We start from the raw sequence: 287,235 nt of genomic DNA, 5'->3' as shown, positions 1-287,235 counted from the left end.
CGTCCTATTATGCCTGTCCTTCCAACTGCTTTTTATGCGTAAGATTATGCTTTTGAGATTCATCTATATTTACCACATGTAGCTCCTTCCAGTTCATTCCTACCTAAGACTCTTTGTATAACTTTATTTTGCCTAGTCTCCTGTGGGACGGACATCCAGCTTAGCAGTTTTGTGTTATTACAGACACTGCATTTCTTTTTTGCATATGAGCGTTCTCTGGGGAATATAATTAGGAGTAAAGTTGCTATCGTGTAATACTGCCAAATTACTCTCTAAAGTCAATATAAGCTTTAGCAGAACAAATAGAATTTGAGAGCTTCACAGAGTTGAAAAACTGGGTTCACTTTACATTATGCAATTAGCTGTGTTTTGAAGAACCCTAGCGGTCGGCTTGGGATGAGCCTCCCACCCAATACAGGAATCCTTTCAACGGTGCTCCCAGGAGACAGTCAAACAATCCTCGCTTGAACTCTTCTTGAAAATACACAGGGGAGGCTTGTTGCTTTCACTGTGATTCCCTCTGCAGAGCAAGACTAATTTAGGAAGAATCCTTTCTGTCTGCAGTGCCACCGAAGCCGAGGATGCGTGGACCAAGGGAGAAGGAGCAGGCTATGATGCAGGTGGTGGAGGGGGCTGGGGTAGACCACAGAGGGACCTTTCTGTGCTTTACCCTGGAGGCAGTGGGGGGTCACCCGAGGAACGTGGGCAGGACAGAAGCAAGTTCAGATTTGGTTTTTAAAAAGTCTCTCTACCGCCTGGCTGGTGTAGCTCAGTGGATTGTGCATGGGCTGCGAACCAAAGCATCGCAGGTTCGATTCCCAGTCAGGGCACATGCCTGGGTTGCGGGCCAGGTTCCCCAGTGGGGGCCACATGAGAGGCAACCACACATTGATGTTTCTCTCTTTCGCTTTCTCCCTCCCTTCCCATCTCTAAAAAATATATATATATTAAAAAAAAAGTCACTGTATCTATCTACAAGGTCCAAAATGGAGGCACAAGGACCAAAGAGGAAACACAGTGACCCCCAAACAAAGATGACAATACCCACGTGAAGAGATATTAAGGATGGAGAAAGGAACATGATCCAGTGGTCAAGACCAGAGTCTGGAGTAGGACTGCCACATGGGCCCTGGCCAGCGTGGCTCAGCTGGGTGATTGGCCACGAGCCAAAAGGCCACTGGCTCGATTCTTAGTCAGGGCACGTGCCTGGGTTGCAGGTTCAGTCCCCCACCAGGGCATGTGTGAGAGGCAACCGATGTTTCTCTCTCATATCTATGTTTGTCTCCCTCTCTTTTTTCCTCTCTTCCCCTCGCTCTAAACTAAATATTTTTTCTTAAAAACCTGCTGTGTAACCACCCACGGATGAATAGATAAAGATGTGGTGAGTGTGTGCGATGGAATACTACTCAGCCATAAAAAGACGGAACACTGTTATCTGACAACATGAATGGGTCTTGAGGGTATTACGCTAAGTGAAATAACTGAGATGGAAAAGGACAAATACCATACGATTTCACGCGTGTGGAACATAGGACAAAAGTAACAATTAAACCACAAAACAAAAGACGAACTCACAGATACAGACAACAGAGTGGTAGTTAGCCAAGCGGAAGGGGTGGAGGGCGTGTGGCTTGGGTAAAGGGGGTCAGAATGGCAGTGGAAGGAAACGAGACCTTTGGTGCTAAGAATGCAGTAAAGTATACAGATATTGAAGTCTAATGTTGTACACCTAAAATGAATATAATGTTATTAACCAGTGTCACCTCAATAAATTTAATTTTTAAAAGACTGCCATAAGGTACTTACTTGCCATGCTAACCTCTTGAGCATGTCTTCCTTAATCTGGAAACCAGGAATGATCATTGTACCCATTTCAGAGGGCTGGTATGAAGATAAAAGGAAATCTTATGTTTACAGGGCTTTGAGAATGACTCAGCGTGCGTGCTCAATAAACATCAGCTATTCTTATCGTTGAAGAACTATCGATAAGACTCGGTGACTACAGTAATTATAGTAGATTAAATTGCTATACCTAAGAGATCTAAAAATGCCACACGGTTAAGACACAACAGAATTTTACATCTTCAACCCATGACATGCTGAGATGAGTGTCTCCGATCAGCAGACGGCTCTCCCACATGGTGACTTAGGGCTCCCGGCGGCTCCCTCGTCATGTGGGACCTGGTCGCTCTTTACACCCAGCCCAAGGGTGGGGAGAGAAGCACATTTACTTCTTACAAGCCTTGTGCCTGGGCGTTGGCACAGCACTCCTGTTCTCGCCCCATGGGTGAGAGCCAGTCGCACGGCCCTGAGCGGCTGGGGGGTGCAGCCACTGGCTGAACAGCCATTTCTCTGTCTCAGGCTCTGTCCCAGCTTTGTCACTGTTTCCATTGCAGGCTGAAAAATACTTGTTGTGGGGACTGTCCTGAGCACAGAATGATGCCTGGTAGCACACCCGGCTTCTACCTACCAGATGCTAGTCACACACACACACACACACACACACACACACACACACACACACACAGAGGTCCTGACAAACAAAAATGTCTCCAGACGTTGCCCAATCTCTTCTGCGGGCCAACTTGTCCCTCATTGAGAACCACTGCTCTACAGTGGAAGGGGAGAAAAGACTAAGGGGGCAGCTGGCCACCTCTGTAGCAGAGAGGAAATTCAAGCTGATAGCTTCACTCAATTGCTAGTCTCCACTAGAATGTGCGCTCCCTGAAGGCAGGGGTCATGGGCGTCTTGTTTACGGCGGAACTCCCACCTCTGCCCTTCCCCCACACCTAGAGCAGCACCTGATACCCAGAAGGCACTCGGTACTGGGCCTCGGTGTCAACTAACTGCCTGTGCTCTGTAGACTGTCACGGTTCCAGCATAGTTCCCGTGCTTTCCTCGAAACAAGTACTGTGCTTACATAAAGGATGCTCTCTTTGTTTCAGGAACTATTGATGGTGATGATGATGATGATGATGATGATGATACAAAGCCAGATCCTCAGGAAGAGGTAAATCACATGACATCTGCCCACCTGCCACCCCACCTCTGGAAGTGCTGAGAACCCTGTACCTAAAGGAGAGGGATTCCAGCTCAGGCTGCGGCCCACCCCACCCCACCCCACCCCCACCCCCACCCCACTACTGCTGGTTTCACCTTCTGGAAGGGGCTGCAGAAGCTGAAGTGTTGCAGACCCCCTGCCTTGCCTGGCTCAAGCCCCTGCATTCTCTGAAGGCCTGCTTATGCCAGAGGCAGCCACCCGTGATTTCTCTTTCACTAAGTGAGGCGCCTTAGGGTTTCAATTCCCCCCTTCACTCCTAACGCCCTGTCCCTTCTTTCAAGCACCGCCCCACTCCTGGCTCTGACATCCCTGTCAACACCAGGGCTGGGAAATGCAGTGACTTTTTGCTTGCTGTGGATTAACTTAATGGCTGTATTGATTTCTTGGGTACATCTGCCCCCAAAAGAGCCACAGAGAATCAGCCCCTTGGGTTCTGGAAAGATTAAAAAAAGAAAAGAGGAACAGAGTGGACTTTTTTTCCCTTTGGGAAATAATCACTACAAACAAATTAGTGTTCAAGTCCACGCTCAGAAGCATTTATTACAAGAGACCATGAAGTACAAGCACAGCAGTCTAGGCATGTAATGTGCAATGCAGAAGAAACCAAATGCCGAAATAGCCTGAAAAAGAACCTGCAAGGACTGTTAAAGGGGTAGACCGATTACATATGCAGTGAAAAGACACTTACTAGCTACGTGTAATTAAAATCTAGGAGCCACTATTCCCTCACCTGGAACGTGGAACTAATAACATCTACCTTGCAGGATTATTGTGAAGAATGAGACAACACGTATGAAAATGCCCAGCAAAGCCTTTGCCACATATTAAAATCTCAATGAATATGATTTTTGATTCACAGAGGGGAAGAATATTGTATACTCAAAAACTATGCGTGGTTTTAGGCACGAAAATTGATAAGAAGTAAAAACTGGAACAGCATTGGAACAACCATGTATAAACAGTATTAGAAATAAGAGAAAAATGTGTATAAAATGATGTGCAGTTCCTCCACATAAACAGGCAATAAGCCATGTGCCCTTTAAGGAGGGCACGTGGGATGAAAGCCAGACTCAGCCCTTCCAAACGTCAATACCTGTACCACCACCTGCGTAAGCCCCTCACCAGCACAAAAGATGCTATCCTAACCTGCCCTGGGGACAGCAAACTTCCCACCACACCACCCACAGGAGGCCAAGGAACCAAGCAACTGCAGAAGAGGAGATGGAAAAGGGATAGATCTAGGTCTCCAGCCACTTCACAAAGCAAGCAAGACCAGACCTCAGCTGCCAAAAGTAATCCAGCACATGAAAGAAGAGCTTAAGGGACTGTTGGGGCCAAATGTTGCCACCCACCCTGTTAGACTAGTGGGGCAATTATTTTGATTCCAAATCTTCATCTCCAAGATACTGGCCAATGAGGAAGGGCCCCTCCCTTATTTCCTCCCTTCCTTCTTTCCTCCCTCCCTCCCTCTCTCCTTCCCTCTCTTTCTCCCTCCCTTATTTCCTCCCTTCCTTCTTTCCTCCCTCCCTCCCTCTCTCCTTAACTTCCAGGCACTGATTTAGGGCTGGGGGTCCAGGAGGCCATTACACACTATGAAGTGGGTCAGCAAGCGTGGTCGCTGAGTTCTTGGTGACTCTGGACATGTTCCTAGGGTCACAGGGGCCCTTTTCAGAGAAGAGCCCCACCGGTCATTTTACACTTGGTCAGGCAGGACCAGGAAAAGTCTTCTGGTTCAGAAAGAGGCAAAACGCAGACATGCTGATTAAAGGGGGCCCTCTCCCCAAGGGACCTTCAGGCGATATGAATTCAGAGTGATATGGCTCATGCAAGAGACACAGAGTCCTGGGTGAACACTGACAGTACACTAGGCGCTGGAGACAGACTCTGAAGTGAGTGACATTTGTGCATTCACTCCACAAATATTTATTAAGCTCCTACTACGTCCCACCATAATATTAGGAACTGAGTTCAGAGCAGTCAACCCGAAGGGAAAAGGGGCATTTTTGCTGTGCTCAGGCTCCCAGAGATGGAGAAGAGTAAATGGACGTTTGCCACAGGAGTGGGAAACCCGGCGGGAATGGCCAGCGAGGGCTGACTGGGAGGAGTCTCAGGATGACTATTCATGAGCTCAGCAAAAACCCTGTGAAATAGATGAGCGAACAGGAGGGACAGGGACCTCTAAGCAGAAGGAACATCGAATGTAAAAGCAAAAGCACGTCGACGAGTAAGTAACTTGGTATGGCTAGTATGTGCAAAAATAGCGAGGTCATGACAAGAGGAATGAAAGATGTTTGGCATTTCTTGAGTGTTTTCCATGTGCTTTTGCACTGCTGAAAGGGCTTGAAGTGCGTTACTCCATAAAAAATACACATTATTAGCCCCACTGTACAGACGGGGAAACTGAGGTGTAGAGAAGCTAAGAATTTTCCAAAAGTCACTCGGCCCGCAAGTGTCAGAGCTGGGATTCAAACCAATGCCAGAGTCTTCGCTCTTCACCTCTGGACCGTGGAGAGGGCGTGGCACTTCGCAGGAGGGCTTCCGGACTCGGCCTCGCTGCTAAGGGAGGGGCCAGTAAAGGATGCCACACAGTCTTTGCGCTTGAACTTCTCACACTCTACAAAGAGAGGTAGGCGTGCGCAGAGGCCTGGGAGTCTACACAGGCCTTGACAAGTGCTGGGCCACAGGCACAAAAAGGCATGTCTAGGCTTCTGCTCCAGGGTGAGGGCACGTTGAACAATGACTGATGGATGGAGGCTTCGCGGAGCTGATGTCACTTGAGCTGAATCTGGAGGGAAGAGAGGGAGTTCAGGCAGGTGTCACAGTGTATACAGGCATGAAGGCTGGAAAGCGCAGATGTCTGAGGCAGCTGCACGGGAGCAGCCTGCAGCAGCAGGGCCAGGAGTAGCAGGAGAAGCATCTTTTCCCCTTGGAGCCTCTGCGTGGCCCTAGGTCCAGGGTGCAGGCATTGGAGGAGCAGTAGCCAGAGGTTTACTCAAATGCTGGGGAGGGAGGCCCTGCAGTGCTAAAGATGATGGTGGAAATAAAACTCATGCAAGAAACCACTACATACTCTCTGGGAGTTTTCAAAGTGCTTGACAGCTGTTGAGCTGAGCACCTGGGCCTCTAAAGGGGTAAAGGCTGCTGGCAAAACAAGGGGCTGATGGACACAAGAAATGTCTATTTCCTCTACTCTTTTTTCAGTTTTTAAAGAGCAAAAAAGTCCCATGACACTGGTTAATACAAGAAAGCCCACTGAAAGTACCTGAACCAGAGAAAAGGCAAGAGATGACGCAGGAAATCACCTGAGATCAAATACTAGCCTGTCCTGGACCAGCTGTTGGCTCCTCCTAGAGAAGACTACATTTCCCAGCCTCCCTTGCAGTTAGTTTGAGGCCATGTGATGGAGTTTTGTCCAATGGAGTAGGAGCAAGGTAAAGCCCCCTGCCAGGTTTAGCCCTTTAAAACATCCCATGTGACCCTCTCTGCCTTCTTTGCCCTCACATAGTGACTTTGGATGTCCATATGCTCTAAATGGTGCACAGATGAAGAAGAACCATCTAACCCTAGTAGGACTGTGGCCTGAACAAGAAATACCCTGGATTTGTTAATCTACTGATGCTTTCGGGTTTCTGTCATTTCACAGTGATTCTCCAAGGGGTCTAATAGCATGGTCCACAGACCTGCAGCATCAGCTTCGCCAGAGAACTTGTCTGAAATGCAAATGCTCCAGCCCCACCCCTATGAATCAGAACCTCTGTACACAGGGCCCAGGAATTGTCCTCACGTTAATTGTAAGGTAGCTCAAGTTTGAGAACCACCGGCTTACTCTAATAGGCTACTGGGCAGCCTTTATCTTTGGGTCCTCAGTCACCCGCTTTGTCAAATGCAGGGGACACCTCCCCTTGCTGGGTTCATGGGAGGAGGGTTTGGTGATACTGCATCATGTGATGGGTATAAGAATCTAGCTCAGCCCACACACGGTCAATGTGTAGCCCGGGACCAGAGGCCTTGGGAGAGCCAGAGAAACGGAGGGTGGGACTCCTGCCTGGTGTGGGAAGCTGCCTCAGCGATCCTGCCCCACCAGGATCCAAGCCCGTGTGTAATCCCCTCCAGTGCGGGGGCCGGACCTGCTGACTCACGGCTGACGAAGAGAATACACTACAGCCGAGCTCCCTTCCGGACCCAAGTGGAGAATTCTTTGCCTCTTATAGCTTCTTGGGGTTCCTGGCATTCCTTAGCTGGGGCTGCATTTCTCCAGTCTCCGCCTATGTTTTCACGTGGCCTGTGCCCCTTCTCGGCTCTCCTCTTCCGACTCTTATAAGGACACTTGTCATAGGATTTAGGGCCACCCAGGTAATTCAGGATGATCTCATCTCAAGATCCTTAATGCAATTACATCTGCAAAAACCCTTTTCCAAATGAGCTCACCTTCCCTGGTTCAGGGATGGGGACAGGTCTTTGAGCGCCTTTGCAAAGGCGCAGGGGTGGGGGTTGGGGGGGGAACCATTCAACCACTACACTACCCAAAGACAGGCACAGGTCTAGTGCAACATTAAATTCCCCTCACCAAGGCACCTAAGGTAGCTCTTCACACAAAGTAGGAATCTGACATAAGTCTGTTAACCAGAAAGGCAGCAGAGCATAGGATTTAAGTGACCAGCTTTAGAATTAGTTAAACCTCTATTCATACCTCAGCCACTTACAAATGAGGTGACGTTAGGCAAATCACTTAGCCTCTCTGGACCTCAGTTTCCTCCTGTGAGCATTTTAATAATACCTATCTCGTGGGGTTATTACGAGCAGTAAGTGCAAAGCACCTAACCGTATCTGGCGCTGGTAAGGAAGCCAAGGGCAGACACAGTGCCTGGCATGCAAGGAGTGCTCAGTCAAGGCTGGCTCTTCTGACTAGCAGGTTGATCGTTGGAGTTGCTGTGCTTCCTACGCTCACAAAACCTCCCCAGCCTTTTGCTGTGACTGCCCCAGGGGCCCCTTCCCCGACTCAGAGCCCCTGGGCACCCAGAAGCCCTTCTCTGAGACAGCTGTGGACAAATACCCCAGTCCTGCCCTCCCACCGCAGGCCCCTTCCTTTCCCACCGCTGGGCTCTCCTCCTCCAGCCATGCCTCCCAGAGCAGGGCTGGCAGCAAGCTCAGCTGGGCCCCTCATTGTTATTCCTGGCACGAGGTAATCCTGCCAGCATCCTCGGAGGCCCATAAAAATACCCGCAGTTTGTCTCTCATCGGAGCGGCCCAAAGCCCCGTGGCGTCCTCTGAAAAGATGGTGCTCCCGACTGTGTTCTGGGAGTGGCCACTTCCCAGGATGGTCTGGTATGTGCGAGACGGAGCGAGCGTGGATGAACTGAAATAACCCAGCCCGGGCACTGGCTTGGGAACCACACCCCTCCAGGCTGCCAGGGGGGACACAAGGCTTCTCCCTGGGATGATCTGGAAGTCACACACAAGTCGTTCTGCATTCCCACTGCACTCGTGAGTAGCTGTGTGACTCGGGGCATGTCACTTAACTTCTCTGTGCTTCCGTTTCTCCCTCTCTACAACAAAGCAGACACAATAACGCCTCCTTTGCAGGGTTCCTGGGAGGTCTAAACGGGATGGTATAGGCACAGGCTGGAAGAAAATATCTGTAGCACATACAACTGACAGACGAGCTGTATCTAGAATTGTTAAGAACTCCTGCCTGCAACTCAATAATAAGACGAATAAACCCCTTCCCCAGTGCAGAAAAGATTTAAACTTAAGACACTTCGCAAAAGAAGATATAGACAATATGCACAAGAAAAGGTGCTCAGTGCCATTAACCAGCAGGGAAATGCAAATTATAACAATAAGACATTGATTTTATCCCCACTAAAATGTTCAAAATGAAGAAGACTGTTAATACTGGGTATTGGTGAGGGTGTGGAGCCATTGGAACGCACACTCGTGGTCGGAGTAAAAACATAAATAAAATAACCACTTGGAAAAAACAGCGTGGCAGTTGTTTATAAAGTTAAAAATACTCTTAGCACATAACCTCACAGTTCCACTCCTAGGTGTTTCCCCAAGACATATGTCTGGAAAAAGGCTTGAACGCGTAAGAGCAAAGCAGGCTTATTCGCAATCACCAAATGGCAAAAAACAATCCAAATGGCCATCAGGAGATAAAAGGATAAACAGAGTTCCGTCTATCCAGACAGCGAGACGCTTAGCGATAAAAAGGAACAGCTACTGGCGTGCCATAAACACTCCACAGAGCAAGAGATGCCAGATGTTAAAACGCAAAACTTCCACTCGTAAGTTCTAGAACAGAGAACTGAACCCGGGGTAACAGAAATGAGAGCCGCGGTCGCCTCCGTGTGAGGGCGGGGTAGGAGGGTGAGTGGAAAGAGACGTGAGGCACTTTCTGCGGTCATGACAATGCCCCGCATTCCTGGTTTCGGGTGAGGGGTGCACAAGGGTACACATTTGTCGAAACCCAACTTCGTCCTGAAGATCTTTGCCACGTGCTCTGTGTGGATGGTGTCTCCACGGGAAAGCCGGGACAGGGACCGCTGTGTGTGCAGAACGCACAGCCAGGGGCCAAACTTAGGGGCAGGAGAGTCCAGTCAGCTACTGCCAGAAAACGGTAAGGGCAAGTCAAAAACCATGTAAACTCCCCAGCTCCGTGGTGGCAGTTCAAAACACTACTCTGGACGTCTCTGAGAGCTGGCAAAACTCACCCAAGGGAACCACCCTAAAGCTGAGTCTCCCGTGCCCTGCCCGCACCCTACCCACTGTCTCCTGTAACCGGAGGAATGGAAAAGGTGTGACTGGCTGGATGGGGAGGCTGTTCCTCGGGAGGGTGACAGGTTTACTAGACAACAAAAGTACACGGATGCCTCTGTGGGCCAAACCCCACCTGCTACCTCTGGGGGTTTTAACGATGCCCCACGCAGCCGTGGACAGGAGGCTGGCCTGGCTGTTCATGCGATAAGAAAACTGGCCGAGGCCTAACCTGACCCCTAAACTCCCATCCTACCCAGACCACCTTTCCCCTTACTGGCCCCCGCCTGGAGGGCTCCTCCCGCACCCCTCACTGGCTCCAGGATGTTCCCTCTCTGCCTGATTTGCTGGGGCCTGCGCGGAAGCAAGGAAATGTTGCTCCCAGCAGAGCACCCTGGCTATTCCCCTCTCCCTGGGGCCTCTCAGTTGTCACGGATCTGCAGTGGCCCGGGATCGGCCGGAGTGGCTGCTCACTCTGCCCCCGGGGAGCCTCGCCCGCTACCCGTGAGACTAGACAGGAGCTCCCACCCCAGGGCTCTGACGGTCCGCTCGGCGTGGCTGTCAGACGCCGGAGCCTTCTCCCACCAGCCCCGAGGGCAGCAGCGCAGAGGGGCACAGCCCGTTCCAGCCCTGCAGGCACAGAGCTGCCTGCATTTGTAAGTAAAGTAACTGCCCCCACGTTTTTTAAACAAAGCACTCTGCTCCTGAGGATTCTAGCAACAGAGGAAGGGAGAAATAAGATGTCCCCACCATCCACTACTGCAGACAGCTGCTGGCTGGGAAATAGCCTACATTTTAGATGCAAATCGTACAAAGGCCTTCAGAGGCCTGGGGAGGCCATCTCTGCAGGAGGTGGCAGAGGGGCCACCTTTCTGGCCTTCATCAAATGACTGGTTCAAAAAGGAAGAAAAACAGCTTTTAATGCTATTCCACATTCTCTGTCTTGATCCATTGCAGGGCTTTTTATTTGCTATTTAATGCCGTGCTCCCTCGGGTCCAGGGACGCTTGCGGGTGAGCACAACCCCTCACAGAAACCTGAGGTCTGACCCCATGCCCCTGCCCCCCCCATGCCTGTGCCCAGGTGCCCACCAGAAGCAGGAGGCAGAGGCTAGTTGTAGGGGAGGGGGACACCAGGAATCCATCGAGGGAGGCATGAAGGTGACCAGAGGCAGGACTTTCTTACAAAGCACAAATTCAAAGACAAAGTTATGAAAACTTTCCAAATGGCTATCGGAGACCTTTAAACCCCAAGCATGGGCCTCCCCGCGCCCCTTCTCATTTCTGCCAGCCAACATGGGTTCAAGGTCTTCGCCAAGTTATGTCAGCTTCCCCATTTATTCAATGAGGATGGTGATAGAACCCCCTATGCCAGGCTGATTTGAGAATTCGATGACCTATCCTATTTGCTAACTCTTATGTACGACTGGCTCCATGCCCCACACTGTTTTATGTGCTTTATACATATACACTCATTTAACCCTCAAAACAAGCTGGTAGGCAGGTCGGTACTGTTCCCACTTCACAAAAGAAGACCCTGAGGAGCAGAGAGGTAAAGCAACTTGCCCAAACCCACAGAGCAGGTAAGTGGGTAGGCGGCGGCGCCAGAACTGGAACACATCCACCCAGCTCCAAAGTCGGTGCTTCTGGGCCATGACTGTGCTACAAGTTCAAGGCCCCTACAGGGTGAACAATGGTTATTGTTTCCCTTGGTAAGCCTCACAATGAGCCACAGGTGGGACTTACAGTCATTTGAGATCATTTCAGAGAGGAGAACACAGAAGCTCAGCAAGGTTAAGACACTTGCCCCGGGGACCCCGGCAGGACTGACTCCCGCAGAGGAGAGGGTGCGGGCTGAGGGGGTGAGGAGACGGTGAATACGGGGCCTCTGACAGAGGGGACTGGTACGGATGCCTTCCAGGAAGCCCATGGGCTCTGGGTACCCTGGAAGGCTTGAGATTGACAGGGTAGAAAGCACTGGTGGTCGCAGTCCCAGGGTGCTAACATCTCAGACCAGCAGGGCAGGACAGCAGCACGGAGCTCATCTAATCCCAGTCCTGACTTTATGGTTGGGGGAACCGAGGTTGGAGAAGTGGCCAAGCTGATGGCCCAGAGTCAGAACGCACCATCCCAAGAGCAGAGGACACCCTGGCCAGAGGGCTCGCCAGGTCTGTGGAGTGTCCTGAGCACACACCAAGAATCCCGGGCCCCTAAACCCAACGGTCCAAACCTCTCCCAACAACAGGCTCTGGAGAGCCAGTGACTTGGGAGCCGTGGACATGGCCAAATCTTTATCAAATCAAGCCCCTTGCTACTCATAAGGCAATTTCTAGTTAGGGTGCTCCGGTTATAAGACTTAGGGGGGAAAAAAAACTCTGTCTTTGAAGTCAGGCAGACTAGATTTGATAAGGGCTCTGCCACTTACTGGCTGTGTGACCTTAGACAGAGACTTAACCCTCTGAGGTTTAGTTTCCTCACCAGTCAAATGGCCCTGAAGTAAGATCGCTTCATAGGCAATGCAGATCTCTGGAACAGATGAAATGAAAAGGAAGCTGCGGACTCTAAAACTGCCTGGTGGAAAAGCTGGCACACAGTAGGTGCCCAATAAAGGCTGTTCTGAATCCATCAGAGGACAAACACACATACTGTATGATAAACCCGAGAGACAAGACCACAGGGGGCGGGGGTCCTGATGACAAGAGACAGGGAGGGAACGTTGAGGAGGAGGGTACGTGTAAGGGAACTTACATGTGTGGACTTTTTTTTTTCTCTTCTACTTAAGGTCTTGCTCACCACTTGAGAAAACTCACTTCCGGTTCACGTTCTTAACAAGAAAACACATTGAGGCTAAACAGTACGAGTGGGCCAAGCTTGGAAAGTCCTCACGGGTCTACATGTCTCTCTCGTATGAACTGTCACTCAGGGTAACATGGCTGAGCACTTGATCTGACTCATAGTGCTTGGCGGATTTCCAGGGGAAGCACCCAGGGCAGCCTTCTGACTAGGGGGGTCTTATGACACAGGCAGATGGAAATAAAGAAAGTTGGGGAGTCCTGACGATTCTCCCTGGGCTGCCACGTGCCCATCCAACAAATACTTATTCTTCACCCAACACGGGTGCTCTGTTAGTGACCAAGGACAGACCCGTCACAGACAAGCTGGACACGGCAGAGGACTTGCACTCTACCAGGGGAGCTTTCCATAGAGGACCCCGCCTGGCGGTGAGCCCTGGCTAGAAAAAGAGCAAAAGGAGCCACAGTGTGTAACTAGGGGACCTGGTCACTAAGGGACCTAGTTAGGGCTGGGAGTCCAGGAAGCTCTTCAAGGAGGCGGCATTCAGGGTGAGAATTCAAGGATGACAGGTGGGGGTATGAGTTTCCTGGGGCTGCTGTAATCAAGCGCTGCACTGGGTGGCTTCAAACAACAGGGCTTCCTTCTCTCCCAGTCTGAAGCCTGTAGGGTTACAGCCTTCCTTGTCTCCCCTAGCCTCTGCTGGGTGGTGTGCCAGCAACCTTGGGCAGTCCGTGGTCTGTAGAAACTTCCTTCCAAGCTGTGCCTCCATCTTCCCATGCCTTCTGCCCTGTCTTTTTCCGAAGGATACCGGTCATTGGATTAGCGGCCGCCTTAATCTCCGATGACCTCATCTGAACCACATCACGTCTGCAAAGGCCCTGTTTCCAAATAAGGCCAACTCACAGATACCACAGGTTAGGACCTGAATGTGTCTTTTCTGTGGGGGACCCAATTCTACACACGACAGGGAGCCACACAGGTGGGTGAGCAGCCAGCAAAGCCCTAAGCTGGCGATGGAGCTGCATGGGCAGGAGATGGTCCCTTTGGGGCCAGAAAGAAACCAGCACATCTAGAGGTGGGTTAGGGGGAGGGAAAAGTGGGCCACACTCACCCAGGAGACAGGGGGGAGCTACTGAGGAACGCACCAGCTCCTCACTCTCCGAGAAAGGCCTGCCTTTCTCTGCTCCAGCGGGGGTGGACCTCAAAAAAGGTACAGACGGGCAGAGAGTTGTGGCTGTGGGTGTGTTCATAGTCTGATGCACCTCACCGGTGACCTGCCTGCCCCTCCGAAGAACCAGAAGTGAGGTAGAAATTGCCTGGCAATGATGTGCTCTCTGCTCTGGGAATCCAGATGCTAAATGTGTCCTATTTACTACAGAGGTGCTGCCTGAGCACCTCCTGACAGGCGGCGGGAAAACCAGAAAGAGTCCTCCTTCAAAAAAATATGGCACCTGGGCTGTGTATACAAAACAGACTGTGGTCTTTGAGAGATTTATGAGCTATATACACACAGATTTTATATATCTTGATATATATGCAATATATACCTATATATTCTTGAAATCTTTTTTTAAAAGATTTTATTTATTTATTTTTAGAGAGGGAAGGGAGGGAGAAAGAGAGAGGGAGAAACATCAATGTGTGGTTGCTGGGGGCTGTGGCCTGCAACCCAGGCATGTGCCCTGAGTGGGAATCGAACCTGCGATGCTTTGGTTCGCAGCCCACGCTCAATCCACTGAGCTACTCCAGCCAGGGCGAAATCTTAAAATATGTATATATTTTATCACGATATGTTGGGTTGGCCAAAAAGTTCATTTAGTTTTTTTCCATAAGATGGCTCTAGTAGCGCTTAGTTGTCTTTAACTTCATTTGAAACAATTTTGCTAGATTGCATTGTGACAGCTGTCATATCAGTGTGCATTTAAAAAAAGAAACCAAAATTGGTGAATTTTTATGTAGCCATTTTAGTATTGAAAATGAAAGAAAATACGCAACATTTTCAGCATATTATGCTTTATTGTTTCAAGAAAGGTAAAAATGCAACCGAAACGCAAAGAAAGATCTGCGCGTGTGTGGAGAAGGTGCTGTGACTGATCAAACGTGTCAAAGGTGGTTTGCGAAGTTTCGTGCTGGAGATTTCTCACTGGATGATGCTCTACAGTCGAGTAGACTTGTTGAAGTTGGTAGCAATCAAATCAGGATATTAATTGAGGACAATTAATATTTTACCATGTTGGAGATAGCTAACCTCTTCAAAATATCCAAATCAATAAAGTTATTGGTAAAAATGAGAAAACATGTCTTTGATTTTATGGAAAAAAACATATGGACTTTTTGGCCAACCTAATATGTATATATACAAACACACGCCTATGCACACACACATATATGGCATATTTGTATGCAGGCTGTCTTTGGTCTGAGGTCATTCATTCATTCATTCATTGCACAAATAATTCCGGAAGGCCAGGTGCTGTTGGAGCCTAAGGCAAAAACCTCCGCTCTCCTGGAGCTGACGTTCTACTAGGATGGGGGAGCTAATGGATCAACTCAAACAGTTGTTAAGGAACATTGAAAGGTGCCAAGAACAACAGAGGAAAATAAAGGCAGGAGAGAGATGGGGTGCCACAGAACGTGGGGGGAGCTAAATGCTAAGTGCGGTGGCCAGGGAAGGCCTCGCTGAGATGGTAATGCCTGAGCAGAGACTTGGGAAAGGTGAGGGAGCGGGCAGTGAGGACAGAGTCCAGCAGGTGCAAAACCCTGAGGCCGAGCTGCCTAGAGGGGGTCTGAGAGGTGACGGGGCTGGAGGGTGGGGCACAATGAGCGAGATGGAAAGAACTCGGACGTGATCAGGGGTGGCAAGGGCTGAACCCCTGGGCCTCGGAGTCCATCACAAGGCCCAAGGGTCCTGAAGCAGAGATGTCATGTGCTCTGGCTTCCATTTCAAAGGGTTGCCCTGGCTGTCATTCTGAGAACAGATTATAGAGGAGCAAAGGCAGGTGCAGGGGGACCAGTCTAGGGCTGTTGCAATAACGCAGGCAAGAAATGCTGGTGGCTTGGACCAAGGTCGGGGCAGTGGGTGGTGAGAGGGTGGTGATATTCTGGATATATGTTGAGATGGATAGAACACGATGGGTGAACAATGGGAGTCTAAGGTAGACTGACTCCAAGGCTGTAGACTGAGTGCCTGAAGATATGGGGTCGCCATGAACAAAGACGGAGAAGACAACAAACGGAGGCTTGGAGGGAGAGTGGAAGGGCCCGGTAATGGTTAGACACCCGACTGGAGACGAGGTGGAGGCAGCTGCAGGCACCAGTCTGCAGCCCTGGGAAGAGGGGACATTTGGGACACACACTGGTATGAAGAGGACATAACATCCCTAAGATCAAAGGAGCCCTCAAAGAACTTGTGCAAATAAGGAGAGGAGGTATATGTATGAATCGAGGCCTCAAGGCAAACGCTATGACTCTAAAACACAGGGCCAGGAAGAGGAAAAGCGGCCAGAGAGATGTGGTCAAGGGGAGAGCAGGCAATGCGGACAGTGGGTTCCAGGGAGCCAAGTGAGGGAAGGGCTCCCAGGAGGATTTATTCACTCTCAAAGGCAGTTTAAGGCCAAGTCAAAAAACAGAAACAAACAAAAAACTTTGAAAAACCACCGGAAGGCACTTACATTTTGAAAATGAGGACAAGAGGTCTCCTGACATGCGTGAATTTTCTGTTCTTGCCTCTGGCACCAGACACAATAATTATTTGGTTATCTTAAATGCAAATCTAATTTCAGTTCTTGCCTGTCCTTCTCATTAGATGTCCATTCACTGGTGTGATAGGTGCAATTGTGTTCACTCAAGTTCATGTGTTGAAGCCTCAGTGCCCCAGTACCTCAGAGCTGGACCTCATTGAGAGATAAGGTCTCTAAAGAGGTGATTGAGTGAAAAATGAGATCATTAGGGTGGGGCCCTAATCCACAGCAAGAGAGACACTGGGGATTTAACACACACGGAAAAAGCCGTGTGAGAATGCAGCCACCTTCCAGTCAAAGAGAGAGTCCTCAGGGGAAACCAGACCTGCCGACACCTACACAGATCTTGGCCTTCTAGGCTCCAGACTGTGACCAAATTAAAAAAAAAAAAATTAAGCCACCCTGTCTATGGTATTTTGTAATGGCAGCCCTACCAAACGAATCCTACTGAAATAGATATATTTCATTCTTGTCTTTGCACCTGTGGTACCTAGTGCGAATCATAGCCCCGAAAATCTTTTGGCTTCAGACACGCAGTGATGTAGTAGCTGTGTTCCTTAAGATTAGGTCTGGCTGCCGAACAAGATAGAAATGTATTTCTCTCGTGTACATAAAGTGTAGAGGGAGGGAGTTCAGGACTAGCAGGGAACCCCCCCAGTTTCCCGAATCCTTCAGTCTTGTTGCTCCACATTCTGCTTCACGGTCCAAGACAGCAGTTTAGGTGCCAGCTCATCATTCCACAATCTAGCTAGCAGAACAAAGAAGGGGTGCCACTCCCTCCCTCCCTCGCCTGAAGAATTCCTCAAAGAACACATTCAGCACACCTGTGCTTATATTCCATAGATGAGAAACCAGTCACGTGGCTTAACCTAGCTGCAAGGGAGGCTTGGAGATTTAGTCTTTATTTTGGGCAGCTATGCACCCAGTGAAAAATTGGGGGTTTCATTACTAAAGATAAAAGAAAAATGTAACCCTCCCTGGTACTCTTCCATGGATTCTCCCAGCAGAGAGCTATAATCAACAGTCTCTGGCATTACAGTTCAACTAGCGTTTCCGAGGAGCCTCTTAGCACAGTGTCCTAGAGAGCTGGCTGGAACCCCCTGGTCTAGACCAGGAAGGTGGGGTTTACTCTGCAAATGTGATGTGCCGCCTCCAGAGGTCCCCACTAGGAGCAATGGAAGGCAGGAGGAAACTAAAATAAAAATGGTCTTTGCAGTCTTCCTAAGGGGTGCCGAGGCACAAAAAAAAAAAAAAAGTGTGTGAAGCAGGGAGGACGTTGAGATGAAGCCTCTCTTGTAACAGAGATGAGGTGTGACAGGACCTGTCCCGGGATCAATGGGCCACTTCGCCAGCCTGATGTCGAGAGATGGAGAGATGTTCAGGAAGGTGGGGAGAACCCCTCCCTAGCTGGACATCTTTTTTGAGAGACCTGCCTCTTTCTTACCCACGTCTGGACCTGACCCCTAGCAGGCGGGGACTGCTGTAGCTCTCCAGGCCTGATGGAGGGTCGGTCGTAACCGCTCTTGGGGGCGTCAGCCACGGGGGGTCTGGAAAGCATACTTCCTGCAGCTGGGGCATGTCGGTGCCGCCAGGGTTACACTGCGGAGGCATTCCTGGGACTGCAGGCAACCGCGCCTCACCACAACCGCAGAACACCCTTCTAGGAGGTGGGGAAACACGTCGGGCTACTAGGAGGACCCAGGAAGGACACAGGCTGGTTGGTAGTGAGGCATAAAGAGCTCCGGCCTTGGGGAGCAGCCTGTTGCAAGTCTGCGTCCCACATCTTTTTCTATCAGGGTGACCTTGGGCAGGCCACCTGCCCTCGCTGCATCTCAGTGTCCTCTAACGATGAAAGTGACACCACTGCACGGAAACACCCCTGAGCTACGGACCAGCTCCGGGGCTCTGACTTCAGCTCTGGGAGACTCTGAGTTACTACCACCGCCGACTAGGCAGGCATCCTTTAGCAGGGGTGCCCAACCTTTTGGCATCTCTGTGCCACACTGGAAGAAGAAGAGGTGTCTCGGGCCATACATTAAGTACACTGCGACACATAATCACACACACAAAAATCTCATAATGTTTAAAGTCAATTTACGATTTTGTGTTGGGCCACATTCACAGCCATCCTGGGCTGCATGTGGCCCATGGGCCACAGGTTGCTTTAGGGGAAGGGACACACCTATGCGTCCTTCCCAAAAGCCCTGGCTCCCTATGATAGTCCCTCTTTCTTTTCTCTGCCACATTTTACCAGGGCCCTTGGCCTCAGCGCTCGCCCACCGCTCTGAAACAAACCTTGCCTCCTCTTGTTCCCAAGTCCCAACGACTTCAACGATCGCCTCCCCACTCAGAGGTCAATCCCACCCAGCGGCCAGAGCGACCTTAAAGTGTGAATGACCCACAAAACCCCTTTGTGCCAGTCCGGTGCTCTTAGAGTAACACCAGCTCCCTACCAGAACCCACAAACCAGTGTCACCTGGCTCCCGCCGAGCCCCCAGCCTCACAGCAGGCAGCTTGCTCCCTCCTCACTACCTGTGGTCACACCTGCCTCCTTAAAGTTTCTCGGCTAAGCCAAAGTGTTTCGCATCTCGGGGCCTTTGTCGGATCACCTGCTGCATTCTCCCTGCAGCTGCTCTTTCAGGTCTTTACCTTGACCGTCACCTTGGCAGAGAGGGCTTCGCTGGACGCCCCCTTCTCCGGTGTATCTCCATCTCCTGGCTGGCCTTGACCTAGAGGCCTCCTACACACCCTCCATTCCAAAGAGCCCTTAAAAAGCATCCTTCCTCAGAGGACCCGGAAAGAGCTCACTCGCAACTCTGAATCCCTGGGGGAACATGAGCGAGGGGGCGGAGGGGCGCCGCGTGCAATGCCCAGGGGAGCGGGAGTCTCAGCGAGACAGCTGCGGTGGGTGGGTGGCCAAGTCCCCACTGATGCGCTGGGTGACCCTGGGTAAGCCACTTCGGCTCAGAGCTTTAGTGGCCACGTCTGCGAAACTGTGATGGGCAGCCAGCAGAAGACATTCTCATTATGAAAACGGCCCATCTTCCCCCTATACAGTGATTTCTAGCTGGGCTGGAGGGGCCGCCACTTTCCCATGGGCAGGTCTGTGTGCCCCGGCATCAGGCCTGTGGATGGCAGAGAACGCCCCCCACCTCCCAGGCCTGGACGGGCGGCACCTCCCCTGGTTTCCAGGCCTCTTTGCGCTGCTCTAAACCCGGGGCTTCTCTGCTCCTCCCAGGGTGGGAGTGTCTCAGCCTCAGCCCTGGTGCTGTAGAGGGGTGAAGGCTCAGGACCTGGAGCTGACTGCACCCTTCCCCTGCCCTTGTCCTGCACCAGGAGTCTAACTCTTTCTTGCAGGGGCTGGAGAAGACAGAGAGGAGAGGGGACACCGGGACCGCCCCAGGAAGGGAGGCCCCAGCAGCCCAAAGAGGGTGAAAACTCAGGGCCAGTGCACGGAGAAGTACCCAGATGGATCAGAAAGAGAGCAGAAAGAGAGAAAGAGTGGGGCAGAAAGAGAGAAAGATACCACCGTCCTGCCAATAACCCCATAGGAGACGAGCCATTGGAGGTGGGGTGGGAGGAGGCTGGGCAGCAAGGCACCCGGTCGCCCGCCGGCTGTGGGTCAGAGGAGGGCGACCACTCATGGGGGCGGGGAACGGGCAGTATTTCTGAAGCTCATCCCCACGATGAGGGCCCCGGAATGGGACAGCGCAGGGGCGAGTCCGACCGCTTGAGCTCAGCCACATCCAGAGGCAGAGGGGCGCCCGGTCAAGAGGCCAGGCCGCTTGGGTGTGTGTCCCGGCCCCGGCCCTCGTTAGATGCTCAGGCGAGCGAATTGCCCTCCTTGCCCTCCATGTCCCATCCCTACAGGGGGTGGGGTGGTCACACCTGCCTCCACAATGATAGGAGAAAGGAAATGAGTCTGTGTGCTCGCAGCCTTAGGTGGCGCCTGGCGCACACAGTAGTGGACACCACTGGCTATTATTTGGAGGACAATCTGGGCCAGGAGTTGGCAAACCTTTTCTATAAAGGGCAGAGGCTTCGCTAGCCGTGTGGTCTCTGCTGCATAATCTTTTCGTAGTTGTCAACCCTCTGGAAACGTGAAAGCAGTTCTCAACTCAAGGGCCGTACAAAAACAGACCACGCGGCTGATCTGGGGGAGGGGCCACAGTTTAACGATCCCTGGAGGCCTAGATGTGGCTGGGGGCTGGGGCATCCTGGCTGACTTCCTGCACCTCGTAGGGCTGGGCTAGGGGCTACAGTGGGAGGAGCCCAGGGCACAGGGGGACTAGCAGGCTCGGTGGTGAGGGCCAGAACAGGGGATACCTGGGGGCCTGGGGAGAGGGGCAGGCAGGGCTGCCGTGTGCTCTTGCTCGGAGCCTGCGGCTCACCTGCTGGCATGAAGGGGCATCACAGTCAAAGAGACACACGAGGCTGGAGCCTCTGAGGACAGCAGGCAGCGTGTCACTCACAGGGGCTGACCGTTCATCCTGCCAGCAAACACTGGCGAAGCACTAACTAGTTCTAGGTGTTGTTCCAAGCCATGGACTAGACAGAAGGGACCTGCCTCTTCACCTGGAAGTCCAGGCTGGCTGCCCGCGCCTCTGCCCGTCCAGAGCTGGGCTGCGGGCCCGGTTGCCTGGATACACTCACCTTGGTGCCCTCAGCCTTCAGGAGTTCCTGGGCGGTCCTCTCCTTGGGGCTTGGGACTCTGGGAGCCTGTTTTTCGGTCTCTCGGGAGGGAGAGAAAGAAAAAGAATCTGCTGGCGATGGATGAAGTGGTCACAGAACAACAGCCTAGCCTGTGCTGCTCAGCCAGCAGAGCGGCAGGCAGGGAGCCCTTCAAGGGGGACCTCAGAGTGCTTGCTAACTCCGCTCCATCCAGAACGATCCCAGCCACCACCCCAGGAAGCCGAGGCCCCGAGAGGCCCCTAACTGTGAGTCCTCACCATCAGGGGAGTGTCAGCATAAAGCGGAGACCTTCGACTATTTCTCTCCAAACAGAAACAAAGGATTTCTTGTATTATAAAGGGAGCTGTCTAGTTACTATAAATTGGGCACCTGACGCATTACCTTATCATTGTCGCCATTTTACAGACTGGAAAACTGAGGCTGCGTGAGGCTCACTATGGTGCCTGAGGTCATTCCATTCATAAGAACGGACGAGCGAATCAGAAGCCTATGCACTCAGCACCCCAGACATGTGGACCCCCTCAGGCCCCCTGTCAGCATCCCATCCACTGGTACCATGTGGTGAGTGGTACCTCGGCGGCCATCTTTTTTATCTTGCCTCTCCTCCTATGATGTGCCTAGGTCTAGATTTGTCTCAGGATACAGGGATAGTCCCTAATTAATATACCAGCCAACGATTGGCAGGTGGCTTGAGTTTCTTTTTACAAAGAAATGAAAGTAACACCACCTAACATATGAGAGCTGGGTGTGGGGGGGGGGGTGCGCAGATGGGCCCAGGGAGTGGGAAGGGGGGGTGGTCTGGGGGTGGAGGGGGTTGCCCAGGGAGTGAAAAGGGGGGTAGTCTGCGTGCGGGGGTGACGCACACAGAAAAGCCAGTTCTGACCATGCAGAAGAGTGTCGTGGAATTACAGGATCAAAGGACCGCAAAGCACCTCCGAGAGGGCATCGAGAAAATGTACATCAACCTAGCTTCTCGTTTTCACCTTGTAACTGCCCCGTACACCTGCAGTCGGCGGGGGGAGGATAGAATCCATGGTCACCTGCAGAGAGGGCCACCTTGACGTCCAGAGCAGGAGCCAGAGAGATGGACGGTAAAAAGCCAGAGTGTGTATGTCTTCGGCTTGAAGGCCTCATGTTTCCCTCACAACTGCTCAACTGCACCGCTGTGGCAGGAGACCAGCCCTGGACAATATGTAGATGAATGGGCATAGCTACGTTCCAATAAAACTTTATTTACAAAGCCAGGTGGTGGGCCACAGTTTGCAGATTCCTGGTTTAGAACAGACACTGCAATGTGCCTGTTTAATGCGAATCTACTTTGTGGCAGGCACTCCCCATATTGTAACCTCCTTTCAACAAGAGGTGTTTTCTGTGTGCGTACCAAGGGCCAGGTACTGCTCTAGGCCTTGGGCTTCAGTCAGAAAGAGACAACCTTGAACCCCAACAGGGGAGAGGTGGGGAGGGTAGACGCCACCCCGGGCCTAAAGCTCAGCTACGGGCTGAGCCTGAGCAGAGAGGAGGAGAGATCTGTCCAATTCGTGACCCCCGGCCTTCTCACACCCCTCCTATACCCTGATTCTCACAAACTCGCTAGGGCAGCTCTCAGTGGGGAAACTGAGACCCGCAACGCCTAGCGTGAGGATGCGCCCTCAGTTTCCCTGTGACAAATAACGACAGCATTGGTCGGTAATGATGGCATTGAGGGCTTACAACACGTTCCCACGGGTAATCCTACCTAGCCATTCAACCCTCACAACCTGGTGAAAAGGAACTGTATCTCTTGTAGGTGTGTGTGTATATGTAACCGCACATGTTGTACCGACAAGGAGCCGTAAGCGGAGCGGTCGTCTGTACCGCACCGAGTACAGGCCAGGCTTAAGCGCAGGCTGTTTGTCCTTACTGCACTCTCCCTAGCCCCTGACGGGTTTCACAGGGGCACAGCGAGCTAGCAGGGGAAGGAGGAGAAGAAGGAAAAACAACCGTCTTGGAGACACTGGGCCGCTGGGCGAGGAGCGGCTGAACGAGTGTGCGGGGTGACGTGGAGGCTGGAAGATGGGTCCGCACAAAGGTCAGGCTTTTCCAGAGTGAGAAAGTGGGCTGAAGGGTAGTGGTTCTCTCAACCACGGCGGCGCAGGCTCAGCAGGCTGCCAAGGCGCGTGCTGAACTTGGCCGGCTGTGCGGGCTTGTGTAATCACCGCAGCCCTGCCGGGGCACTCCAGAGCACCACGGCCACCTTCGTACCAGGAAAACAAGCTCATGAGTGCTTGCCCGTCGGAGGAGTAAACAGAGGAGCGAGCGTACTCCAGCCCCCTCCCCCCACCATCCCTCAATGCCCTGCTGGGCTAATAATAAGCACAGTAACCAACATTCAAGGAGCACTTCCACGTCAGGCATGTGTGCTCAGAGCTCTATATGCACCACACCATCTCAGCAGGGCATCGAGCACAGTCCTTGAGTTGGGTGAGAAAGTCATCCCATTTTACAGATGAGGAACCTGAGGCTGAGGACCTTACCTGGGATGGTGGTGCTATCCAGAGGGGAGCTGGGATTGGATCCCAAGCAAAAGAATTCCAGGAGCTGTACCTAGGGCCTCCACTGGGAAGGGAGGCAGCTAGGCATGCGGCAATGGAAACAAAGATCTCGGAGCCTGGGACTTCATGAAATCAGAGCTTAGCTCCTCCACTGCTAGCTGGAGCTGGGTGTCCATGGTCTCACTGGCAGAAGGAGGGCTCCCCACATCCTAGGGTGGCAATGAGGACAGGAGATACAGGAAAAGTGGCTGCAGTAGTTCCCCCACACCCAGTGTCTGTTCTCATAGGGCCTTCAGCCTCCACCACCTCAGAGCACCGCACGGGTCCTCCCTGACCCCCAGGCTCTTCTCCAGCTCCCGTACAGAGTCACTCCACCCTGCTGGGGGGCACTCTCTGCTTGGTGCACTCCCCACTCAGGTTCCCACACCTAACGAAGGCTATACGGAAAGCCCCCCGAGGACCACCAGGGCCCAGGCCTTCCTTCCTCCCTCCCAAACGTTGAAAGCCAGCCTTCAACTTTTCTTTCCTTTTTAAAGATTTTATTTATTTTATTTTTAGAGAGGGAAGGGAGGGAAATAGAGAGAGAGAGAGAAAAACATCAATATGCGGTTGCTGGGGGTCGTGGCCTGCAACCCAGGCATGTACCCTGTATGGGAATCGAACCTGCGACACTTCGGTTTGCAGCCTACACTCAATCCACTGAGCTATGCCAGCCAGGGCTAGCCTTCAACTTTTCTTGGCCCACCTCCCCACAACCCCTGCCATCAGGATATGCCTTCCACCTAGGAAGCAACAGGGGGGCCTCAAAAGGTGGGAAATTCAGTCAGGTCAAGGTGGCTGTCCTCTAGGAGTCTGGGCACACAGTGCAGTGAGGAAAGAGGCAGAAAGCAAGAGCTCACCAAAGGCAGGAGAAGGAGGTCTCCTACAGAGGTGCCTCAGCCTATTTGAAAGTAGAACCCGCCATCCGGCCCTCCTTGGAGATCCAGTTCCACAGACACAGAATGACCGCAGGAAAGCTTTGCTCCCCTTGTCTGGGAAGCGACTCTCCTCTGCTCCACAGACTGCTAGGCCTCCTTCTCCCTGGAGAGCGCCAGAGGTCCGCAGACAGCGCTGCGTCCCAACGCCATTGGTTTCCTTTGCAATCCAGAGTGTTTCATTACTTGTGCGTTCAAGGCATTATCCTGGAAAGGCCTCCATAGCTTCCGGTTGTTAGAAGAATCTATGGCACCCCCAAAAAAAAAAAAAAAAAGGTTCCAAAGCTCAGGCCCTAGGAACTCACAATTTCCTTGCCCTTCATGAGACAATGTCCTCAAGGTCTCTAATAGGGTTACAGACAGCACCTCGTTGCCTCCACCCCTAGCTTCCCTGCGGAAGTCCTGTTTTATCTGCAGGGGTGTGACCGGAGGAACGGGAGAAACCGAGCAAGAATGACTATATTCTGACATACAAACACTTTTCCAATTATGACTCCTACCCTTCTGGGCATAATTGCCTGTTTAATTATGCATTCTTGCTCGTGGCCTGCAAATTCTGAGAAGGCAGGAGAAACGGTGCATCCTTACATCCCAGCTTACATCCTTCTATCCTTATGTCCAGATCCTTATATCTCACCCTTACATCCAGAATAGCAACTAGGATGAGCAAGTCTCAGATAAGTGTTTGCTGAGGGCACGAGGGAAGGAAACTTGCACACGGCTTCTCTTCTCTCCAAGGGAAATTTCCCTTCCTCACGCAAATCCCGGGACATTGTCTCTTGGCCTCAGATGCCTGTTTGGAGTTCTAGGCCATGCCTTTTATTTGGGCCACACAGTGGACAAGCAGGCACTGTGCCTGCCTCCTGGGGTCAGGGGCTGCCGTACCTTCTCACTCACCCAGACTTCTCCCCTCTCCCCTGCTCTGGACGCATTGCAAAGTGAGCACTCTTCCATGCCAGGAAGCGCACCGGGCCTCTCACAGTGGGTCTCTATGGACTATTCCACCCCAAGCCTGCAGAGTACACGGTCTTTTCAGGGGACCACACACGGCCCCAAGAGAGACCATACGCAAAGCCAGAAAACAAGTCTCAAGCCATGTCAAAGGGCTGGAATACACAGAGCACCTTCCCTGAGGCCAGTGGGAAGACATTAGGAGTCAGCAAAGCTAGATGCAGAGGAAATCCCCGGATATTGGAACAGCCTTGCTCAACGCTTGACACAGACTAGGCCCTCCACGATTGTAGTTGCAAGCCTTTCCCCGAAGTCTTTCTCCATCACAGTTTGGACCCCTCGGCTGCAGCTGACAGGGAAGGCCAAGTGCCAGTCCACGGTGGCACCCGCTGCCAGTCCGCACAGTGACCGGGGACGACTAGTCAACCTGGGACCCCCGTCCCGTGCCTCTCACCTTCCCCCAGATCCGCACTCAGGCAGGTAGGTCTCTGCTGTACTGTCAGACAGGGCGCTGCCCCACTGTCCACTCTGAAGCCCAACATTCTCAAGGTGTTAAGCATTTGACTTGGTGACGGACATTGCTCTAGTTACTCAGAAAGTTCTCTGGCAAATGGAATCCAACTTGTCTTGTTTAAGGAGTTTGACTGACACCCCACTGTGGATGAAAAGGGGGCTCTGTTATAAATCTGCTTAAGTCCAGTGGCACAAAGTGATCTCGTGGGTGATCTGGTCATAGATTCCTACTTGGGCAAGTCACAGTGGGTAGTCAAGTCCCAGGTCTACAACTCCTTCAGTAAAGGGTTTGTCTTTGCCTTAAGCCCCGTCCATTGTTTTTGTGCATTTAGGTTAACAGGATTTTGAGATGCCTTGTTATTCAGAAGTGTATCCACACTCAAGGGAGTGCATAATCTTGTTGCCTAGCCTACACCTTGCTCTTACCCACCTCCACGCAATCTTCCTTACTCGTACCCTCTGCCCTTCATTCCAACTGCATAAAAGAAACTGCAAAACTGTCACTCACTGGAGCATTTAAGATCTTGCGTCCTGGCAATGTCCCCAGTTTGGCTCCAATAAAGCCTTATAAAAAAAAATCCCCTATAGGTTTGGACGCTTCTTATATCAACAGCTTGAATTAAAAATAAAGGCTGTGCCTACCATTTTAGAGTTCCCATGAGATCAGCAATAGCATCAACCAGAGAGAAACTCCACCAGCCAAGCCATGCCCGGCGCACGGCGACGGTGGCCCTGACACCCTTGGCATCGAGAAACACGGTGGGATCTGCATTTTCCTTAGAGGTTTGCTTGAGCTTTTCAAGGCTGATGATCCAACCAGTGTTTCTGGTTCACGACATAAATGCACCATTTTGGTGTCGACACCCCACCACCCATCTGAGCTGGGAGGTGGAGGAATCTGTTACAGGCAGGAATGCACATTGTGTAAACAAGAATACTTTCCTGAGACAAAAGTGGTTGTAGCATCATTGTCCTACAAATCAGGGTAAGGCCCACCTATATGAGAATATGGACCCTAATTAAAGCCCGCCTGAAGGAGTTCGTGCACGACAGAGCTCCTCAGAACTCCGTCTGTGGGAGGTTTCTATGGGGACCCCATCGGGAGGGGGGGTCTGAAAAAGCACGATGAGGGCCCACACTGTGGCGTGGCCATACGGGTTCACGTCCGCGTCCCCATCTGCAAACTGGGGATGCTGGAGAAAGAAGACCCCCCCCCGAGGGCGGCTGTGAGAACTAAGTGTTACAAGACACTTAGCAAGTGCCCCCCCAACACCGCCACTCCCCCCCCCACACACACACGCAACAAACCATACAGAACCTTTACTTTGAGATGTGGGCACACACTGAAGTTCACGACAATCCTTGGAAGGAGACAGTAAGGTTATTTCCATTTTGGAGACAAGAAAATTAAAGCCCAGGAGAGGCAAGGAACTTGCCCAAGGACCCAAGCTGTAAGCCAGAGGCAGGGTTCAAATTCGGTCCAACTCCAGAGCCTCAGGATACTTCCAGTTCTAATAGCAGTGACCCAAGGACGGCAATCACCACCAGCATCACCAGGAGGGCCAGCCAAGTGCCCCACGGACACAGTGCCCTGGAGCCAAGGGCAGCCGAGTCACCCTGTGCTAACAGCCTTAAGGTGTCTCATTTGAGCTGGGCGCTGAAAGGTGTTTTGGTTTTCACTAGGAGGAGAAGAAGAGCCTTGCTGAGGGAATACTCACACTGACAAGGGCCAGGAGCTATTCCAAGGAACCCCTGTTCAGGAAGGCTGGAAGGACAACTGTGCTGAGAGCCCTCAGTGTGCGGAAGTGGCAAAGGAACTTACTTCCACGTCTGCAAAAATTCCGATCGGCACAGCGCTATGGGTAAGCGCACACGGCTGCGGCCGGGGGACTAAGTTGACGTAACAAAGCTGTGTGACTCTGAGCAGGAAAGTTAACCTCTCTGGTCCTGAAAGTGCTCACCTAACACTCTGAGTGTTCATGGCACCTGCCATGCAAATGCTTAGTCGCCAGCTGGTTCTGAGGCTTCTTTATGTTTCTGCTTCACAGGATGTGGTCCAGGCCATCTCTGTCATCCTTCTTCTCTGCCCAGGGGCTGACATCTCTCAAGGACCTATTAGTTAATGTCCTTAAAAAGGAGAGACTCAAAAACCACAGAGAAATGGGGCTCTCGGTCAATGACCAGCACCAGAGATGAGTTTCCTCGAAAAAGGACTCATCTGCTCCCAGCCGGATTTAGGGGCCCGACTTCATCCCGCTTGCAAAATACAGTTCTGCTAAGTCAACGTGACATGATGTCATTTGTACCCTAACCATTTGCCAGCCGCCCGAGGAAGGCACTTTCCGTCTGGATCACAAGGTCCCCTGTATTGATCACTATGTTTTGTTGTGTAACGCGGGACAGGAGACCCCAGACTTTCACACAAACCTGCGTTTGCCCTAAGCTCACTTCCTATTCCCCACAAACGCGAACCTTGGGGGGTCTTGTTCTGTGCCTGAGCTTAACTAGGTGTTTATGTTAATCACTCTTTAAAAATCGAAGCTCCTAAGATACCCACCTTTTTAAATTTCAACATCTCCAACACAGGTGTATGTCCCATAACCAGCGGCACTGGGTGTTTCTTTGGAAGCACGTCTTTCTTAGTGGCTCATAGATCAACGGGGAATTGTAGAATTGATGGCATCTTAGATTTGAGGAATTACGGTAAGTATATGCTACAAACCCTGCTAGGCTTGAAAAAGAACTTGGTTTTGAACTAAACCACCACCCCATCAACACAGAGGGTCACCTTGTGAGAAATCTGATGCCCAGAACGTTGAAGATGAGTGTGCTCAATGTGGCCTTGTACGTAAGGGAAAGAGCTAGGGTGGAGTTCTGGTTACTGCCGCTGAGTACAAATGACCGCAAAACTAGCATTGTAAAAGAACAATCGTGTTCTGCTACTCATGTGTTTTCGGTGAGGGATCGGAGGAGGGCTGGGATGAGAGGGGCGGTTGTCCCTCGGGGTTCCCCACTGCCGTATGGTCAAATGTCAGCAGGGCGGCGGTCACTCGAAAGTGCCGATGGTCTAAACAGCCAAGATGGCAGTCCGTGTGGCTGGGAGCTCCGCCGAGACCACAGACCACAGCACCCGTGTCACTTGTGTGCAGCACGACAGTCTCTGTGCTTCCCCAGCAGTGCGCGTGGCCCAAGAAGCCAGGTGGGAGGGAGCTCCGTGACCTTTTGTGGCTCTGCTTCTCGAAGCAGCCACAGGACTCGAGAAAAAGCACAGCGACCCCGTCTCCCAACAAGAATGTCAAGGAACCGGCCCACCCTGCTTTTCTGTTTTTCAACCATCACAGATGAGAACCCTGGTCTGGCTGGTACGGAGACCCCGTGTTTGGGATGGCCTGTCTGGCACCCAGGGGCAAAAATGAGAAAAAGCTCTCATTAAATGCGATGAGGAGGATTTTTCAAGCAAACGCAGGAGAAGCCATCCAGTCACTCTCAGGGTCACTTTCAAAGTAGGCACGTTGGGACGTCCGACCTTGGCCTGGTGCTCGCCGGGAAGTGGACTGGGGGGGAAACTCACCAGGTTCACAAGAGACCTCAGGCTCAGCGCTTTGTCAGACATCCCTTGTCTCTAACCCCAAACAAAGGGCTTTATCTCGTTCAGTATTACTGCGCACAGCGGTTCTGGGACCTCCTGGGTTCTGCGGCTTCTCTAGTGGACAGAACGACGCCTCTTTCCCCACCGAGCTTATCTTCGGGTGGGGAGGCCACACGTCATCTGTGATGACTGCTCTCGGCAAGTCCTAAGGCCTATGGCTAATGACAGCAAATGAGGGCTGGGGGCGCCTGGGTCGGGGCAGGTGGCCGGAGAAGGCCTCTCGGGACACCGCCATCTGAGCGAAGATCTGAGAGGAGCGAGGAAATGACGCAGGCAGGTATGCAGGGGAGAGTGTCCCGTACAAGGGTCACATTCCGCGCTACCTCCCTGAGGCCAGGGATGTGCGGGGATGTTTGACCTGCAGCAGGAAGGCCAGTGCGGGGAGGAGGGGGCGCGGCGAGGGCCTCGAAAAGCGCGATGAGAACTCTGGATTTTATTCTACACGAGAGAGGACCCCACGGGAGGGTTTTCATCGGGAGAGTCCAACGACGTGGTTTGCCGTTGTTAAAGGATCCCCCCGACCGCTTGGAGAGAAAGAAGGGTGCACACTGGAAGGTCAGTTAGTTAGGAGGCAGAAACCCAGGCAAAAGGTGGAGGTGGCTTGGCCTGGACTCCCATTGGTGAAGAAGATGGGGAGAGGGGGGAGGGTGAGTTTTGTAGGAAGATGCCACAGCATTTGCTACTGGACACAGCTACCAGTTAATCCTTTAACCTGGCACAGAAGATAGAGTTCCCCCAAATGCTTGAGTATTGCCCCAGTTTACATCTGATCTCTGCCCTGGCTAGCGTAGCTCAGTGGATTGAGCGTGGGCTGCGAATCAAAGCATCGCAGGTTCGATTCCCAATCAGGGCACATGCCTGGGTTGCAGGCCATGGCCCCCAGCAACTGCACATTGATGTTTCTCTCTTTCTCTCTCCCTCCCTTCCCTCTCTAAAAATAAATAAATAAAAATCTTAAAAAAAAAAAGATTGTTTAAAAAAAAATCTGATCTCTACAGAGGGTGACCGTGTGGGCAGCAGACAGTAAGAGAGATCCAGGTCAAACCGGCGCCTACGCACACTGGCCAGGGGTCTTGTCCCTCATGGCATAAAAGGGCCCCCTCCTTCCCGGCCCCACTCTTCCCACAGTCCCCCTCACTCACACCCCCACCTCCCAGCAAGAAAGATGTGAGCAGATTCAAAAGAATAAGCCACTGGATGGAAAGACCCTTTCAAAAAGTCTGGAAGCTTCTAAAAGGGCTGGCAGGGAGACCCACGCCCATTTGCATGGGCCCCTCGGGTATTCTGGTTCTTCGCTGCATGACACGACTTGGTAGTCACGGCCCCTCCTTTCACAAGTCATTGTTCTCTAAGGAGTCTTTTCTGTCAAAAAGAAACCACCACTGTTACTGCTTTGAGACAGACCTGGGGGGGTGGGGGGTTCATGCTCCATGAGTCTCCATAGTGAAAGGGTCCATGTTCTCTTCAGCGCCACCAGGGGCCCGACGAGCAGATGAAGGTGCACATGGAAACCCGTGATGGTGTGACTATTTTTAATTGTTGGTTTTCTCTCTACAAACACGTGTCAGGCCACTTGCTGTGTGCCAGGCCATGTTCTAATCGTCTTATATGGTGTCCTTTAATGCTCGTAACCATCACAGGAAGTACGTAACACTATTTTCTTTCATTCAATACTCAGTGAGCATTTACTGGGTGCTGTACAGAGGAGGGTACTGAGACACAGAGAAGCTAAGTGACTTGTCGGGGTCCGATAGCTAGCGAGCGACCGAGTCTGCGTGAGAACCCAGAAACTCTGGCTCTGGAATTCGGCTTTTAATCCCCATCCTCAGGCGCCTGACAGAGTGCATCGGTGAAAATCCGTGTATCTCTCAGAAATGCTTTCAGCTGCAAAAACAAAAACAAAAAACAAACAAAGAAAAAAAAACCCCAAAAACAACTCAGCTTAGGGTGGCAAGCACAAGTAGGAACTGTTTCACTAACAAAAGGCCTGGAGGCAGTCTTCCGTCTCGGGCTGGTGGAAGAGCTTCCAGCATACATCCAGGCTTTTCCTGTCTTTTAGGGACATGTCCGCCAATTTAGTCTGTTGCTGAATCACCTCACGTTTGCAAGATGGCTGCTGCGCCTCCAGGTATCATGCCCAAGATCCAGGCAGAAAAAAAATGACAAAATGAACTTCCTCTAATGAGGACCTTCTCTTTTTATGTGAAAGAGGACCCCTGCCTAGCAGGAGTCCCCTAGAACAGAAAACAAAAAACGAGAACACGTATCTGCCACTATCATCGTCACCATTACATTATCTGGTTTAAACCAATCTCCTGAGGCTGAGACTGGGGCCTGTCTTCCCGGAGACCCTCGGCCTCCTCCCTACCGCCTGAACCCCTCCAGACACGACACCCTGGAGAGGCAGCGGCTACTGAGGAGGCAACAGACAGCCTTCGCCACGGTGGGTCGTACTGTCCCCATTTTACCGATGGGGTCCTCCTAGGAGTCATAATGTCAAGACCACAAGGCTGGCAAAATGGCAGGCCAGGATGCTAACCCAGGTCCCTGCAATCCTAAAGCCCATGACTAAAGGGACAGGTGTGCTTTTGACTTCGCCACTAATAGCCGGAGAGCCTCAGGCAAGTTGCTCAACTTCCCCAGTCCTCAATCTTCTTATCTCTAAATTGTGGAGAGTAATGGTGCCTCGCCAGAGGGTGGCTGTGAGGGGAAATGAAATAGTACAGCAGGACCCCTGAAAAACGCAAGTGTGAACCGCACGATCCACCGATACAGAATTTTTCCATGAATACAGATGGTAACTACAAAGGTGTTTTCTCATCTCTTCTTTAAGAACTCCCAGTCTAGTGTCCCCCGAACCCTCTTTCCAAACCGTGACGCAGATAGTGAAAAGGCGTGCCCGCTAAGTGTCGAGAAGTCTGGAAGGACAGGCATAAACTGAAACTGTTGCAACCGCCCTGAGCGCGTGGTCACCCCAAGTCCTCCAGCACACTGCAGCCCCCCGAGGACAGAGACCCCCACAAACCACACACCAACATCTCCCACACACCCCACCCCCACCACCCCCATGCTACGGCACTCAAGGGGCCGGGGAATTAATTTCTGACTCTCCCTCCCACCACACCTTGACAACTTGTTCAAGCATTTCTGAACAAGTCTCTGTGAATCATAGGTCAGGTTGACTCATTTCTTCAAGTGTTTGGGTCGTGAATAAAAAGGGTATTGATCACTTGGAGGAGGACCCAATACAGGGAGCAACAATGCCACCAGCTCAGCATTTATCTGCAATAACGCAAACCAGACTGGCCAGTCTGGTGTTGAAACTGGGTGAGGGGAGGGGGAAATAGGGGCTAAAAAAATGTTCAGTGAGTGAGGGTTAGTAAGTGGAAATGACCTGCTTCTTCTTCTTCTTCTTCTTTTTTTAAACAAATTTAAGGTAGGTACCACACTAATGATGTTCTCTCCATCTCGGAGCTCTGTTTGATTTTGGTGTGTGTGAAAAATGTTCAGGCTAAGCTTTTGGAAGCTCACTTCCAGAGGCTGTGAAGTTTTGTTTTTCCATGTGAGAAAGGGAAAGGAGAGGGGCTACCGCCTTCCCCTTTCCCTTTGAGGGTTGAGCGCCTCCTGCAGAGTGCCCCTTGACCTCATAGAGACCCAGCAGGGCAGGAAGTGGAGGCTGGGAGGGACAGGTGCAGCCACCTGCCCGAGGAGCCTCATCCCTGTAGGGCCGGCCCTGCTCAGCCGGAGAACGCCTAGCCAAGGGGATGTTCAGAAACAGAAGCTCACGGCGAGGGTGCAAAACCCCCGGAGACCTCACGGGGTCACAGCTCCCACGCAGCTTTCACACCCAGTCACCTCGACCTTTCACCTGCAGAACCGCACTGTCTCCAGGCCAACGTGTAATACCAAGGCCAGGGGCCGGCGCTCTCGCCCCACGTGGGAAAGCTCCCCTGGGACCACCGGGGAAACGTGGTGTGAATCAGTACCTGTGACCCTTGCGGTCCTGCCCCTGAAATCAGGGGAATGCACCGTCCACACGACCTCGGGGGGGAAAAGTCCGCCTATGAATCATGGCAGCGCAGAACCTCCTCCGGGCCCCCCCTCGGAACCCACGGAGGGGTCTGGCGTGTGTCACCGGGGGCGAGGGCCGCTGCGTGTTTGTCGTGTAGAGCAGCACGCCCTCGTGGGTTCTGGCGGTCTCTGAGCATGCTTCCTCAGTGCACGAGACGGCCCGTCTGCAGGTGACAAGGTTCAGAAGAGCCAGAGGAAACACTCGTGGGGGAGTGTGATGTTCAAGTGTTCTTTCAGGGAATACTGGGCTACGGTTGGAATCGTGATATTACTAGATGAAACCCAGAGCCGGTCAATGACTCGTTCCAAAACGCACAGCTGGAACACGACAAAACTGAAAGTAGTTCTCAGGTGGCCTCCTCTCTGTCCCCGACTCCACACTGCCCTGTTTAGGACAAAACGGCCACAGAAAACAAAGGAAAAAAATACACACTTTAATTGGATAATAAGGTAATAAGAAAGAAGAGGAAGATCCGAAGGCAAGAGAAGTCCTGGCCAACCATGGACTCTTTCTGACGCTGACTCAGCTAAGAGCTCTGGGCCAGATTTCTATTTCAAAGGGTCGTACTCTATTTTAATTAACATACAATAAAATGTATTTAATTATTTAAAAATAAAACGCTATTTTCATTAACATAAATAAACTGTATTTAGTTAATTAAAATAGAAATGACATTTTAAAAGTATTTTTGAACGGCCCCTTTCCTGTTCTGACGCACAGCGGAAAGCATGCTGATACGGCATTCAGGGTTCCACTCCCAGTGGTGCTGTGTGTGAGCCATATTATTCAGGATTTAAGACCTGAAGAGGCTCCCTGAGCCCATTGTGCAGATGAGAATAATAAGGCCCAGAGAGGGAAAAATGACCAGGGAAACCCAGCCGTCTGTGGACGGAGCCAACGCTGGCTCCAGCATCGCTCACCGCCCAGAGCTGAGGAATTTCCAGTGCGTGGTGCACCTCTCTACCTTCTGCAGACAAGGGAATTCAAGTCCCTCTGGCAACCCGTAGCATTTCACACGGCTCTGTCTACTTGGTTGGCATAATCTCCAAAGCAGCTGGCTAGCTGACCTTGATGAGATGAGTTGTAGTTACCAAAAGAGAACAGTAAGCATGGTTCATTTGTCAACATGTCCATGAGAAGGGAGCCGGAGCTACAATGAGCGTAAAGACAGATTCAGAATGTATTTGGTCGAAATAAAAGGTATGGTACCCACACAACAGTACTATGCACCATATAGCAGTTACAAAGTATAAGACAGTTGACATGGGTAGCCGGGATTCTCTGATACATTGCTAATGGGAAGTTGCAGAACAATCTACTTATCAAAGGCCTAAAAGAACAGTTCCTTCTCTCCCTCTGTCTCTCTCTCTCTCCATAAATGCATTAGAAAGGTCTGCAAGGATGTGCTCCAAAGTGGTGAAAACATAAGCAGAGATATGAGGAAACAAGGAAAGGGGTTGGTAATTAAAAAAAAAGCCATTAGCCTTATTTGGAGAGGTGTCCCCCCCAAGGTGAAAAGATTCATTTACTACTTATGTAATAGATGATTCTTTTTTTAAAAAAAAGAGAATAATAGAGTAATAGAACCATAATAAAAAAGTAATAATACAAAAAAAAGAGAATAATAGAAATAGGACTTTATGCACTTAACTGTTGGAACACCTCCTCTATGCCAGGCACAAAGCAAGGTGAGAACTATGGCCCCTGCCCACAAGGCGCCCCCATTCCAACGGGTGCCGGCAAGGTGTGCCTGTTTGGTGTGTGTACTAAGGCATGTCACCTGTGCTCTGGCGAGAGAAGGAAATCACGCAGCGTAAGAAGAAAGTAATGACTTCCATGTGTCATCGAGACCCAGAGGCGAAAACAGAGTCCCCAGTAACTCTTGCCAAGGCCTGTCATCCTGGAGAAAAAAAAATGACCACCATTTGCAAATGAAAAAACCCTTGGTCATTATATAGGGATTTCAACGATCTGACTTCGGTTATAACTCACCAAGGATTATAGTAGTACCAAGGATAGTTTGCAGTTCCCTCAAATGTCACCCCCACGAACAGAGGGCAATGGTTTTGTCGCTTTTCAAGAGCGCCGACTCCGGCTGTTTTCATCTGTACCTGCGGTTTACTGTGCGGGGCTAGAAACAGCCTCCACCGAAACTGCTGTTTCGATTGGGATTTCTCCCAGTAACCTTGGAGGAGCCTGCGGCGTGAGAGAAAGGTGGCCGCTCACAGCTCCAGGGAGGAAAAGAGAGGGCGATGGATTAGCATTACCTAAGAGCTCGAAATGGAGTGCAAGGATCTCCTGGTAGAAACTGCTATATAATTAGCCATCGTAATGGAATCCTTTCAAAACCAAGGCAGTTCAACAAGGAGGTTTCATTGAAAATAAAATTTCCAGACCGACTACTCTGTCAAAACCACATTAGATGGAGATAGCTCAGCAGTGGCCGAACCACCAGGAACGTGGTTTCTGTTACCGGAGAGGGGGATGGAGAGGGAGGGGGGTGTTCCCCTTCGTCGGGGGATGACGGCCGTGCTCTCTAACAGTTTTCTCACCTTAAAAAAAAATTATGAAAGATTATGTTCGCACACCTCGCCGGGTGGTCAGGAAGATGCAAGACCACAACGCGCACTGACCGAGCTGACACGTGTCACCCGCACGGCGCACGGGGTGAGCAGGGCAGGACGGGGACCAGCGGCATCCACCTCCCCTGAGAGCTCGCAATTAGTGCAAAATCTCGGCACCACCCAGACCAGGGGAACGAGAATGTGCCTTTAATGAGGGCTCCTGGAGAGGATGAGTGCGTGGCCCAGTTTACGGAAACAGGGCCTCGGGCATCGCTCAGGGGCGTGATTCCTGACCCGGTGACCCACGTGAAGGGAGAGCGATCTAAAGGCCGACTTCGGGAGAAGCAGGTTTCCCGGAGGGTCGCCTGGACTGCTCTCCAGCCGTCTGGCTTCTGGCCTGCAGCAGGGGAATCAGGGCAGAGCCCAGAGTCGTGTCTTCAGAGTGGCCCCTGTCATCGTCACACGGGCCGGGCAATAGGTCCTGTGTGCAGAGAGCACAAGGGCAACAGCTGGTATGAAGCAACTGGGAACAGAGGCCTGGGAACTCGGGAGAAATGGGATAGCACGGCGGGTCACCTCTCTTCCCTGATGAGGGCCTAAGTCACAGGGCGTAAGTGCTGTAAAGCACAACCACCTCACGCGACACAGAAGCAGACGTCACACACATACAGACATGGTGTCCTTGTGCATGCACAGACTGCCTCCAGGACGACAGACAAGGCACTTCTGACCCTGGCTGCCTCCCGGAAGGAAGGCCTGTCGGTGGCCAGGGATGTGGACACGGAGGGAGACACTCCACTTCCACTGCGTATCTTTCTGGACCTTTTGAGCTTTCAACAGTGGGAATGTTTTCCTTGGATGGACAGATGGGAGGGAGGAAGGGAGGCAGAGAGAAAGGAAGGGAGGAAGGAAAGAAAGAAGGAAGGAAGGAGCACATTTACATTTTAAAAAAACAGACATAAACGACAGCGGAGTCTCTTGCTAAGCAGGGCTGGGTGTAAAAGTCACCCCAAGAAATTCAAGGCATGAAACCACCATCTTTTCTCTTAAACCACATACAACCTGCGATCCTTCCTTCAGATGGAGCACTCAGTCTCTCATATCCATTTACATCCCAGAATGCTCAGGTGGCCAAATTCCGTGAGGAACGTCTCGTGTGGCAGAGAGCTGCCTTGTCTGTTTGCCCCTGAACCCAGAGACACCACAGGCATCCCGCTGTCTACAAATCCCAGTGGCTCCCGACTCCAGCCCATGGAACCTCATTAGGCAGGGAAAACCTCTTGCAGAGGATTCTGAAGCCCCGGTTTGCAGAGCCTTCCTGCGACTCAAATGGATTTAGGAGACACAGCACTTACGCATTGTATGAGTGTTTGCACGAGTGGGTTGAGATAAGAGAGAAAATACAGAGTCACACGGGAACCCCTAATTCCGGAATAAGCGGCACCAGCTACGCTCGGTTTATAAAGCGTTCCCTGAATCCTTTCTGCTGGGACAGATAATAGAAATCTGATTTTAAAGACGAGGAGGCTGAGGCCCAAAACGTCTAGGAGTGGAATCAGTGCTGTCCCAGGACACGTCCCTTCTGTCACATCCCCAGTGTCCCCAGGGTCCCCAGTGACCTTCCAGAAATGATCTGCACACCTAACTGGGTGCTGGAAGCCCTTCCCCTGTGTCTTCACAGGTCGGTGGCTGAAGACTCTTTCTTTACAGAAAGTATCTCTGGGTCTTTATTCTACGGATAAGGAGAGGACTGGCAATGCTCCCTTGGGCCCCGCAGCTACTCGTGGTGATGTACAGTTGGGTGGACAAGAGGCCAGCTGTCGGGCCAAAAGCCCTTGGGGTTAAGTTATGTTGCTGCTACTCCTTGCTGCCTGACGTTCTTTTTTGCTGATCTCCCTGTGCCTCTGGTTTCTTCATTTTTTCAAACGGCAATGACAACAGCTAATGTGTATCAGATGTTTTAACCATGTGCGTGCTCTAAGCCAGTGTTACTTTAAGCACTTAATGTTTACAAAGTCCTCTCAGGTATTTGTATCATGCTGTCATTATTCTCCAGGAACCAAAGAGAAAGCTAAGGCACAGGGAGGGGCCGTGACTTTCCCAAGGCCACACAGCCAACGGCTGTCAGAACTGGGTGGTCGGACTGGAGCCTGTGTTTTACCCAAAACACACAAATGCGTTTTACCCAAAACCACTCCCATGGCTGTCAGGAGTGGAGATCGTAGGAATAAATGCTTACTGGGCCACTTGGTACCGAGTAAGTGCTCAATAAATTGTAACTGCTAAGCATCATTGAGCACTTAATTTCTTTGGGTAGGCAGAAACACGAGGGTTACTAGAGTGCGGCTGAGGGAAAGCTGCTCCCCGCAGTGGTCCTGTTCCCTGACAGGTGCTCTGCCCGGCCTGTCCTCAGCAGGCATTCTGAGCAGAGTCACAGTGCGGGCAGCAGCCTTGGTGCCCGGCCCCCTGAGCCTCTGTCTTGACCTTTCCCGTGGGAGCTCACGTGGAAACCTAAGTTGGGGCAGCTGGGGTGGGAACAGGTCTGACGTCTGGCTGACAAGAATGGCAAATTCCAGAATGAGTTGGGCAGATCTGATGCCAGGGTCCTGGTCATGTGCCAGCTGACTCATTGCTTCAGGAGCTCTCTGCAAGTGGCTCATCGCAGATTGGATGGGGGACAGTCCCTTGAACAGGAAGAGGCAACATGTGCGCAAGAAGCTGGCCAAGGTAGAGACCTGGGGTGGAAGACTCTGTTGCTGAGGAAGTCCCCAGCTACTGCTTGCTTTGTCCTTATTCAGACAGTCCCAGCTCTGTTCAGGTCCTGGGCAGGCAACGGTGTTCCTGGAGGAAAGGCGTGGCGGCCACGCGGTCCATTATCTCTGTCAGGGACTGGCTGAAGGAGGACACACGATCCCATCTGGCCTGTAGGACGTAAGGAAAGCCTACTGGGATTTTCTAGGGTGGGTGGGTGGGGGGATGGTCTTCCCTAACAGAAGACAGAGTTTCAGTAAGCAAGACACACCTCCTGTCCTTCCCGGTGTTCTTCCTGCTCAGAATGCTGTTGAGATAAACGGATGTGAGCAGTGCACAGGGGCCTCCCAGAGTTGCCGACCAGTGCCCGAGTGTGGGGGCTACGGGCTGCGTCCCCTCCGCCACATCTGACACCACCAGGTGCTTGGGGGGACGTGGGAAAGCAGGAACTCTGAGCACGACGGTGGCAGCGTGGACACGCACAGTCATTCTGGAAAACAATCTTGGGCACGAGTAACATCAACTGTGACTGTGCACAATGACTCACCCATCTCGGCTAGAGTTTCGCTAACTCTCCCACAGTCCACCCGGGCCCAGGTGCGAAGTGCGCACCGCAGGGCACAGCGTCCGTCCGTGGGTGCCAAGACCAGGCCTGGGCCGAGGGGAGGGTAGAGGCAGCTCCTCTTAGCAGAGGGCACTTTACACAGATGAACAGTCGGCCATCCATATCCCCGGGCCCCGAATTCATGGATCCAACCAACCATGGGTCGAAAGCATATTTTTAAAAAAATGCTGTGCTGTTTCTGACGTGTCCAGGGTGGTTAGGCCTATGATAGTCATGTCTGTACTAAACATGCACACATGTTTTTCTTGCCTTTTTTCCTTAAATAATACAGTATACCGACTACTTATATAGCATTGACGTTGTATTAGGAATTATAAGTAAGCTAGAGATGAGTTAAAGTATATGGGAGGGTGTGCATAGGTTATAGACCAACACTACACCGTCTCCTACAAGGAACTTGAGCATCTGTGGATCTGGGGATCCCGAGTGGATCCTGGAACATTCCCCTGTGGGTGCCAAAGGAAGGCTGTGGCCATGGAGCACAAAGGAAGCCCAGAGAGACAGAGAGGGAGAGGTCTGTAGCAGACACCCATTTGTCTACATGAACAACAAACAGTCAGAAGAACAGCACGGGGGTCAGCACCCAAGCACGGCACACGGCACACATGCCAGGGCGGATCCACGAGGAGATGGATGGGGGTGCAGGACAGAAAAAAGGGAGCAAGGGCTCTTCCAGAGACCCAAGACGATGTGCCTGAGACGGGGGAGGCTCTCCCAACAGAATTCAAAGGGGAAAACCTCAACCAGGTTTGGAGTCAGAAAACTCAGGAACGAATGCTCCCATGAACCTTTCTGGCTGTGGGCCCTTCAGCAGATAATCTGACGGCCTCCCCTTCCCCACAGTGGAAGGCACATACGAGCCCTGGCTGGTGTGGCTCAATGGATTGAGTGCCAGACTGCAAACCAAAGGGTTGCTAGTTCGATTCCCAGTCAGGGCACATGCCTGGGTTGCAGGCCAGGTCCCCAGTAGAGGGCACATGAGAGGCAACCACACACTGATGTTTCTCTCCCTCTCTTTCTCCTTTTCTTCCCCTTTCTCTAAAAATAAATAAATAAAATCTTTAAAAGGAAAAAAAAAGAAAGAAAAGCACATACAAAGAGTGGCCCCGGGTGGCCCTGTGAGCATCCAAGGAGAGTTATGTCGACAGCCTGAGTCTGGGACACAGCAGAGCTTTCGGGTGGCAGGTAAGGACGCAGATCTCTCTTCTGTAAAATGGGGTGATTGCGTGACAATCATTGGGGTGAGTTTTAAATGAGACAGGACATGGGAAGGACAGAAAGCGCAATGATGACCCTGTTTGATCGACACAGGGAAAGAGGCCACGCCCTTCAGGGAGCCCGTGCTTGTACCAGGCGCTGTGCGGGGGTCTCCACAACAGCTCATCACAGTGGGCAGGGCTCACGGAGCCCATGCACAGGGGAGCCGCACTCACCCCTGACCCCGGGGCACCTGCGCCGTCCTGGGCACAGCCTGCGGGACCAGCGGGGATGTCAGGCTGCCCTTACGTGGCAGCCCTCTGGAGGCACACGGGGCCCTGCAAACGCACATATACATTTCTTTTTTAATTCTTCTGTTGCAACAAACAGTTTAAAAAAAAAAACCCTGGATAAGGCAGGTTACCAAAAAGGAAAGAAAAAGCAACTGCCACATGCCCAGGACCCTCCACTGGGCAACAAAATCTTCATTTTCCCAACAAAGAGCACATCTCTCTCACTTTCTGTAACTCCAGGGAGGGCACAAGGCTGTATGTGACGGTCACATCACAATGTGTCACTGCTGTCCTTAAAGTGGCCCCCTCCTCTCTGCCGTGAGCCCTTGTGTCTGGGGAAGACTCAGGGGCACAGGTGCACCACGGATCCCTGGGCGGCGTTTTGTTGCAGGTGGGCCCCCAAGGGCCCCCAGCCTCAGGAAACCCCTTCCTGCACAGCACCGCCTCCTCTTCCCCCGATCGTGCCCCTGAAGTGCACCCCTACCAGAGGGGTACAAGGTCAAAGGGATGCCTTGCTGACTGCTTATAAATAGTTGCCCCGAAAGACCAATCTATGCTGTCACGAGCAGTGGGGAATGTGAGCCAAGCTCCCCACAGATTCTGAGAATGAGGTGCAAACCCCTCAGATGGGCCGGGCGCAGAAGGCAGGGAGGTCCTTGGGTGCCTTTGCTTTGGTTTTCCCCTTCCGCTCCCCAGCCCTGCACCACCAGCCTGCCGATTCCTTAAACGCCCACTTCCCCAGGCCCGTGGTCGCCGAGACACCGTGTGCAGTGAGGACTCACAGCACAAGGCCGTTCTTCCCGTGAAGACCCTGGCTAGGGAGTCAGGATTGCGACAGGAGAAGGAGTGTGGGATAACCGTGGAAGAACAAAGTGGAAGATGACAAGACAAGACAGTCAGAGGCGGATTGAGTGCGGGCAGTGTGAGCTCTGGGTGCAGGACAGCAGGTCACTGTGGCTGCAAAGGACAGTCCTCCGAGAGCCCATTTGGGAAAATGGCCATTGGGGCAGGCGGCAGGTGGGTGGGCAGTATTTAGGACTGGGGGGGGGCGGTGGCCAAAGCCTGCAGTGGGGAGGAGGGGCGCTTGCTCAGTGGCCAGCAAGGAGCCCCTTGATGGTAGAACAGAAAGAAAGCTTCTGGGGGGCCTGGGAGGGGGTGTCAGGTCCAGAATTTTGAGGATCTCGAATGCTGGGAAGGGATGAGTGAAGCCTTCTTGCAGCCAAGGAGAAAGCTTTACGGGAGGCCAGTCTGGGGGCGGCCCTTAGAATGCACTGGAGAAAGAACCCAGTTAGGAGCTCCTCTAAAAGTTACATCTTGGAGGGAGGCAGGAGGTGCCAGAGCTTTCAGATGTCACCTGCTGCATGGCAGACATCACCAGTCCATCAGAGCCCAGATGCTACCTCTGGCCACTCGGGACCCCGGGCAGACCCTACCAATCGCTCCCAGGCGGCAGTTCCAACCTCTTTGCCTTGCAGGGTTGTGTCAGTCAGGAACAGCAATATTACGCTGCACGAACATATATTCTCAAATTTCAGTGGCTTAAAACAGGTAGAATTCATCGCTCACTCAAACCACATGTCCATCACAGTCGGACAGAGATGGCACCCAGAGCTAGCACCACCCAGGCCCGGCCCACAGGGGCACAGCCGGGCACAGGACCGAAGAGAAAGAGAGAGAGTTGCTTGCTGGCATTTTGGCGTGAAGGCCAGGGGCAGCCACCACTGCTACTCACTCCCCGTTGGCCAGAGCCGGTCACAGCGGGCACCAAGCACAGTCCTGACCTCCAGAAGGCACAGAGTCAGGAGAAAATAAAAGGCTTAAATACATCAACTTTCCGGGCATGTGGAATTTATCATTCATTCATTCGACCAGCGACAATGTATTTTAAATTGTCTTGGGACTTTTACTGAGTGTCAAACACCCTAAAGCATTACCATTTCCTTTGGGCCCCTTTAACAACCCTATGAGGCAGGTGTCCTTATTCCCATGTTGCCAAAGAGAAATCTGGAACCCAAGGAGGCAGAGATACCTGGATAGCAAACGACCCTGGCTGCGTGGCCCACGCTCTAAGCCACTGCCGCCACCCTCCCCACCTCCCAGTGATTTGCTCACAGGCCAAGAGAGGAAGGCAGGAATTCTAGAAGCATTAAGGCTCATTGGGTAAGCACGGGGGTTCTGAAGGCAAGCTGCCTGGGCGGGCCTCCTGGCTCTGCACTCCTTAGCCATGTGACCCTGAGCGAGTTACCTTGCTGTGCCTCCGTCTCCTCGTCTGTAAACTGCCATGATGCTAATAGCACCACCAAGCTCAACACGAAGTCGTGACAACCAAGGGCAAAAAAAGGCAGGTAGAGCAAAGGAAGCCATCTCCAGCCCAGCATCAGGAGCCAAGAAAGAAATCCCAGCTCTGACATTAACGCGATCACCTTGCTACTAGAAGGACGTTGTCCAAAGGTCATGGGTCTCTAAACCCGAAGGTCAGAGAATTTCCAATATGCTGCTCAGCCTCCCGGGTGCAGGGGGCTGCTGCATCGCAGGCAGGGAGAGAAGCCGCTTAGCCCTGCCCGAGGCGTGCCCCGCACCCAGCCACTCCTGTTACTTCCTTCCGAGGACGTGGCCCTGTCTGACATGCCTTTCTTGTGCGTGGACCTGTCATCTTGCTTACCGCCTCTCTCCCCCACTCGAACCTCAGCTCTGTATTTGCCTTATTGAGAGCGTCAGCAGACACCTGTGATATCAGTCATGCTGGGGGCAGGGGCTTCACCAGTCTTATTCACTGCTGTTTCCCCGCTGTCTGTGCACAACGCCCAGCGTACAGTAGGTGCTCAGTGTGTGCTGAGACGTCTGCCAGCTGATCACACCTCAGGTGCAGGTGAGCGACTCGGCACTTCTTCCTCTGCAATGGAAGATGCTGAAGACGGACGGGCCTTGTCACGTGCAATGCCTACTGGGTAGTGGTTTCCACCCTGAGACCCCCCACAACCTTTCCCCTCTCCCCTCAGTTTTGAGACGAGCTTGAGGACCCAGGGACCAGAGGGAAGAGAAGTCAATGTGAAAGAGAGATGAGGAGCAGACCATCTCTGGGGGTGTGTTACAAGCCTGTGCACACTGGCGCACACTGGTGCACACTCCATGCCCTATAAATGCTGTGCACTAGTCTGACTCTAACAGAAACTTGACCTTGAGACAGTAATTCTCCTTCTAGGCCTCGGTTTCCCTGTTGGTAAAACCTGAGCATTGAAGAAGAACATTCCTAAGGGCCCTTCCAGATCGCAAGGCTGAAAACAAGCAGTCTTCTAGGGCTTCATTTCTCAGAGCTGGGTCCGGGGTGGGAGGGATTTTCCCAAGCTCTGGAACGCCTGGCGTACAGCGTATCAAATGTATGAAACACCTGTCTGCATCCTGCCTTAGAAGTAATTCCTGTGTGACTGCATACTCGAGCTGCCTCCGACAAGCTGCTCTCGAGTTATATAAATGTGTATTACTTTTGCAGCGTTCCAGCTTTGTTTTCATATTTTGAAACTAGTCATTGTATCTGCTCTCAAAGTTGTTTGTGAAATCCTGAGAGGTCCCAGGCACTGGGCCTCTCCTGCCCTCCTGCCGAGATGCAGGGTGAACACGCCCTTTTCCAGGCCCCACCCAGAGCCCAGGGGGTAGGACGCCTGGTGGGGGAGCTCAGGGATCTGAGTTTTCGCAAGCTTCCCAGGTGATCATTTGCAAACTGAAGTTCGAAAACCACTGCCATAAAAAGAAGCCGAGAACAGGGCAGGGGGGCTGGGAGAAGGCGGACCAGAGGGCACGGGGCACGGCTCCTGTTTTGCATGCCTGCAAATCTCTTCTGCCCACGTGTGCCCAGTCCATCGTAAACAAACTGCAAAACGCTGACTCACCCTCAGCTGGCCCCTCCCCGAGAGACCTGGGAAAAAAAAATCAGCCATACTCACATTCAGCCCCAGATGGCATGCAACTACTCTGACTTGCAGGAATAGAACGTTTCCAGCAGAATGGGCACACGGCTCGAAGATGGAAGCCACCGCTGCCAGGGGCCGAGCTACAGGGAGGAACAGAAATAGCGCCGTCACTTGGACTGTTTGCTGCGATTCGTTCTACCTTTGGTCGGTGATGGATGGCGGATCCCAGCAAGGACCCGTCTCAGCTGATCCAGAGGAGGGAGGTTCTGTTTCATGGTGAGCCAACACTCAAAAGGGCTGCACTTGTGTTCGTGCGTGCACACACACATACACACCCAAACATTACGCATGCAGGTGTATTTAAGCTTCTGCCATGGTTAGGGATGCAGCCCAGACACCAGAAGCCATCTATGTGATGTTGAGTGTGACCCGGTGCCAGGAAGGTACTGGGCTAAAAAAGCAGGTTGGAAGAGAAGGAACGGATAAGAAGGGCCAAATACTGAGCTGGAGTTTTCCAGGGCAAATTTCCCATCCACCCATCCCAGAGAACACTGTCAGTCCCATTGTCCTGGTGAGGAAACCAAGACCTAGAAAAGATCTGTGACTTCCTCGAGGTCCTAGGTTCAAACGCTGAGCTAGCCAACCCCCAAGTTCACATTCAAGGCTTTAGGCCGGCTGCCTTAAAGTTCACAAGCGGTGAGCACAGCATGGGGAGGGGGGTCTGCTGAGAGAGAGGGAAGCCTGCAGAAACTGACCTTGCCAACCACTGAGAGAACCGAAATTATTTCTTCACAATTTAATTCACAAGCAATAAGTGGTCATCAGAAATAATAAATCACAGAAGTCACAGATAAGCAATAAGAAAAAATAAATAAAACGAACCACATGTAATCACATGTTCCCAAAATTGTGTTGTTTCTACTTCTAGGCTTTTTTTTTTTCCTAGCCAAGTTCATGTTTTTCCTAGCCTACAAATAAAATGATGCAATTTTTCGCAATGTATCCAAAACTGTTATGATCTTGCTGTTTGTATGTGGGTAATTGGAGATGTTTGACCAATTCTGATCTGTGAACGTATGTCAAAACCATGACATGTGGTTGCAGATTCTAAAGGGGAGGGAGCAAACCTTTCACTTCTTTTTTGTTTGTTTCTTGCTGTTCATCAGCCACGAATGCATTTCAGAAGGCTTCGAGAGTGTTCTGTCTAAATGCCAGGCTCTGGTGGACCATGCGGCCTTGGGGGAAAAGAAGGGCAAGCTGGCTTCCTCCTCCTCATGGATGAAAACAGAGAGTAAGCTTTGTAGCAACTGAGAAAATGATTTTTTTTTTAAATGTAACAATGCCAAGGGGAAATGCAGCTCTACCATGCACGCAGAAGGGTCTGGGATCAGACCTCCCACAGCACCCCCCCCCCCTCCGCAGGGGACAGCCCTCCGAGTGCCCCTCCCAACACCCCCTGGTTGGGAGAGTGAAAAATAACCTCCTTTTCCTCCCTTTGGTGTTAACGGGGCTCCCTGTGGAGATGCAGTTCATCACATCAATTAAGAGACTTACACTTGGCCTTGCCTGCCAGGCACGGGCCCTCTGTCCAGGGAAAGGTGGGTGAGGTACGTCGTGCCCGTCATGAGATCATTTCTCGTTTTTTAATTTTTTCCTTCTCACCTGTGTTTTTCCTCACTATGTATGTTTTTTTTTTCTTTCAGTCAGGCATAATCAACACATAATGAGAGGTCCAGATCTTAAACGAACAGCTTGGTGAGTTTTGACAAATGCATGTACGAAAAACGCCGAACCACCGAGACGCAAAGAACACGTCCCCCACCCAGAGTGCCCCGGGCCCTTCCCGCCCAGGTCTCTGCTCTCCACCGCCCAGAGGCGGCCTCGCACCAGTGATTGATTGCACATTCTCAGAAAGTCACATAAATGGAATCATGTTCTGTTTGAAGAGGAGTGTGGATGATGGGCAGGAACTGGCAGTGCCTGGTGGGAGTGAAACAATAGTGGAGGTGCCTTGGGAAGCCGTCTGGCAGGTCCTCAAAAAGTTACACGTTGGGCTGCCACATGCCTCCGCAATTCCACTCCGAGGTGCACATACTCAAGGAAAATGGAAATACACACAAAATCTTGTGCGTAAACTTGCAGAGCGGCCTCATTCATAACGACCAACATATGGATGCAGCCCAATGCCCATCAGCTGATGAATGAACCAGTACAATGTGGTGTTCTATCCATGCAATGGAACATTTTCAGGTGTAGAAAGGAATGCTACATAGAAACTACAGACATTGGGGGGAGGGAGAAGAGGGGAAGTTGGGACAACTGCAGGAACACAGACATAACTGAGACATCATGGATGAACCTTGAAAACACCGTGTTAAGTGAAAGAAGCTAGTCACGAAAAACCACAGACTGTGTGATTCCTTTTACATGGAATGTCTAGAATAGGCAAACCCACCGTGGCAGAAAGTAGATTACTGGATGCTCAGGATCGGAGGGTACGATGGGGCTGGGGAGGCAGCAGCTAAAGGGTCCAGATTTTTCTTTTTTGAGGTGGTGACAACGTTGTAAGATTGGTAAATTGTACCGTATTCGAATTAAATCTCAACAAAACTATTTAAAAAAACCAAACATTCAGAATCAACAAAAGCAGAACCAGTTGTGATGCATGGAAAACCATTTCCTTCTGTGGAATTTTAATTGAAGAGTGCTGGGTTTTGTGGCGCAAGACGCACCCCCCGTGCCACCTGAGGAGCATAATTGGTGTCCAACAGGGCTCCTTCCCAGGACAAGGTCATGGGGTTTGCTGCTTTTCCCAGAGGTCCCTGTGCTGTCTCCAGAGTCTAAACTCTTTAAGAGTCTAGGAGCCATTCACCAGATCCGCTCATCCCCCCACCAGTGTTTACGACGTTCACGGTCAGGAGGAAGCACATGGCCATAGCTAGTCTTTCATCGTCTGTCCCTGTGCTCAGGAGCCTGTGCTCTGAAGGCCACGTCGCAGGCCTGTGTGTGTCTGGTCCTGTGGTCAGCAGGGCGCACTGGGAGCCTGGGGAGGGGGAGTGATGGGAGCCCCTTGAGGCAGAAAGGCCAAAAACTCTGAGGCCCCTGGATTGTTTCTGGACCCGGAGTCTACCCTCATGAATGCATGACTTCAGCTCTCTGTGCCTTGTGGCCCTCGCCTGCAAAGGCCAAAAAGCTGCCTTAGAAAAACCATTCAGAGCCCCAGGATTGGGAACCGAACCCCATCTTTACCACTTCCAAGCCCCGTGTGACTTCAGGCCGATTCCTCCACCTCTCTGCACCTCACTCCCCCACGTGCACCGCGGGGGGGTAACCACGAGAACGGCAGTAATATGCAAGGGGAGGTGAGCTCGCACCTGGAATCCAGGAGTCAGCACGCTCCTAGGGGCCCAGGCAGGAAATATGTGAGGCATCGTGGGTCACACCAGCTCTGTCCCAGTTACTCGTCTCCACCATCGCAGCACAGAAGTCAGCACAAACTATGTGTAAAGAAGGGCCATGCTGTGTTCCAATCAAACTTTATTTATGGGCACCAAAATTCCATTTCCTATACTCCTCGTGCATCACAAAATACGGTTCTTCTTTCGAAGGTCAGCACTCGGGACAGTGCCCGGCATAGGCTGAGCACTCCCGAGCACCCGTGCCACATGCCAGGCAACAACGCCCCACGTTAAATTGTGTGCTGTGCCCTCCCAGCGCCATATCCCATTTAAATCTCACCTTCACTGTGCGAGGCGGGTAACGCCAAAACTCCGACCAGAGCTTGAAGCCTCAGGGGAGCAGAGTGGCTGAGCCACAGCTGATGCAGGTCTTCCGTGGGCCCTTGCTTCTGACCACCGCAACATACAGTGCTGGCCGCCCGGACACCACGGGGAACCCCACCCACTCAGGCTCAGCTCCAAACACTATGCATCGTGGTTTAATTAGTCAGAGACACGTGTTACAGAAACCGAGGGCTGGAAGGGGAAGCACGGGGCATCACAGTCCCCGGGGACGGGGTCCTCTGAAAGGGGGACATGTGGGCTGAGAACAGCCATGTGCCTGGTGCTGTTCCACATGCCGAAGGGGAGAGGCTGGAAAGGGTGGTCCATGCAGATTCCCGGCTGCGCAGACTCAGGACATAGTGGTTGGTGGAAGGAGAGACTGGTTAGTGCTTTGGAGGAAAAGAAGTATAGCTGGTGCCCAGATGGGGTGTTCCACGCTCCCCAAGGGGGTCTGACTGGTAACATGGAATCGCTATTTATTCATTCAGCCAAAGCGTCCCGAGGAAGAGTCCGTCGCAAGCCAGGGACCGGGTGATGTCCTGGACGGCGGGGGTAGATGAGGCAGAGAGCTCGCGTTCCACAGGGAAGTGGGCAGGTGCCCACGCCAGGGCACTCAGTGGTCAGCTCTGCCCCCACACCGCACAGGGGCCGTCAGCTTGAGTGCAGCCTCGATGACACTTTATAGGCGCTCAGCTAATGATCTCTCACACAGCAGGACTCCCGGTAGCCACCGTGGGACTGGTGTTTGGGCTTACAGCGAGGCTGGTAACTCCACACGTACACCAAAGTGGGTAGGTAACCTCTCCAGGGTAACCTCTCCAGGTAACCTCGCCGATCTGGGAGGGTCGGCGAAGGTACGGAAAGTGCTCTGCAAGGGTACAGCCCCCCCACACAACTGGGGTAGTTTAATGCCAAGGTCCGAGCCCCTTTCTCCAAGGGCTGACAACCTGGAATTTAAATCATGACGGACGCCGAAGCGTGGGGAGGAGGACATGTGGACGGCTGGAGGCCTGGACAGAGGAAGGCAGCGAGCAGCGTGATTGCAAGCCCCGGAGCCCCGGCCGGACTCACGTCCAACGTGCCGCCCAGCTCGGCCAGCATAGCGCACCGGGCCATGTTTGTGACCCCCAAGGACAGCCTGTATGTTTTAAAGGAGAAAAAATTTTCTCTGCAAGGTTTGTACACCTACGTTAAAGGGAAGCAGGTAGGTTCTAAACTGCCTTTGTAAGAAGGTCCTACAGCCTTGAAAAGAAACCTTATCTACCTCCCTTTGATACAGGAGGAAGAGAAAGGCATCCCAGATAGGTGGGTGCGAGTTTGAATGCTGGGCCCGTGCCCTTTTGTAAATTAATTGCTGCCTCCGAGTGTCGGGGCAGTGATCTCTCTCCTGCTGATGACAGTCAGAGCAATAGATGGACACAGCACAGATACTGGGTACACGGCAGCGGCTTGTTCTCAGTGAGAAGACGACTCAGGGCACTGACAAAGCAATGGGGCCGCATTGCCCAGAAGCTGTGCCTTTTGGGGGAACATCAGCTCGTGTTGGAAGTCGGGGCGGCCCAGGGTGGTCTGGCCACCCAGAGCCAAGCCAGGCCTCAGCTCACCCTGGAAACAGCGAGGCGAGGGCACCGTGTCTCTTTCTCTCTCAGGGACGTGGGAAAGATGAATGTGACCAAAAATCCAAGCGTGAGACGGGCCCGGGCTTGGCGCCCCTGTGAGATGCCGGGTGCGTGTGAGCAGCAAGCACTCGATGTTCCTGGGAGGGGAGAGAGCACGTCTTACGCAGGCGGTGAAGACCGTGCCGCGGGAGGCAGCGGCGGGCAGCCAGGAGGCAGGCCAGCAGCGGAGGCAGTGCACGGGGCTTTCCATCCAATCACCCAGGGCCACCGGCTGGGTGTTCACACTCCAGGTCTGCCCCTCAGTTTCAGTGGGGCAGGGTGGGGCCCTGGGGAAATCTGCTTTTTACTAGGACCCACTGGTACCTCCCAAGGCAGGCGTGGGGACCCTGCTGGGACGGAGAAGGCACCAGGTGCTGGCCTTAGAAGGCCTCGCTTCAAGACCCTGCTGGGCGCCAGCTCTTAGGTCCAACTTAAAACTTCGCTGTGAAACACTGGGACCAGGCCCAGGGCAAGGCAGGCCAGGACTTCCCTGCAGCCTGCAAACATATGTATAGAAAAGGAAATGTCTTTATGAACTATGCACTAAATATATATATACACACACACCCCTATATATACATTTATACACACAAATACAGACGCACTTTAGGTATATGCACATACCTTTGTAAACACACATATTCACGTATACACATGTGTATGTGTATATATGCATGTGTATATATGTACATGTGTATGTGTATCTGTGTACACATACATACCTGCAGGAATGCATATGCGCATGCACACATAGTTCAGTTAACCTTCACACACGCCCTGCCCTAGTACCGATACCACCCCCAACGTCCTGTGGAAGCACCTGGGGCGCGGAGAGAGTAAGAAACTTGCCTAAGGTCACACAGCTCGGCAGAGGCAGAGGCGGGATCCGGAACAAGATAGGCTGGCTCCAGGATTCCTGAGCACACTCCCTGCATTACAGCAGATAACCCCGGACGTTAAGGAGAGTGGAGACAGAGAGTCATAAACACAGAAAGAGACTTGCGCCCCGGGCGGGGGACCGAGTCGGCGATGTTTGCGGAGAATCCCTCCCCCTGCGGTGCAGCTGTTTCTCCAGCTGAAAGTGGATTTCTCCCGCCATTGGATTTGGCTGGGCCACTGCAGTCTGGTGCCGCCACTGAGGCAGCAGACGTGGGAGCGAAGCCACCTTGGCCAGGCGGCCTCAGCAGGGCTGCCTGTGAAGGCGGCCACAACTTCCTCCAGATCTCCCCAAGTGGCGCGGAAGAACCGCCTGGCAGGACTCAGCCACACGACGTGACGAGGAGAAAACAAACAGCCCTCGTCTCAGACCACCAAGGGCCGGGGTGGTTTGTGGTGCAGCACCTTCGAGTGACCGCTCTGGGTGCCTGCGTGGCGGCTTGCAGTCAAGCACCCACGATGCAACAACCAAGAGGACTGGTCGTGCGCTGGGTCAGTGTATTCAGTGCTTTGCATCTATTGTCCTGTTGAGTCTTCACTGCCACCCGCGTAGCAGATCCTCGTATTGTTTCCATTTGCCTGGCAGAGAAACCGAAGCCCAGTGAAGTACGTGAATAACATAAGCGCTGGCAGTTCTTGGATTTGGCCCCCGATCTGACTCATTCTGAAGTCTGCATGTGTTTATCAGGTTTCTCCCGAGAAACAGAACCAACAGGACCATGGCTAAGCCTAGCAGACACCTTCGAGGTGTCACCATCACAGGGCATTTCCCCCACATAGCCGCACCTTCCCAACCCACAGTTATGATCCCCCTTAGGGACCACACAATTAGCAAAATAAAGGAGCACCCCCACTGCAGCCAGAGGCTGTCAGTTAAACTGTGGGTGCCTAAAGCAGGGGGCAAGAGGCTACCAGCCACACTAAAGCCGCTCAGGAATAAACCCAGAGCACAAAGTCAACCAGCACGGCTGAAACCGACCACTGGCGTCTCTGTCAACAGGAGACAGGGCCAGAATGGCAACACGGAACATGCACTGGGAAAGGAGGGAGGATACCACAGCTGGTTGCATACCTGGCTTCACCCACAGACGGCTGTGAGGCCTTGGCCCGCACTTCACCTTGCTGGGCCTCAGTCCCCACGGAAGCTTGGTGATCCCCAAAGAACTGTCAAGTTCTTTCTATGGTTCTCTTTAGCTTCACCTCGGCCTCAGCATGTACTTCTAACAGGGGGAAGGTCCAGCAAACGGCACCCTGCCACTAGAGAGAAACCAGGGGACAGAGTGCGTCACTGACGTCATGACGACGGATCTCCAAGCCCAGGAACCCCTAGACTCTGGGTTCTTCTCCTGCTGCTCAGTGCCACTCTGTCCTCACACCAGACTCTGAATTACCTGTGCAGGAAGTCACACACTCCTGCTACCTCTGGACATACCCTGCAGCCCCCCGGTTCATGAAAGACTCAGACTGGCAAGAAGTTATCACTCTGCCTGGATTTTGTTTCCTTGCCCCCATCAAAGCCAGCTGTTTCCTTCCAATTGGTATCAATCAGGCCAGGAAGTTTCTTTTTCCCTGCAACCCATTGTACGCGGGAAGATCAGAGGGACGAGTCAAATGCAAGGACGGAACCAGCTGGGCATGTGGAGATACGGGCTGGCCGCCCCGGCCTGGCCTTGCCCCTGCCCTCCAGGCCGTCCCCCGAGCTGGGGCTTCTGCCGACCGACAGTGAGGACGACAGGGGACTGGCTCTGATAATTAATCAGGAGCATTATCATCATCCTCAAGAGCCTCTGGTCTGCTCCAAAGTCGGCTAGGAAACTTGACCTCACCCCCTTCCTGTCTTAGAAACCACTGCCGCCTGCCCATCTAGGACTGAGGGATAAAATACGGTCAGGAATCAAGGCCCTGCGGGGGAGCCCCCCCCAGTCGTCAGACGGGACCACCTCTCACGGCCTCTCAGCCCAGAAAGCTGAGGCTGAGGATGTGCACACGGCCATGCCTCAAAGATGCTGCCAGTTCGGGGCCAGACAACTGCAACAAAGCAAGTAGCTCAATACAGTGAGTCAGCATCCTTTTTGATGATGAAGGGGGTCTTGCCCTCAACACCTGTAAAGCACGATAAAGCCAAGCTACCAAAGCTTCCCTCCGTGTCCAAGGAGAAAAGACGAGATCAAAAGTCAAAGAAAGAAGACAGTCGTAGGTTCAAAAGACAGGGACAAGACATGCATACCAGGACCGATGCCCCACATGAGCAGTTCAGGCGACCAGGAGGGACTCACAGGGTGGGGTGACATTGTGGGGGTGGGCCTTACCGAGAGCCACAGTGAGAGGTCAGACTGTCTGTGAGTGGAGAGGGTCATGGTCAAACTGTGCTTTCAGAGTTTGTACTTGACCTTCAGGAGGAGAGATGTGGGGCGGGAAAAGTCAGCACACCCAGAGTGAGGCTCAGGACCAGAGAGGAGGGGGAGAGGAAGGGACACAGGAAGTAGGGTTCACAGGAAGGAAGTAGAGGCTGGAAGGGGTCCAAGGAGAGGGGGAAAAGCACTTCTCCTTCCTTTCCCGATGATAACAGGATTATTATTTGAACGCAGGGCTGGGCAGGGCCAGACTTCCCAAAAATCAGGGAAGGGGAAGAGGCCTGAGCACACGTCCCCAACAGAAGCTGCAGTATCCAAATCGTGTGGTCACTCCAGCCACCTCTGCCCATGCTGGCGCTCCATCCATCAGCAGTGAGCTGTGGCCTCAGACAGGCCCTGGTATAGACCCCGCAGTGCCCCTTTCTGCAGCATCTCACAGCAAAAGAGAGGCACAGAGATCAGTGAGACCCAAAGGTGGTGGTGAAAGACGGCAAGAAAAACGGCATCATCCTCATAGGATGGCTGGAGAAACCAAGGAGCAGAGAGGTTGACCAATTTACCTAATATCACACAGCGGGAGCATGCCAGAGTCAGGATTCAAACACAGGGCCCTCTGTGTAGACCTCACCTGGGTCCGTCAGGGCCCCGGCAGGGAGAAAGCAGAAGAATGAGTGCCCTGACCTTACTCCCACTCTGCCGGCACCTCCCAGACAGAAGCGAGGGAGCACAGGACCTCAGTGTGGCATGCATCCTGTGCATCCATGCAGGTTGGCCTCTTGGGCACAGAGTAGGGCAGAAAAGGATAGGAGGGATCTGGAGGGGGACACAAAGGGTACCCGGCACCTCACCACTCCCACAACGAGACTGGTGGGTATTTGGCCTGAGCTGCCTCTGCTCTGCAGAGCCACCGAGCAGAGGCCCCAGGGCTTGGACTCTGCAGCGAGAGAACCACCTGCTTCTCTGTATTAGTCCAAGGCCCCACCCAGGCAAGTTACGCTTTCATACCAAGCTGGTCCAGCCTCATCATGCTCCTGCCTTTCTTCCTCATTCACACTCCAGAGCCCAGCCCTGAATCTATCTTATGCAAACATCTCAGAATAGCCAACTTCCGACAAAGCAGACTACGGGAAGGGCCCTCTTCAGAGATGAGGGTCAGCTGATGCCTACTGAAGCCCGGACGGCCCACTCCCGGGGCCTAGCCCGCCACCTCGCCCTCCCCACCAGCCCCACGCAGGGAGGCCTGGCTGCCGCTAAAAGAAAGGACTGCTATCTCTGATTCCGCAGGGCCTCTGATAAGAAATGTCATCCCTCACTGGGTAATATTACCCGGCCGATAAAAATCTCTATCAAGCTCAAACATATGGCTGGCTACAGAACACAGAGCCGGGCGGAGCAGGATAATTTATTTGCTTAAGCTGAGAGCCCTGGGCAGCCCAGAGAAGTGCACTGAATACCAGAGTAAGAGCCAAATTATAACCTGTCTGACTTGGAGCTGGGATTTTTCCCTGGGAAGAATGAGGCACCTGAGAACAATAGGAGGACCTCCTCACGCTCTCCCGAGACAGTAAGCACTTTCACCTTCCTCCTTCCCCAAAGGGCACCTTCACTCACGTTCTTGAGTTTAATCCTCACGACAACCTCAAGAGAAGTACTTCTGGCCTCCTTTTACACACCAGGAAACTGAGATTCAGCAAGGTTAAGTAGCAGGGCCAAGGTCACACTGGCAGCCACACCAGAGCGTGGTGGCCCCAAACCCCATCAGGTCCGACTTTGTCTGATCGAAGTCTGATCCCAGCTACGGGGTCTCTCAGTTTGCACAAATAAATTAATCAATTAAGTCAGGTCTGTGCTTTGACTGACAATGTCAGCTACGTGTTATCATCTCAAAGGCCCAATTCAAGCCATTTCCCCCACCTATTTGTGTCTCTGTAACTTGGGGAATAAATGAGGAAGTTATTTGGAGAGGGAGGAGGGACTCTGGGGCTTTCTCTTCAGTGCCACGTCTTTGTGGAGCAGCAGAGAGAAGGAACATATGGACAGAAGATTCCTCCTTCTGCTCACTGGTTCATGCACTCAGCATTCATGCACACGGATGGCTACTGTGTGCCTGGCTCTGGGCTCAGCCTCGGGGATCTCCCTGCACATAGACACACCAGGTCCTGCCCTCAAGGAGCGGCCTATCTCCTAGACTTCCAGGTCAGTAAAGAGGCAGGAACAATGGAATGTGTTCAGTGCAGATGCAGGAAGTACACAGAGGTGGCTGAAGGGGGATCCGTGGCTGTGTGTTAGTGTAGTTGCAGGCACCCGCCCCACACTGTTCTTCTACGCTCTCCTTTTTGTCAGTCTACATTGTTATGGTTGACATTTGTTTTTGATAGTTAGTATGGCCTCGAGGTTGTTCAATATCACTTCATAAGGCCACTAATTCTCTTAAACACTGCACAGAATTCCATTTGGCGGATGCATCACAAATTTAATCGACCAATCCCCCCGTGAGCAGTGTTCTAATTGTGCTGCATCAGGAGGAGGGAAGAGGGGGAGCAGAGAGAATTTTTAGGGCAGTGACACTTCCACACGAGACTACAATGGTGGGTACCTGTCATGATACATTTGCCGTTGAATGTACAACACCAGCATTGAACTCCGATGGAAAGTAGGGTCTCGGGGTGATTGTGATGTGTCTACGTCAATTTCCAGGTGGGACAGATGAACCCCTCCGGTGTGGAATGTTGACAGTGAGGGAGACCGTGCGTGTGTGGGGACGCCAGTATGTGCGAACTCTCTACTTCCCACTCAACTTTTCCGTTAACCTAAACCGCTCTAAAAAATACTACGTAACTTAAAAAAGCAATGGGTCACACACATGTGCGTTTCGCTCTGGAATCTCAGTTGTATTTTTTCCGTTGACCATTCCCACACTCTCCACCCCGAGTTTGGGTCGCAGGTTCCTGCTTTCTTTTTTTTTTTTTTTTTACATATCCAGTCTCGTCATTTGCTATTTCACACAATGATGAGATGAAGATCCAATTCAGATCATCTGCACCTGTGTATGTATGGCTGTACAATAAATTCTAAGAATTCACCCAGCATCTTTTGAACTTGACTTTTCTGCCTTCCTCACCGTAGCAACAGCGATGTCTCGCCACTGTGCCTCAGGCTAGTGGCTCGCGCATGCCCACCTGAAGGAGGCTGTACCCCTAAAGGGGCCTAACTACTCCTGGCTGAGAAACTGCAGGCATTTCCAAAAAAGCACACGAGGAAACAAACGTATCTCCCTCCTAGTCTCCAAAAAACCATTCCTGCCACCCTTGCCTCCTCCGGCCCACGGTGGCTCAGTTCAGGAGTCAAGCTGGACTCTACACAAAGCCCCAACGTCTCTGCGCTCAGGCCGTTCCCAGAACCGGCTGGCTTTCCCCTTTGCCCTCTAGGCCCTGAGATGTTCGGAAGTGCAGAGAGCCCAAGGCTAGAAACAGGCAAATTTCTTGGGAGCTCAGAATTCCTCTATAATCGCAGCCCAAGATTTTAGGAAATCTAACATCTATGAAAACACAATAAATACCAATTATGCAATTGGCCGCCCGAGGTACCTTGGAGGAAAGTATTCATTACAAACAGAACATCCTCCGATTGTCGGCAGATAAAGGGAATGTGTCACCACAGCTGAAATCCAGTGGAGCCTAAGGTAAGAGGGGTCATCTGACATGTCAGAGGTCAGCCATACACTGGAGACAGCATGCTGGGTGCTGAGGGGAGAGCCAATGTGAGCATGACAGAGCCCTCCCCCCAAGGGACTCACGAGCACGGGAGGGGACGGAGGAGCAGGCTGCAACCCAGGTGATCATGGACAACGAGACCGAGAGCTCTGGGGACACAGAAGAAGGCCTCACCGACTCCCTGCACAGGCTAGCGATGAAAGAACAACCCACCTAATGGAGTTTGCCTTTTGCTTACAGGTGCTGCGGGGTGGGGGTGGTCACAGGCTCTCGAGCTGCACAGTGACAGATTAGGTCTGTGCCTCTTCATCATCTTGAAGGATCAACTGGTGGAAGCCACGTGGGAACCAGTGTGCCTCAGTCCCCACGTCATCCTGTAAAGCAACAGGCACGGATGGTGGTTATAATCATGGCCTCCAGAGCCAGCTCTGCGGCTTCAAATCCCAGCTCTGCCCCCATCAACTTGAGCAAGTTATGGATCGACCCCATGTCCAACCTTCTCATCTGTGAAATGGGGATATGACATGAGCAGAGCCTCCCAGTGCTACCGTGTGAGTTGTGTATTGGATGAATTCATGCAAGGAAGGCAATTAGAACAGTGCCTGGCACATGATAAGGGCGTGACAACTTGGGGCACTGCTCCTGTCTCCCTTGCTCCCCGGCTTCCTCTCTTGGTGCTATCGATTGTTCTGAAACGTGCGCTGCTGGGAATCTAAGCAAGGGTGAGCAGGGCCACCTTGACCTTTGCGTTAGGACGGCTGGAACTGCGGTCTGAAAGAGAGTTTGGGGACTGCCACCTTCTCATGAGCTTCCCGACATCCCTGTGAGGGGGGTGATTTAAGACAGTGGTTCTCAACGCTGCTTTGGAGTCATCTGGGGAGATGTTATAACCCAACGCCCAGGCCCCACTCCCGACTAATTAAGTCAGAATCTTTAGGGGGCAGGTCCCAGCAGCAGGATTTTTTAATTCCTCCCGTGATTTCAGTGTTAAACCCAATTCGAGAACAACCGACTGAAGAGTCCAATTCAACAGGCAAGGGAAACACGGTAAAAGGGAAAATGTCACCGCACTGAGCTGTGTCATCCCAGAAGCCACCTGGGTTCCCAGGACACCGTGTGTCACCCACAGGGTAGGTATGGAAATGCCCAGCTGCCCGACGGCATCCAGGGCAGCTGGGACGCCACATGGAGCTAGCAGATTTGGAAGTGCCCTGGGTCATTAAATCGGTGGCATGCCCCTCTCCAGCCTTTTCTGGGACTAGGGAAAGGGAGAGAAAACCAGCAAACACAACCAGGTCGGGGCCGGATCACTTAGGGGCAGACCCGGTGACAGTCCCAGGCTCTCTCGCCAACCAGCTCTGTCACTAGCAGTCCCATCCCTTTGCAGTCTCAGTGTCCCCCATGCTAGACGAGGGACAGGACTGTCACCGATCGGACGAGGTGACCGGTGCACGTCACACCATGAACAGTGCAGCTAAAGTAAAGCACTTTTACTTAACATTTTCTAGGCCTTCACTGGAACATGGACACTTCCGGGCAGAAATGTCCCCCGAAACAAGCGCTGTCACGAGGGGCAGGAGACAAGCAGCTGGGGGGAGCGGGGCACATGGAAGGAAGCCTTCAGCACAGAAGGTCCCAGCGAGGCCGGTGATAGGCCAGGAGGGCAGGGCGCGGCCAGGGCTGCCAGTGCAGACGTTAAGATAGGAAATGTTATCTGGGAACAATGGAGCCACCTTACCGTTGTCCTGGCCTGAATCTGACTGCAGGGGATAAGGCTCCAGGAAACACATCCCGCAGCAGCTGGCCAGAGCGGCCCCGACAAACCGCCGGCCCGTTTGTTTGCCCCTGCACCCTTTCACTCGCGTGGCCTACAAGGGTCCCCCCGCCGAGTGCCCAGAGAGCTAGGGCAGAAGGTGCTGAGATGCACAGCGCTCCATCTGCACCCAGGAGAGGGACAGACAAAGGACATTTAGGTGCAATGCCGTGTGTGAAAGTACAATGACAACAACCACAGTAGAAGCCGCCGCTCACTGAAGGCCGAGTGTGCACCAGGCAGCATGCTTCCTATTTTACATTTAACGTTTCAAACCCTCAGGGTCCCCTCCAAGTCAGAGGACGCACTCCTTTCTACAGGCATGGAAGCGGAGGCTCAGAGAGGCTGATTACTAGGCCTAGATCACACAGCAACGAAGAGGCCGAGCTTGTATTCGAATCCCAGGCAACGCTGCTCCAGTGTGTGGGCTCCCTCCCCACAGCTCACTGCAATAATCCAGAGAGTCACAAGGGAACAAAGCGAAGCATCCTGCCCCGTGTAATGAGGCACAGTCCTCTCATTCAGAGAAAACAGTTCAAAACCGTAACGAGCAAACGAGAAACAAAATTAGACAGGGCGCCCAGCCTGTACTTACTGCCCAATAACTGGTGACTGATTGGAATCCAAATGTAGCTCCGCGCATTTGGGACCTCACAGGCTGGGTTCCGTCGCAGCCTCAGGGTTCACACCTCCCTGGACTTCAGTGTCCTCGTCCAAAACGTGGGGACCGGAAAACCCACCAGAGGACCACTGGGAGGGAGCCCAGATCACCTCAGAGACAATTTCTGCTTTCATGATCCCCAAAGCCCCCACCCAGGGTCTGCAGAAAAAAAAACAAAACAGCAAAGAAAGGGCAACCAGGAGGGAAAGGGGCTTGTTCCAGAAGCTCCTGCAGTGTGGGAAGGGGCATACACAAGGAACTCAATGTCTCCCCCCGCAGCCTGGGCGCTCTTTGGGGAGGGCCACGACTCATGGCAATCCGGGCACCTCCGCTGCCCACAGGCCCGTGCACCACCCCACACTTAACCCTCTCAGGACACACCGCCTTCCCTTTGAGAGCTAGCACTCCGGGCGGGATTCAGGAATTCTGCTCCGAAAAGCTGGGGTGCAACTACACGGGGGTCCCCTGGGACAGGGGCCGGTTGTTGAAAGCATTGTTGGCATTATTATTTTTATTTAATAGTTACTGAGTCCTTGCTATGTTGCAGGCACTGTGCTGGTGTTGCTTGGTTGTTTTGGGTTTTTCTAGGGGGGTGGGGTGAGGGGGCATTGTTTTGCCAGCAGGGAGGCATTAATGGTTTAAATTAGAAAACAGGCTGTGGGTGCCGGCTGACCAGCTGCCTGCTGGTAGCGGGGTGATCTTGAGCGGTTTCTCTACCCTTCCGTGCCTGAGTCTGAGCCTGGAGACTCATCCATTCAACAAACATGGACTAGGTACCTACCCAGGTTCCAGGGAATAAGCATTAAAACAAAATTAACAGAAATCTCTGCATTTGTGGAGTTTAGCAGGGGTCAGGGGACAAAGGGTCAACAAACAAATAAACAAGTGGGTCAGAAGGTGATGTGTTGTCAGATCAACAAAAAGAAAAGGACATGAGAGGGAGACGGGGCCCTGAGGTGGGTACTGTTTGCACAGGGTGGCCAGGAAAGGCCTCCGAGATAAGGAGATGGTGCGTATGTACCTGATTTACTGAGCGCTTACTATGTGCCAGGCGCCGTTCCAGGATGAGGTTAGATGTTTCCCGGGGAAAGCTCATTTCACCCTCTCCGACATCCCCAGAAGGAGGACAGGATACCTCTCCGTTTCCCACAGGACGGACTGTGGCATGCCCAGGTGACCCAGGCTGTGCAGAACACCGCAGCCCACGCAGGGCGCCGGACTCTGAAGCCCAGGCTGCACACTCACTTTCCACGCCCAGCGCTGCACTCGCTGGCGAGTGGCGCTCTGTAGGTCACCGCTGGGACCACTGTCCAGACGACCCCAGGAGAGGGAGCAGCGCGTGTGGAGGACGAGAGGAGAGGGAGGCACAGACAGGCACGGCTCCCGGCCGGCACCGAATGCACGCCGTCGGCCCCCCAAATGCACACTGACCACAGGCCCTTCTCCCTCTCTGGATCTGTCTCCGGCATACAAACCACCTTCACTCCCGGTTCACCCCTCTCCACTCCATCGCCTCGAAGGAAGAAGACCTGAGGTTCTGTACCCATTTCAGACTGACTTCTGATCTGCACCTTTGCTCATGGTTCTGCGCTCTCCCGTCCCAGAGGACAATGCCACCCCTTCCAGGACGCGAGAGCACACACCCTTCCCACAGCCACCATTCAAGAGCCGGCCTTGGTGTCTTTCTGTGCCGCCCACAGCCTCCAGCAGAGGGGAAAGAGGAGGGTGGGCAGCCGGTGCAAGTCCAGGAAGGTCCCAGGCAGCAGACGAGATAATATTGGTCCAAAGGCTGACGACTCCTCTGGACGGTCAGCTTCTGCCTCAGGGGTGCTTAACCTCCAAAGGCCAGACCCAGCTCCTCCAGAGAGACTGTTGTTGTAGGACCTACTTCTGGGGGTCACTGTACCGGGCTCCTTCTCTGGCCTCCCACTGGCTGGAGCTCCTAGAGCCGAGGCCTCTGGGTTCTGCCCCACCCACCCAGCCTCCGCAGGGACAGCAGGCCTGATGAGGGGACCCCGGGATGGGCGGCTGCAAGGGAAGGAGAAAAGGAAGATGGAAGAAAGATGGGGGAGGAGGGAGACATGGAGTGCCAGTGAGTGAAAAAAGAAATCCTACGACGTCAGGGGAAATAGAAATAAAGGGAGGGAACAGATAAAAGCAAAATGTCCATTAATATGGAATGGTTGAAAGAAAAACGTGGAATACTACACAGCAGTTTAAAAATAATGTACGTGTACACATACACACAAAAGGTCTACAAGACACATTGTTGAGTGGAAAGTGAATGTGTTAAAATGAGTGATTCCCTCCCCCTAGCCCCAAATGCCACAGCCCGTGAGCCAGGTTGCCGGGCTGGTGGCCGGGCCTGGGGGCAGATCTCACGGAGATGAGCTGACTAGCCCGTGGCCGCGGGCTGACACTGCTGCCCACGGGGACAGGAGGCCATGTGCTACCTCTGGGTCTCCAGGCGACAGCCATTTGTGACCTGGCTTCCTGTTTGGCTTTGCTCCCCAGTTCTCTGAAAACACCAGTACTGTACACGGACCACAGTTCTTTAATCTACACGACCCAGTCGTAAAAAAGAAGGCAATCCTACCCTTTGCAACGGCATGGATGGACTTGGAGAGTATTACGCTGAGTGAAATAATCCAGTCAGAGAAAGACAAATAGTTTATGATTTCATTCGTAGGTGGAATCTAATGAACAAAATAAACTAACAAGCAGACTCATAGACACAAAGCACAGACTGACAGCTGTCAGAGGGGAGGTGTGGGGGCTGGATGAAAAAGGTGAAGGAATTAAGCAAAAAAAAAAAAAAAAAAAAGAAAAGAAAAAAGAAAATACGTATAGACACAACAGTATAGTGATCACCAGAGGGCAAGGTGGGTGGGGGGGGCGGGGCAGAATAGGGTACCGGAGGGACAAATGGTGATGGAAGGAGACATGACCTGGGGTGGTGAACACACAATATACATATGATGTGTTACAGAGTTGCATACCCAAAACACGTATTTTATTAACCAATGTCACCCCAATACATTCAATTAAAATTTTAAGATTAATTAGTAAAAAAAATACCTGTACTGATTTCAAGACAAAAGAAATCAAATGAGCTCCCCTCATCTCCTGGCCCCCGACTTGTGACGGCCCATGAAGAACAACACAGTCGCACCAATGGCCCACGAAAGGCCTGTGGGCTCCATCCGGCTACTGGTGTCCCCCAGGGCATGCTGTAAATATTTCTGAACCCATTGCCCACCTCTAAAACATTACAGTACAAGTCCACATACGAACTGGGCAGCACTGGTCCCACATAACACAACAGCTGGCTGGATGTGAGGGAGGGCTGGCCCCTTTTTCAGGGAGAGCCCTCTCCCCCTGGCCGCAGTCCCACCCCTCAGAGACCACCTCACCCAAACTCAGAGAGGGGAGGAGGCTTGGCCACGGTCATAGGGAAATCCAGGGGCTTCCACCAGCCAGGCTACTGCCTGCTAGGCTACACCTCTTCTTGTTTAGAACCAATCACAGCTTTAGGAAGTAGACAAGTTATCTGACATTGGCTGGAACAAAGCTCTAGCCAATGGACCGAGGGTCACCCTGGATCCAGAGCAAAATCCATCTCAGGCAGAAGCCACGCCTCCTACGACAGAGTGGCCCAAACACATGGCACCAAAATTAGCCCAGGTCCAGTCAGCAGGTCAACTCTTGCTCAATGTTATCCTTTGCTTCATGATTTCCACATCCAGAGAAACAATACTTCCCTAAAAATCAATTGTCCCCAGCAACCCACCTACACAGTTCTTGGAAAATATGGGTTCAACACTCCGTCTCGCAGAGAAAACAAGGAACAAGGGTGAGGGGAATTCATCACGGTGATCCTGCACTTTTCATTCTTCACACCAAGTGTCTGTCAAGCCACTAAGTTCAGTGACCCTGTCCCTTGGGGCCGCAGAACTACTTTTACCAACAATGGCCGGTAAGAAGGCTCCACCTATTTTAATAAATAGGATTACTCAGTATCAAGAGACACTAAATGGCTTCAAGGGGCTGGAGGTTATGGAAACTGAAAATGGCCTGGAAGGAAGATACTGGAACAATCCATTTCTGACATAGGAGAAGGAATGGCTGGACGCCAATCTGCTGCCCAGAACGCCGGAGGCGCCGAGATACAGGAAAGGCAAAACATCGGTCACACAGATACGTGGCTCCATTGGGATCATTTCCCAAACTCCAAGAACAAATGAGGAGATAGATGGCTCTGGTTTTAAGAAGAGACAGTGTCCAGTAAAGGGATGTCTGACACATAGTGAATGCTCAGTAAATCTCTCTCTCTCTCTTTCTCTCTCTCTCTCTCTCTCTCTCTCTCTCTCTCTCTCTCTCTCTCTCTCTCTCACACACACACACACACACACACACACAGTTTTGGAATCTCTTGTGTTGAAGAACCCCACGGACTGCTCCTCTCTGTCCACACTTGCCCTTCTGGTGATCACACCCAGCGTCAAGGCTTAAGTAGCATGCCTGACAAACATTTATTCCTTAATTCACAATCTGCAGGGTGGGCCGGCCGGCTGAAGACCCAGGGAAGAGTTGATGTTACAACTCACGTCTGAAGGCAGTCTGCTTGCAGAATTCCCACCTCCTGCGGGGACCCCAGTCTTTCCCCTCGAGGTCTTCAGTGGATTGGATGAGGCCCACCCACATTGCAGAGGGCAATCTGATCCACTCAGAGTTTACTGATGTAAATGTGAATTTTGTCCAAAGATATACCTTCACAGTGATATCCAGCCTGGGGTTTCACCAAACGTCTGGATACTGTGGCCTAGCCAAGTTGACACGTAAAATGAACCTTTGCATTCCAAAGCGGTATGTCCAGTTGCTCCCTGAATGTCTTCACTTGGATCTCTGACACACAGCTCAAACAGCATGATTCTAACCCTACCCACAGAAAAAAAAAAAAAACGCTCCCCTTGCTGATTGTTCATATGAATAAATGAAAACTACAGTCTCTGCTTCTTCAGGGTAAAGCCTTGGAATCGGCCTTTCTCCTATGGCCCCTATCCAGCCCACAGCAAATTCTACCTTCACCATATGTTCATATCTGATCACTTCTCACGATCTCCGGCCAGGCCACCATCACCTCCTCCCTGGATTCCTGCAGTCCCTTGGGTTACTGCAACAGCTTCCTACCTGGTCTACCTGTTTCCCTCTTTGCCACTTCCAGTTCATTTCCAGCACAGCAGCTAGACTGATCTGGGTACAAGGCAAGTCTGATCTTCCCAGAAGCCTTCAGTAGCCCCATCTCAACAGGGAAAGGGCCAACGTCCCTACCATGACATCCTCTGAGCCATTTCGTCCCTGCGTCTGTCCTGCTCTTGGCGGCTAAGACTGCCTTTCCCCACAGGGGGTGTGCGGCTATCTCCCACTGCCCAGGTGGGGCATTTCCTAAAGCCCAGCCAGCACCCACAGAGGCCTTATGAGCCAAGCAATGACGATGAAGACATCCGGGCATCAAGCTGAGCACCAAGAGAGCAAGGATGGGGGAGGGAGGCTCTGGCAGGCATTAACTAAACCAGAGGCGGGCACAGGCGGGGATGTGTATCTTTGAAAATTCCCTAAAGCAGCTGGTGTGGATGTTCTCCTACTGGATTTTAAAAGGAAAAAGAATTATTTGGCTGCCCGGTAAGGAGAGCGGGAGAAGGGAAGGGAGAAAGGAGGAGAGGGGAGACCCATGCAGGTGCACGGCCACCTTTAGCAGCTTGCCACTGAACGGTCACCATTTCACACACCCAATGCTGGCGGAATCCAGAGAACAAAGACAGAAAGGAGGCACGGTGCATGATCGTGGCGGGAGGAAGAGAGCCTCGGTGGCCAAGAGGAGGGGCAGGCACACAACGCCAAGCAGACTGCGCGGCAAAGGGGAGCTGATTCTGGCTCCCCACCCTCCCCCGTCCCTCTCCTCCCTTTGATGGGACCTGGGTGCAAAGGCTACACTCACCGTGAGGCCCCTTCTGTGTCTGAGGCCCAAGACTTCTGGGGAGGGAGAGAGGAACTGCCCTCCTCTCTCCCGCAGAACAGTAAGTCACAGGGCACTTGCTTCATCAGCGAGGCCAAGCCCCAGGTCCCTGCAGCGGCTCCTCTCCCTGTGCCTAGAGAGACCAGCCCTCACCACTTCTCAGAAACACCACTCAGGTGGCAGGACTCAGCCCGCTACATGGTCTTCGGAGCAATGGAGAATCTGTCCCTGCCTGAGGGGAATCGGGCCCTGTCAATGAACCCAGGGAATGGTCCTGGAGGCCGCCAAGAAAGGCTGAGCAGGATGGCAGGGCTGGCCAGAGGGTGACCTGACATTTACAGGGACCACCCCTCCAGCCCATGCACACGCCACACCTCTCTCAGCCCTCCGCGCTGCCGGAAATTCGGTGGTTTCTGTCTTAGCCTCCCGCTGTCTGCTGCGTGCTCCACTTGGCTACGGTCCCCATTTAGACAGCGGCCGCACCCAGGGAAGTGCCGGGCACGTGACAGGCCCTGTGTGAGTACGTGTTGAATAATGCTGCTGCTCAGAGCTGACCGAGGAGAAGACGGGATGGCGGCTGCCAGAGAAATCTGGAACACCGAGGAGCCTTCCAAGGACACTGGATGCAAACGCTTGATTTCAGACAGCAAAGTGAAAGCGTATGCCAGTGAGCCCAGCTGGGCCTTGGGACTCCTCGCTAGGGGCCTCAGGCTATTGTTTCAACCAGCTGAAAAGCCTACCGGGAGTTGCCCTGTCCACTTCAATGAGGCCGCAGGGTGAGGCCTCTAAAACCTGCTTGATGGGGACCAGAACGGTGTCCACGACCCGGTGACAAAGTGCAGAAACCCCAACTGGCAGGTGTTTGAAAGAAAGAAAGTGAAGAAATGAATACGTAAATGAAGTGTGTTCAGCTAAAAAGCCCTAGCAAGGAGGGAGAGCCAATACAAGGGATGTATTCAACCAGTTTTATTTTGCACCTGCTATAAGCCAGGAACCGTGCTGGGCAGTCGAGACAAAACAGTGAGCAAAGCAGACGTTGTCCCCACCAAGTAAGTAGGGGAGAGGGCCATGAACTAGATAACCAAGCAATTCAATTGTTCGTAACCATGGCTCAATCATATGGAGGAAAAGCACAGAGTTCGAACACAGCTAGTGATGGGAACTTCAAAGTGACCATTTTAAGGATCTAGAACACTGTACCAGGTGGATAATCCTATTTATTTAGCCATTCCCCAATTACCTTTTATTATCATAATGGAAGTGACACTGAAATAGCGGGGAGTGAAGCATGATGATATCTATAATTTACTTGAAAATATGTTGAAAAGGGCCTGCAAACCAACGGATCACCAGTTCAATTCCCAGTCAGGGCACATGCCTGGGTTGTGGGCCAGGTCCCCAGAAGTGGGTGCATGAGAGGCAACCACACACTGATGTTTCTCTCCCTCTTTTTCCCCTTCCTTTCCCCTCTCTCTAAAAATAAATAAATAAACTATTTTTTAAAAAAAAATTTTGAAAAAAAAGATTAGGTAAATAAAGCAAATATTTAAAATTGTTCAAACTAGTATTGGGAACATATGGGTATACTATACTCTCTCCTTTCCTGGATGTTAGGAGTTTTCCACAATCAAAATTTTTAAAAAAAACATGATTTAGTAGACATTGTCACAAAATAGTTCTGTTTTCTTCCTCTGAATTGCCCCCTTAGGATAGAACTGAGAAATGAGGTAACGGCATGAAAACATAGACTCTGCCAAGGCCGTCCTTGCACGCTGAGCCAGCGGACTCCATCACGTCGGGGCCGCAGGGCCCCTGCTCCAGCCACTGAGCCACGTGGGCTCCTTGTCGCTGCAGAGGAAGGTCGCTGACGCTCACTGCAGAACAGGGCGAAGACACCGTGTGTGAGTTTCCGGCTGCTGTGCTAACAAACTATAATGAACTTCATGTCTAAAAACAACACAAACTTGTTCTCTGACAGATCCTTACGTCAGAAGTTCCACATAAGTCTAAAGAAGGAAGCTGTCAGTAGGGCTGGTTCCTTCTGGAGGCTGCACGGGAGAGGACGTTCCTTGCCCCTTCTGCTCCTAGAGGCCGCGGGCATCCCTTGGCTCCTGGCTGCATCGCCCCAGTCCTTGCTTCTGTGGTCACTTCACCTCTCAGGTCATCACAGCTCCCTCCACAACCTCCCTCTTATAAAGTGATATAAAAGTGGGCCCACCTGGATAACCCAGGAGATTCTCCCTATCCCAAGACCCTTAATTGAATCATATCGGTGAAGTCCCTCTGGAAGCTGACAGTAACAGGTTCCAGGGGTGAGGTTATGGGGGACTCACATCAAGCCATACCTACAGGTCATTGTGTCTGTGTCCTGCACTGTGTGTCACTCACCATGATAGCTCCAGCCTATAGCATGGTGCCCACTAGACAGTAAGTGCCCTATAAATGCAAAAGAGGAACAAGCAGGGGAGGAGTCCAAGGTAGGAACACAATCTTAAAGGTCTTCTTCCATCATCCCCGAGCCCCCCAATAGGTATGGGAGCAGAGAAGGCTCCACGAGCAGACAGGCGTCGACTGGGAATGCTTAGCCATCGCAAGGCGTCAGCCCCTTATTGGCTCGAGGATGGAAGCGCCCAGGGTGGCGTGCCCCATGTGTTCCCACAGTTGCTGCTGTCCAAGCTGCAGGCCAGCAAGCTGCAGATGGCTCCCAGCCTGCGATTCCCTGGGACCAGGCAGGGCCGGGGCAGCTGGCGGGTTTGCCGCTGTGTCTGAGGAAGGCACTTTCCTGCAAGAGAGTAAACTCAACCAGAGAAGCCTCCAAATAACTATGTCCTTGCCACAGATGCTTTCCTTGCCCCCACCCCCACCCCAGAGACAGTAAGGATGACTCCTTTTCAGGAAAAGATGATCCGAATAACAGCTGCTGCTCATGCCAGGGCTTTGCAAACATCCTCTTTATTCTCTCCAACAAAGTGGGCAAAGTAAACATTGCTGTGTTTATTTTACAGGTGGGGAAACTGAGGCAGGGGCAGCAGCAACTTACTCAAAGTCACCAGCTGGGACAAGACAAAGCAGGGATTCAAACTGGAGTCCAACAAACTCTAAGACTGGACTCTTCAACTTGGACACCCATTTGCCAAGCATGAAGGTCAAATTGTGTGTCCGGAGCCACAGGCTTTGCCTACAGATGGTGCTGGGCACAACGGGCAGGTGTCCCAGCTTCCGAGCCAGAGCTGAGAGATCTGAAGCCCAAGGTCTCTGCTCAGCCGAGATCATGCCGATTGACACGAGATGACTTCTGCGCGTGCTCGGCACTGTGGTAGGTACTGGGGTCACCGAGATAAACAAAGGAGCCACCATGGATACCTCCAAAGGCAGATAAACCAGAACTGCACTTGTAAGTGCTCTCTGGGCCAGCACACAGCCCTGGAGGTGCAGCGGTCCTACACAGAGAGCAGCAACACCCGCTGGGGCGAGGAGAGGCTCAAGGACAAGGGGCTCTGTGTCCAGGTACAGAAGGATGAACAGGAGTTTTCCAGGAGGAAGAGAACACCAGTGCTCGCAGAGGGAAGGGCACCCTCTTTATAAACCTTTAGTTCACTAGGTAAATAAGGAAATAGCTGGGTCGATGCTTGACACAGAATAAATGTGGCGAGGAGGAGGGGAGAGAGGAGGAGCGGGAGAAAGAGAAGAAAAAGGATCTCTTATTTCTGTCTCCCCCACTCAAGGCTCTGCATTTTGCTTTCATCAGGCCATAGGTGCAGGTGATACACCTTTAAGCTCACAGCTCAGCAGAGATGGGGAGGTGCGTCAGCCAGTTGGCTGCTCAGCCTTCCAAATCTGGCCACCCAGCAGTCAGTCACCTTCAGACGTGTCTTCTGGGCCTGGGAAAGCTCACAACGTGTGCAGAAAGGGGCCGAAGGCAAGCGAGTGGAGACTGGGCTCCTTAGGGAACAGCCTCTGAGATAGAGGCCAAAGACTGGACTTGGCATTGTTACTCCTTGGGGCTCTGCCACGGGGGAAGAGGGGCAGAGCAGGGGGAGAAACAGCTCCAACCACACGACGAGGAACTCCCGACTTTGAGGCCACTTTCAAAACCAGAGCCCTGACTCAGGGTTCATCCTCGAGACTGGGCCGTTCTCCGCGCAGCCGAGGCCCCAGCCTGTGCACTGTGGCTGGTTCATGGCAGATGGGCCCCACTGGTCCATGACGTTGACACTGCAGGGGCCCCTTTTCCCAAGGCTCCTGGGGTCACAAAGGAGTCCTCGGCTGTCTTCAGACCTCGACCACCCAGAGGAAGCCCGTGGGAAACCAATGGTCCTGCCCTGCCCTGGGAAGAGGAGGTCACCCTCTTTCCGTCTCCCAGCCCAGCCCCCAAGAAGCCCTGCATGGAAGAACTGGCTGTAAGTGTCCCCTAAGCCAAACCTGGTGCAGGTTGGGGCTTCCCTCCCGCACACCCCATGCACGGGAAACAGGCAGATGACGTTCCAAGGCTGAACCAGGGCCAGGCTGGGCAACCTTGGGAAAGTGCCCAAGACCCACGAGGCCTCAAAAACCGTAGTCCTGACCCCTGTATGTAAAGTGCCTACATTCAACTGGTGCTTGCTGCCTGTGAACCTCTTTCCGCTTTCTCACATCGTCATTATTTTTAAGTAAGGATGACAGCAACGTTTAGAGGAGCCTGAGGGACACCTGAGACGACATCATCCACCTGTCACAGGGTCCCGATTCTTCACCCCCTAGTTGCGTCCTCACCCTCTGCCAGGTCCCCTCCCACGCTGACCCTGGGATAAGCCGCTTCCCTTGCTTTCACCAGTGGGGTGCTAGCAATGAGAGGCAGGCAAAAGCTTGGAAGGCCTTGCTTGGTGGGTGTGCTCTTGCTTGTGCCCTCCGCCCTCACCGTGAGAAGTGCATTCCCCAGCTGGTCCGCTGGTCCCAAGAGATGAAACAGGCACAGGACAGAGCCGAGACACCCCAGCCATGCCAGATGAACTAGATCAGCCAAAGGCTTCCAAGCCCCAGACAGAGGGCAATGCAGCCAGGATCAGCAGAGCCGCTTGGCCAATCATCCCAGATGCACGAACAGTAAATGCTTATTATTGAAAGCTACTGAGACCTTGGTGCTGCCTGTTACTCAGCATTACCGAGGCAACAAAGCCTTGATACAATCTGTATGCAGATAGTAATAACAGCATGGAGCTCCCAGGGTTACTGTACAGAGGAAATGAGATAAACAAGTACCTGCACTCAGTGAATAGGAGCAATGATCCCACCATCCTCATCCTCGCAGGAGGGTCTGAGGTTGCAAGAGCTTAGGGCAACTGCCCCAAGGGGAGCAGCCCAACATCCAAGGGGGCCACAGGGGTGAGGCGACCTCGCCACCTTCCGCCCACCGCAGCCCCGGCTCCCGCTCTCTGCTGGGCCCGACGTGTAGTGAGGCAGAGGATCCAGCAGCCCTGTGCGCTCCACCACGGGCCTGGACGTGTGGGCCAGGATGGCCCCCTCCCCGTCTGCTCCTCCTGCCTCCAGACACAGGGCTCCTGTGTCTTTGGCCCTCCCCTCTGGCTCAGTGTCCCCGGACCTCAAAATCGCCCCTCCCAGATTTGCCGAGGATCAGAGGTGAAAGTGAGTTTGTAAGTCCAGCAACTCGAGGTCCCTATACGAAAGGAAGGCACATGTCCCTTCCCCGCTCCTCCATCGCCATCACCACCATCACCATCAAAATCACTGTCATCACCATCAAAACCCAGAGAGAAACACTACCCGAGAGCAGGGGGAAGAAGTGGGCGGCAAGGCGGTGATACGCATGCGCTCCACAACCAGAGGGCTGGGTCTGCATTTCAAACTGGCTGTTTAGGAGCTGCGTGACCTTGGGGAAGCTACTTAACGTCTCTGAGCTTCGGTTTTCTCATCTGGGAGATGAAAGTGCGACCTACCTCATAATGTCATCCTAAAGGTTAAATGAGTACATACATGCAAAGCAATTAGAACGGTGTTTGGCTCGAAATAAATGCTAAGTGTGCATCAGCTGCCGCTGCCGTGACTACTGTTGTTATTGTTGTTAGACTACCACGTAGCAGGCCCTTTAAGCATCTCAACTCATCTAATGCTCACAAGGGCTCCAAGAGTTTGCTCTCATAAAACCCACTTTACACAGGAGAAAGCTGTGGCTTGGAGAGGCCAAGGGACTTCCCAAGCTTTGAGGATAATGCCGTGTCCATGACTCCAGGGGCAACAAAACGTGCAGGCCATCACGAGGCCCAGAATGCTCCCGGACGCCCTCCCCACCCTTACCGACAACCAGGAAACAGGGCGATAAGCTCCCGGGCAGTTCCTGGGTCGTTTTCATTTCATTTGTGCAGCTTTATGAACCTTTTGTCTTCCACAATTCCCCTGGCTGGGCAGGCAGCCCCTGTGGGCATCCAAGGCCCTGCTGGCAGCAGACACAAGGGAGCAGCAGCTCCCGGGCCCCCTCCCCTGCCAGCTACCAGACACCCGACACGCAGCCCGGGAGACTCACAGAAAGGAGGTGCCTGGCCTCCTAACGGCTCCAGGTGTTACCTAAACCTCAGCCATTAGGTCTGCTCCAGGAGAGCCCAGGTGTGCCAACACCAGGTGTGGCAGGCAGGGGCTGATGTCCAAGTCGTTCCTGGACCAATGGCGGTAGGTGGATCTCTCACAACCGGATGGGTCCAGGGACCTGATCAGAGTTCAGGTCCTGTGGTGACAGAGTTTAGGACAGCTCGTGGGGAGGGTGCTGCCTCGAACCCAGGATGGATTCGAGGTCCCTGTCTCTCCAGTTCGGCTTTCACTTGCAGGGAGCCTGCTCTGAGCCAGTGGGACACAGGCCTGGCCTGAGGAGTACACAAGCCAGCGAGGGGGCCCCGTGGGGAGACGCGGTGGGTGCAGGGAAGAGGTCTGAGCAAGAAGAAAAGCGATCAAAAGGGAAATGGACGCAGCTTCCTTCTTTCACTCCGTCTCTGTGAAGAGCGCCCACCTCGTGGTCAGTGCCCTAGAAACAATGGAGACTCAGCAAGACGCAGTCCCCGTTCTCATAAAACTCGGATTCTTGTGAAACCTGCCCCGGGGAACCGCAGAGACCTTCCTGGAGAAGTGTCGGGGGTCAGCTATGCCCCAAGCAGCTGGGCAACCTTGTGGGACTTACTCTGCTTCTCAGTGGGTCAACTTCCTCCTCTGGGAAGTGGGTCGGCACGTTTGTATCATGACATACCACGTGGCCTTTATATGTAGACAAATGTCTTAACAGGAGAGAAGTACGCCTTATGCTAAATGGCAAAAGCTCTTAACAGACACTTTACCTTCTCAAATACATGTACACGTATGCAAGAATGTGTGTGTGTATGAATTGTTTAATATAAACAGTAGTTTCTAAGCTGGCCCTTTCAGTGTGTATGTGTCCTAGCCTGCTTGGGACGGAGGGGCTCAAACAACAGAGTTTATTTCTTGCCATCCTAGAGGCCGGGGTGTCCAAGGTCAAGGTGCTAGCCAGTTCAGTTCCTGAGGACATGAATTTTGGCTTGTAGACAGCCATCCACTCCCTATTATCTTCGAATGACCTTTCCTCTTTGCTCTCATGCAAATGGAGCTCTGGCCTCTCTCTCTCCTTATAAGGTCACTAATCTCATCAGGGGGGCCCCACCCTCATAACATCATCTAACCCTAATCACCCCCCAAAGACCCCACTTCCAATATATTAGGGTTTCCACCTGTGAACCCAGAGGAGACAAGTGTTCAGGCTCTCACTGCATGTGCGTGTGCACCTGGCGACACGTATCTGAACAGGAGATGACAAGTGGTTTTTCATTTTTCCTCTCACTTATCTGAATTTCCTAAATTGTGCACGGACCCTGTATTTTAAGGTTATGACATAAGAACAGAAGACCCCCTCATTCACACATGGAGTTTTGATAGGAGTCACAGCAGCTGTCGCCCAGTGGTGCGAGGGCCAAGGCCGGAACTCCGCAGGCTGAGCAGGGCTCCCAGCGCTCCGATGCTCCGAGCAACTCCAGCGACAGCCCCACACGCTGATCACGAGCTCCGGCAGCCAGTGATCAAATGCCCACAATGCGCTAACCCACAGCATCTGCTTCCTCCTCACTGGACAGCCGTGAACCGGGTCCGCCGTTCTCCCAGCTCACAGAAGAGGAAACGGAGGCACGAAGCAGGGAAGTCCCACAGCTGGAGATGGCAGAGGGAGGCGCTGGACACCAGAGCCGAGGCCTGTGCTCCTGTCCCCGTCCCTGTCCCATCCTGCCTCTCCGTAGAGAGTGCAGAACCCAGCCAGGCCCTTGCTGCTACATCCTCCGCCGTGGGACCAAAGGCGGCGTCCTGCACAGGGGGCTGCACCACAGGGGACGCATGAGAAAGGCCTCCGGGCTGTGGGAACAGCCCAGCCGGCGGCCCTGGATGCATGTCCATGAGGGCAAAGTGAACATCTTGGCGTCTCCGTCCCCGTGGGCACGGGCCCTGGAAAAGCCAGGTCCGGGGAGCCGGCAAGGCGGGAAGTGGCTGCCAGGCCCTGGCACCGGCCCCAGCCTCCGTGCACTCGGCCAGCTCTGTTGGCCAACTGTCAAGGCTTCAAAGGGGTGTGCGGAGCGAGCTGGGGGGCCGGGCTGGACTGGTCTGCCTGAAACTGAGATGAGGGAACAAAAGGAGGCCGTTGTGGGCTGGTTTGGCGGGAGCCCGCGGCGGGACGGAGGGCGGGAAGGGGAGGCTGCAGGGGGAGGGCTGCGGGGAGCGGGGCAAGGTGCGGGCACCCTGGGCAGCCGGCAGGTGTGGCCCTCTGCACAAGGAGGCACCTGAGGCTGGGGAAGGCTGTGGCTTGGCAGGTGGCACGGGCTGGCACATGGCAGCCCCTTGTGTCTGTCAGAAATCCAAAGGAGTCAGTCGGGAGTCTATACATTTCAGGACATTCATCCCTTTGTTTCTCCACTCAGCCGCCAAGAACTAGGACCCACTGTGGGTCCGACACCTGGGGGCAGCGGGGGCCAGCCGTGAGCCAGAGCAACAGAGGCCCTCCCCAGGATGAAGACAGGGCAGAGCCTCGTCCCGTGGCACAGGGGCCTCCAGACCGATGCCCGCGCTTCCCTCCAGACTCTGTCATTGACTGCGACCTTGGGCATGTGACCTACCCCTGAGCCTCAGTGCCTGGAGGGTTCAGTAAATGACACTGGCCAGCAAGCACATCAGCACGTTGGCAGCGGGGTAAGCCTACAACATAGGATCCTGTCCCCAGCAAAATGCTCTTCCAACTTCATGCGGCCAGCTCCCAGGGGAATCACCGCCATGTGGGACGGGAGCCTGGCACCTTCTAAGTGCTGGACCGGGGGGTGGGGTGGGGTGGGAGGGTGTCATTGTTGCAGGAGAGCACAAAGGGGATGGTGGGGGAAAGCGACCGTCACGTAACTTGAGGGACAACACACAGCTTGCCCTGGGCCACACAAGCAGGGCTGGAACCCAGATCCCACCAATTTGCAGGCCCAACTTGCACCCAGCTCCAAAGGCAGTCACATCTGTCCCCTCCACTGAGGGTCTCGTGTTCTTCCTGGAGATGACAGCCACGCATACATGGGACCCAGGGCAGGCAGTGGGGGAATGCACAGCATCTTGTGAGCAAGGGCCATGCCAGGAGGCCCACAGGAGAGCTTGAGGTCAGGGACCAGGAGGGACCAAAGAGCAAGGGGAGGGACCAGGAGGTGGCAGGAGGGGAGCCTCAGAGCACAGGCCTGGGGTCAGGGGCCTGGACTCCACTCCAAGCTCTGCCACCCCTTCCTGGGCAAGGGCCCGTCACATCACCTCGAACGACTTCTCAGTTGGTAAGTGAGGGCACTGGAGCCAGGGGCCCCCCAGCTCAGTCCATTCCCACCACGCGCCCACGACTCTGGACTGGAGCGCCGCTGGGAGGAGAAGGCTGCAAGAAGGCTGCTGTCGGAGCCTTTCCCTCCGGAGGAGGAGCAGAGCACCAGGCAGCTCTGGGTGCCCCCAGGGCCCTCCCGGGAGGTGCGCCAGCTCCTGCCCCCCACCGACCTAGCACAGCTGGTCTCAGCAGGAGGTCGTGTGGCCTGAGGAGAGCAAGGCCAAGGCACCGGAGGCCACCTTTGGTCCCCGCTTCCTGTGGAACTCGGGGAGAGCCATTTCACCTCCGGGGACCCCGGCTTCTGCAGTGTAATATGGGGCCAAATTCGACCTGTCTCAAAGATCGACACCACGTGCGGGTGAGCCAGAGCCAGAGCCAAAGGCAGCTCATGGACCTGTTCGTTCCGTTGCGGACACTCTGACCTTGTTTGAACACAAACCCCAGAGAGAAGCCCACGTGTTCCTGAATGTCTGCAAGCACCAGGGAATGAACGAGAAGGGAGTCCGGGTTTGTAGAGGGGAGACCTGGCTTCCGGTCTCTGCTCAGATGCCTCTTCTACCTGCAGGCACTGGGCGAGTCACTCCGCCTCTCTTGGCCTCAGTTGACTCGCCTGTGAAATGGGGCCATTGGTACCGTTTCATTCCCAGGGTGTGGGAGGCCCACACGGGTGAGCTAGTGTGTGCGAAAGTGCTTTGCACGCCACGAAGCTCTCACACACAGGTTACTGTAGAGCTCTGTCTTAGGGAGGCAGGAATCCCCTGGGTGCAAGAGAGGCCTTATAGCCCGTCTCTCATGTGGTTCTAACAGGAAGGAGCTGTACTGAAACTCAGGGTGGATTTCACTCCTTCCTCATGTCCTATTAAAGGCAGATGGTGTGTCGCTGGAGGTTCTGGCCCGAACTCCAGCAAACACTTCCTGACGTGGCGAAGAGGTGGGGAAGGGTGTGCGGCAGGATGTTTGGAGGTGCCACCGAGGGGGCACCTCTACCCCCAGGGCTGAAGGTGCTTGACGTGGAGCTCCTGGGCCCCTTGCCAGCGTTTGTTCCGTGCACGCTAGCCAGGCGGCCTGCCTTTCCCCCCCGCCCCGGGGTTACCTTAGGTGCTAGTGAGATTATTACCTGCTTGTCAGGTAGCTGAGAGAGGGCGGTACAGAGAGGGCGAAAGACAGCTCCTCGGAGAAGGTGCCAGCCCCAGCAGCTGGCCCCCGAGGCCGGGAACGCCCAGGGCCCAAGAGAAAGCATCTTGCTTCCTCTCCGGACCCGCTGAGCAAACACGGGAGGATGGCAGGTGCCCGAGGCGGCTGGCCAAGCAGGGCTTCTGCCCGCCGCTCGCTCCGCCTCCTGCCCAGCCAGCGCCAGCCTGAGCCAAGGCCCAGTAACCTTCCTGGCCTGGCCCTGCTCTGAGCTGGCAGGTGGGAGGACAGGCACGTCAGTACTCAAATGGGGGATTCCCTCCACAGCTCCTCGGCGGGGTGGAAGCAGCATCTATCTCCCAGGGGCTCTGGGGTTGCAGAGTGCTCTGGGCTGCTTATTTTAAGGAGCTGATGTGGAGACCAGAAAACTTACCAACAAGGAATCAGTGACGCCCACCGATCCATGCTATCCCAACCAGCCTCGCCAAGGAAGGGCCTTGGAAGGCATGTCACATAACCTGGTCAAACGGTGTAACCCTGGACCAGCCACACCCCTCCTCCTGGGGGAACCTGCCTGGGTGTCCGCTGAGGTCCCTGGAGGGTGTGATGGGCTTTCAAAGAAGCTGTCCCGCTGGCGGGAAGCCCTGCCCTAAGAGCTCGTGTTCCTCCCTACTCAGCTGCACCCCCAGTCATGCACTGGGTGCCTCTGAGGGAAGGGCTTTCACGGTTCAGCTGGAAAGGGCGATTTCTCCTTTGCAGCGAGGACCAAATGAGAATGGCCAAAAACTACTGCATGGAGAGCATGTGCCCAAAATATGGGGTCGGGCCTTCATGTAGCTCCCCTATGGTCCGTTCTGAAACCAGTATCAGTGTCAAACTGTTCCCTGCCCCCCCAGCCCCGCTGAAGGAACACAGATAACAGGCTTGCCTTGCGGGTTAAGACCCAAGTTATTCAGTAGATCAGCAGAAACTACAGTTCTGTTCAAAGCTAGGACTTCAGCTACTCCACTCCCCAACACACATGCACACACATGCAGACTTTCTCTCTCTCCCATTCGCTGCCTCACTCACTCTGTACTTGTCCAACAAACGGCACCTCTGCTGTAACAGAAAACCCAGTGGATGGGGATAAGCAGCCATCCCAGCTGAACAGAGAGATGTTCATGAGCAGAGGAAGCAGGCAAGGTCAGGTGCTGAGTGCATTCACAGAGGGGCTACCAGATTTGTCCTTGTTGGCCAATCACTCAACAAAAGGGACCTGATATAGCAAACAATACACTGAGGGCCAGGTAACCCCCGCCTTGGAGAATTCAAGTCATCAAATAGTTATTCTTGATATTCCCATTGCATTTATCACTTAAAAATGCCATGTAACAACAAAACCTCAGCGGCACAAGCACTAAGTGTCCATGCACTTGGGTGGCCAGGCAGGCAGCTCAGATGATCTTGGCTGGGCTCACTCAGGGGTCTAGGAGTGGCTGGCGGTCAGCTGGTCTAGGCTGGTCTCCCTCGGAGGATTAGAGCACCATCGTTATGTTCTATGTGTCTCTCATCCTTCTCCGGGAGCCGGAACGCTAGCTCAGAACGTCCTTCTCTTGGTGACGGCGGAAGTCCAACAGTGCAAATGGAAATGCTTTGTCAAAGTTCTGCTTGCAATGTGTCTGTTAATGCCCCCGTGGACAAAGCAAGTCCTGTACTCCAGTCCAGCATCAGAGAAGCAGGGAGCGGCTGAAGAGCCGGGGCCATGTCATCAGTTCACCACGCCACACTGTGGAGGGAAAAGGGAGGTTTGTATAATTCTGTCACTTACACAAAGTTACTGAGCCAAATGCTCTAGACAGGATTTGAACTCAGGCCACTTGGACGGTGCTAAGTCCTGTGCCTAAGGCGTAGGCACAAAGGAGAGACGGCGATCACATGGGACACCAGCAAAGTGAACCTGATACCAGACTGGGCCCTGCCAGGGAATATTTCCGTGCACTTTGGGTCCGGACGGCCTTTGTGAATGCAGGGACACACCCACCACGGCCAAGAACTGACATGGGTTCTGGCCATCCAACGCTCTCCTTTACCCAATGAGATCAAGGAGCGATGAGTTAAGTAGCTGGAATCAACCGGCAGCCCTACTTGGGAGAGGGGGCCTGAATGAAGCAGTTCCACAGAAAGGAATGCAATCCTCCCTGTGTTTCAAGCATCACAAATCCCTGGATAAAAGTCAAGCAAAGGCTCCCAGTCAATTGGTCTACCCGCTTTTCATCCCCACCCGCAAAGTCCTTCTTTCACTGGGACAGGAGGGCGTGCAGTAAGCCGCCTCTGCGCAGGGGCTGCAGCTCTGCTGTCCCTCGTGGGCCGAGACTAGGGATCCACGCTGATATCCGGCATCAGACTCAGTGGTTCGGGGCTGGGGCCAGGGGCCGATATTTTTAACAAATGCCCCAGATGACTCAAATACAAGCCTCCCCAGATCACATTTTGAACCCCTTCTGCCCGAGATGGATGAAAGGGCACAGGTATCAAATCACTGTGTGCCCTGCAGAGATCATGCTAGTGGGGCAACAGGCTCATAAAAACACATGTGCACACACGGGCCCATGTGCACACTCACGCATGTACACAGGCAGAGACGAGGGCCTGGAACAACAGTGGCTAACTTCCCACTTCCCGTGGCAAGCCTTCTTTTAAGCCTGTATGCACACATGATCACATCTAAGCCTCCCAATAATTTTGTGAGGCAGGGGACACTTTTATTGCCATGTTTCAGAGGAGGAAAATCAGGCCCAGAGAAGTCCGATATCCACCCAAGTTCCAGAGCTAGTGAGCCGGGAGGCCCAGATGCAGCAGCGGACACTCCGACTCCGGAGCCCAGGTGCCCTGCTGGACGGGCTGCCCGCCGCCAGAAGCTCGGCCTCCCCCACGGCGTGCCCTTGTAAAGAGAGCAAACTTGCTGAACTTGCCTTGTGGTCTCGGTTAAGCAAAACTGCTGAGATCATTAACACTTTCGCAGAAGCCTTCTCAATGGGGAATGGCTTGGTTATATTACCTCATTTTTTCTGCTCGCTTTCTCAAGCCGGCTTCCACCATTCCCTGTCCACCACCATCTGCAGGCAGCGAGGGACTGAGGGCATGTTGGGTGGGGGGGGCATGAGGAAGGTGGCTTCCCCTGGATCTACCATGTGCACCCAGGTGAGGGGCCTGCCCTCCTCACACAGCCCTGCTGGGGCTACACCCTCCCCTTTTGCAGACAAAAAAACTGACAGAGCCTCAGAGAGGTTAAGCAACTCACGCACAGCCACATAGCCAGTCCAAGGCCCAGCCCTGTATTCAAACTTCAGTCTTGTCTAATCTAGAGCCCGAGGTCTCGCCTCTTCTAAAATGTGACTCACGCGCCTGTGTCAAGGCTCTGGGGGGTTCGAAGAAAATGTCAACACCCAGGCTCAAGAATGTGATGACCGTCTTTACTGGAGGGAAAGGAAGTTCCTGTATAGTTATTAAAAGTCACGAAGAGGGGCGGGGGTAGCACTGGGAATAGGAAATATGCAGCGTCCCAGCAGAGGGGGCGTTCTGGGGCCGAGGAGATGCACACTCCGGGTGGGGTGGGCCTGCCTACAGCCACCAATGCCAGGGCCACCACGGAGGCTCCCTCCCGGGCTGGGCGCTGGCTCTGTAGGCAACCCACTGTGGACGTGGCTTCTGAGGATGGGGGTGGGCCTGCAGCCAGCAGCCAGCAGCCAGCAGGACAGACACTTTGGCAAACTTCCCTAAGATGGAATACGGAAAGATTTTTTCCCCTCCCTACCCCATGTTTCTCTGGCTTAGAGAAAAATAGTAGGAAAAAAACAAAGGAAGGAAGGAAGGGAGGGAGAGAGGGAGGGAGGGAGGGAAAAAGGGCCTCCCTACCTGAACAGACGATAATAACTCACAAACAGAAAATCCACAGACCAAAAATGAAATTCTAAGGAGACTATCACCACTGCTGACTCGGGCCTGTGCAAAGTAGCTCAAGCGGACTTGACCATCGTCCGTCTGGTGTGGCAACAGTGGGGTGTTGGGGGCCAGGTCAGGGGTCCCGCTTGTGGCAGAAGAAATCCCCGCCTGGAAGGAGGAGTCCCGGGGCCCTGAGTCTTCTGCACCCAAGGGGCTTCAGTGACATTGACTTTAGACTTGGGTCATTTCACTTCGGAAGAATCTGCAACATAGGAATCCTCCTTGTCACCAGCCTCCAGTCTCTCCGAGGGGAACGTCTGGGAAACAGTGAAGTCCTGTGCACGTGTGAAATGTTAAAAGGAGCAACGAGCAAGGAACCAGGGCAATAACGCTCGTGATCCTCACCCAGGGGTGGAGCGCTGTTCTCCCTCTGCTGAGTGGGACACATGGCAGCTGTGGAGGGAGGCTTAACAGGCACAGCGCCAGAGGCTCTAGAGCCAGACTGCCTAGGCGGGAAATGGGGCTCTACTCCGGACTAGCTGGGTGACCTTGAGTTACTCACTTAACCTCTCTGTGCCCCAGTTTCCTCATTCATCAACGGTAGTGACTAACAGTTCCCACTTCAGAGCACCATTGTAAGGATTAAATGATCTGGTCCATGGGGATCAATATGTATTAGCTGTTATTCCAAAACTGGTAATATAATACTATATCAAAAATAGTAAAGTACTATTCACCAAGGTTTCGGCCATCTTTGAACGGAACACACGCAGCTCCTACAAACAGAAATGTCGTTGCAGAAGGAATGTACTAAAAATACTTGAGATATCTGAAGATCTTAGCGGCATCCACTTTTAAGTCATTCAAAATAAACCCACTGAATAATCATTTAAGAGGCATTTTTATGAGCAACTGTAGGCAATACGCCTCATATGGTAAATCGTTCCCAATGTTCCGTGGCTTCTCTCCTTCATTCCGCCACCCCGTGACTAGGCTGCGAGCACGGGTGACGGGTGTCACTGTGGCAAGGCACTGGGGGAGGAAGGGAGGAAGGGAGGGGGCCCTAAAAGCAACTACAGTCTGACGGGGACTTGTGCATCACACCTATAAATGACCATACCTCTGGGACTCCATGAGGGCTGCCGGAACGAGATGGCCCTAGAGGAACGGTAGAGCTGCAAGGCGTGGAGCAGGCAGGGCCGACTGTGTACAAGGGGGCGAGGGCAGAAGGCAAAAGCCCAGAGGGAGTCCTGAGAAACGCAGCTGCAGAGGCAGGCTCCCATCCCAACCGAGGACTCGGAATTCTTGGCTGAAGGGTTTGCACTGGATTCAGTGGGAACGGGAGAACCACAGATGCCTGTACCCCAGGAGCAAGTGATGCAGGCAAAGTGAGCTTCAGGAAGGTGTGTCTTGGCGCAGGGTGGAGGATGGTGGAGACAGGGCAGGCGTGGAGGTGGGGAGACCCCTTAGGAAGCAACCACAGCATCCAGGAAGACTGACATGGGGAGCTAAACCCCACAACCTGGTGGTAAAATCCACTGAGTGATGACTACAGATGCCACAGGAGATGAACTGTTTGGAAGACGGTGAAATCACTTCACTCAGGAGAATGAAAAGCTGGGTGGGGATGTGTCAAAAAAGAGACACTTTGTCCCCCTACCCCACCCCCCTCACCCGTGGTTACACCTTCCATGGTTTCAGTTACCTGTGGCCAACTGTGGTCCAAAAATATTCAATGGAAGATCTCAGAAAGAAACAATGCGTAAGTTTTGAATGGCACGTCACTCTGAGTAGAACGATGAAATCTCCCGCTGTGCCTCTCCATCCTGCCCCGGATGTGAATCATCCCTTTGTCCTGTATCTCTCCACACTGTACACTCTCCCTGCCCATTAGTCTCCCAGTCACTCGGGTTATCAGGTCAGCTGTCACAGTGTTGCAGCGTTTGTCCACGTGACCCTTATTTTACTGCATGATGTCCCCAAAGCACACGAGCGGCGATGCTGGCAATTCGGATACGCCAAAGAGATGCCCGCGAGTGCTTCCTTTGAGTGAAAAGGTGAGAGTTCCTAACTTCATAAGGCATGGTGTCACCTCACACCATCCTGAGAAGGGTGGGTATAATACAGTTAGATAGAGGAGAGAAGCCACATTCACATGACTTTCATTACAGTGCACTGTCACAATCATCTATTGTGTTATTAGTTATTATTAACTTCCTCCTGTGTCTAACTTACAAATTAAGCTTTATTGTAGGTGTGTCTGTCTAGGCAAAAGCAGAGTGCATAGAGGGATCAGTGGGTTCTACAGTCTCAGGCATCTGCTGGAGGTCTTGGAACGCGTGCCCCGTGGGTGAGGGGCTCCATGACATTCTCAGCCAGAACCTGAGTCCCCAACCACTGTCGGTTTTCTGCAGCTGCTGGAACCAATCACGGCATTTAGAAGTTTCAACAGCACGCACTCTTGGATTTCCCCACAGTTCCATAGGTCAGAAGCGAGAGGTGGCTCGGCTGGCTCCCTGCCCCAGACCGCACAGGCTGGACGCAAGGTGTCAGCTGCGTGGGCTCTAACCAGGGGGTGTGGGCGGGACCCACCAGTTCATCCATTCATGCCCTTGGCCAAATTGAGTTCCCTGTATTGTAGGATTCAGGTCCGTTTCTTTGCTGGCAGTCAGCTGGGGGCCACCCTTAGACAGTAGAGGCCTCCCTCCAGTCTCACATGTGGACGCCTACGTTTCAGAAACAGTACCCACACCCCAGCTCCTTCTGATCCCTGGAATCTCTCTGCCCCTCTGTATAAACCTTAACTACACCTGCAAAGTCCCTTCACCATGCGGAGTCACCTTTTCACAGGCATCACCCCAGAGATTCGGGTGTGGACATTGGGGGGTGGTGAACATTGTGGGGGGGTGCATTCTGCCTACCAGAGCTTTTTTGCATCTCCACAGGAAGCTGGTAGACACCTCACGATAAGTAACAAGGGGGGGCGAGCACAGTCGTGGATGGCAGCCCTGCGTCCTAAGGAATCCTGTAGAGGCACTTGGCCCAGCCTGGTGGGGGGCGCGGGGGGCGGGGCGGAGCACAGGGGACAGGGAGACGTCAGGAGAGGGTTCCCAAAGGCAAAGCGAGATGATCTAACAGACCCTGAGCACCAGCTGCAGTGAAGGGAGCTGCTCAGCCCTCAGATGATCGGAGTAGCACGTCTAGAAGAGGCCAGGAACTCGAATAAACCCCGAGGACACATGCCAAGCCTGACGTGTGGACACTGTTGCGGCAGCCAGCCACCTGGCACGCGAAGAACCGCTGTCACTGCCCCCGCCCCCCCCCGCAGGGGTGATTCTGCCCTTTACAAGAACCTTCCGGAAACAACACGGTGGACCTCCATGGAAACCCTATCATGTGAAGGCAGGGAGCGGCGTGAATCTGCAGGTGCCGGCCTGGGCAGGGGTCTGTGACACAGGAAATGAAAATGACATGCTGACTCATGTAGGTAGCAGGTTACCAATTTCCCAAAAGAAAAAAGAGAGCAATCGCTTGTGAGCACACGCTGGTTTCCAAAAGCTAATTGTTAAATAAGTCAAGAATTCAGCTACTGGTTTTTAAACCTTTGGTGGCCTGAAATCGGCCATGGTGGGATGTCACCACAGAAATCCACAGACCTACAATTTGGGGCTTTTCTTCCATCCTGAGAGGTGGAACAGTACACCCCACTGGGTTGCACGAGTTCCCCTACAACCGGGACTATTATCTCAGGAAGAGGCGGGATGGGTTTCACAGTGGTGTCGGTCAGCTCCCTCCCTTATATTATCGTTTCAATCGGTGCACGGCTTTTCATTATTTTCCAGATATAAAAAATACTGAACATAACACAAAGGCCAGCCTGCCGTGGTGCCCATTTCCAAGGCTCTCTGCCCTACAGGCGACGGCAGCATCCTGAGCACCGCACCTGCCCCCAGCTGGGCCAGGTCCAGCATGCTCTGACGTTCCGGATGGGAACCTCCGCCCCACCGCAGGCTGCCGGTCACTGACCACACTGCTGGGAACCGGCAGCCCAGGCCAGACGACTGAAGTTCTCCCAAGGTCCTCCCAGGAGGCGGGGCACGCCTCCTTTGGGAAAAGAGTTTCATCAGCTGCAGACTGAGACGCAGACCTCAAGCCTCATCTGCTACCATCATTATGAATCATATACATGGATGGTCAAGGAACGGGAGAGCCAGCTCTTGCCCTTGTGATGTCAGATCCAGAGGGTTTTAATGGGGTGCTGGGGGCTGGGGAGGAGGCCCCTATACCACACACAGCAACACCAACCACCCACCCAGCCAATGGGAGGCTTTCTCATTCTTAATGCCCTGGGTAGCACACTCATCATAGGCCACGCAGCACAGGTCTGAGAAGGTGGGCTCCTGCCCAGTAGGCTGGATGGAGGCCAGTTCATAGACCAGCTGAGCCTCCCCCAAGCAGGCACTCCCTGAGTTACCCTGCTCTCACTGCCTCTCCACCCGGAGAACAGCTCAGTATCTTCCCTCTGGCGTTTCTCCAGCGTGTCAGCCCAGGGCCACACTGCCAGGGGCTTCCAGGAGCCTCACGGTAGAGACAGAGGCCCAGACGGACAGCTGCCCACCTCTTCGAGAGAAACTCCGGGCTGACCCCCAGCCCGGCTGCCTGGCACAGAACAGCTGGTCACGGCATGACTGCTGATCTGCGAGCCATTTCAATTCTCTGAACTTTTATCGCATTTTTGTCTTTCCGTATTATGTCACCATGCCACATTAACAGTGTGCCTCCTGCCCTCCTGTTTCATAAGGCAGTCCTTTCTAACCACCGCTGTGCTATTTAAATGGCGGGATAACCCATACCCTGCACTTGCTGCAGCTCCTGCAACAACCACTCCCGCATGCTCTGACGCTGGAGCTATTTCTGATTTTTCACTTATATTATGAATACCACTACAGCCAACATCTTTGTGTGTAAGCACAGCAGGATTCTGAGAAGTAACTCTGAAATACGCCTCCCTGTTTTCAGTTGTCACAAACCCCCAGAATAGGCACAGGTCGGTCACACACACGGCATCATCCCTGACATGGGGAAACGAGAACCCCGGAGATGGAGCTCCTGTCTGACGGGCAACAGGCTGAGGATGGCTGTCACCATAAAGGAGGGAGTACATGTCTGGGTCTACTGACTGAGCTGAAAACCTAAGGAGGAGGCAGCTAACATAATTCTTACTCTATCATGAACCAGACAGCTGGAGAGTCGGGGTCTCATGAACCTGCCCATCCCCTCTCTTACCATCCCCTGGAATGCTGGGACACGGTCCCTCTCGCATGGCCCAGGAGCTGGCCATATGCAAAGTTTGGAAAAATGGCAGTCTGGGAGCTGGATCTAGGGTCAAGGACTTCATCGGGACCGGGACCTTGGATTTGAGGCCAGCTGAGTTTGCGCTGACTCCCTCAGTCTTTTGACCGGCTAAGCCTCCGTTTTTCCATCTACAGGCAGGTGAGGTGATAGCCAGCTGATGTCTGAAGTCCCCTTTCTACGAGGTTCTGAAGCCCACGTAGATGGAAGGGAGCTGCCAACCCAAGAAAGGCAGGTGCCTCCTCTCACCTGGACTGGGGTCGTCGGTCGTTCAGATCCCGCACAGCGCCGGAGCTCTGATTCTGGAAATTTCCACTGTCTAGCCAAGGTAACTGCATTGCATGTTACCTTGTGGACAAACATGCCCGGTTCTCCCAGCAGAATGCAAGTGAAGCGACTATATACCACTCGCAGGACAAGGCACTTAAGATGCGGGTTCACCTTCTCTACCCTTTTTTTCCCCTCGGCCAGCGGGCTGGATTTCAAGGTCCTTGAAAGATGGCAGACCAACAACATGGAAGAGGCCTGTCTTCCAGTGCATAAGGAAGCACCACCCACTGACCAGTACCCATTCCCCTTGGGGTATTTTCTGAGTAAGAAATCGACTTCAAATCTTTTGTGCTGAGTTACTCAATATTGAGGTTTTATGCGTTCCAGCACCTAAAGTTCCTTGAATGAAACTGTCCCACCCTATTATTGTTGATGGTAGAGGAGGAAACTGAGAGGCCAAGCGGTAGATAAAACTCAACAGAATTACACTACCAGGAAGGTGCTGCTTCCCACTAGTTCCTCGTACAGTTTGTCGAGTCCACGGTCTTTCCGTAGTGCCCAGCTACTGCCACGCTCAGAGTGCTTCACGTGCTCTGAGAGTCCAGGTGAACAGGGTTCAGGGGGGACATATTCGGAAAAGCACAAAAGTACTCCAGACATTACCACACTGCACTTGCCATCCGCTCTCCCATCCTGTCCACTGTCCTTTTTCTTAGCCAGACTCAGTCCATCCAGAAATCAATTTCCCACAGAAACGGAGAAAGCAAATATAGTAGCGGACATCACTACCTGTTCTCAAAGCCTTCTCATTACTTTGAAAGGAATAAAAATAAATAAGTAAATAAATCCTCTCCACCCCCCGGGTCCCTACCTGCTGGTCCATTCATTCTGAGCACCACCCACAGCCAGACGTGGCCAGACGGCTTCACAGAAGCCAGAGAAGTTACCAGAAATGAGTCCTGGGTTTGACAATGGGGCCAAAAGTGCAGCTGGGGTATTTCAAGGTCCTCACTTCCCTGCTTGTAATTAGTCAGCTTCCAGCAATGGTGAGATCTGAGGACATCACAGAACACTGACCTTCTTGGGCAGCTCTAATGGGACAGCACCGACCACAAGACCCTAGGTGGTGGGCATTGACTGACAGCTTCAAATCACTAGGCACCCTTCCACTCAGAGATGGGAAAAGACAGCCTGTCCAGCTACTCTCTGTGCATTCACCTTACACCTACTGTGGGTCACCTGGAAAAACTAGGTTTAATGACACTCATAGACACGTTTATTTCAGGTGCACACATTTTCAGGGGCCCTCTACCCTTGGGGGTCCCATTCCTCTCGGGACCAACAGCTATCACAGCAGTCGTACTGGTCTGCACTGATGCGTGCTCATAGCCTTCGGCTGTCTTTCCCGAAGGCTGTGAGCATGTCTGTCAAGGTCTTCTCACCTGTGTGATCCATTTAACACAGATTCTTGGGATGTGTTGCCTGAACTGAGTTGAGCCAAAGGAAGGCTAGGAGGGAGGGAGGGAATATAAGAATGAACAAAACACATTGCCCGAGCCCCAGGCAATGATGGTGGATAAATATTGAGGGTAGATAGGTAAGTAATTACAGAATTTCTGAAAACCTTGTCATTTCTTTTATCCTACTTATTGAAAGATGGTTATTATTGTTATCAAAAGATTGAATTTTTTTCCCTTCTTTCCCATCATTTGGTTGAAAAAAAAAACAGTATTTCTGTTAATGAAATCAGCAGACATCTCGTATTTTATATGCTTTTGAGCTCTGTGACTTAATATTGGTATACTTCATTATTAGCCTATGTCATTTGATAAAATGCTGGTATGTATGAATAGTAGTTCAACCACATATTTATAATGTCTGGGACTATGTGGCTATGATTTGTTGGGAGAAATAATTTGGCACTGGTGACTAGCCTGCAAAAACCTAGTGCAAGAGCTTCACTATCTAAGTGAATGATGAAATTAAAAAAAAAAAAGAGCTTGCACCAACCTTAGCTTCCGTGTCCTAGATAAACCTGGCTGTGGATGTCAGGCCCCAGCCCACACTTACCACCCAAACCTCACGAGACAACCTACTGGAAGGAAGAAGGCCACAATGCATGAGAGTGCTCAGTGCCTTGCCCAGTACAACAAGGACTCAATAAAGACACACCTATATTCTATTTTTATTATTATCACCACCATTATCATCATTACTGAGGATACCACCCATGGAGATGCCATGGCAAAATAAGGCAAAGAACTTAGAAAGCAACAATTGGGCCCAGCACTTAGGCACTACAAGAGGTGATGGGGCGGTCCAGGGAGCACCAGGAAGCGGGGACCCGTTCGGGAGAATGAACCCCTAGGGGACTCAGGAGCATGGAGCAGAAGGCGGACAGTCCCTTCAGGGGCTAACTCAGCAGTGAGCGCACGAAGGCCTGCGGGAAGAACATTACCTGGCGGTGAGGAAGTGAAAGTGGCCAATGTTCGTAAACTCCAGACCCGCGGCACCTCCTTCAAGAGACGTTCGGTTTGTTCCTACTTTCCCCTTCTTAGATCAAGGAGCATCTGCTCTGAAGCGGGAACACAGGCCTATATATAAAACTAAACCCACCTACATGAAAATTTACATTAACGACAAAAGCCGAGTTGTCATTAAAAATTCCTGAGAGGAACGGATGACGGTTCACTAATTAATTGGGTTCAGCGCTATCAAGCACCACTTAACGAGGGAGTGCTCCTTAGAGGAGCAAATGTGGTGACTGTCACTTGGCTTCTTTCTAATTTGCACTCCTCTGGGGAGACCACCAGGCTACCCGCTTAGGAAGAAAGCCCTCCCTAATGTTTGCAAAGGTGAACAGTTGCCAGCTTCCTCAGATAAAGGGAAGATGAGTCAGCTGAGGTCACTGTCAACCAGCAGGAACCACAGGCCACCTTTGTGTCTGCAGCTACCAGGCTTGAAGCATCAGAGGCAGGGATATGGAGAGTGGAGGACAAAAACCGGGTGAGTTCCCAGGGGGTAAGAACATTCTCATGGTACTGCCTGGGCAGGAAAACACGACAGAAACGGAGCTGAAGACATCAGAACTAAACACACAAGCCGGAAGCACAGCTACACACAGAAACCACAGGCTCATCACTTTCCCACTATAGCATTAAAACCCACTTTTTGTTTTCAGAAAATTACAAAGTAAAATCTCCCACTTTTTCAGGTCTTCCAACCACATTTCCCAGAAATGTCTGTTAGCAGGAAGTGCATACCTTTCACAGAAGTTCTCCCATGCATAGAGAAATACGCGTGTGTGCCGCCTAAATTTGACAAAAGTGGGCCAATTCTATACTAAACGTACTACAACTGTTCTTCCTCCATTAACTGACTATGGTCTGTCCAGAAGGCATCTAGCCATGTACTATGAAAAATAGAGTCATTTATTGAAGAAGAGACAAGATACAAGAAACTCTGTACATAGGACAATGACACCTCGGTCCCCTTCAAATCTGATGCAGATTTGTTGCTCTATTTGCTCAGTCATCTTGAATACGATGGTCACACGGTACACAAGCTCACTCAATAGCATCTACCACCCCCACTGACTAGTACAGTGAAGCTCCTGTTGTTCACGCATGTGCATTCCAGTCCACTCTCCTTGGCTGCCAGGTTACACTGATGTCACGCACACCATTTTTGTTATATTAACAATGATTGGACTTTTTCTGGACATTCATATATATATATATATATGTGTGTGTGTGTGTCTGCATACATATATGTATGTACATATATGTATATTCATATACGCATGTATACATACATACGCACAATTTCTTGTTTGTGTTTAAAATGCCCTACTTTTCTTTTTGAAATAATTTCACACTCACAAAAGGAGTTAAAAATACACTGAATCCCCATGGCCATGCAATCTCCCAATATTGCTATCTCGTATAATCACACTACAATTATCAAATTTAATCAGGAAATTAACATTAATAATACACACGAAGGCCTGTATTCGTACAAAACACACAAAATTTAAGACATTATAGAACAAAGAAATAAAGTAAACACGAATAGAAGTTGTAACATTTTCTTGCACCCTGTTGTGGGTTGAACTGTAGCCTCTGAAACAGACGTACTGAAGTGCTCACCTCAGTACCTGTGCACGTGACCTTATTAGGAAATTGGGTCTTTGCAGAGTCATCGAGTGAAGACAAAGTCCTTGGATCAGGGTGGACCGCATCCTTACAAGAAGAGAGACATCTGGACACAGACGCACAGAAAAGGAGGCCTGTGAGGATGGGAGGGGAGACTGGTGTGATGGAGTACGAGCTAAGGCAGGTCTAGGACTGCCAGCCGCCGCCACCTGAAGTGTGGACAGAGGAAGGGAAGGGCTCTGCCTTAGCATTCGCAGACGGAATGCAGCCTCGGTGACACCCTGTCGTCAGGCTTCCGGCTGCCAGAACTGTGGGAGAAGTGATTTCTGTTGTTTTTAGCCACGCCGTTCGTGGCACATCATTCCAGCAGCCTGGCAAACCAATGCAAACCCCAATGCATCGGCACCGCCCCCGTGCAACGGGGAAGGCGCAGCCAAAGGCCTGTTTCTGATACAGCGGGACCATCATGGTGACCGTCATCACTGAGCACTCCCGAGGAATGTCACGATGTGTAACATCACACCGCGAGAAACACCGAGTTTCAGCCTTGGAGTGACGAGAAGACTGGCAGGAAGGGGAGTTCAGACGAGGACACGGTGGTCAGACACCAGGGGGGAAATCACAGCGGCAGAGCTGTTTTTGTTCCGCAGACACACTCTGCAGCGGGCCGCAGCCGTGGTGAGTGTGAAGTGTGACAGGGAGCATGCCCGAGGGCAGCTTCTGCAGCATGCGGGTGCAGAGGAAACTCCCCAAGAAGCACGCGGCCCACGCTTTCTCTCCTGCCAGCCTCACTTCCCCCTGTCAGCGTGGCCCAAGTTTATTTTGACAAGGCTGTCGTTTCCACCCACATGGGCGCACACCCCTGCTGACACCCAGGAGCCCAGCCCACCCTGGGGACCAGTATTCATTGTGGAAAACCCAAAGTATCACCTCCATGAGTGGCAGATGAGCCCCCCGGGGCACACCCTTGCTTGTGGGCAGGCGGGGAGTGTAAGACGACACAGGGCTTCCCGGCAGGGGCTGCAGGTGGGCGGTGGGACAGCAGCCCCGGGGGCCTTGAAACAACTAGCTTGGAAAACCTGTGTCAAGCTCCATTGAGCAAAGGAGACCAGGCTAGGAAATGCTTTCACAGGCAGAATTTCAGATAAGGAGGAACCATTTACTGAAAAGGCAGAAGGGGGTCCCGAGGGATGCGAGACGCGGTGGTCCGCACCCAGCGAGCACGTCCCTTTAGGGAATGGGGTGTGCGGTGAGGTTATCAGAACCGAGAAACCTGGTGGACCCTGCAGAGTCCCGGCTGGAAATGTCATCTCTGCGAGCAGCCAGTGAAGCTGGGTCCCAGGGGGTGGGACCAAAAACCCCTGCAAACCGGAAGCCACTGCCGCTTTGGGGGCCAAGGGCTGCCGCCAGGGGAAGGAGTGCTGCCATAGTGACCATGCCGGGAACAGGAGGCAAATCAGAAGGAGCAAGGCTCCCCTTCTCCCCCAGCTCCCAGTCTCCCTTGGAGGCACAGCTGTGGCCTCCCAGGGCCAGCAGCCCTTCCGGACCACAGGGAGTGGCCACAGACTAGCCACCGCACCCTTCCTTTACACTAGCCAGGCACTAACCCTGGGCGATCAGACAGGACACTGGCCATGTGTCCGGGCTCCTCACCAGCCTCGCATGCCTTCCAGATCCCCACCAACCCCTGCAGTCTACCCATCAGGCCCACATCATTTACTTATAGTGCCTGCATGGCCCCTGTGGACAACTGAGTGAGACGCCTGGGCAAAGGGGATGCAAGGTAGGGGATCCTGCATCGTATGTGAACTTCATTCGCACTCAGTGCACATCAGGTTCCAGAAGACATGTGTCTCGTCCACCCCATTAATCCCCCCACAAACTCCAAGGCGGAGTGGAGGAGCCACTCCCTCAGATGAGGGGCCAGTTCATGCAAGGCACTGCCCAGGTGATGTCTATTTGGGAACCACAGACAAGCACAGAATTTTTTAAAGGGTGGGTGAACTTCTGATGGGGTAAGCCCAGGGGACTCCAGGAGTGTGGGGCGGGGGAGACAGTAGGTAGTTGGGTTGACATGGGAAAGAGGACAGTAGGGAAGCCCCCCCGCCACCCACCCCCCGCCGGGAGGAGAGACGGGCCAAGAGGCCAGGAAGGGCACACAGGCCTGGGACCACGACAGCCCTCCAGTCTGCAAGCACTTCAGGGCCGCACACGTTTCTGAGTGTCTGTCCAAGGGCATCCGACTCCTCCTGACTGCTGCTCCTGAGACCACACTGCCCACGGGCCCAGTCCAGCGTTCTCAGAGTCCTCAGTGTCCTGCTGTGTTCAGCCCACATGGACTTTCATGCTTTGCCATTCACTACCTCCTCTTGGCAACCAACGTGAGCGAAAAAACAGGTCTAGTCAAAAGTGTGTGGAGGGTGTCACGGGATTAGAGCTGGATATCAGCAGGGACTCATGGTTAGCGTGATACAGCTACAGAAGAATACCTATGGAGATATGTTTACATATGCGTATTATACACATGGGTTAGCACACATACACATAGTTCATTGTTCTGTCGGTTGAGAGGCCTAGAAAAATGATACCCCAGGAACAATGAGCACAACTAGCACCAATATCTTGGCTTCTAAAACCATTTGGCGATAAAACAAACCAGAGCTCCCTGGAGAAACAAGACAATTTAAGTCTGGGGAAGGTAATAATACTCAAGATGAGCTGGGAGCATCTTACAGTGCCAGAAAGCTAAGAAATGCTAAAAAGGAAAAAAACCCACAATGATGAGGGCATATCAAAAGGAGACCAGAGCCAACTGAAATTGTGCTCAATGGGCAAAGCTGGAAAAACCTGAGCTTTGTAAGTAAGTAGAGTCGTATTGGATTGTAATCCAAAGTATATGATACATATTCATGGGTTCATAAGTAAATGCATGGGGGAGAAGAGAGAAATCTCACTCGGACGAGAATTGTAAATAGTGTATGTAGATTCTCAAGTCAAGGGGAGCACAACCCCCCATAAGTGTGGGGTGTACATGGTGACATCCTTCCATGCACATGGTCAGGGTGACCAGGGCAGGGAGGGAGAAATCTGACAGACAGAACCACAGCCAGGTAACCAAGGTGGACGTCAGCAGTGATCAGACACGATGACAGTGGAGGGCATTGGTACCATGGGAGGGAAACAGCGCTTTGCCCCCGTGCTCTTCTCCCCAAACACCCCCCCCCCCCCCCGCAGGACGAGAAGAGCATCGGACAAATGCAAAGAGGGGGAATTCTACAAAATACGAGACTGGAACTCCTCAACACGGTCAAGGTCATCAAAAACAAGGGGTATCTGGGCAACTGTCGCAACCAAGAGGAACCTCAGGAGACCCAGTGACTAAATGTCATGCAGTGTGCTGGGTGGGACCCTGGAACAGAAAAGGGCATCAGGTGAAAACGAAGGAAATCTGTAAAAAGTATGAACTGTAGTGAGTAACAGTGTTAGCAATACTGGTCATTAATTACAACAAATGTGCCACCCTGATTTAAGACATCAGTAGTAGGGAACACTACACGGGAGGGTGTGTGGAACCATTCTAGACAATTTTTCACAATTTTTCAGTAACATCTAGAACTGTTCTAAAGCAAAGTTTGTTTAAAAACTGTGTGGAAGGCGTGTGTAGCAGAGTGGAAGTGTAGGAGGTACAGGGAGGCAACGGTGACATCTGGGACACTTTCTCCAGTTTGCTCCTCATGGTGACTCTTAAACTGTTCCCAGTGAACTCATTCTAGCAGCCCACACATGAAATTGGCATCCATGTGCAATGTATGAGCAGGGAGGGACCGTGGTAGCCTTCCAGTCCCCTGCTTTCAATCATAGCTGGGGAAAACGGCATGCAAAGACCCAAAGCAAATGGATAATGAATGTGTCAGCTCAGCACCCACTGGCAAGGCACCTTAGCTGCGCGTCTTTGAGGATTCATAGACCATAATGCCACTGGGTCCTCAGAGAAGCCTGCTCTGCAGAGGGGGGATCTGAGGCTCAGCGCACTAAGAGCCTTCTTCCAGTGCAGGGCTGGCAAGTGGCAAAAGCAGGGACCTGGGCTCATGGCTCCTTCCCAGGGCCCTGCGCAGTGCCACCCCCCCACCCCCACCCCCACCCCACGGCCAGTCACTTTCCCAATTTCCTCCCGTTCCAGCGGGGGCAGGGTTGATACGCAGGGAAGAAGGGAGCTCAGGGAGGATGGCAGTTAAAGTGGGTTTTCTCTTTCTTTTTCCTTTTCTTATTTCTATTTTTATGGAATGTTCCCTTAACCCAGTGCTTTTAAAGCACCCCCCTCCCCCCCACACACACACACACGGCCCATCTCATTTCTCACAAGCATGCAGCCAGGGTACCTGGGCTCTGCAACGGCACAGAAATGCTGTATGAGCCTTTGGGGCCAAACATCATACCTTGCCAGGCCAGGTCGCCAGGTCAGTTTTCTAGTTTTACGGTTTCATCTTTGGAGGGAAAAAAATTCTCAGGATGCCTCGCCTCCCACCAATGGGTATTTTCATCATAAAGGTACCTACTGTGACCAGCTCTGGGAGAATGATGAAAGCGGGGAGAAAGGGGGCTTGGAGCAGGAGAGGGTGAATTCCAGCAGACCGGTCATCACTCAGCAGCGACGGGAGCTGCGCCTTGGCTGGGCAGGGCTTCTCAAAGCCGCCATACCCCAGAAGGAGCCCCCCTGTGCACCACATGGGGCTCTGTCCTGTATTTCATTGCATCGGAGAGAACCTGGAGCCCAAGCTGGGAGGTCACCCGAAGGGACGAGGAGGCGTCTCGGGATGATGGTAAGAGGCATTCAGAAACACACGCCAGGATGGAGTGTCCTGGGATATATAGCATTTGCTTCAGTTTAGCAAGTGGTCCTCTCATTGGTAAAAGCTTTTAAATGTTAGCCTTGAGTTTTAAAAAAGAAAAAAGAAAGAGAACTGGAAATGATGTACAAGCACATTGCACTAGTAAGTGCTTCACACACATTCGGGACAAAGATTCCTTCCTCTGCTACGGTGGGTACATTAGTCCATCTCTAGCCTCTGCTATGCTCTGAAGAGTAAATGAGATAATGAATGTAAAGTGCTGGGAACACCATGAAAAATACATCTGAGCTACTACGATTTCTACTATTACTACTGGTAGAGTCATCGCCATACTAGTACCCACCACTACCCATGTTCCTGTAAGGACCATACTTTATGAGTGGTGCCTAATAGTACTTGCTAGAATTTCCAACCTTAGCTATGCTGGGAGGCAAATGGGCAGACCGACGGATAGAATGCACAAATGAGTGGAGATAGAATGCACAAATGAGTGGAGAATGATCTTCAAAGCAGGCAATCAGGAGTCCTGAGCTGTCTCTTTCCCGGAGCCCCATGCTATGACCACAGGGTGTTCAGTAAAGACCCAATTTTGTCTGAACAAGGAAGACTGCAAACCATCCATAGGGCCCAGCATAGGAAACCCCTGAAAGTCAGGATCCAGACAAAACAGGCCAACAGTAGCTCTTGCGGTTACTCGATTCAAGCGCCTTGTTTTAAAGATGGGGTGGTGAAGGTTAAAAGTATCAGTCGACACTCACACTCAAAGAGCGGCTTTGGGGCCAAGGCCATCAAACTGCCCCACGTGGCCTGCACCATGCACCCTCTGTGTTTGTGGGCTCGGGCTACAGAGCAAAATATCAGAGGCTGCACAGCTCACGCAGCAGACATCTATTTTCCCACAGTTCTGGAGGCTAGATCAAGTTCCAGCTGATGAAGTTTCCAGTGAGAGCTCTCTTCCTGGTTTGCAGACAGACACTCTCTTGCTGTGTCCTCACATGGCACAGAGAGGATGGGGGGGAGAGAGAGAGAGAGAGAGAGAGACAGAGAGAGAGAGAGAGAAAGAGGTTGCTCTGTGGTGTCTCTTCTTACAAGGATGACCACTAGTGCTGTCAGTTAGATCGGGGCCCTACCCTTGTGTTAGGGACTCCACATGTGAATCTGGGATGGGAGATGGCGGGGCACAAACATTCAGTCTGCAACACTGTGCAAACACAGTTGTTTGAATACACGGTCTCCCCCCGCATCTGCTCTGCTGTCTCCCCACAGCGGGCACGGCACCTGGCTCAGAGTGGGGAAGTGGCAGCGGACAGGGAGGAAGGGAACTGCCACCGCATGCCAGTCGTCCGCCCATCAGCCCGCCGGAGCTGGGGAGGTGGGCGGGGGGAGGCAGACCCCAAGCCAGGCGGGCAGCACGGCCCATTATCAGCAGATCCGTTCCCCGAGGAGGCACTGGAGACAGGCAGATCCTCATCCTCAGAAAAAAACAAACAGAATTGGGAGAGAGGAAAGGGAGGTAACAGAGAAAAAAGAAGAGAGGAGAGGGAGAGAGACGGATGGAACAGTGAGGAGGAGCGAGGAGCGAGAGTCCAGATGTGTCTGTGATAAGGGTGAGGCGGGTGCAAGTCTGGGTGCCCGGATCACCGGCTAGCAGCGAGGTCTCATCAATGCCACCGCTCTGAGTGTCCAATCCACTCATCTGTGAAGTGCGGTGTCTTAGCTCAGGCCGCTAGAAGGAGATATCAGAGACTGGGCAGCTTCAACAGCAGCAGCTTATTTCCCTCCGTTCTGGAGGCTGGAAGTACCAGGTCATGGTGCCAGCAGAGTCAGTTCCTGGTTTGCAGAAAGCCGTCTCCTATGGCCTCTGATGGTGGAGACCGGAGAGAAGCTGCTCTCTGGTGTCTCTTCTTATAAAGTCATTAATCCCGTCATGGGGGCTCTACCCTCATGACCTTGACCTAGTCACCTCCCAAAGGCTCCACCTCCTAGTACCGTCACATTGGGGACCAGGTTTCAGCCTATGAATTTGCAGGAGACACACACACACACACGCGACACATAGAAACAGGGAGCCATAAAGCCAGTTTGTCTCGGGATTTTCTCCGGAGCAAGAATGGGGACTTTTCTCTGCTGTATTCCAGCGGCTGCACACCGTGGTACATGGCAGCTGGAATACAGTCATGAACTACAAGAAAAAAGAAAGAACGAGAAAGAAAGAACTTTATAAACTTAAAGTGCTCAGTAGGCAGTGGGTCTATGTTTCTCCCAAAGCAGACGGAGGCTTGAAGTTCTTTCTGAATGTCTCTGCCTTGCTAGCCCGAACTCGGGGCCCTACAGTTCAGTCAGTCCAAGAACGCCTGGCCTGAGCTCGTCCTGGGCGCCCGTCATGGTGCCCAACACTGGGGCGAGGGCCAGAACAAGACCCAGAGCCTTCCCTCAAGGTATTCCCAGTCCAGGGAGAAGCCAGAGGCTGCTTCTGACAACAGAACGAAGCCTGCTGGGGAGATAAGGGGAGATGAAGGTTCCGAAGTCCAGCCTTTAACATTAGCATAATAACTTCAGTCATAACAACAGTGGCCCTCATTCATTGTGTGGCCAGCTGCTGGACAAGTGGGACAGGAAGAAACCCAGCAACGGTTTCGTATTCGGTGGTGACTCGGCCACCGCCCCCTGCTCTGCATGAGCTCATGGTAAGCACTGCTGAGGAAGCTCAGTGTCCTCTGGTGTGACCGATTTTATCAGAAGAAACAAAATTAGGCACACTTTCCTCTAGACTTACATATTTCTCTGCAATTGCTCTCATGTGTAGACATTAATTATGCTGCCTACGCTGCTAAAAATAAACTCCCAGTCAAATGCAATGAGCCCAAAACCTCAATATGAAACCACAAAAAGGAGCAATAACAAAATGAGCCAATACTAGAGGTGTATTAAAGAGACATTTCCGCTTCAAGTGCAGAGCTCTGAGTGGGCTGCAGGATTTTTTGTGTCAAGGACGCTGAATATAGGAAGCAACCTTTACGCACGTACCTGTGGCTAAAGACCAGGGCTGGCCCCTGGCCCCAGCTGGCAGAAGGCGTCAGACACCCTCTGACCAAGGGCCAGAGGGGCAGCTACACAGGAGCCAAGACATGCTCCCAGGGGAGGCAGGGTCAGGAGAAGGGTCGAAGAGCAAGGTGGGGGTCAAGGGGAAGAAGTCAACCTCCTGTGCCCATCCAAGGAGGGCCCTGGATGATAGAGTAACACTGAGAAGGCTGGGACCCAGACAGGTAAGCAGGTGGAAGAGGGGAGACCGGTCCATTCTGCAGCTGAGAAAAGAGAGCTTGGAAAGCAGTAAAGGACTTGCCCGGGGTCACGGGGGAGTGGGAAGTGGTGCTGGAGTGGAATCCAGGTTACCAGTACCTCTGCTCCATAGCGGGGGGTGTCAAATGGCCCAGGCTCATGCACGAGAAAGGTGCAGGCGCCCTGCTATTGGCGTGCAGCCCAGGTGAGCTGATTTCTGGGCAGAGATGCAGGGGGACAGGCTCCCAATGGGAGAGCCATGCCCTTCAGACAAGAAGAGCCACAGGCACAAGGACAAATGCTTGGCTCAGTGTCACAGCCCTCGTCACAGACCGGCCTTGCCCCAGAAGTGCTCTGGACTGTGCAGCTCTGAATCCCAGGCCCTGCCCCTGCTCCGCCTGCTACCACAGCTGAATTCTAGGGACATTCCTCTCCCGTCATCCTCAGACAGACCGGCCAAGTCTCTCCTCCGTTCACAGAATGCAGGTCACCCTGCCCACTTCTGCGGCCACAGCATCCAGAGACAGCTCTTGAAGCTTTCAGATCCTCTGCCGCAGTGACTATGGTCCCATCTGCCCTTTCTCCCCAGTGGGAACAGCTATGCCAGCCTTCCTGGTGCTACAGGCAGTGGTGATCCCGGGCTGTTGTAGGTCTGCATCTGCTCCGGCTCCCAAAGCCCACTGTCCAGGTTGGGAGCATGGGCTTCAGGACCCGCTGAGTGTCTCAAGGCCAAAAAAGGGTGTGCGCAGCCTGTGCACAGGAAGTCCTGTCAGCTGTTCACTGCGGAAGCGTTCTGACACCAGAAGCGGGAAATCAGATACTGAAACGTACGGGATTGGGGAATGCGTGCACAGAGGTGTAGAGAAGGCTAGAAAGGCTTCGTAATTGCTAAACTGCTCAGCTCCTAGCAGGGTTTATTCGCATGCATCTCCCAAGGGTCTGAAGGGGCTGCACCCAGGCCTCCCACACACCTGGTGAGCTTGGGGTGTACTGTGTGTGCACCAGGCCCCTGACCTCGTCTGAAGGGCGCGGTCTCACGCTCTCCACCCCTGTGTGCCCTGAGATGACACGAACACCCACCCCATGAGCCCAGTTCTCTGCTCCCCTCCCGGTTCCGCCGTCCCTGGCTTCCTTCTCACCAGTCCACCTTCCTCCCCCACGTTTCTGTCCGTGCATCATTTTCAAATTTGTGGGAGGCATCATTCTCCTTTTTTCACGCTCTTTAGTCTTCTCACCATCTCCTTAAAAAGAATCGCGACTGGCCTCATCCACTACTCTAAATCTTCCGAAACGCCCTTCTTTCCGTTCTCTCTCCAAGCACTCTCTTTCCCTGTCTATTCCCTCCTTTCCCATGACTCATTCATTTGTTCTTTCATTGTGCACAACGGGAGGCCCAACCCTGGGGTGTGCACCCCTGTGAGAGAGTCCTGGCTGGAACAAGCTCACCAGCCACGGGGGCGCAGGCAGGGGAGAGGAAAGCAACCACCTGGAGCAGGCCCGAAATCCCTGGCTGCAGCCGGGAGGAGGGAGAAAGCGACCGTGCTCAGAGTGAGGGTCCGCACACCACATGCAACGTGATTCACAGGCTTTGGCCAAGCCGATGTGGCGGCAGGTGAAAGGCAGAGAGAAGAGCAGACCGAGGACTTCAAAATACCCTGCTGCACGTTAGGACCTCTAAAAGGTATAATCAATGAATTAAAAAAGAAAGAAAGAGAAAAAAACCCTCTCATTTTGGTGCATTTCCTCCTCGCTGCCAAGCACCACGCTGAGCTCCTTATCTCCACTGTCTCTTGTGATACCCACAACATCCTCCTGAGGCAGGCGCTAATAAGGTCCCTATTTCACGAATGAGGACACCGAGGCTTGGAGACGCTGAGCGACTGGCCTAAGGGGAAGCAGGTAGCCAAGCCAGAAGAAGCTGAGGCTGCCTGGAGCCCTCCGCCTTTCTGCCTCAGCCTCCGCCTCCGGCAGCCTCAGACCTCTGGGCCTGGAGCCACCAGCTGTTCCGGAAGGTGGGGAGGGAGGAACCGATCACCTTCTAGATGCCCCCAAAGGCATCCTGACCTAATCACTAACCCCCGGAGCACTCTCCCATGTCTCCGCGGTCCAGCCTCCACCAGCCGTAACAGGACAGCTGGGGCACCCTACCCGGCCAGGAGGACAGGAATGGGGGACTCCCCTGGCTGGACAGAAGGAGACAGAGCTCCAGAGGCACAAGACACGAATGGCTGAAGAGCCCAACCAGGCGTGTCAGGATGAGGTGACAGGAAGCCGAGGTCCCGAGCACCGTGGACCAGCCAAGGAAGCCCAGCGGAGATGTGAAGAACCGCAACCCCAGGTGTGTTGCGCGAGATCGCCAGTTCCAAAAGCCATTTTTAGTCCCCTAAGGCTTAAAAGGAAAAATCCCCTTACCTGAATTGTCCAGATCTCAAGGCATTACAATTTCAGTTCAGGGAAGGCCAGTTCTCACATCCCTCCGGAGTGTTGAATGGACACGTGTTGGGTTTTTCTTTTTTTCCCCAGATTAAAGGCACCTACATTCCAGGTAACAGGATTCTGGAAATATGTAAGAAAAGGACAGAGAATTATTAGTATCAATGCCCACAAGGGAGATTCCACTAATTTAAATAGTAAGTACCTATTTACTATGTGCTAAATGACAAGCAGCAAAGAGCAGGCATTTACTGAGCAACTATGATGTGTCTGGGACTGTGATAGCTATTTAAATGCATGAGGCCATGCAATCCTATGAGATTGGTTTTGATAGCTCTCCATGTTTCAGGAATCAAATAAGAGGCTAGGCCAGACAGGATGGTCAGACCTTCTGACTCCCAAACCCTCACCCATCTATCCCCTTCCCCTTCCCCACCAAAGCTTGCGTGCATGCGTCAGATTCCAGGAATTCTGGCTAGAGGGCAATGAGACACCTTCCTAATCACTTCGTTCTGAGAATGGCTGGTCCCTGGTGCCTAAGGCGTGGGGATTGTGTAAACCCTGGGAGCTGCAGCAGCTTAACTTCCCTGCAATTTGTATTTGTGCCCTGCACTGTCATCCCGTAACACACAATCAAGTGAAAATCATGAATTACTCAGGGGCCGCCCCCCCTCAAAAAGTCACCAGGGATTCTTATCCTAACCGATCGTCGAGGCAGCTAATGAGGTGGCCAGAAGGGGTAAGGCAGTGTGGGGAACGGGGTGAGAGGGCCACCCCTGGTCTTACAAGTTCTGGGAGGACCACCTGAGATACCCCAGAGCAGGACCAATGCTCAGAGGGGCGAGCTCAGACACCGACTGCCTCTCCTTCAAGGGATGCAGTGGCACCCCAGAATTTCACACTACCACCTCACAACGGAGTGATCCTTCCAGGCCTCCCTCCCCCCACAAACCCCACCGGATCTTGGAAGCCAAATCATTAAGAAGATGGAACTCCGTGAACACAGACTCAGAAGAAAGAAGACTGATCAGTTCTGAAGGGGAATCTGCCCTCAATTCTGGAAACAGCTAGGGGGAAATCCTTGCCCTTGCCCCAAGGACAGGGGCCAGGTGGCTTGAATTCCCCACCATCAATCCCCTCTCTCCTCCAGGAAAAGCTGGCCATAATTTGCTTCTCTGAGGCTGTCTGGTTGTCCTGTGCCTCCCTTGGACGTGTCAGTGTCACAGGGGTCCGACCACAGTTCCTCCCTTCAAGCACTGTTAGTTGGATCCATCCATCCAGTGCTCCTCCTTCCTTCCGAGGACCAGTTCCCAGCAGGAGAGAGGGCGGATTCCCCCTCACTCGGAGAAGTCCCCTTGGCTGACAGCATGCTCAGAAAGATGCCCTCCTCCGCACACCCAGCCTCCCATGCTTCTTGGGCACTTTGCCTGGGAAGGAGAGGTGCTTGTTCCTTATTGTCAAAATGCATTGGCTTTATTACCCCAAAGGGCGGCCGCCCAGCCTCCCAGTTGACTGGGGACTCTTTGTCAGGCTTCCTGAGTTAGCACCACAGATCTACTGAAAACGTCTTTTTTTGGAGCCTGAGCAAGCTACTTCCTGAGCCTCAGTTTCTCATCTTCAAGGTTTGTTCTTAAAGCAAGAACCTCTGCAGGGCTGAGCATGCAGCCTGGCTCATGAACACTTAGAAACATGGGTGATTACGTAGACAGACCACTTAAGCAAGTGCGGGGCCTTAACTTCTTAGTCTCCTCCCAATAAGGCAGGCAATAAGGGCTCGCCTCTACCTTTCTCCCCACGATGACTCAGGCAGCAGAGGGGCTCAGTACACGGGCACAGGGAGCAAGTGAAGCCGATGAGAATGGACAGAAAAGCCTGGAGTTCGAGTCCAAGGGTCTCAGCTCTAGGCCTGACATGACCCCCTTACCATCTCCCAGGCATGCCCTGTGAGATCGTGCATGCAAGCTGTGCTCTATACGCTGTAAGGGCTAGAGAAACGTAACGAATCCTAACAACAGCGCCATGGTCCTCCATACAGGACGCTTTGCTGAGGAATATCCTCAGGGACTTCGCTGAGCACCCACTGTGACCCCAGTAGGTCTGGCCAGAGGAGAAGCTTCAACCCCACGTTACAAACGCAGAAACTAAAGCTCAGAGGGGCTGCAGCGGCTGCCCGACACCAAACAAATACACGGCTGAAACACTGGCTTGCGAGCTCACCCCTCCTCCTTGTAAAGTCAGCTGTTGCCAAAAAAGAACCTCCTTCTGAGGCAGCCAAACTGATTAATGTTTTTAATTAATGTTTTAAACTATGGAGCGATGTTGCATGGAAATGAGGGAAGTAAAATTTCTAAGTCCCTCCCAGCAGTGGGCCCAGCCAGAGGCTCGCTGCCTAAGTGCAGGGGGTTTGGTGGGGGGGAGCATGGCGGGGGGTGGGCAGTTCTGGGCCGGCCAGGATGGTCAGAGCGCAGCAGTCGCAGCCGCACTTCAATGCGCCGAGCCTGGCAGCAGCAGGCTCACTTCCCGCCCGCAGAGCCAAGCCAGGGGAGAAGGAGGCTGGCCTAGCACAGACAGGACTAGCTCCTCAGGACCTGGCCAGCCCAGCAGAGGAGGGAGCCGGGTGCGGGCAGCCACACAGCACATGTCCATGCCTGAGCCTGAAGGTGAGGTGGCTGCAGCTCCTAGGTCCTCCTGCCTGACATGCTGTCCCAAGGACAGGACAGTCGCTGTTCGGTGGTTGACACACACACCCTGCCCTTGCACCTGAACCAGGGGACCACGGGCTCTCTCAGGATGCTGACGGCACTTCCCAGCACTGCGTTCTGATGAGTGAGGAGCCAGAGTGCCTGCGACAGGTAGACCCCGGACCACCAGGGTCCCCGGAGGTGAGAGACAGATGGGGGCCCAGACACGGGCATCCTTGGCCATCATGCTCAGGGATCTTCCTCGTTCTGCCAGAGAATTCCCAGTGTGTCACATCTCAGAGCAGCGACTCCTCTCCACGACCCGAAAGACAGGGCACAGAATGTGACGGACAGATTGAATAATTAATCACCAGCTCTGCAGCAAGCAAGGCCGCCTCATCCCCAGGGCAGTGGCTTTGAATGCCACCTAAATGCTGCATAGGCGGTGGGGCCAATTGGGCACAGCCGGCAGCCAGGACCAGCCACCCACAGGCAGGGGCCCTGGGCTGCTGGGCAGAAGAGAGGGAGCCCACCATCAAATGAATGGCCACAGGGGATTCCTGACCTGACAGTCATTAAAATGCCAATTGCTTGCTGCAAACAGACCACGGAGGTGGATTGGATGGAGGCGCATGCCCAGGGGCAGAGGGCAGACTGGACCACCAGGAAGACCCCCAGAGGAGCGCCAGCCTTGAAATGTGTTCATTCCCCCTGAGAAAGCCCTGGGAAAGGACAAACACACAGGAGGGTCAGCAAAGCCCGGCTCACACGCTTGCCTGACTAGGGGATCCAGCAAACTCAAGTGCACAGGTAACATGTGCAGACTCAGCACACACATTGCCCAGGACAGGGCTAGTCCCTGCCAGTTGGCAGCTGTGCACCCTGGGCAGCCCATTCAACCTCTCTGATCGTCATCCGTGCGGCACGGCTGGTCTGAGCAGCTACCTTCCAGGAGCGGGGTGAGGACGCTTGCTTATTGGCACAATGCCTGGCTCACAGGGAGTGCCTGATCCGTACTTTGTGATTCTCGGGGGCTACTTGCTGCCGTTATTCCTACTGAGGGGCAAGCAGATTAGATAATACTGGGTTTGAACCCCAGCTCTGCCATTGCCTGGGAATGTGACCACAGAGAGACCAACCGTTTGACCTCCTTGTGCCTTAGTGTGCTCCCATGCAAAATGTGGGTGTGGCCACCAGCCACACTGGAGCACCGAGGATCACAGGACACATAAGAAAACAAGAGGCACAGGGTGAGCTTTCGAGATGAAGAACCCACCTCCAACTGAGAGACATTCTACAAAACAACTGGCCTGGACTCTTCAAAAATGTCAAGGTCAAGAACAGCTGAGGAGCTGTTCCAGGATAAGGAGCCATGGCCACTAAGTACAGCGGTGATCTGGAAGCAGGAAAATCCCCAAGGACATTACTGGGACAACCGGTGAAATGGTGTGTGGCCTGTGGATTAGATAAGACAATTGTAGCAGTGCTCAATATCCTGGGTTTGAAGGTATTTAGGGATAAAAGGGCACATCTGCAACTTATTGTGAAATGGCTCGGGAAAAAGTATGTGCATGTATGGATGTGTGTAGGCATGTGTGTGCACACGCATGTGGGAGAGTGAGTTGACCACTGGTGAATGTGGGTGCACAGCGCTTTGCATCATCCCTGTCATTATTTCTGCCGGTTTGAAACCCTATCCAGATCCAAGGTGACCCAGAGCTGAGGAGCAGGACGAGAAGAACAGGCGTAAGGGGCTGAGTATCCGCCATCCACGCGAGCCAAAACACAAGCCTTTCTCACAAAAGCGTGTCACCCTATGTAGAAACGTGATGATTTATTGTGTAGAAAACTACAAAGGATAAAACTGAAATTTAATTTGAACCACCACCCCTCCCCGCCAAGAAAAAGACAGACAAATGGATGGCTCCCTCTATTCCTGTGCCCCAGAACCGGGCTCGGACGGCCCACGCCCTTGCCAGCCATCAAGCGGGGCGCCAGGGGAGGCACCGGGGAGGAGGGCAGAGGCAGCAGGGATAAAGGCCGCCAAGGCTGGTGTTCACGATGTGCCAGGCAGTACTGGGAGAGATGCCTGCATCTCCAGCCATTTCCATCCTCCCAAGAACCCTGGAGGCGAATGCTACTGCTATTCCCATTTCACGCTGCAAGAAACAGAGACTAGAGGCATGCTGTTGCCTGGCTTTTCATCCAGAAGACGGGTGATCTGGAATTTGAGCCCTGGGATTTTCACAGGCGAAAGGGAAGCAGGCACTGTGGGCCCACGGAGCAGCCAGCACTAAGACCCGACTTTCCCCTGATGCCGAGGCCCCCAAGCCCAGCACGGCTGAGGTCTCGATGCAGTGGAAAGCTGTGGGGTGCTGAGACCTCCCCCACTCCCTGCCCTGTGTTCCCTCACCAGGGCCACCAGCACTGCAGAGAAGCCGCTCAGCACTTGTTTACAGATGCACTCACGGGCATACACCGTCTTTTCAAAGGAGTTCAACAGTGTGTGGACGATATTTGGGAGACCCAACAGCTAGAGGACGCCGGTGTCATTGGGGAGGAGAAACAGGGTTCTGGGGACAGGGAGGGGTAGGAGTCGTCACTGAAAACTCTTTCATCCCTTCTGGGTGTTTCCTATGAATGTCTTGCCTATTCAAAAAATTTTGTTTTGTTTTTTTAATATAAAGAAGGAAAAACGAACGGACCCAGTGACTGTGTGAGTCTGCTCTGATTGTGAAGCAGCGAGCCATCCATGCCACGCACTGCTAAGGACCCGGTTCCCGTCTGTCTCTCCACATCCTCCTGCTTTGCAAGTTGGAAAGACCCAGAAGCAGCATCCCCCATCCTCCTGGAGGGTGCCAGACATGGTCACCATGGGACCAGCCCGTAAGTCCCTGAGAGGCCAGAGTGACTCTTGCAGGAACACGGGAAAGCCGGCCGAAGTGCAGACACGCCTCATTTGCACTTCACACTGACTGTGCTGCTTCAAACTGAAGATGAGACACCCCCCACCCCAGCAAAAAGGTATTCACTTACTGAAGGCTCGGAGGATGATGAACGCTTTTTTAGCAATAAAGCATTTTTTAATTAAGATACGCACATTGTTTTTTAGGGCATTATGCTACCGCGCATTTAATAGACTACAGTAGCGAGTGAACATAGCTAAATTCGTGTGACCCGCTTTATTGGGATGCTGGCTTTGCCGCCGTGGCCCTGAACTGCACCAGAAGGGTCTCCGAGCTGTTCCTGTGATCCTCACCCAGTTCTCCGGCCCTAGTGTGTGCAGGAACTGCGCATGCTCTCAGCCCCCAGACAACCCAGGAGGAGGGCGGGGATGCTTATCATCCCCATTGTAGAGCTCGGGAACCAAAGGCATTACGTGGTTAGGGAAGTGCTCATACTCTAAAGACGACAGAAGTCTAGCTCCAAAAACTGGGCTCCTGAACCCTACACTTCCCCCAGGAGGGACAGTGAGGAGCCACCACCGTCCCGTGAAGAAAGGACTTGGAGTTGGAGATTCCCAGGCTCCTGGCCACGCTCCACTCAAACGCGGCACGAGAGGGCCGGCATTCAGCAGCACCGCCCCGCGTGCGGACCGAGGGAGTTAACACATATGAACAGCGCTGTGTAAACCGTGAAGGGCGGTGAAAGCCCTCCCATCCAAACAGAGGGTGCGGTGGCAGCGGTGGGGGGAAGGCGGCTTCTGGAGAGGCCACCTCCCCCGGCGGCTTTCCCTGAAGCAGGGAAGCATTTCACCTCCACCTCCAACTTTCCTTTTCGTGCCTGCCCTTACGTTCGGTTCAACTTTCCCTCACAAACATCCTCCCACCTCCCCCTCCCACCCCAACCTGTCGCATTATTAAGTCAACCCCAAACACCTCCCTTCCTGCCAGCACAGGTCTTGTCACCTAGAACATCAAAGCCACGGCTTTCGGTAAAAACCTCTCAGATCTAAAAACAACCTGCCACACGCCAACCTGCGTGGCACCTTCTGGGTGACCCAGCCGGCTGGGTGAAAACAGCGAACTATACGGGAAAACACTCTGTGGAGAATCAAACACCTGCCCTTCTCTCCAAGTTCAGGGCCCTGGGTGGCCTAACAAGTCCCTTCCCCACCACTCAGGGCTTCACACAGAGGAGGGGGATTGCATCCCGCATTGCTAGGTCTCTTTCAGATCTAGAGATCACTGATGCCATCTCCTCTCTGCAAAGAGTCTCTACTTCCTGAACTGCAATGACAGCTCATTTAAATACGGGGTGGGGGGAGCATGTGTTTGCATAGATTGCTTAGGCTCTGGGCTGTAGTTTTGGGTGACTCAGAAAGGAGAAAATGTATAGTTTTCCCACAGCTCAAAGGAGTGGTGCCTCCATCTCCAATTACTCAAATGATGTGAAGTCACCGGGCCAATGGGACCCCTGGGGAAGTTCCAGGCTACGGGGAGTTCAAACGTCAGCGAGCTTAAGTTAAGCAGGGAATTTCCCATAGCGGACAGGTGTACCAACAGGTGGGCTAGATGGAGATTCCCCTCCCCAAGAAAACTATCCCTTACCCATTCACTCTCCATCTCATTAAGCCATCTCCTCAGGAGCGCAGGAAGCTATGCCCAGAACAGGCGCAGGGCCAACTGTCCAGGAAGTCACACCCCCAGAATGAGACACCTCTTCCAGGAAGTCAATGTTAAACCACCAACCATCCCAAACCCCCTAGATGATAGAAGCTCAAAAAAAAAATCATTGCTAAAATAGGAAGTATTTATTGAATGACTTAATCATGCTGCTTCTGTAAAGCTTAGGTACCCCTCCCCCCAAATACAGGGGTGCCTATTGTAGGCTCGTACTGGGGATGAAACAGTGATGGAAGCAGACATACCCATCTGGCCATCGTCCAGAGCAGTGGCTGAAAGTGCTGGCGAGTGATGACCTTCAAGGCAATTACCTCGCTCAAGATCGCATATCCTTCCAGGAGGGCCCACGTAAAATGAATGGGCCCACCCTCATCTCAATCCTGGACAATTCTGAAGGGCCATCCCAGCTCTGGGGCTCCCATGGGGTCTGCGGAGGCCTATGCGGGGACAATGTCACAGTGCAACTTCTCCCTCAGCCCAGCCCCGATTTCTTCCCCCTCGGTTTCACAGCCGTTGATCCCAAGTGCATCACTTAAGAAGCATCCCGCCTGCTAATCTCCATCTCAGCATCTGTCTGCCAGGGAGCCCAACCTGCATCAGGAAGGTTCTTATGCCTGACGCTCAGGCTCTGAGCTGCCAGGACGAAGGCTCTAGGATCTGGATGGGAAACAGACCCTTTCTAGATGAGAGCTGCTTCCTTGTTGCGCTCTACTTGACAATGAGGCTGCAGCCTGAGTTCAAGGCCATGATCAGTGAATGAGAGCTGGGAAGCAGCAAACACCTGTAGTCGTGTCTATGTGTGGAACAGTCCTGGGTCATTTTCCTCATTTTTGTTCCCTTAGCACCTGTACAGGAAATGACCTTAAGAAAACATCTACTGAATAACCAGATGATGAATGGGCCGATGGACAAACACATGAAGAAGTCACACCCAAAGCAGCCAGACAATAAATGAAAGGCAATGATGAGCAGGTACAGGTTAAATTATGGGACTTACGTAAAGTGATGAAGATGACAGAAGGTGACCTGTGATCAGCACAGGAAACAAGAGAAGTGAGACATCGGCATTAGCAAACTCCGCTCATCCGATGCGGAGTAAATAACACCCTCGTCACGGACAGCCCAGGGATGGAAGGGGAGAAGCCATCCGGAACCGCAACATCCGTCACCGCAACAGCCGTCACCATGAATGTGGGCTGTGATGCTCCCATTACCAGCAGAGGCAGCAGTTGACAGGAGGTCCTGAGTGTCGTACTGTAGTTTGGGGACTACAGCCTATAGTGATGGAAGCCATTGGGGTCCTGGAACAGAGGTGCTAAGTGACAGCTGGTCACCTAAGCTTCAGAACTGATGGAAGATTTCCTGAATCATCCATCCCGCAAGTTGTTGGCAGCTGCTTCGAACCCCATGCCCCTGAAGCAGGGGACAACTTGGGGATGTGTCCAGAACCTTCATTCTGAGAAGGCAGTCCCAGGGGCAGAACCAACACTGGAAAGCCCCAGACCCTGGCCTCAGTCCCCCTAAAAAAATGTGTGTACCCTGGATGTCCTCCTCACTCGGGCACCCACCCCACCCACTAAGTGTCCTCACTGCTGAGGTCCAGGGACGTGGGAGTGCTGAGCGAAAGGGAAAGAGCTAGGAGCCTGGAGTTTGTGCAAACAAGCGTAAGTGACGAGGGTGACGGGACAGGGATGAAGTTTACCCGGAAAAATTATGAAACAAATGATGTCACTGTTAAGCAGTGTACAGTGTATTCTGAAAAAAACAGATACCTTTGGCCTATTACTGCTCATCCCTGAACAGGGAGCTTCTCCAAGGCCAAGTGCTGAGGCCATCAGAGGTGGTAGGCAGGGGTCACAACTCACAGCACCAGCCTCCAGGGCCGGGAAGGATGGCTGGGGGTCAGGAGGAAGGCACAAGTCACAGGGAGGCAGTCCTGCCTAGAGTTTGAGCAGACCGCCTCTGCTACTGCGAGCAACCTGGGCTGGATTGGAGGCTCCACCACTTCCTTCCTGCGCAACCTGCGCTAGGAGAGCCACCTCCCTGAGCCCCGGCCTACCAGCGCGCCAGGAGGAACTGATGCGGGGCCGCCTATACAGAGCACCTGCGGAGCAGAGGCTGGCGCTATTTCATCTGAGGTCCCAGGTATAAAAGCCATCCAGGGCTCCCCTTTCCAACTGCTCAAGAGTGTCCTGTGAGGTCCCTCCTGGACACTCGATGGAGTTGGGGTGGGGACAGCAGGGGGATGAAAGCCTGTTTTAACTCAAACGGTTCTCCTTAAACTGTTATCTGTCTAAGGCCTGCGCGTAGATTTCAGTTAGGCCCCAGGGCTTGAGGGCTTTGAGAGAGTATGATAGTGTCAAACGTTCATCCTTTTAGTTTAATAAAGGGAAAAATAAAGCCTCCAGAAACCACACAGCAGGTTGGCGGCACAGAAGATGCAGCTGAGACCCCCAACTCACACACAGGTCATCATTTCAAAGGCTGGAGTCGCTGGGCACCTACCCTGAGGTCTAATGCTCGGGGGGATGAGACTTCTACACTGTGGGCGAGTGGTGATCCCAGTTCCTTGGTACCCCAAGTGGAAGTCCACAAGTGCTTGCTTCCAAAGCCTGGTTCAAAGAGCAAAAAGGGATGTCCAATGGGGAATGCAATCCAGGCAGAGGGGGCGTGACCCCTCTACTTCCCTGATGATGCCCAGTCTTCCCTGGATGACTTCCCAGAGCTGGGCTGGGGCTGAACGAGGGGCCCTTGAGGCACGAAGGGGAATCAGTCCACAAACATCAAGAGCACAAGAGGAGTAACTAAGGGGGAGAAATTGGTCCCTTCCTTGTCACGAAGTCGCAGTTCCCAGATAACCCCCGTGGGTCCTGTCCAAATTTATGCTTGGGTCTCTATCTGCCCACAATGTGGACCCATCCAAGCAGTGACATGACTCCTCCCAGGCAGGGAGGACAGAGGAAGGACAAGACTTTTCACAAGTGAAAATGCTCTAAAGTGCCCTGGCTGGTATAGCTCAGTGGATTGAGCGTGGGCTGCGAACCAAAGCATCGCAGGTTCGATTCCCAGTCAGGGTACATGCCTGGGTTGCAGGCCATGACCCCCAGCAACTGCACATTAATGTTTCTCTCTCTCTCTCTTTCTCCCTCCATTCCCTCTCTAAAAATAAATAAAATCTTGAAAAAAAAAAAAAGAAAATGCTCTAAAGTGACCGCAGGCAACTGTCAGGCCGAGAATCAGCACAGGCAGAGGAAGGAAACCGTAGCATCGCAGCACAGATCAATCCTACAGAGATCGCTGGTGACGGCCAATCACCTCCAGCCAACTCGGTGCCGGGCACCGGTGGGCTTTCTGTGTGCTCACTAACCCTGAAGGACAGCTATATTGTCCCCAAGTGACAGATGGGTAAAATGAGGCTCAGAGAGTCCCCAAGACACGGCTAGATTTGAACGCGTACTATGTGCAGTGTCCTGTGTGCCTAGCAAGACCTGCACCACCAAGTCCTTTCCCCAAGTCCCTGCTGCTTCCCCAGACGCACACCCTTCTGTTTCTAAGGGCATTAGTGTGGTGAAGGTCAACTTTATTCAACCAGGAAGACACCGACCACCCAGCATGGGAGGGGTGCAAGCAACACCAATGCCGCCATCAGACGGTCCATACAGGGGAGTCCTGTTCAGACAAGGATGGGAAGTCATGACCTCTGAGGTTTCCCTAAGATTCTGTAAGTCTAAACCGAAATTCCAATTATTCCCCTTGAGTTGAATTAAAGGCATTTCTACAGATCATAAGATGTAAGCCTCTGTCTTCCTTAGGGACAACAAGGCTCTTTATATCCATCCTGGCTTCTCCCCATTAGCCTCAGCCACCCTGAGGAGGAAAGTTCCAGCTTGGGGGGTGGGGGGCACGGTGGGGAGGGGCCAGGCAAAGACTCCAAGGCACCCGATGACAGACAGGACAAGTTAAACAGGGCGAGAGGAGGCTCCGACCCCACAGGATGTGGTGAGTTGGAGCAGCACAAGAAAATCAGAGAAAGCTATCTAGAAACACAAACAGCACTGCCAGAAAGGAGATTTAAAAGGAACCTGCAGGGACTTTTCTTCTCTTCCTTTTTGTTGTACAGCTAGGAAGCCCCAAAATAGGTGAGAGAGTTCACATCTCAGAGCTTTCCGAGGAAAAATCCTGACTTGTTCACCAGACAAACCCAGGGGGACAGGCGCTGAGGCTGAGGTCATGAGGACTCCAAGAGCCAGCCCCGCCTCCACATGCAGACGTGAGCCAGGAGCCGGCTGCGCCCTCCCGGCCTGCAGACACGGGCCAGTGTGCCCTGGAGCCTTCCACACAAAGGCCTGCTTTTGCAGCTCCCTCATTTTAAGTCGAGGCCCAGTTGCAACTGGCTCAACTTGAAGATGTCCGTGTGGAAGGTAACGAACCTGGCTGGCGCCAAAACCAGCATTCCCAAAGAGAGTCGGTAAACAAGCAGATGAAAAATAAAATTTGGTCTCATTAAGGATAAAAAAAATGTATACATTTAAACAGGAGATTATTTGCATCTATTGAATTATCATTTTTAAGCTAATTATGCACAGGGTTGATGGGGCTGCGGTGAAACTGGCCTATGCAGGGGTGGATGGTGGCAGCATAAACAACCTTGTTTGAAAATAATTTGTTAATGTGGGTCAAGAGTCATACAACTGTGCCTTTTGACTCAATACTTTGTCTGCGGAGCATGTGTCTGAAGGGTTTCCCAAGAAGAGAGGAGTAACGTGCACAGAGATGTTCCCAGTACCAGTAAGTATTACAGCAAATTACTAGGAAACAATTTAGGGTGACAGAGAGCTGGCTCAGCGTATGATTTACTGACCTGATGAACCATTACGTGCTCTTTAAAAATGATCATTAATAAGGTGTTTTAACAAAATGGAAAAATGCTTAGGATTTAATGGCAGATAAAAGATCACATACTGTCCCCTATACCTAGGCCTACATGGAAAGACAAGTTAATGTATGGGCAGGCACATGAGGTATCTGAAAACAATTTGATTGGTTGGTTGGCGGGGTGGGGGGGGGCATCACTGAGTTCATTTTCTCATCCATTCCCATTCTGTGTATCCAAGAAATGACAACCATCTTGATGATGACGCCAATGATGATGATGATGAAGGTGATGAAGATGACCATGGTTTTTTATTGGTAAAACTTCAATAGAGTCTGGAAAAAAATGGGCAGAACTCTAGGGCAGTAGAAACAGAACTCAGCCTGAGAAATGATCAAAAGCTCTAGAGGCGTTTGAAGATCAAGGCCAAGGACTGTGATCACTAGTCAGAGGACGGAAAACGCAGTCACCCCTGGGTCCTGCATGAGCGACGTCAGCCGGCCTCCGGGGCCCCGCGGGGCATCCGGCGGTATCAGATCATCTCAGCTGTGAGACTCGGCCCTCCTCCTCCCCAGCACGCCCACGGCGCTCAGACAGGAACAGAAAAACCCAGTCTGTGCGTATTTAAATGCCCCCCTCCGAAAACATGAAACTCTGCTGAGAGGCCTGGAGAAAATGTAAATACTGATTTTCCTAAACGAGTCTCTTTCAAAAAGGCAACTCGGTCAGTTTCCACACGTGGTGCCTGGGGTCACATGGAACTTTCATTTTCTATAGGGGGAACCCAGATGGGATTTCCAGAGTGGACAGAAACCCTAACACACAGCTGTCCCCACGGGCAGCCCGGGAAGGGGCAGTCGAATCAGGGGTCAACACTGTGGATTCCCACGTGACCTGTCTGGACTCCATCGCTACCAGCTCTAGCTTTGGGCATGACAGTTCACCCCCGTGGCCTCAGTTTTTGCATCCATGACATGGGCACGTTACAGACCCTTCCTCGTGGGGGTGTGGTGAGGATGACGAGAAATGTGTACGCTCAGCACAGCCCCCTGAGCTATGGGGGCAGCTATGGGCCCTCCCAGACTGGTGGCTCCCTCCCTGACTCTCATGCCTAGTCTCCCTGTCTGGTCTGATCGATTTGCCTCCTGGGTTTCTAGGCAGCACCGGCGCACTCGGCGAGGATAGGGCTCACGTGCAAATGACCGGAAGCAGCTCAATCCCGGCTCACTTTAGGGTCACCTGGTTGTTTCAAAAAGCACAGGTGCTCAGCCGCTCCCAGCAGTTGTGTCTGGCTCTCTGGGGGATTGCGGCGAGGAGCCCTGGCACTGATATTTCTTAAAGCCGATTCCACTGTGCCCCTGCCTGGGGCACCTCTGACCCAGGCCAGAAGCGCCAGTCATTTCTCCGCCAGACCCCCAAGCTCAAGAGAGTGTGAGGCAGCCTTAACTGATTTGGGCCATAGTTCAACAGTCCCTTTGGAAGTCAAGAGCTCTCGCAGTGACTGGCAAATGGTGAGGGGTTCCCCCTCTGTCTTCCCTCCTGCTCAGCCCAGTGACTTCCTGCAAAGCAGTAAAGCAGGCCAAATGGAGTGACCTGCCCCCCAGAGGCCACCAGGAAGCACCTTGGCCAACACGGGCAGTAACACGGGCGTGCCCAGGGTGAACACAAGTCCCGGGGGCCGTCCCTGCCCAGCCCCGACCTCCTTCGCACCTACGAAATGAATGCACAGAATCACTCCTGTGAGCCTGAGCACCTGCAGACCCCGCTCTGCGAGTGGGTACAACCTCCCCGGCAGGGCTGCTGGGGCTGAGATGCCGTGTGCCTAGTGCCTGGTCCCTCCCAAAAACAGGCTCTCATCCAAAGTGGCAGTCGCTGGGCTTGGTGTGAAGTTCCACCGAAGGGAGACATGGGGAACTCCTCTTCCTCCCAGCACATGAGCTTCCAGGCCTTGCTGAATTTATAAACTGGTAATTCTAGGCTCTCTCCAGTCTGGGAAAGCCCGCGCCTCAGGACAGGATGGGATTCCTGTCTACATTACTCTCCTAGGGCTGCCATTGCAAAGTACCGTGGACTAGGCAGCTGAAAACAACAGAAATCTATTTGCTCACAGTTCTGGAGGCTGGAAGTCCCAAACCAAGGTGTCGGCAGGGCTGCGCTCTCTTGGGAAGCTGCGGGGAAGAACCCTAGCTCGCCTGTCTCCCAGCTTCTGGTTTGCTGGCAGTGCTAGGCGTTCAGAGCTTCCTTCCGTGTGTGTGTGTGATGTGTGTGTGTGATGTGTGTGTGTCTCCTTTCTCTTATAAAAATACCACTCATGGGGTGTTGAGCCTGCCCCCCTCCAGTATGACCTCATCTTTAACTTGATGACTTCTGCAAAGACCCTATTTCAGAATGAGGTCACACTCACAGGTATGGGGGTTAGGACTTGAACATACCTCTTGGGGGTACACGAGCCAACCCTGGGTGTCCGCAGGACCTTCCACGTGGTTCTGACAGACCCAGAACGTGTCCCCAGCGGCCGCTTGGAAAACCCAGTGCAATCTGTGTGGCCCAGCAGCCCACCCACCCACCCACATTCCTCCAGCTCCCCTGTGCAGGGCACAGTTGCTTTGTTCATGAACATGAACAAAGCAGGAGGGTGCAGAGAATGGCCAGGCCGTGCAAGGTCAGAGGACTCCAGGGCCTTTGACCCCAAGGAGCCCTCACAGGAAGCACCCAAGCATACCACAGGCATCAATAAATGGGAGTTGTAGCAAACCGACCAGACCGACCTTTCCAGTCCATAAACGAGGCCTGCCTGTGTGCTCAGATACTTTTCAGTGGCCTGCTGTGAGGCCCTGGGCAAATTACGGAGCCCCTGGTAGTGAGGCCACGTCCTCATCTGGGTCCACACGCCTGTGATGAAAAGGAGTCTTGGAGAATTCAGCACACTTTTCCTTTCCGTCTTTAAGGCAAGAGGAGGGCTGACCAGGTAACCTGTCCCCTCCTTCGGGGATGTGTCAAAGGAGGCTGGACAGATGTGGCGTGAGTCCTCCCTGAGGTGGCCTTGCTCTCGGCAGGGCCACGGAGCACACTCTGGGCCCAGCTGGATCACGCCTTGTACTAGGGGCTGGACAGGCACGTAGGACCCTGCGGTTCTGTCCAGAAAAGACACCGGATGAAGAGTATCCCACCTTCTCAAGACACCTCCTACCCTAGCCTCTGTCCTTTACGTTCCGTCCCACCAACAGTGTATTGCGAGCCTACTCTGCGCACCAAACTGGGCGCTGGGGATGGGGTACGAGGGGAGCAGACGAACGAAGGCCCAACATTCACAGCACTGATCCCAGCACCCTCCCCTCCCTCTACTTTTTCTCCAAGCCCCCTCCTGCCACCGGGGAGTGGACTCCCTCCTTCCAGTTCATTCCTGAGCTTTGACTAGAGGCCCCAGGTCTGTTTTCTCTTCAGAGAAAGGCCCTGCCCTCCTCCTGACCTCTCGCTGTGTCCCAGTGGCTGACGCCCATTCCTGTAAAAAGCATGCAGACTATAATCAGCCCACAGCCATGTCCCAGGAGCCACTGGAAACACTCCTTACCCGGGGAGCTGTCAGTCAGTTAGTCCTCCAGAGCTGGCGTCAGCGGCCCACTGTGGGGATTGGCTTCTGGAGATGAGGGGCGGGAGCTCAGGGCCCGCACAGCCAGCCAGCATACCTGCTGTAGCCCAGGGACCTATACTGGAGCAAAGGATCTGAGCAAGTCCCAGGGAGAGAAAGGGAGAAGACACTCTCGTGTCCCCACCAGCAGGCTCTCCCTGCTGTGAGACTAAAAGAAACAAGTGGTTTCCACAGAAGTCCCTCCTACACCCCACTATGGCCTGAACTTGACTTTCATGTCCCACCTGAACCAAGCCCAGATGAGCTGGTGCCAATGAGCAGGTGCAGTCCCGAGCCCCACCTGGAGCTTGATCACTGGATCAGCATTGCCAGCCAGCCTGCCCTGAACTGCCAGTACCAAGCTCAGAACCAGGCAACTCGTGAGAGGCACAAACTGAGAAGCTGAAAACGCCAGGAGGCCCCCAGAACTCCAGGCCTGAGCTGTCCAGTGGGGTGGCCCCATGTGGCTATTTAAATTTTAAAAAATGAAAATGAATTCACATTGAAACTATCTCCCCATTGCAAGTGCTCAATAGGCCATCTGTGGCTAGAGGCAAATGCATAGTCCTGGGCAGGGTCAGGACCCAGACACTACACCCCCAAAGGAAGCTCTACACTGCACACCGGGGGCTTTCTTGGGATGTCCGGGAGGGTGACAAGATCTGCCCCACTCCTTCTATGCCCCAGTGGACGCCCAGCTTCCCAGAGGTGTGGTGGGAAATACTTCCCCAGGGAGAGAGGGCTCATTGCTTAGAAATGAAGAAATGCACAGCAGGTTAGAGACCTGAGGCCCAGGTGCAGCTCTGCCACTTACTGGGTGTGTGACCTCAAGCAACTCATGTCACCTGTGAATGCCTCCACTTGCTCAGCCTCTTTTGGCACCTTTTAGGACCATTGAGTGACTCAAACCCTAAACAGCCCAACACCATAAAGTGGTGACATTAAATTAAAAAAACACAAAACCCTACTGTTAAAGTTTGCATTCTCCAAGATGCTATTATTATCCTGCTTTTCTCATTATGAAAACACCAGCTAAACCGAACCACCAGAATTTAATGGGCCTCTTCGTAATGAAATTTAATTTAATACAAACCAAGCAAGCTACCCTCCCGGCAAGCCTGCAAAACCCCTGGAACTGGAATTGCAATTAGTCTATTTATTGTGACATTGTCTCTGGCGAGGTTTCCAGCGTTGACTCTGCAGTAACATCAGGGTGATCTCTCCAAAATGCAAATCCAATGACTTCGCTTCCTCCCTCCTCCCCTAAAGGAGGCATTGCCAAGCAGACACAATGGAAGCTGTTCAGCACCTAAGCACAGATACCCGAGGTGACCCTGAGTAGCCTGCTCTTGCCTTGCTCTATGCCCCGCCCCAGATGCAGCTGACCCTTCCTGTTCCCATGCTCGGCCCCTCCCTGCTGTATCCACCTGAGCAGCACCTTCCCATTTGGGCTCAAAATCTAGAACAGGCATCGCACGTTTGGGGAAGTGCTCCCACTTTACAGCCACGGGACCCTGGCCCCGCCCTCCTTGGAGACCGCTCAGTGAAAGCTCCCAGTGGCACTGTCTGTCTCACCAGTGGGCTCCTCGAGGCTCCTCACCTAGCTCAGGGCCTGGCACAGTGGAGACTTCTTGTTGGGGGGATCTCCAGTGAAATGATCTCCAGTGAAATGAACAAAGCTCATTATGTAGACACAATGGAAAGGCAATCACCAGCAGAGACTCGGACACTCAGCTCAAAAGGGGACGAAGGCAGCCGGGGGAACCACCTTCTGTAGATGACCCTAACTGCATGCGTGCTGCACCCGAGGCATCAGAGAGCAGGGAGGAGGAAAAGGATGGGCCCCTGGAACCCAGGACACCCCCCAAGGGGTGAGCAGAACCTCACCTTCAGCAGCATCCCCCAGACTTTGCCAGGAAGATGCCATCTTCCCTGGTGACAAATGTGCTTGTTACCCCCAACTTTCTATAGCAGTGCTGGTGCCCTTAGGGGTTCCAATGGGACTGCCCCCCCAAAAAAGATACATCCCCTGAAACCTCTGAATATGACCTCATTTGGACAAAGGGTCTCTGCAGAAATAGTTGAGGATCTGGAAATGGGACCATCCTGGATTGGGATGGGCTCTAAATCTAACGGCAGGGGTTCCGGTAAGAGAAGCAGGGCGGACACAGAGAAAGCCAGGTGAAGACAGGAGAGAGCTGAGGGATGCAGCCACAAGCCAAGGAACAACTGCCGCTGCCAGAAGCTAAAAGAAACAAAAATGATTTCCCTCTAAAGCCTTCAGAGGAAGCACAACCTTGCCAACACCCCCCGCTTCCACATTCTGGCCTCCAGACCGTGACGGGATACATTTCTGGGGTGTTCAGCCACCTCGTCCATAGTCACTGCTCTGGCAGCCACACAAAACTGATGCAGGACCTTTGTCCCTGGTGTGGAGGAGACAGGTGAGCACTCAAGAGGGAGGTCCGAAGCCCGCTGGGGCCCGGTGCTTCCCACGAACCTCAGTCATGCAGTTCCGGTCCCAATGGTGCACCAGGCTGTGGGCTGTCGTACCCTGCAAGCTGAGAACAAGACTGGCGCATGAAAGGCAGAACCCAAAAATATTTCTAAGCAAATAAACTGCCGGCCTCATGTTCTAACATCAAGGAGCAGGCTCACCGTGTTGGAAAAGGCACGGAAGTGTGGGAAGGGTAGCTGGGAGAAAGAGGCTCCTAGAAGATGCTGCTGCCCCAGGACCTGGCATGGGTGCACCCTTCTTAGTGCCCCCTTCCCCGCCCCGTCGGCCTGTCCCATGCTCATCCGGCTCCTCACACCTGCCCCTGCAAGCGCTCTGGCCGCGTTTCCCTCCCCCGGCTGTGCGCTCCCTGCCAGTCAGCCGGCCCTCCACCCGAGTGTCCAGAAGAGTAAATAATCCCAGGACTGGAAAGAGAGACTCCAAAGATATTTTTAATCCAGCTGCTCACTCCAAAGTGAGGGTCAGAAAAGCAAAATGAACTGCCAGGATCGGGCCCCAGGGCACCCAGGCCCGAGGTCCCTGGGCTCTGCGCCCGGCCCACATCCGGCCCAACGTGAACTCTGGCTGCATCAGCACCCTCCCCCAACAGACCGCTCCCTGACGTGTCCCCGTGCCTAAAATCGTGTCTGGCACACAGTAGGTGCATGGTCTATATTTGTTGAATGAACATTTGGGAAATGAACCCAGAACTCTCAGAGCAAGCGTAGTCAACGTCGCTCATAATATTGTAAAAACCTGCTCCAAAGGGGGCTGCCTTCTGAGTAGAAAAATAAAAATGTATCCAAGGGCAATAATTCCCTCTGGGTTTGTACTTCGGGGAACTTCTCTGCCACACTTTCCCTCTGAGGAGGCAGGAAGGGGTGAGAGGAGCGGGGACTGAAAGCTTTCCAATAACAACCATCCTGCAAAGAACAGCATTCATCCACCCACCACACATTTACCAGGTCTCGGCAGGTCCGGGCACTGAGAAAGGCACAGGGACCCAGAGAAGGCAATGTCTGCCGCTGCCTGCGTGGACCGCATACCTGGCAGGGACAGCGGCAGGCAGGCAGGCAGGTGCCCCATCCCACCTGTCACTGACCAGGAACACTGCTGTCCACCTCTTCTCTGGGCTGCTTCCTTCCTTAGCCACCTCGAGTCCACGCTGCGGGACGCTCTGTGTGTTTAGGGTAACCTGTGCCCCCAACATAGCACATGGACCCTCTGCCGTGTTACCTGATTCCCACCTAAATCTCCCCGCCCAGGAGACCCGAAGTTCCCTAAGAGAAAAGAGCGCCCTGCCTACTTCTGCAGTCCCGCAGTGCAGCGCAGGGCCCCAGTGCAGGCTGGGTTAAACTGTGGCAGGAGGAGGAGCAGCCTGCATTTTGAAGTATCCTAGAAATACGATACTTCAAACAATGCCAGGCCCATCCGGTTTAAAAAAAAAAAAGAAACGGAAGCGATGATCTGCGCCTCAGTTTCTGCATCTGCGAAGTGGAGACAGACTCCAGGACAAGGGCGGACAGGAAGGAAGTGCCCGAGCCCTCCGGCGATAACCGCTCTCCGCTCCTCCTGCAGCGGCAGCTCACTGGCTTCCCTATCAGGGCGCATCCATCCAGCAGGCTCCGGCGTGATAGGCCCTGCCGCACAGATCCTATCGCCCACCAACTGACCTCGAGAGCATCCTTATTGGTAGCGCCCACCTCCAGGAAGGTCCGACCCCTAACTTCTCTGGGTAATCCTTTCATTGTGGGCCTGCCACCCACCCCATCTTATCTGCAAGGTCCCCAAGCTGTTGTCTTTCCAGGAAGGGTGTCTCCTATCTAAGGACCTCCAGGAGGCACAGGGAAGGGAGCACCCCCAAGGCCTGACCCCGGTCCCCGCTGCAGGCCTGCCAGCCCCTCGCTGTGTGGCTGGGGACCAAGCAACCCCTCTCTCAGGGGCTCAGTTTCCCCCGCGTACCCCAATATACAAGGAATGGGGTGGCTCAGGGACCCTCGAGCTTGGAAATAATAATAATAACAATAATATATTTATTATTTATTATTATTATTTATCAGTAATAACAATAACAATAATAGTTATTGTTTATTAGTAATAACAACAATAATAATATATTTATTGTTTATTATTGTTTATTATTATTATTATTATTATTATTTCCAAGCTCAAGGGTCCTTGAGCCACCCCCTTCCTTGTACAGAGGGGTATGTGGGGGAAATAATAATAAAAATATATTATTTATAATTAATATAAGAATCTATTATTTATTATATTCTTTATTATTATTTATAATAACAAATATATTATTGTTGCTATTATTATTATTATTATTATTATTATTATTTCCAGGGCTGGGTTGGACAAGCTAAACTGCTATCACTACAGCCTACATTTATCTGTTCTACAAAAGAGGGGAGCTGTCAAGCAGAACGAAATCAGGGATGTTTCCAGGAATTCGGTACCTCGGGTTTGCTGCATTTGACAAAATCACCAAGGTCAGGATCACCCATTTCTCAGCCCTTCCGAGAACTGCTCACTGCATGTGGGGAAAACCGGAGTGGGGCAGACATCCCCCAGGAAGGCAAGCATTAGGGTGGGTGAGTGAACGTCAGTCCCCCGCTCCCGGGAACCGAGGCCCCTGCAAGAATCTGCAGGGGCCTCTCTGTCTGTTGGTCTGGGGGCAGCAGGGAAGAGGTTGAGCCGGTTGACCTCAGTCCTAACCCCCTCCATCCATTCCCCATCTGACTCGTTCTCAGCCTCCTTGACCTTCACAGGCTGGGCGGCTTTAGCAGAGAACACCTGTGACATCCTAAGGCAGTGCCTGCCACAGAGCAGGTGTGCACACCCTCCCTCTCCTCCTTCAGGAATGCGCAGTGAGCGGAGTCCTTTGGGTGCCGGCACGGGTCTTTTAACTTCTGTATCTTCAGAATCTACGCACATTTGGGAGACAGCCACTGAACACAGTCACTGAAGACACGCTGAGGAAAGGCGTGAATAAGATGAAAACACAGGCAGGAAGGCATCTGGGGACTGATGTGACCTTCCCTCAAATGGCTGATCACTCAGGAGATGTCCCCGCTTCCCACCTGCTCGTCCTCGTTTGGAGCCTCAGAGGGGCCCACCCACCCCACGCAGCAGGACACTCAGACTTAAGGGGACGTGTAGGAGCAGAGCACCGCTGCCTCCAGTCCTAGCGCTGCACTGGGACTGCCAGCTGGGTGGGCATGCACCACCTCCCGAGCCCTCCGAGTCCCCCTCCCAGGGAGTCGTGCGGATGCCGTGAGTTAACGCGCATGATGTTTCAGAACTGGGCCTACAGCTGCACGATAACTCAATGAGATGGTATGCAGTCACAGTTCTGGAGTCAGTGAGCAACGGAAGTCACTCGTCCTCCATTCTAGATCACAGAGGTCAAGATACACTTGAACTCTGGGCTTGCAATCCTAAATCCTTGGTCAAATCCTGGCTGTCACCCATGGGGCTTTGGGCACGTGACTTTCCCTCTTGGGGCCTCCAGTTCCTCCTCTGGAAAAGAGACCTATATAAAAACCTGCTCTGTATCTCCCAGAGGACAGGATTAAATGAAACAAAAAGCACAGAGCTTGCTAAGGTGGGGACCATAGGTACTAAATAGTTATTTAAATGAATGAATTAGAAGCTCCCCCACCCCAAAATCAGCCAACCAGCCACTCAGTGTGTTCCTGATCCCTCGCCCACGCCCCTCACCTCACCTCCAGGCACCCCCTGCCCCATTAGGTGCACTCAGCTTTGATCACCCAGCTGGGCCTCTGGTGCCAGGGAATTAGAAACGGTGGCCAGGGTCTGAGAGCACATGCACCCATGGGTGGCAGAGCTGCCCCCGCCCTGGGGCCTTGCCCTCTGGAACAAGGAGCAGCAGGTAACCTGGGCACCACATCCCAGACCCTGCCGAACCCTCCCTGCCTGGGACACTGCCTACCTGTGTGCGACTTTAGGGATCACAGTGGCATCAGCTGTACAACACAAGCTGCCACTCTTGGAACAAGACAAGCGCTGACTTGACTACATAGCAGAGCATGGGCAACAAAGCCAGACTGCCACGTGAAAGCTGTGTGCCCTTGGACAAATGCGTCAACCTCTCTGGGCCCCCATTTACTGAGCTATATAAAGGGGGATATGAGATCGCTAGCACCTGCCTCTGAGGGTTTGTGTGAAAACGAGTTCATTTCTGGACAGTGCCGGTGGCAGCTGTGTTGCTATATGGGTGAGCTATCCTCACGCTTAGACGAGGACGAGAGATCCGAGAAGGCATCTGTGGGAGAGGTGGCGAGGGGGTCAGGGAAAAAGCATCGAGGCTTGGTGTTCCCTGGTCATTCCCTGGACATTCACTGGGCTCTGGAAAGGGAGCTGTGGCATCTCGGGAGAGAGGTGGCTGCAGCACCAGAAGATCAGAGGGAAGGGAAGGAGGCTGGGAGAGGAGGCGGGGCCACAAGGCACCCACCACGGTCGCCACGCCCAGCATTACCCCATTGTAAAAGCATGACAGCATATTCTTATCCCTGTTTCATAGATGAGGCTCAGAGAGGCTGGACAGCTTGCCTGCAGTGCACAGAATATGAGGTTTGGGGCCATGTAAGTTCCAGGCACCCTCTCCTGTACTAGGGGGAGGGGGGCCTTGGAAGGAGTGGGCTCTGTGACCCTCAGCAAGGCTCCTGAGTCTCTGTCCCTTCTCCTGTAAAATGGAGATGGTGGTCCTCCTGGGCTGCAGAGGAGATATTCCAAACCACCCCGACACCTGAGTCCAAGGAGGCGACCATATCACAGACTGCCGCTGTATGCTTTCCTAGTGCTTGGGAGCAGGGTGTGGATTCTGCCGCCCCAAAACTGTGCAACTTTGGGCAAGTTACTTGATATCTCTGAACTTGGGCGTCCACATTTGCAAAATACAGGTGACAGTAACAATTAAGGTAAGATAAACAGTGGTTGGAAAAGCTCTTCGAAAAACATTAAAACACCATGCAAGGTAGGCCAGTAATCCTGGTTAATTTCTATACAGAGGAATAAAAAGTAATAATGGTGACGATGATAATAATAGTGCCCACCGTGAGGATAGGGCCTGTGAAATGACTATTCCTTTAAAAAGCCAACTGAATAAACAAGAACAAATGTCTCCAAAAAGGTGGGTTCAGCTCAGGTTCAAAGCGGACCCTGTATTCATCTTTTTTGCAAAGAAATGTGGAACTGGGTGAAAAAATTAAACTGAAGGGCTGTGTCTTCCCTTTGTCAGGCAAGATGGAAGAGGCAGTGGCCCCTTCCTCTCCCACAATGCCCTGCCTGTCCCTACGGTCTGGAAAGACAGACCAGGCTGTGTCCAGGGTAAACCCAGTGACCTGCTGCTCCCACCCTGCCTGCCTACAGACGGCCTTTGATGGTGCTACATGGGGCAGGGGTGGCCCACTCCCGGCCACAGCCATTGCTCCAGCCTGCCAGTCGGGCCCAGCACTGTCCTACCTGGGGGGCAGCACTAGGGCTCGCCCTGGAGAAGCTGGGTGCTGGGGCCAAAGCCAGAGTCCCCCCACTTGCACATGGGATCCAAACATCCTTCTCATATTCCATCTTAACACGCTGTAATCACCATCTCTGTAAAGCGGTGGTACGGTGCAGTGGGTCAATTCACAGCTCTGCAGCCCACCTACCCAGGCTCACATCTGGCCCTTGCGCAACTCGCTGGTACCCTGGGCAAGTTACTAAGCCTCTTGGAGCTTGGATTTTCGTCTGCAACATAGAGATTATGATAATTTCTTGTGCACAATTCTAAAATCTAAGAAGCTCTAGAGATCAGCATTTTGGGGTCATTTTGAAACTTGACCTGCACTAGCATGAGGCTGTTTATTGATTTTATGTATCCCGCTTAGTATGAAATTAATATATTTCCCTGTAAAACGCTTAGGGCTTGGTGGATGGCACTGGCCCAAACACACGGCGTGCGAGTCTGCGCGGGCTGCGCTAACAAACTGCCACAGACTGAGTGGCTTGAACAATAGAAATTTACTTTCTCACAGTTCTGGAGGCGGGAAGATCGAGGTGCCAGGAGATTCGGTTTCTCCCACGGCCTCTCTCCTCGGCTTGCAGACGGCCGCCTTCCCACGGCGTCCTCATGTGGCCCTTCCTCTCGGGCACATACCCCTGGCAGCTCTGTGTGTCCAGATTTCCTCCTGAGGACACCAGTCAGAGTGGACTGGGGCCGCCCTGATGGCCTCATTCTAACTGAATCAGCTCTTTAAAGGCCCCGCCTCCAAATACAGACACAATCTGAGGGGCTGGCATTTCAGGCTTCAACACACCAATGGGGTGGGAGGGTGTAGCTCAGCCACAACACACAGTATGGTATGTGCACTGCGTTGCCTTCCTAGAAATCCCAAAGCATCATAAGTTCAGAAACTCATTGCAGAATGTTTCGAATAAGGGATGGAGGACCTGGGGAGCTGTCTCCATGCGGTCATGCTGAGGACAGAATGCGCCAACACACATAAAGCGCTGGCCCAGGCCACCATGTGACTCTTCCCACTGGGAGGGGCTCTGTGGGGCCAGAGGACCCAGCACAGGGACAAGCAGGTGCACGCTGAGTCTGAGGCTCCGCGGATGCACAAGCACCACTGGATAGTAGCTCACCGAAAAATGGCTCCACGAGTTATAACACAGGCATCGCCACGCCTCGGGCATCTCTGAGAATGATTCCCAAAGAATGTTCTGAGGCTCACAGGCAGGCTAAGAGTGACAGATGGTCACCTTGACCTCCAAAGGCAAGCTTCTGCTCACAGGAGAGAATGATCTAGAAAACGCAGCCATGATGCACGACCAGATAAAAAACACAACTTGGGAGCAGACCTTGCCTGCCACTCCGCGCCTTGTGATGCTGCTGACCTCCCCAACCTGAGCCTCAGTTGCCTCCCCTGAACATGGGGACCTACGTGCATCTTGCTTCATGGGATGGCTGGGAGGTTGAAAGGAGCCCATGGGTCAAAAAGGCTTAGCACCCATCGGCACCCCCACATGTCTTCCTTCTAGGAGGGCAGGTTAACAGAAAATTGGCAGGTCTTCAAGATGCAGAGGAAGCAGCAAATAGCAAGTGTAAGGAAACAAGAGGGCTGGAAGGAGGGGACGGGCTTTGCAGCCCAGGGACATTTCTGCTGCGTAAGCTAGAACCACAGCGTGCGTTCACACAGCCTCGGAGCTCCGGGAGCTCAAAGGGCTTTAACAGACGTGATCTCACTGGGATTTTTTTTATTAGCTTCTAAGGCAGGTTAACAGGTTCCTGCATCTCTGCTGAGGCAGTGAAACTGCGGGCTCCCCCAGCCGCCCCTGACACACAGAGGCGGGGCGGGGGAGGGGGAGACTTTCTGAGCCCGCCTGGGCGGCAGAGACACAAGATCTGCTTCTTGATCTACAATCTGTCATGAGCCAGACATCTCAAAAGGAAATTAATTTTTAAAACATAAATTTCCTAGAGCAACCTTAAAAAAATTCTGTATTTGTTTTTCTAAGAAGACAAGAGGGACGGAAGTGGAATGGGGGGGGGGGGGCGGTGGCGGTGGTCAGAATCCTGGGTGTGTTTCCCAGTCTGTGAAAGGGAGCAAGCGCTCTGCCCGGAGGGCTGAGCAGAGGAGGACCAGCTGGGCCCTGACTGCCCAGGAGGGGTGCTGCCCCCGCCGCCGCTGCTGCTGCTGCTGCTGCTGCTGCTGCTGCTGCCGCTGCTGCTGTCACTGCACTCCTTGTTTCACACCTTTCCCCCTCTCCTTCTAGCAGTCTTTGAGATGTCAGCCCCACCCTGGGGTACTATCTTCCTTTTGATTATTCTAAGACCGGCTTGAACTCCACCCACTAGCCTCGCCTGGGCTTCCTCCTTGCAGCCCTGCTCCCAGGGCCACTGCAAGGGCTCAGGGGCAGGGACCTTCTCAGTCCCGGATGTTTCTGTGCAGGGAGCCCCTTGCTTTGGGATCACTGAGCTCAGGCAGCTATGGTGTCTTCGGGTGGGAAGGGCCAGGGCCAGCTTCCAGGCAAATACTTCCCCTCCCTGCAGAAGCCTCAGTTCCCCCTTCAGTGGAATGGGGGCTTATATTCCCATGTGATTACTCAACTGAATGAGATCACGTCTATGAAATATTTCAGAAGCCGTGAAAGTGCTGAGCAAGTGATAACCACCCATGCTCCTCCCGCCACCACTGAGGGAGAGTGCTCCTGCTGGTCACCGGGAAAGACAGGTAGGGAGGAGGGACTGGACACGAGGGGGCCACTGGCAGGGCCTGGTCCCGAGGCTGCACCCCGAGCCTCGGCTGGACGTGAAGCACGCACAGAGGCAGCGCGGAGCCCTGGGGACGGCTGGAGCTCTGGATGGGGCCGCCAGGCCAGCTCACAGTCCCTGCGGTTCCACACGACTCCGTGGCCAAGGCCTCACCAGCTGGCCACACACACAAACCTGGGGCCCCAGAAACGCCTGGCGCTCCCACTGCCCGTCTGGAAAACAGGCACGATAAGAACCGCACGTGCTGCGGGGTCTCTAGGAGTTAACCAGGTGCCTGGCACACAGCAGCACCTGGTCAAGGTGAGCTACTTCCTGTCGTTAGTGTTCACCTGGCAGAGCTGGCATCTTTGTCATAAGAGGGAAATTTGGGGACACCTGCCCCAGACATTTATTGAGAGGATTCACTGGAAAGATGCATTAGAAGTGCTCAGTATGGTGTCTGACCCATACGAAGTGCTCAATAAACGAGAGCTCTAATGATTTCAGTCGGAGGAAAAGTCTACGCATGAAGCATTTCCAGGAACCCGGGCTGTCAGGGGAGAGGCCTGGCCTCACCCTGAACAAGGCGCATCTCCCTGGCCAGTGACTAAGGCCGGCACCCGGCAGGATTTGGCTGCTTCGGCAGGGTGGGGTTGGGCCGAGGCCTGGGCTGGCCTGCATTCCGGGTGATGCATTTTTACCGTAAGGCCTGGGTCACTCCAGAGCCAGCACAGGCTGCGCCCTCCCTGCAGCCGGACACTCACTGGTCAGTGATGAGAGATGCTTTGTGAAAGAGCGGGCGTTCCAGGACCCTAGCAACTCCGAACAGTGAGGAGGACAGAGCTGGGTAGGGAAGGACAGGTTCACAGGTGCGTGTCCTTTAATAAAAGCCACCGTCTATTTGCTTAGCCATCTGAGGCAGGTCTGGGTGCCAGGCTGAGTCCTGGGACAGGAGCCAAAATCAATTAAAACCAGCAGTGAGTGGGGGGAGGATGAATAGTGAGAGGAGGCCGAGGGCGGCAGCAGCGAAGGAGGGGCTGGGACCCAAACAAGGAGACAGAGAAGAGAGACACACAGTCAGACAGACACACACACACAGCTCCCGAGGTCCACATGGCCCAGACGCCGTGCAGAAACGTCAGTTCTGGTCGCAGGGGGTCTCCCTTCAACAGGCCTGAAAGGCACATGCATTTATATACACCGTCTCATGGGAGCAGGAGCAGGGACAATACAGGGACCCTGAGTGTGAGCTCTAGTCACCAAAGAGGGTCCAGACGCTAGGCTGGCCCCCTCCTTGCTGAGAAAACACAGCAGAGGAAGCATTTAGAAAGTACAGACTAGAGGATTCCAGGACAAAAGAACTGGGAAAGGGCTTGTTCGGGACTGTATTCTCGCCCAGATTATTTCAATAACGGCCTTTGGAAAACTGTAACCGTTTCTTTGCTACGACTAGCTTCAGGTGCCATCCCGTGCCCAGTTCCTTGCCAACAAGGGAGTAAGGGGGCAGACAGGAAAACCCAGACACCAGTGGCTTTGAACTCGTTCAACCCAGCTGTGGGACTTTGCGTGGGCTAAGTCTCCTCGCGTGCCAATTGAGGGAGAGACCCACCGAGCTGCTGTGAGGTAAAAAAGCCTGGGTACCTGCCACGTGACAGGACGTCAAGGACAGACCACCGCTTGTCATGAACAGGAGACGCGTCATGTAAAGGCGATCCTGGGTTCCCCTTGGCAAGGCCACTCTGAAACCATCTTAATAAATATGTATCGTGTAAATGAAGGGAATCATGACCAGAGCTTGCTGCTTGGAGAAAGCTGAGGAAAAAAGAGCTCAAGAATAAGGTGACAAGGTCAGAGGGAGGGAATCACGATCCTGAGTCAAAGGCGGGTTATCCGGTACTACGAGGAGGAAGCTGGGACCGGCTTTACTGGGATTCTTGAAATTCCAGCAACGTGGCACCAACCGCAGACACTTCGGATAAAAGAAAGGCACCGAGGCCAAACTCTGATCCCTGCGCACTGGCTCTGTGCACAGACTGCCAATCTGCACTGAGTTTTCCTGTCTCACACAGGGAGATAATAACCTTCCCTGCCTTATTTGCACAAAGCACTTAACAAGACTGTCAAACACACAGTGAATGCTCAATATATGGGCACTGGGTTGTTTTACTTTTAATTTGCACGTAATATTATTGCCACCATCCTACCACAGCCTCTTTTCTTTCCTCTTCTTAGGAATCAGCACTTTCTCGGAGATACATGGCATCTCGCAAACCAATAAAGATGACCACGCTTCCCTTCTATTGTGCGTGACAAGGTTACCTGTAAACACCTGGGAGACTTCAAGATGCTCCCACAGAGTTGAGTTCAACTTCCCACAAGCCCTTAACCCTTTGCTGTGTTCTCTCACTAGACTACAACCCCCCCCGAAAAACAGCAAGCATATCTGTTTGCTTGCCGTTATATCCCTGACACTTAGTGTAGTGTCTAACTTACATTAGGGACTCCATAAAATTGATGGAATCACTGGTACATAATAATTGCTCGACAAGTCTCAGTGAACACCTGGTAGCAGAAAGGCTAATCACCACGTTCTTCTCTCCGTGTACATCCAGCCGCCAAACCCAGGAAACGGTGGGCCTGCGCCCAGGCAGACCAGCAGCCACTCAGCCTGAAGGGGCGGGCGGCCAGGTCTGCACCAGCATCCCAGCCGGCACTGCCTCCGCGGAATGCTCTGCTCGCCTGGACACACCTCAGCACACATTCACGTGTGTTGCAAACTCTTTCTCCTTTCCAAGCGACGATGAGGTTTGGGAGCTTCAGGCCTTGAGTGCCGAGAGAGATGAGGCCAAGGACCTCACCGGCGTCTCCCTGGGCCACGGAGCTGGCAGAGGGCAGCAGGAACCCTGGAAGCCCACCCGGAACCCAGGCCTCCGGCTTCTACATCCGGCACCAGATAAAATGCTCAGTGGCTGTTGGGTAAAGGGGGAAAAACTGAATAAATGGAAGTAACTGATAGTTTCTCAAAGAATTCAGAACTCTCTTTGGCTAAATGGCAGAGAAACCTACTTTGTAGTAGGTCCAAAACTTACACTCCTCGGCAACAAAGCTGACTTGGAAAGGAGAATCATTTCAGACCATGACAGGTGAGCCCAGGGGGTGGAGCCGGGCGGGAGGGATGGGAGGATTCGGGCTGCCTCTGGGGTTTCTCCCCACACGTGGGTATGTGCACATGGACAGGGGCGCGGCCCCCTCGCCATCAGGGATCCCACCAGAAACTGCATCTCACCAGCAGAAGGACAAAGAGGTGGGAATCGGAAGTACTGAAGGGGGGTGAGAAGGTGAGGAAAACGGGACTCGTGGGCACAGCAAGTGGGAGTGCGAGTGGGCGTGGCCGTTCACCGGCCTCAAAGGCAGCAATGTGGGGTCGGAGTGTAAACCCTAGAGGGGCACATACGTGTGCCCACAGGGCATGAGGCTGTCCTCGCAGCACTGCCTATAAAATGGGAAAAAGAGAAGGAAAGAGGGAGGGAGAGAGGGAGGGAAGGAGGGAGGGAGCGAGGGAGGAAGGAAGGAGGGAGGGAGGGAGGGAGGGAGGGAGGGGAAAGAAAAGGGATTCAGGGCAGCATTTATCAGCAGGGGAGGAAGGATGCCCAGCCTTGAGAAATGCTCCAAAACTGTTCATTGCTGATCCTCTCCTGACCTGACCTCGCCACCGGGCACTCCCTTGTCCACTCCAGTTCATTTTCCTGTGTTGTCAGCCTACTGCTCTGCCCTCCAGGGGGAAATGGAACGCAAACGGAGGAAAACAGAGCGCCAGACTCCCCGGAAGGCTCCTCCGTGTCTTTGCCCAGGAGAGGCTCCCATTACAATGGGGCCTGGACCTCAGCCACGAGCCCAGGGAGGGGAGAAGCTGATTTCATCCCATTTAACCCAATTTGCCCTGCCCAGAAGGTGGCTAATGAGCAGCCTGCGCCCTCAGAGTCATCGATACCACTTTCCAAATCAAGTTACCAAATTGGTCTTAAAACTGCCTCCAAGGGGCCAGGCCGACTGTTACCAGGGAGGCATCCTGCTGGCCATCTGGCCCCGGTTCCTGTGGCAACGTCTCCTTCTCTGCATTGGCGGCGGGGGGCAAGCGAGCTGCCTTTGTCTCCATTTGGGGTCTCTCCTTCCCCTGGATGCCAGATCCCCCAGAACGGGACTCAGGTCCCCATAGCAAACATGGGCCAGTTGTGACAGAGAGAGCCCAGAATGACAGGACCAGGTGAGAACCATGCCACGGGTGCAGCTCCAGCAGGTCAGGGGACCTGCAAAGCCAAAGGGGGAAGAAGAAATTCCCCCACTCAGCTGCACCCAAATCCCAGGAAAGTTTCCCAAATAAGCCACCCTGGCGCTAGGGAGGCAGAAGTCCAGTAGAGAACGGGACAACCCAGTCTAGATGGCCACCCCGAACAAGAGCAATGGCAAGCAGTTTCTATCCATGTTGTCACTGAAGCTTCCCAATACCCTGTGAGGTCTGTCCTCTTGTTGTCCCCATTTCACAGACAATGAAACTGAGGTTATCGAAGCAAAAAGCGAACCCAAGCCTTCTTCCAACCCCAGTCCACCCTCAGCCTCAAAGGCACAACGGCTTTATCCCCCGAGATCGCGATGACTTCCATTCCCTCCTCTATAATGAAACGTAAAGACAGTCCAAGGAATGTTGCCCAAGAGCCAAATATGCTTTCCTTTAGATGTTTTTTGTGACCAGCCCTAAATACGGCACCTCCTTTTGACGGAGAGCCGATGGAATGCGAGGCACTGGACCATCTTATCTTCCATCGCAGGAAAGTCCTGAAGGGCACGGAATTATTCTCTGTCTTCTGCGGGGGAGAGGAAGGTGGCTCCAACATGTTGAGTAACAGGCTCAAGGTCGCACAGCGAGAAGGAAGAATGCTCATCCTGTGCATTTGGCATACAATTTTCTTTAAACACTTACTCCGGTAGGTACCCTTTTCCCCAAACCGGCTGTGCTCAGACTCAGCAGAAGACACTGCGTCAACTCTCCGCATTGAGGAGACACAGCAGCTCTATCTCTAGACCAGGGGTCCTCGGCAAAGGGTGATTCTGCCTCCCCCCCAAGGGGACATTCCGCGCTGTGTGGACACCTTTTGGATTGTCACAACTAGGGACTAGGTGGGGGAGGCTGCGAAACATTCTACAACGAAAGCCCACAGGGTGAATTACCGAGGCTCAGAAACCTGCTCTCGAACCTTCGCCTGTCTCTGCAGCTTCCTCGTGATCTTTATTTCATACAAAGAACTTCTTGATTACTCAATACAATAAAGTGGTACTTACTGATTAGCATGAAAACTTAACACAGATCACTCTTAAGGCTAATGTGTCCCACTGACGCCTCTCAAAGAGTCGGCCAGAGAGGAGACCTGGGCTTAGAGTCAATGCATGAAATAAGGAAGCTCAGATCACTGGAGATATGTGCTCCCGTGTCCCACCCCATGCCGGACCTAGGGGCGGTGCCAACGAGAAGGAAAACTCTATGTGAAATGCCAGACTCAAGTGCGTTCTCCCCAGGGGAACATGGGTCACGTCACACAGCCCCTGGATGGGCTGGGAAGGCCATCAGCATGTTATTCCAGGGACATGTCTAGTTCCTCAAGCCCAGCGCCCCACAACATCACTCTCTCTTCCCTCAGAACCTCAAGAGAGGGTCTCCAGGCAGAATAAAATAAGAGCAGGGGGGGTCAAATCACAGGGCTGGCAGAGAAGGCCCCGAGTCATGCTTGGTTCCCAACAACAGTGACCACGGGTGAGATGGCCGCTTATAGAATCTCACTGCTGGGCTCCGCAGCTTTGCTCTGACCTCATCAAGGGGCAGCCCAGAACCTACACAGCACCCGGGGGAGAACCGATGCCCAGATTCAGAGCAGGATTTAATTCCAGCAGCACTTCTCCGGCGACGGACAAAAAAGCCAGAGGCTCTGATACTTGAAGCAATCTGCATGAGAAGTGGCCACCTGGGAAGACAAGTCAGGATTTAAACCCTGCTCTGCTCCAAACTCATCCCTGGGTCACTGTCACTAATTTTGGGGATCTGAAGAAAGTCCTGTATGCTCCCTGGACCTCAGTTTCACTACCTGCAGAATGGGTAACCACATTCACCAAGGGGGCTTTTAATTGTGTCTTAGGGAGAAGGCAAGTGCCACCAGCTTTGAGGCACAAAGATGTAAATGAGGCACTTTCTCTCTACTTGCTGACTAATCACATACGAGAGAAGAAGTATTCATGAGAAGTGGTTATGGGTTAAGACAGAATCTTTGGTTAGAGGCAGACGAACTGGGGAGGAACTGCCATCCCTGTCACTTTAAGCAGGTCACACGGACTCTCAGAGACCCCACCCACATCCGTCAACACAGATGAGTCCTCACAAATGTGGAGCTGGTGAGGGAAAGTGTCCAGCCCAAGGGCACTGTGTGAGTCTGTTAAGAACTCTGGGAGTTACAGAGTTGGGGACACAGAGCCACACCCTAAGGGCAGACAAAAGTCTGTGGGTGTGCTGCAGAGGCCTGGGACTTCAGCTGCCCTTGGGAAGGGGGTCACAGTGTCCTGACCCCCAAACATGGGTCCAAAAGGGTGGCTCCCTCCATACCTGGCTCCAAGAGCAAGAAGGCCAAGAAAGTCAAGGAAATCAGTCCCTGGAGAAACAGGAGGGACTACCACTTCCTAGCGGGACAAGTCCAGCCCTAAGGCCATGTTCCAGAGCTGGGCTGGCACTGGACCAGGGGCCTGGCACAGGAAAGGGGCACTTCCGGGCCAGCCAGACTCTGGGGCAGGGAATGACAGCAGAGAGCAAAAGGAAAACACTCATTCCCCCAAATCATGGTGACTAAAAGGTGTATCAGGATGCTCGCATAAACACTGTAATACCAGAACAGGAATAAGAGTGACTTTTCAAGACTAATACTCAACAACAGGAAACTAGAACAGTAGTGAGCCAGCTGAAGAGAACATGCTATTTCCACCACTAGAAAAAAACAACAGTGGACATTCACTGGAGACTTACTCTCCGCTAGCTACGATTAGATTGACCTCTGACAGGTTAACGGGTGAATACTGGCAATTTCACAGGGCTCAGCCGAATACTTTAAGCACCTGACATGGACCAAGTGACCTAATCTGTACAGCCAACCTTACGGTATGGTGGGCAGCATTACCCTTCCCTCCAAAAAGAAAGAGATACCCCACATCCTCATGCCCAGAACCTGTTACTATGTCATTGCCCATGACAAAGGGAATGCTGCCATGTGATTCAGTTAAGGACCTCGAGGAGGGGATTATTCTAGATTATCAAGGTGGGCCTAATCTAATCATACTAGCACCAACATCCAAACACCTTTCAGGGCTGGGATGGGACAGTTAAGAAAGAAGAAGACTTCAGAAGCAAAAAAAGGGACTAGACCTGCTATTGCTGGGTTTGACCATGGAGGGACACAGCTGCCAAAGGAGGCATGTGGGCAGCTTCTTGAAACTGGATACAGCTCTCAGCAGATCGCCAGCAAGAAAAGAGGGACCTCAGTCCTGCACCCACAAGGAACTGAATCCCACCAACGACTGGCATGAGCAAGGACTCTGACGTTCCCCTCAAGTCTCCAGAAAGGCATGCAGCCTGCAGACACCTGGATCTCAGCCCAGGGGAACCTGTGTCAACTTCTGCCCTAAAACGCTGCCTGGTAATAAATGTGTGTTGTGTAAGCACCATGTCTATGTCAACGTGTTATGGCAGCCATGGAAAACTAATTCGCTGAGTAAAAAGCATTCACAGCCATAGCTGGAGGACAGATGAGATGATCCAAGCTGTCCCGAGGCCACGCAGACAGCAAGGGGCTGAGCTGGGACCTGAGGGCAGTAGGAGGGCTTCGGGCACCTCTGCCCTCCCCCACACCCCCACCACCACCACTTTGTTCTACAGTCTCATGGCACAATGGTTCTAAATCAACTTCCCAGAGGGCAACGCAGAGGCTGGACTTGGACTTACTCTACCTGGAGTTGGATGATTTTAAACACAGTTATTTCAAATACTTGAAATGAATAAAAAGAATAAAATAGTATAATTGCAACTTGTCTCAGGAAAACTAAGGAAGAGTTCTGTTTTGCCTGGCCCTGGGTAATGGCAGCAAAAGTATGAGCCCGGAGAGACAGAAGTATTTTCACAACAGTTGATAAGGGACTGCTTCCCCAAGAAGACAGTTCTTATCCCACTATCTGGGCCTGTCCCCTGGGGCCACGTCCCCCTACCACACACCTCAGACCTCCCCAGAAGGCAGGGTCAGACGGGGTCCAGCCAGGAAGCGCCCGGGCCCTGGCGCCACACATCCCAGTGAATCCAGCCTAAATATTTTGAATAGCACCCTCGGGGAGATGGAGCGAGAGGGGAAAACAGTGGTTCCAGCAGGCAGGTGTCCTTGGACTTATTTAAATAAGAGGGAAGACTCTCCTGCCTAGGGCCTCTGAGATCGGGGACATGTGTGGGAAATGTACAGACGCTTCAATTCGGCCTTGGGCCTGTCTCCACCATTTCTTACTAGCACGTGGCCTTGGGCAAGCCATGCAATGCCTCACAATCTTAGGGTCCTTCCAGGTAAAGTATGAACACCAAGAGGGCCACCCGCCATGCAGCTTAGAGGAGAGAACCTGTGAATTCAGCCCCCGTTTAATAAGACCAGTCATGACGGCTGGTATGGGCCATGGGGCCAAGAACACCTGGGCACCTCCAGACAAGGCTCAGCGATGGCTGTGAGTGCTTTGGGGAGTACAGTATCCCCAGGGTCTCGGGGGCTTCAGGAGACTCCCACGTGGCTCAGCCTGATGCCTCTGAATGTGGTCTTTCTCCCACCAGCTCATCCCACTGGGTCACCCCCTGCTCACCTCTGGGGTTTTCTATGGTTTCCCCCACCCACGGAGCATTTGCTGGTGCACCATCCCTGCCCAGATCAGAGTGCAGAGTCACAAGGCAGACGGGGAGGGCACCGCACAAACCCTCTAGCAGGGAACTCTGAGCACGTGTTGGTTAAATGAGAAGGAACGGGAGGGAAGAATCAGCGAGAAGCTGAAACAGACCCAGCCCTTCCTCCTAGGTAACCACGAAGCCTTGGAAGAGACAAACATAAAGCAGGAGACCCCCTAGAACAACCCTACAGTCGCTCTAACTGAGAGAGAAATAAAAGACCAGAAAAGAGAAAGAGCTTCTACCCAATCACACAGCCCCAAGCCACTGAATCCCGCCCAGCCTCAGTTTCCTCATCTATCAAATGGGCATGATGCACACCCTGTCTACTCTCCATGAGGAGGGGTTGCTCAAGGGAGATGCATGATGGGAAAGTCCTCTATGATCTAGGAGGTGTGTTCTGTGATGACAGCACCACCCAACACCTGCCACGTGGGGACCCCAGGATGAAATGACAAAATGCAACGAACTCAAGATACTGCACATTAGTCAAAGCAGCCTGAGATTTTCATTCCTTTCCAGGGAAGCTTAAACTTTCCCCAGTTACGCAGTTTGGGGGACAGATGGCCTTGTCTTGGAAAGGTATCATCTTTTAAAAACACTTTAAGAAAAAAAATAATCAGACCCCCAAAGGAATCTCATATTCAACCTATTGGTGTAATCGTGTGCTGCTGGGAAACATGGCCACGGGGTAAAGCTTTCGGCTCCCACCACACGCCCCTCCAGCCTCCAGGGCATCTCCCGTCCACCCTGCACAACGTGGTGCAGCACCCAGGAGCACAGGATGGCTGCGGCTGTCCGAAACAAGTACGCCTCCTCTTCGGCCACGAGGAAACATGGTGTGACTCAGGCTTCTCCACCCCAGGACGAGACTTCCTCAGCGGCCACTCACACTCGGTCACTGTCATCTCCTCTCAGTCCCAGCTGGTCAACCAAGGGCAGCACCACTTCTGGATGAGGGTGGAGGGCCACACTGAACCTGGACCCCCACACTCGCCCACCCCTACACAAAGATACAGTCACTCTCCAAATGGGGCTGCTCCTTGTAACACCCCTGGGAGGTCACCTGAGGAGGTTACAAAGCCAAGGACGCCAGGGGCTGCCATGTGGTGTGACAGAGGCTGCACTTGAAAGACTAGAGTAAGAGCCCAGAGAGGAAGAACGGAGAGAACGGAACCGCAGGACTGATCCAAACGGGCTCAGAGCTGGACAGAGCATGTAAAAAAAGGGTCATCGTTTGGAGTGACAGAACTTCCTGAGTTCAAACGCCAGCACTGTGGCTTTCTCAGTAACACTAAAAATGTCTCTCTCTCGCAGTGTCAGGTTAGAACCAAAAATAACAATGAACTTGCAGGACGCTGAGAAAGGAAACAATGGATCACGCAGCCGAGAGCCTCAAGGTTTGCACTCAAGGACCTGTCACTTCCCTGGTCCCTGTTGTCACAGTGCATCCAGTTGACTTGTAGAGGCCACCTGGGTGCCCGTAACAAAGTGGCTGAACGGGATGACTGAAGATTATCACCAAGCAAATGATTCGGACCGCCAGCCCACGTGGGCTGTGACTCGATCTGGATTTAAATCGGGGACAGGCGTCAGATAACAGCGGTCGTCTTCCTGATCTGCAAGTTCTTTTTTGTGCAAAGCCCTCCCAGTGTGTGTGTATGAATGTCAATGAAGTTGTACTTCAGCTGGTCCCTCTCATCCAGAAAATCCAACCAGCGGGCAAGCAGGGTTCCAGAAGGCACAGGCTGCTCTGTGCACAGTGGCGCACAGAGGCAGGAGCTGAGGCAGGTCGCAAAGAAGGCTGTGCTGCCAGGCAGGGCTGAGGAGCAAAGACCTGCCCAGGCTTTGCTGGGGCGGGGTGGGGGAGGCTCTACTCAAAGGTGACAGGAGGAAGGGAGGGAGGAAGCAGTCTTGCCCTGCACACTGCAGGTGCTCAGCTGTGCTCACTGCCTGCTGTGGCCTCTGAGGATGGACACTCTGGGGCCAGGGCACTGGGCGCCTGGCCTGTGCCAAGGGCAGGAAAGAGACGCAGACCCGCCAGCAAGCCCGGTTCAGAGCTCGACAGTGTCGAGGCACCATAGGAAGTCAGGGGCCGCACCCAGCACGGCCTTCCTCATTTCTGAGAAAGACCATCAAAGCAAAGCCAAGGCGGTTGCCAGGGTGGGGAGCTCCCCCTCACAGAGCAGAGGTCCAGCTGGGCACGGCAGCACTTCGCTCGTGCTCAGAAGAGGCACCGTCTGCCCAGTGCTCATCCGAGACCACGGCTCCCTCAGACCCCCGCCACACTCACTCAGCCACCGGGCCACCCCTGACAAGGTGCTCCCTCCTGGGCCAACTGTGCCCACTGACACCTCAGAACCACTCAGCTTCCAATCTGTCACTCTGGCTTTGGTCAAAGCTGCCAGCATGAGCATAGTAGCCAAGATCGTTAGAGCACGCTGCACACGGTCCTAAACCCTCCACAGACGACCTGGTGCTGTCTTGTTCGCTATGACTCATAGGAGTGAGTGCTATTACCATCCCGTTTTACAGGCGAGAAAACTGAGGTTTGGCACGTCTAAGCAACCTCCACCAGAAACCCGTGCTCTGTGCCACTGGGCCCTGTACCCCGGACCCCTGCGTTTCAATGTGACTCTGACATTCACCAACTGTGTCACCTGGGACAAGATGCTCCGCCCCTCTGGGGCTTTACTTCCTCCTCTGCAACTGGGAACCATCACCACACCTGCTTCATATTGAGTCTTAGAACTGATGAATGAAAGTGCCCACTCCAGGGTGCAGCACAGAGCAGCTACTAAAATTGGTCACCTTTCGATCGGTGTGTGGGAGAGGTGAGACAAACACACAGACAGATGGACAGGCTGACTGGCCTGGCTCCTTTAAGAAGGGAACAAATGGACCATCAGGCACAAAGAGCAGAGAGACACACCTTACGACACCCACTGCTATGGGGAGCCAGCCAGCAAACCAATCATGCTGTTTTCTCTGTTCCCCAGCGAAGTGGGGCCTAAAAGAGCGGAGAACTCAGGAGAACCTGGCAGGACACGAGAGCCTCCAGGGACAGCAAGGAGAGCAACACAAAACTGTCGAGCGTTGCTCTTACCCGACCGCCCCTGGCCCCAGGAGTGACAAGGCAGAGAAGGCATACACAGTCCCCAATAAGCAGTCCCGGCCCAGCTTCAGGGCCGCCAATAACTCCCTGCAGCCTCAGGAGCTCCCCAGCACCTCAAGGCAGATCCGAATCCCAAGAAACCAAGTCACGGTCCTGTTCAAAAGCTGCAAAGGGAACTTATGAACAACAGTCAGAAATAAGGAGGGGCTGTGCTGGGTGACAGGGGCGGTCTGGGATCATCCAGAGCCCAGACCTTTCTGGAGACGGGGAGGCATGGAGTGAAGGGTTCGAGTGGCCCAGTATCTTAGTGGGCGCCACCCTGCACCCCGTCAGATTGGTGGACTAATAAAGAGGACGAAGGGGTGGTCTTGTTTACAGCCCTTTGCCAAGGCAGGTACCTGGGGCAAAGTAGGTGCTGAATAAATTTTTGTTAAGTGAGTGCCTGAGTAGGCTCCTGCCCCCCAAAAACTGCCCCGTGCAGTTCTGCCACTCAGTGACATGCCCAATGGGAGATGAAGCTTCCCTGCCCCTCTGCAGCCACACTCAGCAGCAGCCAAGGCTGGTGCAGAGGCAGCCCACCAACATGCAGTGGAGCAGGCTCAGCTCTGGTCCCTGCAGCCCAGGCTCAGTCTGGTGACTCACATGGTGACTTGTGGGCAACAGGAGGCTCGGGAGCACCGACGCCAGACTGCCAGCTTGCTCTGGCCTGGCCCCTTGCTGAGGGCTTCGCGTGCCCCTCTCGGTGGGTCCTCCTACCTCGTGAGACACAGATAACCATTCACATTTCAGGGATGAACAGCCCAGGACTCTGCGAAGCTAAGCAGACAAGTTAAGGTCACTCATCTAGAAAGTAAAAGAGGCAGGATTCACATTCAGCTCTGCCCATCCTCCAAGTCCAGGATCATAGGTCGAGCTGGAAGTATGGCCACACCCAGGCCCAGAGAGAGCAGCAAGCAAATTGAAACAGAACCCCCTCCATCTTGGAGTGACCACACACTGGGCAAAGGTCTCCAGGATCTGCCCCCACCACACCCAGGAAGACCTCCCCTGTCCCACCTGGCACAACAGCACCAGCCCCTGACTGGTCTCCCTGTCTCCAGGCCACCCCACACTCACACGGACTCTCAGTGGGAAAGCAGGATCAGGGCTGTCTCCTTCCAAACCCAGGACTCGGTAGCACCCAGCACACAAGCGGCACTTAAATATTTGTGACCTTGAATTACACAACGGATCAAGTCCCATCTACAAAATGGGAATAACAATATGAACTTCCAGGATGTTGGGAAAATAACTCATGAAAACAACTGCTCACTAAGGTCCATAGTGTTATAAATATATTGCTGATTCCCACCAACCTTTATGGTTGACAAACAGAAAGAAAAATTAATGTGTGAATAACTTAGCACAAGACTCCACATGCACTGGGGAATATATACATGTACCCATGTGTGTGCATGTCTGTGCATGTATGGAGTGTCTGTGCGAGTATGCATGAGGTATCACTAACAGAGACAGAAATGTTGTATGTGGTTGTTTTCTAATTGACAATGGGAGAAGGGACTCAGGTGCAGCTCGAGAAGCTGGAGCTTGATATCCGCCAGGTCAACGGCCCACAGCCAGCTCATCTGCAGACACTGCACCAGAGTCCTCCAGACAGACAGACAGTGATGTGCCCACGGCGGGCTGCCGCTCCGCCGCTCAGTGGGGAGATTGATGAGCTGGGGCTGGACAGGAGGAAGCAGGGATGATCTCCTCCAGAGCTCACCTTTGAAATCTTACCGATGGGACAGAGAGAAAACACGTGCAATGGAAGTTTTTGCATGCCCTACACGGTCCCCACTCCCTTCACATGATCCATCTCACACGGAGCCTTCCTGATCCTTTCCCACCATGCCTTCCTTCATCCCAAGGCCGGGAGAGGGCCGAGAGGACGGAGGCACCCAAGTTGGATATGTGGTGCTGTGCATGCCTGTTAGGATCAGAGGAGGGGTGAAAATACAGTCCGAGCTGCCTGCCTGGACCCCACCCGCACCCTGGGGTCTCCTCGCACCTGTGGCTGGACCCCCCAATTGCAGCAAGTGCTACAAGAGCGGCAGGAGGGCTATGCGTGCACCCCACTCCAAGCAAAGATGCAGCCCCTGCTCCCAACGCCTCTTCCCTGCAACAGCCCCCCACAGTGAAGTTCCCAGGAATGGGGAGAACATTCACCAGAGGAAGCGCGGGGATGTGGAGGGAGGAGGAAACGGGCCGACCGGCCCTGCCAAGTTTTCCAGAGGAAATGAGTAACCCGTTGTTAGGCAGTTACACATCGCCAAGCGAGGAAGTGGCATTGTCTGGGGACCAGCCGAGGACCTTACATAACAGGCACCCCCCTCACACGCTGGTCATGGCCGTATTTGGGGATCAGCATAAACATCGGACAAGCACTCTCTCCTGTGTAAACACTGGCTTTATTTGGGTGGTGGAGAGAGGTCTGGGCCGGAGTCTCCGCTGGCTCGGTGCTAAGAATTAAATTGACACAGTCTCCGAAGCTCACATCAGTTCTCATCGGCTCCCTTCTAAAGAGTGGCCGTGTGGCTCAGCGGTTAAGCCCAGGCTCAGGAGCCAGGCTGCCGGCTGCCACCTCCACTGCTTACCAGCTATGTGACCTGGGCAAGTTGTTCAATCACTCTGTGCTTCAGCTGCCTGATCTGCAGAACAGGGAAATACCTGCACCTGAGTCCCAGCCTGGCTGAGCAAGAACAGGGGCATCAGACACACACGGTGCTCAGAACAGTGCTTCATACAAAATAAACTTTCAGTGATGTTCCAGGCAGGGTGCTGGGGACCGACACCATGCTGCTCCCACCTCTCAAGGTGGCTCACACAGTAACAGTGAACTAAAGGGTCCCGGGGGCCTGTGGCACAGTCTAGGCAGGGTCCGGTGGCTGCAGGAAGGAGGAGCAGAGCGGTCACTTCCCCCAGACACCTTAGAAACAAAAATGGACAAGGACCTCCCTCGAAGAAGCCGGCAGAAAAGGGAGGCACAGAAAAGAAGAAAGGCAAAGTTTTTACCGGAGACATACGAAGACACTAGCAGAGGTTAACACAATCCTAAAATTCATACCAATTCGACCGACACAGTCGTGGCCCAAGATCAGGGCAGAGAGAAGATGCCAAAGGGTGTCGGCTGTCCGTGGGGTCCGTGGGTGACCCCCTGCTCTGCACGTGCGGCCACGTCGCCGTGAAAGGGAGGAACCTGTGAGACCCAAACCCTGGTACCTGCTGGTGCCAGCTAGGGGCCCTGCAGCCACCGTGTCCCCTCCTACTCGCCACAGCCACTTAAGGAAGACCCTGTCAAGTGTTCCCATGCACACACACGTGCACACACACACACACCCTTCAGGATGAAAGGTAAGGAAACGGGGGCACAGAGGTCAAGTCCCCGGTTAAAGCACATTTGTTTAAAGGGTCAGAATTCAAACCTGAGTCTGGTTTACTCTCCATTAAAGGGATTCTCCCCCTTCACTGGTTGGTTAGTTGAATTATTATTATTATTACTATGAATTTTGTTTAGAGTTCCTTTTTTATTGAGATGTAACTGATATAACACTGTATTAGTTTTAAGTACACAATACAATGATTTGATATATGTGTATGTAGTAAAATTATCACCACGGTAAGTCTAGTTAACATCCATCAGCATACATAGTTACAATTTCTTAAAATCTGGAGCGTGAATTATTATTGTTAAATACAATCACAAACTCAGAGCAAAGTTGAAAGTACAGTGCAAATCCTTTTTCCTTACGCTGCGTGGGAGCAAAGGGCTGGTTGGTGCCCCATCCCCCCAGCACACTTAGCAAAGGCAGAACATTCTACCAGCACATCTGGAAGTTGGCACCGGCGTGCAACTAACATCTAATTCTTATACCCGGTCCACGTTTCCCCAGTTGTCCCCAACCAAGCTAGCTGTCGCCACCCTTCCCTCTCCTTCCGTCCGTGGCCATTCCTCAGTCACTGCTGAACTCTCATGACCTCGACACTTCGGCTACAGGGCCATAGCTTTGAAGCACGTCGCTCCATTTGGGTTCGTCCGATATTTTCTCACGATCACATCCACGACACGCGTCTTCATTAGCTTGGGTTTTGCAGGGCGAGGTACAGAGATGGCTTCATTGCAAAGCAAGAGGTGGCAGGAGGGTTTCGGGGCAAACGTCAAACGTCTAGGTCAGCGGCGGCGATGACAAGCTCCACGCAATCATCTCTCATGGGCGGGGCGGGGGGGGGGGGGGCGGGGTCTGAGTTTACGCCGGAGGGAGGGGCCAGGCCGTCCGCAGTCTGCACACGGCGACACCGCTGAGCAGAGAGACGCTGGCACTGTTCACTCGTGCCAGCTTTGCTTACAAATAAAAAAACATTTTTAAAATAGAAAAACCTCAGAGTTCAGCTTAAAAAGACCTTTCATGCGGTGCCAGGCCTCTCCCTCCCCACTCCCCCCGCCTCCTGGCCTGTCACAAAGTACAATACACATGTTTATCTTGCTTCTGAGAAGGGGGATATTAAAATACTTGAGGATTTTCCCCTCCTAACCCTGGCATGCCGGCTCCCACCGGCTGCACGGCCACATATAATGGAGTGCAAAAAGCAGCAATTATGGCTTTTGCAAACACAGGGAACTTTCCTGAGGTTGGAAGTCACATCACTTGAAAGGCTGACTTTCTTCAAACTTCCAGGAACAGAGTGGCCCAGAGCCCGTCTATTTAAAGGTCAGCCGAGCCCTGCTGGATTTGGAGGGCTGCCGCGGACACAAGCTTATTCTCGGCCCCCGTCCGCGGCCACCGCGGCGGGCCGGCTGTGAGCAGCACTGTGTCCCGAACAAAGGGGAGAGAGGGAGCGCGGGGGCCAGAGGCAGGGCCAGAGAGAGATGGGAGACTGGACGGAACCCATCTGCCTCCCCCTTGTCCACTGCGTCCATGGGGGGGGGGACGGCGGGGCCAGCAGTAGGGGCTGGTGGCCAACAGGGTGACCTGCTCACACATCTCAGAATCAAGTCTAGGTCCCAGTTTTCAGGGATGTGATGCTTCCTTATGTCTCCCTGTGAACTCAGCTCTCTGGGTCCACCCCCTGGAGACGCCGACCGTGGACAGGTGGCCGGAGATGGCCCCTGTACCCTCTTGCTGAGGTCGCCAGAGGGGCAACAGCCTGCCTCACCCAGCAACCACACACAAAACCTTTTGAAAGTGTGTAACGCTTAGCTTGGTGTTCGCTTGTACAGCTCTGCGTTTATATAAACTCATACGCTTGTTCTGTGTATGAATACAGAACTGCCCAACTGCCAGCCGATTCAGAGGTGCCAAGTACCCAGAAAACCCTGCTGACAGAGCACCTATAATGTGCACGGGCCCCTGTGGGTGGGCGGTTGGCTCAGCTCCCCACCCCGACATCACCTAGCTAGCGGCGGACAGAGCCAGAATTCCAATGCCCCCCGGTCTGACCGCAGACACACTCTCCTTCATCGTCAGACCCTGCACACACCCCCCATGTTCATGAAGTCGGCAGTGCAGTAAAGGACAGACCCCACGCTATCCGACCAGTAGGCCTCTGCTGGGACGTACTGATCCTTCCTGCCAGGCACCTGAGAGGGCTTCCAGGAGGAGGTGACCTTTGACTATTGCCACTGATGGAGCTCAGCGAGAAAAGGAAGAGCAACCCAGGAAGAAAGTACAATGTGAAGCCAGGAGGCCCCCAAAGGCCTGGATGGATGGTCATAACTGGCTGTCACGGCTGAAGTCCCGAGTGGGCGAGAGAGGCCAGGAGTCCCTTGGGACCGTCCATGGTCTCTATGCACTGAGCATCAACTGGATGACAGTCACTGTACTACCTCGGCCACCCAAGTGATCCTGACCCTGAAAATAATGTCAAGAAACAGGTGACCAGGGCAGTCTCCAGGTAAGTCACCATTACTGGCTTCCTGACTACCAGGTGGCAGGGCTTGGGACCCCAGGGCCATCTGGTCCCAAGGCTAGTGAGCCTCCCATGTGTCTTTCCAAGTGTCCTTTCCCTTCTGCTGAGGGCACTGCAGACACAGGAAAGGGTGCTCCGGGAGAATGAAGGGAGGGAAGAAAGGAAGCGGAGGGGGCGGGAGGGAGGAAGGAGGGGAGCCGTGCCAGGACTGTGATTCAGTGCAGACCTTCTTGAGTGACCGATCAGCCTGAAAAGGCTTTGAAACCAAAAGCAACAAAACGAAACACCCAGCGGGCCAAGCCAGGAAGCTGGAGCGGAGACTCTCCAAAGCTACACGTCACCAGAGGGGACCCAGGAAAGGGGCTTTGTTACCAGAGAGTGTCTTAGCCCGTGCTCCTTAGACGGACCCTGAGCTGGGAATTCTCCTTTGCATGATTATAGGGAAGTCTTTTGAGGAGAAAGGAAGTGAGGGGCACAGGACAGGCGGTGGCGGGGGCGGGGGGGGGGGGGTATTCAGCAAGGACATGGTCTCAGCTGGACACAAGCCTCAGCTTCTGTACCCCTGAGTCAGCAGGGCCAGGGGAGGGGGTGAGCAACTTCCTGCATGAGGCAGCAAACCCCCAGAGAGGGGGGCCGCCGTAAAGGTTAGCAGCTGGTGGTGGTGAGTGTGCTGTTCTGGTAATGGGGACCTCAGGCAGAACACGGGCAGCGTCCACTGCAATTACTCATCATGAGTGACTAGGGGGTGACCCCGAATGATAACAGCCCCATTTTTTTGTTGACGTTTCCTGCAGCGCCGGGCTGCCTACGCCAGGGACAGGGCTGGGCCTGAGTCAGCCTCTCAAATGAGTGCTGGCAACATCTGGGCCTGTGAGGGACACAGCCGGGAAAAGCACTACCCTGGGGACGACGGAGCCAGACAGAGGCTCATGTCTGGTGGGAAGTGAGACCAGAAGGACGCTTGGGGGAGTCACATCTCTTCTCTGCCCCCGTCCGCCACAGAGAGCCAATGCAAACAGAATGTCCCATTCTCCCACGCCCCCCCCCCAAAAAAAAACCTAACAGAATGGCCTGTGATAAAAGTATAGATTTGCCCAAGAGATTATACCTAATCGGATGTTCGCCACGAATTACCAGATGGACCAACTACAGTGCTTGGCATACAGCTAGTGCCAAATAAAAGCTGAGTGACTTGTCAGCTGTACACATTTTCACCTCTACCGTGTTACCCTTCTAGACCTGTCCCTGAGCGGCGGAGACTCACGTGTGAGCGGGTTTTGCCTTAGTCACATGATGCTGGACCTGCCACATCTTGCTCTGTCGGCTCAAGGGTTTCACCGCCTCCGCGTGTGCATCAGCAGGTGGACGGGTGCACAGGACGGGGTCTAGCCACACAAAGGACTTTTACTCAGTCATAAAAAGGAACTAGGTATCGATACAAGGACAAGTTTCATGGGTAACACTCGGACACCTCATGCTAAGTGAAGTAAGCCAGGCACGAAAGACCACGTACAACATGCATCCACTTATGGGCACTGTCCAGAAGAAGACAGAGCCACCGAGACGGACAGTAGTCAACTAGTGGTTTCCTGGGGCTGGGGAGTTGTGGGGGGACAGGGAGGACAGCTGATGGGTACAGGGTTTCTTTTGGGGGGGTGATAAAAATCCGTCCTGAAACAGATTATAGAGATAAAATCACTCACTGTAGATGGGTATTCTGGGGTAGATGCATTCTATCTCGATTGAGCTATTAGTTAAAAGCAGGAGCTTTACTGTCACATGAAGGAAGGACAGTAGCACAGCTCACGATGGATCCCAGCCATGGCTGGTAGCTTTGAGAATAAATACAGCGTGCTCCATCTGAACAATTCCATGAACACACAGACCCGTGTCTCCAGGCACAGCCCCCCAAAGCAGAGAAGACACTACCAAAACCCAAAAGACTTTCAGGAGAGCTGCTGGCCCACGACCTCCCCCGAACGCCTCACCGTCCGCCACCACAACAGAGGGGCCACGCGGCGGACAGCCAGAAACTCTTATTTTGTCTCCTGCCCCGGGCGAGCCCTAAACAGTGGGAGTTAAATATTTATAAAGCAGTCACTGTTTGTTTAAAGTCCGATCTGCACTTGCGAGGCCTGATGCAGGGAGATGCTGAAGTGACAGCTGATTACACAACCCAGGGACGCGCCGCGCAAAGGCGCCTGACAGTTCCCAGGGCTCCGGCCTCACCTTCTCCCTTTGCTTCGCAGCCCAGCTACTTCCTCCTCGTCTTCCTCATCCCCACACCCACTGAAGAAGACAAAAGAGCCCTCTTCACCAACAGCCTCAGGTCTCCTTGCTCATAACATCATGTGAGGGTTCCTAGGAGAGTGGGGTGCTGTGGGGAGAGGTCTTCCTTCAGAGTCCCCACCGCACAGAAAGGGGGGCCTCCAAATTGGGGTGGGGAGGGACGCACGGTGGACGAGGAATGCCCAGCCATCCTCCTCCTGTTTGTGCCATTTACCAGTGCTGGGCCCCAACCTGAGCATCGGACCTGCGGCTTCCACCTGCTCTGCCTCGGGGTCCCCCATGCAGATGACGAAAAGGCCCACCTGCTTCACAGAGTCGCATGTGAGTGAATGAGATGGCCCCTGCAGGCATCTAGCAACGTGTCACCTGCTTCCAATTCCTAGCTCCCCTGTGACTCAGCCGTGACCGTGGGCAATTCCGGTCACTTGTCCCAGCCCTCTTCCGTGGCCTTATCAGCACACAAAAATAAATGAGGAAAGACCTGTTGTTAAGTGACAGAACACTGCCAGAAACACTCATCAGGGCCTATCAGTGCTGCTGGTAAACCCTGGTGGGGTGAGGGGGCTGCCGTAATGCTTCCCCTGATCCCCCATGACTCCTCTGATGGCCGGGACACCTCTGAGACTGGCTGAGGCTCAGAGACTGTGTGTGTTCTGCTGCCCTGGGAACAGCTTGGCCCCATGCTCCACCCCGTCTTCCCCAGGCATGCTCGGAACTCCCGCCCATTCTGCTCCACCAGAACGTCCACGAGCAAAGGCAGAGGGAAGGCCCTAGAGAAGTAAGGACAGGACCCCGCCCAACCCTGCAGGCCCCCTCCCTTCTTCCCACCACGTGGGCAGCCCGGAGCCCCAGACACACAGCTAAGCGGGTAAGGGCTCCTTTCCCAGGGGCTCTCCCCGCGAGGTGAGCTGAACCAGTGAAGGGATCTCTGAGGACTGCAGAGGCCGAGGGAAGGGAGGAGCTCAGAGAGGTGCAGCTAAGGCGGAGAAGGGGGACCAGCCGGAGCAAAGACCAGGACATGGAACCGTGTGGGAAAGAGGACCCAGAAAAAAAACATTCGGAGCCACTTAAAATAAGGCCCAGATCTTCAGAGGAAGTAGGGCATGTGTGTGCCATGGGCAGGGGGGAATTCATCTTGAAAACACCAACAACCCCCTCCCCCTTGCTTCTGATTCCCAGCTCTATCCCCCACTGGGCTGTGACCGTGAGCCACTCACATCACTTGTCCTAATCCTCCTTGGGGGAATTTATCTTGAAAAAATTTGTAAAATATTTTATATTCAGAAATTAATAATTTATCAGTCATATACTACACATGCATAATATATAAATTATAAATATAAAATAAGGTTTGTCCGCCTCATACTTAAATCTGTGGCTGTCATTTCAAACGAGGCCCTAGGTGTTCGGGGACACACGGAGAATGAAGCTAACGCCTAGGCTTCTCCCTGCCCATGTTCTCTCTCTGCCTCTCTCTGCCTCTCTCTCTCTCTCACACACACACACACACCCTTCCCTCCTCATCATTAAAAGGATCATTTTACAAAAGACCTTTCAGGGCATCACTAATTTTCCCAAGGCCCCTCTTAATTTTTTTTTATCGCTTTCTTTTGATTTGCTGAAAGGGTCCTCATCTTTTCTTCCCCTTCTCTTCTTCTATCACTGGTCTGATCCCGCCCGAGTGCCCCGGTCTTCCCACAGCTGTATGTACTCAGAGTCCCTTCCTGCTTCTCTCTCCCCTGGAGCACAGGGGCAGTGAGGACCCACGCTCACCCTCCTGTTCCATCCACCACTGCTTTCCTCCCACGGGGACGTGAGGTCCCACGAGGGCAGGGGCTTGCTTGGTCCACTTGCTCGCCACTCCCTGCATCACCCTCCCCCCACCCCCGGCGTTGGGCACCCCCTCAGTGCCTGGCTCACAGGAGGTGCTGGTAAGTGCAGGGGATTCAAGCAAAGCACCTTCCCTGGGGTCAGGAAACCCCACAGCGTAGGCAAGGCACACAATTTCTGGCATTTGACCTTCCGTGCAGAGAACAGCCTGTTACCTAGCCCCACCCCCGTCACGCCACTGAAAAAGTGGGCAAGCACAACAAACAGGAGACGCTTCAGTATTCCATCAGAGTCGCACGTCTATTAGCCAATCAAAGGCCAGGTCTCTCTTTGGCCCACTGGCTGGAGATGCAATTTGTCTTTCCACTCATTTACATGCTCTCAGTTCAATGTCTACAATTTGTAATTTCCATGTCTTTAACGTACAGCTGACTGTTGAATAACCCGGGAGTTAGAGGTGCCAACACCCCCAGCTAAAAATCTACATACAACCCTGGACTCCCCCTAAACTACTTGTCCCTGGGGTCCACGGGGCACTGGTTCCAGGAGCCTCCACAACTTCTGAAATCTGTGGATGCTCTCGTCCCCTGTGCCCACAGGCAAAGCCAGCCCTCCGTGTCTGCAGGTTACAGGCACGGCTGGGTAACAGGATAGGCGTCTAGTTCTAAAAACCCACCTGCACAGGGACCCCACCCTTCAAACCCATGTTGTAAATGCTCCTTGTACGTTAACAATTTTTCCTTCTATTTTTTTTTTTTTGCAGCTGTTTTGCCCCTAAGTGATTTGGTGACAACTTGTTAGCAAATCAATGTTATCTGCTTTTTCCAAAGTACGAAATGTAGTTTTCACTCAACACCCTCTTTTTATACTCAATTTTCATCAGTGTATGTAATATTTAATTACCAATACAACGAACATTTGGTAAAAGCCTTCTGGGAACACCAGTATCAATAACTAACATTTAATGGGTGTTTACCACGTGCCAGGAAACACTCTTCTGAGCCTCTCCATGTATTAGCTCATATAATGATCCTAATCACCCAGGAAGGTAGGCATTCGTATCAGTCGGACTTTACATCTACAGCATACTGGCACAGAGAGGTTATTTAAGGTGCCCAAGGTCACACAGCTAGCTAGACGGGAGCGGAACAAAGCTTTGAATCCGAGGGAGCCTGGGGACCTGCTCGGTTTGCTGCACAGAGAGAAGGGGCATCATCCGTGCGCGCAGCGAGGTCAGTGAAGAGTGTCTGCAGTTCTTGCCTGAGACTGACAGAGGTTTACAACGTCTGGCAATTAGTAAATGACTGATGGTCGTCGGATGTGGGTGGGCTGGATGTTAGCAATGGGTTTATCAGCAGGTATTTTCACTTTATGATGGCTTTTGCTCCCCTGTGCAATCTGTCTGCAGGGACGCAGACACGGAGCACCTTAACTCTGTGTGGCTGCACCACGACCTGCTGGTGGGGGAGAGTGAGTGGTGAAGCTGGGCTCAGAGGTACAAGCAGAGGTGTCAGAGCAAGGGGTTTGGATTTACCCCGTCCAGAGACGCTCTTCTGTCCAGCGGTGGCCTGCCGCCTGCGCCTGACCAGTGGCAGGAGAAGGAGGGAATCCCCAAACTGCCGGTGTGCACGACGGTCAGTGCAGCGGACAAGGAGAGAAACCCGAGATCAGGATGGTGGGCTCACAGGGGAGGCCTTGGGGGCTTTCCTGCCACTTTCTGACCTTCCTAGAGACCCAGAACGCCCACACTGCTAGGTCTGGAAAGGCTGACCCATACCTGAAACAGGTAAGGCCCAGAAAGTTTGAAGGCCCTGAACAGACTCTCTCCAGGCAGAGTGGAGATAAAGCATCTGACCTCCAGGCTCCCGGTTCAGTGTCCCGTCTACCACCCTGTACCACAATCTGCAACAGTGCCTGGAAAGTCGCCACTCGGGGGCGGGGCAGACCCCCCCAATTTCACAGAATGGGGGAGAAGCACTCAGCCTCCAAAGGGTGAAACCCAGACACACTGAAACATTGTCACTGAACAAACACCCTTCCAGCTCTTCCTCGGAAGAGGAAATGGCTTTGCCACCTGAATCCCTTCCACGAAGCAGACGTCACCTCCCTATTTCTTGAAAGAACTGGCATCAAAGAGGACCATTCAGCTCCTTGAGATGCTGAGATGGTGCCATGCTAGCATGGGCATGCTCTACAGCAGCCCAGGTGCTGCCCGAGGTGCGGTGGCAGGTGGCTTTACGAACTACACACACATGCAAACGCTCCCTTAGGCTGCACTGCTCCCAGCTTAAAAACAGCCCCGTTCCTGTCCCCCACATACAGCCATGCCACAAGGGCGGGGACACTAGCATACACTCAACGTGTCCTACGCACGGGCTGTATATTACTTCGTCTAAATGCATCCTTAAACAGGAGCCAGGGAAACCAACATCCCCCAGCCAGGGAAGTGGCTAACCAGTGGAGGAGACTCAAAAGGGACTTGGCATCTCCCTTTGTCAACCTGAAAGCTGTCGTCGTCTGTGAGAGGGCCCCTCCGAGGGCCCCTCTGAGAGTCAGGACCCACAGAGCTAGGAGAAAGCACCCATGATGCAGAAAAACATGAGAACCACCAACATCATCTTCCAGTGGCAGTGAGTACCCCGTCAACAGAGGTATTCAAGGGCTGACTGAACAGACAGATGGTCAGGACGCTATAAACAGAGGTTCAGCTTATCTTATGGGTGTTAGGGCGGGACTGCAGCAGGGATTCTGCGAATGAATCAAGTCTGAAGCACTTGCTGGCTCTGTTACTAATGTACATGGGAAAGGTTGTACGACCTAGTTTGAGGAACTAAACTTACGTAACCTAACTCTATCCAAACACATACACACACACACATACACTGCAAAGTTAGACGAGCTACATGGATGGCACAAGCAAAGTCTCCTTTCTTCATTGGGCCATCTGCTTGTCATTTATGGAGAGCCTATTCTGTGGTGGATACTGTATGAGAGCGCAGGTAAATAATGCAAGCCTCCAGATCCAGTGCCCTAGTGCCTGAAGTGCAGTGGGTCAAGTTCATCCCCTAGTTTAGAAGACAAGGAACATTCCCCAGGGCCTACTGGGCTCCAGACAGTGCATAAAATAAGCTGTGAAGGCCACGGGAGTTGGTGGGGATATCCCCCCTGACGAAAGGGGACGTAGAACAGAACACGTTCACTCGGTCCGTGGAGACGCCAGCACCCCAATCCAGCCAGCCCCGCCCCAGCCCAGAGGGCACCCTCTTTCCGGGACACCAGGGTGCCGCAGTGTAAAATCTGACACCCAAGGAAAGCCGCTTTGCCAGGAAAGTCAGAATGTGCCCGCTGCCTCCGCTCCTCCATCCAGACCTTCCAGGGCCATTCTACGGTTTCCCTGATATTTCACCGCCAGCCCCCGGTCGGTTCCGTTCCGGTGACTCTGCCCACCCCACACGCAGGCCCAAGGCGCCCGGCTTTGAGAGCGCAGATGAAAGGCCACGCTGCCGTGCGCACGAGGTCCGAACAAATGCCAACTGCTTTCATCAGGAAAACCCCAAATTACCCACTTCTACACACAGTCTTTCATCTCCCACGGGGCAAGCAGAGGCTGCTTATTAGAAGAGCGGCTTTGTCCACCATCTCCCTGGCGGGGGAAGGCGCAAATGCCAGCGTCACCCTCGGAATCACTGCACGGGCCCCACTCTGCCCTTTGCCGCAGGATGCTGACTGACCGGACAGAGAGGGGGTCTGTCCAGCCGGCCGCCACCACTGCACGGAGTGGGCGCTGCCAACAGACCGGCCGTCCCCAGGCCTGGAGCTGCCAGAGCACTGGGCCAGCCAAGCCACCGCCGTGCGCCTCCCACACACACGGCCTGCGGCCCCAGGAAACAGAGGTTTGGGATGGCAGGCAGGCATGGGCCGGAGAGCTGACCAGCCCTCTCTGTCCTCCTCGTCTTTCCTTTCTCTCTCTGCTCTCCAGCAAAGCGAGCAATTGAGAACTTCCCAGCACAGATTCTGGCATCAAAGGGGGCCTCTGAGGTCCTGGGCATTGCTCCCCCGCAAGCAGGACAAGCCTGTCCTGATGTCGTCGAGGAAGGCAGACCATAGTCCTCTTCAAAGGGACCTGCAGGAGCAGCAGCCCACCGCTCCCGGGTTCTGCACCCCAGCACTGGTTACATTTCTTTTTCCACTGTTCGTCCAGTATCCATGTGCCACTCACGACTGTGAGCTCTTTAAACCAGGGACCCTGGTTTAATCTCCTCTGTGACTTAGTATAATGCCTGGTCCAGAAGGGCTGCTTAGTAAATGTGGGTGGGTGGGGGGAGAGATGGATGAATGGGTGGGTAGGGAATGGGTAAGTGGACAGAGGGAAGGTGGACAGATGGCCGGAAGTACAGGCGGGAAAACGGGAACGAGACACAGAAAAGGTTGCAATTAGGGACCACCAAACACACCCACCACTATACCTGCCAGAATCATGGGACTTTGAGACCAAAAAGCCTTGCGAGATCCTGTCTCACCCCCGCCCCTTAGTTTGCAGTTGTGACAACTAAGACTCCGACTAGAGGTGCCTTGCCCAAGGTCACGTGACTGAGGGTGAGCGGCTCCACAGTACCACCCAGGGCTTTTGGCAGCCTCGGTTAGACAGAATAAAATGGGAACCATCCCGCTGTCAGAATCGAAATGATGCCGGTCCTCCCCTGACCTGTGCACCCAGAGAGAGGCATGGCTTCAGCGGGATGGAATCGGGACGAAGAGGCGGATAGGGAGGAAGGAATGCAGGTCTCTCGTGTTGTAAGGCAAGCTGAGGGTGACAGCCCAACCGACTTCTACCACAAGGGCCAGTCCCCCTGCCCCTGAATCACAGGACTCTTCAGCAGGAGGGAGGAGTGGAGCGGACTGAGTGTCTTCCTTTATTCCGTCTACCTGCAAAACGAATTCCTGCTGCTAGGAAGGGAAAAGCAGCCAAAACCCAGACACCAGCGTGAAATCACCCATCTCCAGCTTGTTCATGGAGAACACAGACAAATCAATGGACAATATTTTCTGATGGCCTACTGTGTGTTCAGTCCTGAGCCAAGCGTACACGGGACAATCAGAAGTCCGAAATCTGGACCAAGCCCACAATTCGGGCGTCGACTGTCCCACTGCTCACTGACTCTCTTGGTCTCGTAAGGGATCAGGGCTGAGCACTGGCTGCAGGTCCCTCTGCTGGATTTTGGAGTCTGGGTCTCTTCTCTGCTGAGTGTGTAAGAAGTCTGAGCTTTATTCAAGGACTGATCACCCCCATCACTCGTGTCTAGTCTCTGCGGTGCTTTTTTATTCTCAAAGCACTTCCCTGATGTGGACGCATTCCATCCGACCAACAACCAGCAACCCACCCAGAGCACGGGTGTCCCCATGCTCTCTCACTGCGCATTTAGGGAAACTGAGGTACAGGGAGTTTAAGAGACTCACCTGAGGTCACCCAGCAGAATGGTGACTCAAACTCTCGTCTTCGGCTTTCTTTCTGCTACAACGCTTTTCCTCCCTGTGAGGAACGTGAGGAGTCTGTGCTGGGAAAGACCCTCTCGGGCAGCTGCCAAAGTGACCCAGACCGCGGAGGACGTGGGTACGTGCAAAGTAAAGGGCAGGCGTCTCATGGAAGAACAAGAGCTGAGCTCCTTGGAGTCTGTACGGTGCACCCACGGGGCTTAACGCAGCTCCTGACACGAGCCGAGAATCTGAGGCAAAGCAAAACTAAGCCTTCTGTGCTGCTGAGGAGGAGGACAGGAAAGCGACCAGGTCGGCATCAGGCAGACCCCCTGTGCCACTGCTGTCTGTGCCCTGAGGCCCCACCTTCTCATCTGTGAAATGGGAATGATGGGGCCGGATCCATCTCCACAGAATTCAGTGGGGTCAAGTGTCAAGAGCCTTTCTTTCCTCGTCTCTCACAAAGGGGCCAATCGACCTTCTCCCCCGGGAGGGCCACGGGACAGCACAGGGGACACGTCAGCGCCAGAAGGCGGGCTGTCCTTCCCGTGGTGGAGTGCCACAACCCACAGAGTGCTCGCCTGCAGGAGCTCAGCAGCCTGTCCCACGCGACCGCGGACTTGCTGAGCAATCTTCAGCAGAGGACTTAACTGCTCTGAGCCCCCGTGCCCTGGTCTGTGAGACGGAGTGCTGCTGACACAGCACCTACCATATAGGGTAGTTGTGAGCATTACACGAGTTAACACCTATAAACCACTTAGAAGATGCCTGGCGCACGCTCAGCAATTCAGCTAGCTGTGATGCTCGTACACCTTCAGTACAGCAAGCAGTCCCTCCCTAGTCTAAACTGCCCCTGCTCCAAATGCTCCAACTGCAAGGACCTGAGGAAACGGGGGTCCTCTCAGGGAAGGGGAGACACAGCCCAAAGATTCCCCTAACGAGGGGCGCTCAAATCCAGGTCTCCCCCAAAAGCCAGTTAAGCCCTAACCCCCTCCCCATCCGCTACCTCCCGGCCCTGAGCCGCACCCATTCTTTATCCAGCGCGAAACCAGCACCACCCGAAAACCTGCGGTGAGGTTCGGTTAAAACAGTTAATGGTAAGGAAGGCCACTCTTTCTGTCTTCGCCTAAGATAAGAGGAGTCAGAGGCCCGAAAGGAGCCAGGATGTCACCCGCAGCCCTGACCTCTGGCCACACCAGAGGAGCCCAACGTCCCCAAGCAGCACAAGCGTGCCCCAGATGCAGCCGGGGTTAAGCTCTGGTTCTGGAGCTGTGCCTTTGAGCAAGTTTCTCAGTCTCCCTGGGCCTCAGTTTCCTCCCCTGTAAAATGGGGAAAGCACAGGGGTTGTAGTGCAGGGTAAGGACCAAGGAGCCCCACACAGAGCCTGGTGCGTGGCAGCCTGTTCCCGGTGGCCATGGTCTCCTCCAGGGACGCTGCAGTTCGTGGCAGCCGGAGTGACCATTCTGGGTGAATCCTAGCTCCGGGCTTGGCCCTGCGGGGACTTTGCAAAGGCGGCAGGTTAAGTGCTGGGGGTAGAGCAGCGGCCCCTTGGCTCTGCTGTGCAGGTAGGCGAGACCGTGCTCAGAAGCACTGGGCTGCAGCCTCCCGGGCATCTCCCGACACAGGCGCACCTGGACCCGCGCAAATGACAGGCCGGCCGAAGCGATGTCCAGAATGAAGGAACGTGGCTGTCACGAAGGAATGTGGCAGCTATCAAGGGGAGCTGGGCACAGGCTGCAAACAAAAGGGGGAGGTCACCCCCAGTTCTGGGAGTCCTGCTGGTCCGGCCTCCTCTGCGCCACTGGGTGGTTCAGCACAGGTGGAAGGAGAGGGGTGTCAGGGGCCAGCCTGCTCCAGGCTCTCTGAGCCCAGGCCTGGAACTGGGGAATTGCGGGGGGCCGGAGTAAAGCTCACGTCCCCATTACTTCCCAGAATCCTCTTCAACTGCAGTGCTTCGGTCAGAGCTTCTGCAAGCAAGCATGACCCAGCCCTCCCTCCTTCCCCCTCCATCTCCCTCTCTCTCATCACTACAGGTGAGGCGGATGGCGCTTCCACCTACAACCCAAGGCCCCTCTCCTCAGACTCTAGGCAGCCAGGAAGCCAGCAGCCACGCTGAGATCCATCTCAAGAGTCCAGACCACGGGAATGTCTAGCCAGCAGTCCCACCATGGGTTAGAAACTGAACACGGAGCCCTAAAGGACAGATGGACGCAAGTGTGGGCACAAGTGATGAGGACCAGCGCCCCAGACCACCCATCGTCCTGACGACATGAAGCCCAGGGCTCCCGAAACGACTGTGTGTAGAAGACTGAGATTTGGTCGTATTCCGTGGGGCTGGCTACAGGTCGCCTGGACACAGTACCCAGAAGAAAGGGAAAGGGCAAATTCCAAAAAGATGACGCAGCCACAAAAACCAAGGCAGAGAATGGTATGAGGGACGCACGGCCACGGGGCAAGTACAACGGAATTTCCTCCTTAGTTCCGGGAAGGCGTGGGACCCAACCCCCCTCGAGGGAGGCCGCTGGAGCCAATGAATGAGGCTCTTGTTCGTGGTCGGGAGAGGAGGAGCTCGACGAGGAAGGAGCGGAGTATACACTGCTGCCTTGCTCCTCCTCAGCTACCGCCCCTCTGTCCCCCAACCCCCTTCACCATCTCCTCATTTCCTTAGCTTGGAGAATCCAAAACCTGCAATCACTACGGTGATGACGTAGAAAACAGGGTCTTCGGTGATCACTTTGTGGAAAAATATAAAGGTCCCACATTGTCTTTCTGCAGCCCACGCTTCCTGACCTAAGGCATGGACATCTAAGTCACTGTGTAATAAACCAGGAATCTGTCCCCAAAACAATACACTCTGAATTGCTTGTGGTTTATTTTTCCTCTCTGCCAGCCCTGCCCACTTCTCCCCCCTCCCCCATGGCCACAGACCAACATGCGCCCAGCAAGCCAATAGCACTGGGGTATGACTTCCTGTCATCCCCCACTGTGCTGGCCACTGGATTATGACTTCCGGAGACACTGCAGGGGACCAAGGAATGTAAATATAGCCGATGAGTGTCATTTCCATCAGACTAAAGACCCGGCCTCCCGCAGGCCCCGCTCTGTCCATCTGGGCCCAGAGTCCTGGCAGTAAGTGCAATGGGTTTGGACATTTTCTAGGGTAGGGAGCAGGCAGCCTGCGGAACATGGTCAGGAGTCCCGGGGAAGCCTGGAATCCTAGCTGAGACCTTACACGCCTATCAGGTGAGAGAGTCAGAGTTTACCCCTTGGGGTGCTGGGGGATTATTTAAGTTTTGGCATATGGTTGGCATGCAGTAAAGGAAGAAATACACAGGCGCCATGCCATCAACAGTGCCCTGTGACATCTGGCAGAACGGACAGGAGCAAGACTGCAGCGTACCCCCAAAACATAACAAAAGCCCTGGCTCTTCCAGGAAGCATAACCAAGTCCCCGCTCTCCCCACCCCCACCTTGCCACTCTCATCGCAACACCCAGGACATCAGATGTGTCCACAGCCACTTCTCACCCACTCATCCCACCAAAGGGTCCACTAGGTAGAGCCTGAATCTCCCCCAAATTCCCCTTTCACCAGTGCCTTTGTTGCTATCTAACCACTTATCATTCTCAGGAAGATGAGAAATGCCAGGGCTGTCTGAACTCAAAATGCAATGTTAGCTGGAAACCTCAAAGCCATGTGGAGGCATTTATCTTGGTGCTAACTAGAGAGCAAGCGAAACCCCAGGAATGGCCTAATTAACCCTGCAAGCAGCAGCTGGGCATTTTTTCTGGTCTCGCTCTCAAGCCTTTTGCAGGAAAGGCCGAACCCAGGTGGTCATTAGGTTGGTCCGTGAAGGCGGGGTGAGGAGGGCATCTGGCAGAAGGGCCCGGCCCATCCTGAGAGCCACGGCAAAGTGCCTGTGGGATGTCGGCCAGCTCCTGACCTTCTCTGGTCCACGGGAGGTCACTTGCACCGTGGTGCCAGGATGACGATGGCCAGGATTCACGGAATCCGTGGTGCGGGCTGGGTGCTGCGCTAAATGCTTCATTGGAGCATCTCCTTTAAACCTCGAAACCTCTCGCACGGAGGCCGTCTCAGTCTGCTGAGGCTGCTGTAACAAATACCAGACACGGTGGCCTCAGACAGACAGTTATTTCTCACGGTTCTGCACACCAGGGTGCCAGCAGACCCCGTGCTTGGTGAGGGCCTGCTTCTTGGCTGGCAGACAGCCGTCTCCTCCCTGTGGGCTGTCTCCTCCCTGTGTGCTCCTGGACCTTCCCTTGCTGTGCATGCATTAAGGTCTCTGTCTTTCTCTGTACAAGGACACTCATCCCCAGGGCCACCCTCACAGCCTCATCTCACCTAATGACCTCCAAAAGGCCCCACCTCCAAATCCCACTGCATGCAGGGTTAGGGTTGTATTACCCAATACCACTGTCAAGGGAGGCTGGCCACAGAAGAGCACTCGTCCCTCGGGGGTCTCCGTGCTGCACTGGGGGTGGGGGTTACGGTCAAACACAGCATTTGGACCAAGGTCTCTCCTGGCACCAGTGCCCGCAAAACCAGATTACCCAGGAAAGAAACCCTCAAACCCCCATATGACAGCCACAAGGCAAAGTACTGCCGACACCCTCTCCTCTTCTCTTCCCTACGTCACACCCAAGCTGCCCATGGGCACCGACTCCAGTGTCCCTCCACTGCCCGTGGCCTCACGCACGCCCTGCACGCAGCTGGAGCCAAACACGCACGTGACGACTGACGACACTTCACCGGCTGTCGAGTGGCTTCGCTGTCCTGCTAGACGGGGTCTCACAGGTGAGGTGACAGCCCCTGCGGTCTGCCCAGGAGCTGGACGGTCAGTGATGAAACCAGGAAAGTCCCTGACCACCCAGGACCTGCCGGTCCTCCTACTCACACTGTTACTGTCGTTGTTGCAAAGGTTACTGGGGGAGGGGGTGCTCCTCAGTGGAGGGTCACAGACTTCTTTCAACACCCTATATATACATTCCCATACATTCCGAATGTTCTGCAAAGTCCTCGTAATTGTTTTATCATCAGGGAAAACACTCACTTCAGAGGAAAAAGAGGCAATTTCAGAGTATACACACAATTACTTTCCCACTGCCAAACCCAGATTTTCCATGTCTAGTCTTATGTTTTTAAGACGAAAACAACTCTCAGGCCTGTGTTTGTTTGATGCCCTCTTAGGTTCTCTTGCTCCTCCCGGCTCCCCCACAACACCGGCCCTCTCCCGGTCACTCCCTCCGCAGGCCGTTTCTGCACAGCCCGCTGCCGACCCACCTGCTCCACTCGCAGGCTCCCGTGCTGCAGGCTTTGCTGGAAACCCCCACTCCTGGCCGAGACTGGCTTCTGCAGTGGTCATGGTGACTCTCCGCCCCCCACCATGGGGACATGAGTGGCTGAGGTCCTCAGTAAGGGTGGGGCGGGATTCTACCCCAGCCCCAAGCTCTCAACCCAGACCCCTCACCCCCATTCCCCCCTGCCATATGCTCCTCAGCTCTCCACGCAGCACCAGCTCAGCCTCCTCCAGCTCCCCCACACTCCACCCAGCAATGGTCCCTGGGACCTTTAGAACCAGCCTAGTGCCATCCACCCACGCAGGCTCAGATGCTCCGGTTGACCCTTCACGGTTATCCTTCAGCATCAGTTTCTCTGCCCCACGCCCACAGATTGTTCTCTCTGCTGACCAAGCGCTGCTTCAGCAGAGGGCCCCTCGGCCCGGCTCCTTCTGCACCCGGCCTGACTCCGGTCCTGCCCTTGGTGCTTGCCTCACCAGCCCCCAGAATTCACCCCATTCAAGCATGCAATGAGCTGGCACTGGTGCCCAGCACTGCCCACCCAGCCTACAAATACAGCAGCCGGCATCACTCCCCCACCTTCAAGTTCACAGGCTCACAGGGAGACACCTCAGTAGCCAGCTCATTCCAACGGGTCAGCAGTGTGGCAACCTCTGGCAAGACTGCAAGTGTGCGTGCATTCCCTGTGCACTGTGCCCCTGGGGGCACCCACACATGCCCCCGGGGACGTGTGCAAGGAAGCTCACCCCGGCAGTGTTTACGACAGCAAAATCCTGGAAACAACCCAAAATCCACCGCGAGGGGCATGAAGGAACAAACAGGGCAGTGGCATCACCCAGTGCACTCAATGCACAATGAGCAGAGCCAGTGTCGCGGTCACCACACACCTCCGTTACGTCACCTGCATCATAATCTTTAAACACGCAAAATGGTGTAACAAGTGGCCTCCAAACAGATTTGTAATAAAGGTGCAAGACCATGACCTAGTACAGCCCAAGTGTGGGGAAGCAGCACTTCTACGATAGGAAGAAAGTGGAATGGGAGCATAGGGTTCACAGACTTCACTTTATCATTTTTTTTTTTTACTTTTAAATTTCTTCAGAAGCAATGATGCAAAGCCGACACGCCACATCCTTTAACATTTGTTAAATAAGGGTTAAATGACCCTTTGCAGCTTCTTGTTTTCCATTTCCGATCTCGAGGATTTGCATTATGCAAAGAAATGGCCCCAAAACCCGACCATAGGTTCTGCAGGCCCATCTGAGTGAAGGACAGAGGAAATCAGAGAGCTGGGAATGCTCACAAATGGCCCCGAGCTCTGCCACTGCACAGGAAGGCGGGCGCCTGCGTCTTGAACACGCCTCAGCAGCCTGCTGCTGCCTGGCCTCAACCCTGAGCGGGGGGCTGGCCCCCATCCCCGAGGCCCCCATCACACTCCCTCACTGAGAATTCTGCCGCAGCCATCCTGCCTGGCTCCTAGAAGCCAGCGCAGTCCAGCCCTTGGGCACTTTCCCAGAGGTGACTCATTTGGTCCTCTCCACAAGCACGTGAGCGGGAGACACCAGGCAAGGACCGCCATCTCATTGAAATACGAGCTGGGGCCTCAGAGAAGTCCCAGGAATTGCCGGAGCTGACTCAATAACAGGAAAACAGGAGAGTCACAAACGCAATGACTTGCAAGTCTGACTTAGATGCAGGGTTTACTCTGTGTCAAGTTCAGAGGCCAGAACTCAAGACGGCCAGATTTCTTGCCTCAGTCGATTTAATTTTCACAATAACCTGGGTTCGAAGAAGAGTAAATAAAGGCCCAGAGAAGCCAAGCATCCTACTTAAGGTCACACAGCCGGGACCCCCTGGATTTTCCCCCAACAACCTCTCATTTCCTCAACAGGAAAACCCTTTTTCATGAAGAACATGAGCATCCTTTGAATATGCAACCGAGTCTGCCCGGCCCCAGGTGAGCTGAAAGCTGGGAGCTGGTCCCGCTAATGTTTATTTGTTTATGTCATCGCCTCCAGCTAAACCCAGTCCAGGGCTTCTGAGTGACTCAGAAACCTCACCACCAGCAGCTGCTCTTTAGTTAGAGCCAGATAAGCCTCCAGGGGGAGGGTCAGGTCAGGGCAGTTCCTGGTAATCGGGGGAGCTGGGGAGCGGAGCCCCTCTCCTCACAACGCCCACCCCACTGGATGGGTGGCATTGATGGTGACAGATAGAGGGGAGGGAAAGCCCCCTGCCCCCAGCAACTGACCTGCAAAAGGACTTGGACAACACAAAGAAAGGAGACAAAGCCTGCCCACCCCTATCGCAGGAAATAACCAACTTCCCAGGGAGGAGACAGGTGAGAGAGCACCCAGGACAGACAGAAACACACACTTGCACAGGCCTTTGCCAGGAACGGCCTAGGAGCCCGGGGCAGAGGGTGTACTTGAAACTATAGCAGGCCCCAAAAGCCCGGGATCTTTACCCAGCCCTGACGGAAGAGCCTCTTGGGTCCTAAGGTCAGAATAAATGAAAAAAAGATTTGGTTTTTGTTTGTTGGTTGAAGGCAACTGGGTCTTCTTTCAAACCTCTCCCCCAGCCCTTTATTCGGCCCCTCCTTTGGAAAGCTGAGGGTCATCCCCCCACTGGTTTCCATGTTCTCCCCTTCTCCCAAGATGGCCTGCCTTGTCCGCCTGGGTTGTCCCCTGTGCCTTTCTCGGGTTAACCAGGCACCTTAGGGCAGAGGCTCAGACTCTCCCACCCTGGCCCGGGCTTCCGGCCACCACCCTGCCCCACTACCAAGAGAGTTCCGTGTGCAGAGTTGCCATAAATCTTCAATGGCTTCCAAACTCACTGAGGGATAAAAGGGGGTTGGAGAAGGGTAGGAGGTCAAGCAGAGACCCTCCTGGAATCTGCTCCCTTCATTAACTTTGGAATTCCGCGGGCCAGTGTTTTCTCAAGACTTCTGACACTGGGCACTCACCCGGGAGGAGGGGGCTGCAATCCCCACACCCTGGGGCTCCAGATGGAAAAGCAGGGCCTCAGCCTCCTGCGCGGAGGGAGGGCGGGAGGAGGCCAGCAGCCACCAGCAGCCACAAGGCCCCCCTGGAGAGAACCGACACTTAGGGAGCATATAGTAGCTGGCCACACTAGGGGAAGGACTGGAGATTCAGGGGCATTATGGTCCTGACTCTGTAGACAAAGCACACGCAGCTCCGAGAGGTTTAGGAACCCATGTAAGGTCACCCGGCTACGAAACAGCAAAGCTTCAAAACATCGATGTGTTTTGCTCCCACGGGGGTCCCCGGGTCCCCTGGAGTTTGCACAGGGTCCCCATGAGACAAGGGCTATGACTCAGTCTCCAGGCTGAGTCTGAAGATTGAGGGTGCTCAGTGATAGCCACGCAGTCACTCCCTGGCCAGTGTTTATGGATGCCCAGATGTGCCTGGTTAACCTTCCAACCTGGCGAGGTGCCTGCACCCCAACCCCCTATTTATGTGCAGAGAAGCAGGTCCAGAGAGACCTGAAAAGCTGCCAGGCTTGTCCCTGGAGAAGGCAGAGAGGCTGGTGTGTGCTCCAATCGGTCCACCTTCGCCCCCCTACTCCGACTTAGCCAATGCTCAGACTGTGTGATGACGAGGCTGTGCTCTGAAGGCCACACTCTTCCAACAACGGTGTCCCTGGGGAAGTGTCCCGGCGCTCCCACAAGAAGTGTCTCAAGGGAGAAGAGAAAGTAAGCAGTTTCCCCACCAATGAGGGTAGAAAGGTCCAGAGGAAAAAGGGAATCTGCCTGGGGTCGCACAGCCCCTGGGGGCCAAGGCAGGAGAAAGGGCTGCATCTCGAGGCTCCAGGCAGGTTGGGCCAGTGGCTGTGGAAACAGAAGGAGCTGTTTTCAAATCCTGCCTGTGTGCCCCGGGGAGACCTGCTTTGCCTCTCTGTGCTCCAGTTACTTCAACACTAAAAAAGAACCCCATGAAATAGGGCCTACCCCACCAGTCTGTTCTGGGCTTGGAACGGAATAATGTCTGCTGACTGCCCTGCACAGAGATCAGCTTAACAAACAGTGATTACTCCTCCCTCACTGTCCAGAGGGGGCGCCCGTGCAGACACGGGGCCGGCAGAAAGGAGGGGGAGTGGGAGTCCCATTTCTCGCTGTGCCTTCTGGTGCCCAAGCCCACCCTGGCCCTCCTGGGAGGAGCAGGAGATAACCAGGACCACCACAACAGGGTTGTTCTAGGGAGTAACCGATAACAGGAGAAAATCCAGGGCTGTGGGCCATGCGATAAGCGAGGGTGCAGCGGCCACAGTGGGAGTGAGGGGGGAGATGGCAAGAAGAGGTGCCGGAGCCCTGCAAGGGCAGAAGCGGAAGGGGCAGTGCTGGGCCTCGGTGTCCCCCGCTCACTTGTCCAGCAGAGCTGCTCCCGACCCCAGGACAGGCCCGCCCACCCCTGCAGGCCCAGCTAATGCACCAGCCTTCCACAACTCCCCACACCCGCAACAGCATTGCTTGCATAGCTCCTCTCCCTGACCTGCTTGACCAAAGAGCAATGAGCATAGCGACCACCACTCTGGGCTGCACACTGCCACTCACCCAAGGGCAGGGGCTCCCGGACGACCAGGAGCCTCCAGGGCTGGACTGTGATGCCAACCCCACTGCATTCCCGGGCCTAGCATGGTGCCTGCCCCCATCACCCAGTGGGGGACCGAAGTCTTATGCAAAGTCTGTCTCTCCAGGACAACAAAGAGGGCACCCAGTTCTAAGGGCCCCAAGAGCATCTCACAGCTGGCAGTACTCAACACACACTCACACATACAAACACACACACCCCCTTCTTGGCTTCCTGCTCCGCCTTCTCTTGCATGAATAACCTTGGGAAAGTTACATGGCCTCCCAAGGCCTCAAAGTTCTCAACTGGAAAATGGGCACACCATCATCCACCGAGTGGGACTGTCGGGCCGGTTTTACAGACACTCCAGAGGAAAGTGTTTCCCTTTTGTCTTTCCTTCTCAGGGAAGCCACTGAAAGGAAACCACAAAGAGTGGTTCACTGTGATGCAATGCATAAGATGCCTACTATGTATTTAGCCTGTGAGCAAGATAAACATGTTTCCCGACCTCAGCGAGATGACTTTTGAGCGTGGGGGAAAGACAAGAAATCAGACACCTTGCATCGGTGGGTGTACTCTCACAGCTCACCCAGGAGCTACAAGTCGAACATGGTGGGATAACCAGAGGACCGTCATTTCCGTTAGGAGGTCAGGGAAAGGCCTTCTGAGCAATGCCACCAGCATGAGGGGGCCTGGGGATCCAATCAAAGTTGAACTCCAGGCCTCACCCCAAGTGTAGTCTTGGCAGCCCAGTGCCAGGTGGCCCCTGATGACCTGAAAGCCCTTGGACACTGGTTGTTTGAACTGCCACTCTCCTGTGGATAGCCCAACACCAAGACAACATCCCTGGGAGCCACCAGCCTCGCAGCTGCCAAGTCAGGACATGGGGGGCCAGTCCTCCTGCTTGTCAACAGCAGAGCCATGCCATAAGCCTTCATTGCCAAGTTCAAGTCCAGCTGTCCTCCCTCACCTGCTACTCAGCTGCCACTCAGCCTTCCCACGGGCTCCAAGGACTGTGGCCTTTGAGCAACTGTCCATGCCAACTGGCAGTGCCCAGTCCAAAGTCCAGCACAGTCCAGCCCAGCCCCCCGGCTCTGCTCAGAAAGGCTCTAAAGGCCCAAGTGACACCTACTTTCCCAGAAAGCTTTCCCCCAAGCAACAGTGAGCCCCCCACCATGTGCCCAGTGCCTGCTGAGTGCCAGGCCCGATGCTGCGATCGACACCATTCCTGGGAAGTATGACATTACTTCACTCTCATGGGATAGAGAAGGGCGAGGAGTCCCGAAGTCATTTCCCCGGAGTCACCCAGGAGGTACACCTGAGAGACTGAAACCCAGGTCCTTAGGCTCCAGAGCCACCCTGCTGCCATCTGCCCGTGTCTAACTCTAAGCACAGAGCCAAGGAACTGCCCCCTAATGCCACCTTCCCTCCTTACTCTCTGGTGTCTCACTTCGCTAACGGTCCTCTCTCAGTTCACCCTTTCTGCAGCAGCAGACACTGTACGCGCCAGGCACTGGGCTCCGTCTCAGAGACACAGAGCCACGCAGAACAGGCCTTGGCCTTCGAGGTGCTTGCGGTCTGCGAGATGGAGGCAGACCCAAAACCCAGGAAAACCAATGAAGCTGCTGAATACGATGACACACGTCAGCAAAGGAAACACTGGTGGCTCCCAGGATGCACCTCTCTTTTTCCATCTGTCTCCCACAAGGGCTAGCACCAAGCCAGACACACGGGGTTAGCTCATTAAATGCCAGCTCCTTCTGAGGGCCAGCCACATCAAGTGACCTACCCCAGCCAGGCCAGAGTCACCTGTAAAGCCCAAGCGCGTGCCTGGCAGGCACATAGGAGCTGCGTGCACCTGAGACACGAGGCAGGACTTACGTTTCCTAGGGAGCCCCCACGGGGGCCTGGAAAGACCCGACCAAACATTCCTGTCCGAGGTAAGAGCTCAGCCTGCACAGGAAGCTGTGGTCCTCCATCCCCCTCGAGCATCCGGGCTGCAGGAATCCACAAAGCACTCCGCGGGGACCTTGCTTCCCACCACCTTCGGCATCCAGAAACGTGCCGGGTGTGCGTAATTCCAGGGAAGGTTCCTGCACCGGCGTGATTCCCCAGGCAGCTGAATATCATTGTAAATCCACACGGCTCAGGAAATCCTTGAAGGACGCTCCATGCAGTGGACAGGGATGGCCATCAGTCCGGAAGGGTGTCCTTTTCATTCCTTTCTGGTCATAAGATCAGGCCTGGGCATGGGGAAAAAAAATCTCATTATAATCATGAACCCAGAGCAGTAGTTGGTCATTCTCCTTTCTTTATATTTGTCCCTAATATACTTAGAGGGGAGCTCTCTAAAAATGACACCCTATAGCTCTGATCCCCAAATGGAGGTAAGGCGACAGACCAAGGACCTCCGGGGCAATGCCACCTCCGTGGGCACCAGATTTCTCAGAAGGGGGTCTTTCTAACTGCACGGGGCTCCTCAGAACTACCCTGGCAGGACAGAGGGGGCTGAGGTACGTCCATTATAACAATGAGGAAAGTTCCAGAAAGCGCAGATGACTGGCTTAGGGACTTAAGAGCTCAGCCAGACCTGCCACAGAGCTCTGCAAGGCTGAGAGGTCCAGACAGTGAGCGGAGGGGGTTTGGGGTCAGCTGGTAGGAAGTCATTCTTTGTTTTGTTTCTTTTTAAAGACTGCCGCAAAGCGCTGGCCCTGGCGCGGCTCCAAGCCTTGTCCTGCACTGAGAGGTTGCTCAGGGCGGGCCTGGGGCCTGTTCCCTTTTTCATTCATCCATTCATTCATCCAGCAATGATTGAGCACCTACTAGGTACTATTCAGCTCTGTCAAGGTACTTTTGCTTCCCAACCCAGGGCACTGCAATTATTACAGGGATAAATGAAGAACAAGTGGACCCACAAGGCACAGGCTGGAGGCCTACCAGTCATCACCAGCCACCCGCTGATAACAATAACTGCCCTTCTCGGAGTGCCTGTGACTCACCCTGCTAAGCGTCCTGGCCACCATCGGACACAAACTCCGAGCCGCCCTGGAACTTCTGCCTATTTTCCAGGTGAGGGAACGGGGCACAGACAGCTCACTTCCTGGCTCCGAACCAGTGGCAGCAGAGCTGGGATCTGAGGCCGGTCTGCCTCCCGAGTCTGCACCCCGCCCCCCATCCACCCACCTCCTTACCAGTGAGAGATGCCTGCCCCGGCCTCGGAACCTAAGCCTTATAACCAGGCATTGCACACACACAGAGTCTTCATTCAAGCTTCACAACACCCCCACGTATTAGAAACTCTCCTTACCCCAGTTTTAGAGAGGAGGAACAGGAGACCCAGACAAGGTCAGCAAGTTGCCCGAGATCACCCAGCTAGAAAATCACAGAACAGAATTGGAAATCGGGCGGTCTAGCCCCAAAGCCTATGAGCTCGACCATTATACCAACCGTCATCAATAGCGATTTGCTGCGATAACAAATTTTCAAATACTCAGTGGGATAAAACACCACAAATGTGTGATCCTACAGTTCTGGAGGTCAGGAAGCCGACACAGCTCTTACTGAGCTAAAATCGAGGTGCCGGCCGGCCTGTTCCCTCTGGAGGCTCCGAGAGAAACTGTTCCCCTGCCTTTTCCAGCTTCCAGAGGCTGCTCTCGGGTGCCTCAGCTTGGGCCCCCTTCCTCCACCTTCTAATACAGCAACACAGCATCTCTCTGACCTGCCTCCACCCTCACGTCTCCTTCAGGAACCTTCTGCCTCCCTCTTCCACCACTGAGAACCTCTGTGACCCCCTTGGGCCCACCCAGATGACCCAAAACCACCTCTCCACCTGAGAGACACGAACCTAAACCGTGTCTGCAAATTCCCCTTACACACGTAAGATAACCTGTTCGCAGGGGCTGGCCACCAGGACAGGGACATCTTTGGGAGCCCATTGCTCTCGGCAGCCACCCCAGGGGTCACAGGGTGGGCTCCCCTTAGCCCAAGTAAACCCACCTGACATAGCTCTGAGGCCCAAGAGAAGACGAGTTCAAAAGCAAGCTTACATGTTTAACGTCAGCTCTAAGAGAAAGTACAGTGTACGGGTTCAAACATTCAAGTTTGAGGTCAAAGCACCGAATTTACTAGCCAGGTTCCTCTGGGGAAACACGTTTAGCTTCCTCAACTGTAGAATGGGGGCAAATCGAATCTACTGCACAAAACGGCTGTGAGGTCACGGAATGTAATCAACACGAAGCCCTGGGCACGTTGCCGGACACAGAGTGGGAGCTCGAGTAGCCGTCCGCAGCCCCAGCAGCAGGAGCCACCAGGCCAGGATGGCCTCACTGCAGAGAGTCAGGCCTGGAGCCCCAGCAGCAGCCAGGGGCTGCCTGCAGCAGGCAGGGGGTAGGGGCTTACCACGCTGGCCCCAGCTCCTGGCAGCAGAGAGAATGGGGGACACAGTCTGTTACATATTTACTGAGGCCACCAGGCAGGTCTGAATCCAAGTTCGTTTTGCCGGGGTCGGGTCCATCACAGCTCTGTCACCTGGGGGAGCACTGGGACATGCTCTGTTGGGTATTAGTGCAGCAAAGCGGCAATCCCCAACCAAGGCCAGGCGGCGAGCCCTGAGGTTCGGGCCAGGGGGTGGCCCGCCACGGGCTCCGCCTGCCAGAGCGCAGGATGCAGCACGCCACACACGGCGTCCACGGTCACCGAAGGGAACCCTCGCTCGAGAAGCACTTTCCACTGCGGTGGTATGGGATTCCTGTCGGGTCATGTGCTCCTTCTGTCATGGACTGGCCGAAATAACAAAGACAGACCACACCAGAACTGGTTTTGACGTGGAACTGGCATTCTTATACACGCGGACGGACAGGCATTCTGAAGACAGACAAACAACCGCTTGGGGAGAGTGTTCTGCACTGGCCCCTGAAGCCGGACACGAGCACACCCCGTGACCGGGCAGGTCCGCTGCTGGGGATAAACTCCCAGACATGTTCGCCAGGAGTCACGTCCTACCTAGCGGGTTCACAGCAGCGCTCACCACGCGAACCAGCCAAGCACGGGGACCTACATGAATGCGCATCCGCAGCAGCACGGGTTTTAAAAACGCACACCCCACCGACACCACAGAGCGAGAAGGATGACCGACCACTGCACACGACGTAGAATACATCTCGCAAACCGACGCGTGAGTGAGAGGAGACAGGCGCCAGGGAGCGCATGTGACGCTGTTTATAGGAAATCCACAGGCAGGTCGCACTAATCTATGCTGTGAGCCGTCAGGACGAGGTCTCGCTGAGCAAAGCAGGAAGGGACAGAGGGTGACAGGGGCAGGAGGGGGCTCCTGACATGCTGCTCATGTTCTATTTATCCAGGTGGCAATGATGCAGACGTGTGCGGTTTGAGACACGGGTGCTCCTTTTATGCATGACCCCTCAATAACATGCTGGTTAACGCTGGTTTTTTCCCCTAATCTCTCCAGTGAGCATATGTTGCAGGAATACTGTGGGCTCTGCGGCACACACCCCTCAGGGCTGGGGAACGGGCACCTCCCAGGTTCCCCTGGTCCTCGGTCTCTGGCCCCTGTGCCTGCCAAGTGCCGAGGGGGCTACTTCGCCTGGTGGTACTGAATTCGACACAGAGTTGCCCCACGAGAAAATACAGCTCTCCCCCTATTCTCTCAGCTGAGTGTCTCACTCCTCCGCTTCCTGGGCAGGACCAAACACGTCATTTCCTTGACCCTGCCTGTGCCGTATTTCAGAAAAGCAAGGTGCCTCTCTTCCCTACCCAACTCCAAGAGAGCATCTTTGCCCACCAACATCTCCTAAGTGTGGGGTTCACAGGGGATGCTCTGGTCACCGGAAGACTTAAGGTGTCCTGGGCAGGCAGAGCCTGGTAAATAGGGCACGAGGCAGCGACACAGAAGCGAGGTCTGGAAAGCCCCAACACAGCTCGTTGTGGTGGGCGGGGGTGGGGGGGTGGGGGAGGCACAGAGCACGTCCCCAGGTGCGGTACGTGTCGTCCCCTCTCCATGCTGCTCTGTCTTCTGGCGTCTGTGTGTGTTTTCTCTTTCTTTCCGCCTCTTGCAGCAGCACCCGTCATCACGTTGTTAATTTTAGTGCAGGCCGGAGTCAGCAGTTTGCTGCTGTCACACCTCGGGGAGCGAGCTGGCCGCGGGAAGCCGCGCTGGCAGTGGGGATGATGAAGCATTTCTCGGAGGCAAGAGTTGGGTCGGTAACCTCCTCCCCACCTCTGCTGGCCTCACTTTCTCTTTCCTTCAGGCTGCTTCAACACCAATGCCACAAAAGAGGTGTTGACTTCATCTTCTTCTGACGGGGGGGAGGGTTGCTCTAGCTGTGCCTTCACTTGATTTCTCTGTGATGCCCCGAGGTCTGGAGTCTGCCTGGCCTGGGAAGATAAATGAAGGTGGGTGCCCCGGGAAAGTGGCCACCGTCCTCCTGCTGACAGACTCTATTTTGGCTTCATCGGAGTTTCTACCCAGTGGGTGCTGGGACAGCTCGGCTCTGCTGAGGTGGAATCCCCGAGCACATGCCCCTCTCATGCTCACTGATTCCTCATCCAGGAGATGCGGGGACGAGGTTGAGTTTGGGCACTGAACAATCTAGGTGTGCATCCCAGGGCTGCAGTCAGCTGCTGAGTTTTAGGGTCTTTGGAAGTGCTTCCTCATCTGTTTAATAAAAACCAGCCATTAAAATCCATGTCCTTTCGGGCTCATTGTAGATAAGAAACTGGATAGAAACCGCTCGACCCACAGACCTGCCCACGGTGGGCTCACGACTCACGCAGAGAGCATCAGCATCAGCCTCGGTAACAGCCCTGGCCAGCTACTATTGTAGCGATGGCCGCCAGTTAGGCTCAGGGGGAGTCTGCTCACTAATGAGGGTCGGACTATCCCCTGCACTATGGGCCTATCCAGGAGATGACAAGGGGGTCTCCATAGAGTGAGCCCCCCGTGGCCAGGCACCTTGCCCTGCATGGTGTCACGGAGCCCTGCTTTACAGCTCTGCAAGCTACACTGACTACAGCCCCTCTGGGGCCAGACTCCCGAAGCCCTGCACGGCACCTGAGAACTCAACAGATGCTCAGTAAAGGTAGGCTGGAATAGGGAGCAATTAACCACAGCTACGTACTGAGCACTCCCTTTGTCAGACATGGTGCTAGGAGCTGGAAGTCACATCCACCCAGGAAGACAGGATCCCTGCCTACAGGAAGCTCCCGGACTATACCAAGAGTACCCGAGAACCAAACCCGCAGAAGGTGCATGTCCACCATCAGGTGCATGGGTGACGTCCAGGTTCCCACAGCAGGGTGGCCGGAGTGGGACAGAAGAGAGGCCGGACCACACTGTGAGAGGCCCCAGCCCAACAGAGCATGAGAAACCTTAGAAACAAAAAGTCTGGTTCCATTTCACTACCAGAAAACTGGGAAAGGAAGCTCAGAGGGGTGAAGTGACGTGCCCAAGGTAGCCCAGCTATAAGCCCTGCAGGACGAAGAACGAGAAGCAAAGCTGTAGTGAGAGTGGACGGGGGACGCCATGCCTGGGAGAGGAACGGGTCCTTCCTCTGGCCGGTGTGGGGGCGCCGTCAGCGGAAGGCTACGTGACCAGAGGTCTGGCCCCTCTGGGCTTGCTCCAGGAGCGCTGGTTGTCTAAGTCCTGTAACCTCGACAGGTGTGAGGTCTGAACGCACTTTCAGACGAGGACACTGGAGCACAGCAAGCTGCACGCTCACAGCCACGCGGGCGGCCGGAGACAGAGCGGAGATGTGAGCCCAGGCCCTCAGTTTCTCAGCCTTTTAGCTTGACCCCTAGGCTGTCCTGCCTTAGGAGGACAGGGCAGTGAGAAAGACTAGGGGGCAGGGTGATAGGATAAGAAGGTTCTGGAAGCCAGAGATGGGGAGAGCAGTAGCTTGGTTGCTGGAAAACTCGATGAACAGAGACCCTCAACACCATCCTCTGCCACAGGGACCAAAACGGCCCCACCCCAACGACCTGTCTGTGGCCACAAGCCTCGCTCCCTTTCCTGCATTATGTCCCCCGTGCCGCCCATGACACGCTTCTTTCCAGTGGCTTCTGGTCAGAGTAGGAAGAATGTCCAGCTGTGGCCTGGAGCCGTGACATCATGTCCCCCAGGCTCAGGGCTGGCGTGACAGGAGCAGGGAGGTGCGTCTCCCCAAGTAACTGCCCCGGCTGCCTCTCCCCTCCTGCAGGCGAGACGACAAGTGCTCCTGGAGAAACTGGGCGCCGTGTCCAGGTGGAATGCGGGCACGTCTCACAAACCGTCCCGCAGTGCCACCAGGCCCGAGGCCCCCACAGCTACGGGAACACAGGTGTCTTCAGGACAGGTCCCTGGGGTGACCTCACCAGGCTGACCTCAGAAGAACAGCAGAAGTAAGTTTAAGAGAGAGTAAGAGGCTGGCAGACTGGACGGCCAGGACCCGGGAGGGAGTGGCCGACTGCACCTTAGGAACCAGCCGACCGACCCGAGGTGGGAACGCCCCTGAACAGCGGTGAAACCACCATGAGCGTCGGTCCTCGGCACCAGCATCCATTCTGCAAGGCGGGTCCTGCCCGGCACGGTTAGGGGGAAGCTTCAGGGTAACCCACGCATGCCCTTCCTTCCACCTAGTGGGCCCTCCGGAACAGCAGCCCTTCCGTTCGGTCAGCGTGTCATCATTCTACTCGACAGCCTAAATGGGACTAAGATACTGAAATGAGCCCAGAAAAGTCATGGACAAGGTCCTTTTACAGATGAGAAGCCTTAAATGTGTTGTTGTTGTTGTTTTCATTTTAATTCCTTTTGTTTACTTGGGCCCACGAAATCCTTGAGGGAAAGGTCAGCAAAGATCCAAATGTCAATCCAATTCCCATGACAAAAGGGACAAGTGGCCTGGAACGGAGCCATCAAACAGTGACTCAAGGAGACAGTTCTTCGCAGAGCAGGAGGACCTACCCTTGAAGACTCAGGGAAGTTCCAGGGCGTGCCTGTTCTCCAGGGAAGGAACTCTGAAGGAGACTCAACTCACACAGGGCCCTGCCTGCAAAGAACTTCACATCTCCTTAAAGAAAGGGGTCCGTGAGAAGGTAGGTCCACGTCAGGACCACGCCAACAGGATGTAGTGGGCACGCTCCAGGACTCGGGCAGCTCCACGTGGATCAGCGCAGGTTTCATGGACAGATCGTAGGGCCCCTGAGAGGTATGTAAGTTGGTAAGAAGGAAAAGGGTGCTCAGAGTAGGAGGGGGTGATGCTCAAAATAAGGAGGAAGATGAGATACAGCATTTATTGATCACCTGTCACAGAAGAGGCCCCTTGGAAATCCCCCCCAATTAATCCCCATTAATGCTCATACCCCAGAGTCAGGTCTCTTTCCGCAAAATGACAGAAGCAGTACGGAAAAGGTAACCTCGCCCAAGGTCATACAGGTAGCAAGGGGCAGACGAAAACCCAGGCCCATCAGATTGCAAGGCTCCTCACGGTCCTTCGTCGCACCAAACCCCCGCCTCGCGTGGGGATCTGGGCCGTGTTCTGAGCACCCTGAGCTCCCACTCTCAGGGGAGGGGGTGCGGCAGAGTTGGCTCCGCCAAGCAACCCACTGCACCTGCCCTGCCCTGCATCCCACAGCTCCACACGTCCCATAATCACCACCTTTGTTCCGACTCCTCTTTAAACCTGCATTAGCTGGGCTTCCGGGAGGTCACGCTCCTGACTTCGGAATGCACTTCTGACTTTCATGGAAACAGGTCTTTGCTTCAAGTCACACAGGCACCTTTCACTGAGTAAACTGCTGGCAGCAATCTCCCTTGCCCACGGGACCCTGAGTAAATCCAAGGTGGAGGGGGTGGGGCAGGAGGACGGGGTGAGGGAGCAAAACCCAACAGACTGGGAGCAAAGCGCAGAGAGGTGCCACCACTGGGCTCTCTGCCACCCCCCCGCCCATGTGCTCACAGAAGGAAAGGAGTGGTTTCAAACGCCCAGCGGGGATCTGGAGAAGCCTGGAGGCTCACCCTCTCCTCCACCCTCCTCTCCTCCTTCCCCCGTGATCAGAAGGCAGCTCCACTATGGCCCATCCAGCAGCACATGAGGGGGGTCAGGAGAGGAAAAGAGTGCATGGGCAGTACACATATCATCCAGGGAGAGAAAGGAGAAAAAGAGAGAAAAGGTAAAAATAAAAAAAAATGTAAAAGCAGCAGGAATCTTAATTAAAAACATGTCAGGACAGCAGTTGAGAAAGGAACCCTGACTTGGGGAACTTGAGTCTCCAGAGCTCCGTGGGAATGTGGTGACCTGTGTGCATGTATGTGTGTGTGTGTGTGTGTGTGTCTTTCTCACACACACACACAGCCATTCGGGGTATGCATGTGTGTGAATCGCTCCATAGTTACCGAGAGCAGTGATGGTGCAAATTACAGCACTAGGCTTACAGAACGATCCCAGGCCCAGAGGGCCTCGCCCCTCAGTGTGCCAGAGACTCACCCAGAGTCTTGTTACAACCAAGATCCCCAAGGCCCACCCACTGCAATGCAGGTCTGCAGGCCTGTGGTGGGGTCCACCCAACAGGCGGTGATGATGCCGGCATGCCCAGAACTCGCTGGAGAAACCCTGTTCCTAGGGGCAGGCTGCTTCCTTTTCAACGCGGACATAAAGTGACTGTGAGTAGTTGTTGCTGGGAGAAGGGTGGGGGGCCATGACCCGCTCTTACTGAGAGCGCCACCCATCTGTGCCAGCTTCACACCAGGCTCGTGTGGGTCAGGGTCTCGCTCAGTCACTAGACGCGTTCAGGGAGTGAACAGCTAAGGCTCCCCAGAGTGGTTTGTGCAAAGTCACCTAACTAGGAAGCAGCAGCCCTTGGAACTTTCCCAGGGCTCCAAAGGTAGGCAAAGAAGGAAAGGAAAAAAATGCACTCTAAAAGCAGACAATGTGGAGAGGTTCAGACGGGAGGGAGGAAACGAAACGGAACAAAAGAAAAGGGAAATCAATTACTGAGCACCTATTACCTGCCACACTTGTATTCCTCCCCACAGGCTCCAGGGAGCATGCAGCCTCAGGGCACCCCCCACCCGAGGCCCTACAAATCGTAACATTGGGAGGAGACACAGATCTCAGATGGGGACAAGGGGGATGACATTGGGAGGAGACACAGATCTCAGATGGGGCAAAGGGGGCTGTACAGCTCTCGACACACGCTGTCACTTCCTGCTTTCTCTGCTCGAAACACACAGGCACCTGCATGGTCGTGCCCAGCGCAACACGCACAGTGGGGAGCACAGAGCACCCCAGCAGAAGGCGGGGGAGGACGAAGACCCTCCTTTGGGGATGAGCAGGGTCACAGCACACAACTCATCACACGGCTTCTCTGTCTCAGACCGGCAGGACCCTATTCACCGAGAACCTACAGTGTGTCCGTCCGCCCCGGTGCTTGGGGAGAAAGGGATCGGCATTGCCTAACACCCTTGCTCTTCTCACTTTTGATGTGAGTCCACGTCAACACGAGAAACGTCCAAATCTACAAGAATTTTTTACGGGTTTCTTTGAGCAAAACAGATGACAATTGCCAGGAAACAAAAATCTCAATGGATTGAGAAAATGTTCTGGAAAGGGGCCGCTTTACCACTTATTTTGTGCATCAGAAAGGACAAGGCATAAGGGGGTTTGCCTGAAACCCACTGGTGACAGAGCAGGGAGGCAGGAGACAGCGAAACCAGAGAAATCTGTGGGATTGGATGAAAAGCAAAGGAAACAGACATGCACTTCTTTTACGCAGGCGGGTACGAGAGGCCCAACAGTTAATATCCTAACAGTAACAATGAGGGGCTGGAGGTCTCGGCTCTGGCACTGTGGGTGTGATTTGAGGGGTGGCGGGAAAGAGGGGTAATCACTTTGATATTTCAAAGGTATATGACCAGGTATGATATCGTAGCCAAAAAAAAAAAACACAATAGGCAAGCTCAGCTAAGGTAAAGATTGACCTTTGTCAAGGAAGATACCAGCCTAGCACATCACCGCCCGCCATGACCCACTTTTAGTTAGAAAGTTTTCATTTCAGACCATCCCAGGTGGTTATTTTTGGTGGCTGAGTTTGTAAGGCCACCACGCCGGCCTCCCCTGCCCTTATCAGGTTTAGTATAGGGTCCCTTTTTATCCACATCCCATACCACAGAGCTTAATATCAAATGAAGAGACTTGAATAATTAACACTTGACAGCACTGACATCATTCTGTTATGTAACAACGAAGAAGGAGAATGCCAGCCCATGACTTACCGATGACTGCCTCAATAATTCATCGTAATGTGCAACAGACAACTTGCAAACTTGTTGAGTCATTCACTGGCCCCCGCCCTGAGCCTGCCTCCCGGGCTCTGGTCACTGTACTCTCTGCCATCCTCACTGTCGTAGGCTGCTCCCTGTGAACCTCAGGCCACCAGAAACCGCCCCCTCACTCAAAGTATGCGCTGAGCTCCCGGCAGTGTGGATGGGCGTGTCTGGGGGAATTTTAACTCATTCTTACAGTTTATTACACTCTTCAAAAGTAAAGAGGCGGCATGAAAGAAAAAGTGTATATATATATGAAAAGGAAGGAGAACCAGGATGCAAAAGTCTATGGGCAGGATCACTCAGGAAAATGTTATTGACCCAAATGGTGGGAGACTAGTTGAATAAACTACGACACAGCTAAACCATGAAATGCTCTCTACATGGTCAGTCTCGGGTAGGGGAACTGACATTTTTAATTTTCTCTTGTTAGAGTGGAGAGGCCACAGACCCTGGGGAGGTGCTGCCCGCTCTTCCCCAAGAAGGGGCCCTGTGACCCCCTCCCACCACCTAACCCCTGTGTCCTATTAGCGCAGCCTCACAGGACTGCTGTGCGGTCACATGAAATGAGTTAGCACTCGCAAAGGCCTTGGGACGGTTGCCTAGTTCAGGAGAAGTGCTGTATAATTCTTCATCGTACAAAACGAGTATTTAGTTTATGATAAGATAAATACAAATTATTTGAAAAGTCAAGGTACAAAACTCTTGGTGCACAAGGACAGAAAGGATCACAGAAACCCCATATAATGACGCCAGGACTGCGTTGCTGCCTTTTCTTATATTTTCCTTTTATAATGGTTCCTGGTGGGTTTTCTGCCCTCAGTAAAGGCAGAGTTCAGATTCACCAGGAATCAGCACACAGACATTTTTTGAGAGGGCGACGCATGGGTGACCTAGGACCTCTGACACATTGACACCCACAAGGGGTGACAGTTCTGAGGATTTGGTTTCAGGTTTCAGGACTCCCTAGTCCCCTTCCCTAGATACACCCGCACTCACACATGTCCAGGCACCTACCCGACCCTGCCCCACTGCCCGCCAGCACACCTGTTTGAAGAACAGCCTCACAGGCTGGCCTCAAAGATCACTTCTCACCGGGAGCCCAGGCCAACCCCCCACCCCCACTACCCACCCAGCATCCTGGCCATTGTCAGAGAGGATGGACATGCAGGGACCTGAGTGCTGGCTCAGCAGCGCCTGCCCCTCCAGGGACATCCTCTGGGCCACCTGAAGCAGGCAGGCCCTAGAAGCATCGGCTCATTGTTATTCCTGCCAGGTGTCTGCAGGGTGGCCAAACCCAGGGTGTTGCAGGGAAATGGGCACAGCAAGGTCAGAGATGCCGCCTCCACAGAATTCCTCACCTCCCACCCTGCTGCCTGGTGAGAGTGAGTGGGGGTGTTCCTGGTGGATGGAGGAGCGGATGGGTCGGGAATGCACAGAAAAGGGGGGCCAGGCTGCGGTCTGGGTCCCCCTGCAACCTCCCCAGCAAGTGAGCCCTCCCCAGCAAGGTCCCTGACAACTTGACCTTGGCTAAAGCCAGACACAAGCCTGGGCCACACCCCCAGCTGTTCTCCAGCATGATGGGTGGCTGAGCTCGCAAAGGCCATGGGCAGTGACGAGGAGGACGTCGGAGGGCAGCAGAGCCAGGCGGAGGCGAAATCCATTGGGTGGGACTTCGCCCCGCAGGTGAGCAGTCAGTACTTGGCCCAGGTACCTGTCGGGCCCACCTGATGACCACAAGGGGAGCTGTCCTGGCTGGAGTTGATGAGGCTCTTTTTTAGGGAATTGCTAGGGGTGGATTTGTTTCTGTTGAACGGCATGGGGAGACACAACAGGAGGGTAGAATCGTAGGGCAGTGTCTGTACCACCAGAGATAAGCATATTTGGGGTGAGGCAGAGTAGGCATATTTTGAATTCTTAAATGAAATAAAATACTTATAACTGAGCCACACACAAAGTTCAAAATCAAGCACGTGCACAGAAAAGAAAGAAAACCCAGGAAATGAACAGTGGCAGCTATTGGGACCCCAGACACGAAGGGTGGAGGGGACAGAAACCTCCCTGATGGGATTAGACTCGGGCGAGGCAGAAGGAACACGTTAGAAACACTTAAGAACAGGACATCAGTGACACAGATCTCCCTGGACTGACCCCTGACTCAGACACAAGAGGAGGGACCCCTCTTGCAGGATCGAGTCTCGGCTACCCACTGCAACGTTTAAGGTCCCCACTGCCCAGCCCAGGCCTCGTCTCCCCAGCCTGTCCCCCAGATCCCTTACTTGCAGAGGGGTGGGGCCAACCAGGAGGTCACAGGGGCACCGAATCTGTGCTTTTGCTGCTGCCTCTTCTGTTACCCCAGACCATCTACTGTACGCCCGGCCCAGACCAGGCAGCCGGGCCTCTGTGCATTCCCAGGCCACTCCCGGGGCCTTCCTCCCCTGCCGCGCACGGCAGAGCCTTCTCCTCCCTCCCCCACCCCAACTCACCCACCCTGTCCGGGTCTCTGTTCCTGTTAGCGGAATCTAGCAGGTGGCTGAGTATGCAGGGGCCTTCCCCACTGAGCTGCAAACACCTAAGGGCAGGACCTGCCTCTTACCTGCTTTTCTACCTCCACCATCTTACATTACTATAGAAGCTGGAACAGAGTCGATCCTGAGCAAATGTTTGTTGTTGAACTAGGGAGGTGGATGGGTAAAGGGAAGGGCGGATGAATGGATGGGTTTAATGAGGCTTTCATGTCATTCTGTGCAGTGAATCCAAACCTTACACACACACAGACAGTCATGTACAGTATTAGTGCAATACCCCCCCACACACACAATGTATCTCCTCCTAGAACGGCCCCAGGCCCCAGGAAGATGAACCTCAGGGCTCCATGGTGGCATATGCTCCTAGCGAAGTGTGCAGCACCTGCAGAGATTTAGAGAACGGGAGGAGAAGTGCTTTCACCTCTTTGGACCTAAGTCTTCTTCACCTGTAATAACACAGGTGTCTGTCTGTACAGAATAGAACAGCACCAGTCTGCCCCAGGAATGCCTGTGTTCACCAGCAACTAACTGAGCTTCCAGCATGAGCTAAGGTCTCAGCAGCTGCCTCGGACCCTGCTTTACACCCCCTAGCCACCCCGACCTCAGGGAATGGCAGGCTTCTCTCACCCTGTCCCCCCACCCCACGCTCGCCCAGCCTGAACAGGGGTCCTCCTCTGTGCAGGACCCTCCTTTATTCTCCTGCCTACCTCTAGGGCTCCCAGGCGGCCCCTGCCAGGTGCCATATGAGGCGGGGGTGGGAGCAGACCCAGAGGGAAGGCCAGGAGGGCCCAGTGCTTCCACTCCGGTAGTGGAGCAGACAGGGCCAGCATCACCCCGCTCCAGCCCCACTGCTGCCTGATACCCCATTCCTGTGGGGCGGGGCAGAAAGAGGACAGGGGTGAGGGCAGGGCCACATGCCTTGCACAGGCAGTGCATGAGGCCCCTGTCAGCAAAAGCTGGGACCTGTGTCTGGGAAAGATCGAGAAGGTGCTGAGCTCTGAGCTGGGGCACAGCCAGCATGCCAGACGAGCTCATCACCGAAGGCTAATGTGTACTTTCAAAGTGCTCCCAAGATGCTTACGGAAATGCCGAACACCAGCAGACCAGTAATTACAACTTAAAACAGCAGGGAGGGAGGGAGAGGGAGGAGTCCTAACCCCTAATGCACCCTTACACCATCCTTCCCAGGCCGCCCCAGCCCAAAGCTGGGCTGTCAGAGGGACAGGTGATGGGCACTTGGCATGGACATGGGACCTTTTATCGCAGGGTCTCAGAACACCTGGCTTCTCAAGCCTTCCCTGCCAGGTCGCCAGGCAGACCTCGGCGGCCCTGGTCACCGGGATCGCATCCAAATGAGAGGTTGCCTGCCAGTGCCACACCCAAGAGAACACCTCTGCCGCTCCCACTTCCCGTGGTGCGTGACACCAAGTGTGGCCACCACACGCTCAATCCACTGCACTCCCAGGGCAGCAGGAGCGAACGGCCACAAGCTCAGCACCGTCGAAGCACACGAGTCTGCGGTCTTACAGTCCTGGTGGGGGGAAAGTCTAAAAGGCTCTCTCGGACGGTCGGCAGGGCCCCGTTCCTTCCTAGATGCTCTGAAGGACCCCTGATTCCTCTCCTTTCCACCTTCTGGAGGCCACTCACAGTCCCTGGTTCACGGTTCCTTCCTCAGTCCTCAAAGCCAGCAAGGGCACTTCTCCCAGCACATCGCTCTCTTTCTCCTCTTTTGCCTCCATCCTCCACTTTTAAGGACCGTTGTGAGGACAGGGGGCACACCAGAAAATCCAGGGTCATCTCCCTATCCTAAGGTCAGCCTTCAATCCACTACACCCTTAAATCCACTACACGCTTAATACCTCTTGGCCACAAAACGGTGACAGTCACACGTTCCAGGGATTCAGATGTGAACGTCTCTCAGGGGGCCATGACTCTGCCAACCACATCCACATTTACCCCAGGCCCCAGGCTGTGGCTCAAGACCCACAAAGTCCCCAGCAAAGCAGCCCCCAGATGGGTACCTACCACGACCCCCTGGAGAAAGCCCAGCCAGCCCTGCTTCAAGTGGCTCCCGGGCAGTGCTGACCTCCCCCAAACCCCGGGGGTCTTCCCCCAGCCTTAGGTTCAGCAGCCCCCCTCCTCCGTGCCCACCTCACAGACGAGGAGATCGGGGCAAGAGACTCGCTCAGATGCCGCCGCCCTAGGCCGTGGTCTGGGATTGGCCCGTGGGTCTCCACACCCGCATGCTCTCCACCGCCACACGGGGACCCCGAGAACTCAGACTGGCTCTGAACAGGCGCATTTAGCCTCCTGGTTTCGCCCCTTCCAGCACAGGGTGGCCTCTGGTGGGCGGGAGGAACTCCAACTTGAGTTCTCACCGACTTTGCAGAGAATTTCCCAAATGTTAGACATTTTCCGTCTAACTCGACCTATGTCGATTATGAACACAGGGACTGGGGCGAAGGGAAGAAAACCAACGTGCGCTGAGCACTCGCTGAGTGACGGAACAGTCGTCCAGCCATTGAGTTCGCCCACAGACCCTGAGAGCGGGGCTAAGGCCTCCGCTCTACCAGCAGCAGGCTGGGTCTTGGAGAGCTCAGCAGCCTGCCCAAACTCACGCAGCAGGGGTTGCCAGCAGGCTGTCTCCGCTCCGCCACCAGGCCTCCCCCATCGCTGCCCACCCAGGAACCCAGCTTTCCAATCCACAGGGAAGTTACCTGACCACTGTGTACACTTTGTCTCCCTCCCCACTGCCAGCGCAAACACCCCCCCCCCCCACCTGCGGCTTCTCCTCCTGCCAGCAGGATGGGCCCTGGAGTGGAGGAACCAGAGTTGTCAGTGGGTTTCACACCTCGGCCTGTGATGAAGGAAGCTTCCTTCCCCCTTGCACGACACGCCCAGGGAAGCCAGGGAGGCCACACAAGGTGCAGGGTGTGGGTGCAGCCAAGCAGAGGGCGCAACAAGCTGCACGGGGCGCTCACCTGGAAGCCGGTCCCAACCTTTCCCCTAGATCCCTCTCTGTCCTCACTGAGCCAAAATAACCCGGAATGACGGAGGCCAGCGGGGCTCGGGCACAAGGCCCTGCCGCGCCAGCCAACTCAGCTCCGCTCACCCAGGCACCAAAGCAAAGCCCTGACCACAGGCGCAAAGTGTCCTGGGAGATCCGGGGCAAAGGTACGCACACACACCTGGGTCAAGTCCCAGATTGGCCATTTCCTAGCTGGGTGGCCTTAGACAAGTCACTTTACCACCCTGGGCATTCACTTCCAAGCCCAGCAGTAAGGGTCAGGGTAACACACGAGGTGCAATGAGAGACGTGGTCTCTGCCCTAAAGAAGGTTCAAGTCCAACGAGAAGCAGACAAATGTTCAGAGGGGCATCCACTAAATTAGAAACTGCGGCTGATGCCGGGAAGAAAAAGTCCATTTAACTGCTCTCCCTGCTGCCCCTCCCCACCCCTCTCTCTCCCCATCCCCCCCGCCCCCAGCAGTTAATCTGCCCGTTCTGGGAGGAGGTCTCTGAAGAGCTGCCACTTAGAGCTCTGACACCTGGAAATAAGCAGAATTCTGCATGTGCTCTTGAGGAAAGAAAGGGAGGGGAAAAGAAGTGCCTAGGCCGATACTATCAAGCGGGGGACATTTAAAATGGGCAACTGCCCAGGTCCATAAACCAGGTCCCACATTTACTTGCAAAGCAGGATTTTGCTGCCACAGTCAGATGCCGATTTGCAGGGCAAAGTCCCCCACAGAAATGGAGGTGCGAGAGCCCGCAAGAGCATGCCTAACAAAGAGTCCCACCGGGCTGCCCACTCCCTCCCACCTGCAACATTCACAGGTTAATCAGAACAGACCCTACAAATCCGTGGGTGAAAAATCTGCTCGCACCCCAAAGGGAACGATCAAGCACAAAAGGCAAACAGGCGGCGCACACGAAAAGCTGGCCAATCACACCGGAAGTCAGGGAAAGGCAACCAGAATCCAGTTTGGTCTTGGGGGACTCCCCTGCCACGGAGCTCCACTCCCACTGGGGACTGGCAGTCGTGGGAACGCTGACACGTTGGGAAGCCCACTCAGCAACTCCTGCCGGCGCTGTCTGTGGAGCGGCCGCTGGTGAAATATTCCTCAAAAGAAATCTCCGACAGAATGTCTCGAGACTGTATAAACGTCTCACGTCTTTCTAGGGAGCTCTGCCAAGGAAACCGCCAGAGACAGGTGAAAAAAAAAGGGTTGTGCGTTATCACAGGCAAATGCAGAAGGCACTCTGAGTGGCCAGTAGGGCAGACGTGGCTGGTGACAGCGAGGACAACCGTACCGCAGCAGCCTGCATGCACCCAGCGTGAGCTGTCCTGGGTGAGGCCCCCTGCAAAGGAGAAACTAGTTACAGGGCGCCTTTCTTGTACAGGTGTGTGACGACACCTGGGGAAGCAGCTGGAAACACGTCTTCCAAACTTTGAATGACACCGGGAAAGGGTGATGATACAATGTTAAGCGAGCAAAGTCAAGACCATCTGGAAGCAGGAAGCAGAATGTCAAAAATAGCTATAGCGGAGGGTCAGAGTTAGAAGTGACCTGTGTTTTCCACTTTGTTTTGCTTTTACTTTCTTCTGCTTTTCTTTTATTTTCTGCCTGTCTTTTCCAACATTTCTACCAATAAGCATGCTCGGGGGGGGTGGGGAGGGGGCAGAAGAAAATTGTGGCTTGCCTATTAAGTTCCCCGAATTCTGGGACTGGGGCCCAAGCGAGGCTGGACCTGAAGGGGGAGACTCAGAACCGTTCCACCAGGTCACGACCCACTTCCCACCCCCCGGCCACCCACGTGCCCCTCGCGGCAGCTGCTTCCTAACCAGGCCCATGACTAGCGCTGTGGACGAAAGCATGATGCCACAGAAACTCGCCTCTGGAAAGGACAGCAAAGGAAGCGAACTGATCGTGACCGGGGACACACTACGTGCTGAGCACTGGGATGACAAGGCCACTAAGATTTAGTGAGTTTTCTGCAGTGGGGCCTCTGGCCTCAGACCATCGACCCCTTCCAGTCCTACTAGTTCAAGGTCTCAGGATCTCCATGCTCACCTCTACCTCCTCTCCCTGGTCGCCCCTGGCCTCACACTCCAAGTGATCCTCCAAGACTCAATTCAAGCAATTCTTCAGTGAAACATTCCCTGGGGCACCCAAGATGAACCCTCAGCCCCCTCCATGCTCCAGGGCGCCCTGTTAACACTTGCATGCTAGCACCCAGTAAACTGTGCTAACACGACTTAATTACATGCTTGGCTTTGCAGCAGAATATGAACTCCTTCAGAGCAGAGACCTTGCTGGCACTTATCTATCTGTGCATCTCCACAGCCAGCACAGCGCCCAGTGCACCACAGGTCGGCAATGACGATCAGACGGCTGGATGAAACAATGGCCAGATAAAAGCGTGCTTAGATGGAAGAGTTACTGGGTGGGAGGCTGGTAGGGTGGGAGGCTGGTTGGGTGGAAGGACGGATGGGTGCAGGGAAACACAGAAGGACGGCTGGGAGAAGAACGTGTGGAAGCATGGAAGGGAGCAGAGGAAAGAAGTCCAGATGGGGGACAGATGGAGAGAGAAGCACGGGCGAAAGGAAATCACGTGGCGAAGTCACGAGGAAGAGGTGAGGTAAAGGAGCCCCCAGGCAACACAACAGCGGCAGGCAGAGGAGAAAGGAGGCTGTGTGAGATGCCCACGGTGACACCCCAAAGTTCACATCTTGACTGTGGGTCTTTGACAGCCATTGTGCACACATTTCAATAGGAAGGGTCCCCTGCCAGGCGCTTCTCTGCCCTTGAGAAGAGCTCCACATTAGGAGGGAAAGCAACCGCCACGTGGCAACGTGATGAACGGGAGACTGAACCTCAGGAGCTAGCACGTCATTATCGATTCCTCCTCCCTACCGAGACTACCTGTCAGCAGGCAACCCCCCTGGTGGGCTGCTCCCCAAGGCCCTGCCCCGGCTCCCGAACTCCCAGAAACCCGTTCCCTAAATGCTCCAATCCGGGTTTCCCTGCCCTCTGCAGGTGCCCTTGGGGAGCAGCTGTTCCCAGTCCCATACTGCACCCCAGCGCCCACACCTGGGAACCAATTCCGCCAGGAGGAGCCCTGCTTCCAGCAGCGCCAACATCCAGCCCCAGAACCTGCTCCTCTTCTCCTCTCCTGGCAACCAGGCCCCTTCGCAGGGCGGCCCGGAGGAGGTTCCAGTAAGTCGCCCTGCCCAGATCCACACACACTGTTCCCTGCAGTCCCTCAGGCACCTCCAGTTCTCGTCAGTGCTGGCAGCTGCCAGCCGGGCACGGGGCCTCGCCTGAAAGGGAGAGTTTCACCAACCAGCTTGGACGGCAGCATTCTTCCTGGGGCTCACCACACCCAGAAAATACAGCCTTTAGGACGGGGAAATGACACATTTAAGTGGGGGGAAGAGAAAGCGATGTCCCCTCAGGACTCGTGACTCAGCACCTCCCTGCTTGTAGGGACAAAGACAAAAGTGGAAGAAAGCCTTCCCCTTACCAAGCCCTTCATACATGAGAGTCTTCCTCAATGACCTTTGACCCAGATGGCACCACGTCCATTTTACAGATAAAGGAACTGAGGCTAGGGCAGGCGAAACAACTAGCAGGCCCAAGGTCAACCCCAGATCTGACCTTGCACTGACTCCTCCGGATTCAGCACTGCCTCATGTGTGTGCAGCCCAGGGAGAAAGCACACAGAGGACGAACAGGACCCAGCAGGAGTCAGACCTGCGTGAACAGTCTGTGGGCCAGCAGTGGACCTCTCTGTGCCAACTTCACAGCTCCTTCTGCACTAGGACCTGCGCTCTGCTGGCCCTGCAGGTATTGAGAAGTCGGCCCAAGGTAGCAGTACAAAGAAAGCAAGCTTGAAAGACAGAGACTGGAGTCCAAATTCTGACTCTGCCGCTGCGTGGCTGGGAGCGAGCAGCTTAACCTACATTTCAGGGCACAGCCTGTGCCATCCTGCGTGGCAGGAGCTGGCCATCCAGTATAGGTGGGTTGTAACTCTTTCCTCCACGTTGTAATAAGAAGCCACCCTGGGCCACTCCTTGTGTTCTAAGGATGCCGTCGGGGTGCTGGAGAGCCAAGCCACCAACTGAAATGATCCAAAATGAAACAGCCCACTTAGTATGCACAGCATAACAACATTGGGAGGGGAAAAAAAAATACTCCGTTTTCCTCTCATTTAAGTGCCACTAAAAATGACCCTTCGGGTGTAGCAACTAGAGAAGTGACAGGAGCGCCAGGTCATGGCACTGCTCGATGGTAGGTTTCATTGGAAACAACAGTGCTGGCCGCCTTCCCTGGGCCAGCCACAGTCCTAGAAACCTGGGTCTCCCCATCCTCCCCCGACAGAAGGCTGGCCGCCCTGACACTCTCAGCCAGAACCGGAAACCCCACCTCAACGTCTGGCTTTGCTGCCGGGATTCAACACCCCTCCCTTCACTCCTGTACCTGCTGCCGGAGGTGACCTCAGGCCACACGGAGACCTCGCGGCCATCTCGTTGGCGCGCAGCTGGAGCCTTCCGGAGTTTTACTCACTCGAGATAATAACTGAGTTCAGAACCATCAGACCTTTCTATAGGCTGACAGCCCTCAGAAGGCTCTGAACGTTAAACTCTGTTATCTCAGTCTCTTCCATCCAAACCCACGTTTCCTCTTTTCTCGACCTGGAGCTTAACTTCATCAGAGTCCACCATACAGTGCAATCCGTGGCATATTCGCAAAGCACCGAAATTTTCAATCATAGAAAACACACCATGATTTAACATTCATTCACTCACTGATTCACTTGATAAGCATTTATGGAACACCCACTGTATACCCAGCAATACAAGGGGTGGGAGAGTAGGGAACACAATGGGAAAAAAGCAACGAACTTCAAGTCTGAAAAAATGGACCTCGACCCCTGTGTGTCTCTCACTCACTGAGAGTCCCTAGGGAAAAGGACTACCTTCTCTTCTAGGCGATGTCACCAAGAGTCTACAACGAGTCATGTGCACCTCAGCATCCCCGTACCCAGCACAATGTACACATAGGGCAGGTGCCCTCTGACGGTATTAGGCTAAACCGTACTCATGAGCCTCAGTCATTGCATCTGGCAAATGGGACGACACCAGGACGGGAGGTTTGCATGAAATTAAGTGTGTGGCAGCTCCAGCACATCTCAGCGGGAGCTTGGTGGGCTATTGGAGGGCGATGGAATTTTCCCCATGGACAATTAAAAGCACATGTCCTGGGGCTCCAAACTCTTGGCCTACATGCTGGCCTTGTCCCTCACTAGCTACACGACCTTGAACAAGCGACTGTGTGTCTCTAAGCCCTCATTTCTTCACCTGGTAAGTGGCATAATGACAGTCAAGTCCCCGTTAGGTTTTTGTTGAAGAGTCACTATGTTACTGCAAGGAAGCACTTTAGCACAGGCCCGGCACACGGAGAGTGCCTGCGTCCGCCACAGAGACCCACCCCTGCTTCCGAGTCACCGCACGCACCAGCTAAGCCTCGCACACCTTCTCCATCACAGCCCTCTCTGTCCCTCGCTCTGCATCGAGAGTCAAGAGCAGGCATACGAAATTCTTTTTTTTTTTAATTAATTAATTTATTTTTTAGGGAGGGAAGGGAAGGAAAAAGAGAGAGAGAGGGAGAAACATCAGTGTATGGTTGCTGAGGGTCATGGCCTGCAACCCTGGCATGTGCCCTGACTGGGAATCAAACCTGCGACACTTTGGTTCACAGCCCGCACTCAATCCACTGAGCTATGCCAACCAGGACACCATACGAAATTCTTCACTTCCAAGAAAGGAGGTGTAGCCACTCCTATCTTCCTAGAAACACACAGCCCTGGTTTCTACTTTTGGTAGAAAGGTGGACATAAGATATATTTCACATCTCTCTTTTCTAAAAGAAGAACAACAGGATAAGCAGGAATATCAAAGCCAACTGCCACGGGGCCTCCTTGAGGCGCTTGGGGAGGGTGGGATCCTGGGAAATGGACGGAGACCACGCCAAGGGGTCAACTGCCCCATTTCCTCACACTAGGCCCCGTCTCCAGTGCACCTCCCAGGCACAAACCCTCAGGGGTCTTCACTGCCCAGGCCTCCAGCTGCTTTCTCTGTCCCTGTGGCTGAGGTCCACCTCCCGGGCTGGCCCTTGGAGCTCAGCAGGCTAGCTGGCTCAATGCACCCGTCACAGCAGGACTGCTCTTAATAGTCTGCTTCCTGCAGGGCTGACAGCTGCCTTCCTTAGGGAAGACTCCAGCAGCCAAGGGGCATCCGAGAGAAGGAACAAAGAAAAGGAAGAGAGAGCATGAAGAAAACAAACAAACAAACCTGAATCTGAGAGTCTAATATAGTGACCTGAGGTCTGGGGTTAAATCTCAGACATGCCCCTTTCTGGCTCTGTGACTACGAGCAAGTGTCTTCTCTGACTAAACCTTCAGTTTCTTCAACTGTGAAATGGGTGCAAGGACAGCATCCCATGTTAACACACAGAGGTTATTTCTGCACCTGCTCCCTCACAGTAACAGAGGTGGGTTTCCAAGGTCATTTCAAGACACTCACAAAATACGCCAGACATGGGAAGTTTATGGGTCCCTCCCGTGGCCCTGGCAGGGCAGGAGACCCAGCCCTGTTCCCCTGGGACCGTGCCTGGTTGTTCCAGCCCCGGCTTGCTTAATCTGCCCACGCTCCTTTCCTCTAAGCCAGCTCCTGACTTGAGTTAAAAACTTGGATTCTGGATTTCAAAGGGACCCAGGGGATCCCTACAAGGCCAAACTGGAACAGGACTATAAAATAATCAGGGTACAAGGGGTCTCAGGGTAGCCGGTGGCAGAGGGTCAAATGACAATTCGGGCCCAGGAGGGTCCCACAAAGGGCTCCCTATGGAGGACAGGGCTGCCCTGGTGACTCAGAGGCCACACTGCGGGGCAATGACTCAGCACCCCAGCACAGGGCCAGGCAGGCGAGCACCCGAGAACTGCCTCCTGAAACGGGGGGTCCCGTGCCAAGCAGGCCTGGACCGAGTCAGCCGGAAGGAATGTCTCCCGCCCACCCACCTGTGCCCACTGCTGGCGACTCACGCGGCTGGCATCCTGGCTGTGGCATGTGACAGATCTGTCACTGCGCCAGGGTAAACAGGCAGGAGCAGGAGTCCTGCTTCCTGGCCTCGGGTGAGGTCAGGCCTCAGAGGGCGACTGGGATGGGAGGAGAATGGGCAGCCCCCCCCCCCACAGGAAATGGCCGGAATGCCAACATGGGGGGTCTCCGGGGAGGAGCAATGACAGAAAAGGGCAGGGCAGCAGCGCACCCCTGGGGGGCTGGAGGAGCCTGAGAGGCAAATTTCTCTATAGATATTCAGAGACTTCGTCTGCATTTCGCCTCGCCCCTCCCTCCCTCCCTGGATTCCTCTCTTCTGGTCCTCTTCCTCTGCGTTTCCTCTCCCCCCCATCTGTCCTCTCCCTCTCCCATTCATGTTCAGAGAGCCCTGCACGACGGCCTCCCCAGCTCCCAGGGCCACGCCACCCCCCTGCGGAGCGCCTCTGCCACAACCAGCGCCCCCAGGGACTCACCGTGCCTCCTCTCACCCTCACAGCAGCCGTGCTGAGGGTCAGGCACTGCACTGGTCACCAACATGTGAACGTGTTTAACACTCCCGCCCTTTCAGACAGGCACTGCTGGGATTCCCTATGTCACAAATGAGCACACGGAGGCCGGGGGGAGTTGCTGTCATACTAAAGATCACACGGCGGGACTCCAAACCAGGCAGGCTGGCACCAGAGCCCATTCGAGAACCACGAACCGTCACTGACTGTCTGTCCCAAACCTCCCAAGCGAGGGAACCAGGGGCAGAGCAGAATCCAGATGACTTGTCCAAGGGCCCTGTGGTTACTCATGCCTGAGTGTCTCTCCCACGGGCCGCTGGGCTCCCGGCCCCTTGCGACACAACGCAGTTCATGCGCTGCGGTTCCGTGCTGTCTCCCAGCCCTGCCAGAAGCTACAGATCCGCGCTCCGCCGGCTGCAGTCACCGAGGCTTCCGCATGGGACAGCATGCACACAAAGTAAACACACTTCGTCACAGCAATTACCGCCGTGACTCAGCCCCAAGAATTATAAAGCCAGAAATCAGGGCTGCTTCCCTGATACCTCGGAGCCTGGGTCTCTGGGCAACCCAAATCCCCAGATGGTCGGCCAAACGGGAGCCCCGCTCCAGGCAGTCCTTGGACAGCGCTGGCTGAGCGAGCTACACCTGGAGATCGAGATGAGCCCTCGCCCAGGAGACTTGGAGAACTTCCCACGCAGGAGGGCAGGAGTAGACTTCATCACGGCCCAGCGGATGCGGGCTGGAGGGATGGGATGGACCCCTCTGGTTACGCCAGTCCCCAGCAGCACAGGGGACAGAGCACCACAAGCCCACGAAGCCCCCTGTGCCTGACCACACCGCTGCATGCAGACACCGTGGTCCAGAACGCCTAATCGCCTGACTCGGGGTGAAGGGAATCTCTCTGCCTCCTGACCCTGGTCCGAATTCACCCTCCTACAAGGCTGAGGAGGAACGACTCCTGACCTTCACTCCCAGGCCTGAGTCCTTTCACGAGAGACGGGAAAGGTCAGGTCCAGAGAGGCGATCTGCTCTGAATCAGACCACCATGGACGGAATGCCTGTCACGCGTCAGGTACGGCATCTGCGTACATCACCTCACCTGATTCCAACCAGAAGCCTTTAGGTACGTACTCTCTCCCCCGTCTGGTGAACAGACGAGGGCCAGGATGAGGTCTGAAGGGGCTCGGAAACCAGGTCACACAGCTGGGAACCGAGTTTGGATTCGCAGTGGCGGGCTGCCCAGCTCCGTGGGCCTCCCTCTTCCACACAACCACAGCGTGCCCCAAAGAAAGGGGGGAATCCACCACAGCAGGGTGCCCACCCCCAAACACGCCCTCGACACCCGCACATACAGAGGAGGCGACCGGGACAAGTTAGTCAGCAAATTGTTCTCAACGCCCTTATTCACCTCCCACCCCAATAGGAGTTGTGTATTTAAAATTTAGAAGAGATTTCCCCGCTTGTTCTTGGAATCATCTTGATTTCTTCTGCATTCTTGTCTTACTATCCCATTCTCTGTAACAGCATTTCCTTAATTTAAGAAAAAAGGACTATGACCACCCCCCCACTCCCACGCACCCCCCCGCCCCGCCCCCAGCCACCCTGGTGAGAGTCTACACAAGAGACCAAAGGACAAAATGCAGTCATGGGTGTTCCGTTGCTCAATCCCACGTGCAGACACTGATCACGTGCTTCGAAAACTGCCATGAGCTCCCCAAAGATCAGGCAAACTGCCTGTTCTCCACATCTGCAAAGCCGGCTCTGCCCCGGTGCGCGCCACGGCCGTGCGCCCTGGGAAACACTGCAGAGCTGTGTGACCTACGTGACGTCGCTGGGTTCTACTGCTAGCGGTCTTTCCCCGGGTCCCTGAACCAGGGGGCAGGGACACACCGTCCCCTAAAGCTTTACAAAGATGCACCTCCAATGGGCCTGAGCACCAAGCAGGCTTCCGACGTTGTACCAGGGAAACCACAGAGATTAAACGTCTATTGGACAAATGTTTCCTTTTCAATCCAGACGGCGACTCCCCAGTTATCTATTCTGTAAACCGGACGTCTGGCCATCAGGCTCTCTTGGGGGGGCGGGGGGAGGCACGCCTTTGCTGGACAGCCCTTCAGAGAGGTCTGCAGTCTCGGAGAACCCACAGAGCCGCGAGAGCCCCTGGCCCCCATGTCCACAGGCACACACCCAAGGACACGCAGAGCCTTTTTTTCTCTCTTCTTATCTTCAGGTGTTCCTGTTTCTTCCTCTAGCCCCTTGACCTGCCTGGCCAGAGCAGCCTGGAGCTGATGACAAAGGCGCCTCTTGGGGAAGGCAGGGCCCTGGAAGTTTTTGTAGGATTCCTCCTTTATCTGACAGATAACCAATCTCTCTACTTCCCGAAGGCCTTCTTCTGAGAACTGGGCCGGGATGCAAGTTCTGCCTTCTCCTAAATCCACTCCAAGGATTCCAGCCTCAGGGGGTCCCAGGAGCCTTTCCACCCGTGGCGTACTCCCACTCCATCCCAAACTGCCTGGACCCCACTACAGAGACGCTCGGAGTATAAAGGTCTTCTGAGGTCTAAGGCCAAGAGCAGAAAACAGCGTGGCTGTAGCCTTGGCCCGGCTTTGCCGGGCTAAAACCTCCCCAGCGTCCCCAGGTCCCAGAAGTTATCAGCCACCTGCTCTCCAGCTCCCCTGCCCTTGTCCTTGGAAACCTCCTTAGGGACCACACACCTGCTACAGAGACAGGGCAGCTCCCAGCAACCACCCAATCAGCCAGCCAGGTTGGTGCAGGAAATGAGACCAGTGGCCAGCCCTTTCTAGCAACTCGGCATCGCCCACAGGGGCCCCTCGGACCTGAGCCCCCCGCTGTGTCTCCAACCCTACCCCCTGCAAAGTGGCCCCCGCTCCCACACTGCGCTAGAACTTCACTCCCCTTCTCTCGTCCCGGCAACATCCCCGAGGGCCTCTCCATGCTTGCCTCCTGCCACCCTCTCTGCCAAGCTGTGCCACACCCGGGTCCCCCCACCACGTGCCCGCTGCAGGCCCCTGGGCCCATCCGTGACCTCTCCGACCCTCAGTCTTCTCTCTCATTTGTAAGACGGAAATAACTCCTAGGCTACTGGCAGAACCAAATGAGGCCGAAAGCTTTTTCTACTTATATTTAAATAAACTTACTCTTTTTTAATTAAAAACATTACAGAAAAAGTATGACTATAACACAGAGAAGTCCCACACGACATACACCCAACTTCACCTACGGTTATCGTTTTATATTAGTTTGGGACATACCTTACAAATAATACATTGCTGTTGATACATTATTATGAGCTGAAGCCTGTACTTGACTCGGATTATCTTGGTCCTTCCCGAATGTCCTTCTTCCTCCGCCCCAGGATCCCACCTTGCACCGAGTTGCTGTGTCTCCTCCGGCTCCCCTCGGCTGGGGCGGTTTCTCAGGCTCTCCCTGTATCTGGTGGCCTTGCCGGCTTTGAAAGGTGCTGATGCAGTGTTTTGTAAATGTCCCTTGGCTGGAATTTGAACAAGTCGTGTTGCTAGTACACACTCTTGATACGATGTGACAAAAATGACACTTAACCTCTGTGGTTTTCCTGCCCAAAACCTATAACCCCAGTCTAATCATGAGAAGGTCATGATTTTTAAACATTAAATGTGTGACAGGTCACACATTCTCGGTGACTCAACATTCAAATGGTCCCCCGAGACACGCAATCCAGTCACCTGTCTGTCCCATCCCGTCCCCCCTCCACCTGGTCTCCCCACAACACACCGGTTACCGTGGGTGTTGGTTCCTGGTGCCCCAGAATTTGGGCAAATACAAACCCTTCCTCCCATCCACACGCGCACACTGCTCACACAAAAGGTGACATGCCATACTCACTAGTCTACACTTTGCTTTTCTCTCACTATGTGTCGACACCTGCCGCTGTCACGCACACAGAAATTCCTTCTTCTTTCCCACGTCTGGTCCACTGGACGAGGAGGGGCCCCCACTGCCTGAGCCAGCCTGCGACCCACAGGTGATGGATTTGCCCCAAACCTCTCACTGCTGTGGAGACACCGCTGTGACTGACCTTGTGCATCGTTCGCTTCACACACGTGCCTGCAGGTGGGGAAGATACCTCGGCGTGACATTGCTGGGTCAAGGGCACGTGTGTCTACGGTGTAGACAGAGAAGGCCGCGTATCTTCCCGAAACTCTGTGCCAACTCGCATTCCCCTCAAAACATATTTCCCCCTGGCTGGCGCAGCTCAGTGGATTGAGCACGGGCTGCAAACCAAAGTGTTGCAGGTTCGATTCCCAGTCAGGGCACATGCCTGGGTTGCAGGCCATGGCCCCCAGCAACTGCACATTGATGTTTCTCTCTCTCTCTCTCTCTCTCTCAAAATAAATAAATAAAATCTTTTAAAAAAAATCATTGGTTCAATATTAAAAAAAAAACACATGTTCTCCCACAGCTGTGCCAACAACAAAGTACATCGCCAACTTGCACAGCACATGATCTTCCCAGGAAAGAGTGGCATTTCTGATCTGTGTTTTTCTCTTTTTGAGTGGGTCGATCGCCTTATATGTAAGGGCCATCCGGGATTCCTTTCCTATGGACTGCCGTCACAGCGCGGAGAGCTACTTGATGCATGTACATTAGCTTCCCCCTGGGCCGTGGTCTGGGCCCTGGGCGCACTGCCCGCACACATGGGGCTCGGGTCACGGGAGGGGAGCAGCAGCCGGAGGAAGCTCGCAGTGAGGACGCATGGGTGAGAGCGTGAACCCTCTGAGGGGGGTGGGGGAACGTGCTAAAAAGACGAAGGGATTCAGAAGTCCACGCTGGCAGATATAACACAGTCAGGGGAATGTGACCTGCAGCCTGGGGAAAATCGTCAGTAATTTTACTGGCCCTGGCAAGGTAGCTCAGTCGGTTAGAGCGCTGTCCCGAGACACTAAGGTTGCAGGTTCCATCACTGGTCGGGGCACATACAACAATCAGTCAATGAACACGTAAAGAAGCAGAACAACAAACTGGTGCTTCTCTCTATCTGACTAAAATCAATAAATTAAATGATAATAATAATATTGTAATAACCATGTATGGTACTGGGTGGGTATTAGACTTATCGGGGGAGCACTTCATAAGTTATAAAAATGTCTAAACACTATGCTGTAGACCTGAAACTAATACGATACCCAATGTCAACTGCAATCGAAAATTAAAATAAAAAAGAAAAGCATTGGAACTATTCTAGAAAGGAAAGGCTCGGCTGTGGCTAGAGGCACAGCAAAGGAGTCACGTCCAGAAGGTGGGACTCCGCCACAGCCTCTGAGTACTACCTGCAACGTGGGCAGAGGGGCGGGGAGGAGCTCACGGGGAAGCGGCCGCACAGAGGCCCAGGTTCCAAGCAGACCCGTGGGAACAGAACACTGTGGGGTCTCCTTAAAGGGCAGGTGAGACCAGAGGCAGCAGGGCAGGGGTGCCAACCAAGGCCTCGAACACCAAGCCACAGGGCTGGATCGCCCCTCGGAGAGGGGAACTTCCCAATCTCACTTTCTTTCCTGACATTCCACAGACAATTTTTTTTGAGTCCTCCCCCGAGGATATATGTACCGATTTTAAAGAAAGAGAAGCCCTGGCTGGTGTGGTTCGGTGGATGGAATGCCGGCCTGAGAATCAAAAGGGTGACCGGCTGAATTCCTAGTCTAGGGCAGGTGTCTGGGTTGTAGGCCAGGTCCCCAGTGGGGGGCACACAAGAGGCAACCGCACATGGATGTTTCTCTCCCTCCCCCTCTATAAAGATAAAAATAAATAAATAAAATTCTTTAAAAAATAATTTTAAAAAAATAAAGAGGAAAACCCTGCCACTTCGATTGGTTTCTTTCTGTACATGCCCTGACCTGGGGTTGAACCTGCAACCTAGGTATTCACCGTGACCGGGTTTCGAACTTGAAACTTTGGTGTAGGGGATGATGCTGCAATTAACTGAGCCACCCAGCCAGGGCTTCCACAGACATTTTGAGGCCAGTTACTTTGGTTTTTTAAAGATTTTATTTATTTATTTTGAGAGAGAGGGGGAGGGGGAAAGAGAGGGAGAGAAACACTGCTGTGTGAGAGAAACATCCATCAGCTGCCTCTCATATGTGCTCTGATCTGGGACCAAAGCCGCAACCCAGGCAGTGCCCTGACTGGGAATAGAACTGGCAACCTTTGGCTTTGCAGGTGGATACCCAACCAAGTGAGCCACATCGGTCAGGGCTTTGTTTGCTTTTGTGACCATTTAGTTCACTAGTTCTTCAAGCTTCAAATCACCTGAAGAACCTCTACAAGCATGCTTCTCAGTCCTGAGTGGAGTCAAAGGTGTGTACAGAACAATGGCTTCTAGGTGGGTGATTTTCCTGGAAACCTCTAAAATAAAAAGACCACTGGCCCCGAGGCTGATGGGGGTCCAGGGCAGCCCTGCCCGGGCTCCCAGAGAGAACTGGGCTTTTCAGAAGCTCGGGTTGGATGGGAAGGTGAAGCAGCTTCCACAAACAGGAGTGTGACCTTTCCTCAAGTTTTATTCTGGACTGAGAAGCGCTGGTGCAAAAAAACATGTCCACTTTGGAAATCTCTTGCATCTCTGCCAGGCCTGGAGGCTGTGGATGGGGAAATGGAACATTCTATTCTGCAAACAGCTCAGGTCTACTGAGAATTCTTCCCAAGACCAGCGATAACCTGCACAGCACATCTGTATATCTGATGTAGGATCTGTGCTCCTGCCAGCTTCCAGAGCGCTCAGGGTCACACCACTTGCATAACCTCATCCAGTATATGGCAGATGGCAAAACTGAGCTGGCTATGTGTGTGTGCGTAGGTTCCAGGGCTAGCTACGCTCTTGAATTTGTAGACTTGGTACCTTTGTGCCTCTGCTCCCCTCCCTGCCAGCACTTCTACCTGGGCTAGGTTCTCAAATGCTTCTAAACCTCCTCCACCTTCCCGCTCTCACCCTCTCAATTCTAACCCAGCCAGCCCACTGAACAGGTAATCTTGTCTTGACGCCTGCCTGCTCAAAAGTCCTGAGGGTCTCTCTTTTCCCTTGAGACTCAAAACCACACTCTTCGCTGAGGCCACTCATGGGTCAGTAGGGCCAGCCTTATACACCTCCCCAAGCTCGGTTCCCACCAGCCCTCACTCTGACCATCAGCTGCAAAGAAACGATCCAGCTCAGCATCCACAACGAAGCCTTTACTTTTGGCCTCCCTGCTGCCATCCCTCCCAACAATATGCTCCCCGACACTCTCATCAATTCTAATTCCACCTCCTTTAAGAAACCCTCCCCACTGCTGCGACCAACACCCCACACCAAGAGAGCACCTGCTAGGTTCCAGGCACTGTTCCAGGCAGTGAGCTGCATATTAAAACACAGGTTCATCCCCAAGAAGTTCAGGCTAGTGGACGAGGCAGAGACTCTGATGCAAGAGGATGAGAATGACTAGGAGGACTTCCTGGAGGAGGTGACAACTGAGTTGCATCTTTAAGAACCAAAGGGAATTACAGGTTGCGGGAGGGCCACAAGGCTTGTAGAAGCATGGGAGGAGAGCTCAGTGTGGAAGGCCTGGTGGGCAAGGGAGAGAGGGAAACAAGCCATATGTGCAGCGTAAGCACCAAAGAGCAGTCTCAGTTCTCCCCCCGCGACTCCACACTTATTATTTCAGACGCAGCATGAGGCTGCAAGCAGGACTGCTTTCCCTGGGCAGCTTTCTTATTCACGGGGGCACCGAATTCAGCTAACTAATGCAAATAGAGCCTTTTCATAATGTCGACATGCATCAATAATTCAGAGGCTAGGAAGCTCCCCCAAACGACCCATGAAGAGTATCAAGAGCCCCCTGCCTGCGTTTAGCAGCTTCAGAAGACGTGGCCCGAGGGGCAGTGCTCTGGGGAAAACAGGGCTTCCGTTAAGGAACCCGGACCACGTTCCACATGAGCACCTAGTCTGCCCAAAAGACGAGGATTCCAGCCTCATATAGGAGAGCAAGTGTCACTCACAAATTGTTTGATTTAAAACAACAGCTGGCCTGTGTCAGACCCTTCCAACCACATCTCCTGTTTTCATCCTGACAGCAACCCTGAGTGGTGGGCAGGGTCCCACCTGCCACGGCTGCAGACCAGGAAGCTGGGTTTCTCACTCGGGGACTTGCAGATGTCAGAAGGTTCCAGAGAGAGGATCCTAACCTGGCCCTCTCGCCCTCTGATGCTTGCTGGAACTGAGCAGGCCACCTCGTCCAGCTCTGCTCCATACCCAGTGGAGGACTGAGGGGTTCCATGACTTGCTGGTGACCGAGCAGGAGGGCTCAAGACCCTGCTGTCCTAAGATTGATGAATCAGCTGGAGGACAAACCAGATGTCATCTGCAGCAAGATGAGGGGGCCGCTCATGCACGCAGGTCTCTGCAGGCCCCGCTGGGACCTCTCTGGAAGCAGGGGGCAGGTGACTTTCTGGGGGGCTGGGGCTGGGACCCGCACACTGTGCCTCAGAGACCCTGCCGTCCCGCAAAGAGTCCAGAACTTCTTCAGGAGTGGGGCGTGAGCGGACTCCGCACAGAGTCCCACCAGAGGACCAAACAGCTCTTCAGCTTTCGTCCTAAACCCCCAGAATGGAGAAAAGGTGATAGAAAAGGCATAAAATTCCAAGGAGGTAAACGTGAGCATCTCCCACAAAAGTTTAAAGGGCCAAACAACTTTACAAATTCCAAATAAAAATAAAATAATAGAACAAAAATAAATGAATAGATAGTCGAGTAATACTAATACACTTTATAGAAAAAACACACAAATGCACTGATGTGCCTTTGCAAATAGAAACGCAGTACACGTCGCTTCGGCCAGGCGATGGGTGTGCATTATCACCATGGAGCACTCAGGGTCTGAAAGACTAGGTCTGGATCCCCCACAATCCCACCTCAGGCACAGTGTTTAGTCTCTTGCCTTCAATTCTGACCTCCTATCAAATGGGGCCGGTAGTACCTGCCTGGTCAGTGAAATGGGTAAGCTCTAATTCTGAGTGAAAATGGAATTTACTGAGCATATGCTTTGTGCCAGGCACCTTGCCTCACCACCAACAGCTCTCTGATGGATATCATCCCCATTTCACAGCAGTGCAGACTGGGGCTGAGGGGTGTGAAGCAGTTTGCCCCAAACCATCCGTTCCCAGAGCGAGCTTTGGGGGAGACCAAGGTGAAAAAGAGGACTCCTGCCTCCAAAGTGTTTCCAGCCTCCTCGGTCACAAGGGTACAACCGGACAGAACCGCACGTTGTCTGAGCCCCAGCCCTGCTCCTCACTTGCTACAACACTCCACATGGACCCAGAACCCACCAGTGTGCCCCCTGCCCCTGGGCGTCCTGGGAGAACCAGCTCACAGTCTGGCCTGAGAGGATGACGTTTCATGTCCTGGCTGGGTGGGACCAGTTCGCTGCCAACCGCTTTGGGGAACGCAACCAGATGAGAAAGCCTTTGTGTGCCCTGCTCTGCCAGGCCAGGGCTGTCCCACCCAGGTGTGGCCGGCGCAGGGAGCCCACGACCTTTGCCCCTTCGGCGGAGCCTGTCTTTCGGCATCCCGCACTATTTTAAGGCCTTCTGAGGTCCAAACAGGATCCAGGGCTCACCAGGGACAGTCTGTAAAAGTTTTCCACTGGAACAAATATCCCAGCGCCGTAACTCAAAGCGGGACTTTACAATGGGATCTGATTATCAAGAGTTCCAGAATATCCTCTTTTGAGACGCACTGCTCCTTTCTCTTTCCTGTCATTTAGGGCTGGCAGGCCCATGGCACGTAGACCGGGCGCAGGCCTCCTCCAGAGAGGGCTGGGGGAGAAGGGCCTTTTCCTCTCCTGGGGTTGGCTTTGGGGTCTCAGCACGAATCTTAAGGGGACTCTGAACACGCCCACTGTACAGAAAGCTGTTATCCTGACGGGAGCGTCTTTGTTTAAAGCCATCTTCCCCAACCCTCCCCCTAGCTTCCCGCTTCCTTCCCCATGAAGCCCGAAGGCCACATGGGGTGTGGACCCTTCGCCCCTCAGGCCTCGCCACCTGCCCCCGCCTCACCTTTCACCCCCGTCCTGCCACGTGAACCTCCTCACTCTCGGGGCTCTTCTCCTGGTACCCCCCTCCCACCAACTCCAGTCCCAGCTCTGCCCCTCCCCACCCCACTCTGCACCCGGCTTAGACACCCAGGGGCTCCATCAGTGGCCCCTGATGCACTGGCTGTCCGCTGAGCTCAGCCTAGGGGAGGCGCCGGCAGCAGGTCAGAGTGCAAAGGGAGGAAGAGGTCAGGGTGAGAATTGTGGGACTCTCTCCAGGCAGCAGGGGCTGGGTCCCTCCACACCACAGCCCCGCCAAGTAGCCCTTTCTCTGCACCCCACCCCCCAGGGCCCCAAGGTTGGACTTGCATGGTGCCCCATGTTGGTTCCTTCACCCTCCCACACCTCTGTCCACGGCCCCTTCATTATACCCTCCTCAGCGGAGCCACTGGGACCCTGACACATCCAAGCCCTTCGTGACTGGCCTGGGTATCTCCTGCCCTCTGCCCTCCCAGCCACACTGCCTGGCTCCTTCCTCAACTTCACCCACATCTCCAAGCCCCTGCCCCCAGCAAGACCGCTCTCTGTCTCATTTTTCTTCCCAATACCAACTACCCCCTCACATACTCTAACTCCCTCCCCCTCCAGACTGAAGCTCCATCAAAGCACAAATGTTGTTTTGCTTGCTGTTACGTTCCCAGAGCCTAGGGCAAGGCCACATGAGTGCTCTGCATAAACTTGTTGCATAAACTTGTTAACAGACGTTTAGAAGATAGAGCTCAACAGCTATGGCCATCACAGGACCAGCGAGCACTCACTGAGTGCCCACCGCAAGCCAGGTTCTCTTCTAGATGCTGGGAATGTGCAGTGGCCAGCACAACAACACACCAGCCCCCTGCAAAAGAGCATCTTCCAGTTCGGGCCTGCCCAGACCCACCCTGCCTCGGAGGGTCCGTGTCCTACCTGGAGCCTAAATGTTGCCGTAGGTGAGCTAGCTGAGTGCAAACACTCACCCCGCCTGACTGTAAGAGCCTTCCTGGCGTCTGCACGTACAATCCTACTCTCTCAGGCCACCTGCACCTCCAGGAGCCAGCTGACATCAGATGTTTGCAAATAAACATGGGTGGTCATGTGACTGCGAGTGGGACCTTTGGAAACTCTGTCCCCTGTGCTGGCTTGAAATGATGACCGGGAGGCAACGTGACCGTCTGGGGTCACACCCCTGCTTAGCTACTCACCAGCTGCGTGACCTTGGGCTTAGTACTGGATATCTCTGAGGCTTCAGTTTCCTTATCTGTAAAGCGGAAAGAATCATCCTTAGTTTTTCCAGGGCCACCATGAAGACTCAATAGTCTGCATGTAAAAAAGCCAGGCACAAAGCAAAAATGCACGAAGGGAAAAAAGGGAAGCTATCATTATGTCTCTGAAGAGCAAATGCTGGGGTGAGTTTACGATGCATCATTTTTAATAGCACATGTATGTTGTTAGGGCATTTGGTCATCCCTCAGAACCTGTTTCTGTATCCTTTTGGGTGTATAGTTCATGACTTTGAGAAACTTGCTTTTTAAAGAAAAAGATAACTTGTCTCTCCTGGGAGGTGTCGCCCATCTGTGTACACAGGAGACGTTGCGATTGAAAGCACGTTGGTATTAGATGAAGGTGACAGCGTTGTATACCTGTGTGGTGTTAAATAAATGCCAGAATTTCAGGAACTTAACGTTTGGCCCCATTACAGTCCCACTATAAAACCATTTGTGGAGCACATTGCTCCAGGTTTAATTCTCACTTGCGCTACATGTCCATCCATGGAGGGTGCCCTGGGGGTTCTGCTCAGCCCCATCCTCCGCATCCTCAAGGAGCAGCTGCCACCTGGACCCCCCGCGACCTGCTGTGCAGCTGCGGGGAAACCATGCTGTGCTGAGCTTAAAGCTCCCACCAGAAAGAGACACGCCTCTGCGCACAATTCACTGGCCAGGGCACATCCCATGGCCTGGCCTCGTTTTAACAGAAAAGACCATGTCCCCTCCCACAGGAAGGGGAGCAGCCTGTTATAGGAGTCCCTTCGTATTTCTCTTTTAACCCCCTCACCCAGCACAGTGTCTGACAAACCGTTAAGACGCTCAGGAATATTCCTTGAACAAATGACCGAACCTATCTTTGCACTTAACCTTCAGAGCCTGTTCATGACACCTGTAAGAAAAGCAGCCAATCCTTGGCATAGTAACCAAGCATTTAAGCTCCCAGCCTAGGTAGCCTCAGTCCCTGGGTTCAAATCCCAGCTCTGCCTTTTATTTATTATCTGGGTGATCTTGGTCAGAGTTAGTCAGCTGCTCTGTGCCTCGGCCTCTTCATCTGTAACACAGGGATGGTAGTAAAAGTACTCAGAACGTAGGGCTATTATGGGGATGAAGTGAGTCAACTGATGGAAAGCACTTAGAACAGTGTGTGGCAGTTAGTAAATCTCAATAAACACAAGCTATTACTATGACTATTACACAAGTCAGATCTTTCCCGACCCCACTTTTTCTAAATTATATGTATCGGGGTGATATAATAGTTAACAAGATTATATAAGTTGCAGTGGTACAGTTCTATACTACATCACCTGCATATTGCACTGTGTGTTCACCACCCAAAGTTGAGTCTCCTTCTGTCACCATATTTGAACCCCTTTAACCTCCTCAACCTCCCCTTGACCCCGTACGGCTGGAGCCGAGTCACGTGCTTCCGCTCTCCCACAGTCCTCCAGACGACAAACCTGCAAGCGACACGTTCTCAACACGTTCAGAATGTGGGTCACGTTACCGGCATCTGCCTACAGCCTCCCAGGACAAAAGCTTCGGAAAGAACTACCCTCCAGCAAATTGAGATGCCGGATGGAATTAAATTTATAGTGCATGTACATACATATTTTTTAAATTCATAAACAGCCACACCCCTTTCAAAACACATCAACTAGCCACAAAATATCCAAAACAAACTAAGTCAAGGAAGCAATAAACGGACCCACCCTATCTGGCCACCAAGGTGGTAAGTGCTGGGGCAGGGTTTGAATTTGGGCCGGATCAAGTCCCCGCCCTGAGCCCCCCTCTTCTGTGAAGCCGGAGGCTGTACTCCCCCTCCCCAGCGGATCGCTCTATCAGAAGAGGAAGGAACAACCATTTCTGGCTCACACACCAAGGGGCTCAGTCAATACTACTGCTCTTTTCCTTTAATAAAACAAACTCTTTGACATGGATAACCCAGGAAATTATTCAGGAATAATACATGCTAAACATACCCACTGCCTCCTAAAACCAATAAATCAAGGGAATTGGTAAAAAAAAAAAGTCCAAATTCCAAGAGCAATGGCTCCTAAAGCCAGTATGAAGTTTCTAAACTCCCTAATTTCCGGTGTTCGAAAAACAATACTTCAATGGTAAAATGTCCGTCGCAGTCACTCAAAAATGTGCACTATGTGGTTCAGCCTTGACCCAACCCTCTGTAGTCTGTATTTGAGCATCCACTTATTTTTCACTCCCTCAAGAATACTTATTAACCCCCCACTAAGTGTCAGACAACACAAAGAGCAGGAATAACAAAGTCACAACTTTTATCCTCTAGGGGAAGAGCCGTACCAAAAACAAGAAGCGAAATACACAATAATATTTTTACAGACCATGATCAGTGCCTCATTGGGAATCAACAGTGGCCAGTGATTCCAAGTCCTGGAGGTCGGGGAAGGGGCCTATCAGATGGGGTTGTCCGAGGAGGTGATGGAAGTTGGGATGAGGAGGAACCATAGTGCTGGGGCAACAGTGTTCTGGGGGCAGGGCAGCAAGTGCAAAGGCCCTGTGGCATGTAGAGTAGGGCATCCGGGAACTAACCAAAGACCAGGGGCCTGGGTGGGAGGGCGACTTGATGAGGCTGGGAGACAGGCAGGGGCCAGGCTGCTCAGGGTTTCCTAAGAGTGGGGAGCGGCCCACCCTTGGGAAGGGTGGAAGCAGGCGATGTTCTAGGACCCTGCCAGTTAACGTCTGTAGGTAGAGTGGGTCGTGCGGGGGCTGCAGCTCAGGCAGAGGGACAGTTAGGCAGATGCTGCGTATGGGCAGTGGAGAACAATGGTGGCCTACACTGGGGTGGTGGCATGGGAGGCAGAGAGGAGGGAACTCTGGATGGGGAGTGGATCAGACTATGGAACTCAAAATGAGACATGGGCTCTTACCTTTGGTGTCCCCTGTGACCTTGCTAGAGACACATTTCTCATGCCGCACCCTGGAGCTCTGGGTGTGGGGCCGGACACCTGGGTTCTAACAAGGCTTCCGCTGACAGGCACTAAAGTAGGAGAGGCAATAGACTAGATAACTGATAATATTAACTGACACAAAAATGTGTCCTCTGGAAACTGCCTCCAGATCCCTCTGGGGACCAGGAGGTCCAAACCACTGCTACCAAGATACTGAGATCTACCAGGTATAGTTTCTAGAAAAGAACTGCCAGTGGGGTTAATGCCCACTCACCGTGGGTGCGGCCAACCTGCCAGCCTCTGGGGGGCCAGAGGGGAGGTCAGGGGGGAGGAGGGGCTCCCAAACCCATTCAGAAGACCGTAGGCCATCCTGCTGAGTCCTGGGGCAGGACTGGCCTGAGGCAGAAAGGATTACGGAATGCCTGCTATTGACCAACACCGGCCTGAGGAGCCTGACGCATCCTTCAACAATCCCTGTGGCCCTAGCCCATCTGTCCCCTGTGGGGCCCAGGGAACTGCATGTAACTAGCAAACAGCAGAGCCAGGACTTGTGTGTGGGCAGCACAAAGAACAATGCGTTTCACAGGTACTGGGGTCAGCCTTATCTCACAAACTCTGGGGCATTCCATTTTCTCCTTATTCCCCTCCACCTAAGCGACCCTCATCATCCAAGGTGACACAGCAGAGCAGAGACGTGGGTCCAAAGTGGCCGGGAGGACAAACGAGGAATCACAGAACCTACAACGCACCTTCTCTCCGCTTGCTTGGCCACCACCCCAACCTGGGCACTGTTGCTCGCACTTGTAATAAAGCACTATGGTCTCCCCACAGCCACCCCTCTCCACAGCCAGCTGCTCCGTCCCATGCTGCCTGCTCTCCAACCCCCAACCCAAACCCCACCCCCACCCCACTCACCCTCTGCCTTCTGGCCCTCCTTCTGTTCCTCAAACAGCCAGTCTCGTTCCCATCGTATCTGAGACATGTCTCTCCATACCTCCGATACATGACAATCATAAAAACACTAAATGCTGCCATCGGCTGGGACATTACCTATAATAATATACTACATATTAGTAGCATCCGTACTAGGGTGAATAATGTCCCCCCCCCAAAATCTATGCGTCCCCAGAGTCCCAGAATGTGACCCATTTTGGAAATAGGGTCTTTGCAGACCTATTTGTTAGGACGAGGTCACACTGGAGTAGGGCAGGTCCGAAATCCAGGGACTGGTGTCCTTCTCGGAGATGACACAGGGAGAAGACCCCGTGACGAGAGAGGCAGAAACCAGAATGATGCAACTCCAAGCCAAGGAATGCCAAGAACACCCAGCAACCACCAGGAGCTGGAAGAGAGAAGGAACAAGTCTTCCCTAGAGCCCTTGGAGAGGGCGTGGCCTGCCGACACCTTGATCCCCAACGCCTAGCCTCTGGAACTGGACAGAATAAATATCAGTGGCTGTAAGCCACCGGGTTCACGCCAATTGGGTAGGGCAGCCCTGGGAAAACGAATACAGCATCTTATAAATATGCTCCCCAGGCCGTGCCCCAACCCTACAAACGGTGAGTTCTTGCTCTCGCCCTACAGATGGGTAACAGATGACCTTGGCTCAAGTTCACACAGCTCGTGAGCGGCAAAGCTGAGATCCAAACCTAGTCGGACTCCAGAAGGAGAGCTCTTTACGTCGGGCTGAGCGGTCACCCTCTTTTTATAGAATGAATGCAAAACTTTTTTTAAAAGAAAAAAAAAAAAAGGAGGCCTGAGAAACAACACCTGAAAGCCTTGCTAGCTTAAAAGGCCTCTGGCAGCTCTTCTCCTCAAAGGGGTGGGTTCTGGGAGGCCCTGGTTACCAGGGGGAGAGCAATTGGCTACCAACCACTTCTGAGAACAAACTTAAATGCAGGAGGAGGCTTAATTCCGCGGCTGCAACACAATTTTATTTTTCTGCGGGGACCACCCCCTCCGTCTCCTATATATGTATATTTAAAAGGTTTCATTATATGCAATAATTATTTTTTACTCATCACAGAGCCCTTTGTAGTCCCTGACCTGAATCATCGTTATTATACTTGGCTCCGATGCTAACGAGCTCACCTTCTGAACAGGCATTCTGGGCAAAAGATCCAAAAAATCTTTTAACCGGTTGAGGCACAGAAACTTGGAATGGCATCTGGTGTGTAATTATTTTTAACAGGAAAAAAAATAGCCCATCTTGTCAGCTTTCCATTTTGGGCGAAGACAAATTGGCCACAAGCGCCTACATAAAAGGGTGAGTCTGGTAGCACATGCATCATCCTTTCGCTAATTCCCTGCGCTCAATCAGGATGAATGCGGCCATTCACTCTCTGCGGAGGGACTGTCCTGAATGTCCCTCTCTCCCCGGGCTAAACGGGAGACTGGGCCTATCTTGGCTCCCAAAGCCACCGCGTGGATAGGTTTCACCCAAGTTTTCTAAAGCTTCCATGAAAACAGGGCTTGTTTGCTTTATCATTTAAATTTCAACATGCACCCCTGGCCAAGGAGAAATGCAAACACCGCAGGACTCGGCTGCCCTGCGGAAAAGAGGAGGAGCCACCAGGCTCCACTGTCCCAGAGGAGAAAAATCCAAGGCCCCCACTTCGTGGGTGCTGCCGCGTATTCTTCTGTTATTACTGTTGCGGGGGTGGAGGTGGTTGTCTTTATCAATAAGACGTCCTACCTCCCAGAATCCTACAGAGAATCTCGAACGTCACACACTGCTCTGGGCCCCTGTTCCCTTCCTCTGTGACGAGGAACTAGAGCAACAGTAAGAAGCCCTTGGCCTGAGGTTCACTTTGAGAACGAAGAGGAGGCAGCTGGCTAGCTCTGCTGGGTTCTGCTGACATGTGCCCACGTGGGAATGACCAGAAAACACTGAAACTTTTTTTTTTAAGAATGTATTTATTTGTCTTAGAGAGAAGAGAGAAAAAAGAGGGTGAGAAACAGCAATATGGGAGAGAAACATCAATCGGTTGCGCGGTTTGTACCTGCGCCAGCCGACTGGGAACGGAACCTGCAGTCCTGGCATGTGCCCGGGAATCGAACTGGCAACCTCTGGATCCATGGGACGACACTCCTATCAACTGACCCACACCAGCCAGGGCAGCACTGGGACTTCTTAGGCACAGTTTTCTCTCCAATAAAGTGGACAATCCAAAAACTGAGAAGACATACCACACCCCCTTGACCACCCCCACAAACTGATCCCACATTGGGATCAATATGGCTATTTTCATGTTAAAGGGAAAAACAGAAAGTGAGCCTATAAACACTTCTGTGTTTCCTGAATTAGTCCCATGGTTTAAAAAAAAAAAAAAAAAAAGGAGCTGCTGACTACTAAACCTGATGACTTCTCAAGAGCAGAGTGAGCACCCTGGCTCACCTGCTGGGCCAATGGGGCCGGGGGAAGTGACCGAGGATGAAGATCACAGGCTCTCAGAGGGAGGCACAGAGGGGTCTCTGGCCTCCTGCCCCTCTCCGGCACTGTGGCTACAGAGCAACATACTCCTTTAGGACTCAACTCACGTGACCCCTGAGATGCACAGTCTAGGGCGGGGCAGGTTGTCCGCCCTCTGCGTCAGGAAGAAAGAGAAAAGGACATTTTTCCAGAGAGCTGCCAGCTCCACACACGGCACCTGGGGGAGCGGCTCAACCTTGCTGTGCAAGCACAGTGGCCCTGACATTCCTGGAACCGGCTGCATAGGCTCTTCCCTCTGCACCTGGGAGCTCCTGGACTGGGCAGGGGGCTGCAGGGCGGGCAGCGGAGAGCTCCAGCCTTGAGCCTGCTCAGTCAGGCCCAGGGCTCCCCATATAGGCCATCCTAGAGGGCAGAAGAGAGGTGGTCAGCTGCCCGGGGACCAGGATGTAGGTGTCTGGGACTCAGCACTCAGGCTGGTAGATTCCAGAAGGTAGGAAGAGAGGCCAGCAAGGAGTTGGGAGACCATCTAAGTGAATGTAAGATAGACCTCTGTTCTGGGATTCGGGGTTCAGACAGGCAGCTATAAAACAGATAGCGATTTCTGAATACTCCTAGGGCTTCTTACTAATGCAGGAGAAAGCCTGCAGGCTGGGTGGGTTTTTAAGAATTTGTTTCGTACTGATTGCAGAAATACATGCACGTGGTAAAATTTTCCAACAGGATGAAAAAAGGAACAGAGTCAATGCTAAGCGTCCCTCATGCCCTTAGAACATCCCCAGTCAGCCCTTTAGTGGAAACCACTATTCCCATTTGTGCATCCTTTCAGATCTAGTGTGTGTGTGTGTGTGTGTGTGCGCGCTCGCACATGTATGTGCATCTGCGTCTGCACTTCCTTTTACACAAGAGTGGAAAGAGTGAGAAAATTCCAAAAGAATTCACTACTCAACATCTGGAACCTGTCTTTGTCATCCATCAAACGACAAGCTTGGATAAGGCCCCTTCTGACCTTGTAGAGTTCATGCTACAAACCTACCTGCCAAAAGCCACTGGCAACCAGCTTGGGAAGCTAACCCGGAGGACGGTTTGAGTCAACCCAGGGGAACTGTGGAGTCAGCTGGAGGGCACCAGTGCCAACAAGTAACCTTTACTGAGCCCTCCCCCCAGGACCAGGCGCTGGGCCAAGCCAGTTACGGGTGCCATCGCCGGCAACCTTCACAACCCCCTTCAGAGGTCAGGCCTGCTATTAGTGTGAGTCCATTTTACAGGAGAGGAATCTGAGGTCCGAGGGCAAAGCAACGTGTCCGAGACCCCGTGCTGGGAAGCGGTAGGTAAGTAGGATGCAAGCGCACTTCTCTCGTGTTCATCATATTGAGGGACGCACAGGGCAGGGGAGGAGCTGCAAGCCTATGGCATCTTCATCCCCCGTGAGCCACAGGGACTGCAAGGATCACACATGCAGCCAGCTCTGTCAGGGACAGAACCCAAAGCCTCTGGTTTTACATCCAAGACTCACGCCTTCGACTTCCACTCAAGCGTCCCCAAGAGTGGAATTCGGCCATGCCCTCCTTCGTAGTCAAGTTTCTATGAGCGCGTTTCACCCTCCAGCAACCCTAAAGGAGGGGGCATGATCAGCCCGTAAGCCGTGGGAAAACAAGGCTGACAGAGGCTGAGGGACCTTCCAAAGTCTCCTAAGTGAGACAGCGACGGGTCCTCGGGCTCAGGCAGGATTCTCCGCACTCGGCCACGGCAAACCGCAGGGCATGCGCTGCACTGCCGTCCTACAAAGCTGCTCCCGCTTTCTAAGCAGCAAAGGGCAGTATGTGCATGAACCTCAAATCGTAATGAGAATCGGCGCCACACGCTAACCAGCCATCCCTTTCTCTTCAACAGGACCTACAGCGCCAGAAACCCACCTAACAAGACGGCAACTCCACCCTGGGAGATGTCGGCCATCACCGCGCAGCTGCCGCTGGGCAAAGCCAAACGGGAAAGCGACTTCCCAAAATGCATCAAGAGCCTTAACAATGTCTAGAACCTTTGACTTGCTCATTGCACTTCCAAAAATCTATCCTACGGAAATCTGAAAAATGAAAATAGGTTAATCTGTACATGTGCATACACACACAAACACACTTATCTCAGCCTTAATTATGACAGAAAAATACAAGACATATTTGTAATACTCAAAATTACTGGCCAAATTGGGAAGATGACAAACCATCATCGCAGTGGGATATTACAAGGTTACATTGCATTAAAAATGATACTTAAAAGCCTCTTTTAATACCATGAGGAAATATACTTTACTTGTATTCACAGAAAAATCCAGTAAAGTTATTGACATTAGTTCACCTTGAATTTAAAAGAAAAACATGCAAAGAAAAAACAAAAGAAAATACAAAATAAGTATTGCTATGATTTTCTTTCTCATACTCTTAACATTTCCCAAATAGTCTACAAAGAAAACTATTCTTATAAAAATAAGCATTACTTGAAAGAAATGATGACCCATGTTCCTAGATAAAACAAGCAACAGGTGGAATAGGAGATGGAGAAGAATTTATTGAGTTTTCAGATCATGTTCCTAAAAAGTTACATGACCCTGACAAATAAGGGAGCAAACATGGAAAGAAACTGATGGGGAAATCCAGTGAAAAGGGGCTCAAAGCCAGAAAAGCCATGGGCAGCAAAGGTAAGAAGACTCGGGACCCACTTACACTGCTGTAAGTCCATAGTAACCACTGCCCTGGGGCGCAGGGGTCGGGGGTCCCCAACAGAGTGATCTGAGAAACTGGGCAAGGGGCCTGGATGGATCGGAATGCGGTGGGCAGGGGGATGATGATGCAAAATCCCCGAGCAAACAGCCAGCCGTCCAGAAAGGAAACATCATCTACTGCTTGGATGTGCAGGGAAGGCCGCTGGCAGGCATAATCACGTACAGGCTTTCCCCCAGCGTTTCCACTTGTAGCATGAATCCTGCAGGTTAAACACAGAAGTCCTAACTATGGACGTGGGAGAGAATGAGAATGCTACCTGCCTTGCCGACGTGAAAATATAGATGCCAGAGAAAGGGGGGTGGGAGAGGGGAGAGCCGGCGGGCTGGTGTCTCCGCAGCAAGCGTGAGTCACAGGACACTGGGGAGGGCCCAGATTCAAGGTCTGCGTCACTGGAGCCTCTTATTTAGAGACACTGACCTACCCCCACCCACTACCCCTCTTCACTCTGGGAAGAGGACTGAAGGCAGGCCGGGAGGGGCGGGGCATCTGGCTCTTCCACGTCAGTCTGTCCCATTTGATGTTTAAAAAATATTTTATTGTTCTTGTTACTACCGTTGTCCCCCCTGTTCTCCCTTCATCCCCTCCACCCCCCTATTTGATTTTTCAATGTGCATATATTATTTTAAGTAAAAGCCTAATTCTATTAAAAAGGCATTCGACTCCAAATTCAAACAGGCGATTAAACAGGAGCTTCCTACTTTTTTTTTGCTCGCATCTCTCTCTCTTTAATACGTTTCAAAAGCTGTGTCCAAATCAAGTGGACTATCAGCCAGCGGGACAGGCTGGCAGCCTGCTGGGACCAAGCTTTCTCGACAGCCAGGCCCAATCCCAAATCCCCGCCAAGCTGAAGCAGCTTTTAAATGCCTCCCACTCATGCAGGCAGGCTGGGCAGGGATGCCAGCGGCGAGTCACATCACACAAGCCACTTTGAGCATCAAGACTTCTGACTATAGCCCTCGCCAGGTAGCTCCGTTGGTTAGAGTGCTGTCCTACTACGCCGCGGTTGTGGGTTCGATCCCCAGTCGGGGCACATACAAAGATCAATGAATGAATGCATAAGGAAGTGGAACAATTAATTAATGTCTCTCTCTCTCAAATCAACCAATCTATCAATCCATCAGTCAATAAGGCTTCCAACTGTAACAGAAAAAAAAAATACTACATGGGCTTTAATTTATTTATTTTTAAAGGTTTTATGTAGCCATCCTTAGACAGAGGGGAATTGGAGGGAGAAAGAGGGGGAGAAACATTAATCAGTTGTTTCTTGTACGCACCCTTATCGGGGACTGAACCCAAAATCAGGCATGTTCCCCGACCAGGAATTGACCAGTAGTAACCTTTTGCTTTTCGGGACCACACCCAACCAGCTAATCCCCTCTATAGCCCAAGGACAACTTGGGCTCTTAAAAGTGTTCCTCCTTTACTTGGTCTTCCTGACACAGGCTCCTTGCCCCTCTCCAATGCAACCTCTTCAAAGCAGGCAGGCCCTGACCCCCAGACCCAGTCCCGCCACTTGGGCTCCAAGCGCTCCCTCGGCTCTCCACGAGCACCTCCAGGGTGGGCTCCATGCCCAGCTCCCAGCCTCCTTTAACTTCGGGTCCCTTCCCACCACTGCCATCTGCTCAGGAAAACAGCTGCCACCTGCGCCTCGGAGGTGCTGTTCCATCTCCCGTCCAGCCATCGCAGGCGGCGTTTCCACTTCTCAGATTCAGTCCCAGCCCTTCCTCCGTGGGCATGTTCCTTCGCTGGCCCAGACAGACTTAACACCCTCTACTAATCACTGCTTTTATACTCCGCTTCTTCCCCTTTCTGGTTTCCCTGCAAAGACTGGGCCCTTCCATCTCGCTGTCTCCAGGTCCTAAGACACAGCCACTGTGAGAACAGTGATAAAACCAAGACTCTTGGTTCTTAACAAGGGTCGGACAGTTTTCCAAGCCCTTTATATGCACTATTTCATGTAACCCTTATGACGACTCCATGAAGTATCATTACAACGTTCACTTTACAGGTATAACAACTGAAGCTCAGAGAAGTTAAACAGCTTAATCAATGCACACAATTAGTTATGGGCAGAGCCAGGATCCAAACTCAGGCATCGGATCCAGGCCTGGAGGGTCTGCCACATAGGTTCTACGGGTTGTTGCACCACACAACTTGGAAGCCGGCCACTGGCGTCACAGGCTGGCTTGGCACCATCCAATAGAAATATAGTGCAAGACATATATATATATATATATATATAGATCTTTGTAATATTAAATTTTCTAGTAGCTCCATTAAAAATAATAAAAAGGCCCTGCCTGGTGGCTCAGTTGGTTGGAGTGTTGTCCCGTACACCAAAATGTTGGTGGTTCAATCCCCGTTCAGGGTGTGTATGGGAAGCAACTGGCCCATGTTTCTCTCTTTCTCTCTTCAATCCATCTCTCTCTATCTCAAATCAATAAACAGATCTCAGGTAAGAGGAGGAGGAGAAGAAGGAGGAGAAGGGGAGGAGAAGGAAGAAGAAGAAGAGGAAGAAGAAGGAGGAGGAGAAGAGGAAGGAGAAGGAGAGGAAGAAGAGGAAGAAGGAGGAGGAGAAGAAGAAGGAGAAGAAGAAGGAGAAGAAGAAGGGGAGGAGGAGGAAGAAGAGGAAGAAGAAGAGGAAGAAGAAGAGGAAGAAAGAAAAACAAGAAAGAAGAAAGAAGGAGGAGGAGGAGAAACAGGTGAAATTAATTTTAATAATGTTGTTCATCTGCCCTGGCTGGTGTGGCTCAGTGGATTGAGCCCCGGCCTGCAAACCGAAAGGTCGCTGGTTTGACTCCCAGTCAGGGCACACGCCTGAGTTGTGGGCTGGGTCCCCGGTTGGGGGAGTAGGGGAAACAAAGGGTCGATGTATCTGTCACACATTGATGTCTCTCTCCCTCTGTTTCTCCCTTCCTTCCCTTCTCTCTAAAAATAAATAAAATCTTTACAAAAATAATGTAGCTTATCTAACGTACCCAAATTTTATCATGTCAAAGTGTAATCAATATAAACAGTTATTAAATACATTTTTCATTCTCTTTTTTGTACTAAGGCTTAGAAATCCAGTGTGCATTATACACTCATGCACACTTCAATTTGACTTTTCCGCATCTCAAGTGTTCAACAGACACATACCAACTGGACAATTCAGGCCCAGCTGCAGCCTGAACACACCCCAACTCCTCTGGGCCTCCATATCGCTGCGTTAAAGGTAAGAATTGTGCAGCGTTATTTACAAGAAACAACATGTAAGGTAACGCAGGTATCTACCCAGCGTAGACAAACAGATAAAGAAGGGGTGGTACATATACACTATGGAATATTTTAAGCCATTAAAAAAGAATGAAATCTTGCTCTTTGCAACAACATGAATGAACCTAGAGGGTGTCATACCAAGCAAAATGGACAGAGAAAGACAAATACTATATGATTTCACTTATATGTAGAATCTTTAAAAAAAACAAATGAATAAACAAAACAGGAACAGACTCATAGACACAGAGAACAAGCTGATGGTTGTTAAAGGGCAGGGAATGGGGAGATGAGTAAGAAAAAAATTTTTAATATTAAATTCATTTTTAAATGTGAGGATAAACGTATTCTGTCTGTCTTCTTTCATTACCAGGCACAGTTTCACAACCTTTCATGAATCGTAAGAGCTCACATCTGCAGAGTTCCAGTTGGGTTATACCGGACAACAGTTCTTCCTCCATTGCTTAAAAAAAAATGCCCCCAGAAACTGAGGCTCAGAGAAGTCACCTGCTCAGCCCTGAGTCATACAGCCTGCTTACAAATCCAGGTCACTTGTCTTCACTTACTGCTTGCTAAGGGCTTTGCTCAGGCCACCCTAGCCCACGGGTGTCTTCTTCCCTAAGGGAAATAACACATCTCCCCTGGGGACACAGGCAAGTCATTGGAATTTAATGAACTGTCTGTGCATCACCTTTTAAAGACATGCAGTCCTGCACCCTGCTCCTACTCCTGGGCAGGGGAACATCTGGAGGTCTAAACTGCTCAACAGCTGGGACACATTCTCACCCTTAAAAAGCATAATTTATTACTCCAACAGTGAAAACTACACTGTCAACCTAGGGGGTGGAGGGTGTGACTTGGCAGCTGTCAGTTTCTTGGCCGGGAGGGAGCGCGTGTTTCCCTGGGGCCCCCTGACCTACGAGGGTAGATGGACCAAACCTGCCGCTATCCCCCGCTCTCGGACTGAGTCCCAGCCCTAGCAGCGGGGTCCCTTCCCCACCGCCAGTCAGGTCTGCAGGAGGGGCTATGACTGGATGTGAACCTCCGTTTCTCAACAACACAGGGATTGAACCCCAAGCCAGCTGAACTGGGGGCTCGGGACAAAAGCCATGGCAGCAACCACATCACAAACATCTCTAAAAAGGGCAGAGTTCCAAATCCCAAGATCTAGCTCCCCTCAACCACCCGCCCCCCATTAGAGCTGTCCTCAGATAGAAGTGTCAATCCAGTGACATCCCAGTAGGTGAGAGAATGGGGATCACCTTGGAGCCGCCAAATGGGACCCGACTTGGTCTGCAGCGCAAGAACAAAGGAGCGTCTGAGATCTGATCCCACTTCCGCCACCGCAGCTTGGGGAACTTCCGCTCACTGCCTGGTGCTCTCCCGAGGACTGGGCAGGGCTGACATTAGTGAACTTCTCCCTAGTGCCCCGAGCTCTTCCTCATTGCTCATCTCAGTCACCCACCCATAGCCCTGAGGCAAACAGAGATCACCTGCAGACAGGGCTGTTGACCAGTGAAGACACAAAGATCCTCAAATCCGGTTAATGTGCTTTTCAACTCCTGGCTCCAGCCCAGCTACTACCCAGTCCACATATTCTGCTTCCTTTGCAGGCTGCAGGGCTCACAAGGGCTTATTTACTTTTGTGCCTCATGACTAGCCTATAAATTACGTCTACTCTTTTACAGATACCAGCAGAATATCATGAACTAATTGTTGACGCTATATGAAATCCACTCACCAATTTTGTCACACCGCAAATGTTTGCTAGTTATTTCTTTTTCAAGAAGCACAACTCCTGAAGAAGCCTTTGAAAGGGGTGCGATAAGTTGGAATGTCCAGGGCGGGGGCACTCCGACCCCCGAGATGCTGTTGACCTCAGCATGAGCAAGGACATGCCTGCCCTCGGTGGATCTCTGCCAGAGACCAGAGTGCTGGGTGTTCCCCGCCAGTTCTGGGACGCGAGGTAAGGGCATCAGCTGAGGGAGCTGCGGAGAGGATGCAGGATGCACAGGATGGCACATGCAAGAGCTGAACGGAGACACCAGCCCTGGGGTAAACATTGGCCACTGGAATCCAGAGGATAAAGGCTCGAGGCAGTTTGGCCGCTGGTCAGGACAAGCACTCGGCCACTTGTGGCTGGATGGCCCTGGCTGAGTTTCGTACAACGTCCAAGCCTCGTACCAAAAGCACAGGCAACAAAAGGAACACTAGGTGAAGTGGACTTCATCAACATTAAAAACACCTCTGCACGCCCTGGCCACTGAGGCTCAGTTGGTTGGAGCATCGTCCCATAACCCAAAGGTTTTGGTTTTGATTCCCAGTCAGGGCACATACCTACATTGCGGTGGTTTGATCCCCAGTCCAGGAGCATACACAAAGCAACCAATCAATGTTTCTCTCTCTCTCTCTCTTCCTCTCTCCCTTCCTCTCTCTCTAAAAAGCAATGAAAAAATGTCCTCAGGCGAAGATAAAAATTAATTAATTAATTAATTAAAATAAAAACACCTAGGCGTCAAAGGACACTTGCAAGAGAGTGAAAACAAACCCACAGACTGGGACAAATATTTGCATATCATACACCTGGAAAGGGGTGAATCTCCAGACTATGTAAAGAACTCTTACAAGTCAACAACAACAACAACAAAAAACACTCTCCAAAGAAGACATACGAGTAGCCCGTGAGCCACGTGCAAAGACGTTCAGCACCACTGACCACTAGCAAAATTCAAATCAAAACCACTCTACGAGATACCACTGCACACTTCTTCGGATGGCTACTATTTTTTAAAAATAAGTAATGTAGAGAATATAACAAGTGTTGGCGCGGATGTGGAGAAATGGGAACTCTCGTGCCTGGCCGGCGGGAATGTAAAACGGCGCAGCTGCCGTGAAAAAACAGTCTCGCAGTTTCCCCCCAAAAAATCAGACACGGAATTACCATGCGCGTACCATTCAATTATAGCTATTAATAATACCAAATCCCTCCACTGTGGTGCATTATCATCTCAGGGCATTTTTGCTCTTTCTCTGAATGTGTCAAAGGCAAAAAGGCTGGATCTTCCAGACCATGTAATCCATGGACCTTCTCTGGTACCCATCCCCCCCACCCCCCGGGGCCTCACACAGTTCCCCAAACAGCCACGCCCTTATTGGCTTTCTCCTCCACTATCCTCAGAAAGATAACAGGATGGAAGTGCCGCTCCAAATGGGCTGGGCTTTCTCACCAGGGGAGCTGATTCTTTTGTTTCTTTAAGCAATTTTACCATGAGAGCTCAAGGTCAATGAAGAGAAACTGAACGCGTCTCCGGGCCCCAAAGCCAGGGGTAATGGCTAACCCACTGAGAGGCAAAAGTCGGGGAGCTGGCCAGAAACCACAGCTCCACGGCTGCCTACGAGCCCACCAACACCTTCCCAGCCCTGCAGAATACAGAAGGGCTGGCTTCCTTAAAAAAATTTTTAAAAAATCCTACGTGTGTTGGGGGGCGGGCAGGACACAGAGGGAAGGGGGAAAGGAGAAGAACAGTCCAGAATCTCAGAAAGGATGACTTTCCCAGGCACACCCAGCCAGTCCCAAACACACGCAAGGGACCCAAGCGGCGATCCGGAACAACACGATGTGCAAACAGTGCTGAGGGGGAAATGTTAATGCTGCATCCGCCAGAAGTCATTGCTCAGGTGAGGCATTCCAGCCAGAAAAGACTTCAGCAGGGAGCACCCCCCACGACAGACCGGCTCCTCGCTGGGCGCCAGGGGCACAGGAAAGGGGTCCGGTCGAGAGGAGTCTGTGCAGTGGGAGACAGCCATAAGCAGGGGCTGCAGGCTGCTGGCCCCTGGGGCCACATCTAGCTCTCCCGTGTTTTGTTTGGCCTGTGAGTGTTCTTTAAGAATCTGAATTGAAACATTTGAAAATCAGGAGAGTACCATTTAAAAAAAAACAAAAACAAAAACAGGTATCTGGCTTGTATTTAAAAATAAGAGGAAGCTTTAGCAACAAGGGATCGAACTTCTGGCACGGGTTAAGGGGCAGAGGGGGTGGGGGCTGCACCTAAGAGCAGCTGCCCCCTCCAGAAAGGGGGCAGGTTGTTTGTCAGTCCACACACTTCCTGCTGCACTCTCTTGGGCCCACCTGGGGCATTTACATAATCGGCTCATGCTCCAAAACAGAAGAGCTTGCAAGCCTTGACAAGCACCCAGGGCTGCAACACAATGCAAGGGGGTGTGAACTGTGATCACTGAGACCGGAGTGCTTGGAGGGGGTGGTCGCATGAGGCTAGGGAGGAAGAAGGAATGCTTCCTGGAGGAGGTGACCCCGAAGCTGAGACACAAAGCGTACATAAGAGTTAGTTAGGAGAGCAAGTGGAAAAGAGGTGGAAAGCTGTCCCATTTCCCTGACTGGCCACTTCCCTCCCCATGGGAAACATGAATGTTAGAAATGAATCTGCAAATGCCAGTGCTCTGGAGGAACCACAGCATCCAAACCTTCAACATGATTCAAGCCCCATGTTCAGCAGCTGTCTCTGATTAGACACGCCACCTTACTGATCCAGGCCAGAGATGCCCGAGGGCGAAGGGGTATACTCTGCCTTTAGGGTCAGTGAGCACTGGGTCCTTACTTATCTCAGCTTTGCTATTCTTGCTGTCTCAGCCATTCAACCAATGCTTACTGAGGGCCTATGATGAAGCAGGTACCTGAACCGATACCTGGCCATGGAAGACATTAAAAGCTATTAGGTCCCTGAGTTTCAGGATCCAGTTTGCCCCTCCAAGAGCTCGCTCTCTCTGGTCAGAAGGAAGGCAGGAGTAGGAGCAGGAAGACATCCAGGACCTGTGGGGGGTGGGGGTGGGGTGCTCCCAGAGGGGGGTTCTGGCACCTGTGATGCCAGGCCTTACTGCTGGGGCCAAGATGCGATAGTTGCACGTCACGGTCAAGGGTGTCAGCAATCCTTCATGTATAAAAGGTGAAAACCTCCATGTACTAAGGCATGGCTGCCAAGACAATTTCCATATATGTTACAGTTACTGAAACAGTGATTTCCTATTGACCTCAGCACCCCTTGATTTTAAAAACAAAACGAAACACACTCGCCCCTCAAAAAACCTTCCCTTTTCCTTTTTCATGGAATAAGTATGTGGGGAATGCATCTGATTGAGAAAGCATGTGTGGAATGTCTAGAGAAATGATAGGGAAGAGAGCCTGCCTTTGGCCTACCTCGAGGCCTGGGAGGGGGCCCAAAGGGACTCAGGCCGGCCAGGAACTCTGCACAGTGCAAAGGGAGGGCCTTTCTCCACCCCAAGTGCAAGTCTGGGAAGCTGTCTCCTCTGAAGTGTCCTGAGGCAAAGGCAGCCCTGCGGTGGGAGGAGAGGATGTGATGACAATGGGGAGCTCAGCCCGAGGGAGGAAGCCATGGGGCCCTGGTGCCCGGGATGAAAACCAGGCCAGGGCATTCTGGCCTCGGCCTCCTGGGCTTTTCATGGACCAAGTGCAATCGTCTGTTTTGTAAAGAGCAAGGCACCACAAGGACTGGCCATCTCTCTCTGTGGGAGGACTGGCTACAGTGATCCCAAGACTGCCGCTGGCCCAGCTGGATGAATCATTACTTAAGTGGGGCTGTGGAATAAACCCCGTCACAATAAAGGCCGGAAGAGGCCTCTGTTCCTACTGCGGCTCTGCCATAAATTCCAGGGGACTTTCCACACAGAGGGCCTTTTCTTCTTCCTGCGTCCTTCTGAAAAAATGGAAGACGCCAAGTGTCCAGAAAGCGAGGAACTGGTGCACTCGCAGCTACATTAACCAGCATGTTCTTTAGACTCCAGGCCGGCACACTACATGTGGACTGATGTCTCTGAAATGCCTCTCTCCTGCCCCTGCTCACCCCCTCCCAAGCTCCCCATGGCCTGCCGGGTCGAGTCCAAGCACCTCTGCTGGGTTGGGAAGGCCCCTGGCTACCTCTTTAGTCCCACCTGGAATCCTTCCCGCCCTGCCCTCCAAGCAGAAATCCTTTCTCTCTCCAAAATAAATTCTGAGTCCATCCTCTTCTCTCGTTCTCCACAGCTAGGGCCAGGGCTCAGGTCCCTATCCTTGAAGGCCACAATACAGGCTCCAAAACGGCTTCCAACTTTCAAATTCACCATCCAATCCATTGTCTCCCCAACAAAAAGGTCAATCAAATCAGGCCCCACCCACTTAGCAGTTTCTAAAGGCTACGCATTTTGCCTAGGGCCCTCCAGGACCAGGGACCTGCCCACCCTGGACCCCATCCTGTGTCTCTGGTCCCTGGACTTTCTCTCCACGCCACCCACAGGAGTCTCTTGATAATAGGAACACCCCACACTTTTTCCTGTCTTGGGTCCTTCCCTCAAACTACATTTAAAAACAATTTTAAGAACCTAGAATTTACAACCACGAACATGTTGTCATCTGTGCTACCAGTCTGTCATCCTTTTCGTACATTTCAAAATGTGTAAGTGATACATGCGTCCACACTGTCCTTGTAAAAAGCATTAAAGAGAGCCCTGACTAGTGTGGCTCAGTTGGTTGGGTGTCATCCCACAACGCGAAAGTTCGCTGGGTCGACTTCCGGTCAAAGCACATGTCTGGGTGGTAGGTTGTGTCCCTGTTTGGAGCGTGTGCAAGAGGCAACCAACCACCAATGTTTCTCTTTCACATCCATGTTTCTCTCCCTCTCTCCCTCCTTTCCCCCTCTCTAAAAATAAATAAAATTTTTTAAAAAGTGACCTTTGACCATCACCACCAGCCCTATTCTCTCCTCCCTGTCCTGATGATGACAATGAGTTTGACCTAGATCCTTCCAGCCCATTTTTCAAGGTTTGTACCCATCTCTAGCAGTAACACAGTAATCCAGCATGAGCTGTGAATTCTCAAGTTCACCCAGGAGCAGGCTGCACAGATGTTTCCAATTTTATTGAATGCTGCCAACTGGTCCCTCCAGCTCGCTAGCTGAGTGGGGGATCCTCTCACCCAGCCTCGCCAAGACCTGAGTCAGACTTCCTATTTTTGGCACTTTTTAAACTATGAAAGTGTATCCCTTGGAAACAACCCAAATGCCCTTCAACTGAAAGATGGGTAAAGAAACAGTGGAGTAGCCATAGCACGGACCGTACTCTGCCATCAAAACGACAAACACCGATGTCTGCCACAGCACTGAAGAATCATGCCTGATGCTACGTGCGAGAAACCAGACTGAAAGGACTTCGAGGTCTAGGATTGATTCCATTTATATGAACAAGGCAAGATGGCCAGGCCAGAAAACAAGCTGGGGTTGTCAGGAGTGGGGGGAGGAGATGGGCTACGAAACGCAGGAGGAAACTCTGGGGGGTGACGGAGCTGGGTGACCGGCGACCGTGATGATCACACAACCGTGTTACACAGCCGTGTGCACTTCTCACAACGCCACGCACCGTGCACGAGGAAGGGGGTGTTCCGGTGCGTGTACCTCAGACCTCAGTGTGCCGGAGTTTATGAGCGAGACCCAGGATCTTGTCACACGCCCCCTGCAACACGCTTTCTTCTTTGGAGAGCCGCTGGCCCACGCCTTTTACCCACTCTGCTGGTAGAGGTGGCGGCTGTTTGGTGCTGGCTTCCGGGAACCCTTTATTCTTGGTTAGTATGGCCTTTGTTTGCTTAGAAGTGCCTTTTTTCTTTAGTATGTAGTTCCATGTATCACTAATTTCCTCTTATGTATGCTTTTCTTCCCTCTCCAGTTAACTTCTCCCAAGTCTTCATGTCTCAATCCAATGCAGGATGTAAGCGTTAATCCCTTCACTCCAAGTACACTATCCACTCACATTATTCCAGCTCGTATTCTTTCCCAGTCCTTACAATGATGTTATCTTTGTGTCGGTTTGCTTCTTTGCCTCCCCACTAAATAGTGAGCTCCTTCAGAACTGGTTGCAAATCTGTTTTGATCAATGCTGAATACCTTAGACCTAAAACGGTGTTGGGCATATAACAGGCATTCCACAAATAGCTGCTGAATAAATGAAAGGAAAGAAAAAAGTCATACTTTTTCTTTATGCATATGACACATACGTAAACATGTGTCTAGCAGGTATAAACTATACTCTACATAAATGTTAATGGCATGTCAGTTTATCATGGACAGCAACAAACATCACGCATCTCACCAAAAAATACAGCTTCAGTGTAAACCTCTTGAGCCACAATATTTACGTAAAACTTTTAAACTATTGGGAGGTTCCGATGCAATAGTCCTAGTCTTGGGGATTGATCATAAAAAATGAACTGAAAAACAGAACACCTGACATATATAAACAATCTGTTATGAGCTAAGCATCCAAATCAAAAGAATGATTACGTAAACAATAAGTGGTCAATGAACTGATTAATAAAATAGTATCTACCCTATAAAAACAGCATGGACACAGTACATGTAATAATATTCACAAATGCTTCTAACTTGATGATAACTAAGGAAAGCCAGGATTCAAACACATACGCCATAATTACAGCACCCTTTTTAAAGCAACAATAAAGATAAAACTGGTTGCATTTAACTCAAGAAGTAATATTTATCTTTTTTATAGACATTTTCCGCAGAATTTTAAAGAGAAACTTGTATTTCTTCCATCTGAGGAAAGATCATTTATATTCACCTAGTCACAGTTCTGTCTACCAAGAGCCAGGTATCTCCAGCTTAGGTGCCCCCCACCAGAGGCCTGCCCGCCTCTGTCGTCCTTCTGAATGGAAAACTGGGAAGCTACTCCTCAGTTACCATCATTGGAAAGGGCCCCGAATGCGCAGGGCATTTGAAGGAAACGGCTCCTGCCTAGTCTTCAAGGCTCTTGAGAGTCCTCTACCCTGCCGACCCCACCTGGCGGCCCTGCCTCTCCCACCTCAGCCACGGTCGGTCCCGAGGTGCAGCGCCCTCACCTCTCTGTTCCCTGTGTGCAAGGCCGTTACTGAGACCAGAGACCCCTCACCTATTTCCCTTCTGGGTGGGAATTCTTAGCTTCAGCATACCTGCATGTCTGGAGCCCCATTTCCCCCATTTCCCCTCCATCCTAGTAGCTACCAGCCATCTGGCCACAGTGGGAGCTTCTTGAAGACAGGGACAGTGTCTCGTTCACTGCAGGATCCACCGTGACTGGCAGCCTGTCACTCATTCGATTCCCTGAATGCCCATCACGACCCAGGCCTTGTCCTAGAGCTGCACCATCCAGGAGAAATAGGTGTGAGCCACAAGTACTTTTGGATTTTCTGGTAGCCACATTAAAAAAATAAATAAATAAAAGTTAAAAGAAACAGGTGAAATTAAATGTAAGGAAATATCATATTTAACCTAACAGAGCCATCATTTCAACAGCAAAGGATGTGTTTCATTTCAACAGTAAAGGATGTGTTCAAGACTTCTTTCACATTGTTTTTCTGGTACAAAGTTTCTGAGACCCAGTGTATGTTTTACATGTATGCTATATCCCCAGACTGGCCTCAAGACCAAGTGCTGGGTGGCCACACGAGGCTAGGGGCTACCACCTCGGACAGTGCAGTTTTAGATGCTTGGGGACACAGCAGCAAGGAGTCCAGACGCCCATGATGTGTCCACCGCTACCAGCCTAGACCAGCCCCTGCGTTACGGGCAGGTTTGCCCCTGATGCTTCCGACTCGGATGTAGTTTCTTCTCAACCCAGCAGCCAGACGGGTCATGTCAAAAGCTAACTCAGATCAAATCGCCCTTCTGTTTAAAACCCTCAGCGGCTCTTCACTTCGCTAAGCACAAGATAATGTCTTCAGAGAGGCCTGAAGAAGACTTCCAGGAAAGCCCGGCCACACTCGGCCCGGTTTGCCCTTCTGCCTCTGTCTGCCTCGCCCCAGCCACTCCCGCCCAGTCCTCTCCTTCTGCTCCGCTCCCGCCCTCCCTCTCACAGGCTCACTCCGGGGCTCGGCCCCTAGCCTGGCTCTCCCTGGGGCCCGAGGCACCATCCTCCACCCTAACTCCTCCACCTCCGAGAAGGCGGCTCCAGTGTCGGCTTCTCAGAGGAGCCTGCCCTGACCAGCCGACCTCACACGGCAGCCCACCCAGCCCCGCAGAGCCTGCCCCTGCTCTACTCATCCCCACGGAATGAACGGATGACCCCCTCATGCGCTCTTACTGTCCTTGTTCGTTAGGTCTCCTGCTCCTTATCCGTCCATCCCAGCTATAACAGGAGCAACACTAGCACAGAAATCTCGGAATCGTATGTTCTCTTCTGCATCCCCAGCACCAAGACCCGTGCTTGGCACCGAGCAAGCACACGATACGTATTTGTTTAATTAATGAAAATAAATGAATGGATTGCTGGAAGTCCTCAGCCTTGTAAGGTTTACAGTTCAGTGGGAGAAGACAGACATCTGGAATACCAAGTAATGGCAAATACTGCCTTAGTTTGTGCGAACTGCCATAAAAAAAAATACCGTAGGCAAAGCAGCTTAAAGAACAGGAATTTCTTTCTCATACTTCTAGAAGCTGGGAAATCCAAGCTCAAGGTTGTGATCGATCAGGCCTGGGCCAGGGAAGCTCTCTTCCTGGCTAGGAAGCAGCCACCTTCTTTTACTTGGTCCTCAAGGAAAGGAGAAAGCTCTCTTACACTCTTATCACAAGGACCCCACCCTCATGATCTCGTCTCTCCCCAGTCACCTCCCAAAGGCCCAGTCTCCAAATACCATCACATTAGAAGTTAGGCTTCAGCACAGGAATTTTGGAAGGACACAAACATTCAGTCTATAACAAGTATAATGGGAAATAAAATAAAATAAAACTCAGCAAAGGAAGTGGGAGAAAGGGGAGGTTGCTGCCTTGTGAGGCAGCCACCAAAGGAAAATGATAATCATAATAACAACAAATATAGCAATTAGCATGTATATAAAAACTACCACATGCCAGGCCCTGCACTGAGCACCTATTAACACAGAAGTGCCAGGGAGAAAGCACTGGAGCAGATGTCGTTTTTGCCTGCAGTACCTCTATCCTGTCCCTGCTCCTTCTGGGGACCACCCTGTCCCCCACTACAAGGCTTGGACTAGACGGAAGCTTCAGGAGGACAGGGATTTTTTTGTCTCTTTTGCATCTGCCACATCTAGAAAGCCTGGCACATAGCAACTGCTCAGTAAATGAATGAATCCATCAATGGATCAACCCTGAACAGAATGGCAAACATCGATTAGGGCTCACTTACCAGGAAAAGGGCGTCTGAAGAATAATAAATAATAACCATTGCTTTTTTTTCTATCTTACTCAAGAGCTCACTTCCTCTGTGCTAAGTGCTTTGCACCATCCCTGGGAGGGAGAAACTGCTCTCCCTGGGCAGCAGCTGAGGAAATGGATGCACAGAGAGCTGAAGCAACCTGCAAAGGCAGGGCCATAGGATGCGTGCACTGATCCCTGTCCTGTCTGAGCCCTGCTCCTGCAGCTCTCCTGACTTCTCACGTCTTCCTTCCTTCCATTAGCCAGCAGTCCTTTCAGATGCCACCTTGACACACTGAAGTGTATTCAGAAACCACCACTCCAAGCAGCCACAGGAAGTAACAAACCCCTATAATTATAACAGTAATATTAGCTAATTGTGCCGACTGCTTACCATGAGCCCAGGCTCCCTGCTAACCGCCTGCTGTCCTTCCCCTAGTTCCTCCTCACAGCAACCTGTGAAGCTGGTGCTCTATCACCCCCCACTACAGGGACGACGAGGGAACCGAGGGGAAGCAACTTGTCCCAAAGCAACCCAGATCAATACTGACCTTAGTTGTCCCCAGATGCCTTCTGCTGGTTTCTTCCTCTTTCTTCAGTGTCCTTTTCTTGAGGACAAACCCTCCATGTCCCACCATGTCAGCTGTAGACTGATCACCACTTGTTTCCTTGCAAAAAAAGCAGTTCCGAAAGCCACGCAGTTCAACACAGTACCAGAGCTGTGTTAGCCACCAAACTGCTGAAGATGACTACCCCACTTCCCCCCCGCTGGCCGCTGCTCTCAATAAGCTCATGGTCCTCGCAGACACAGACAACAGTATGGCGATTACCAGGGGGAAAGTAGGGTGGGAGGAAGTAGACGCAGGCCAAAGGGGAATAAATAAATGGTGATGGAAGGAGACATGACTTGGGGTGGTGAACACACAATACAAAATACACATGATGTATTACAGAATTGTACCCCTGAAACCTATGTAATTGTATTAACCAATGTCACCCCAATAAATTCAATTTTAGAAATTAAAAAAACATACAGAAATTCACGGTCAACAAGGGAAAAGAGGCAGGCGAACAAATAATACTGCTGATCAGATCACCCATCAGGCACCAGCTAAACAACACCCCATATACCCCGCAAAAAAGTAAGAGAAAATAAAAGAAAGTCCATTCAGAATTCTGCAATTTAAAGATGACTGTGAGACCTGATCAGGTAGCTCGGTTGCTTAAAGCATCATCCCAATATGCCAAAGTTGCAGGTTCGATCCCCAGTCAGGGCACATGACAACAATCAACCAATGAGTGCAAACATATGTGGAACAACCAATCGATGTCTGTCTGTCTCTTTCTCGCACATGCACACGCTCTCTCTACCCCTTCATCTCTCTCTCAGAAAAAAAAAAAAATTAAAATTAAAAGATCGATCAACAAAAAATAAATAAAATAGAATAAATTAAAATAAATTAAAAAATGACTGAGACCACTGTGTTTTATGACCCAGAACTGTTTGTGGTTTTAATGATAGAGCTGAGAGAGGGGCCACCACACACAATCGTTGTATTGTTAGGGTCCCTGCTGGACCTAAACACACCCGGGATGGAGGCAGGTACTCAGAACAGGTGGGGGGTGGGGATGGGGGTGACGTGATCATTTACAAAAAGAAAGATCTTAGCTCCCTCCCTGTGAAGGTTCATAAGAATAAAATGCTGGTTACTAAAATGCTAGAATAGGATGCCCGGAGGTAGCACTTTACAAGTGCATGTAAGATTCTGCACCAAGACTGAGGCTTCTGACCTCTACCCATGGCTCCTGCCGGGGCCCCAGAGGCCCTCTTTCCCAGACCCCCAGCCCAGAATGCTCCCCCACAGTGAAGCCCCTGCCCAAGCTTGGTCTCACAGCTGGCAGCCTGCCCCTCCGAGGCTGAACAGACAGGCAGCCAGAGCATGTGGTGTCTTCTGAAAGGTGCTGGGGCTTCTATCTCTGCCTGAGAGAGGTGGGGAGAGGGCACCACACACCCAATCCTGTGGCTCCAGGCCCAGAGGCAGCCTTTGTTCTGAATGTCACTGTCCTCCGACTTCTGGGAGTGGGCCCAGGGAATTGGGCGGTCCTGGTCCAAACCCAGGTGACTCTGTGTGACCTGGGGGGACATTTTTAACCTCTCTGAGCTGTGGGTTCCTGGTCTGCAAAATAGCAAAAACAATAAGCCAATACACAGGACTGTTGGGAGGGTCAATGATAACACATCTAAAGCATTTAGAGCAGAGGTGGGCCCGCAATGAGAACTCATCACTGCTAGACATTTTCATGTATCTGCCTCGTGGGGTTGTAGGGAGCATAAAGTACAAACAACATACTAGGCGTGATACACAATTTCAATATTATTACACAAACTACCATTATTGTCACTGCTACTATTAATGACTAGTACTGTTACTAGTTACTTGGGGCCAGAAAAGCAGAAGAGACAGAGGAGGCAACCATCAAAGAATGCATTTTAGCAGTGTTATCCTTAAGACCTAGAATTTCTGAGGTTTTCAGGGGACGGTGTAGACGTGACCATCAGTGGGGCTCATTAACGGTCAGAAATGTTCCAGATGATTGCTCTGTTCCCATCTTGGGTCAGGGTGCCCTGCAGACACTGGGTGTACAAAGATGGGGTTCTTGGTCTCTTGTAGATATCACATACCAGCATCAGGAGAGAGAAAAAAAAACCAAAACAGAAACTAGGGCCAGTGCCGTGTCTATACCCAACTATGAAAGGAAATACAAAATAAAAAGCCCGAGTGACCAGGAGGACATCTGACATCACAGACACACACTGTGAAGCAGGCAGGCCGATGGCTACCTCTCCAAGGAATAGAGACCTGCCTCAGCAACTAGACTCACTTCCCCAGGAAAGAGTCAACCTGCCTTCGGTCTGCCCACATTCAGGGCCACTCACACAAGGAGGGAGAAAGAGGTGTCTCATCGCCCACGAGATCCCTTCACTGAGCCGTCCGGGCACATTGTCCATCCCGGGCAGGCAGAGCCCGGCCGGCCAGTCTTCCTGCCATGTGGCAGAATAAAAGCTGAAAGCACAAGGGACTGACTGGATGTGGATGGTGGCAGTCACCAGGTCTCCAGACCAGCAATCCCACAAACCATCGGGGGTCAGATATTCCAGAACCGAGAAACCAGTTCCCTCTTTCCAGCCCAGAAAAGCTGCAGCCAAGAAGGGAAGAGCACATCCGATAGCATGGGAGAGCAGGAAAGGGGAGAGAAAAAAAAATCCATCAGAAAAAGAAACTGATTTCTTTTCACCGTTCAAGAGAAGCCTGGTTTATGCCAAATTCTGCACTCGAAGTAGATACAGCAACAGTAACAACAGAAAGTCACCCTTCACAATGGGACTGCATCACAAATGGCCACTGGGTTCGGTGGATACAGCCTCAGGGTGGGCACTGGACCCACCCAGCCTTTCCATCCCCAGACAGACTCACGTGGAATCCCAGCCAGGCCCTCTTGCCAGTGCCTGAGACCACGAGGCAGTCCTCAACTCCAAGATGTCTCTCTTCTCACATAGTGGAGACCGGGCCACGAGGCTCTGCCCAGCCAGGGGGTTCGGTTTTCTTCCTGCCGCTTCCAGAAAGGCTTTTCTCCTAACAAATCTTTCAGGAAGTTCCACCCTGGGTTCGGAGGGTCCATGCAAACCCCTACACCACTGGTTGAAGCCTTAGAAAGATGCACTGTGACCACAGGACTGTGACAAATGAACAAGTCCCAACTTGTCAGCACCAGTATGCAAAATAGGCCTGCACCTATAACAAACGGCAAAGCTGATACAGTCCCCAAGTCCCCAAGGCCTCCGCCCACCCACCCCACACAAACAGGCGGTTCTCCATGGTTTCCTCCAACAACAAAACAGCTCCAGGGTCGGGACTAGCTGAGGTGGGGTGATGAGCAGAGGGGGCTGCCAGCCTCTCTGGAAAACGTTAAGACCTGTAGGAACCACCAAAACCTCGCCCTCTTCTCCCTAAAAACTCCCTCATCTTCTAGAAGGGCCTGAAGCCAGGGGCTTGAGGAACGAGAAGCATCTTCCCTGGCAGCAGGCTATCAGGAAAATTCGTGGTGTATCCACGCACCGGACACATGCAGCCGCATGGCCGCCCTTCCTGAAAGTCTACACCGACCACAAACACTGGCATAAATAAGAGCCATTAGTGGAGGGAGGGTAAACCTCATTAAATCAACAGCCCATCCAAAAAGAATTACCATCATTAGGCTGTCTGGGGCCCCCAGCAAATCTGGAAATGCAATGCAAAAGTTTCAAAGAACAGACTTGCTGAGCGTTTGGAAATCACCTTGGGGGTGGGGGAGGAGAAGGTGGCCAAAGGATGGAGGGAGTATCCTGTGGGTCACGGACTTCCAGTTTCACCAGAGGGGCCTCCGAAGCGCATCTGCGACCCCAGGCCGGTACTGATTGGAGATGGTCTATTTTTAGAGATGAGGCAATAGACCCTTGATCAAGTGCACAAAACCCAGAATTAGCTCTACGTACAGGGCATCTGATATACCCAAATGCCTGTCTGGAGTCTGGTGATGAGGAAAGTGCACGATTAGCACACACAAATATGAATCCGAAGCCCCTTCCTCGGCCCAGCTACTCACGGAGCATCCCTATCCACAAGCGCCCCCCCCCCCCCACAAGCTCACGAGTTTCCAGAAACGCAGAGGACAGAATTCTAACTTACTGGAAGGTGGATCCAAGCCATGTCACCGGGGCCGCCAACATCCTTTCCGCGTGGAGCTCCACTCCGGGGGGGTGCCGAGGGGTACCAGGGCCCATCCTCGCTCCCGGCCCCTGCTGTTCCTCCGGGTCCAGGCCGCCCAGAGCGCGCACAGCCCAAGGGCCCATGTGCTCGGCGGCCGCACGCGCTCGGCCCGGTGGAGAGCGGGGCCGGCGGGAGGTCCGTGACGTCACAGTTCGCGCTCTGGGGCCGCGGGGGGAGGGGAAGCGCGCGCCACCCAGCCCGCCGCGTGCGTGCGGGAGCGCCCGCACCCCAGTGCACCGGGTCCTCTGGGCTTTTCTCTGCCCGGCCCGCCGTCCCGAGAGCCCCTCCGCCTGTCGCCCGGGCCACGCCGGCCACCGAGCCGCTGAGAGCCGCGTGCAGGCGGGGCGGGCCTGGTCCACCGCGGACCCGGAGGGCGCAGGGGAGGGTGCGCTCCGAGCCGGGATGTGGTCCCGGCGTCTCTGGTCCCAGGGCCCAGCGAGGCAGCGCCAACTCCACGGGGATGCCCGCTAGCTGGTGCCGGGAGCTTTCCGCAGTCCTACTCTCCTCTCCTCCCCACCCCCTGCGTCCTGGAGTCAGGGAGCCTTCCCACTTGCCAGATGGGGGAAGGAGAGTTTAGTGACTTAGAAGGACCGAGATGCTCTGAGACGGGAACACTTTGTGCACCGGATCCTTGGCTTATCTCCGTCCTTAGCGATCTGAGTGCCTCTTTGGGTACCGCTCAGCATCCGCGGGTCTGGGGAGAGGGGCGCACGCACCTTGCCGCCTCCTCGGACATCTCCAGCTGTCCCCAAGGTCTGAGGTTGACAAACCTGTGCAGAGGGCTGTTTGGATGCGCTGCTCCCTCCACTCGAGAATATTAAAGTAGAACCTTCAATCCACGATAGTCTCCCCAAAGGAACAAGGGGACGCCGGCCTCCCACGTGGGATGTGCTTATCCTGCTCTCCCGACCTAAGCCCCGGGACAGGGCTGAAGCAAGCAGCTCCTCGGTTCAGTTTACCATTTGTTGAGCACTCACAGGGAGCCAGGTGCCCTTCCAGGCGATGGGGAGGAGGGACTGAAAGCCGAGTTAGACACAGACCTTAGAAGGAGGTCACAGTCCTGTGAAAAGATGGACACTCAAGTGGGCGAAGCGAAGGCCGCCCCCCCCCACCCCGCCCCTACCCAGCGCCCTAGCATAAATGCTAGGGTGTATCCCCGCCCCTCCCCCAAGTGTTTCATCCAACCCAGGGGTCCTTGGCCCCTCCCTCCCTTTTCTGTCACATTCAATTTCTCCAATTCTGATGGCTTCTTCCCAGCCTGAAAGGTTTTCCTCTCTTGAAAACCGTTTGCCTGCTACACGCATTCATTTATCACCTCAAACCATTTGTTTTGTGTTCAGCTCCCTCCCTCCAAGGGGCTGGACAGGTGTTCACTACGGTTGTTGAATCTGCACCAACCTAGGGCGCTGCCTACAGCTGTGAGAACTTAGCCCTTCCACTGCTTAAAAGCTCTCAGGAGCTCTCAAGGGCTGTCCCCTGGGGGAAGAAGACTGGTGTCCTGCGGGATGCCCACAGGTCAGAGGCCCAGCTTTCAATGACAACCTCTCTGGACCCTGGGTCCCTAGCCCCCACTACATACCGGATCCTTCCTGCGAGCTGCCTGTGCCAGAGCCTCTTCTGGCTGAAAAGACACCCTGACCCAGGAGTCACTCAACCTTGACTTTGACTCTGCTTGCCCTCTCTGGAATCCTCCTGCACCAATCTCAGATTCACATTTTTTCCTTTTAGGAAAATACACTTTAAAATGAAAAAAGAAAAGTTTTTTTTCCATAAAAAATACAAAGAAGATATCTGAATATCCCTATCATCGAAAATTGATGATCAATTACATTTTGGTATATCTGCTTCCAATTGTTTTTTTTAAATCATTTGCTACAATATATGCACATTGTAAAAAAATCAACACTAAGCAGGAAAATACAGAAAATCAAAGAAAATCAAATTGTTATCAATCAGAAATAACTCATGAATATTAGATAAATCCCAGACATCTTTTTAGGCATATATGTGAGATAGAAATATATCTATTTATCTATATATGTGTATGGATCATGAATATTAGATAAATCCCAGATATCTTTTTAGGCATATATATCACAGAAATATATATACACACATGTATTATCCACATGTATGGATGAATGCAGGGTTGGCAGATAGGAAAAATAAATTTATTTTAAAATATCGGCCCTTCATAGTTGCTATTTTTAAAGCTAAGACATTTCATTTTCTTTTAGTAGAAGAAAAGGCAGCTACCCTGAAGCTGGAGGAATTGTTAAACGTTAAGTATTTTTTTTTTTACCACGCTTTCCTAAACAGTTCTGGAAAGGCTCAGGAAAGAGGTGATGAAGAAGAGAGTGAAGCCACGGGTTTGACTGGGAGAGGTCTGTACTGCAGGGAGCAGCTCACTCCCCGCTGTGACATTAGCGTCTCCTTGCTCATCCCCTCGGGTCACCCCCACATCTGTTAGTCCTGTGGTTGTTTTTCCATCGCCACCCTCCACTCTGTGTCTGCGATCCCCGTGCTTACTTGGTACTGGGTCTCTAATTAAATTATTTAATTCTCACGGCCAGTCCTTCCCTTTTCTGCATCTGCTTCCTTATCTACAAAATCCACTCATGCATTTATCACGCTTGCACCAGGCACAGACTAGCCCCCGATTTTTCTCCGTGGACAATAGGACAGGGGAGGTCCCTGCTCTGGGCAACTCTAAAGGTTACTTTGAGTAAGAAGAGGCAGGCGATAAGCCAGTCGGTAAGGTAGTTTCCACGGTGAGTGATAAAAGCTATTGAGAGGGCAAATCCGGGTGAAGAGCTAGAGAGGGAGCGGGCAGGAGGGGAACCAAGTCCAGATAATCTGGCCGAGAAGAAGCCGGCCCTGCCCTGCACACTGGAGAGAGTGTTCCAAGCCAACGGATCATCAAGGGCAAAGGCCTGCAGGCACATGAAAACAAGATCATCAATCATTTCTCAAAGGCTCCCTGAGTTGGACAGGCAAACAGTGGCAGTCGTCGTTTTTCTACAGGGACAGGAGTCACGTGTCTTCAGCTGGCCATTGTATGCCCCACACCAGCTCGGTAAATATGTGTAGAGACAATGAGTGAATGAATGAATGAACATCCTGGATCTCGTGATAGCGGAAGGAGAGAGGAAAGGCGCCAGGTGCAGCAGGCTGCGAAGGCTCCCCAGGGGAAGTGGAGACGGAGCTGAACGAAACTTAAATAGATTGGGGTTCGCCAGTTTGACAGAAAGGAGAATGGGGCATATGAGCAAAGAAAATGACACAGATGCTTGTGGAGGTTGAAAAACCATAAGCCATTCAGTGTGGATAGAGTATAAATCACTGCTGGCAAAGTGGTGAAGGGTAGACCAGACGCTGAGAGGCCTTTAATTCTGTGCTGAGCGATTTAGCACTTGCCCTAAAGAAAGAAAAGAAACCTCTGAGGGACCTATGAGCAGGACCAAGACTGGAGCTGTCTTGCTTAGTAGCTTAGTAGAAAAATCGCGTTAGCTGTCATGCACAGAACGGATTTCAGGGGGGACCTGACAAAAAGCAAGGAGACCCATTAGGAAGTGGTGGCAGAAATCCTGCTGAGAACCAGTAAACAGCCTGGACCCTGGAAGCTGCCTCGAATGGAGAGAGAGAGGTGACTGCAAAGAACGTTGGGAAAACAAACCCACCAGCTAACAAGTCCAGGGTAGGAGGGAGGGAGGGAGGGAGAGGGAGGGAGGGAGGAATCAAGGGTGAGGGCCAGGTTTTTGGTTCATGCAGGTGGGGGACATGCAGGGAAGATGCTGATACGGGCAGAGAACTGGGTGCACTTGGTGGTGGCCTGGTAGAGTTGCACAAACCTTTGGGCCTTCCAAGTGAAGTTCAGGAGGCAGGTGGCACTAGGTGTCCCACGTCGACGGGAGGGGTCTCAGCTGAAGTTGTCAGTTTAGCAGTCACCAACATATAGAGCAGTGGTTGATGCATTGGTCTCATGCACTCAGGCAGGGAGTCTGCTTACATGACTGAGGATCGAACTCTGAGGAATGAACATTTATGGGGAAGAAAGAGGCAGAGGCTGCTTATGTTCAGAATGTTCTCTGAAAAATCTCTGATTTGAAACTCAGTCCTCCGCTTGCTGCCTGACCTTAATGGTCCTAACAGCAGTTAGGACGGGCCTCACCACTACTGAGGCACCAAACTTCTGAGTGTGCCTCTTCCCAAGGTCCATCCAGTGACTAGGGCTTACAGATCCACCACCCACCCTTCTTCCTTCTCCAAGTCATCACTCTGGACTCCTTCCCTCTGAATTCTGCAACAACCTAACTGGTCCCTCTGACTTCAAATTTTTTCACTCTGATAGCCTCTAAAACCTCTCTCCGGGTTTACCTCACAAAGGCATGGGTTTCTCTTTTCCCACCCTAGCCTCTTGATATCTAACTGTTCCATCTCATTAGCCTTTTCTTTTCTCCCAACGTGTCCTTCTTAAGGGCCTAGCTGTGTTCTGTCCTTTGCAGCTCAGCCCCAGTCTCTCCTCCTCCGTGAGCAGTTCACAGAATATTCTAGGCTGCATGCCATTTTCCTGGTAGAGGTCATGGTTGCGTTGGCACCAGCCCCACCTGGCAACCTCCAGTAGTTACTGAGTAAGCCTCGCCTTACTCTTCAGCCTCTGAATAGGCCTCAGGTGGAGACTGTGTTATAACCCTCGCTCCTCAGGTCAGAGAGGAAAGCTGAGGCCTGGAAAGCTTGCTGGTTTTGATGAAGATAACCAGCAAGTGGCAGAACCGGGACTCGACGACACCTAGTCCATTACCTTGGTCCCCTACAGCTCACCTGCCGGGACGGGTTGTATTTCAAGTAGCAGACACAGAGAAAGCTGACCTTGATGAACACTTCTGCAATATATAAGTGTATCCAATCAACACCTTGCCTACCTCAAATTTACATAATATTATATGTCAATGATATCTCAATAAAAGGACAAGTGACTAAAAAAAAAACTCTTCCTCTTTCCTGAACTTCATAGATTTGTTTATATCACATTTCAATCACGCAAGCCCCAGCAGACTCTGTGCCTGTATCTCTGAGATAATAAATAATCAATAAAGTTGAAGTTGAAATACATACTTATTATATTCCCTCTGGAGAAGCAGTATTCTTATGAGTTAGCAAAGAATATACACATTGGAATCAGACAAATCTCAGTGTGTTTGTGTTAGCTAGGCATCCTTGGGCAAATCCCTTCAGATGTCCTTGCCTCCATTTGCTCTTCTGTAAAATGGGTCCCATAAGGTTGCTTACGTCGCAGAATGGTTGTGAGAACAGGTGTAGTCGTTTCTCTCTCCCCGAACACAGACGGTTTCCAATTAGTTCTTTATTAGGTAGACAGCTGACATGGGAATCCTGGAACAGGAGTCTTCGTGGGGACCTCTAATGCCTTCTGCAGGTTCTATGTCCTCCCATGGGACTGTGGGGTCAGTGAGAAGGAGGACTTTTGAAACGCTGCCCACTGACACATTTTTCTTTGGAAAAGTTTTACTTGAGAGCTTGTACATGACCTTGTACTCCCAAGCAAGGTGTTCTTTTTCTTGGCAGAGAAGCATTTCAGTTCAATGAGATAGAAATAGAGAGAGAAGAAACAGGAAGGAAAGAAGGAGGGAAGGAAGGAAGGGAGGAAGGGAGGAAAGAAGGAAGAGGAAGGAAAGGGAAGGGAAAGGGAAAGGAAAGAAGAAGTGCATCACACTTTTGTTCTAATTGCATGTTGAATTATTACCAAGAGTGAATACTCACATATGTGTCTATTGGCTCACTGCACTTTTTTAATGAACACATTTCACTCTGGCCCATTGCCCATTATTCTCGGGAAGTGTTCTTTCACTTTTTGGTATTCATTCCCAAAATTAAGTTCCTTTTCTTCTTTTCTTCCTTTTGTCCTTAAGCTCCTTCCATTTTTTTCTTTTTTCAAAAGCAGCTTGCTACAAAAAAATTAGAAAATATATCACCGCCTAGAAATAGCCATTTGTTAACTCTGGGCTATATATTTTTCTATATACTTTATGCATACACACACACACATAAACACATGTACACACACATATACTTTTCATCAGGAAAATAGAATGAAACAATATACATTATTTGTAGTCTACTCATGTCACTTAGTAATACATCACAATTGTCTTTCCACAACACTACATATATTTCTACAACATTATTTTTTAATAGTTCTCTAGCATTCCATTGTAAGTGTCTCTCATATTTTACGCAAACAGTACCTTATTGCTGGCAATTCATCTCACTTGCAAATTTTCATTATTAAACACAGTGCTGCTACACACATCCTTGTGACTAAATCTTTGCATATGTCCTTAACGATTTCCTTCGGGTAAATTCTCAGAAGTGACTTATGGGATATTAACACTTTGTTTGCCATATCAGTTGCACATATTGCTTCCTGATCTCTGACTTGCCTTTTCTTTTTGTTTATTCAGGGATGTTTTATAAATATGCTTTAATCTCAATAAGCTCATATTTACTAGTCCTGGAATTTGTGACACATTCCCATGGTTTCTATATTCAAAAGTCATTTTTCAGCCTGAAATCGCATGTAGTAGGGCACATTTAGGGCAATTGCATGTTGTAGGGCAATCGCATGTAGTAGGGACCTGCAGTAGGGCACATTTTACAATAGTTGACCCCTTAAGACCCACTCCAGCTAATAGTAAAATTAAGCCTAGAATGTCATTCCACCTCTCTTGCTAGTAATCAATTCAGGAACACATGGGCTGATGTGATTCTGGACAACAGCCTGTGAAAGGAAGGCTATTGAAGAACCACAGCGAAAAATTAACCCTAAGCAAGAGATGCCAGAAGACATTGTATCTCTTCTCAGCTAAAAAAAAGAAAAGTGAAAAAAGAAAAGAATACATTTCTTTGTTGTTTAAGACAGTGGTTCCCCTTAGAAGCGTTTTCATCGGCAGGTAACAGAAAATCCACTCAAAGTCGTTTAAACAAATAAGGGCTTATATTTCCCACTAACCAACCATCTCAAGACCACTCGACATTGGTGCAGCGGCTCAGGTGTAGCTACCAGGGAGCTGTTGCAGCCTGAAGCGTCACCTCCATGGTTCAAGCAGAGAAATGTGCACAGAATGGCATCAACCAAAATGACCCCTTTTGCCAGACAAAGCAAATGTCTTCCCTGCAGCCTTTGGTGGGCATCCAGTCTCGCTGGCCAGAGCTGTCATGTGGCCTCTGCTATTTCCAAGTGAAGCTGCAATCGCAGCTACTTGGGTTTTGGAACCTCGGCAGCAAAGGCAGCTGAGCAGGAAGGAATTCAGAGCTGTGCTGTGTGAACCAGCAGGCTGTGTCTGCCTCGGCCAGTTTGGGCTGAGGTTTCTGATATTTAGAGAGCATCTTAAATGGAAGGCCTGAGTTTTGTTTTGTTTGTTTTGTTTTGTTTTTCTTCTAGTTGTGTTAACAGTGTCCTTTTTCACTTCTAAACATCCTAATCTATTTGAAATTTAGCTTATGGAATTCTGGAACTTTCCTCATGGATGCCTAGGAGTATGCAAACACACAGAGACACAGCAAATCCTGCCAAACATTCTGAGTGTTGCTGTTCAGAAGCGGGTGCTGGGAAGTCCCGTCCCCGGGGTTCCTGGGGTCCGGAGGACTTACGAAGACCTGTTGCTGAATTCTGTCCTGGACAGGACGATGCGGCATCTGAGGTCAGAGCATAACCCTCTTGAGTCTGAAGCTGTAGGGTCTATTCCCTAACACCCAAGTTAGCAAGTTTGCAGCACTGAAACATTTCTGTTTTATATCTGGAGCTTCTACCGGTAGGCCGAGTCAGATGCCTCCCACAGGAAGGGGGCTCTTCAAAAGACCCCTGACCGTAGTGGCTCAGTTGGTTGGGCGTCATCTCGCAAATCGAAAAGACACCGGTTTGATTCCCGGTCAGGGCAAGTACGAGAGGCAGCAAATCAATGTTTCTCTCCCTCTCTTTCACCCTGTCCTTTCCCTCTCTCTAAAAATAAAATAGAATGAAGTAAGATGAGGCACTGGATTTGAGACACTGGAAATGACTCCAAGGGATAGAGGTGACTGCAAGGGGGAAAATGTAGCTGATTCTATCAAGTACATAATCTCCCTCTGCTACAGTATGTGTACCTAGGTATATACTTTATGTATATATTTTCACTAAAACAACAACAACAAAAACTCAAAGCAGGACACAGTGATGCAAGGCGTGGGCTTTGGGCCACAGAGAACAGAGTGAAGATCCGCAGCGAACTTTCACCAGAAATCTGTGTCTCAGGTTCCTTATCTGCGCAGTGAAAAGAATAACACCTACAGCAGGCCACGCTGGTGGAGATCTGATCAGAGATGAGATCAGTTCGGGGAGGTCGGCTCTGTCCTTCCGTGTAATGCAGCTGCCCAGCTGGCGTGCAGCATTTTTAGCTTCTTGATAGCACATCTGAGTATCTTCTTAACAGCACAGCTTTAAGGTATTTCCTTATTGTCACACTGTGCTCATTGGCCGTCCCCAGCCCTCCTCGCAGGAATGTGAGCCCCAAGGAGAGATCTTGTCTGTCTCTTTCATCTCTGTATCCTTAGTGCCTAGTACGTAGCAGTTGCTCAGTAAAACTTGTTAAATATTTATAGACTGAGTGTGGAAACTAAGGGGTGGTCTCCCAACATGGTAAGGGCTGAGTAAATGTTAGTTCCCTTCTACTCTTCTCCAATACCCCAGCAATAAGCTTTTTTGGAATAAGACCCATTCTCAGCATCAAAAACAGGGTCCTGGATCCAGCTTTGTGGGTGCAGAGCTGTGTAAAGTGAATTTCCCTCTCTGCACTGCTGTTCTTTTACCTTATCTGAATAGGGAGAGGGTCCAAGGGAATGATCACTCTCAGGCTGCAGCTTTGGAACCCTGAAGGGTGTGCAGCCTTATACATAGCAAAGACCACACGTGACATCTCACTTCTCCTGCCGGAGGAGAGAGGACACCGACAGGAACCTCGCCTTGATGAATGGCCACACTGTGGTGGCTAAAATTCTCCAACCCCATGCCCTATCGATGTGTGGGCTCTGAGAAATGAGACTGACCCAAGTTCACATAGCTAGTTACAGGCCGAACCAGGACTAGAACTAGGCCTCGTAACCTCTAATGTCTCTTTCCTCTCTTGCATATGTCTCCAAGGTACGTCTTCATTTTTTCTAGATGAACTCCTGCCTTCTATCTGCATGCTTGGTCTCAACCCATTGGAGTGGGTAGATGCCATTTCTCTGTTTGGGGACACGGCTAAGGGAAGTTAGAGGAGTGGTCTCGTGTGACTCTAACGACTTGATTCATGGAGGAACATTAACAGGTCTCCTGTTGGTACGTGTTGTCACTTCCCACCATGTTTTCTTGGCTGCTTGTCCAGACCTGATTCCCGGACTCACCCTCTCCTTGTGATTTGGATGGGCTCCTCTAGGCTCTGGCCACCCAAACATGTAGACTCAGTGGTCTCTCAGGCTCAAGAGTTCCCAGAGAAGCAGAATCTTTTCCTTACAACGTCGTACTTTTTTGTGCCTGAGCCTCGGGTCACACCAAGTTACCTGGCGTCGCCTTGTCTTTCCCAACCTGCTGAACACCAGCCATCGATGCTGCGTGGTCATGACACTGAATCCGGAGCCAACGTCGTCTGGCTTCAACCTGTTTTCGCCATTCTCCAGACACATGGTCGAAAATAACGTATTCAATGCACAGATCCTCAGCCAGCTACTATGCATGTATTTAAAAGAGAACAACAATGCCCATTTCACAGGGTTATACAGGGGGCTAAATGAGGCAGTGCGGGTGTGGGTTGTGATACAGTGATTGAGAGCTAGTAAGCTCTTACTGAACATTTGTTAAGAATTGTTAGTACTTAAACCCTCGGCTTGTACCCATCTGTGTCAGTATTTCTTGGGTTTCATTTGTCAATGAAAGGAACAAACCCAATACAGAAAATGACAAAGTTTCTCTTCTTGACCAAATTCTAGCCCGGTTCCTCTGAGCCTTATTCTCGATTCAACCTTGGCCTATAAAGACTTGAACAAACACTAACATAGTTTCTAACAGCTCAAGGCCACATTCCTAGGGTGACCCTAGCCCCCCTTAAAGTGCCTGCCTGAGAAAATTCAAGGCTGCCCGAAGAATTAAGTGTTCCGGCCAACACCTGAAGATAAGGCCCCTGTCTCCCAGCCTCTGGGGGAAGGGAGGACCCTAACTTTGATAAACACCAGTTAGCAAACCCAGATGGATTCCACATGGACCAACACCCCCTTCCCAGTTTTAAAATAATTTTTTTCTCTTCCCTGACTCTACTGAGCTCCTCCCTGCTCCTTCCTTCTCCCTTTAAACACCAGTCACCTCTGCACAAGTTGGAATGGGGACTCAGTGCCTTCCCCTAAGGGGTCAGTAGTCACAGGACAAAATCTGTTTTCACTGCTTTAACTGTTTTCACAGCTCTGGGCTAATGACAGCTCATCCTCCTTTATAGGTAGCTTGCAGGCTGCCCTGGGGTTACCATTCCAATCAGCCTGAAAGGGAAAGGAGCACAGAGGAATGCGACAAAAGGGATTCCCATCACATGCACCCATTGTCCTTCTGCCAGAACCCGGGGACACCCTGAGTGCCCAGAGAAAGGAGAAGGACTTGGTGTACGGCTGGTGGCCTCTGGCACCCATTCTAACCAACTCCATCTTACCCCTAGCTAACGCTCCTCTCCTGCCTTTGTCGTTGAAGTTTTTCCCTAACATTCTAAATGTTGTAGCCTCACAACGTCCTCACATGCCAGGGTACTTAGTCAGCTTTTGGGCAGCAACGAATATCCCCCAAGTGTCAGTGGCTGGAACTTATTTTCTTGCTGGTGTGCAGTCTGTGTGTGGCTGTGCACAGCTTGGTTCCGTGGGTCTGCTCCGTCTGCCTCTGAGCTGATGGACAAGCCCATGTAGGGGGCAAGTTCCCACAGCGCGTGTGAGAGCAGGGGAGACACTTGCAAACCCAGCACATGTGCTTAAAGGTCCTGCTCACGCCTGACAAATGTCACATCCATTCACAGTCTACTGGTCAGTTTAACACGGCTAAACCCAAAATCAATGGACACAGAAGTATGTTCTCCCGACAGGGAAGCAGGGCAAGGTGGGAAGAGAGTGCATGATGGTGAACAAACAGTTCAATGTATCAACCTCTCAGTGCCAGAGTCTGCACTGAGGACGGAACCAATGAAGGGAGGGGCAACAGTAGGTTTACAGCTGTGAGTACGTGAAACACGGAGTTCGTTCTTGCAATGTTACTTATTATTATTGCATCATTTTCCATACAAACAACTGCAACCCTACTTTTGCCCCGCCCTGTTTTATTTCATGAATCCCAACTTCGCATTTGAGAAAATGGGTTTCGGAGAGGTGAAAACTTTCCCGAGTTCTTCCCACGGCCGGTAAGCGACAGAGCCAAGGTTCAACCCCAGGTCTGTTGGACTCTAAAGCCCTTGTCCTTTTTCTGACCCCCGTCTTCCTAGAGTCAAATCGCGAGAAGAATTGCTCCGTTTCTTTGTGAGTTCATTTCTTTTTCCAGAAACCAGAGCAAACACATCCCTGAGTCATGATATCCTCAGTCTCTCCTGTCTTCTCCATGTGAGTCTAGAGTTCATGATTCCTTCGTGAATTCACCAAGGTGCCATCCTATGTTTAAGGTGACGACCTCCTCCATAAAGCCAGACCTGATCCCCGAAGACAGACTGTGGTCCTCTGGGTCGCCTTGTGCCTCATACGGACCCCCAGTCTGGCAATCACCATATTGCTTTCCGTTTGCCTGTCTGTTTTTATTTATTACAATGATGTTCCTTAAAGGCCTTTTAAAAATATGTTTGGGGGATGGTCATACATCCCTTTGAGGGAAATAATGAAGATTATGAGTCCTCCACCTTGAGAAAATATACTGGTGCACATCTACATGAGCGTGTGCCCACGATTTTGTGAGTCCGTGGATTCCCAATTAACAATATCTGTCATGGGCTGTAGGCTACAGGATCCACATTCTTGTATTTTCATATCCTTTACACCTAGCACAGATCTTGGAACCAAAAACAAGTCCTTAGTGCATGTTAGTGCCTGGCTGAATAAGTGGATGGGTGAACTAAGGAGAAACTATAGCAAAGCTTACAGAGAGCTTCTCATGTGCCAGACACTGTGCTGAGTGATTTTTGTGAGTGACCACATTGAAGTCTCACGGCAACCTATGAGGGAAACACTATTATTATTTTCATTTTATTGAAGAGGAAAGCAAAGCACCCAAAGCTTCAGTGGTTTATTCAAGCTTACTCAGCTCGTTTTAGAGCCCATAATTGTAACCACTAGGTTTTAAGAAAAATGAGGCAAAACACTTTAGAACATTTTAGTGGGTTTTTTTTTTAATTTAGAAGTAACTGATATTTTTGGAGGACCTACTAAGTACCAGGTATTATGCTAGGTGTCTCCAGATCTAACTTGCGACTGATGTCCCCTTTCCCCTAGTTTCCCAAAGTATCCAAGTACGATGGAAGATCTTAGGAGCTCTTGCCCCACTGTGAGGTTCAGGTTGAGCAATTCTTGATCCAGAACCAGAAGCACAGGTTCTGTTAAAAGAAAGCATTTCCTTATAAATAGCCAAGATTAATGGGGTTGGTTTATCACCTTTTTAAATGGATTGACATCAACCCTAAATATCATAGGCTGGTCGGACTGGCCCATCTGGTACAAAGTCTTTGATGTCTTCCCCAGCTCAGTTTATCTAGAGCAAACAAAACCATGCGCCCATCTGTCATTGCTCCAAACACAAAGAAAGTGATTGCTTTTAAATTGTCCTCGTGGAATTTCCCAGCTACTGGGAAAATGACACACAATAAAGATAGCAGTGGTGGTTAAAAGTGCCAGGAAAGAGAAGGTGGGTACTGTTCCTATCGTGTTCTTGGATTAGACACTTGCTGCCTCTGGCTCTCAGTTTTTCATCAGTGAAATGAGAAAACTTCTCAGGCGATCTCTAGAGAGTTTTAAAGCCCTGATAACCTGTGCGTCCACAGATGTATTTAGCACGGAGGCTCAGCAAAGGGTCCAAAAGCTGTCAAGAAAGAGGTGGGAAATAGACTTTTCTTTGTGTTGATATTCATTCAGCAAATGTAGATCAAGCACAGTTCTCCGCATCGAGCACGCAGCAGTGAAGAAAACAGAAAAACATTCCTGCCTTCATGGAGCTTGCACTCTGTGGAGAGAGGAAGACAGTAACAAAGAAAGTGAATGATGTGTTAGAAGGTGATGAATACTACAGAAAAAAAAAAACAAAGCAGAGCAGAGGGTTGAGATGGGTTGAATTGGGACCCCTCCTCAATTTCATAAGTTGGAGTCCTAATCCCCAGCACTTCAAATCGTGGCCTTGTTTGGAAACAGAGTCATAGCAGATGTATTAGTTTGACTGAGAGCAAGTTGTAATGGAGTAGGATGGGCCCTGATCCCATGACTGGTGTCATTAAAAAGGGGGCATTTGGCCACAGACACATACACAAGGAGAAGGCCCATGTGAACATAAACACGAAGATCAGCACGATGCATCTACAATCCAAGGAAGTCCAAGGGTTCCTGGTGACACCAGAAGCTCAGAAGAGCAAGGCATGGCCCTACGGACACCTTGATCTTGGATCTCTAGCCTCCAGAACTCTGAGACCATAAACTTCTGTTGTTGAAGCCACCTGCTTGGTGGTACTCCATTATAGTAGCAGCTCTAGCAAACTAACACAGGGGTCTTGCACATTTAAATAAGGAAGACCTCACAGAGAAGGGAACATTACTTAAAGTCTTAAAGGAGGTGAGGGAGTGGGTCATGTGAATATCTGGGGTAAGAGCATTTCGGGCAGGAGGAAAAGCAACTGCAAAGGCCCTGAGACAGGCCTTTTAGTAATTTACCTTTCCTGTCATTTTAGTTAATAAAGCTTTCTGATATACAGAAAAGTAAAACATGATAATATAGATCCATCATGTAGATTCATTAATTATCAACATTTGACATAATTGCTTACTTTTGATCACTGATCTATTTGCAGGAAATTATAGATATAACTCTTCTTTAATCCCTTCAATGTATCAGCAGCATGAATCTTATCCAAACAAGGACATTCTATTAACTAAATATCATATCCACACCTACAAAAATTAAATAATAACCCCATATTTAAATGTTCCCAGTTGTTCCTTAAACAACTCATGGCTTTGTGTGTGTCCATGTGTGTGACCCAATCAAGGACAAGGTCATAAGTCTCTTCTATCTGTAACAATAATCCCTGCCTTCCTTTTTTCTTGACTTTGGTTTTTTGAAGAGGTCAAGGCAATTATTTTATGCAATTTCCTGTATAATAGATTTTTTTGGCAGGGAGAGACAGGGGGAATCTTTGTCTAGCAAGAGCCAGGCTAGTCTACAAAGACTAATATGTCTACAAATGCTTTGGATTTACTTTTTGTAAATCAATGCAACATCTGTCAAAATGACGTTTTAGTTGGGTGGATTCACAGGCAAATGGGAGAACTGAGTTCTAGTCTAGTGGTTCTCTAATGAAGACAACTTTACCCCTCGGGAGACGTTTGGCAATGTCTAGAGGCATTTTTTGCTGTCACAGATAAGGAGGAGGATGCTGCCAGCATTTGGCAGGCAGAGGCCAGGGACCCTTCTAACCATCCTACGACGCACAGGACAGCCCTTTGCAGCAAAGAATGGTCTGAATCAAAATGCCAATTGTGTTGCGGTTGAGAAACCCTGGTGTAATCTACAACTCTGACATCAACTTGCTCTATGACCTTGGGCAAAGGCCGCCCTGCCTCTGGGTCCTTTTTCATGGTTCTTTCAAAATCCACCCAATGGACTCAGACAGAGGCAAGTTCTGTTCTACTCTTAGCGACTCTACAGATGAGACTGAGTGGCTCAGGAACATTAAAGCCAAAATCCGCTGTGTGACTGACAGTAGTAGGTCAGATTCACATCCTGTCTTTTCGATACATCCTCTTTGGGGCCAAGCCATACAGGTCAGTTTGGAAAGACCCAACCACAAGACAAGTGGGCTGTGGCTAAACAATGCAATACAGTGTTGCCCATTTCTAGTACTTTCCATGATTGACCCAATAAGTAGGTTATGAACTTGTAAAAAAGAAGAATGGTGGGGAAAGCAAAATACCAGGACAGACACACTCTATTATTCGTGTGAGGTGGGAAAAAGTGATTAGATAACTGCCACATGGATAATAATAATTTGGAAGTCACTCAGCCCTGAACACCTGTTGAAGCTCTGCCCTGAGATCCCAACTACCCTCAGTTCCATGGCCACGTGTCAACCAGCCACTGTGAATCGAGAACCTACTGTGAGCCAGGTACTCTACTGTCCATTTAAGCATATATTATTCATTCAATTTTTACATTCTTACAACTCTGTGGCAGAACGTACTTTCTAAATATAACCCCAGCAAAATCTGCCATCCGATCATCCGCCACTTCCCCCATCAGGAGGTAGAGTCAGTGTTCCCCAGTGCTTGGATCCAGATGGGCTTGGGGCTTAAATGGAAGTGACACTCTACGACTTCTGGGGCTAGGTCATAGAAAGCAGTACACCTTCCTCCTGGAGCTCTCGGAACACCCACTCCTAGAACGGAGCCGCCATGTTGCATAATAATACAAGAAGCAGACAACAGTCCATGTGGGAGAGACGCAAGAATCCCAGACCATAAATCCCAATGAAGCTCCCAGCTGATAGATGGCACCAGCCCACTCAGCAGTCACGTGAGCGCGCCATCCTGGAAACACGTACGCCCACAGCCATCTCAGCTCCCACTGCCTTGAGGGGAGATGAGCTGTCCCCGCTGGGGGCTGCCGAAGTGCAGATGCATGAACCAAATAAACGATTTTTGCTGTCTTAAGGCATTTGGGTTTATAATACAGAAATATCCACCTGGTAGTAATGTCAATGTACAGGTATAGATGTCTTATTTCACAATGGGAAATGCTGAGTTTCAGAGCAGAAAAACCAGAATTCAAATTTGGGTCTACCTGGTCCCAATCCGTGGGCCCTTAACCACGTGGTACTGCCCAATGAAAATGAGATATTGCTCTCTGCTACAAGGGGCATAGACCCCAGTTGGGAAAATGACACCCAAATTTATACATTACTTAAAAAAAATTAAAGTCAAATGGCCTGTGGACAGATAATATCAACCTCGGGAAATTACCCTGCAGAAAAAAATCCAAGCGGACATGTCATGGGCACCAACAACAAAAGTTCTGAAAGACTTTAAATGCCCCATAATTGGAAATGGTTGATAAAATGTAATGCAGCTAATAAAAAATATATAACTACGAACACCAGGTGACAAGTTGTAAAAATGATGGCGAAATCATATTAAATGACAAAAGTAAACCCCCAAATGAAATGTGAGCCAAGCTCATGACAACGTAAAGAGCAGAGAGGGAAATCGTGTTTATTTAACTTCTCCGAAGTCCCTGGCACCGTATGTATTATTCTTTAATTTCAGCTTTCTACAACTCTAGGAGGAAGTGTTATTATCGTTGTTTTACAGATCAGGGCACCAAGGCTCAAACGAATGTTAAGTAATTTGCACAAAATCAAATAGCTGATACGTGGCTGGGAGAGGGAGGGGAGGGTGGGGAATTAAGGGAAGAGAAGATGAGAGCAGATAGAACAGCACAAATGAGGTCAAAAAATAAAAATAAAAGAGATTTGATGAGGTCAAATGCTTATTTTGGCCATGGGTTGCATTGACTTCTTTCAGCAGAAGCAGACTTGCTTTTCCGACTATGGTTTCCTTACGTTCATTAAAATCAGCGAGCACCTATTTAGCAGCTGCTGAGCCAGCACTGTGCCAAGCCCTTGGGGTAGAGAGATGAATACGACCCTGGTGCTGGCCCAAGGGAACTCCTGGTTATTTCTGGGGAGACTCCAGGATGTCTATGGGCATGTGGACAGGTGGATGAAGGAGACCCGTGATTGTGAACAATGTTCTGACACCGTGGGAAAAGTGGAGAGTCCATGGACTGTAAGTTCTTAGGGCTCTATTCCCTGCTTTGTCTTATGTGACCTAGAATTTTTCCAAGAAAAAGCTCTTTGAAAACACAGGGTTGCAAAATAAATGGTCAAGCATGCAATACATAGACACTGCTGTCAGGATGCTCCCTAGGGAAGAGAAAGGGCACAATGGAAGGCTCACAGTTTATGGAAGACTCTTCATACACAGAGGTATGGTAACCAGCCTCCAGAGTGGTCCTCGTGATCCTTGTCTTGTATTCACAGCCTCACATGGTCCCCTCCATGCAGAGTAGAGTTGTCTTCTGTGACTCAGTAAGATATTGCAGAAAGGAATGCATGTGACCTCTGAGGCTGAGCCCTAGCAGATAATGTGGCTTCTGCCTTGCTCCCCTTTGGAGTACTCGCACTGGGAGAAGTCATATGGCATGTCATGAGGACATGCAGGCAGCCCTGTGGAGGGGCCCATGTGACCAGGAGCTGAGACTCACTGACAGTAAGCACTGCCTAAGCCTCCAGCCGACTGCAGCTGGGGCTCACAACTGCACTGTCTTGAGTGACCTTTGCCAACGCCACTCACTCACCAAGATGTCCTTAAAATCGGAACCACAGACATTTTTTGAGATGATAAGTGTTTATTGTTCTTTCAAGCCCCTACATCTATAGGTACCTTGTTACACAGCAACAGATAACTGATACAACAACCTCATAACTGTTGGGGGCTTTCTAAAAGCAAGAGTTTCAAGCTAATACCTTGCTTTTTCTTCTCTAAAACAGAAAGTATTTTTATTATTTTCTTTTGTTCTATTTCTGTTATTATAAGTTTATGCCTGCTTGTTGCAAGCAACTGGGAACATTCAGAAAAGTGCGACAAAGGAAAAGCAATTTCCCTGTGATCTACAATGGAGGGGCAACTATTGGTAACACACGTGTCCTTACAAGTTCTCACGCACGTATGAACACTCATCTTAAATTTTTATTTATTGTGCTTCATTCTCATGCACAAGGTGAAAACTTCAATACAAAAAGATATTCAGTGACGTCGTATTCTCACGCAGACTCCATCCCTCCCCTACACATACAGTTCCACTCAAGAATCAACCTCTACATTCAGGCTCTTGGATATCTACCAGGGGTGTTCTTTGCATATGTAATAATATCATCTATACGATAAGCTGATATCTCAGTAAATAGAGATCTATTGTATCACTTTCAATGTCTATACTTACTACAACATATGGCTAGGTTGTAATTACTCCACAGATTCCATATGGACAGACATTAGATTGCTTTAAATTTTTCAGTGTTTTAAAGAATGTCTCAGGGAGTGTCTCCATGCATATATCATTTTGCTTGCTTGTCTGGTTATTTTCTTTGGATGAATTTCGGTTAAGCGGAATTGTTGAGCCCAAGTACATGCGTTTTAAAATTCCCTCATCCATAGTAGGTGACAGACATTAGATGTTATTATCTTTAATTTGTAGACCAGGAAACTGAGAACCAGAGAGGTAAAGTGACTTCTCTCAAGTCACACAGCTTGTCCATGGCAGAGCTGGCATTCCAACCCACATTTTGGAGCCTGAGTCTCACCGCTCCCTCTACTAGGGCAAAGGCCTCAGGGGCAGATACGGGATATCCATAAGAAGAAAAGACTCAAAGAAAAGCAAATGACTGTCCCTTTCTCTTAAGCCAGACTCCTGTGTCCTTGCTTCCTCCTGTGAGCTGCAGGCAGGGAGGAACCCACCATCCCTTCTGGTAACTTGAAAATTACCTAGCAGAAGGGGGTGGGGAGTCGCAAGAATTGGAGCACAATGTAGAATCAACAGTTTGCTGGAAATGGTGAAAATGACCAGAATTTCAACATCGAGAAGTAATGAAAGATGTGTTCTGAAGTCATATATCACCAGAATAGTTATTCTTTTGGATTTTTCCATTACTGTGGATATGGCAGCTGTGAAACCTGCCTGGTGGCCTATTGACTCTGGGTTGGACGGGGGGGAAGATGGGGCTCCCAGCACCAGTGAGGTGGGGAGTCGAGTTTAGGCTACTGCCTAAATCATGGGGCCGTAATAATTGTAAGCTTTGTCATCCTGAAGGAAACGGGATGAACTCTCCACTTCTCACCCATCCCTTCTTCACTTCCTCCGAGAGGCGATGTGTTTTCACGGGAAGAACCTGGGTTTTGGTGTTGAGGTCCTGGGCTATAATCATGATATAATGTTAGAGACGGACCTAACACCAAAGCCCTGGGTTTTCGTTTTCTCACCTGTGAAATGGGTACATTAGTACCAACCTCTCAGTGAAGAGCTCATGGAACCATGCCCATGGGAGAGCTTCACAGATGAGAGGTACGTGCTCAGTAAATATGACTTTCTTCTCTTTTTCTTTCCCCTCCTGAAGGGGGTCTTATTAGCCAAGTCGTAGTCTCTATTACCTTAGAAAAGGCAATTCCAAAGGTTCCTGGATTACCAGTTTTCTCCGGGCTTAAAAGAGAAAGAGACAAAGCAAATCAAGCAATGATCCCTTTCATATTTGCATGTGTGCAAATCTCATGAGAGGTTGTGTGTGTTGTACGCATGCACACTCACACCCCTCACAGCACACACAAAGCAGCCACCAGCCCGAATTTCCCTTTAGACAGATCTGAGCAAATGACTTAGGTAATCACACTGGAAATAAAACATAACATGCAAGTCCTAATTAAAGTTATGCCCTAAGATAGCCTGTAAATTATAGGTTTTCCCAAAGACAGGATCAGAGCGCATTTATCTGCACTCGTGCTGTAGGCTGATAACAAATTGTCCTGTTCGCAGGCACAGAGTGGAGGAGGACTTGACTAGACTCTGAATGAGCCTCGTTAAGTGGAAACTCAGTCCACATTCTGCCTACAGCTAGCAGGCTCCGATCCAGAACTCCACACACTGCGGCTTTGTTTGGGGACGGCTGAGGCTTTTCGAGAGCTTTCCTCCGAGCAGCGCTCTATGGAACCTGTGCCCAGCGCCTTCATCCTGCAGTATTTCTTAATATCAACATCGACTTTGAAAGAACACACTTAGACAGGCTCTGTTCTCTTCTGGGAAAATGGCCTCAGCTGTTCAGCAACACAGTGTGGTTCCTGGAGGCCACGCTGACTACTCCGTGGGGGCGATGTGTGGCCTGGGAGAGACAAGCTCCTGTGACTGCCGATGGCCCATGTTTATTTGCTGGGGGAGCTTCGTGGGTAGGGGACCTGGGGTCACACAGGCCCAGCACTCACAAGTGCCCGCATTTAGGAAAATGTTCTGCTGTAGCTGTCTTGAAATTCTTAATACTATTGGAATAAGAGGCCCTGCATTTTCATTTTGCGCCGGGCCCTGCAAATTAGGTGGCCAATCCTGTTGACCCCTCTCTGGCTTTGCACATGCTGTTCCCTGCCTGGAATGCTTTTCCCACATTTCCTGCCCGGGCAATCGCTAGGTTTTCTCTTCTTCTTTCCTTCCTTCCTCCTGCCTTTTCCTTCCTTCCTTCCTTCCTTTCTTTCTTTCCTTCTTTCTTTCTTTCTTTCTTTCTTTCTTTCTTTCTTTCTTTCTTTCTCTTTCTCTCTTTCTCTCTCTCTCTCTCTCTCTCTCTCTCTCTCTCTCTCTCTCTCTCTCTCTTTCCTTTTTTTTTTGTAAACAGCTGGTGAGTCCCTGCTTTGAGCTCTACCTTGTGCCAGGGGACAGAACATCTAGGGTTGGGAAGACAGAAACAGTCCTTATTCTCATGGAGTTTATAGCCTGGTGAAGGAGGTAGACAAAGAAAATAACAAGGAAACAAAAAAAAATATCGGTTTCAAATTATGCTCATTGTTAGGAAGGACACAAACAGAGTGTTTAAAAAAGAATCACAATAATGAGGGCAGGTGGCAGAGGGCCAGGGGTGTCGGATCAAGGCTCCACCAAACCATCTCCTTACTCTCCACCCCCAGAAGAGCCCAGTCTGTGCCTCGTTCCTCATTCATTTCTCTGTTATTGTGCTGGCCACACTTCGCAGCAATGATCTGTTCTCACGTCCACCGCTCTACTGGAGCATGAGCTCTGAGCTGTGTGAGGACTATACCCTAAGCATTTTGTCTCCCCAAACTCTCTGTGAGCACTTAATAAACACAATGATTTCAGACGCTTTTTTACTCCCCAACAGTGGTTCTCAGAGGGAGTGAAGGGGCGATTTTGCCTCCCCGTTTCCCTATGACAGACATTTGGCCATGTCCGGAAGCACTTTTGATTGACGTGACCTGAGGCGGAGGGGACAGCTACTGGCATCTACCGGGTAGAAACCAGAGATGCTTACTGCAAACCATCCTACAATATATAGGCCGGGCCCCATGATAGAAAATGATCCCTCCCCAAATGTCAACAGTGCTCTACGCTCATACAAAATTACATAGATAAGTAATATTTTAAACACATCGACTGGTATAACCTACCTCCTGCTTTCCAGCAGGACCACACTAAGGAGATTTTTCTTCAGGAAACCCCCCAGAGGCAGCCCCACAGCTGTTCCTGGGACTCATCCCAGGGTCCCCCAGCCCTGAAGTTCCACCCTCTGTTTCTCACTGTGCTTCCACGGACTGATGTATATGAATGGAGTTCCTCAGCAAGCACTGGGCAGCTGTGGCTTCTGTTTTTCTATCCCTTTCTCCCCAGCTTCCCTCTGACCTGAGGTTCTCCTGATGCAGCTAAAATCCATTTCCTCAGCTGCAGTTATTTTCTGAACTCATCGGGTCACCCAGGAACATGATTGAGCAAGTTTAAGAGCAAACAGCAACTCCAGGGGTTTTGAGTTGGGGAAGGAAGGAAGTAAACTTTGGTAAGAGCACTCATTAAGGGCCAAGCTACTTTCCCCAATATAATCCACAACCTGAGGTTTCAAAGGACATACTTTTACCAATCAGAGCTGCAGTCTGGCTAGGGGAGAATTCCCTTCCAGGGCCGTTCCCATGGCTCTTGACAGGCCTCAGGTCCTCGCTGACTGTCAGCTGGAGATGTCAGCTCCTGGCCACGTGGGCCTCTCCATGATGCAGCCCCAAGGTACGACATCCGGCTTTCCACAGAATGAGCACTCTAGAGGAGAGTGCCAGAAAGTGGTCCAGATGGGGACGCAGTCTTTGATTGACCCAACCTCAGAAGAGACATCCCATCACTTTTGTGTTTATTATAAGTGAGTCATGAGGTCCAGCCCACACCTGGGGAGAAGAATGACACAGGTGGTGGACACCAAGAGGCTCCGGATCTTTGGGGGCCATGGTGCCTATCACCATGAAATACAGTGTCAGAGAGGCTTCTGTCAAACCCTAGTTTCACCACCAGTTGTTGCTGACCTTGGCCATGGAGTTCAGCCTGCCTACATTTCCTCATACATGGAAGGGCAGTTGTAACAGGATGTGCCCTGCTGGATGGACATAACATAATATTCCATTATGAACGTGTTGGGCCCGGCAGGTGGGAAACACTGTCGGAGCTTCCATTTGCTGTTTGTATCCTATCTCCTCTCCTTTCCCTTCCTTGGACCCTGTGCAGGCCCTTGGCTATATTAGAAAATGATGACCCTCTTAATAATGTAAAAGTATTGGCAAACTATTGGATACGTGCTGTTGTACGCACTCACCATTCTGTGGAGAGTCTCAGGGTCAGAGAGGACTGAACATACCATCTAATCCACTGACTGATCTGCTCTGTGACTGTCAGCCTTCTTTTCCTCCTCCCCACTGGCCTGGCTGTCTCAGCCATCCGTCAGGATATTCTCTGAAACTGGGTCTTCCCTGCAAAGCCAGGACCCTCGGTGCCCTTGTCCATTCCGTGTGTTCATGCTGCCCTAGCTGCTCGGCCCGTGGCAGCTCCTGCCCGTCTCTCTCCTGCGTGCTCTGGGCGTGGCTGCTGGGCACCAGGCAAGTTTAATTACTACCGACTTCCTCCTTGTCTGCCTGCCCGCCTCTCGTCCGCTAGCTTCTGATACTCTTGTTGGCACCTCATCCTGAGCAGAACCAATATTCTGAATACTGAGCGGATGCTCACACCACCTGGTGAGGTCATTGTAGCTTGTAGTGACCCCAGAATTTGACAGTCTGGGGAGTGGAGTTCAGGTACATAGTGGGGTTTGGTGCAGGACCGGGCATATCTTCTCCTTGGCAATACCCATTGTGCCCCTTCTTTTATGTGGTTAATCATTACTTTTCCAGCTTATGTAACATGCTCCTCCCACAACTTCAAGTCAACCTTCCCAACCAAATTGCCTCCCACAAATGCAATTTTATATGGACATATTAGAGATGGTGGAGAGAGGAAAGTGAGTGGGAAGTTATCTTATGCTTTCTTCATGAGAACATACTTAACAACTTCTTATTCATTTAGGCATTTACCCCACAGTTTATACTGAGCATCTTCTATGTGCCAGGCACATCGCAGGTTCTGAAGATACAGTGGGGAACAATAAAGAAGACATGGTTTTTATCTGCAAAATACTGGCAGCGTGAAAAAGGCCACTGGCTCCAAGAATTACATGGTCCCTGGACGAAGAATCAGCCAGACTTCCAGTTCAGGTCTGACCCCATCAGTGCTGACCTGGATGTGTTTCCTTTAGTGGGTATTCGTCTAGCCTCCCTGTTGTCTCCCTTTGGATCACAACGGATTTGGAGGGATTTAGATTTTGTCAAATCTAAAATCAGCTCCCCCTAGCAAGAATAAAGAAGCAGTAGTTGAGTTTTACCCCAGGCACGGGGATGCAAAGACAAATGAATCCAGTCCCTGTTTCCGGGAGCTCATAGTCTGGAAGAGAACATTACAATTTATTGTGGTCAGTGCAAGGTCAAGGTCAAGGTCACCTCGACTCTACAGCTTCCCAAGCTGGGGTAGAGATACCAGTAGAGAAATATGACATAATTTTAGGCGGCACACATATTTTTAGTGGGAATAAATTATGTCAGTGTATTTCTAGTGAGCATGAGGAAAAAAATATATACCTGACATCTCAATCTCGTGTTCAATGTTTCCATTTCCATTCATTCATTCATTCATTCGTTCAACAAATACATAATGATGATTACTCTGTTCTAGCCTCTGAGTATCCAGAAAAGAACAAACAGCCGAAAAATCCCTGTTCTCATAGAATTTACATTAAACTCAAATAAATGATTTAAATCTTAAAATGAGGTGATTTGAAGAAGGCACAGATATGCCAGCCCTGCTGTTTCTTCAATGGGTAAGCTTAGACCCGTTTCTTCACCTCTTTGTGCCTCAGTGTTCTTATCTGCAAAATAGGAATAACAATAGTCCTTTTTTCACTAGGGTTTTTCTGGCCCTTGTGTAAGTTGACAGTGTGAAATGCACACAGTGGCTGGAATACAGGAAGCCCCATGTAACTGCTTACCCATTTTTCTTTTCTTTTAAGCCCAGGATAACAATGTTGAAAATGAAGCCCTTATTCAGTCCTGGGAAGCTCTGCCTCAGACATCTTCCCTGGAACAGCAGGAGACCTAGTGAAAGTGCCTATTTCTAGGCTCCACCCCAGAGTCCCGACTTAGGAGACTTGGGGCAGGACCCAAGCCCCTCCCTCTCGTTACCCTGGGAGAGAATCATCAACCATCAGGGGCTGATTCAGGGTTCAGATAAGGACTCCTGCAGGGTGCGGTCAGCTGCAGAAATGACGTCCTGGGTGCTGTGGTGCCCTGAAGGCCAGCGTAGTTGGGTTCAGGGGAAGGTGTTCTGCAGAGACAACAGCAGGTGCAAAGAGGCAGAACAGAACAGGTTTGCTCACGAAAGCGCAAGACGTTTACCAGGGTTGGGGTGTCCGGTATGTGAGGTTGTTGGTTGACTCTGATTGAGGACACACTGTGGCTTGTCGTCCCCAGCCCTTGGAGCATGCTGAATCAAGTTCCCTGGAAACCTGCCAACAAGGAGTTTTTTTTTGTTTCGTTTTTTTTTTGCATTGTGAGAAGTTTGCATTTTAAGGCTTAAGTTATTGCACCCAGAAGCCCAAAGCAGCTGCTATGAGAAAAACTGATTCCAAGAGAATTTTTTTTTATCACGATCTGCAGGCTGTCACTTTGTCTGCAGGATTCCCTTTTAGCAGCAACCCCCTACCCACAATGATTTCAGAGGAGACAGGGAAGTGGGAAGAGTCTGTTTCCACCCTTTAAAGAAAATGACAGCTCTTACTCAATGGCCTTAAATGTTTTCTGGAAGCTTGGCTGGGAAGCTGTGCATCGAAATAGAATCACCCAGGGTCCCTTTCATACCCTGGAATGTGACGAAGAGAAAGTACTATGGAATCTGACGGACAGGTTCAAATTCTGACTCCACCCTGACCTAGCTGCATGACCTTGGGCAGAGTACCCAGTTGCTCAGGGCCTCAGTAGTCCCGTCTGTTTGGTGGGAATGATGTCAAGAACAAGCGGCACGGTGTGCGCCAAGGGGTTGGCGCGCTGCCTGGCACAAACTGAGAGCTCATTAAGTGACAACTTGCTATGAATTTTTAATCAGAAAAAGTGAACCAGCATCCAGAAACTAAAGAAAGAGGAAGAAGACACAGGCGGCACTTACAAGGGGGAAATTTTTCACTTGGACTTCTGCAGAATAAAAAAAAAAAATCGGAAGGGTGTGTGGCTAAGGGAGGATATTGGAGTAAGGGCTGAGAGTTTAGTTCAGCTTTCAGGGGCATGCTGATGGCCTTGCACCCTAAAAGCACAGAGTAAAGAATTGCTTGGATGGGGCAAGGGAAACAGAGGCAGCTGAGTGAGATGGGGGTTCCTCACCTCAAGAATGCATGGGGGTTTACACACAGCTCCCCTGAGTGCTTGTCAGCCCGGCCATTTGTGGCTGGGAGGAGGAAGGAAAGAGAAAAGACGACGAGGGTGGTAAGGCAGCGGGAAGAGAAAGCCATGCGAAAGGGGAAGGAAGATGCTTGGGAGTGGCTTGCTGTGCAGAGGGCTGGAAGCACAGAGAGCTGAGCTCATGGCTGCCCTCGCTCAGGTCTGCTCCCTGAGCGGGACCAACCAGGATTACAGAGGGCCTACTGTGTGCATCCCCATATTAGGCACTGAGGGCAGAGGGAGTCTACGCACAGATCTATGCGAATAGATAAATGTACTTACCCTTCTGCACTGGACTGAATAATGTCGCTCACAATTCGTGTCTGCCAGGAAACTCAGGACGTGACCTTGTTTGCACATAGGATTTTTGCAGATGGAGTTAGTTAGGAAGAGGCCATCCTGGTTTAGAGTGGGTCTTACATCCACTGACTGGTACCCTCCTAATAAGAGGAAGAGGAGACACAGAAATACATACAAACACAGGGAAGAAAGCCATGTGAAGACAAGGCAGAGACGGGAGTGATTCATATACAAGCCAAATAATGCCAAGGACTTCCGGCCTCGCCAGAAGCTGGGAAGAGGTGAAGACGGACCTCCTTCCAAAGGAGCGTGGACCTGCCAGCACCTGTGAGAATACATTTCTGATGTTATAAGCCACTCAGTTTGGGGTGATTTGCCGTGGTAGCCCTAGGAGACTAACACGCCATGCTAAGAGAAACATGGAATGCAGGCACTCCTCATTTGCAAGGTACCGTGACAACAGAAACTTGTCCATGTAAGAATCACGTCCTCACTTTGCATCTTCTGGCTAACCAAGGTCTAGTTTCAGTTATCATGGAACCGCGCAAAGAAGGACTTCCTGAACACACACACACAAGACCCTGGAAAAGCACAGACAGCTTATAATCAGAGAATAATTAATAAAGAGCGGTCCGACGTGAGTAAAAGAAGATTTCGAAGCTGCAGAACTGACTGCCATTCATTGGGAGAGACATCCCAGTACAAGTGAGTACTGATCGCAGTTTTGAAAGGCTGGGAGGGTGTGGCCACTCAGAACAGCCGTATGGGGAGAGGCTGGGTGCCTCCAGCATTTCTCGCGGGGCTGCAGCTCTGACACCGCCCTTCGTTTGCTCCGAGGTCTCGCTCTGCCTGAGGCTAAGGGTCCCCACCTGAGACAGGGTGGCCGAACACCCCAGCGGGCCTGAGGACACCCAGACCCAGTCATTCACAGAAATCCAGCAGCGCCCTTGACTTCCGGAGGTGTCTTGGTTCCTTTTCTACATTTCCAATATAAAATGCTTCATTAAATGTTCTCAAACAACAACTTGTCAAAAGATTCTGATCCTTGCCTCTGCGATCTCGGGGGCAGGGCCTCTGACTGAGAACCACTTGGACAGGGTGTGTCTCCAGATAACCCAGCGCAGCGTTTTAGAGCAAAGCCAACTGGGTTATACCTGAGGCCCACCAGCTAGTAGCTATGGGACCTTGACACGTCACTTTCCACACCTCCATCTCCGAGGGCCACTTTTAAACTTAGTGTCATGGAGCTAATAATAGTGCATGACCCATACACAGAATCGCTGAGGTGGTTAAATGGTACATGTGATACTCTCGTAACAACACCTGCCACAAAATAATGATTTCTCAAATGGAGTTTTCATTTGTTCTTTTTTAAAGCTAAGACTTACGTGTAAAGTGTGTCGAATTTATTTGGGTCTGACAGGAGGAAGTACCTCTAGACGCTGAGAGTGGAGACACAGCAGCATCCAGACATCCGACTCTCAGGTTGGTTGGTGGGCCTGAAGCTCCATACAAATTATCCCTAAAGGTAGATAATCAAAGAACAAAATAGGCAGCCTCTGAGATGGTGAAATGCGACTCAGATGTTACTGCCTAGGACTTGATAGTGTTTCTACCTTGTGGTGGCTTTTAGTTTCTGTCTCTTTGCTGTTTGGGGCTGGGGGAGGGGGGGGCGGGGAAGGTGGTGGTTGTCTCGCCCCCAGAACAAGGCAGTGTGATATCGTGGAGCAAACTTGAGGAATGCTCAGTCAGTCATTCAGGGCTTTTTAGCTGCAAGAAATAGAAACACCCACTGGCTAATTGAACCCTAAACAGGACGCTGGAGAGTTCCCAGAACTGACGAAGATCTGGGCAGCCAGGACTGAGACAGGCCTGGCACAGGTCACTCCAACTGGCTGGAGAGCTGACAACTCAGTCTCGCCAGGGACAGTGACGAGAAAGAACGTGTGTGCTCCTCGAATGTTCTATCCTTCCGTCACTCCGGTTAAGTCTCAAAGTCCTGGGAGAAAAATCAGCAAGACTGCCCAGAGGGGCTAAGAGGAAGTTCCAAAAGGAGGTGGGGGTAACTTAGCCAGCAAGAAGGAAAGGAAGCCTGCAGCCCCAAAGCCTTCGGGGCTCCCTAAAAGTGGGCCGAAAGCCTCGAATGACAATCCCAACCTGCTCCTGAATGTCCATATGCGATGTCCACAGCCTTTCCCCTGCCTGGACCTCAGCATGTTAATTTGCAAAACGAGCTGGTCGGCCCTCATGATGCGAGGGGCCTCTCCATCCAGAATGTTCTCTAGTCCCTGGCGGCTCCCACTGCCCTCCTGCCCCACTCGCTCACGTTTGAACCGCCCACCCTGACAGTCACAAGTGACGGATTTCCTCAGGTCGGACCCAAGTTTCTAAAAATGGCCGGTGAAAGAGGCCTGCTGGAGGTCTTTTATGGTGATTTTTCAAGTTTATCGTGGAAAAGGCAGCCGCCCCGAAGCCTGGCAGGAGATTTGTGAGGTGAGGGAAATGACAGCCCAGGTTGTTAGGAAGAGACAGGGGGGTCTGGCGAACCCAGATTCGGAAGCCTGTCTGTCCTGGGGAACTGGGGTGTCCGTCAGGGGCCGCGGCATGGAGATGTGGCTGCATTCTGGGCGCTGGGTTGCTGCAGGCCTCGGGGAGGCCCCCAGGCTCCCGGAGCGCGTCTGTAGGGCTTTACCTGGGGCCTTCCCATGTCACAGAGCTTACTTTGTTCCAAGTTCAAAGCAGCTGAAACAGCCTTGAAAATGTCAGTATGGGGGCAGCAGGGCAGGGGTGAGCGATGGGGAAAAAAGGCAGGACAATGTCACTGAACAATGATACATTGAAAAAAGGTTGGTATCAGAGTAACCCACTGTACTTCTTAAATTTGTACAAGATGACGTGTCAGGTTTATTCAGTAATTTTTTAAAAAAATGTCCGACTGGCACAAATCATGGTTTTTGAGGCTGCAGAACATTCTAAAAGATCATAGAGGTCTGATAGGCAGGTAAGGAATTGGGCTGGGCTTGGATTCCCTGTCTTCCACTTCTTCACGGAGCAACCTTGGGTGATTTCCTTAAGGTTTTTCTGAGTCCCTTTTCTCATCTGTAAAATGGTCAGAATCATGGTTACCTATTCAGCTGGTTGTCAGAAGATTCAAGTGGAAAATGTGTGTGAAGTACTTTGCACAGTACGGGGCCCATAGAAAATACTTGATAAATATCATTGTTGTTATGCTTAGTTTTATTATTCCCATGATCTCTCAGTTGCAAAGAACATAATATTTACAATTTCTTGGTCTGGCCTTACCGATCCATGTAGCCGACAAAGGTATGGGATACAGTGGGAACAGACAATGGCCGTGCAGAGAGAATCAGGTGTCCTAATCTCCGTACTGTGACTTTTGCCTTGGCTACAACCCAAGGCTACGGGTTGGTGCCGCCGTGATCAGTGCATTCAGACAAACACGGTAGGAATGATGTAAACTTTCCCACTGTAGAGTCTGTCTTTAATCATTTAGTCATCCCAACCATTTATTGTCTTTAAACTAATTTTTTAAATTTATTAATTGATTTTAGAGAGGGGGAGAGAGAGAAAGAGAGATGGTTTTGTTGTTCCACTTATTTATGCATTCATTGGTTGCTTCTTCTGCTATGTGCTGTGACTGGGGGTCAAACCCACAACCTTGGCACATGGGGATGATGCTCTAACCAACTGAGCTACCGAGCCAGGGCCCAACCCCTTTCTTGAGGCCCCTCGGTGGTCTGGCTTGGGGTCCACCCTAAGGATGTTCTTCTCTTTTCCTTCCTGCTCCTTCTCCTCTGTTTTCCTCTCGGATCCCCGAGTGAGTGTCTTTCTCTCTCCCACACCAGGTCCCAGGCTCTTTGGTTTGACTGACTCCTGTCCATTCTCTGTGTCTGGGTTGAACACCTTCCCTGAGGTCCTAGGCTGTCCGATGACCCCGTTAGACTTGCTTTTCCTCACCCCACCACTTTAGGTCCTTCAGTTTAGTTAACTGTTTGTGTAAATACTTTTTCAATGTCACCGGAGAAGTTGGAGCAAAAAGACCTGGGCGTCAGGATGTGGAGGACCTTGAAGGGGTAGGATGTCTTTGGACTTCACCTGCAGGGCTGCAGGACCCTGATGGAAGGTTTTAAGCAGGGGGAAGGCGTGCTCCCCTGTGTGGTTCAGACAGATCCCTGGGTGGCAGTGATGGAGAGAGCAGTGGTGCTGGAATATTTTCCAGCTGTTGGGGCCCAGCTCCTGAGATTCTGATTCAGAGGGACAGTGGTAGCCACCCCTTATCTGCAGAGGGTGTGTTCTGAGACCCCTCCGGTGGATGCCTGAAACCACAGACAGCACCCAACGTTCACCTTTTCTCTTAAAGGAAGCAATTGCCAGCGTCTCTTTGGTGTAACCAAATTCCCAGCATCACTACTCATGACGTTTGGGGCCTTTATTAAGTAAAATGATGGTGTTTTGAACACAAGCACTGTGATACCATGACAGCCAATCTGATAACCTAGCCGGCTAAGTGACTAATGGGTGGGGATTGCAGCGTGGATCTGCTGGAAAAAGGAATGACTCATGTCCCTGTTAGGACAGTGAGATTTTATCACGCTGCTCGGAATGGTGAGTGAGCAACGTAAAACTTATCAATTATTTATTTCTCTTTTTTTTTTCGTTTAGTATTTTGGGGTCACAGTTGACCACGGGTAAATGAAAACTGTGGCAATGGAAACCTCAGACTGCTGTATGTGTTTGTCGTTGTAACAAATTCACAGGTGATATTGATGCTGGCGATCCAGGAATCGCTCTGTGGGAACTCCTGGTAAAGGTATTGCAGGAAGGCAGGGGGCTGGGGAAATGTATGGGCAGCTGTTTCAAGTGAAAGATTCAAGGAAGCGAATGGAGAGTTACCGTCCTGGGTTGATGGGGCTGCTGTCCCGCTGGGGAGGAAGCGTAGCCTGGAAGATGTTGCCTATTGCTTAGTCCCATGCACCATTCCCCGCACTTCCTGTTGCACCTCTTGCTGCTTTTGACACCTCGGATAGGGCTTCCTTCCTTTGGTTAGGCCACTTTCTCCTAGCTTCCCTCCATCCCACTGACACTGTTTTTTCCTTCGTTCCTCTTCCAGCATTTCCCAGGCTCCAATCCTGATTCATTTTCCCTGGGGGGAAATTGGGGGAAAACGGTGGGCGGGGGGGGGGGGTCTTCAGCAGCCCTCAGAACTTCAACTCTCTCCTGCTACATAGTAAACACTCAAAAGTGTTTGTAAAATAACTTAGAGTCCATCCGCTGATTTTCTCTGTTCCTCAGTGGTCCACAGGTCTAGGACCTTATCTATTGCCTCTGTCTTAATATTTCTTCCCAGAACAGAGTGGCCACACAGTAGGTGCTCAATAAATATTTATGAACAAATGGATAATTCCTTCACCATTTTGTTAGCTCTGTAAATGCAGGCAAATTACTTAATCTCTCCAAGTTTCAAACTCTTTATGTGGACAATGGGTTTAGAAATATAATTGACCTCCTAAGAGTTGCTTTGAGGATGAAATAAGATAATGCATGTAAAGTGTTTAGCCCATAGTAAACATTGTCTACTATTACTGTAGTTTTTATTGTTGGTACTCCTGTGACTTTGGGAGAGCTATTGAATTTGTCTGAACTTCATTATTGTCCTTTTCCACAATTACTCTCCTGCCGGGCTGTTGTGAGGGTAAGGCAGACAGTAGGTGTGTAATAAAGGCTAATTGTCTCTCCCCAAGCTGTCCCCTTCCCTACCCCTAGAGACCCCTGACTGCACTGGAGTGTTTTATCTCTTGATGGGCTGACAGGGCGACAATGGGTAGAAAGTGCTGGGGGTTGTGGCTGAGCTCCCAGGCATTATTTAGAAACAAAGAACATTCCTTTTAACCTCCTAAGATCTACATCCCATTAACACTTGTTCTCTTTAACTGTGTCTTCCTAAAAAGATTAGCATAGGCTGATAGGGAAAGAGAGAAAATTAAAAACAAAATGTGAAATCAACTCAGTCGTTGAGAGTCACCTCAAACCAGGTTGGCAAAGCAAACATTCCTGGATATTTCTTCTAAATTTGGAGCTAGTCTGAATTTTCCCCAGGAGGGTCTAGAAGAGAGAAAGATTATTGCCTCAGCTTTCATGGTGGGTGGTAGAGTCTTTTTAGTTTTACTCTGTTTTTTCTAAATGGCTCCCTGTTCTCATCCTGTTAGCTTGCTTCTACCCTCCTCTGAAATAGGCCTGTCGTGGTCTATAACCTCGAAGGAGGAGCCTTTTGTAAAACTACCAGTGCATTTGTAGCGTTGGGGGACATCCGTCAGCATTTTCTAGCCCAAGTGTTATTTATTGTTGGGAAGAAATATTTCAGGAGGCCTTAGCGTGTCTACTACAAAATTATTATTGACGGACCCAATCATAGGGTATTGCAAACCAGCCCCAGAAAACCCCCGAACACATCGTTTTCGTCCTCTTTCCCGAGCTTTTGCGCCAGAGTTTGTCTTAAAGACCAGCGGAGAACTCTGCATACACATCCCAGCTGTGAGGAACCCAAGCGTTAGGCTGGGATTGTGAACATTCTGTTCATTTAAACATTTGATAAGTTTTATAATCTGGATTTCCTTTTTTGCTTCCAAAGGGAAGCATGGAATAACATTTCCTTCCTCTTTACACATTCCATCCCTAAGAAACCCCACCCCAGGAATCCTGTAGGAGGGGCCCTAATTCCTGCAGACCCCTAGGTAAAAGCCACACTCACTATCAGCTTCTTCCTTCTGGTGTAGTCCAGCTGAATTGCATGCTCCTCCCCCTCCCTCTCCAATTCTTGTTTTTCGGTTTTTTTTTTGTTTTTTGTTTTTTTTTTTAGCCTACAAAATGGATTACACAATGGCATAGACTCTGGGGACTCTCTAGATTGGCTCGGAGGGCCCGTTTGGGTCGGGGTCAAGATCAACCTGGCTTTATGGGAAGACTGTTCCTTGGCTACCTAAATCTAAGATGAGAGCCAAAGAGGTTTTTGGAATGGTGCCCCTTCCATCCCCACAGCCAGGCTCTGCATCCCTGAAGTTGTTTCCTGAACCTCTGAAATGGGGGGTTGTTTTCCTAGTGAGGAACACTCTGGGGTTTTGTGGGCTTGCCCGGATTTAGTGATTCAAACTAACACCTTCTGGCTTCCCAAGTGAGTCACTGCAGGGCTGCTGCCCAGCCACAAAAGGGCAAAGAGTAAACTGTTTGAGACCGCCCCTGCCCTACCGTGACACTGCGAACCACACAACTTCTATGGATTCCACCTGCCTTTGACTTTAGGATATAGGGTGGGACAACTTGAAGCACTTAGAACCCAAAATAAAAGATCAAGAAAAAGACATAAAGGGCTTGATTAAATTATTGTAGGGGCCAGAGCCAAAGACGGTAATTACCTATTGATTTATGGGCGGTGGTGAATTAAAATCTCGTAGAGGACAGAAATCTGAAGATCTCTTGTGAGGCTGAGACAATGAGATAATTAGAACAGTGATAGTAGCTTCCTTTTCCCTATGTGGTCCACGTTCAAGTTTCTGGCTCAGGCTGTAGGTTTTCAAAGGCTCCTAATTAATAATATCTACATTCAAAAATGCCTTTTCATGTCCCAGGGATGAGCATGTGTCATAATTGTCCATGTGTGAAAGAAGTTGAGAGTCTGTTGTTTTCAAAATAATGACTCACACGACAAAGAGTAATTATACTTTATTTTATGACCTGCACAGTAGCAGTTCTAAACTGGCTGCTTCCCCAGAGCAACTGGCGAATCTCAACGAGTGGCTAAGGTAGGAGGCAATACGAGTTCTGGACGTCTCAACGTGAAAGGAAAAACTAAACAATGACCTACAAAGTAACACAAACAACGGGGACCTGACGTCCGACAGGGCCTGCCTGTTGAAATGAAAGACACAGAACCCACGAGATGGGTGGCTCCTGTTCAAGCGAGTGGCACATCAATTCCTTGGGGCCTCTTTGCGGAGTGGTGGAGCAGTTAAAGAGCGGGTCGCCTGGGTTTGAATCCCAGCTCTACTCTTCATTGTCGGTGGAGCTTGGCCACATGGATGAGACTTTCTGTGCCTCAGTTTCCCTTTCTATTGTGAGGAAATCAACAGCACCTCTTCCTTCACAGGGTTGCTGTGGTGTTGGCTGAGGAAAATACTTAGAAGAATGCCTGGCTCCCAGGTAGTAGGGTATGGTTAGGACAGAGCAGTCCTTCAGGCCCTCAGCCCAAAGCCTTCTTGATCCCCACGTTTTCAGATAAGCGAAGACAGGAATGAAGAGTTGAGTGTTTTTCAGCAAAGGTGGGACTTGGATGCTGCCTTTTTATCATCGGTGCAGCCTCAGAGAAGCCACATCACCTCTCTGAACTTCTGTTATTTCTTTGCTTGTAAAATTAAGGTTAACAGCCTGCCCCCCAGAGCTTCTCTGGGGCTTACGAGATAACCGGTGCAGAGGGTCTGGCAGCTGGTAGGATTGGGCAAGCAGCAAACTGCGGTTTCTACTCTTCCTCCCCCACCTACTCTTTCGCTGGGCAGAGCCCTGGGTTTGCATGGAATCGGGGAATGACACGGGTTAACAAAAGAGAGGGTTTCTCCTTCATTCTCCTCCCTACCCCCCAGCCCTCAACCCACACCCCTTGCATACTTAACTGCTATCTGTAGTCTCTAGCACCCCTGTGCCTCTTTCTGCCTCACCCAGCTCACCAGCTTACTGCTCTTCCATTCTGTCAAGTATCAACTCTGGCCCTGCTGGCCTTTTATCACTGACCTCCAGGAAGCATCTTATAACCCCGATAAGTTAAAGACCTTAAGGCCCCCAGACCCATTTTAACAAAGCCCTTGTCCCTTCGTAAATAACTTCTTTTCCCATCTTTGTAACTCCCTCCTTCAAGGGCCAAATTCTGTTAATTTGTCATTGATGAAAAAGAGAATGAAACAAAGAAGAAACAAAACACTCACAAACTTAAGATTTGGCTCCATTATATATTTGCCAGATATTTTATTTTTTTCTAAAAACAATAAAAAAAATCAATTTTAAAAAGGAAAATGTATTTAAATAAAAAAATTATGGTTTATAATACACATACAAGTTTGTAATCTTGTATAACTACTTATAAACGTTTTATTAAAGTTATTTACATTTGATGGTCGTATTTACAAAGGAAATTTTAAGATTCTTTCTTAAAAAACAATTCTTAAATACAAATTTGTTAAAGGGCAGGGGGGAAAGAAAAGATGGCAAGCATAAAAAAAGTTCTTTTATGCCCAATGTTCCATTTGAGGCAGTTTACATTATGGCCACGCCTTTCAGTCCTAAGACCCAGCCACGGTTGTGCGGTTGCACTATACCATGCATGTGGAAGGAAAAAAAAAAAAGTCCAGACATATAATAAATTCTGCCTTTTTGTCAGAAGGAACCTTTTTCCTTACTTTCTCTTAGCAACAACTGAGAAGTCATAAGTGATTCTAGTTCCTCCCTCCAATAGGTCAACCTTTATGCACAAGAGTTCCGTAGCTGTTCGAGTTTGTGTTTCAACTGTTCCCGTCGTTTCCGCAATACGTCCTTTTCCGAAATGAGCTTTTGCTCCTCTGCTTGGATGGCCAGGATGTAGGCGGTGGCTTTCTTAAGGATGACTACCTTGGGGGCTTTTTCGTTGTTTTCCAACTCCGGGATCTGGTCGCGCAGGGCGAAAAAGCTGCGCTTCAGCTCATTCCTCCGCTGGCGCTCCAGGACGTTGTGCGTCCGCCTCTTGTCGTTCTCCTCCGTGTCCGAGGACCTGGGGCTGGAGCATTTGCGGTTGTTGCTGATCTGTTTCAGGACTCTGCCACTGTCCAACTTGGCCCTCTTGGCGGGAGGATAGTCCTTCCTCGTGGATGGGGGTGCCGCGTAATTGTGCTGATGGGTAGACACGTGGCATCGCTTAAGGACCAGTGGGCTGTGAGGAGGTTTGCTGTGACTTCTGGCCGAGGGTGACCCCGATTCTGACCTTTTGGCAGGGGGCTGCCTCTTTTCCACAGAGACAACATCAATTTCCTCGTCTTCCTGTTCTTCCTCTTTAAGAAAGGAAATAGAAATCACCCGGTTAGCAACATTTCCTTAAATTATCAATGACTACATTACACTAATGCTCTATAAAATATAAGATATTATTATAGGAGGAAGGACCCTGGCACAAAATTAACCAATCACCCTGGCTCTCCCCCCCACGAAGGCAGAATGACAGCTGGATTCATGGCACAGGCCAGAAAATTACAATTTACCAGGATACAATTTCGGTGCCAGTTCTTACCTAAGACTTAATGAGGCTTTGGACACACCCAAAGCACATCGCATTCCCAAGCACCTCCTATTTTTAAGGGACTTTACCAAGAACCCTTCAGATGTTGCAAAGGATAGCTGCAAGTTTCTTGGTAAGACTTTAGCAACTCCCTACTTTACTGGAAGTGCGGGGGGAAAAAAACATCTTGCAGCTTTGCCAGAGTCCTAGGGGGTGGGGGAAGGAAGAAAAGTCCAATTTTGGAAAGAATTTGCTTGTAAGTTTTTGAGAGAGGGTGAAGAGAGCCTAACCTCCCAGCTCCCTCACTCACTCTTGAGTGCACTGGCACTCCTTTGCACCCTCGGGCGGGAGGCTCCCCTGCCCGCCTCTGTCCACAGCCCCCCTTCCGTGCAGAAGACCCGCAGTGGGTTCCACTCCAACACTTCTCAAAAAGGAAGAGGGAGGTACTTCCTTCTCTCAAAGAGATCCATCCTCCCTTAATCTCATCCACCCTACTCCCTTCCCGGTAGAGCAATTAAAATGCTTCAGAAAGGTAAGAGGGAATGGATTAAGTTGCAAGATAAATCAGGAAGATTTAAAATCCAAACGAAATTCCTAAGGGGTGGGAAGGTAAGGAAGGCGCTGGCTACTAGGGCGGTCCTAAGGGGAAGGGGTGGGAGGGAAGAGTCAAGCCCAGTGCTTCTGGGACTCTGGAGTTTGCAGATCGCTCCAGATCAGCGATTTCTTCCCCAAACCCAAGAAACGAGAAAAGACGGTGTCAAATGAAGTGGCCAGCAGAATTAGCGGCCAATGAGAGTAAGAAAGAAAAAAAAGACAGCCAGCCCGCCCGTCCCCTTTGTCAGGGGTCCAGCTTACCAGAGTCGCTGCTGGTGGTGGGTGGTGTGTCTTCGTGGTGGGCCAGGGGCTCGGGGGTGGCCCGTGGGGAGGAGGAAGCGGAGGAGAGCAGCGAGTCCGAGGACGGAGAGAAGGCGGTGGAGTCAGGGGAGGCGCAGGGCTTGGGCGAGCTGCTGTCGTTGAGGGGGTAGGGGAAGACCACGGAGGGGTCGATGCATTCGGAGGCTGCGGCGCTCAGGTCCTGCAGGTAGAGGCTGGAGGTGGAGCAGGCGCCGTGCCCTCGGGCGGGGCTGCGGCTGCCGCCGTCTTTCCGCGCCGCCTGGTAGGAGGCCAGCTTCTCGGAGACCAGCTTGGCGGCGGCAGAGAAGCCGCTCCACATACAGTCCTGGATGATGATGTTTTTGATAAACGTCTCGTCGTCCGGGTCGCAGATGAAGCTCTGGTTCACCATGTCTCCTCCCAGCAGCTCGGTGACCATCTCCAGCTGGTCTGCGGTGGAAAAGCTGCCGCCGCCGCCGCCGTCATCGACATCCCTGGGGGAGAAGGATGCGAACGCAACGTAGGAGGGCGAGCAGAGCCCGGAGCGGCGGCTGGGCGACAGGGGCGGGGTGGGCAGCAGCTCGAACTTCTTCCAAATATCTTCGCTGGGCGCGGGGGGCTGCAGCTCGCTCTGCTGCTGTTGGTGGTAGAAGTTCTCTTCCTCGTCGCAGAAGAAGTAGGGCTGCATGGAGTCGTAGTCGAGGTCATAGTTCCTGCTGGCGAAGCTGACGTTGAGGGGCATCGCGGCAGCCTGCTGAAGGGGGCACACAAAGGGGGGCAATTATTAAGTTAAGGGGGGGTCTAGGTGGTGGTGCGCCTCAACCCTGCGCAGCGCGCGCCACAGGCACGAACCACTCCCCTTCCAGCGGTATCCCCAAAATGGGCCAGTGGCGAGAAGGGCGGGTGCCAAAAGGACACCCCTGAACCCCCTTGTTGGGACCTCCTATCTCGGACACATACTTGGTGAGCCAGCCGCGGAGCGCCAGCGGGACTTCGGTCCCCCAGGAGCCCAGAGCGCAAAGCCTAGGACTCGGCGCCGCCGGAGCAGCAGCAGCAGCAGCCGCAGAGCAATCGAAATCGGCTTTGGCCTCGAAAAGAGGCCGGGAGAGGCGCTGCGGCGGGAGCGGCTGCGCCCCTTCTCGCTCGCACCCTCGCCGCGCTCCTTTCCCCGCGGGCGCCACCGCCCCTCCCAGCCTCCTTCTCCATCCCCACCCTTACGGCGCCCCCTCTCGTCTTTGCCGGCTTTTCTTCTTTTTCCTCGCCGGCTGGGGCGGCGAGTTCGGCCCCGGCCCTTAACACCCCCCTCCCCAAATAAAAGGGGAGGTATTGGAGAATAATAGGGGCACCTCCCTGCAACACCCAATACGGCTACGCAACTGCGCCAGAGCCCCAGCTGCGATTCCGCGCCCGGAGCGGGGGCGCCCTTCCCTTCACCCGCGTAGGATAGCAGCTGTTCTGAAAAAGCCCGCAGCCCGGCTCCCGGCGGTCCCCTCCACATCTAAGGGGCGCGGGGACACCGAGGCGGCGGGGGAGCCAAGGCTGAGCGCGGCGGAGATCTGCCCTCGTTTTTTTTTTTTTCTAAATCAAGGAATCCAGGAGGTTCGGGCACATCCCTGTTCCAGCCTTCCCTCTCCACCTCCCTGCCCCTCTGCAACACCAAGTCCTAACACCTCGGTACACCAAGGTCTTTTAATTATACTCTTCTTTTTAGAAGCCAAATACCAACTTCTGAAAAGAAGCAGGGGACGGGTTGGAAACGCCAGAGGAATCGGCGGGCTCGCCGCGCCGCAGTGTCTCCGGCTGTCAGGAATGTGGTCAAAAAAGCTGAAATTTAAATGTCCTTTCGGAGACTGGGGAGAAGTGGGAGGCTGCGCGAGTTCTCCAGATCACACCGAAGGATACGCAGCCCTTCCTCCTAGGAGCTCAAGATGCAAAGGTCTTTCTGCCCAACACGAAGCATAGCGACCCCTCCCTCCCTCCAACCCCCCTCCCCCGGAAAAAGCCTCAAAGCAATTAATGCAATAAAGCAGGAATGTCCAACCGGCCGGACTCGGCGTCAATATCCATCGGCAAAAATCTCCAAAGGCTTGTTTGAAATACGCGTTCCCGTTTTCTCTTGCATTCCACGCTCCCATCTTGATCAGGCACTGTACCCCACCCCGAACTACCCCAACTACTCTGCTAAGTGTCAACAGTACAGGATTGGGAGAAAAGACACCCCAAATCCGGTATGGGACTCATCGCGTCCATAAAGCGGCAGGAAAATAAATAAGTAAAAGACAAATAGATCTGGGTGCTTACCGGGTTTCCCACTATCCGAAGGAAATCCAGCGTCCAAAAGCGGCCAGGGGCGCCTTTCAGGGGAGCGGGTCGTCGTCCGCAGCGGGGAGAAGAGTCTCCGCAAATAGACAGAAGAGCCTCTCCGCGTCCGGAGAGCGCGTCCTCCTCGGCTGTTGTATAAGTTCCAGGGGGAAAGTGCCCGCCCGCTGCAAGGGGCAAAGTTTCCTGGATGGGGCGAGGGTTGCGGATCGCCGGCAGGGGTCGGCTGGAAGGGCCGAGAGGAGGTGGCTGGGCCGGAGGCGGAGGAGCCCCCCTTTCACTCCGATCTCCCAGCCCCGGGCGCTCCGAGCGCGCTAGTAGACTCGCCCGGCTCGCTCGGCTCACCCCGGCGGGTCCGCCCGCTCGCTCCCTCTGCCTCTCGTTCGTATTACTACAGCAAGTCAGATAGCCGGACTTATATCGGTTCCTTCACCCTGTCCTTTTCCCGCCAAGCCTCGGACTAGCCCTGCCCTTCGCGAGGCGGGGATGGGGGGGCGGGTGGGAGGGTAGGAAGGCGGCAGGCGCGACGCGTGAAAGGCGGTGGTAGCAGCCGCCGCCGCGAGAAGCGCAGCTGGGGGGTCCTGCGGCTCGCAGACCCTCGCCTATAAAGGACCGGTGGGCGGGATCGCGAGAGAGGATCTTTTTACAGCCCCCCGCCCCAACCTCTGGGAAACCGGGAGGGGCGCCTGGGCCGAAGGAGGGGCGGGGGAGGAGACTCAGCCTTGGCGCCTGGTACTCTTGGGCTGGGAGCAGTCAGATATTACGAGGCAGGTCGGAGCACTAATTACACTGCGCTCGCCTACCATTTTGCGCCGGCTCGAGCCGGGTCCCTTTCTCTCTGCTGTTCTGGCGCACCACTCGGCGTGGCAGGCCGCTCGCTGGTCCTGCGTGTTTAAATCGTCGCAGGCGGAACAGCTGAGCTCCCTACACTGAGAATACACTGTGTACTCGCGGCCACGCTACTCACGTCCCGGGCGGCTGCGGGCGTTTTGCTAAGGCTGGGGAAAGGGCAGCGTTTGGAATAAATGCTATGAAGAGAGGCGGAAAGAAAGGGTATTATTTATGGTTGTGCGCTGAGTGTGAGGGAGGGGGTATAAGCGTGGATGGGGATAAGTGATGAGAGCTGAGAAATGATGCCTGAAATTATTAAAAGAACTCCGCAAAGCACTGCCACGTATACTTGGAGAGCGCATTATGAATAAACACCCATTGCACTGGTGGGGGGGGGGTGTTATGCTTTGTGTGTGTCTAGTTATCTCGATTGGGCACCTTCTGCCAGAAGGACTCCCCCAATTTGCTGCCAAGGCAGCAGACCCCCCTCCGCGCCCCTCCCGAGCAGACCTACCCAGTACGCGTTAATCTATGAGATCTTTCTGCGCGTTCGGCGCTGGAATAAGGGTGATGCTTAGGAGTTGTAGATGCGCGCTGCGGGCTTCCCTCCTCCCGCTCTCTGCGGGTGTGTACCCCCCCTCCCCCCGCTGCGACGTCCCATCGAATCCCTGCGCCTCTTGGAGTTCCAGTGCCGCAGCCAGTTTTCAGAAAAATCCTATTTGCGCCAGTAGCTCGGGTTTACACCAGCCTGGGGCTCCCAGGTTTCAGGAAAATCAAAGGCTTTAGATGGGAGAATATTGGAGAGGAGTAGAGAGAACCGCGGGACGGGACTCCCCAGAAGGGGGAGATGAAGCGAGCTTGGGGTCCCTGTCCGGGGTCCCAGCAGAGACCCCGGTGAAGAAAACCGTTAACTCCTTCCTCCTTGGACAAACCGGACCTTGAACTTCTTTGCTGGTCTTTTTTTTTTTTTTTCCTTTACTAGTGGAACCATGATCAACATGAAAAAAATGCCCCGATTCTGATCAAAGGAGAGGATACAAGTATTACTTCTGTGCCTTTTGGGGTGGTGTTCTTGATAAAAAAAAAAATTGGCCGAGTTTCAGGCACTAATTTCCTAGTTCACTGACCCTAAATTTTTGTTCTGAACGCCATAGTGAAAGTTTCTCTGTATACTCAGCGTACAAGCTATTTACATTTCACGTGCACTTCAACCCAGAATGTTGCCCAACACGACATATGATTTATTCTCTGCCTGAAGGAACCTATACTTAATATTTAACGCATATTCTCTCAGGATTTGCGACTTTGCATTATTCTAGGGCATTAAAAACGAAGGGCATTTTCCCATGCCTGCACCTTCACCCAAAGGCATTGAAAGTTTTCCACTTCTTACCCCCGCTGCTCCGTATCCCAAAAGAAAGAAGAGAAACAAACAAACAAACAAACAAACAAACAAACAAACAAAAAACCTCGGGGCGGGCGTGCGTATGTAATGTGCTAGTGTTCAAGGTAAATTATTAGCCGTTGAGTTTGCAGCTCAGCGTCCGATTGTTGAATGAGTAGTAACTTCCTCCAACTCAAGCGTCCAGCACAATTCAGCTTTAAGGATTGCAAATTGCTCCAGCCTCCAGGCCTTTGCCGCAAACGCCCGGAGCGACCGGATCCCAGTTCATGGTTTTGCTGCAAAGCCGGCTTCTCTCGCCCCCACCTCTGGGGCTGCACTCGCTGGGGTTTGCGAAAGTAAAGTAAGTGTGCCCTCTACTGGCAACTGAGATTACCACGCCCGGCTGGCCGCTGAGGGCAGAGGGCAGGGTGGGGGGCAGGGGCATCCGGCTCTGGAGCTCAAGAGTTAGAGTGGACGTAAGTATCCCAAAGCTCCTTAAAAATCAGTTTCCAGCCATCTCTTCAGGATTCCTTCAAGTCGACTGCAAAGGGGAGGCAGGAAGAGGAATTCTTGGAGGGAAAAATGGTTCAGAGGCGGTCATTCAGCCACAGGAGCGGTGGTGAAAACAAACCCATCCCTACTTACTGAAACAATGGACATCACCCTATGGAAAACTCATGATATTTACGGCAAATGTGAAGTAATTAACAAGTACACGTGCAGGAAAATAATACCAGCAGAACTGTGATGTTGCAAAGCAAGCTTTTGCCTACAGTCTTAGAAAGCCATCATCTCCTAACTACCAAATTTTAAAGCAGGACACTGGGCTTATTGTGGAAGGGGAGGCTCCATGGAAAGTGAGGGGTACTTGGCTTTGCTTATTACTAATTTTTTTAAAACATGGGCCTGGTGAGTGATAGCTAGACGTTTGGATGGGGGTGGCACATTTGAGATTTCGTGGAAAACAGCGTGAAGGATTTTAATTTTTAAAAAAAGTTTTTATACTTAAAAGACTGGGCAATGCTGTTCCAAGGAAACGTGGAAGGAATTTACAAAGCATATTTAGGAGGTGCAAATACTTCAGGTGGGCTTTTGTGGGACAAGGAGGATGCTTGAGAGTGTCTGATCACCTAGATATCTCCTCAGGAAATTTGGCAACAGGGGGTCCTTCCTGGAAGGGCCCTCTTAGGGCGATTTCCCAGGAATCTGGCACTTTTGGCATTGCTCTCCTGGAGGCTGAAGAGACTGCTTTCTACAGTGGAAAGAAACAAAAGCAAAAACACCCCCCACCAACCAGCCAACCCAAGGACAACCACCAAGGTTGGTCTAGCTTGACTTCACAGCGTAGTTTCTGAACATTGCTAAAGATGGCAGATATGCCCCATCTTGAGGTCTGAACACTGAATTACGCCAGCCCTTGCGTAGGGCGTGCGAACCCCAGGAGATGGGCTGCTGGTGGATGGGGCTCTCTCTCTCGTGCTCTTTCTCCGCCAGGCTGCTGACACCCCCTGCGGAGTCACTTTCAAGGAACGGCTCGGGGTGTTTCGTGTTCTCAGACAATGTAGGGACCACCTCATTTCATGACGGAGGAAACGGAAAGTCAGATCTCGACCAAGTTAAGGGACGTGACTATCTTTTTTTTTTTTTTTTTAAAGAAAATGTTAAGCACCAACTAGACCTAAAATAGACATGTGTTGAGTTAAGGAGTGGCTGAGGTGATTACCAGATGACCCAAGTGATCCATGGTTCCCGGAAAGGCGAAATTGGAAATAAAAGAATAAAGGATTAAAAAAAACAAAAAACAACACCTCAAAGAGTTTCTAATCCTGATCACCCAGAGATAGCTGCTGGAATGTATCTATCTCTTCAGGAGACTTTTTAAGGGACAACTTGGGTCTTCTACTTCTTTTTGGAAGTCAGTGGAAGGTGTCTGTTGACGGGACAATCCTGGTTTGCTGGTCTAGGCTTTGACGCTCCTTTGTTTTCAGTGCTGTTTGGTTTCCGAGAAGAGGCAGGTCTTCGGCAGGGCAGCTGTGGTATCAGCCACAGGGTGGGGACTCCAGGTAAACAGCCCAGAGGACTGCCCCATGGGGGGTTGTCTCCACAGCCTCACCAGCCAGAAGCACTCGTTCACATTATGCCGTGTTCTCCCACGACCGTCCTGTCCCTCTCACACTTAGGGGAAAAAGCGATGCAGAAAGAATGAGCAATTTGACCAAACTTTCTCTTTTCTTTCCAGAGACACGGGTGAGGTTCAGAATGTGTGACTTGTATATCACAACACCGGTCCCCACCCCCAGCCCCTTCTTTGACTGTCTCTTCCCCAACCCCTCGGGAAGTTTCCTACAGAGTTGGTCTTGGGCAGATAACAGCAGTGACTAATAGGGAAGAAACTGCACCCCAGTGATCAAGAAGCTAGCTCCAAGGTGGGGGAGAGGCAGAGCACCCCTCAGGATGGTTGGGCTATTACCTGAAATCTCCTTCAAGTCACGTGGGGCCGGTGAAGGAGGGAGGCAGGCGAGGACAGGGAATGATAAATACCTATCTCCTGCAGCAGAAAGATCATTGGAAAGCAGGGCTGTGAGATGAAAAACCGAGCTAGCCAGGGAATATTAAAGGAAGGGAAGTTTGCACAAGCATTTTAATGCCAACCATGTGTCCCAGTGCGAGGAACCCAGGGACGCTCTTACGCAGAGAAGAAAAGGAAATTCGGCATCACTAATTCATAGGCATGATAAGGAAAAGTGAGTTAAGAAAATCTGAGTGCACTTTTAAAAAATGCATCTATTTAGAGTGCTGTCTCCTCCCCTTCACTTGCTTCTAGTATACTGCATCAATGAAAGCAGCTGAGAAGGAAAAAAAAATCAGTAGATTTTTAAACACAAAACCCTAGAGCCTACACTTCCTGGGTTTCATTGAGTGTGTGCTTGGTCGCTTTCTAATCCACTGGCGTCCAGACCTCAGACCCTGGCAGAGGGTCCTAGGCTAGATCCAGTAGACCTTAGTCTCAGCTGGGCATCCTCCTTTTCCTCCTGAGTCCTTCGCTGTGAACCACCTTACTTTGTAGCTTCGAGAGAAGACAGATGGTTCCTTTGTTTCGTCTCTTCAAAGGCCCGGTTAGTTGTTCTGTAAATGCCCAAACCAAGCCAATCTTAGAAGTTCCCACACGTTTGCTCACTTGGCCCGTCTTTGCTCTGGTGCTTTTGGGTAGCTCTGTCCCCAGGACGGGCCCTGGTTGGGCTGGAGATGGAGATGACTGGGAAGGAGATACTTCTGCTTTTCCATTGCGACCTTCATGTGGAAGCCAGTGGGAAAAGGAGCCTGTGTCTTTTACGGACTTGCAGAATCCCCAGTGAAGGCCTCTGTCATCCTGAGAGTAGCTCATCTTTGATTGTCTTCCTGCTTCAATGGCCTGTACCACCCGTAACTCCTTTTCAGTGGGTTTCATGGCAGAAGGAGGTTTCTCGAAGGTACCTAGTGACTGTCCATCACCGAGGCCAATGGCCTCGTTCCCAGTTCCCGTTTTCCTGCTTGACTTTGCAGCCGTCAGGGAAACTGATAATGAGAAGGGAGTGAAGAAAATCTGAGTGCATGTGTTTAGAATGTTGTCTCCCATCCCTTTTGGAAATGATCGCTCTTTAAAAAAAGTTATTTATTTGTTTATTTATTTATTTATTTATTTACTTGAGAGAGGGGGAGGGAGGGAGAAAGAGAGGAAGAGAAACATTGATCGGCCACCTCGGTTGCCTCTCCCGAGGCTGACCGAACCCACAACCCAGGCATGTGCCCTGATGGGGAATCAAACTGGCTGGCTACCTTCAGCTTTGCAGGTCGATATCCAACCCATTGAGCCGCATTGATCAGGGCACAATGATTGCTCTTCTGAATCTTGTCAATCAGTGGTTCTCAGCTAGAGGTGATTTTGGCCCTGGGGGACACTGGCCAATGGCGGGAGACATTTGAAGTTGTTTCAAAGGGGTGAGGCTTGCTGCTGGGACCTCGAGGGTAGAGGCCAGGGATGCTGCAGCTCCATGTCCCCAAACAGCTCCGCATCAGAAAGCCATCAGGCCCAGTAGTTGGGTGGAGAGTCTCTGGTATTGCTCTACGTTCTAGCAACGCGATTTCCCCATTTCCAGCTTGTGCTGCTATTTCCCTGGTTGGCTCTCCTTCCTCCTTTGCCCACCACACGCAGCTGCTAGAAGCGTCCTGCCATTGATTCCTAATAGCTCCTCGTCTCCACTTAACCTTGCACTCGGATGACCTTTCCTCTTCCCTGAAAATTCCTCAGTGGCTTCCGAAGCTGAAACTGAGGCGCCATATCGTGCGCTCAGCATTCCAGGCCCGACTGCATCTGGTCTCCGCCTCACCCTGCTCCCCACAAACTTGCGCTTCAGAGAAACAGGTCTGTGTGTGGCCACTCTGAGTAACACGCCAGTCCTCACCTCAGCACCTCTGCTCGGGCGGTTCCTCCAGTCGTACTGCTTCTTCTTGATTTGTCTACAAATCTGCCGCCTTTCCTTCAGGACCCAGCAAAAGCCCCATTTTTTCCCATGGACTCTTCCTTTACGGCCCTGGCCCCGGGCCATCTTACAGAGTCATGCGAGTGTGGCGCGTGAAGCAGTCACGGAGAGCATTTATTAAGCTGCTCTGAGTCATGAACGTTTGTTCTCTGGGTGGGATGCAGGGGGTCCCTGGCTAAACTGGGCTAACCGTGGCCTTTTCTCGCCGTCAGAGAAGGAGCCCCCTTGCCCCTTCTCCGCGAGAGTATAAACGTCACAAGGGCAGGGATCAAGCCTGGCCCATAGTAATTACTCAATTAATCCTTTCAGAGAGGATGAGCACAGTTTCGCCCTCCCGTGGGTGAAGGAACGAAGCCAGTGGGTAGACCTTCTCCGTTACTTTCTGGCTATATCAGAATCTTGTCTACGAGCAGGGCATGGGGAATCAGCTTGCTTGGGGGCCTGTTCTGTCATCAACACTTGCTGAATGAGACAAGCCACAAGAGCTCTCTGATGCTCTCCTCCAAAATGGGACTCCCATAATCACGGCATCTATCTTATTGAAGATCTTGCAGAAACGAGATAACACATTTGATACAGAGCTCGGTGGCTGGCCCCCTGCACAGCACATGTTAGCAATTGTTAGCACAGGCCCTTCCTTTAGCAGACAATTATATTTTGAGCTACTTAAAGTTTAATAGTAGGTCCTCCACCTAGAGACCCCTGATATCTGTGTCCTCTGTCACTGCGTCAAGCATGAAAAGGGGAGGACCAACACACGTTTGTCACTGGCGCGATGAGAAGGGGAGGCCTGGCACCAGAGAGCTCGTGTAATGTTTGGTGACCAGGAATCTCATCCCACACCTCTCCTGTCTCCAGCTGCTCCAGGGCTGACCCACTATTCCAAGTGCTTACTATTTCATAGCCCCTGTTCATCCAGAAAAAGCAACATTCTGGAAGCGCTGGAAGGCACAATTCTGCATTGTTCCTATTTAATAAAAATCAAGACATGACGTTAGAATTTCCCTTCTTTGACTGAGTTCACGCGCTATCCGGCGGCTGACCACCAGGGTGTGGTCCCAGAAGACACAGAGTCCCAGGCAATACGTTGGTTCTTGGCTGGACAAGCTGTTTTCTTGCCCTGGTGAGCTGACCTAGACCTTGGAAAGATGTTTCCTCCAAAGCATAGGCCAACACCAATGTGTACAAATGCAGGCGCAGAGACTCTAACTGCTAACCCACAAGGGTTGCACACCCAGAGGCCTCGGGGACCCAGCGGGAATTGTAAACGAGGCACATAATGGGGAGGGGTGCGGACTGAGACAAACTGGAGAGTATTTGCCTGTGTAGCCGCTACTCGGCACCTGCCCATATTGCCCTTCGATATGGGGCCAGTGACGGCGCACTTCCAATGTCTCAGGGAAGGTGAAAATCAAAGCTTTAAAATGTTGGCAACCAATTCAAAAAATTATGTGTAGAAGCCAAACATGCTTGTGGGGGTAGGTTCGGCCCTCAGCTGCCCGCCCCCCCCCTCCCCGGGGTCACTGATTTGGGTCTTGGGAACCCAGTGTTCTCCTCCGGGACTTGTCCAGATGCCTGCCCCTCCCCTTGAGGGTCTTAGCCATTTCCTCATCCTTTTGTGATTGGCTGTCAGACAGCTGCCTGCTGTTGTGGGCTTCCACGTCCCAGTCCTTGACCAGAAGCGTCTGGGGTCAGGATGGCTCGTGTCTTACTGTGGGTGAAAAAAGGGGTTTATGGAAAGTCACCTCATGGGGTGATCTGAGCATAAATTCCTTACAGAGCAGGTTGTGGTGGGTAGTGTCCCCCGTCCCCGGGGCCTATAACTTCTTCAGTGAAAGGTTTTTAGCCAGCCCTGTGCATTGTTCTTGTGCATCCAGGTTAACACACCTTAGAAATACCAGAAGTGATATCCCACGCAGGGGGCAGTAACCCTCAAGAGAGCACGTAGTTTTGTTAACTGTCCTGTAATCCAATCCCCACCTTGCTCTCTCCCGTCTTCCTGTCCCTCCTTGATCTTGAATGCATCAAAGAAGCTGCAACACTGTTATTCTCCACAGCATTTGAGATCTTGCTCCCCAGCATACACAGTCAGTTTGTCTCAACACAAAAATTCTCCGCAGGCTTGGATGTTTTTTATGTTGATGTCACATCTGCACGTGTCACAAGAGCCTTCGTGTTCGGGGTGCCGTCGATGGAGCCTGTGGTTTCTAGGGCCCAGCACAGGGCCCGGCACGTGGTAAGCTCTTGGTAAAGGCTTACTGAATGAATGATATTAGGGGGAGCTTCCAAGCGAAAGGCACACCCAGCCCAGCCCAGGTTTTTTTGTTTTGTTTTATTTTATTTTATTTTAATTTTATTTTTTAATTACAGTTTGTATTCAGTATTATTCTGTGTTAGTTTTAGGTGTACAGTATAGTGATTAGACAATCATATACTTGACACAGTGATCCCCTGGCCCTGTACACAGTTATTACAATATTACTGACTATATTCTCTATGCCCCCAGTTTTAATCAAAAGAGAGAGAAGCTTTGAGAATTCCCCCTTGCTCGCATCCCACCAACGGACAGGGCCTTGCTCACGTGACCTTGATGACAGGCTAGGCCCTGAGCTGGATGCGGGGAAGGGATAAGGATTGGAGACAGCCCAGAGGAGTAAAACGGGACTCAGACCAAACTGCACAACAGTTAAAACAGCGCCCCCTGCAGTTCCCTTTCTTCCCGATTTTGTAGTCCCTCCCAGAGGAGAACCCGACCTGAACCGAGGAGAGGGAGGGAGGTGACAGACTGTGAGGACAGGACTTGGGCCAGGGGGAAGGAAGAGTGGGTAAGAGGATGAGGGTGTGGGGGGAGCTCCTAGTGTCAGAGTTTTCAAGTGGAAAGTGATCACCTGTTATTCGGCCATCAAATTAGTAAAATAGGTTGTGCCCATTTTCACAAAAATGGACTAGAATAAAAAAAAATCAAAGTTATCAAAACATATTCCTGATTAATTAATATGAATTTCATGAATCCTCCCTCTCTCTCTTTCTCTCTGTGTGTTTGAACTTGGCCATGATATGAAACGCATCTCTAGCCGTGATTTAAAGATGTCAGAAGACCCCTGCACAGGCGAAAGCACACAGCTTTGCAGTCCCACCAGCTGTGGCAGTCCTGCGGGGCCCGGTAGGCCCAGGCTGATATTCCGGCACTGACTTTCAATGATGTGGAGCCTTGGAGAGATCGTGTCCCCGAAGCAGGCCTCGGTTTCCCCATCTGTAGAAAACGGTGACAATCATAACTGCTCTTGAGAGTGGTCCTGAAGATTAAATTGGAGCATAAGCCCTCAGTGCCTGTTTTGTTGTTGTCAGGATTAGCAGCGTTCTTTATCTCATAGCTGCTGGTTTCTTTGTTTTTCTCAGATTGATGCCCTTGCCTACCTCCGAGGATCCTGTAAGGACTTTGGGAGAAAATGCACGTTAAGCTCCAAGCTCTGGGCCTTCGTTGGCATCTTGGTGGGCATCCATGTAGCATAGGATAGGTCTTCCTGCATGTGTCACCATGAGGTCCCTGCAGCCAGCCTCCAGTCTGCAAAACTAAATGGACTCCTCTCTGTGCCCCTCAGTCCGAGGGAGCGGGAATACCAGTGCCTTCGGGAACCCTTGCCTGCTGCCCGTGGGCCGTCTTGGAATTGTCACCCCTTGCAGCATCTCCGCGGGGAGGGAGGTGAGGGAGCGTGGATGTTGGGAACTGGCCAGGGGACTTTACAGGTACAACAAAGAACCTTTTAAAAGGACTGATTTGGTAATAGGCAGAGGGGAATTCCGTGGATAAATAATAATTTATGCAAGGGATGCCATCTGCTTCCCTGTTGAAGCATTAGTGCGTAATTGCAGGCTCGAGTCCCTTCCCATGCCTGGCCCTTTACCTTTCAACTCCCCAAATAATTAGAGTGACACCCACTTCCCCCGCCCCCAGGATGACTGGGTTGGGAGGGGAGGCCTGGGTGCATGGCTTGAATGTTGGCTGCGGACAGTTTGCCACAAAATTGAAATAATTAATTCCAATGTATTAGAGGATTAAACACTAAATAAGAACGTATTGAAATTCTGGCCAGTCTATCTGAGTGTTGTGCTGGAAATTAGTAAAAACTGGCTTCATCGGAGATACGTACTTGTAAATTAACTTTGGTCCTCGCATAGGGTCTCTGTTCTAGGTTTCTCTGATTAGAGTGGGAATGCAAACCTCTGGTCTCCGAATCCTTCTCCACGCCACCCCACCCCACCCTTGCTTGGGCATCTACGAGAATGTCTGGGGACTCTCTGTTTATGTGTGAATTCTCCTGTCTCTCTTTGCAGCTGGGATACATTCTGGTGGAGGGGGTGAGGGGTACACCTGGCTTTTGGGAGGACGGTGAGGTAGAGGCCTGGGGACCATACTGAGATCACGCCAAAGTCCTTAGAACACAGGCAGCAGACTGGCCCGAGGCCCCAAAGCCGCTTGCCGGTACGCTGGCTCGGACGCAGGGTTTGACCTTCTCAGTGTTCGGGACATTTTAGAATCGGTGCCGACACTTAAAAAGTCAATATATTTTACATAAAAATCTGACCTCCTGCCTTCCCCTGAAGAACCAGCTTTAATAATCCTGGGCTTGCATTCCAGTGGGTGGAGGCTGAGCATCAATCAGTCAACCATTTCCGAAGGGAGGGACTCAAACTTCTCAGTGTGTCCTGGGCTCCACCGCTCCCTTAGGCTGGGCCCACTCAACTCAGTGATGGCCCTTTCCTGGCCACTGTCTGGTCCTTGGGGGCTGTTGAGTTTACCATCTTTCATTTATAACATTTCCTACAAATAGAAATTTCTCTGCTTATAAGAAAAATGTCATCCTGAGAAAAAAGGTACTTACTGAGTAATATCGATACTAGCTAACATAAAGCACATACTATGCATCCATGTGCCTGACATTATTTATTTGTTTACTTATTTCTGTCCTCACTGGTAGACATTTTTTATTGCTTTTTTTAGAGAGAGAAGAAGGAGAGAAGAAGAGAGAGAGAGAAACATTGATCTGAGAGAGAAGCATTGATTGGGTGTCTTCCCTATGCACTCAGACCAGGGACCATACGGGCCCAGACCAGGGATTGAACCTGCAACCCAGGCATGTGTCCTGACTGGGAATCAAACTCACAACCTTCCAGTTACAGGATGCTGCTGCAACCAGCTGAGCCACGCCAGCCAGGGCCCCTATTTATTTTGAAATAGCAGCTTTATTTAGATAAAATTCACACGCCCAGAGATGTCAAGAACATGGTTCAGTGGTTTTTAGTATATCACAGGGTTATGCAACTATCGCCACAGTCACTTTTAGGACATTTTCACCACTCTTGAAATTTCCATCACCCTCTGCCCATGGACCATCCCTCTCCCCTGGACACCCCAGTCCTAGGCCATTGCTAGTCTCCTTTCTGTCTCTGCAGACTTGCTTATTTTAGCCATTTCATAACAGTAGAGTCATACCGTATGTGGTCCTTTGTGACAGTCTCTTTTCAAGATCCATTCATGTAGCAGCATGTATCAGTGCTCCATTTTTTTAAGTTGCTGAATCATATTCCATTGCATGGATATATCATGGTTTATTGATCTCTTCGCCCACTGATGGACATGTAGCTTGTTGCCACATTTTACTATTAGGAATAATCCTGCTTCAAACATTTCTGTACAAACATTTGCATGGACATGCTTTTATTTCTTTTGGGTCTGTGTTTTGTGTACAAAAATGAATAGAAATGATGGATCACATGATAACTCTATGGTTAACCATTTTAGGAACTTCTAAACTGTTTTCCAAAGCGGCTGCACCATTTTATGTTACTACCAACAATGTATAAAGGTTCTGATTTCTCCACATTCTCACCAACACTTATCTGTCTTTTTGTTATAGTCCTGTCAATGGGTATGAAGTGTTATCTGATTGTGGTTTCGATTTGCATTTCCCTGGTGGCTAATGGTATTGAGCATCTTTCCCTGTGCTTGTTGGCCATTTGCCAGCCCTATTTTAAATGCATATGTGTAGTAGCTCTTTGCTCCACAATAACCTTGTGTGATAAGTACTAATATTACCAGCCTTCCCTATCACACGCCAAGTTCAGACTTCTGGTTGCAAACTTTCTTTCCGGAGAATGAAATCAATCCTTATTACGTACAAGGAAACCTGAGCTCCTGATTCTGGTTAGGCATGTAAACATCAAAGAAAGACTGTCCGATATGTAGTTTGCACTTAATAGCCAGTGCCTAAGCAATTCCTATTTATCACACCTTTCTTGATTCAGGGACTTGGCATGTGCTGTTTCCTCTTGAGGAGTACTTCCCTGGCTAACTTCCGCTCCTCTTCTAGATGCTCCAGGAGGCTTCTCTGGCCCTCCATCCTAAACCTGGACACAGTGTTCTCACAGCCCTGTGGACTTACCACGATAACATGCGTTCACTAGTGCCTTCATAGTTTTCATCTTTCTTTTAAACCAAAGATTTTGCTTTCTGCACTTGCTTCAAATGTACATTTGTAGTCTGCCTTTTCTTTTCATTCAACACTGTAGTACACAAGTTGTTGGCATAAATGAAAACATGATTTTAGGTGGCTACAAAATATTCTATTCAGTGATTATAAAATAGCTCATATGACTATTTTTTTTAAAAAAGTGGTTGAATCATTCCATTGCTGTGTTATGGTAAATACCACTGCTATGAACATCTTGATCATAAAGCTTTATTCCATATTTAGGAATAGTTCCTTCAGGCAGAGTCTGAGCAGTGAAACCACTGTGTCAGAGGCACGGGTGAGGCCGGGGTATGTGCTGCTAAAGCCCTGGCAGAAAGATGTTGCTGTAAGACGGACCCACATATACATGACAGCGCCAGCAATGAGCTTATTATCATTCTAAAAGAATCTTTGCTTTAATCGGCATTTCTCTGATGAACAGTGGGGACAAATCTAATAATTGCACACACGATGGAAGCATATCTTAATTGATAGCCCCATTAAAATGATAGATACGACATCACGGGTACATTTTCTCGAAGGAACCCAAGAAAGACTGAACGAGAACATTTGCTGGTGAGGATAAGAGAACGAGTGGCCCGAACCGCCTCAATAAAACTGCTGATAGTGGGATTTGCAGATAAGGCAGAAGGACATCTGGCTGGACTATATAACTCCGCAGCTCATTTTCTGCGCCTTATCAGGACACAGGCCTGCTCCCCTGTAAACGGCGGCTACACCTGGCAGTGCAATAAAGAGATCTGCACGTTGCAGGTGGACAGGAAGAGCTGCCGGAGACAGCTCCCGGTGCGGGTGACAGAGTGGGAGATAGAGAACGTTGTGATTGGAAGAGCCCAGTGAGCAGTGGGAAGGCAAGAGTTTCCACGCGTTTTATTTTAGTTTAACTTATTGGGGGAATAGTTTATTTCTGTGTGAAATCTCAACGTGGAACTGGGTGTGGGAGTGGCAGACAGAGGCAGGGGGACCATTTGGTCTGCTCTCTCATTCACAAGGGGCCCTGAGATGTTGGCCATGGTCTCCAGATGTTACAGAAGCAATCCCAGAGACATGCTGAAATGATGAAGGAAGATTTCATTCTTTGACTTTCCTCCAAGCACTTGATGGTACATGTATTAATCACTCAGTCCTTGAAGCAACCCAGTCTGATGGATACGGTTCTTGTTTACATCTGGCAGAGGGGGTTAAAGACTTTGCCTGGGATCAAACAGTTCGTGAAGGGTAGAGCACGGATTCAAACCCAGGCCTTTTGAAGAGGGCAGGACAGAGACTTTCAAATCGAAGAGAACAAGCTACTGATTAAATGATCAAAAGACTAGTCACTTAGAAAATGTGGTCCATTGTGGTAGATCTGATATTTTTTTAAGCTACATTTTTATTGAAAATAACGTTAGCCGACCTTGGGTCCCTGAATGATATCAATCAAATCAAGCAGTTTAAAAAAAGGCAGAAGACATGGCTGTCACAAACGTCAAACAGACCCTCATTGAGTTAATTGAGGGTCAGAATATGAAGAAAGAAATGGACGTGTTTATTAACAGTCCATTTACTTGTAGATTGTCACATTCAGAATTTAGGAAGTGGGGAGTGTGGTGGTTAGAGAACACAGGGCCTCAGGTTCAAATTCTGCTGACCCTGCTCTATAAGTCGGGACTATTCAGACTCTGTGAGTCTCAGTCTTCTCATCTTTAAAATGGGGATAATGACAGTACCTACCGCATAGAGTTCTTGGGAGAACTAAACAAGAGCATACACACAATGTACTTCTATCGTCTGGCACGTCATAAGTGCTCAATAATTGTTAACTGTTAATATTTATTCATTCTTTGTTTCAACCAATGTCTGCTTAGCCCCACCTGTACTCCACTGGGTTAATGGAAATGTTTTGGATGGCCCAGGAAAGACACAAGGTAAAATTTGGAAGCCAACGGTTTTAGCTACAAAAACCCCTTTGCTGTGAAATGTGTTGACACGTAAACAGTTTTGGGAGATGGGATTGCGTAACTTACTGAAGCAGAGGCGTAGACCAAGAGAAAGGAGTGGACGCAGGGTCTAATGGACAAACAGACTCAGAAGCACCCAGATGCGAGGACTTCCTGCCACAGACGTGAATTGTGCTCCTTTTGGCTGCCTACGATGAACAAAACAAAGCAACAAAAAATCTAGTGCTTCACTGGTCCTTAGGGTCAAAACAGGGATCTCTGTCACAGAAAGCAACGCTTAGAACTTGTCTTTGGGAAATTGGTTAAATCTGAGTTAACTGAGTTGGAAAGACTTGGGCCATAAAACAAGGTGCCCGCACCAGCAGATCACCTTCTGTGAACAAGTCACCCAAATGTGACGCCAGAGCTCAAGCACAGGTTCTGTCCCCAGAGCGATGCTATTTCTGCAATGAAAAAAAAAGGCGAAGAGTTGAATGGAGGCCACGGAGCCAATCACAACCCTTTTAACTTCAAACAAGACATTTTGCTAAGTAATAATTAAAAAAAACTGGGATTTGGAACTGAAATCATCATATAAATGGCTGTTCTTCATGAAGCATGTGCCATGTGCTAAATTCTGCATCAAGTGCTTGGTAACATCAGTTTTTCATTTTATTAAATTTTTTAAAAACAAATTTTAAAAAATTTGTTTTTTTTAAGTAGTTTTCGGTTCACAGAATAGTTGAGAAGAAGGTCTAGACATTTCCCATATACTCCCATCCCCCACACACCCACAGCCCCCCTCATTATCAACTACACTCACCAAAATGGTACATTTTCTACCAAGGATGAAGTTACACTGGCAGAGTATCATCACCCACTGTTTATAGTTTGCCTTGGGAGTCACTCTTGGCCTTGTATTTTCTATGAATTTAGACGAATGCATAATGACACATACCCATCATGATGGTACCATTCAGAGTATTTTCACTGTCCTAAAAATCCTACGTTCCGCATATTTATCCACCCCCATGCCTCCCCCCACAACCACTGATGTTTTCACTATCTCCGTAATGTCATATAGTTGGAATCACACACTATGTAGCCTTTTCAGACTGGCTGTCTTTAAAGGTCCCTTCATGTCCTTTCATGGCTTCGCAGCTCATTTCTTTTGAACACCGAATAACATTCCACTGCCTGGATGTACCACCATTTATTTACGCATTCACCTACTAAAGGACATCTTGGTTTCTTCTGCATGTTGGCAATCGTCAAGAAAGCTGCTACAGACATCTGCGTGCAGGTTTTCATGTGGACGTAACTTTCCAGCTCCTTTGGGTACATACCAAGGAACTCGAGGACCATTATTTATTTTATTTTCGTTCTTTCAGCAGCTCTGTGGTATGACCGTCCTTATCCCCATTTTACAGATGAGAAACCTGGGGCTGAGAAAAGTCATGACTTACCCTCAAGGCACACAGCGAAGAGTGGGAATCAGACTAGATAAGACAGGGACTTTGTTGTTGACATGATTGATGCCCTGGGGTCAGAAGCCGGTGCTACTCCCAGCTTTGTCCAGAGAGTTGGGATGCCCTTGACCTCCTGTAAAATAACACTGTGTGTTCTACTGCCTCACACTGCTCTTGTCAAATGCCATCCTGGGCACAAAAACACTTTGGATTTCTGAGGTTTCCCATTAGCACTGGGGACAGGTCACTTCGACTCTCCAGGTTTCACTTTTTG

General features: G+C 52.1%; 1 protein-coding gene and 3 long non-coding RNA genes across 10 annotated transcripts; 2 read left to right on the top strand and 2 right to left on the bottom strand.

Annotated features, from left to right (window-relative positions):
- The first annotated feature begins 45,204 nt into the window (after positions 1–45,204).
- On the top strand, positions 45,205–47,681 carry LOC123833227. The gene is made up of 3 exons (XR_006788192.1): positions 45,205–45,344; positions 46,235–46,359; positions 46,772–47,681. It is a non-coding gene; the product is annotated as an uncharacterized LOC123833227 (long non-coding RNA).
- Positions 47,682–77,935: 30,254 nt separating this feature from the next.
- Positions 77,936–230,860, bottom strand: LOC123833226. 5 transcript variants are annotated; one of them, XR_006788188.1, is made up of 5 exons: positions 230,528–230,860; positions 202,145–202,200; positions 167,270–167,631; positions 101,248–101,391; positions 77,936–78,774 (listed from the first exon to the last, which is right to left on the bottom strand). It is a non-coding gene; the product is annotated as an uncharacterized LOC123833226 (long non-coding RNA). The 5 variants fall into 5 exon arrangements; XR_006788187.1 differs by lacking the exon at positions 202,145–202,200 and having other exon boundaries at positions 230,528–230,855; XR_006788189.1 differs by lacking the exons at positions 202,145–202,200; positions 230,528–230,860 and adding an exon at positions 229,277–229,515.
- Positions 230,861–265,798: 34,938 nt separating this feature from the next.
- On the bottom strand, positions 265,799–270,717 carry MYC (MYC proto-oncogene, bHLH transcription factor). Of its 3 annotated transcripts, none has more exons than XM_045861510.1 (3): positions 270,288–270,717; positions 267,969–268,740; positions 265,799–266,889 (listed from the first exon to the last, which is right to left on the bottom strand). In XM_045861510.1, the coding sequence occupies exons 2-3, from the start codon at positions 268,726–268,728 to the stop codon at positions 266,330–266,332; spliced, it is 1,320 nt and encodes a 439-aa protein (XP_045717466.1). In that variant the 5' UTR covers positions 268,729–268,740; positions 270,288–270,717; the 3' UTR covers positions 265,799–266,329. The 3 variants fall into 3 exon arrangements, with proteins under 3 accessions (XP_045717466.1, XP_045717467.1, XP_045717465.1); XM_045861511.1 differs by having other exon boundaries at positions 267,969–268,737; XM_045861509.1 differs by lacking the exon at positions 270,288–270,717 and adding an exon at positions 268,947–269,230.
- On the top strand, positions 266,921–280,766 carry LOC123833340. Its single transcript, XR_006788215.1, has 3 exons — positions 266,921–267,645; positions 279,161–279,276; positions 280,115–280,766. It is a non-coding gene; the product is annotated as an uncharacterized LOC123833340 (long non-coding RNA).
- The last annotated feature ends 6,469 nt before the right edge of the window (positions 280,767–287,235 follow it).

Source organism: Phyllostomus hastatus, unplaced genomic scaffold (assembly GCF_019186645.2).
Source record: "Phyllostomus hastatus isolate PE091 unplaced genomic scaffold, TTU_PhHast_1.1 phas_scaffold_21, whole genome shotgun sequence".
Classification (NCBI taxonomy): domain Eukaryota; kingdom Metazoa; phylum Chordata; class Mammalia; order Chiroptera; family Phyllostomidae; genus Phyllostomus; species Phyllostomus hastatus.
Note: the sequence above shows the minus strand (reverse complement) of the source record. Positions and strands in the feature narration are given on the sequence as shown.

Coding starts and splice junctions, on each gene's coding strand:
- MYC (XM_045861510.1), bottom strand. CDS start 268,728: ATGCCCCTCAACGTCAGCTTCGCCAGCAGGAACTATGACCTCGACTAC. Junction 266,890..267,968: donor CACCACCAGCAGCGACTCTG/GTAAGCTGGACC, acceptor CCTTTCTTAAAG/AGGAAGAACAGGAAGACGAG.